This window comes from Triturus cristatus, chromosome 1_1 (assembly GCF_964204655.1).
Source record: "Triturus cristatus chromosome 1_1, aTriCri1.1, whole genome shotgun sequence".
NCBI lineage: Eukaryota > Metazoa > Chordata > Amphibia > Caudata > Salamandridae > Triturus > Triturus cristatus.
Window position 1 is genome coordinate 1128510489 of NC_140579.1, and position 288358 is coordinate 1128798846.

Genomic DNA, 288358 nt, shown 5'->3' on the forward strand with positions numbered 1-288358 from the left:
CTCTGCCAGAGCCGCAACACACCAAGGTAAGACGAAAGCACAGCAATGTAGCCCCCCCTACCCCTATCCCACATCCCCCATTGTGAAACGAGAATCACACTGCAGTCCACACGTGTCAGTGCAGACAGGCAATGCATTCCGGGAGATGTAGTCAGGGCAACACTAACCATGACGTAAATGTTACAGGGCAACAAGGCATGTCACGCACTCGAGGCACAAGGAGACAGAGGACATATTGGAATGTGAAATGATTGATTGTGACGCTTGCAATGCAGCCCTTCGGGGACACTGAGCCAATGTTGTATTTCTGTCCACAGATGTGACATCATGCAGGACAGGGCATGCTGCAGGAGAGACGGCACACCGGCCACAAGTATCACCTCTAGCCAGCACAAGTTCAGACCAGGGAGCAGGCCCACTGGCAGCCGCACCACCAACACAGCCAGCCTCGCCGCACCCAGAGCCAGCATCACCTCACCGAGAGCCAGCTGCACCACAACCAGAGCCAGCATCGCCACTCATGTTCGAATCACCGGCCACATCTCCGCTTGCAGGTGTGAGAATGAGGAGGCGTCCAGCAGCCAGGCTACGAGCCTTAGACACCTCGTCAGACGACAGCATGGGCCCAGAAGACCGCACCGGGCCCCAGGAAGGGAGCCATGCCACTGTGCCCCACACCTCACAGGCAGCACAGACGGGAGCAAGAGGGCGCCGCAGGTCGCGTGTCCAGAGTCCACCAGCACCCACTGACGGCCATGGTGTCTTCTTGGGGCTCGAGGGCCAAATGTTGAAGCAACAGCGCCTGCAATCAAAGGCAGTTATGTCAGTCCAGAGGCACATGCGGGTGATGAAGACAACATTAGTCAACATGGACAATAACATTAGCGGCATGGCTGCGGGCATTCGGGACATGTCCTAGTCAATCCAGCAGTTGTGCAGCAAATTAGATGCTGACATCGAAGCACGGCGCCGGGAACGCCAGAGAAGGGACACTACCAGCAGGGCACTCAACCGTCTGGCAACTGCGACTTCTCTACTGTGCCGGCGCTCTGTGACGATGCAGGAGGGCCTAACACAGTGCTGCAGCGACCTGTCTCGGGGGATGGTGCAGGTGACAAGTGCACTAGGGGTGCTATTGACTAGTCAGGCGTCGACAACTGCTGCAGGGGATGCTGCGGAGAGCATCGACACCAGCAGCAGCATCACACCCCCGTCCCAGAAGCACGCAGGAGCAGCAGGCGGCTTGGGGTTGGCTCTAGTGAGGATGCACAGGCCGTGCAATCCACCACTGCAGCGCGTATGCGCAAACATTGATGTAGCCCTGCTTAGCCACTTCCCATTGGGTGACGTAACCCTGGACATACTCCTTGTATAGATGGTATATTGCCAGATTGGCCTGTTCATGTGTTCATGGCGTGGTGCCACATTAAAACTACGTCATGACTTCTCACAACTCGCTGTGTCCCCTCACTTACTCAGAAATAGTTGCATGTGATCTCTGCCCGTCTCTCTCTCCCATCGATTGCAGTTGGCACTCTAGCTGCGTTGCCCTCTGGCTGGCCTGACTCATCCTCGTTGTCCTCAAAATATGTCAGTTCCACATCTGTCCCTTTTTTCGTGGCAAGGTTGTGCAGCATTGCACAAGTGGCAATAATCTTGCAGCAGGTGATGGGTTTGTACTGGCGTGCGCCTCCGCTCTTGTGCAGGCAGCGGAACCTGCTCTTCAGTAGTCCAAACGTGCGCTCCACCACATTGCGTGTTGTTTTGTGTGCCACGTTGTATCGTCTCTCACTCTGGGTTGCTGGGTGTAGGTAGGGAGTGAGGATGAATGAACGGCATGCATATGCACTGTCGCCTGGATGAGTAAAAGGGAACCATCAGTAACATGCCTCTACACACTATGATTTGCAGGTTTCAAGGGGCGTCACTGTTACTTACCTAGCAGGTATCCCTCTCCGAATTCTCCGGCACTCAGTCGTGTGTAGATCCCACTATTCTGGAAGATGTAAGAGTCGTGGGTGCTCCCAGGAAACTTTGCAACAATATCTGTGATGATGTTCCCTGCATCACAGATCACCTGCACATTGATGGAGTGGGTGGACTTCCTGTTCCTGTAGATGTGCTCTGTGTCAGCTGGTGGACAGATTGGGATGTGTGTACCATCAATACAGCCGATGACATGGGGGAACTGTGCCATGTGATAAAAGTCTGTTTTTGTTTTCTGCAGTGCAGCCTGTGTGTTTGGGAAGCTTATGTAGTGGTGCATTCTCTGCATCATGGCATCCAGGAACTTCCTGAAGAAACGTGACAGGCAACTCTGGGATACCCCACCCACCGCAGCTATCACCACCTGATAACTGCCGGATGCCAACAGATGTAGGCTGCAGAGCACCTGCACATGTGGGGGTATGGCGTGCGCCCTTCTTATTGGATGGTCCAGGAGTGGGTGTAGGTCCCTGATTAAGTCCATGATGGTTTCGGGGTGTAGCCTGTACCTCTCATGTATCTCTGCATCAGTCAGCTGGAATAGTGTGATGCGCTGTCTGTGGATTTGTTCCTCCCGTCGCCACACCCTCAGTCCTGCTGCCTGTAGACGTAGGCGCCTTGCAATGACGTACATAGCGCCATGTTGTCCACGCTGTTGCATTTTGGGATTGCTTATGTGCACTGTTGATGGTTACCACCTGCTTTCAATCCGTGTTAATTACCGACTCTTATTTACCGATTTTCCTGGATTTCTTAATTACCGAGTGCTCCTACATGTCATTTTAATTTTTACCACTTCATATTTACCACTTCATATTTACCGATTCGTTAAGTATGTATTCGGTAAATCAGATTCGGTATTTTAGAATTCGGTAAATATGAATCGGTATTTACCGCCTCATATTTACCGAAAAGTGGTTTTTGGACTCCTACATCTCACTTGTCTGAATACCGGTCGGTAACGGCATATTTACCGAAAATCGGCCGTTACCGACCGGTATTTGGCTACCTACATGAGGCCCTTAAAGTCCTGTTTACAGAAAGTGAGTTTGTGGAAGAATATAGTAAACAAGGTTTGGGCAATGGGAGGGCCGAACTCAAGCTGGACACAGTGATGAATCTGAGCCTCTGGTTTCCAGTGCTCAGCACCGGTACTTAATTGTCAACAACATTACTTAGGACAATCTGCCACATGGTGGCGCTGCCTGTCTAATTTACAGATGAGCTCAACAACAGTTGTTTATTTATTCAATATAAATAAAAAATGGCTAATACCTGCCACCCAAGCCATTCTTATTGCTTTGGGGGCCTGAAATAGTCTGAACTGTCACACTTAAAGGAGCATGATGCGCAATAGTTGTGTTGGTACTATCATTGGCAGAGATGGCAGGGGCAAGGGGAAGTGCAAGTTGCAGAGGTCTTCCGACTAGAGCCCTGGAACTTATTTTTTTACAAATTAAGCACTGGCTGGAAAGCCAAAAGCAAATAAAGGCAGCAAATAATGAGCAGAAAAATGTGAGTTACAATCTACAAAGCCAATGGTAAGCAACGGGTAGAATATATTTCCCCAAGATGTCTTTAGTAAACCAGACAGCTCTGCTGTCTGGTAGGCTTCGACCTAAAAAGTAGAGCAAGAAAAAAGAAAGTTAAAGTCGAAGAAAAACATGAAAGAAGGATAGGGAAAGAAAGGAGAAATGAAAGAGGGGCAGAAAAAATAAAGTAACAAAGAAAGAAAGAGAAAAGAGGGAAAGTGTGAGAATAGGAAAGAAAAAGTGAAAGAAAGACACAAGAAATTGAAAAGGAAATACAGGAAGAAAAAAAAGTGACAAAGAAGAGAATTTGAAAATGGAAGAAGAAATAAAAGAAGACAAAGTGGGGAGAAACAGAGACAAAAGAAAATGGAGATAGGGGAGTGAAAGGAAGCAGAAGAAACAAGAAGGTACTAATGAAACAGGAGGATGTATAGAAGAAAATGTGAAAAAGAAAAAAGTAGCAAAAGAGTGAAACTAAGAAGTAGTGAAAAAAGAACATGAAAGTAAAGAGAAAGAAAATAAACAAATAAATCATTTTTCAGAAGAATGTGGGCTACATGGTCATACATTTTCATCTTTCCAGATCCCACAAAAAGCGGTGCATTGTGTTTTAAAATGATGTCTTAGTATTTGGACAGTTGGGGATTGTCAAACAAGCTACGCAAGCTACTCCCGTTCAATCTGTTGGAGGCCCTAATGCAATAGTATTACATATCACTTCTTCTTTCAGAAACAAAACTTAACTTTGAAAAACTCTTGACTTTTCCAAAAAAATATTGATTTTCAGATTTTTTGTTTGTGAATGAAATCAAATATTTCAGATTTGTGTAGTTTTTGATTTATACTTCTTTCTGTATTTATGTGTATTGTTTTGCAGTCACAATTATTGAAATTGTATGATAGGGGGTTCCCCAGCTTCCAGTAGTGATTCGTTGGGGGTCCACAGAAGTCAAAAGGTCAAGTACTGCCGAGCTACAGACAGGAAAATGTAGAGAGAGGGAGAGATCAGGGTAGGATACACTTCGAGGAAAGTAGAGAGCAGTGGAGGCAATGTAGAAAGGGAGGTGAGTTAGAAAGGAGTAGAGGGAGACAGGTAAAGCAGTGAAACAGTGAGAGAAGTGTCAATGCTAGACAGGTAGACAGGGGCTGTATACAAAGAAGTTTAGAAAGACAGTCCATGTTAAAAAAAATAGTATGGGACAGTAAAAGGTAGAGAGAGGGATAAAAGGTACAAAGAAAGATGTGATGTTTAGAGAAAAGAGGTGAAGTAGAGAGACAATGTGAGGTAGAAAAAGATGAGGTTGATACAGATGTTGAAAATAAGCAAGTTACACCTACTGTCTTTGATATAAGTTTGCATAATAAACCATACCTAGGACATCTGATGTAACTTTTCGCAGGCAACCAATCAGGCATACAGCTTTGATCATTGGCTTGTCAGGATAAGAACTGCTGTACTGACCATAAGCTTTCGAGCAAGGCAAAAAGCACAACGCAAGAACTCTTTTTTAGTAGAGGCACACATCTTCTGCCCAACCAGAAGCTCTCTCTTTGTACTGCTTCATAATACTCAGTCTGGTCATCACATGACATCTGTGACAACTGTACTGGCCAGCTATGCATAAAGGTGGCAATAAAGGATTAAGGTAGTGAGAGATGCGAGGTACACAGAACAGAGGTAGTAAGAAAGAGGGCACAGGTGGAGAAGTGGTGAACGAGCAAGGAGTTCAATTGAGAGGTTAAGTGGTGTGAGAGAGAGACCGGATAAAAAGAGATTAGGTAGTTAAAGAGATGGGTGGCAGAGAGAGAGGGCTGAAAGAGAGGTTGGGATTGAGGTGAAGTAGATTCAGGAATGATATGGGGCAAAGAGACTGAAACAGTGCAATGAGGTGCAGAGAGGTAGTTAAGGTAGAGAGGGAGCATTTCCCCTTTTTCCACTATTCTTTCTTGGATTCTGTTCTCTTACGGTATCAGATTGTCAATTTAAGAATATAGTCATAATTATTGACATGTCAGAATTTATTGCCATAAAGATTGTGTCCTAACGATATTTGTACAAACAAGTCACCCAATTTGAGTTAATAATGGAAATGAAATTCTACACCCAGTGGGCATATTGTTTTTAAACTATATTTCTGACATATATAAGTCATACAATATTTCTGACAATTATATTCTGCTGTACAAATCTCAATTTGCAGAATCATTGCAAAGAAATTGCCTAAAGAAATATGGCAACCAACTAACATCTGAGTTCACCCTTCATTTACCTGAAAAGTCTTTAAAGGTTCATCTGGTAAAAGAACAAGTGGTGTCCGCCTGTGTGCGGTGTCCTTATGAAGCATCAGCGGTTCTATAGAATCCAACACTTAGGACCTGATTCTCAACTATTTTCTATGACTAGCCTTGTCTTTCTCCAGGTGTAGGTGTGATCTAATAATTTATTTTCAGGAGTAAGGCATTGTTTATGCATGAAAAAAGTTTGGTTTTGTGGTACACACAGCTTTTCTCCAATGGTAAACAACATGTAAAATGCTTTGTGGATCAGGTCTGGAAATTCAAATATGATTCATACATAAACCACTCATAGAAAAAGAAGCTTTGTGAATCGGGTCATTGGTCTTCCTGCAGGCAAATGGAAGTTGAAAGAAGTGACCCATTTAGGGTCACCTGAGTCACTCGCAACCACCTCTCAGCCTTCCATACAAATGAAGAGTCGGTCAGACAGTAGAGAATACAAACCAAGTATATTTATTCAGGCGCACTCTAGCAGAGTCCAGTCTGACCTGCCTCCTGGAATTGCTGCAGAGGGGCTGACTTCAGCAAACACAGTGATACATTATGTACAATTCAGAACCATTGAAGACACCCCCTGACTGGAAATTTCCAGTTGGAGGCAGTTAGATAGAGAAGGTACAGAAGGATGAGTTTCGATCCTGAGACCGGGCACACGCAATCTTACTGCCAAGGTTGTTCTGCCTGTGCACGCCGCTCTAAAGGTGGGAGCAGGCCTCTATCTAGTGGGAAAGGTATGCCCTAATAAGAACAGTGTATTCATTAGCACAGCAAGGCCCAACCTAAAGGAAACAAAAACTACCACAGCTGCTTTCAGCAGAGACAGAGAGGAATATTAGCTTCGATCATGACTCAAAATGGCGGCTTAACATAAAATGGTGCTGTGAACGCTAACTTAAGATGTACAATACATAAACGGCACAGCTAAAACATTTTGATTCCAACAGACACTCCTTTTAGCGTTTGGTAACACCTTTTATGTTACTAACTAGAAGCAGATAACGTATTGCAAGCATAAGAACCATCACTATAAGCTGGTGCACACATAATCAGTATTCAAAGATACCTTCGTCGATTTGCAAAATTTCATCAATATGTTTTTGCAACATGATCGCACTATTAGTATCATGAATGGATACTTTACGTTTAGGTGTCAGAGCACTTACATAATAGGTGCAACAAGCTGGGAGACAATGCATGCAGAGACAACATGTAAAGATGATACTGGCAACTACAACCGAAAAGAAAAGGATCTTCCAACCCCATGTTGTTAGCATATTCCAGAACCACTCCGATAGTGTCCAAGTAATTGTCTCTTGTTGCATGTCTGACGAAAGTCTATGCAATTTTTGTATAGCTGTATACAAACTGGGGGCGTGGTCATGTCTGTAAACGCAACAGCTGCTGCCAATGATGCAACAGGCCCCTCCCCGATCAGCGAGGATGACATCTAACACCATCCTGTTCTGTAAGGTAACTAATCTCGTAGCCTGGAGCTCAGCAGTGATATTTGTCAGTATCCCAGCTGTTGTATTAATAACCCCCTCCACAACCTATGTTAACCGACAAAGCTGAAGACTATTAGCCATGGGACACCAGAAAGGTAAAAGACCCCTTGCAGCATCCTCAAACTGTTGCCAGGTGGTATCTGTCTTATCTACATCCTCAGTGTCAACAACCCTTCTGACTCGGGGAAAGTATGTACTCCTATGTTGCAACCGATGATCTTTATGGTAATTAAATGGGGCAACATGCACGGGGAAGAAGGAAAGAGAGGTAAAATCTGCCAGACCACCCCCTCGGAAGCCAGACTTAAGCTTGGGATACACAGACAAAATAGACATTCTGGGGTAGGATTAATGGTGGACTATTAATCGTGCTCAGTTTGTAGGTGAAATTGAATTTACTTTCCCCCACCTTTACCTCCCCTGTCGCCTGGACACAGAAACTAGCTGTTATGTTGACCACGGACACCTGCATCGATTTGTCCTTAGTAACATTACGATCTTAGAGAGGTTAGAAATATTCAGAAGTGTTGAACCTTTGGAAATCAGCCATTTACATCCTAAGCCATGTTTGGTTCTTCGTTTTATCATATAGTCTCATACATGATTTTGGGGACAATGTACCGGAGGTCCCATTTCCTGCCTTTCCTATGGGAGTAAATCTGTGATGAAAACTTATTTACTCTTCCACAGTGCGAGAGTCAGCAGATGTCATAACTTGAGAAGAGAGTTGGAAATGGTAGTGCACCATGACAAGCAATTCAAACCAACCTTCACAGCTACCAATATATGACAATGGCATGGACAACAAATTATCGCTCTTGTGAGTAACTGAGGGAAGCAATCAACAAAGCCAACAATTAGTTGTATTGGACACATCATGAGCTTGATGCAACATTTGTGTAAATACATTGTCTTTGTAAGTCTTTCTATGCTCCACTTTGTGAGGGGCCAAAGTAACAAACATGTGCTCAGGGGAAGTGGGCGTTGTTCTCACCAAGCAACGTACAGGATACTTTTCCTCCAGAAAGCAAGCTATTCCAAGTACAGTTATTAATGCAATCACAACTATCAATATGAAAACGATGTTACTCTTTGTGGACCAGATGTGCGCTAGTCGAGGTGATGCAAACGGCTGCTCCTCCTTCTCAATAGGTCGGCCAAACGGATGCATTATGAAGCAAGAAAAGGAATACACTAAAACTGATAGCAAAGGCATTTGTTCCCAGTGTTCGTCTGAGTCTCACTGGTACAGGCTCCTATTGTTCATCAACGTTGGCGCTCTTGAGCACCGGTGGTGGAGCTTGCTCAGTCCTAGCTCTCGATAAATTCCACATCGCTCACATTAATGTACCCCCCTCCGAGGGAGCACATTCAATTTATCCTGTCCAATGTCAGAACAGTGCACCAATCTCGTCTCACCCTAAACTAACACAGTTGGTACTTCAGCAAAGTACACCCTAACTTGTACAGTCCATCCCTGACTAGTCTGACTTCTCCTTTGGTGCACTATTCCCCAACCGGGGGCGCAAATTGTACCTGGTGACTCCAGGCACAGAGGTCTCAACAAATAACTGTTACATAATGGCTCTAATCTCCGGAGGGACCGTTGCATTTAGCACATCATCATTCTATGCATCCGTTTGGGTCCATGTAAGCTTTGCGTCACCAAAAGGGATGAACTGAGGCACTTTCTCACCCTCAGCGTCCCCAATGCCATCCCTCACCCATTGATCATAGGGTAAGGGTATCCTGTGGCAATGGATGGAATGAATCCAATTTTTTGGGCCGGCGACATTCACAGTGATCAGGGTAGAGAGGAGGACCTGCTCGAGCCCCTTCCACTGGGGCTCCAAGCTCTTCTTCCGCTGAAAATTGTGCAGCAAAATCTAGTCCCTAGGCTGGATGTTGTGACCTGGCCCCTCTGGTATTGGTGGGAGTGACTCATAAATCTGTTGGTGAGTAGAACACAAACTTTCAGTTAACTGGCACATGTAATCTGTCAACAAAGGGTACTCAATCTCAGAAAACCTACGCGGGCACGGGACGCCCCAGACATTTGCAAGGTGTCCAAACACGACCTCGTAGGTGTGACAATCATGTCCTAGAATGTGCTGTCATTCTCATTGACAAAAGAGCTAATGGTAAAGCATCTGGCCACTGTAACCCTGTTGTGACTCGTTTCCTGAATCTTTTCCGTCTTCAGTACAAGACTACAATTGTACTTCTCAACCAAACCTGGTGATTCGCAGCATGACATTTCTGCTTTATATGTAGACCATGGCAAACTAACTGGATAACCTTGACATTAAAGTGACTAACGTTATCACTCCAGATCAAATTGGGCAAGCTGAAGAGAGGAAAGAACTCCTTCAAGAGTGCCTTTGCAGTTGAAATGTATTCTCTTTAGTAGGGTAAGCCTCAACCCATTAACTGAATGCACAAACAACCACCAACAATTACTTCAAATTATTGACCCTGTCAATTTCAATGTAGTCCATTTGAAGGACCTCAAAAGGGAAAGTGGGATGTGCAAAATTGCCGGGTGGCGTAGGGTACCCTTGCCAGGATTGTACATCAGGCACACCATGCAGAACTTTACTAAATGTACAGCTGTCTTCGGAATGTTGTCATTATGCCATACGGGGTCTAAGAACTTGCAAATATCCTTAGCACTGATATGGGCTGGGCCATGAGCCATCGTGACTACAGGAAGAACATATGCATCTGGCAACATCCATTTCTGCTTCCCTGACTTGCCAATCCAACATCCCTCATCGTTCAATTGTGCTATACTTTCTTGCCACACTACTAATTCCTCCACCGTAGCCTCACTCTGAATTTCCTTCACGTTCTCTAGTGTATGCTCAAACATGGTGACCTCGGGCACCCACCTAGCGGGACCTGCTACAAACATTCTTTTCATCTTAGTTTGGGCTGTTTCCTTAGCTGTCTGATCTGCAAAAGCGTTCCCTTACCCACATCGTCAGTAACTTTCGTATGAGAGCTGTACTTCCCTATGGCCAATTTCTTAGGGAGTGTCAGAGCGGACAGAAGCCTATATTCAAGAGGACCATGCTGAATTCTTGTCCCATGGGAAGTAAGGAACCCTGTCTCTGCCCAGAGCCGACCGAAATTATGGGTGACTCCAAAAGCGTACTGACTGTCAGTATAAATATTGACAACTAGTCCCTCACTCAATTCACTTGTTCGAATAAGGGCAACGAGTTCTGCAGCTTGGGCTGACTGATAGGGAACTTGTGATGTCCCAACTACTGTGCGCAATGTAGTAATGGCGTATGCAGCAGTTGTAGTGCCATCTAGTAACTTAAAGCAAGAGCCATCGACATACAGTTGCCCTTGGGGGTCAGATAAGGAAACATCAGTCAGGTCTACCTGTCCTTTCGTCTCTTCTTCCGTCTGGAAGACACAATCATGTATGTCAATCTCCTCATTCTCAGAAAGTAGGGGTAGTAACGTGGCTGGGTTCAGAGTGGCACAGTGTTTGATCGTAATGTGCTTCGCAAAGAGAGTTCGCTCGTAACCTGTCAGACGTGTACTGGTGAGGTGCTGCATCTTTGTCTTATCCAAAAGTATATCCACAGCATGGGGTATCATAACTGTGAGGTCAGTATCAAGTACGATTGTCTTAATGAGACAGCCACAGCCACGACTGCCCTTAGACAGTGCAACAGGGTCAAGCACAGCAGAGAAATAAGCACACGGTCGTTGCTTATCCCCAAAGATATCCCCAAAGTTTGGTGTTAAAACAGAAAGTGCACAAACACCCTTCTCGTGGACATACAATACAAAGCATTTAGCGTAGATAGGAGTACCAAGAGCTGGAGCCAAGCCAAGCGCAGTTTTTAATTGCTCAAAAGACTGCTGACACTCAGGCGTCCAAGGCAGGGGTTCATGCACATCTTTTAGTGTTAACGCAAGCAGGGGCTTAATAAGCAGTGAATAGCCAGGTATCCACAGCCTGCAATAGGAAGTGAAACCTTTGAAAGCGCGCACATCTTTCTGAGTTTGCGGAATGGGCAGTTTAACAATGGTACCTATGCACTCAGGGGTCAATCTCCTACCCTCCTTCGACAATAGGTGACCTAGGTAAGGTGACCGACTGTCGACAATACTAAAATTTGGAAAGGGATACTTTATGGCCATGTTGAGCTAAATGTAGCATTAATTTAACCGTACTGTCTCTGCAACCTTGTTCTGTATCCGAGGCGATGAGCAGGTTGTCAACATGTTGGAGCAATACATTACCTGTGGGAAGCGACAGGGTATCCAGCTGACCTTTCAATACCTGACTATAGATACTCAGACTCTCCGTATAGCCTTGAGGAGCACGATAGAATCTAAACCAGCTAGGGTGAACCCGAACAGATATCTGCTATCAGGATGAATGGGAATACTGAAGAATGTGTTTTTCAAGCCAATGACAGAAAATAATTTAGCAGAAGAAGGAATCATTGTCAAAAGAGTTGTAATGTCATAGACCACCGAAAACTGGTGAATCACTATCTTGTTAACTTCACGCAAGTCAATGACAAAGCGATAAATGCCTGCATGATCATCAGCGGAACCTGAGTACAGAGGAGTCCTTTTGAGGATGGGGAGAATAGGGCTATTACAAACATTAGCAGTTGTCTCCCCAACCACTCCTTTCTCAATCAAATCCTGCACAATTTGCAACAAAGCTGCTGTATTTTATACTGAGGGATACGGGGTAAAATAGCACTTTCCTTGACACATATCGAAACAGGCGATATCTGCAATAAACCCACATCTGTGCCGCCCGTTGCCCACAGTGTGGGCGACACGTCTTTGAACACCACAGGAAGAGGCGTACCTTTGAACAGACACTGCGTAGCGCGCACAACATTTGGACCCATTGTGATGTAGACACCTTCTGGGGAGCAGTAAACGTGGCATGCAATTTTTTCATTAAGTCCACAGCCATCAAAAATGTTCTCCACAATTAGACGTCAACAAGAATGGTGAATCCACAGTGAAAGGACCAATAGTCAGCGCAAGGGGTAAAGGGCTCACAACCGGTACACCAGAAAAACCTACCAAAACATTCTTATGGCCAGACAGAGTCGCCCCAGGGACCAAAGAACGAGAAATAGAACTGTTTGTTGCACCTGTATCCACCAAGAACTCTTTAATCGAACCATGCACATCCGCACTAACGTACGGACCACCTTGATCTGTAGAGCTCACCTGGAATTACTGCAGGGACGACATGGATGAACACGAGGCTAAACCTACCTCCTGCACCCACCTCCTTCACCCAACTAGTCAAAGCAAACGAGGGAAGGTGGGGAAGAAGGGGAACAAAACAAGGGAAGGAAGAAGGGGCAGATGACCACTGGATCTTCTTAAGGGAAATAGTGTATCCTAGAACCCTAAAAGAAAACAAAAACAAAAGGTGAGTACTAAGTAGTCACACCAGCAAGCTAGCTAAATACCTCACTGCTTCTTAAGGGATACCTGGGATGAAAGGTGCTAACATAAATTAAGAGATCACTCCAAGGAATGTCAGAATACCTTGATACCTAGAAGGACGAACAAGAGTCAAGTAAGTAACAGGACTGCAGCAGTTAGCATATAAAAGAAGAAAAAACAAAACAGCGAGCACTTACCTAGATTAAAATCACCGTAGGTGTTGAGGACCCCCAGTAGAACAAAAAATACGTCTGTACTCCTATATGCAGGGAAAAACCAAACAAACTCATTTCCCTTCACAGGAGGAGGTACAGGGACATATGGAAAAAAAAAAAAAAAAACGGGTCTAATTATGCAAACTATACTAATAAAGATATGGACTTCAGTAATCTTGTCAATATCTCTTTTATTCTCTTTTTTAGCAAGTGAAATACAAAAGGCATAAGAAGCGACAAAAATCCACAGTGGAACGCAAGACCATCAGATAAGTATTGTTCCTCAATAAAGTTTTGAAAGACAAAACAAACCAAAACAATGAATTTGATGCTTTGTAAAACCCTATGCGGTTTCCTATGCATTACAGAATCAGATTGTCAAAGGTTAACATCACTGTCTCCAACGAGCAACTTTGTAACTGCCAAGCAGGAAGCACCGGAAGAAAACTCCCGAGGACCCAGTAAGAGGAAAAGCCCCTCTGGAGACCGACAGCAGTAGAAACCACCAACGCGAAGATCAGAGATCCAGGACTCCAAAACAGGTAAGCGGAAACATGGGAGTTGGTGGGCGGTGGGAGGCCAGGCGGGATCCAAACTGGAACGCGAACCGCGTGTCCAGTGTGGATCCTGACCTAAAATACCCCTGATGCGCCACACCTGGCCGCCGACAGGGATTAACGGGCAGGGCTCTCCGCTCCAAGCGTGGGAGCCGTTAAAGGCTCCGCATCCCCCGGAGCCTGACATGATCTACAGGTATCAAAACTGGTCCCTCACTCTGTCCCTGGCTGTCCTAGCTATAAGACATCCCTGTCACCTCCTCCGTATCATAATCATCAGGATAATACTGTCCACCCAGAGAGTCATCAAAATAGTTCTGATCAGAGGGACCCTGCGAGGCCACAGCATTTTGAGCACTGTCTTGGCCACCAGCTCCACGACCTCGTCCACGAGAACCTTGTCTACGAGAACCTCGTCCTCTCAGGACCGCCACCTTCTGCAAAAGCACAGGACACTCGCTAGCCAATGTCCCTCCTCTTTATAGTATGCACACTGATTTGCCCCTAAAGGTGTGGTATTTGTGGGCCTGCTTGTGCATGGAAGTTGTTGGGCGGAACCACCACGTCCTCTACCATTCCTCCTAGAAGCCTGATGCAACAACACCTTTGTCTTCAAATCCTTCTGCTTTTTCTCTGACCTCTCCTTATCCTCATTTTCCCTGGGCTCATAGTACTGGGCCATATTCACAATAACAGAAGGGGAGGAAGTGGACCAGGTGCTTTCGGAAGCCTGCAATCGAGTCGCAATTTCAGGAAGCAAATTGGAAACAAATCTGTTAACAAACAGTTGCACACCACCTTCGATCGGCAAATCCTGTCCACTATAATCTAGAAACACACCTTCAAACCGAGTGAAAAAATCAGACACACTCTCATCTGTCTTCTGACGAAAAGCCGATAACTTGTCCCAATCAACTTTTCTCTGAGAAATAACAGAATGCATATACGTAATGATGCGGCCTGGCAAAGTAAGTAACTCCGCTCTAGGCTTATCACCTGGCTTCCATTCCTGATCCCATGCTTTAATTTGATCCCAGGTACCACCCAATTCCGCAACGTGATCCTGTGTGTGTACTTGCGGGCCAGGGGCGGAGGAGAGTCATGCACCGCGGCGGCCGTGGACTGCTGCAGCTGGCTGCACGGCCACGCGCTCGCCTCTCCAGTAGTAGGCCGGAGGAGATATGCTAGGGGACGGTAACCCGTGCTTGCCGCCCCCCCCCCAGGGTTCGATGTGTAGCTGGGAATCGCAGGAGCCTGGGCCCGAGCAGCGGTGGCATCGAGGAACGGGTGACGCCGGCACGGTAAGGAAGCGCTAATTCGCAGTGTTGGTTTGCAGGGGGGTTAGAGGGGGGCGTGTGCCCGAGCCTCAACAAATGTGAAGCGGGGCAGAAAGGGAGCTCAGCTGCCACCATGTGCACTCGAAACCCCAGTGGGCCCATGCCTCATGAGCACCTTCGCCTGCCTCCTGCCAAGGAGCCATGCTACATTACTGCAGGCACCCGGTAACGAACACGTTTGCACGTTTGCGGGGGGATTAGCAGGGGGGGCGAGGGACCCAAGCCTCAACAATTGTGAAGCGGGGACAAGCACCCAGTAGCGGACAGCGACTTCCGCCACCACGACTGCCGGTCAGCAGTGGGGGAGGGGGGGTGGGGATAGCAACTACCACCACACAGGTTATGCGGGGGGTGCCGGGGGTGTCTGTGTACTCCCACTGCCCCCCTCCATCCGTGCTCTCTTGTGCCTCAATCCCAGAAGACGCGCAAGCTGCGCTTTCCCAATCGCTGCCCGCGCCTGCCCCTTATCCGTCGCAACCCGGGGGTGAGGGAGGGAGGGGGGGGTTGTGGAACACAGTAAGGCTTTACCACAGGCGTGCGCCCCCCCCCCCAGCTTACTATCTCCTTCCCCTGTAACTTCGATATACCCCTTCCTTGGGGCTTAGGGCGCTACACGCTATCAACGCCACGGAGCTCGCGCCCCCCCCCACCCGTGGCAACCGATGCCACAGGGCCCCATTCAACCTGGTACTGCCCAGGGACAAGGCTGGGGTGGGGGGGAAGTCGGAGCAGGCCTCATCATAGCGACGACGGACAGACCGACAGGACCTGCGATGCGGCGTGCGAGGCGATCAAGAGGTTGCCAGTATGGTGGGGGAGGGCTATATAGCCTCCCCCCCGCACAAAGAATCCCCGGAAGTGACGCCCCTCGCGTCACTTCCGGGCAGGAAGAGGAGGGGGACACCGGCCGGAGACCCTGCCCCCAGGAGAGGGGGGGGGGGGCGGGGAGGGGTGACCGGCCGTGGTCTGCGGCAATTCATGGAGGCGTGGAGGTGAAAAGTGCAGTGCACGGCTGCACTAATAGGAATTAAAGTCATAACAGCCAGAGCTGCCAACATAGGAGCTGGGGCACCAGGTTCAAGTCTCGGCAGGGACGCTCAATAGGTAGCGTTGTGACACAATTGAATAGAAAAAAACGAATAGTGAATGTGCCATTTGCTCCCGCGATTTGCGTAGAATTATAATCCCATTTGCATCCACAAAGGATTCGCGGCCATTAAGTCAATATTGCTCTTCCTGTGGACTGCGCATCCCAATAAAAGTTACATTCCTATTTTTTGTCAAGTTCAAGATGGTGCTTAATTCTCTTCCCAGCATGCCACAGAATCAACCTCTATGCCTGACATCTCACGTGACCAGTGTATTCTATTCATGGATTTTTGGAATAATGGTACAAGTAACCGTCAGCTTGCTATTCCTGGGTCTTGCTGACAACAGCACTAAACATTATGGGACTAGTAGTTTATTTATGGTCTACAAGACCGTGCGTGCTGAGGCCAGGGGCGGGGTTAGATTTAGAAGCTGAAGTAATCGGTAATTCTAAACCCACGAGAAGAGACTTTACCTACTTTTTAAAATGTTGACTTACAGCTTCTCTGCTGCCAGCCCCGGGCCGAGAGCGGGCATTCCAGGACTGCGAGAGCGAGACACAGTCAGACGAGCCCGTTTTTTGCCAGCCTCCACAGATTTAGCCCAGTACTCTGAAGCAGGGGAGGGACGATACTTGAAGGGCAGGGGCCGGGCGGGCTAACTTCACCGCGGCCAGGCCCGCCCCAATCATGATATAAGTGTTCGGCCGGTGGCGGCTACTAGGAGAGGCCAGCTAGTGCAATGAGTGCATGAGTCAGTCTGCATCATATTCATGATCATCGAATTTTGTGGAGCCGGACTCAGCTACCACCACCACGTTGACTTGACATCTGTCACGCCACCACGCTCCCCCCCAAAAAAGCAGCATTAGTTTGGCATGGTGATGACTTAACTTAGACTTAGTCAGTACTTAATTTACCTGCTGTACTCGTGGTGAGCCAGGCGCCGGCTGGGACACATACTGCACCCACTGCCTCCCTTTATTGACCCACTGGTTCCGTAACCATTAGGCGGGACTGGGCCTGGTATTGCTTAGTAACTGGCTGTGGCATGCCTTGAACGGATGAGACTTGCGGTGCGGTGCACGTCCGGGTATCCAGGGGCGTGGCAATCTGGAAAAAATCTGCACACGCTGCCGCAAAGCACCTAACTCGCCTGCAGAACCAAACGCCACCCCAAATCATCTTATTGGCATCATGGCTACTACTTAACTTAGTACTTAACTTAATTTACCTGTGCTGTACCTGTGGATGGCCGGCCGGGACACTCACTGCCTTATTGACTGACTCAGTGGTTCGTTACCGTTAGGGGGGAGTCTGGACTGGGTTCCTGGTGATATTGCTCAGTAAATGGCTGTGCCTGTGGCTTGCCTTGAACGGATGAGGTGCGCGTGCGGGTATGCTGGGGCATGGCAATCTGGAAAAAATCTGCGCACGCTGCCGCACAGCCCCTACCCCCGCAGAACCAAAACCCAGCCCAATGAATGAGTGTCCCGCCCACCGGCAACACTGAAGAAATGGCCGCCATCAATCAAGCTACATTTTATGAATCTCAATCTCCTACTGCTCTGACTTGGCTCAGGCAAGGCCCGCAACACCACCACTGACTCACTTGGGAGACGGTCACGAGAACACTAGTCTTTGGCATTGTGGCTGTGCCGACGCCGAGTCTAGTTACAGTGAGGAGGTAAATTAAATATGTAAATTGAATTCAATATCGACTTCAATGCAATATGTGACGTGCAGAGTGTAGACCCGGCCCTGATGAGTAAGTGCTGGTGCTAAGGACCGGAAAGCTCCGGTACAAATTAAGCACTGACTTGCTTCCAAATATCGACCGGAACTAGTAAACCAAAAAACATTTCAATATCCGCAAGCATCATTACAGTTGAAGAGGCTGCTTCAGTCAATTCCTTATAATAAGTGGTAGGGTTTTTCTAGGGTCAGGTAACTGAGTCTTAAGAGACAAAACTTCACTCCTTTTCCACGGAGTATAAACCCATTGTTCTTGGAAACAGGCCGCTACCCTTGGCCTAGTAACATGATCATGCTGATCCCGTAGCTCTGGTATATCGGGATGGTAGATAGGATGAAACTCCCACATCGGAAACTGAGATACCGGGGTGGGGTTCTTCTCAAGCAGCCTTCCCCGGTAAGCAACCAACATCGCAACATTACCAAAGACATGAGCAGGTTCCATATCAGTAACATACACATGATCCCTAATATCGTATATGATCTACGGTGCTGCACCATTGAAACACTGCTCCTAAAGACCTATCAAAGTAGCCGACATATGCTTAAGGGCATGCTCCTGTATCAAAGGCTTATAATCTTTCATCACACTCCACATATCTTCCACACTATAAATGGGGTTTCGGGCCCAATGCGCAGACTGATTTGCCACCACCTTTTTCTCTTCATCTCCCATATCAAATCGGACTAAAGTGTGCCACATGAGCTCCTTAAAATTCGTCCAGTCTCTATCCTTAAATCCACGTTCTGGTGTCCCACTACTTTGCAATGTCGGTGAATTAAAGAACACAGTGGGAGTGACAACAGAGGCAGTAGGCACTAACGTCGCTGCTGGCTGTGTCGCGGGTGTAAGAGCTGGCAAAAGAGATGCCGAAGTAATAGGTGTTGCAGGAGTACTAACACTCATAGTTGCCACAGACGGAAAGGGCAAGGAAAGGACAGGAGGTGCCATGGCCAAGGCAGTCTGATCAACAGAAACAGAAACAGCGGAGACAGAAGAACCGGGTAGCTGGGCCTGTGAGGGAAGAGCGGGATATATCCTCTGCGGAGCATACAGAGGTGGAGGTCAAGTATCATTTTCTTCTTGGGCCACAGAAGATTTATCAATTTGTAATCGGAATCTCCTATCTTCACGTTCAATCCCTATCTCTTGTTTCTCTCTATCATGTGCTACAGTTTTCTGAGTCAATGTTTGCATTCTCCTCTTCCGGCCCTCTTTCTCTGCTTTAATTCGCCTCTGTTCAACCTCCTTTTGCCATTTTCTGAGGGAATCAAACATAGGCTGACTACTTCTTTTTGCAAACAACTTCTCCTGTAAAAAAGCCATTTTTTGTTCATCAAAAGTGACCGTCAATGGCCACTGCAACTTGGCATTGTCCCTCGTATATTTGTGCCATAGCGTACTAAACATAATAGGGCCAAGGCCATGCTTCACATACATATCAAAATTCGGAGTGCCTTCCGGAGGCGCTGGCTGACTTTCTTCCAGTCGAGCATCAGCAGAACAACAACGACAAGAAACCAAAAGCCTGCTGAACCTAGGCATTTTCAAAAGTGAGCCAAATTCGTTATGTTGCCTGGCAAATTGTTCACAAACACTTTGTATCCAAATCGGTCCTCAGACTGTACCGAATGCAAACCAAAATAGGTCCTCAGGCCGTACCAAAGACAAACAAAAATGGTATCATATTCACGAAGAACCAAAACAAACTCACCTGGTGCACACAGGTCAAACAAATGTATTCTCCACTGCCGACTCTTCGGACCAAATGGTCAGATCCAAGGGTTTCGCTGTTCAGGACCCCAGCCGGGATGACCGCTGGGCGAGGCACCGACTGGTCAGACAGACGGGGCAGCTGCGAGTCCAAGAACTCTCTCGTGCAGGGATCCCTGGTCCACCCCTCTGACCCGACGATGGCCCCGACCTCCTCACCTGTCCGGGTCGAGGTTGGGTCACCCGATGGAGTCCCTGTTCGGGAGCCAACTGAAGGAAGTGACCTGATTAGGGTCACCTGGGGTCACTTGCGACCGCCTCTCAGCCTTCCATACAAATGAAGAGTCGGTCAGACAGTAGAGAATACAAACCAAGTATATTTAGTCAAGTACACTCAAGTGGAGTCCAGTCTGACCAGCCTCCTGGGATTGCTGCAGAGGGACTGACTTCAGCAAACATGGTGATACATTATGTACAATTCAGAACCAATGAAGACACGCCCTGACCGGACATTTCCGGTTGGAGGCAGCTAGACAAAGAAGGTACAGAGGATGAGTTTCGATCCTGAGACCAGGAACAGCTATCTTACTGCTAAGGTCGTTCTGCCTGTGCCAGCCGCTCTAAAGGTGGGAGCAGGCCTTTATCTAGTGAGAAAGGTATGCACTAATAAGAACAGTGTATTCATTAGTACAGCAGGGGCCAACCTTGAAGAAACGAAAACTACCACAACTGCTTTCAGTAGATACAGAGTGGAAAATTAGTTTCGATCATGAATCAAAATGGCGGCTAAACATAAAATGGTGCCGAAAACACTAACTTAAGACGTACAATACATAAATAGCACAGCTAAAACATTTTGATTCCAACAAAGTCTCAGGTTTGAGCCCATTTGCAAGTGTTCCTAGCAGACACAACAGCGAGTAAATTTGAGCAAGTTTGAGTGTGTGTGTCCTGAATACTCACACCTCAGTGTGAATCAGAGAAAGACACAGCTTGACTGTTAGAGTGGGTCCAAGTGCAATTGTAATTTAATTTATTGTCTGATCAATAAAAATCATCACAAAAGCTACATTTCCAATAGATATAATTCACAGAAACATTGACCTTAAAAAGCAAATTAAAATCCCAAAATGTTGATTAAACCTATCTAATTATTTTCGCCAGTGACATTATTACAGGAACATAATATAAACACTTTGCATGATTGCTGTTATTACAGGGTCCATACAACATTATAAAAACATATTTTAATAGTTAAAAGCCTATGTCCTTACAAATGATCCATTTCTTCAGGCATTAAATGAAAGGTAGTTTTCTACATAATCAAGGGCAAATGAACTATATCAAAGTGCCAAGTGCTTATATTGTAGATGTAAACTTTCTTTCCCCAGTAAACAAGAAACATTCATAACAGTACAATTGTCAAGTACTAAAGGATTGTATATTTTATCATAACTTAAGTGATGGGGGAGTTTTCAACCTACTCAAACGTGAGTAGAACTATATCCAAGTGCCAAGAGCTTATGAGAAGGATGTAAACATTCTTTCAGCGATAGTTAAGAACTTCACAAGCTGTCACATCAGTGTAATTGAGGTTCCTGACAAATATAGCAAGAGGGACTGTCAAATAGATCTACCTGCTTCTAAGATAGTGGCTTTAAAAGAATGTGATACACATCAAGCAAGTTAGGACAAACACATACAATACGCACTAAAGTTTATTGCGGAACCCCACACGGTCTACAATAGCTAGACGCTCATTGTTGTGTCCTTTTTGGAGTGCTGATTGTGGTTGGATATACACCAAATCGTAATTTCAGAAATATGTCCCTCGTGCGTGATGGTATAAGTGGACAAAAAGGACTGACTTTCTAGCTTGTCATAAGAGTTCAAGTGTTTGCAGTACACATAAGTCGTAGCAGCAGAGTATAGAAAAATGAGCGGGGGATTGCGAGAGAGAACGGATCAAGAGATATTTCCCTTCCCGGTCCACCCACTGCCCATCCCTCTTCTGGCACTAAATTAAGATCATATGCAGGAACACGTGCATGACCACATGCATAAGAAGCGAGAATACTAAAGGCAACACTGAACAACACTAAGTTAAACTGTTCCCAGAGACTGGGATAAATTGTTAGTTATTATAAATAAGATATGGTTAATTGATTCCAGGACCGTTGTGACTCCCTAGAGTGCATAATGTTAATTTAGAACACAAAATACTATTAAGATGTTAACTAGTACTGGAACGTTGTGTCAAATATGGGAAAAAGCTTGGACTATAAGAACAAAGGCTAAGTTAATTAACTTATTGGCGAACTTAAAGAGATGTTTAATGTACTTGGCTGGATTGAAAATATAAGTAATTCCTGTATGTAAGTATTTTTAAAACATTGAAACACTAATAAAGCCATATCCCCAAAAATGAGTTGGGGGAGCAGAGAGGGATAGAGCACAAACATCAGAGCCAGTTAGAAGTGGACAGGACGGACCTTGACAAATCCAAGTTGTTGTATAGAACTAAAAATTGTCTTCAGAGAGGAGGAGCGCCAATGTTTAGTTGAATAACAATTAGAAGTTGTAATCTTTTTAATAATAAGTCCTCAAACAATTGAATACAATTGGAAAGATCCTCTTCTTTATTTGATAATCCAACAAAAGTTCATTAGAAGCATATTCCAGAAGGTTTGTATCAGCCAAAATTTACATTCCAATATTTGGATCAAAACTATGCTTTTTATGTCAGCTGACGCGTTTCGTCCTTAACGGACATCATCAGGGCTGAAATAATAACACAAACAAAGAATATATCAGCAAATTATAACAATGTTAATTGATAGTTAACTCAACCAACATAACCCATTTTGTCACATTACAAAATAAACCAATATTTCCTGCCTATATCCATTCTGAATAATCTGTGATCAAGATGGAGTATCAAGGCATTTTTTTTATATATGTTCAGATTCTCACATCCATTAACTTTGAGCACAATGATTTATTTAAAAAAGGCAAAAATTCATAATATGAATATTTTATTCATAATAATTTATAAATGGGTAAGAACTCCTAATTATAATTATGTTATACTGGTTAATTGCAATCCTAGCTTCTTACCCATTTATAAATGATTATGAATACAATATTCATATCATGAATTTTTGCCTTTTTTTAAATAAGTCATTGTGCTCAAAATTAATGGATGTGAAAATCTGAACATATATAAAAAAGGATATAAAAGGATTACAACTTCTAATTGTTATTCAACTAAACATTGGCGCTCCTCTCTGAAGACTATTTTGTAATAAGGGTGGTTGTCATGCGGTGAAGCACGAGGAGTGAGCACCAACTTTTTTCAATGCACTATCTTTAAATTAATTAATCAACTAGTGCGCTGTGGTACTAAACCCTCACCGCTGGAGTAGGACAAAGCAGTATTTAGAACTATAAATAGGTCATGTGGAATGGTAGGTATGTCATACGTGGGAGTATGTAATAAAGATTGTTGCGGCTGAAGGAATGTAGAATGTTGGGGCAGAAACAGTGGTGTGCTGATGGTGGAATTACGCACTTCCATCTCTTCACCAGTGTGCCTTAATATTGACACTTTGAATAAACAACCATTTATGTACCACCACCTGCCTCACCTTGTCATTTCAATGGCGATGAGTGTGGGTTTCCGTGTTGGCAAACTCTAAGGAAGGTTTAAAGATGGACAGCCGAGGAAGTTGATCTTTGTGGGACAATTTTAATAAAATTTGTATGGGCATGGACGGTACAGGTTTTTAAGGAAGAAACGAAAAGGAAGAGCCTGATCTCAGTGTGACGGTGCTAAGGTACCTTGTTTTTTTCATTTACCTTGTGTGCATGTGTATGCCATTGGAGCGAGATGCGTAACTGGAGTGCAGTGTGGCTCCTCTGCACATGGATCTTCACTTGTGGAGTGCATGCCGAGCAGAGATTAACGTGAGGAGTCGTCATCACATTTGTAATGACGCCGCAGCGCGTGGTATTATAGGTGCGCTGCGGCTGCTAACAAAAGACGCTTCGCGTTTATTAGTTTGATCACCGCGGTCCCGACTAACTGAATGGGGCCACGCCGCTTTATTTTATAGACGCGCCTTGCGGCGTACGCCAGCATTCATGCGTAGGTTCCGGCTGCGAGTAGACTGGACATCTACCCCGCCGGTGAACACTACATTCCTTCCAACCTTTATTAAACATAAACAAAACATCAACATGCTGATCTGTTACCAGTTCTGGTTGGGCCATCTGCTCTCAGGTCCTAACCGATCTCAGGTCACCTTCTGCTGCGAGTCTCTTGTTATTCACACCATGAATCTTGCTAGACGGGAGGAGGGAGCCGTATTGCTCCTCAGGCAGCATCTGGAATGCTCTCCCTGTGATGGCGATGGGGATGGGGTCACTTCCTGCGAGACCCTGCCCTCTGGAGATCTCCCTGGGGTGTTGGACAGTCCAGAGTTCCAAACGGTGATGGTGTTCCTCGATCAGATATGTCCTGCTCATCCATGGGGACGGTTCCTTGGCTGTCTGCTACCTCCTCGGCCACTCTCTGCTGACTTGGGCCAGCCTCCCCACTACTCAGTATGGGAAGGTTGGGGGTCCCGGCATGGACTTTTTTGAAGAACGATACGTTCCGTGTGAGATCTTCTGTTCCTTTCCGGACTGTTACCATTGTGCCTGTCCGACGAGTCACTGTCCATGGATGCTGCTCAAACGGGAGACGGAACTTGCTCCCTGGGTGTCTGTCTTTGACTTAGACCATGTCCCTCTCTCGAATGGTCGACGCTTCCGCTCTTCGGTTGGTACTGGCATGGTCGTTGGTATTCATACTTTTGGCTAGAACCCTCGTAGCGTCAATCTGGGGAGGGATCCAGTTTGGGTGATGGGGAATAGTATCTTTCACTACTCGACCCATGCTTGCTGGTCCTGGTGCCCTCTCGTTGTGAGATGTCAATCTGTATTCCCTCAGGAAGCTGTACATGGCTCTTTCCGCCCCTGGGAACCATACTTTCGCTCTCAGCTGACCCTTCGTCTTCACCACGCCCTGGTGTCCTTGATGTGCGAGATCCACCGCCTATTGAGCAAGGATTGACGGGATCACTAGCCGCAGACCTTGGAGCAGGCACCTGCGGCAGTCGACAGAGAGTTTGTCCTTGATTTGCATGATTGACTCGAGCGTGGTCTTCGCTTGGGATGTTCGTCGGGTCCTCGTGGTCTGAATGGGGTGCCAGTCATTTGTCCGACCAGCAGAGATGGCCAGTTACAGACACTCATCCTTATGAGTTGTTTCCGCTATAGCTTCAAGGCTTATCGGAAGTGGTTGGGACCTTTCTGCAATGAAACGGACGTATTCCTCGCTGTCCTCGGCATCCTCTTCCTCTGCCTTGGTGGTGGCCCTCGGTGTCTCGAGAGGTAATCTGCTAGGTTGGACGAGCCTGGTTTGTACTCTACCCGGGAGTCATACCCTTGCAGTTGAAGGATCCATTTGTCTATCCTCGGGGGAGGCTTTGACGCGGATCCCTGAAACAGGGGTATGAGCGGCTTGTGGTCGGTGGAGTCTGTAAACGGGTGTCCATACACGTAAATATGGAAATGGCGACAGGCCCAGTGGATGGCAATTGCCTCCCTCTCTATCTGAGAGTAGCGCTGCTCAGTTTCTGTTAGGGATCTGCTGGCGTAGGCAATCGAAGCCCATTCGTCATTGCGTTGTTGTTGTGTGAGCACTGCCCCTAGCCCGTAGGGCCGAGAGGACTGCTTTAGTGTGTTTGAAAGCCTGTTCTTGGTCGGGCCCCACTGCCATGTGGTGGTGTTCTTTGTCAGCTCCCTGAGGTGCTTTGTGATGTTGGTTAGGTCCGGAATGAAACACCCAAAGAAGTTTACCATGCCTAGAAAACTCCGTACTTCCGAGATGTTGGAGGGCGTCGGGGCTTCCTGAATGTCTCGCACCTTGTCGGGGTCTGGGGCCACTCCTTTGTCCGAGAACGTGTAGCCGAAGAAGCCGATTTTGTTCTTCAAGAACTTGCACTTTTCTTTGTGCAGGGTGAGTCCGGACTCTTTGATCCGCTGGAGAACGCTGCGGAGTCTTCGGTGGTGATCTTCCACTGACGAGGCGTATACCAATAGGTCGTCACTCGCGTTCAAAACTCCTGTGAGTCCGCTGAGGACTTCTCTGATGGCGTTCTGAAACACCTCAGCAGCACTCGAGATCCCCAAGTTAAGGCGATTGTATCGTCTGAGGCCAGCATGGGTGTAGAATGTGGTGATGTATCGGGAGTCCGGGTGCAGGGTCAGTTGGTGATATCCTGAACGTAAGTCCATTTTCGAGAACCACACCGCACCGTTCAACTCCCCCAGAATGTCATCGATAGTGGGGGTTATGTGGCGTTCCCTTTTTATAGCTGCGTTTGGGAGGCGCATGTCGACGCAGATGCGGACCTGCCCTTGCTGTTTTGGGGTTTCTCGCCACCATGATCGGAGACACCCACTGAGTAGACCCGCTGACCTTCTCTATGATCCCTTGCCGCTCCAGCGCTTCCAGCTCGTCTTCGACCTTTTGTCGTAGATGGAAAGCTATGCGCCTATGCCACAGCGCTACCGGTTGAACTGACTGGTCAATGTGGAGAGAGACTTCTTTCCCTTTTAAGCATCCAATTCCTTTGAAGATGTCGCTGAATTCCTCCATGATGGCCTCTAGTTCCTCTTCTTGGACCGCGAGAGCAAAAGAGATCAGCCTCAGCTCTTCTGCTGTCTGGCCACTTACCAGCATTCCGCTTCCTTCTTTGGTCACGTAGACTGTGGTGGGGATCTTAAGACCCTGATGCCTCAGTTCCGTTTTGAAGCATCCCAAGAGTGGGATGGGTGTCTTCTGTCCGTAGGCAAATACTCAAATCCTTGCTTCGTGTAATGGTGGGCGTGGATTCAATTGGTTATATACGTTGGCGTCAGTTCGATCGAGGCCCCTGGGTCTATGGTGGCCCGCACATCTTGGTGGTGAATCTGGATCCGGCATTTTGGGAGTCAGCCTCTTTTCCGTGGCGGTTGATCCACTGCGAATACATAATGGACGGGGTAATATCCCCGTATTGTCATCCATGTCTTTGCTGTCTTGCATTTCAGCTACGGTCTGTGCCTTTTCTTTCTAGGGCTTTGACGACCTGCACACTGCTGCAAAATGGTTCATCCATCCACATGCCGTGCACCTCTTCCCTTTCGCCGGGCAGTCTTGCATGCAGTGTGGCGTGCCCCCACAGTAGCCACTTTCTTTCTTTCTGTCTTGCGGACGCTTTCCCAGGCTCTGGCGTGATTTGGCTTTCACCACGTTCACCTGCTCTGCCACGTTCACCTGTTCCGTCTTGATGGGGCGGTGGAGGGCGGCCTCCATGTGGGATGCTCTGGCCTTCGATAATTCTTTTGACCGTCCCAAGGTGAGGATATCCACTAAGATGTTCTATTTTAGCTTTGATGAGTAGCAGCTTTGTGTTATCTGGGCTCTGATCTCCTCTTGTTCATCTTGGAAGCCGCACTGGCGAAAAATGAATCTTTCATAGTCTTTGTTCACCATTGGCTTAAAGTGCACATTGAGAGCATTAAGCAATGTCACATACGTTTTGGGGGTAGCTTCTACCAGCGTCTTGTAGATGCGGTGTATGTCCTTGCCCCCTAGGTGAAGGAGCAGTGCTCTGCGCGTTTCACGGGCCATTCCCACCCCTTCAAAGTAAAACTGGAGCCGTTCTGTCCAGTCCCTTCATTTCGGGGCCAGGGAAGAGGGGGCACCGTCCACTATGAAAGGTTCAATGGATGGGATTGCCGCCATCTGGACGTTGACGTGGGCTTACCTCATGGCACGTGCACTGCCTCCTCGTCCGGCTGGAGGGCAGCCGCCTAGCCGAGGTCAAACTTGAATCCTGGGCACCGTGGAGTATCATGCTGTCCTAACCAGCGACGTCCACCAGGGGGCGCTGGGAAACAGCTCTGTGTGAGGTCACAGGCCCGGGTGCTGAGGGCTGATCACGCACATGAACATTAGCTCTGTCTGGGGGTACAAGGCCCACCCATGTGGCAGCAGTCTGTCGATTACCAGGGCTGCAGGGCCCTCTCCTGAGGCAGCAGGCTGCAAATTTGTGCAGAGTACTGAGAAGCTGTGCAGTAATGCAGCGTGAGTACAGGACCGTCCTCGTCGCCAGTATAATAACGCCGCAGCACGTGGTAGTATAGGTGCGCTGCGGCCGCTAACAAAAGACGCTACGCGTTTATTAGTTTAATCAGCGCGGTCCCGACTAACCGATCGGGGCCACGCCTCTTTATTTTATAGACGTGCCTTGCGTAGTACGCCAGCGCTCATGCGTAGACTCCGGCTGCGGGTAGACTGGACCGCTACCCCGCCGGTGAAAACTACAACATACACCTCATAGTTGTCGGCCATATTGGACAGAGTCTAGAGCGGCAACTGCATGGGAAAGTCAAACGTAATAATGATGCCTTTGAGAAGGTTAAAGGTTTAATTGTGCAAGCCTCTGCTCTTAACACTTTTGATTCTAAGGGTAAATCATATGTGGCAGTAGATGTGAGTTCCATAGGTTTGGGGGCAGTTTTCAGCCAGATGGTGGACAATAAGGAAAAAGTAGTTTCTCTTATATCAAGAGTAGTGAGAGGAGCAGAACAGCATGATAATACTATACAGAAGGAGGCACTTGCCTCTGTTTGGGCAGATGACACCATTTTTAAACCTTTTGCGGGGGAAACCTTTTGTTTTGATCACTGATCATAAACCATAAGTCTATATGATGGATAGGTGTTAGATCATGAAAAGCCTCTTCAAGGCTTATTAGACCCATTGCCAGATTACAGTAGTTTAATTTTGAGATACAACACATATCAGTGATAAAATCTTAGTTGCAGATTGTCTATCAAGGTTACCACCTAAAGACTTAAAGGAGGAAGCAGTGCTTGATCAACATGAGTGTGTTGTGGCAGTTGTGGCCATTTTAAATAAGTTCAATATTTCTATTTCAGAATCTGAATAGATCAAAATGTTGGAAGAGGATGAACAGTTGACAAAAGTCAAGCGTTATGTTGTGAATGTGTAACCACCCAGTAGAAACCTTGATCCTGCGTTGCAGAGTTTTTCTCAGATTTCCTGTGAATTAAGCTTAGAGAATGACATCTTACTTATGAATGACCGATGTGTTCCTCCTATGGGTCTCAGAAGAACACTCATTGACTTGGCTAATAGAGAACTTACTGGTGAAACGGGCACAAAGAAACTTCATTATTGGTGGCTGGGTATGGATGCCAGTGTTGAGAGGTTTGTTGATGCGTGCATTGTTTATGTGTGCTTTGACAAACTTTGGAAGGTGACTTGTGAACTGGTGAATGTTCAAAAGCTCTGCCATAAACCATGGGAAAAAGTTTCCATTGCTTTTTGGTCCATATTATGTTTTAGGAAGAGAAAATGGGTTTCTAATAGTACTCGTTGACAATTTTTCAAACTGGATCTATCATACATTTGTAGAGAATCCTAATACAGAAAAGGCGATACAATTTCTTAAAGGTACTTTTCAAGTAGAAGGCTCTCCTGAAAGTACTTATGTCCGACAACGGAGTACAATTTGTATTAAGTAAGATGGTACAGCTTCTCAAGAACTGTGGTGTCAGTACAGAAAGAAGGCCTTTGTATTGTCCCATGGTCAATGGTCAAGTAGAAAGTACAAGCAGATATATAAAGGGAAGTATACATTCTGTTCGAGTAATAAGAGGGATGTTTTTGTTTTATTGAAACAGAAATTGTGGAGTTATTACAACACACGCATTCTGTGACTGGAGTATCTCCTTTTTTTTAATGGGAGGAAGAGAAAGTCGCACTTTGTTGACTCCTTCGTTTGAGGACCTTAGAGTCAATAGGAATATAGATAAAGTTTTGAAGGAAGTCAGAGGGAATTTGAATGAAGCACAAATTACATTGAAAAAATATCACGATGAAGTGCATATGGTCAGGCATAAAGTTATCAACTCGGGAGATTGGGTAAGGATTGTTAAACCTGGTCTGCAGCATAAGGGATTTTCTAAATTTTCTGGAACTGTCCTAGTTGAAAGAGTGAATGAAAGTGCGGTCCTGCTGCGAGATAAAGGATTGTGGAATAAGAGTGCTGTTGTGGCTCTTAAAGCTGGGCAAGAGAGAATGTTTGCAGGGCCGGATGAAGAAGATTCATTTTTTTAATATGCTGAAGGGTCCCTGTATGAGCAAGGTTCCATACATGAGCAGGACATTCAATCTCAGAAGAATGGTAATATACAAGGGCTATTGTCAGAGTCTTCTGAGCTGGGTCCAGTATATGCCAGTATGTTTGAGTGTACTGCACAGGAAGATACCAGTACACAAAGGTCACACCCAGATTTACATGATTCGGTCGTGCAACACCAGGAAATAGCTTTATCTTGTGATGAAAATGCGGCTGATACAGAGGTGGTTACTGATGTTTCTCAGACAAAAAGAGTGATTAAATTGCCTAAGAAGTTAGAGGATTTTGTTTTAGAATAATTTTTGGTTTATTTGTCGTTGTCAGTATATGCACTCTTATTTAAGTTTAGGAACCTAAAGGGTTTGATTTTTCTTTATTCTTTGTTAATATTATTACCTGTAGTTATATATATATATATATATATTACCTACTGGCGGTCGCCAGTAGGTAGTTATAGTTAAGACCTATTTTTCATAGGAAATCCGCAACATTCTATTCCCAATAAGTCTGGCGCCGGTTGATGAATCTTCACGAAATTTTCCAAACTTTTGGCCAGCTCCGGTCCGCTCCTATCCTGAAAGTTTCGTGGTGATTCATCAAGCGGGGGCCGAGAAAAAAGGGGGGTCCCAAAACGTGTTTTCCCCATGCAATTTCCCATAGCACCTGTTGATGCAGCTACAGCCCGAACTGCTGAATGGAATTACACCAAATTTGGCAAAGAGGTAGTCCTCAGTTCAGACTCGTGCCTTTTGCATGAATGGTGTAAATCCGTTCAGTAGTTCCTGAGAAAATTAGACTAAAAAGATAGATATATCTATGGCCTCGGAGGATCCGCGCACCCTCCTCGCACCCTAAGCGCACCCTCTGCGAACCAAGCGCACACCCTCCCGATCACGCACTGAATGCTAATTGGCTGTCAAGTGTCTGTCTACATTCGAAACCAGGAACTGTTGGCAGCCATTTTGTGCCTCGGTAGAAGCGAGGCTGATTAAGTAAGGGAAATAAGTGTGTGAAAGATGTAAAGGGGGCAGGGTAGAAATACTCTGGCCCTCTAGTGTTGCTTAGGGGGTCCCCCCTTTTTTTTTTTTTTAAACGGCGAATGCGCTTCGTTAATAATTAGCCCCCGGGTTGGCCAAATCCCGGGGGCAAAATCTTTACAAATTAATGGGGGAGGAGGGCTGTGTGGCCCCCCTCCTGGAGCCCTTGAGGGCCCTGGGGACCGCCACCCCCCAGGGCCAGCTCCTACAGGACACTGTTGTTTGCTATGAGAGGGCGGGAGTCTCCCGCCCTCCCATAGCAAACTTCGTTAGGATTTTGAAAGAGAGAGCAAGGAAACCTGCTCTCTTTTTCAAAATCCTAACGATATTGCTTTTCCACATGGGGAGCTGCATGTCCGCAGCTCCCCATGTGGAAAAGCAATGCCGGCTCCCGAAGGATGCGGGGCGTGGCTGAGACCGTGGGGGCGTTGGGGTTCCCCCCACGGTCCCCAACGTTTTTTTATAAGCCCCGGGGGATGGGGTCCCCGGGGATAATAAAAATTAGTGATAGGGGCTATTTTGTTTTTTTACGGTAAAATTAGGAGTCGCGCATCCTAACGCGGGTGCACGATTTCTCTCGCGTAGGGTGCGCGGCTCCTAACACGTTGGGTGCGCGGATCCACAGATAAAAAAACTGATATTTTTGGGAGATAAACATCAAGCTTAAGTGTTTTGTTCTTGAGTGGCACTAAAAAGAGCCGTTCATTGAGAGTTTTTGGTACTTATAAGTAAGTACCTATACAGAGTCTAAAGTTGTTGAGGAAGACTCTGTTTCCTTCATCAGTAAAGTGTACTCCATCTCTCCTATACATCTCTTGCATATGAAAGCGCAGATTCTTATAGTAAATGGACCCCATTCTATAGTCTCGGAGAAAAGCAGAAACAGATTTATTCACATGTTTCCTAGCTTTCTCAATTTGTGGACAAAAATGATTGGACCAGTTCCATTTCTGCCTTTGGCATATGTTAGAATACACAAAGGCAGTTTTGGGAAAAAGTGAAATCAATTCTGCAAAGGTGTCCTTCATAAGCATTTCCAGACCTACCCCAATCAAAGTGCCTAGGTCATTGCCACCACAGTGCACAATTATGAGGTCAGGGTGTTGAATATGCATAAAGGATTTACCAATTGCATCAATTGGTGCCACTTTAACCCTCTCTGTCCAGGGAGGTGTGGTTTTTCTTTTGCCGCCTTGGCCAGAGGTCACCTGACCTAGGGCTACTTAAGTGAGGGAGGGAACTTTTTGTGGTGAGTTGGCCATTGGGGTGAAGCAGAGCTGGAAGAATCCACCAGGAGTGTAGGAGGTAGGGCCTAGCCAGGGACTTATGCCTCTGAGAGTGACAGGATTTAGGTGCTGCCTCTTAAGTGAGTGAGGGACCCTGTGAAACCCACTGATCTTGCCCAGCAGTAGGAGGACCCAGAGACTCTCTGCCAGCCTGACTAGGAAGGATCTAGTCGCCCTCTCCATCCCTACCCCCCTGTAACAGAACCCTTTAAGGGCGCCAGATACATCTGCGCCAACAAGACTCTATCTAACATCTGAGAACAGAACTTATATACCAAGCACTGAGACTGCGTGTCCAGATTGAACTCTCAAACTTATATGCCAAGCACTGAGACTGCGTGTCCAGATTGAACTCTTAAACTTATATGCCAAGCACTGAGACTGCGTGTCCAGACTGACCCCTGAAGCCGTATGCAAAGCAGATTGAAGAGCCACCGGGGATCGACCAGGTATTAGCGCTGTGACCCCTGCGCTCCCTGACCTGGCCTGGGACCCCCGGCAGCGTGCTCCGCTGAGCGTGGAGTCCCCAACCTTAACTTGAGCCCCCCCCTGTGACGTGGAAGCCAACGCGCTCACCGCCGCGGCCCGGAGGCCGGAAGAAGTGCCCTGCAGAGTCGCGAGGCCTGTGAGAAGCCCGGGGCCCCGCCGCTGCCGTCGCAGCTGTGAGAGAAGGTGCGCGAGGCCTGGGGCAGAGTTCCCCCATCGTCGCTGGAGCGGACGCCGTCGGACGCCGAGAACGAGGTAAGCCCGGAGGCTTTGATTGCCCCTGGTGCGCCCCCTACTGGTCGGGAACCGCACCGCACCCTCAGCCCGGGTCCCCTCTCCGTGGGAGTTCCCCCTGCCAGCGCGACGGAGAGACTCCGCCGAGGGATCCTCTCCTTGTGTCCCCGTGACTGCTTTGAAGCGAGGTGCCCTACGAACTGCACCGGAGCCGAGAGACTCGCTCCTCCCGTCCCGGGCGCTTCCTGCTAAAAGCTCCGTGAGGCGCATTGACTGTCCTACCCCACCTTGAAGTACTCAGCGCCCACCATTACAAGTAGCGCTCTGTCATTCAGGTGCCGTATTGAAGTGCTACGTGTTGGTGATTACGAGTAGCGCTCTGTTATCCATGTGCTGTATTGAAGTGCTACGTGTTGGTGATTACGAGTAGCGCTCTGTTATTCATGTGCCATATTGAAGTGCTACGAGTTGGTGATTACGAGTAGCGCTCTGTTAGTCAGGTTCCATATTGAAGTACCACGTGCTATTGATTACGAGTAGCGCGCTGTTATTCCCGCCCATGTTGAAGTACTACGTGCTATTGATTACGAGCAGCGCGCTGTTATTCATGTTCCATAATGAAATGCTAAATGACATCTACTACGAGTAGCCCTATGCTAGATGCCCCGTTCTGAGGTCGTCACCAGTTAGCGCGCCTAGCGCCATCATCACCTCCTTAAGGCGCTACAGGAAAGTGAAGCGCGCATGTACCTCTAGGTGAAGGGTAATTGTACCTCAGGCAGTACTGAAATATACTGAATGTCATTTGTGGTATTACCAGCTTATGAAATGTACTGCTACCTCATGAACTGCATCTAACGTGCTCTGCTTGGATAAACTTGAGTATTTACTTAACTCCTACCGTGTGCCGTCACTTATTGTGTGTGTTCCTTGTCCCATGTGAGGTGCGTGTTGTATGGTTGCTTTACACACAGACCTTTGGTGGCCCGACTGCTCGTGTCATGTTACCGCCCCATAGGGCCTGGAGACCCCAGGTCTTACATTGTTGGTGAGCGGTGGGATCCTTAGGACCTGTGACCATACAGCACCCTTCCGTGAGGCGGAGGGCGCCACAATTAAACACCTAATTGTTCCAGAGCTCTGAAACCATTGATTGCTGCATTTTTTATTTCCACTGTCCAGGTTGAGAGTACAGGAAGCCTGGTTAGCTGAGAACTGTACCTATACCCTAAGAAATGTTCTCCTTAGTGTCTAGGTCCCCACCTGCCAGAATGGAATTCCGGTTAGCTGACCTCGAGGGGTACTCAGTGAAGCAACTAAGGGAGTTTGGGCAGGGGATGGGGGTGCCTGGGGTACGGAAGGCCAAAGGACCGGAACTCCGCACCGCCATTAGGGCATGGGTAGAAGCCCACCCAGAAGGGAGAGGGGATGAGGGACAGGAGGCACCAGATGCACCTCAGGAGGAGAGCGCCCAAGAAGTGACCGACATATTGAATGTAGATGTGTCTGAAAATGTGCCCCCAGGGAGACGTTCTGGGGCCAGTAGTAGGACAGGGTCGAGGAGGAGCGCGTCCCCAGAGGAGTACGAGGACAGGAGGGAAGAGAGGCAGTTAAGGTGGGAGCTGGCCAAGTTAGAACAAGAGAAAGAAAGGGAATTGGCCAGTGTGGAACAGGAAAGAGAAAATAGGAGATGGGCAATGGAGGAGAAGAAGCTTGCGCACGAGCTTCAGCTAAAAGAGCTGGAGTTACGCGCCCTCCAATTGAACGCGTCCAATAAGGACAATGGTGGCAGCATACCTAAGGAACCTCAAGAGTCAAAGTTCTATCTACCTAAAGAGGTAATTGCCAATTACACAGTGGGGGACGACATCATGAAATGGTTGGAGGCATACGAGGTAGCCTTGACGGCCCATGGGGTACCCGAGAGTAATTGGGGAGGTGGTTTATACCGGTATATACCTCCCAATGTTAGGGACACCCTATTATATTTGGCCAAATCGGATCAGGTAAGGTATGCCCCCATGAAAGAGGCCTTGTTAAAGAAGTTTGGTCTCAACCCCGAGAGGTACAGGCAAAAGTTTCGTGGCAGCCATAAGCTGTCCACACAGACCTGGGTAGATTTTTTCGACTATGCGAGGAAGGCACTAGATGGTTGGGTGCGTGGCAGCAAGGTCCAGGACTACCAAGGGTTGTACGATCTTTTTTTAAGGGAGCACCTCTTGGATAAGAGCTTTCCGGAGCTGCGCCAACATCTGGTGGACCGCAAGTTGATGGATCCCCGTGAGCTTGCAGAGGAGGCAGATATTTGGGTGAGCACCCGGGTGTCTCACAAGGGCCCCGGGGGAGATGGCTCGAAAGGCGCACAGGGTTTCCCCCAGAAGAAAGAGGGGGGAGATAAAAAGGTGGAGTTCTCGAAAGGTCCCCAAAATAAGTTTGGGAAGGGAGTAGGAACCCCACCCCCGTCAAATTCCACAAGACCCACTTACCCTGACAGGAGTCAGCAGCCTAGGATTGTGCGGTGCTACGAGTGTGGGGAGATTGGACACTACAGGGGAGATCCCAAGTGTCGCAAGCGACCACCAGCCCCAACGGGCGGGAAAAGTCCCGGGGTGAGTAGTATAGCGCTTGGGGTGGAGCTGCCCTTAGATAGGGAAGGGGAGTGGACAGGCCTGACGCTGGTTTCACTCGGGGATAGAGAAGTGGTCCCCGTAGTGTCCCTGCCCCCGAACACTGCTAAATATCAGCAGAGGGTGAGAATTAATGGGGAGGAGGTGGAAGCTCTGAGAGACACAGGGGCCAGCATGACCACTGTCGTGCGGCGGCTGGTGTCCCCAGACCAAGTAGTCCCCGAGGAGTTCCATCCGGCCGTATTGGCTGACGGCAGTATGAGTCACTATCCAGTGGCTCGTGTTCCATTTGAGTGGGGAGGAGTCAGAGGCCTACTGAGAGTTGCTGTGAGCCCTGCCTTGCCTGTGGGGTGTTTGCTAGGAAACGACCTGGAGCACACCAAGTGGAAAGACGTCGAATTTCACGCTCACACTGAGATGCTGGGATTACCAGGGTGGACTTGCGTCAGCACGCGGTCCATGGCTGCCCGGCATGGAACTCACCCTGGGTTGGAGCCTGGAATCATGGCCCAACCCAAAGCCCAACGTGGAAAGAAGAAGGTGGTAGAGGACATGCTTCGTGAGATGGATGGGAGAGGTGCCCCCGGAGTCCGCGGAGGTAGATGTCGTTCCTGTGGAGGACTTGCCGACCCTTGCTGACTGGCATGTGGGAGGAGGGCCTACCCGGGAAGAGTTTTGTCAGGCACAAAGGGCGTGCCCCACTCTTGAAGGCATGCGGCGGCAGGCCGAAGCCCAAGTGGCCAGTCAGGAACTGGGAGGTTATCACGTGTATTGGGAGGATGGTCTCCTATACAGTGAGCCCAGGGTGCCGGTACATGGATCTTCGAGGGCCGTAGTGGTCCCCCAATGTTACCGGGCCTTCCTGCTGGAGTTAGCGCACGAGATTCCCATAGCCGGACACCTGGGTCAGGACAAAACCTTTGAACGGTTGGTCCCCCATTTTTATTGGCCCAGGATGAGGATTGCATCAGACACCTTTTGCAAGACCTGCAAGTCTTGTCAGGCTAGTGGCAAGACTGGGACGAAGTTGAAGGTCCCGTTGGAACCGCTCCCCTGGTCGGGACCCCTTTTGAGAGGGTCAGTATCGATATTGTTGGGCCATTGGACCCTCCGACCGCAGCGGGACACCGGTTCATCTTGGTTTTGGTGGACCACGCCACAAGGTACCCAGAGGCTATTCCTCTGAGGACCATCACTGCACCGGTGGTGGCGCGGGCACTGTTGGGGATTTTTAACCGAGTGGGATTCCCCAAGGTCGTAGTATCGGACAGGGGCACCAATTTCATGTCGGCCTACATGCAGGCCATGTGGAAGGAGTGTGGGGTGACCTACTGGTTCTCCACTCCTTACCATCCCCAGACGAACGGACTTGTAGAGCGCTTCAATAAGACATTGAAGGGGATGATCCGAAGCCTACCAGAGGGCTTGAGGCGTAAATGGGATGTCCTCCTCCCCTGCTTGTTATTCTCCTATCGGGAGGTACCGCAGAATGGAGTCGGGTTCAGCCCGTTTGAATTGCTCTATGGCCATCCCGTTCGGGGACCCCTCAGTTTAGTGAAGGAGGGGTGGGAGAAGACTTCACAGAAGCTTCCCCGTGACATTGTCAGCTACATGCTGGCGTTCCGCAGCCAGATGTCCAAGCTGTGGAAGGCAGCCACAGAGAACCTGGAGGCTAGCCAGACCGTGATGAAGGAGTGGTATGACCGCAACGCTCGGACGGTCGAGTTAGACGTTGGACAGAAGGTGTGGGTTATGGAACCTGGGGAGCTTTGTGCCCTCCAGGACCGGTGGACTGGCCCGTTCGACATTGTGGAGCGGCGAGGCCAGACCACGTACGTTGTAGATGTGAAAACCCCCCGTCAGCCCCTCAGGGTGCTCCACGTCAACCGCCTGAAGCAGCACCATGAGAGATCAGAGCTTGCTCTCCTTATGGTGACGGATGGGAGCGAAGAGGAAGAGAGTGAAGCTCTTCCTGACCTTCTAGCGGTACAAGAAAAGGATGGTTCGGTGGAAGGTGTAGTCCTCTCCCCATCCTTGACCCCAGAGCAACAGAGGGACTGTCGCCATGTCCTGGGACAGTTCGCCTCGTTGTTCTCCCTCACGCCTGGAATCACTCATTTGTGTACCCATGATGTGGACACAGGGGACAGCCCCCCGGTGAAGAACAAGTCTTACCGGCTCTCTGACCGAGTGAAGGATAGCATCCAGCGTGAGGTGGCGAAGATGCTGGAGCTGGGGGTGATAGAACCTTCCAGCAGCCCGTGGGCTAGTCCAGTGGAGTTGGTGCCGAAAGCAGCCCCACCGGGTACGACACCGGAGCTTCGGTTCTGTGTGGACTACCGGGGGTTGAACTCTGTCACGAAGACAGATGCTCACCCCATCCCACGTGCAGACGAGCTGGTGGACCGGCTGGGAGCAGCCAGGTACCTCAGCACCATTGACCTGACATCCGGATATTGGCAGATTGCCATGGCCGATGGAGCAAGGGAGAAGACAGCGTTCTCCACCCCCGAGGGCCACTACCAGTTTCGAGTGATGCCCTTTGGGCTCAAAAATGCTCCGGCCACATTCCAGCGGTTAGTGAATCAGGTACTATCTGGCCTGGAGTCCTTCTCAGCGGCCTACCTGGATGACATAGCTGTCTTCAGTGGCACCTGGGAGGACCATCTGCAACACCTCCAGGAGGTATTGCAGGCGCTGCAACGCGCTGGCTTAACAATTAAAGCCAGCAAGTGCCAGATTGGACAGGGATCTGTCGTGTACCTGGGACACCTGGTGGGCGGAGGTAAGGTGCAACCCCTCCAGGCCAAAATCGAAACCATCTTGGCTTGGGAGCCCCCCAAGACCCAAACAGAGGTCCGAGCTTTCCTCGGCCTCACTGGGTATTACCGCCGGTTCGTCAAGGGATATGGCACCATCGTAGCCCCCTTGACGGAATTGACCTCAAAGAAGCAACCTCGCAAGGTCATATGGACAGCTGCATGCCAAGAAGCCTTTGACACGCTGAAACATGCGATGTGTACCGCTCCAGTACTAGCAACACCAGATTTCAGCAAGGAATTTATTGTACAGACAGATGCCTCAGAGCACGGCATAGGTGCGGTGCTCTCACAACTCAATGCCGAGGGCCAAGATCAACCTGTGGCCTTCATATCCAGAAGACTCCTCCCTCGGGAACGGCGATGGAGCACCATTGAGAGAGAAGCCTTTGCGGTGGTCTGGGCACTGAAGAAGTTGAGGCCATACCTCTTTGGCACTCACTTCCTTATTCAGACCGACCACCGGCCCCTTCGCTGGCTCATGCAGATGAGAGGCGCAAACCCCAAGTTGTTGAGGTGGTCCATTTCCCTACAGGGGATGGATTTTCGGGTGGAACATCGGCCCGGAGTTGACCACGCCAATGCTGACGGTCACTCCAGGTTTTTCCGCCTTAGTGATGAGAACTCCCTAGAGGTTGGGTAGCTCTCCCCTCTTTCGGCTGGGGGGGACGCATGTTGGACCTGTCAGCCCTAGGGTGGTCTCCCCTTCCATTTTTGTATCGTGCCTCATTTTTTCCACCCTCATTTTTATGTTGGACTAGGTCTTCGGGCGCCTTTTCATTGCCAATCAGTGTTAAGGTGCAGGTGCTCCCTTCTCCCAAGATGGCTGCCACAGGCCCCTGCTACTGCAGAGTGGTCTTTCATAGTAGCACCCTAGCTGCCAGGAGCTGGCTGGAACCCCACAACAATGTTGCGACTCCAGCCCGCCTTTTTGTCCCATAGGTAGAGTGGGGAAGCTCCTGGAATGTGCTGGAACCTTCTAGAAGGGAGGTGTGGTTTTTCTTTTGCCGCCTTGGCCAGAGGTCACCTGACCTAGGGCTACTTAAGTAAGGGAGGGAACTTTTTGTGGTGAGTTGGCCATTGGGGTGAAGCAGAGCTGGAAGAATCCACCAGGAGTGTAGGCGGTAGGGCCTAGCCAGAGACTTATGCCTCTGAGAGTGACAGGATTTAGGTGCTGCCTCTTAAGTGAGTGAGGGACCCTGTGAATCCCACTGATCTTGCCCAGCAGTAGGAGGACCCAGAGACTCTCTGCCAGCCTGACTAGGAAGGATCTAGTCGCCCTCTCCATCCCTACCCCCCTGTAACAGAACCCTTTAAGGGCGCCAGATACATCTGCGCCAACAAGACTCTATCTAACATCTGAGAACAGAACTTATATACCAAGCACTGAGACTGCGTGTCCAGATTGAACTCTCAAATTTATATGCCAAGCACTGAGACTGCGTGTCCAGATTGAACTCTTAAACTTATATGCCAAGCACTGAGACTGCGTGTCCAGACTGACCCCTGAAGCCGTATGCAAAGCAGATTGAAGAGCCACCGGGGATCGACCAGGTATTAGCGCTGTGACCCCTGCGCTCCCTGACCTGGCCTGGGACCCCCGGCAGCGTGCTCCGCTGAGCGCGGAGTCCCCAACCTTAACTTGAGCCCCCCCTGTGACGTGGAAGCCAGCGCGCTCACCGCCGCGGCCCGGAGGCCGGAAGAAGTGCCCTGCAGAGTAGCAAGGCCCGTGAGAAGCCCGGGGCCCCGCCGCTGCCGTCGCAGCTGTGAGAGAAGGTGCGCGAGGCCTGGGGCCGAGTTCCCCCATCGTCGCTGGAGCGGACGCCGTCGGACACCGAGAACGAGGTAAGCCCGGAGGCTGGGATTGCCCCTGGTGCGCCCCCTACTGGTCGGGAACCGCACCGCACCCTCAGCCCGGGTCCCCTCTCCGTGGGAGTTCCCCCTGCCAGCGCGACTGAGAGACCCCACCGAGGGATCCTCTCCTTGTGTCCCCGTGACTGCTTTGAAGCGAGGTGCCCTACGAACTGCACCGGAGCCGAGAGACTCGCTCTTCCCGTCCCGGGCGCTTCCTGCTAAAAGCTCCGTGAGGCGCATTGACTGTCCTACCCCACCTTGAAGTACTCAGCGCCCACCATTACAAGTAGCGCTCTGTCATTCAGGTGCCGTATTGAAGTGCTACGTGTTGGTGATTACGAGTAGCGCTCTGTTATCCATGTGCTGTATTGAAGTGCTACGTGTTGGTGATTACGAGTAGCGCTCTGTTATTCATGTGCCATATTGAAGTGCTACGTGTTGGTGATTACGAGTAGCACTCTGTTAGTCAGGTTCCATATTGAAGTACCACGTGTTATTGATTACGAGTAGCGCGCTGTTATTCCCGCCCATGTTGAAGTACTACGTGCTATTGATTACGAGTAGCGCGCTGTTATTCATGTTCCATAATGAAATGCTAAATGCCATCTACTACGAGTAGCCCTATGCTAGATGCCCCGATCCGAGGTCGTCACCAGTTAGCGCGCCTAGCGCCATCATCACCTCCTTAAGGCGCTACAGGAAAGTGAAGCACGCATGTACCTCTAGGTGAAGGGTAATTGTACCTCAGGCAGTACTGAAATATACTGAATGTCATTTGTGGTATTACCAGCTTATGAAATGTACTGCTACCTCATGAACTGCATCTAATGTGCTCTGCTTGGATAAACTTGAGTATTTACTTAACTCCTACCGTGTGCCGTCACTTATTGTGTGTGTTCCTTGTCCCATGTGAGGTGCGTGTTGTATGGTTGCTTTACACACAGACCTTTGGTGGCCCGACCGCTCGTGTCACGTTACCGCCCCATAGGGCCTGGAGACCCCAGGTCTTACACATTTAATGTCTACATTTGGCAAACGTAGGTCTTTGTGAATGCCTTTGTTTTCTGCATACCTTTGGATCCAGAAAATATAGCTGTGTCCCACAATCCACACTCTAAGCATCTTTGAGGGAGGTCTGGATGCACTCAGATGGTCTCTGTAAATGAAATGGCAGTTTGAAAAGTAAGATTTTTGTAAAGTGGTGGCTAAGATGCAGTTTTGAAGAAAGACAAGAAATCATTGGTTGTTTGACAACCTTCTACACTGAAAACTAGGGTGCATGTTTCTGTTTTTTAAACGCATGATTCTTATTGGTTAACAAAAACTGATTGAAAGGAACATTATATATGATAAGCTGATATGTTGAAAAGTCAAGCACACTTGCTGTTTTAATTAGCAACATTGTTTGCTGAACTTGTGACCTGTGTGCTCAGTTCAGTGTTCCATGACCTGTTTCTATGGTAACAGGCAGAAGGCAGATTGGGGGTAGGGTTCAAATTTATGTCATTTGGAAAGGGTTGAAATGTTTAACCAATAGAAATGTGTGTTAGCTTTTGAATTAATGTGGGAAGGAATGTGATTTGATGTTTACATATATATGTGTGGAAAATGAGATGGAAACTTTGCCATTCTTTGGTTTTGCTGACAGGTGCACAGTGCAGAGATTCTGTATAAGAAAATCTGGTGTGTGACTGATATACTTCTTAATCTACAAAACAACTTGAAAGGTGAGTTATTTAATTGTGAGGGGATGTATGTGGTCTTTTTTGATTTTAATCAAACTAATGTGTTTCCCCTGCTAAAGTGCAGGGAGTACTTTTTTTTGTCTACAATCTTATTGACAGTGTATGTGCATGTAGGAACCATTCTGTGATAAGCATTTCTGTTTTTCATGTGTTTGCAGACAGATAACTGTGCTGTTTTTATATTTTGGTACAATTAGAAACCAGTCATTGTTTATGAATTTGCAAAATGAGTCATGTTTCTACACTAAAATGTAGTACTCGTAGATTAAGAAATGTGTTTTGGTATAGTGCAAGGGATAGTGTTGTTTGTCTAGAATCACACAGTGAGTCTGTGTGCATTTAGGAATCATTTTGAGAGAAACATTTTGGTACTAATCTGTAGTAGAAGATTTTCTGCAATGTGTGCAGTCACCTTAGATCTTGTAGTCTAGTAAATGTATTTTGTACAAGGGATAGTTGGCTGTCTACAATCACACTGTGAGTCTGTGTGTATTTGGGTAAGCATTGTGAGAGAAGCATTTGGTAAAATCACGTATTTGCTTGCACATAATTGTTTTAAAACCTGTCATGTTGTCAAGTTTTAGTAGCATTAAAAGCCAGTCTTTGTTTGTGCATTGATAAAATGAGTCAGGCTTTGACACTAAAGTGTAGTACTTAAATATGTAGATGGTGTGCAGTACCCTTACCCGATCCAGAGTAGTGAATGAGTTTTGATAAACTCCTAGGGATAGTGTTGCTTGTCTAGAATCACACTGTGTGTTTGTGTGCATTTGGGTAAGGATTGTGAGAGAAGGATTTGGTAAACATCGTGTATTTCCTGACAGATAACTGTTTTAAAACCGGTCATGTTGTCAAGTTTTAGTAGCATTAGAAGCCAGTCTTTGCTTATGCATTGATAAAATGAGTCAGGGTTTGACACTAAAGTGCAGTACTGAAATATATAGATTGTGTGCAGTCCTCTTACCTCTTCCACAGTAGAGAATGAGTTTTGATAAACTCCTAAGGATAGTGTTGCTTGTTTAGAATCACACTGTGAGTCTGTGTGCATTTGGGTAACCATTGTGAGAGAAGCATTTGGTAACATCATGTATTTGCTGACAGATAACTGTTTTAAAACCTGTCATTTTGACAAGTTTTAGGAGCATTACAAGCCAGTCTTTGCTTATGCATTGATAAAATGAGTCAGGCTTTGACACTAAAGTGCAGTACTGAAATATGTAGATTGTGTGCAGTCCCCTTACCCCTTCCAAAGTAGTGAACAAGTTTTGTTAAACTCCTAGGGATAGTGTTGCTTGTCTAGAATCACACTGTGAGTTTGTTTGCATTTGGGAACCACTGTGAGAGAAGCATTTGGGTTCTTCATATCTTTGCATACGCATAACTGCTTAAAAACCTTTCCTGTTCTCAAGTTTTGGTAGAATTAGAAGGCAGTCATTGCTTATGTATTCACCCAGGAACTGTCCTTGCAATACTGTAAACATTCAGTTAATATCCAAGTAGTAGCGGAGTGAGGCAGGCCTTACCACATGCATTAATTTAAATGCTTATCCACTATGCATGCAGTCCTCTAACCATCTACACAGTTCTCTTTCACACCTTTAATTCCACAGTCAGTATCCATACACTTCCAGCAAACATCCTGTCACTCCCCTTGTACTCCTCTAGTGAACCATTCAGTACCATGTACTAATCCATTCACTGCACCAAAACCCAAACACTTATCAATTCACAGAGGCACTCTCCTTGTAGCACTCTAATGATTCAGTTATTACCCAGGTACTTATGTAGTGAACCCGGACTTAGCACATGGACTACTTGAAACGTCTATCCACTCTGCATGCTTGCCTCAAATCACCTATACAATTGTCTTTCACACCTTCAATTGCCCAGTCAGTATCTATATACTCTAATAAACATCCTGTCACTCCCTTGCACACCTCCAGTGATTCATCAAGCACCATGTACTGATCTATTCACTGCGCCAAAATCCAGAAACTTAAAAGATTCATGCAGGCACTCTCCTTGCAGTACTCTAATGATTCAGTCAGTACTCAGGTACTCATGCAATTACCCAGGCCTTAGATAATGGACTGCTTCAAATGTCTGTCTAGTATGCATGCAGGTCTCTAACCACCTACACACTTGTCTTTCACACCTTCAATATCCCTGTCAGTATTTATACAGTATCCGCAAACACCCTGTTACTCCCCTTACACTTCTCCAGTGACCCATTCAGCACCATGTACTAATCAATTTATTGCGCCAAAAGCCAAACACTTTTACATTTGCTGAGGCACTCTCCTTATACTTCTCTGATGATTCAGTCAGTACCCAGGTACTTATGTAGTGAACCCGGTTTTAGCACATGGACTACTTCAAATGACTATCCATTATGCATGCAGGCCTCTAACCACCTACACAATTGTCTTTCACACCTTCATTTGCCCAGTCAGTATCTATATACTCCAATAAACACCCTGTCACTCCCCTTGCACACCTCCAGTGACTCATTCAGCAGCATGTACTAATCTATTCACTGCGCCAAAACCCAAAAACTTAAAAGATTTATCCAGGCACTCTCCTTGCAGTACTCTAATGATTTAGTCAGTACCCCGGTACTCATGCAGTGACCTATGCCTTAGGCCATGGAGTGCTTCAAACGTCTGTCCAGTATGCATGCATGCCTCTAGTCACCTACCCATTTGTCTTTCGCTTTTTCAATTAACTAGTCAGTATCTATAAACTCCAGTAAACACTCTTTCAGTCCACTTCCACACCTCTACTGACTCATCTGGCACTATGTAATAATCTATTCACTGCACCAAAACACAAAAACGTAAAAAGATTAACCCAGGCACTCTCCTTGCAGTAGTGTAATGATTCAGTCAGTACCCAGGTAATCATGCAGTGTCTGAGGTCTTAGCTCATGGACTGTTTAAACGTCTATCCACTCTGCATGCAGGCCTCTAGTAACCTATACACCTGTCTTTGACTTCTTTAATTAACTAGTCTGTATCTATATACTTCAATAAACACCCTGTCACTCATCTTGCACACCTCCAGTGACTGATCCAGTACCATGTACTAATCTATTTACTGCGCCAAAACCGAAAAACTTAAAAGTTTCATCCTGGCAGTCTCCTAGCAGTAGTTTAATGATTCAGTCAGTACGCAGGTACTCATGCAGTGAACTGTGCATTACCACATGGACTGCTTCAAAGGTCTATCCAGTATTCATGCAGGCTTCTAACCTACTATACACTTGTCTTTAACAGCTTGAATTCTCCAGTCAGTATGCATGTACTTCCAGCAAACATCCTGTCACTCTTCTAGCACTCTTCCAGTGACTTATTCAGCACCATGTAGTAATGCATTCATTGCGCCAAAACTGAAACACTTATAAATTCTCCCAGGCACTCTTCTTGCAATAGTCTAATCATTCAGTCAGTACCTAAGTGCCAATTGAGTGAGGTAGGCCTTAGCACATGGATTGATTCAAACGTCTGTCCAGTATGCATGCAGGCCTCTAGTCACCTACACACTTGTCTTTCACTTGTTCAATTAACTACTTAGTATCTATAAAGTCCAGTAAACACTCTTTCAGTCCACTTGCACACCTCTACTGACTCATCTGGCACTATGTAGTAATATATTCACTGCACCCAAACACAATAACTTAAAAAGATTAACCCAGGCACTCTCCTTGCAGTAGTGTAATGATTCAGTCAGTACCGAAGTAATCATGCAGTGTCTGAGGTTTTAGCTCTTGGACTGTTTAAACATCTATCCAGTATGCATACAGCTCTCTAGTCACCTACACACTTGGCTTTTACTTCTTTAATTAACTAGTCAGTATCTATATACTTCAATAAACACCCTGTCACTCATCTTGCACTCATCTAGTGACTGATCCAGTACCATGTACGAATCTCTTCACTGCGCCAAAACTGAAAAACTTAAAAGTTTTACCCAGGCACTCTCCTAGCAGTAGTCTAATGATTCAGTCAGTTTCCAGGTACTCATGTAGTGAACCATGCATTACCACATGGACTGCTTCAAATGTCGATGCAGTATGCATGCAGTCTTCTAACATACTATACACTTGTCTTTAACAGCTTCAATTCCCCAGTCAGTATCCATGTACTTCCAACAAATACCCTGTCACTCCCCTTGCACTGTTCCAGTGACTTATTCAGTACCATGTAGTAATGCATTCACTGCCCCACAACTGAAACACTTATAAATTCACCCAGGTACACTTCTTGCAATAGTCTAATCATTCAGTCAGTAACTAAGTAGTAATGGAATGAGGCACGCCTTAGCACATGGATTGATTTAAACGTGTTTCCACTATGCATGGAGGTCTCTAAGTACCAACACAATTGTCTTTCAGACCTTCAATTTCCCAGTCAGTATCTATAAACTCCAATAAACACTCTGTCACTTCAATTGCACACTTCCACTGACTCATTTGGCACTAAGTACTAATCTATTCACTGCACTAGAACCCAAAAACTTAAAAATATTCGCCCAGTCACTCTGTTTGTAGTACTCTAATGATTCAGTCAGTACTCAGGTAGTTTTGCAGTGATCCAAGTGTTACTCTATGGACTGTTTCAAATGTCTATCCACTATGCATGTAGGTCTGTAGCCAGCTACACACTTGTTTTTCACACCTTCAATATCCCAGACAGAATTCATACAGTTTCCGCAAACACCCTGTCACTCTCCTTATACTTCTCCAGTGACTTATTCAGCATCATGTAGTAATGTATTTATTGCACCAAAATACAAATACTTATAAATTCATCCTGGCACTCTCTTTGCAATACTGAAAACATTCAGTCAGTATTCAAGTACTATTGGACTGAGACAGGCCTTAACATATGGATGGATTCAAACACGTATCCACTATGCATGTAGGTCTCTAATCACCTACACACTTGTGTTTCACACCATCAATATCCATGTCAGTATTCATACACTTCTAGCAAACACCCTGTCACTCACCCAGTGTGTCTCCTTATAGTACTGTAATCATTCAGTGAGTTAGCATGTAGTCTTTTAGTGAGGTAGGCTTTAGGGCATGAACTGCTTCAAAGTAGTATGCACTATGCATGTAGTGTTTTAAACATCGTCACACTTGTGCTACAGGGCTTTTCAGCCTCATGCATCAAGCCAAAATCCAGTCGGTAAAATACCGATTCGCTAATAGTTCCCGGTATTGAGTTAAAAATACCCAATCCCAATGCATCAACCCAAAAGCAAAAATCGCTATTTAAGGAATCCTTAAATAGCGATTCCTTAAATAGCGATAGCATTTAAGGAATCCCAAATTGAGATTCCTTAATTTAAGGAATCTCAATTTGGGATTCCTTAAATGCAATGCATGAAAGTTAAAAAATTAGCGAATTCGCTAATAGGGGGAGCAAATTACCATGAAGATGAACTGCATGGTAATTTGCTAAAAGTTTGAAAAATGCACTTTTGTGCATTTTTCAAAGTTTCATGTTGCGCACACACATGCCCTTAGAGCATGTGTGTGTGCAACATATGTGCACATAGCAATTTCAGGGGTGCAATAGGGTGTCATTTTGACACCCTTGCACCCTTGAAATTGCATGAGCAATTTGCGAGAACCTACTGGTACTCGCTATTTGCTCATGCAATCTCCAATTCATTCCTATGGGCCTGGAGGCCCATAGGAATGATTGGGATGGCATCCCTTAATTGCTACTCGCAATTTGCTAGTAGCAATTAAGGAAAGTTAAGGAATCGCTATTTGAATAGCGATTCCTACATGCATAGCCTTTTGCTATTCCTTATTAGCGATTCCTTATTTTTCGCTAATAAGGAATCGCAAATGGCATTGTTGATGCATGTGCCCCATAGTTTCTTAGTCTGTATTTATATAAAATGGGTTTCTACAGTAATAGAATAGTATAAATTTGAAAGTTATTAATATACATTTATTTGTGATTCTTTTTTACAGATACTGTTTTTCAACGTTAAAATAGAGAAATCATGCCAGAAAAAAAAAGAAAAAGAAAAGAACGGAGACAGGAGAATTACTTGAAGAAACATCAACCACAAGTATTGAATGAACAAGATAATGTGGCTAAAAAGAAAAAATCTTCTGGTAAGATCACAAAGCAATTTATTAAAAATGTTTGTAGGACCAAACAGAATGTACAGAATGCTGAAACCTCTGAGAATGCTTCAACTAGAAAAAAAAATAAGAGGAAAAGCAAAAAAGCAAATGGACAGTCAAAGGAGACAAAGTATGGTAAAAGAAGGCAAAATCAGTATAAGGAATTACGCAAAAAAATATTTTACAAGAGAGTAGTACATAATTTGCTGAAAGATGTGAAGAAATATAAAAAGAGAGCTCTATTTTATAAAAAGAAGAAGCATATTGAAAACATTGTTGAAAAGGCTTTTGAAGTAAAAAGGAAACTATTCATTTTAGTATTAAACAGAATTCGATGACTAGATAAACCAATCCATTTAATGAAGGCCAAAAGTAGGAGGAAAAGAGTAATTAGTAGAAAAAGGTTTTGTGATGTTTTTTTGGGAGAATGGAAACACAGTTCCAGTTCAGAGCCTTTCTTTAATGAAGAGAGTTATTTACAGAGCAAAAAATTATTGTATGCAGTTGACACCAGTGGTAGAGGTTATGAGGTTAGAGATGGTTGTCCAATTGAGAAAGAGAAAATGGTTGAAAGAAATGCAGAAGAAGTGATAGCTGATGAAGTTCTAGGGAGACGTCCTAAACACCCTGTGTACACTTGGGATTGCAGTAGTATTTGTAGTGTACGACAAGAATCTATTGATAAATTATGTAGTTTTTTACGAGCATATAGTATAATAGTATAAAAAGTGTTAAACAAAAGATTAAGGTGTTGTAAGGACTAGACCCTTGCAGAGTGAGAAAAAATACTGGTTTGCAAGGTCATTCTCTGGCTTGTCTTTCTAGGAAAGTTTGTCAAAGTGTTTTTCACCATTTCAGGATGCTGGCAGTACATCATACTCAAATGCGGAAGTTAGTGAGAAGATTGCATTATGCAAAAAGTCTAGCACTAAAGTTAAATGAGTTGAACAGTGCTCTTTTGCGTGGATCAGTATCAGATGTGAAGAAGGTTTGTGATGATATTAAGTTTTGTTACTTTGGTCCTCAGCAAGAGAGTGCAGAAACTGACACATTAGTAGAACAAAATGTTGAAGACAATGTAGAACCCGTAATTACAAAAAATTTTGAGGATGAAATCACAAAGTTTAAGGTAATTTCAGGTGAAAGACCAAATGTTTCTTGTATTTGTTGTCGGCGTAGTCACTATAAAAATCAGACTAGGGGTGTCAAATTGTATTTAAAAAGTGAAATAGAAGATAATGATAAGTGGAAGGAATTTGCAACTTATTTGTTGGTAGAGGATTGTTTTGATTTGGGATCTGAGCAGCGTATTTGCAAATATTGTTATAGCAAATTAGATGAGAATAAAATGCCTGCTAGAGCTGTTCATATTAATCTACAGTTGGTTGCTATTCCTCCAGAGCTGATAGATTTATATACGTATGAGTCTATTCTCATTCAATGTGTGCACCCATTTCAGGCTATTGTTCGTATGGAGCCTAAAACAAGTAAATTACCTCCATCAGAGTTACAAAGAGGATTGAAAGGAAGAGTTGTGTATTTACCGTTAGATTTAAAGAAAAATATTGAAACTATTGTTGTAGACCATGCAGAAAATGAACCACTAGTCATTCTAGTTAATGGTGTTGCTACTAAGAATAAGAAAATCTGGCAAGAGTTAGTGGATGTTAGAAAAGTGCAAAAGGCATCATTGTATCTGATAAAAATTATTGAGTACTAAAGAAATGTGTTTGTAGGTGAAGAAGAAATAGATTTAGCAGAAGATACTGAAACATTAAGCGGACAAATTGAAAAAGTGGACATGTCCAGATGTGAAGAAATCAATGAACATTACAGTGTACATCCACTTCATTCCAAAGAGGTGATGGGAAATACGATTGAGTTGTTCCAAATGAAAAAAGCAAGAGGAAGTCCCATGAGTGTATGGGAAGAGAGCTTGGAAGCTCGTTGTTTCCTGCAATTGTTTCCAACAGGAAAAGGTGGACGATATGATGAACGTCCTGTGCAGATTCCTGCATCTGAATATCGGACAACAAGATTATATGCAGAAGATCCAAGATTTCGACAATATATCCCTTATATGTTTCATCTTCTGTTTGAAAGTGACTTGTCTGGACTTTCATATGCAGTAAATCACATTTTAACAACTGGAATACATCTGCAAAGGATTTTATGGATAAAGTGCATCAGAGAGATGATCATTTAGAATCTCAGTTGATTAATCTGATGGCATGTCAGCGTGGGACTAATGAATATTGGTACCGTCGTCATGAAGAACTGAAATGTATGCTACGGAACTTGGGAACTCCTACATGGTTTGTTACACTAAGCTGTGCTGAGTATGCTTGGGATGATTTACTTGAATTTCTTCGAGAGGCAAATTACAATATAAAAAGTATTGAATACAAGACACCTGGAGAATTGTGCTCTTTGGATCCTGTTAATGTATGCAGATATTTCAATCATAGATTTGAAGCTATGATGTCTTTCATCTGCAATAAAAAGAATCCTCCTCTTGGAGAAGTTGTGGATTTCTTTTGGAAAAAGGAGTATCAAGCAAGAGGTGCTCCTCATATACATATGTTGTTATGGATCAAGGACGCCCTCAAATTTGGAACAGATTCAGATGAAACTGTTTTGTCTTTCATTGAAGATTATGCCACATGTGCTGTACCCAATAGCAAAGAAGATAAAAACTTAAAACAACAAGTCTTACGATTCCAAAGCCATAGGTGTGGAAAATACTGTTGACGAAAGTACAAGTCAAAGGATAAGTTCTATACCAAATGTCGTTTTGGATTTCCATGTCCTGTATTATCCAAAGGATGAGTGAACAGTTTTCTGCCAGCTATGCGACATACCATCACAAGAAAGTCTCCGAAAAATACCTACAACTTAAGAAGAAGCAAAGAATCAAAATACATAAATGACTACAATCCAGTTATTTTATCCATGTGGAACGCTAGCATGGATATTCAGTATGTTGCAGACAATTCCATTGCTGTTGCTCGATATGTAACGTCCTACATTACTAAATCAGAAAAGACGGAATTGAAAGAAATGTGGGAAGAGATTTCTCACGAGAAGACTCTAAGTAAGAAATTATACAGTTTCAGTTTGAAGATGTTATCGCATCGTGTAATTGGAGCATATGAATGTTCAGATCAGTTATCATCTGCAAGTCTATATTCCAAAAGTAGAAGAATCATTTGGGTGAGTCTAGGTCTTGCAGGAATGCGAAAATGGGTACTGAAATCTGTTCAAGAAATTTAATATTTAGCAGAAAAAGAACCAGAAAGTACAGATATTTTAAAAACGAATATGTTGGACACATATTACCCAAACAGAAGTCATCATCTTGAGAACATGTGTCTCTATGAAGTGCTGCAAAACTACACTTTTAAACGGAATACTACAGAGAACATCAATGATGGAAAATATGCAGTGATTGGTTCCGAAGGATGTCTGGTGAAATAAAGGAAAGGAAATTTAATTAATCACAGGAAACTGAGTTGCGACACTGCTGACAAAAGAGAATTTTACTATTTAGCGCTTTTGCAAATGTTCAAACAGTGGCGTTCAGAACTGGAATTACTTGGAGATTTTCAGAGCTATGAAGATTCATTTAATGCTTGTAAAGATAGCATACAATGCAGTGCTTTTGCAAATTATGTGAAAATGTTGAATGATGAAATTGATCAAGAAGCTACAATTGCAGCTGAGATTGCTAGAGACAGTTCTCAAGACAGTCAAAGTTCTGCTGCACTGAGTCAAGATCCACTTGGACAACCAATTGTTCAATTGAATACAATCCCAAGTGGGTGCTGCGTGATGGATCCCACTTCGCCAGCAATCTTCCGCCACCATTATTCAGCACCTGTCCCACAATGCGCACACCAGATGGCGTCGCCGGGTCCGCTTTCGGCGGCTGGGCTCTTCCGCAGCCGGGCAAGCCGCTCAATATACAACAACAGAGTTACCCCAATTGAAGAGCCTTCACACAGGTAAGTTCAGCTAGGAAATTTTAATGGAGGCTGCCGCTTCTGGAAGTTCACATCACACTGCTGCTTTCAAATGCCTGACGCGTTTCATGTCTCTGCACTTTCTCAAAGGCTTAATGTAGATCATTGCGAAGCCAAGGTGCAACTACTTTTAAAAGGGAATCCAACCCTCAGTGGGTGTGGCCGCTCGCACGGCCTCTTGGAACCAGTAGTCCACATTAATATTGCTCATGTGAGCTGGCACGCAGTTTTCTCTGTTCAATTGAATAAAATCCCAAGTGGGTGCTGCGTGATGGATCCCACTTTGCCAGCAATCTTCCGCCACCATTATTCAGCACCTGTCCCACAATGCGCACACCAGATTTCTCTGTTCAACTGAATAAAATCCCAAGTAGGTCATGAATGATGTAATATGTGACGTCATCAGCAGTGCTTTGCGGGGGCACGAGTTATAGTTAGCTCAACTAACTATAACAGGGGAAAGGTTTTTTAAATGCCAATTTCTAACTATAACGTGCCTGAAACCTATGGTTTTTTCAGTGAATTTCTAAGGTTTTTTAAATGCTAATTTCTAACTACAACGTGCCTGAAACCTATGGTTTTTTCTGTGAATTTCAAAGGTTTTTTAAATGCTAATTTCTAATTATAATGTTCATTAAGCCTATCTTTTTTTCTGTGTTTTTTAATTATCAACCCATTCTCAACTTGGTGAAAACTGCAAATCTCACCACTCTTCCATCGATACCTTACGCCAACAAAATTGCCACAAACGAGAGCCACAACTAACGCTAATGAAATGCAAAGTAGGTGTTCCAGTGCAAAAAAAACACGAAAACACCACTTCCCCATATTTTCAACGACCAGCCAAATCTGCAATGCAATCCAAAAAGCAGGCGATAAGCCGAGTTAGCAGTAACAAATTAACATCAACCTTTAACTGGTGTAAGGAGGTCGACTATCTACTCCGTGAATTGGACCCAACTCACAGCCACATCTAAAGACCAACACGTGATAGAGCTACTGATCATGCAGGTCCGACACGCAACAAGCCCACAACACCCAGCGCCACCACCACCAGAACCTCCCCCCCGCACCACCCCTACCACCCCCAAGGCAGCGCCAAACAGGACAACGGACCTTCCCAAAACACCATGCCCCTCAGCCACACAATAGCTGAATGTTGGAAGTTGTGGCAACCAACTATATATGAAGGAGGCAAGTCACCCTTCAACAATAAAGCACACAAGGCCTAGTGTAATGCTGATGTGCTGCACAGACCTCACTTTGCAAAGCACAAACCTCTCCATGTGGAGATATACTATTGATACTTGTAGTGTAGTGCACAGTGGACGCAACCATGTTACCTCAGGCAGTGGGGAAGATCTCGGTCATGTAGCTGTGTTGTCCCCCCCTGGAAGCGGAAGCGGAGTGGGCTGCTCCAACGTACGCCACTCCAGCGCAGCAGTATGAATAAATAGGCCAGGCCCTAGGTTCACTTGAGGGAAGACCAACAAGTCTGTCACAGCGACAGCCCTCACCCTGGCACGTGGCTGCCGCCATAACCGCGGGCCTTCTCGACACAGGCCCCCTGTGAACCCAGTGCCACAGCACCGCAGACTTATGTCTGTACCGACTACTGCCTTCGATCTACACTGCGGACAGCAGCGCTCACAATTCCGATGCAGTGGCGATTGCAGATGTCGCAGTCCAGTTCGCAAGACACTTTGCTTCCAGTGCGGCCCGCCCAGACCATGCATCATCGCACGGTGCGCACACGCTGTGTGCTTCAGGTGCTACTAACTCACTGCACCATAAATCATCGCCACGTAGCTGTGCGCCCATCCTGACTAAGCCTGGGCAAAGCACTATGCTACGCTCGCGTAGTTTGCGTAGTTCGCGCTACTTCGCACTATGCAAACTGCACGTAGCACAGTGCGAACACGCGTAGCGTAGTGTTGCGTAGTGCTGCGGTCATATTTTGCTTGCTCGCGGTCCTCAACGTCAAGTTGGCGACCGCGAGCAAGCAAAATGACATCCCGGCGAGACTTTTCCCTTGTTCGCGATCAGCAACATCAAGTTGGCGATCGCGAGCATGGAAAATAAACCTCCCGGCGAGATTCCCAACGCGAGGAGGTCAGGTTTCTCATTGCGAGTGGTCGCGTATGCTCGCGACCGCTCGCGATGAGAAACTACCAGTTCGCGTTGAGAAAGCTGCTGCTCGAGTAAAAATCTACACGAGCAGCAGAAAACTACAGCTCGCACTGTGCAAGATGCCATTTTCAATGATTGCACAGTGCCGGTTGCTTGTCCGCACTGTGCAATCATTGAAAACGACATCTGGCACAGTGCGAACAAGGTACTACGCAGTTCGCGAAGTGCTACGCGTAGCTCGCGTACTGCGAACTGCACTTTGCGTAGCTTCGCGAAGTGCTACTTCGCGAACTACGCCCAGGGTTAATCCTGACCGCTGCCTCCGCCCTACACTGGGGTTACACGGTTCACAATTCAAGATTAGTAGCGACGCAAATTGTGTAAGACACTATAATGGGTTAAGAAGACCACATGCTCCCAATCTGTGCAGCTCAAGTCAACGTCACCTGCCTGTGGGCCTTTGCTGACCACTGCCTCCGGCCTACACTGTGGAAGACCAACGACACGTGGTGCCAACTAACCCTGTTCAACACAAGCCGATCCCACATGTGTAAGTGTGTCCTGAGTCCTGAAATGCAGCGACCACAGCACCAGACTCCCTTCAATCAGTGAGGGGTATTTCCATATGGAAGGCCGGCGACACGTGGTGACACTGAACCTGCACTATGCAAGCCGGTGGGGCCACCAACGTATGCACATGGCTGATGGCCCTTGCTCACCGCTACCTCTGGACTACACTGTGGAAGACCGGCGACATATGGTGCCACTAACCGTCTTCAACACAAGCCGATCCCACATGTGGAACTGTGTCCTAAGTCCTGAATGGTAGTGATCCTAACTCCGTGAGACAAACACAGCACCAGCCTCCCTTCGATCAGTGAGGCATATTTCCATATGCAACGGCGGCGACACGTAGTGCCAATAACTCTGTTCAACACAAGCCGAACAATCCCACATGTGGAACTGTGTCCTGAGTCCTGAATGGCAGTGACCCCAAGTCCATTGCAGCGACCACAGCAGCATACTCCCTCTGATTAGTTAGGCATATATCCATATGCAACGGCGGCGACACGTGGTGCCAATAACTCTGTTCAACACAAACCAATCCCACATGTGTAACTGTGTCCTGAGTCCTGAATGGCAGTCACCCCAAGTCCGTGGCAGCGATCACAGCACCACACTCCCTTCGATCAGTGAGGCATATTTCGATATGCATGGCCGGCAACACGTAGTCCCACTAACCCTCTTTAACACAAGCCGATCCCACATGTGTAACTGTGTCCTGAGTCCTGAATAGCAGTCACCCCAAGTCTGTAGCAGCGACCACAGCAACAAACTCCCTTTGATCAATGAGGGGTATTTCCATATGCAACTACAGACTCCAGTAGGCAACTAACTATCACAGTCCTACACCCTACATATTATCCTTTTAGTATCCTCGCTTCAAGAATTTCTTTTTATATTAGTTATTGCTTTACTACAATGCCCAAATTAATCTTCAAATGCAAACTAACATGGAATAGCAGTCTACACTACAGGCAGTACAGCTCGCAATTCCAATTTTAAATACTAATTTCTAACAAGATTGTACTCAGAAAATACAACACTTCATTAATGTATTCTATACTTATTTAATCTTTTCATCATATGCCTACACTGCACTCAGTAGGGCTCACAATGAAAATTATTTCTTCATTCATTAACTACAGAGTCCACTAGGCAAGTAACTATTACAGGCCTCAAATCTACATAATATCCTTTTAGTATCCTTTCTTCTTGAACATTTTTTATATCAGTTATAGCTTTAGTACAATGACCAAATTCATTTTCAAGTACAAATCAACACTCAGCAGTCTACACTGCGGGCAGCAGACCTCACAATTAGAATTTTGGACACGTGGTGCCAACTCACACTGTCCAACACAAGCCGATCCCACATGTGTAACTGTGTCCTGAGTCATGAATGGCAGTGACCCCAAGTCCGTGGCAGCGACCACAGCAGCATACTCTTTGATCAGTTAGACATATTTCCATATGCAAGGACGGCGACACGTAGTCCCACTAACCCTCTTTAACACAAGCCGATCCCACATGTGTAGGTGTGTCCTGAGTCCTGAATGGCAGTGACCCCAAGTCCGTGGCAGTGACCACAGCACCAGACTCCCTCTCATCACTGAGGCATACTTCCATATGCAAGGACAACAGCATGTGGTGCCACTAACCCTGTTCAACACAAACCGATCCCACATGTGTAACTGTGTCCTGAGTCCTGAACGTCAGTGACCTGAACTTCGTAACAGCGACCACAGCACCACACTCCCTTCGATTAGTGAGGGGTATTTGCATATGGAAGGCCGGCGACACGTGGTACCACTGAACCTCCACTACGTAGGCCGGTGGTGCCACCAACGTATGCATGTGGCTGTGGGCCCTTGCTCACCGCTACCTCTGGCCTACACTATGGTCAGCACGCCTCACAATTCAGATAGAGTCCTGATTCCACATGATGCAGTCCTGTAGCCAAGACTCACTGCTCCTAGTGCGGCCCGTTCACACCAAGCATCATCACAGGCTCATACAGCCTCAATACTTCTGGTGCCACTAACCCTCTTTAACACAAGCCGATCTCACATGTGTAACTGTGTCCTGAGTCCTGAATGGCAGTGACCCCAAGTCCGTGGCACCGACCACAGCACCACACTCCCTTTGATCTTATTTGTTGCTCTTTTCTTTAAATAATTTTTTTTATATGTAAATTTATACATGACTAAGATTCTTCTTTGTCCAACCGCACAGGGACACTTCCAGGCCCAAGAAGGTTGTTGGGGGTATGATGGTAATGTGGGAAGAGGGTGCGTTACCTGCTGATGTGGGGAGAGGCAGCGTCAAAGGGGTATCTATCACAGAAAGAACGCCGATATGTTTTCACAAATGCCTCGGGCAAATGCCAGCTGACGGACTGAATCACAAAATGGTTTTGCAATGCTTATGTAGTGTGAGTTGTAAACAGTTCGCACCCAGGCTCGCAGAGGGCCAGCTGCGGCCCGTCCGCAAGACTCACAGACGCAGTACTACGAGCCGTCCGCGTTATTGTAGCTATCCCTGCGCTGTTCCGTCGTACGCCACGCCACTGCGATTACGTTGCGACGTTGGCCCCACATAGCTACCTGTTGTAGGCGTACTCGCTGTTGGTGTGCAGGTCAGTGGTCTAGCTCTCAAGATCTCACGGCCACTCCCTCAGGGCAGGTTTGCACACACACCACACCCATCCGGCACATGCCTCACAGGCCATGTGACCACGCAAATATAATAGATCGACAACGTCACATCCTTTATTGCCGGTGCTGACTAGATGGCGGACGCTCCACGTGTTTCAACCATAAAGAGTCTTTGAAAAGTTGCGCAGAAGGTTAGTCGCACCCTGATCTGTATAGCCATCAGGGGCCTTCCACCCCCTTGGCACGGATTACAGATGCACAGGGTTAGTGCCACCCGAAGCTCATATGGCCTTCAGGGGCCTACCACCACGTGGCACGAACTTAACTTCCACAGGCTTAGTGGCCCCAAAAGCTGATGTGATCTCCGCCATTGATGACTCAGGACTCAGCGACATGTGTGAGATCTGCCGGGTCGTGGAGAAGATGATGTGGTCTCCGCCATTCATGACTCAGGACTCAGCGACATCTGTGCGATCCGCCAAGCACCTGATGTGGTCTCCGCCATTCATTACTCAGGACTCAGAGAAATATCTGGGATGAGTTTTGACGGGCACGTGGAGTGCCCACTGCTGCTCACTCCGGTGGCACCAGGCAATTATTTGCTCATGGATGCGCAGAGGCGGCAGTCTCTCTCTCTCGCTCTCCCTTCTTTTCCTTCTATCTCTCTAACTCTCTCTCTTCCTTCTCCCTTTCTCACTCCCTTTCTTTCTTTCCCTCTCTTTTTCTCTCTGGCTTTTTTTTCCTTCTCTGTTTCTCTGTGCCTCTCTCCTTTGATATGCCCATTACACACGTCCTTATTTTGTGCTTTATTTTCCAGGCTCTGTCGTCGACATCCATGGTCCCCACAGGAGTGTTCCGCCTTCTTGTTTTCTATTATTTTTGTTACATTTTGTTTATTAGTCTATCATTTATATATATGTTAATAAAAAAATAAATTTTTTGTTTATCGTTTACATATATATTTATAAAAAATTAAAGTAAAAAATTTTTTTATAATGTTTTTCGTTGTTCTCTTCACTGCTGTGTGACTCTTTCTTGTTCTTATTACTGTTATTTGATGGAGTCCACCATGGTGTTAAATTTTGGGGCACTTATCGTGGGAATACTGGTGATGTCTGCAGTTTACACCAACTTCTGAATAGTGTGTTAGATTTATCTTAACTTTACTTCCATTAAAGTGCTGATAATGAAATGCAGATTAGCCGTACCCGTACAAAAAGACACAAGGTGCACCGTTGCGATTTATTCTAAAAACTAAAATCCTGTATTGAATTGTACTGAGGTAGTGACTGCACTTACAGTGTATGCACAAAATCAATTAAGAACTCTTATTGTATTTATATTGATTGGGAATAGTGCGTCAAGTGCTGCATCTTAACGAGATACACTGCTCAGTTCGTATATTGTTCTGCACACAAAAAAAATCACATCACAACTTTCACACCAACTGCAATGCGAAACAAATTCTGGCGATAAGCAACGTTAGCACCAGGTATTTTACACCTGCTTTCTGCTGGTGTTAAGCAGGACGACTACCTGCACCATGAAACGGAACACAGCCAAGAGCCACACCAGAACACCCACAGGTGCCATAGAATTAAGGAGCATGATGCAGGGATACCCATGAAGGCGACAAGGCTCATCGCAACAACTCCAGGACTGCCAACGCCCCCCAAACCCGCATCTGAGCAAGTGTGTCCCTGTGGTCGTTGTCTTAGCATGATAGGCACGAGCCCTGCAACATCACAGTGTGCTGTCACCTCAGCGTTGGCAGTGAGCCAGGACATGTAGCTATGCACACATCCTCCTGCATGCACAACCGACATGTGCTGGTCCGGAGTACACAGGTCAGCGCAGGGGTGTGCCTATCCAGCAAGGGGAACAGGGTGTCTCGGACATGTCCGTGTACAGGAAGTGCGGTAAGTGTGTCTCTGTGTTCTGGTGTGGCCTGCCACAAAGGCCGCAGCACTCGATGTTGTAAAGTGCCATGCACCACCTCCAAACGGAACTGTGATGGTGTAGTTTGAATGTAGTAGGACATGCGCGAATAGGCATTACAATGGTGTGCCATACGAGTGCACGAGATACAACAGCGCACCGTAGAAAAGTGTAGGGGCTCGTGGGAGGGAGAAGCAGCTGTTTGGCAATGTAACACACAGTGAACTCGCCCATGTGCCACGTGCTGGGCATCTCATCCATGAGAACCACGGCCGCAGATATCCCACAACACCAACGACCGGCCTTTGTACACATCCGGTATGAATGCAGCGTGGTTTTCACTTCTATGCTGGTTCAGTGGTGTGATGTTGGCGGGTTGTGTGACTTGTGCTCCTTGTTGGTGTGTTTCATTTTGGCCATTGTTTGTCTATACTTGTGCTGTACTTAATTGTGCATGTGTGCCATTCTGCCCATCTACCCCCGTCCCCGCACTCCCTGCTTCTTCCCCTTCCTGGTGCTGTTGTGTCTATAATTTTGTTGCTCCACACATAAACACATGTAAAGAACAAATTAGAATAGTTCCTTGATTCTTTTATGTTTCAAAACTTCTCTCTATTGGTTTCTTTTTCATTTTCCATATAAACCGTTTTTTTAATATTCAACAACACATAGAAGTCAGAAGTGCAACGTATTCTATCAACACACTTTCTAGAACATTCTACAACACGTGCAGGTTAAAAGTTCATCCATTTTTTTAAACTTGACGATATATTTTTGCAGCATTTTCTCGAACATTTAACGGCACGTGCAGGTTAAAAGTTCACGATTGTTTTAAGTTCGATCAGTGCCTTACAAATGCAAGTAGCAGCTGTGGTTCAGTTGAGCAAATTTTATCCTATGATATGTTCCTCCACGTTGAAACTGCTTTTTCTTAACCAATCACAAAGATGCTTTTCCACAAAACGAATATGCACCCTACTTTTAACAAACATTTGCAATGTAATAGGTCTCGCCTTTGGGACCTTATAAGTGTTTAACCATGCAACAGTTGATGTTGTTGCACCAAGGATATTGTTTTGGATAACTAAACACTTATAAGGTCCCAAAGGCGAGACCTATTGGTCATGCCAGTGCTTGTTCTTTTTATGTCTTGTTCGAATTAACACTGTAGAATTACCATGCTTCACTGACTCAGTAGTTATACCATTGGACTTTGTACTTTTATGAGCTGCAAATATTTTAATGTATTTATATATGTTTATGTGTACTTTTATGGTTATCTGAACCGCAATAATGTTCTTGATGATGACCCAATACTCACCTTCATGCATTACCACCTCTCTCACGACCAGTCCCCAAGTTCCCAGACTCTACGCCTCCTATCTACTGCATTAAGCATTACCAATAATCCCACTTGTATGTGAGCAGCAACTTCCTCACAGTGACTCATGTAATGCAATGTCACTTCCTGCGGATCTGGAACGTCACTTGCAACAAAAGCCCCGCCTTAAAGTTGAGCCCACAGAGTGGTAACCCTATTTTCAATCAGCACAACTACCGTTGGGCGCATTCCACCCATGCACACCGCCTTCCTTCTCATCCCACATACTCTCTGCTATGTTGTAGGCTGTGAAACATTTTTATTGGACCAAGAAAGGCAAAAACAAGGACCGTGAACTCCACTAGCGTCAGACACCAGGCAGCCCTTTTTCAGGGGTGAAAAAGTGAGTGGGAAAGTGCTCTGCTCTGAAGTCCTTCCCTCCCGCACGTGCTTCCTCTCACACCTCAGCCTGGATTGTGGCTTGCCTCTGGGGGAATGGGCATTTCCCAGTCCTTACAATTGCTTTCCCCAGGCCCTCACTGAGGTCAAAGTGAGAGGAAGGAAGGAAGTGCCTGTTGTTCCAGAAACAGCACACATGGGTCCATGTCTCTGACTGACTCTCAAGCGGTTACTGTCTCTCAGGAAGAGGGAAACCTTCAATATTTTATTTATTTAGAGTTCTTGTGAAGTGCTACAAACCATTTGTGGAGTAGGAACAGAGTGCTTTGGATTTGACATCCAATGGTTAGGTGGTATGTCGAAGGCAAACAGGTAACAACAAAAAACAGAAATCATGTAAACAGATGATGCATGGTAAACAGGACCCATCTCCCCCCCAGTAAAGGAATAAAATTCATCGGGCCTGCCTCAGATTTTTCACAATTATTCTACTGAACTGGCAATGTTTAAATGTCTCGACTTATTTAAACAGGAAACATATTTACATTCTGTTACCATTGTGATATAATCATATGTACTTTCTTATTTGAAACACTGAGATATGTTGAAAACTATTTTGTTTCTTTTTAACGTCTTTATCTTATTTTTCAAGACATTTGTTGCCTAATTTACATCTTTTGATGGCCCGACTCCAGCTTTGGCCCTGAGGGTCAAGCCAGACTCATGTCTCGGCTCTCCCCAAGCCTGTCCGCCTCCTCCACCAAAATCTGAGTGTGCCTTTCACCCTTTGTGCTGACTGTCTCTCTTCTGGTGGTGGTCTCTTAAGGGGTAGAAACGGTCTCTCTCTAGAGGTTATTACCTCTCAGGAGGGGCACTGCCGCCGCTACACTGAAGGGGCTGTCTTTCAGAAGGGCTGTCTCATCCTGCCTCCCGCTCTCGGTTCCTGGAATGTTTTATTGGAAACACATGGAAACGAGAAGCAGAAAATGTGCAGATTAGGCCAAAACCCACCAAAATACAGGAAACAGGCGGGCGGGCAAGACAAGGCGTGGGGCAGAGCCAAGAGCCCGCGCCAGAGAACACGATAGGAAGGGAGTGAGTGACAAGGCAGAGAGAGCGGGTGCACTGGGGGCCGGAAATAAACATGTGACGGGTGGAGAGGGGAGAACGCATTGAGTGGAGGGGAAGGGGCATAACAGGGAGGTAAGAAGGGTAGCTAGGGAGGGGGGCTGGGCTTGGTTCTAGAAACCCAGGAAGGGAGCCAGTGATGAGAGAGCCGCCAGACAACGCGCTCATGGCATTAAATACATTACTGTTCCACGTGTCACATGCATGATCTATGGGCACATGTTTTGTCTGGCGTAAGTGCACCGCATGCGTCTGGTGTGTGTGTGACAGAAGTGACAGAGCAGCCTCGGGGCTCACTGCTGATGCTCTGGTTGAGTCCCATGTCTTGTAATCTCTCTGGCAGCGAGAACGACAGTGAAAGGGGGCCGGGGAGGCGAGAGAAGCCTGCGGGTGCGCCTCTTCCTGTCCCCGCCCCCTTCCTCTCCCCTTCCCCTCCAACCCTGACTCATTTCCTTCTGGTGGATTATGAAAAGTCCAAGCAAAGGCAGTTGTACAGCACTCAGTCACCTCCCTCCTCCAGCCCCCAAACACTAAGCGAACTCAGTCATCACATGAAACTCCATGAACAGGTCAACCCACCCAACATACATGCAATCCCCATCACTCCATGACACCCAATGAACATACCCAACCCAAATCACGCCAAACCCCATATCAGCTGCAGTATCCATAATCAGGTACAAGCTGCAATCGTATTCAGCCCCCTTAGCCAGTCCAAACATGAGGGCACCAAGCCACATAAACCCACCACAACCACAGCCAATGCCCTTTCCCTAACCATATCAAACCCAGATAACCATATAAATGAACCATAAGTGAATCCAAGTATATATCCATACCAACGTCCATTGGAATACTCTACCACATTTCCGCAGAACGCTACAAGCATACACAACCCGCTGCCATGGCCAGCAGCAATTAGGCTATCTAATTCAACCATTATCATCACACCCAAAATGTTATCCAGCCACCATACTAGCATTTAACCCCGCAACAATATCCATCGTTAATAGCCGCTTCCAAGCCATATAACTTCAGAATATGGAACAATGCAACCTTCACTGCCTTACAAAACACTCACCTGCGTGGGCTATGGTTTAACCATCTCCAGCTGCAATAAATCAGTCAAACGGCCAAAACTCTACGAGATGCCCGTATATAAGTGCATGCAATATCCAACCTCAACAAGCGCGTCCCGGTCAGCGGAAGCCTAGGGCCATCTTATAAGTTCAGATACGACGTAAATCGGTCTTGGGGACAGTGACATTGTCACGTTGGTCCTTCTTCTATTTTCATGCGTAGATAGGCTGCCTGTTTCTGTATATACACGGTTATTTTACCTGCAGCGTTCACACTTTACAAAAAAACTAGTGGTGCACGCGCACCACAGAGGAGCGGGGGAAGAAAGAGCGGCAGCGAGGCGAAAGCGCGCTGCTGCGCGTGCTAGACACGGCCGGGAATGGGCGTTGCAAAGGCGAAACATGCGCCCGCCTTTGCCCAATCGCGTGCCTTTTTTTAAAAAAAACACGCAAAAGCCAATGCCTGCCGGCAAAAGCCTGATAACACGCACGTGCGTGTGGTCAGCTTTCAAAACCCCCTTACAAGAGGTCTCGCGCTGTGTGACTGCAACGCTAGGCGCGAGACCTAAAAAAGAATGCTTTTCAACTCCCAATCAGGTATCGTTTTGTATGGCAAAAAAAAGTACTTCCCCATCTTTAAACATATCTCTTATTCTACCAAGGAACTGCATGAGCTACAGACATCTTTCCATACCTTCCAACCATACCTTCAAAATGCTAGCGTGGATCGTAGGACATAGCTATATTTTCAGGTGCAAGAGGAATGCATAACACAGACGTATTGACTTAGACCTAGGTTTACAAAATGTGGACATTAAATGGTTTACACAGAGAAGATTGAAGTTGCACCAATTGCTACCTTTGGTAAAACCTCTTTGCATCTTCCACACCCTGACATCATGATTGTGCATTGTGGTTCAAATGACCTAGGCACATTGACTGGGGTAGGTTTGGAAATGCTTATGAAGGACACCTTTGGACACCTCAACTCAGCACCATGTGACTCTGGGCAATAGCTCAGCTAATAGCTCACATAATTTCCACGCCGGCCTCGAGGGCCTTCAGACCCATAGGGGTGAGTAGTTTGCGCTTTACAAATACCGTATTGATTTGATACGCACATATTTACCTTTGCACTCCCTGTATAACACCCCCTAAGCACCATACACAAGTTACAATGTTCAAAACAAAAGTTCCTCCACGTAGGTATAACTACATGCTGACACTACTTGACAGATGTGGCACAGTGGCCAGAGCACATGACTTCACAGCATATGACACACAGTTTGGACTCACACTTTCATCCCCGACTCCGGCAGCATCTCAGCTTAGCACCATGAGACTCTAGACGATACCTCACATATTTTCCGTACCGCAGGACTTTCAAACCAGTAGGAGTCAGTAGTTCATCCTAGTAGGTATAAACACATGCTGACACTACTTCCACAGGTGTGCTGCAGCGGTCAGGGCACATGACTTCACACCATAAGACACACAGTTTAGGCTCACGCTTTCATCCCCGACTCCCGCAGCAGCTCACCTTAGCAGCATCAGACTACGCAATACCTCACTTAATTTCCGTACCCAGCACTTTCAGACCGGTAGGTATGAGTAGTTCGCTTCGCACCCCCTCTATAGCACACCCTAAACACCCCACAGAGGTTACAGGGCTCCTACCCACCTCTTTCCCACATTTTTCACCCTTTTTCCCCCTTACTCGCTTCAACGGAATCACAAAATGGCGGCCAACACTTCCTAGTTGCAAACGCTTGCAGCGCTCGCAGCCAATCAGCAGCAAGCTCATGCTCATAACGCCTCAGCCAATCAGATGGCAGAATTCCCAAATATCGATATCTGTAAAATTCGATATTTCTCAAAAACTACTGAACAGATTTACACCAAATAAACAAAAGTGTGCTTTCTAGACCAAGACCCTTCTCCCTGCCAAATTTGGGGTAATTCCATTCACCCTTTCGACCTGTAGCCTTGTCTAAAGGTTCCTATGGAAATTAACATTAAAAAACAAGTTTTTGGACCCCCTTTTTTCTCAGCCCCCCCCTTGATGAATCACCCCCAAACTTTCAACATAGGAGCTGATCTCAACAAAGAATTAGTTTTGAACATTTCACGAAGATTCATCAATCAGCGCCAAAGTTATTGCGAATAGAATGTTGCCATTTTCCTATAGTAACTAGGTCCTAACTATAACTACCTACTGGCGACCGCCAGTAGGTAATATATATATATTCACTTAAAAAACCCATAGGTTTCAGGCACGTTATAGTTAGGAATTAGCATTTAAAAAACCTTAGAAATTCACATAAAAAACCATAGGTTTCAGGGGTGTTATAGTTAGCTGGACATTTCACTCGTACAAAACCATAAAAATTCTCCCGTTATCGTTAGTTCAGCTAGCTATAACTCACGCCCCCGCAATGCACTGCTGATGACATCACATATTACATCACTCATGACATGGTCAGTGACATCACTGATGATATCACTGATGACATCTCAAATGACATCACTGATGACATTATCCAGTGTCTGTGTGTTTCTGTAAAGTTTAAATATGTTTATTATATATAGGGAAAGGCATATTGAAGAATGAGTGGGTGTATAAGTGTGTGAAGGGATCATTTTGTTGGGGCGTGACTGACTCTATAAGTGAGTGATTAAACGTATCTTACTGAATGCATGGGTTAGTGACTAAACTGTGTGAATGTCTGTATCCGTCTGTCTGTTGGTGTGTAAGCGGCTGCATGGGTTTGCAAATAGCTACATGAGTGTCTATATGGGTTATAGATTGGTTGTCTGAGTATCTGTATGGGTGCCTGAGTGTTTGTGTGGGTGGGGTGTGTGTGACTCTGTGCATAGATGTGTGACTGGGTGATTCACTAAGTGCATGGTTTCAAGAGTGCATCTGTGATGGACTGTATGGGTGGGTGAGTGTGTGTATGGTTGTGTTAGTGAGTGAATGTATATTTCAGTGGTACATGTGTGAGTAGCTACATATGTGAAAGGCAGTATATATGTGTGTTGGTGTGCATAAATGACTATAAGTGAGAGTGTGTGATTGTGAGAGTGGCTGTATGGATGAGTGTGTGCTTGTATCATTGATTGTATAAGAGCGTAAGAATGTGCTAGTATTTGTATTGAGTAATTGAGCTGGTGTGTGTATAACTGTATAGGTGAGTAAATGGCAGTGTGATTAATTATTTGCATGACTGAGTAGGTGTGTGAGTACCTCTGTGGATGAGTGGCGGTGTGTGAGTGTAAGACACCATCAGGGAAGACACTGGCGAGGCATGCGTCCTCGACTAGAACTACCACTCCCACGGTTCCTTGCGACGATCACATCGATGACGTCATCACGCTCCCGGAAGGGCGTTATTTAGACACAGCAGAGAGAGCAGCGGGTGCCGGTTACTCTTCCCGTTGAGACGCCGAGTCCCCGAGGTCTGGTTAGGGTGCATATGCAGCGCCTTTTTGGTTCTATTCCTTCTTGGTCGCTCAGCGGAAGCGGCATACGTCTGAGTATTTGATTGGCATGCCGCTATTCCCGTTGGCTGGACCCCGTTTCTGGGTTCTTGCGGGAGAGCGGAAAAGAGCCCCGTTTGGTCTCATCGAGCTGATTGTTTTTTTTTTGATTGCCTAAACCTTGCTAACGGTGAGCAGAGGAGAGCATTAAGTATTTTGTCAAAGCCGTGCTATTGAACGGGGGTGTTCGCCCTTGCAAGTTACACTACCCCTTTTCTTTTCCTGGAGAGTCTTCGACAAAGGAAGACGACATAATACGTTGGTACTTGCTTTCAGTTCGTGTTTGGTGCTTAAGTGACCTGTGTGGCAGCGCCACAACTAGCTGTTGATATTCTAGGTTCTGAGACGTATCAGAACGTGGTGTTCTTTATTTTCAAGTGCACAAGCTTGACAACTGTGGAGTTGGAATATGTGTTTGTCCAGAGTTTAAAGAGCATCGTATTTCATGCACTATATGTTCACAAGCCCATGCCTGGGGGACCCTCTTTGTGTTGTTTTGCTACAGGGGAACCTGAGATTCCTCAAGTCAGCTCTGCACCCCTGTAAAGTCCCGCTCAGCATATCTTCGGGTAGGTTACGAAGCGTGGCGGAGAAGAACGGGTGAATGGGTACATACATGTGTTAACCTATTTCTTTCATATCCTTAGATATGAACTGCGCCATGATAACCTCTATATGCTGACTAGGAAACAAAGGCATTTTACTTTCCAGGTATATAGACTAGGAGATGAGCAACTGTAGAAGTATAGTTGATTTCAGGCTGTGTGTAATAACAGTGCGTTACTTGAGTGTTATTTTCTTACAGGTCTCCCTCCCCGCTGTTCCCATCCTTCCCTTCCCCCGCTTGATCACTCCATGGAGTCTGTGTGCTAAATCAGACCGTAGTGGTATCGAGAGGTGGACCATAATGAGCAACATATGACCCTGAGGATCCAAGGCTGCGACAGTGAGTGTCTATATAGGTGTATGAGTGCATATGATAGTCCTGTACTGAGTGACCATAAGTATGAGTGACTGTACGGGTGAGTGAGTGGATGGGTGTGTAGACTTAAGAATCAGTAAGTGGGTATGTAGTTATTGGTGTTGGAGTGTCTATGGTTTTGAGAATGGCAGTCTGTAATTTAGAGTGAGTGTATCAAAGCTTATAGTAGGGTGTGAGAAGATGCATCAAATTATCACAGGGATGATGTCATCATTGATGTCACTGACTATGTCATGAGTAATGTAATATGTGACGTCATCAGCAGTGCAATGCGGGGGCGCGAGTTATAGTTAGCTGAACTAACTATAACGAGGGAATTTCTATGGTTTTGTACGAGTGAAATGTCCAGCTAACTATAACACTCCTGAAACCTGTTTTTTTCTGTGAATTTCTAAGGTTTTTTAAATGCTAATTCCTAACTATAACGTGCCTGAAACCTATGGTTTTTTAAGTGAATTTCAAAGGTTTTTTAAATGCTAATTTCTAACTATGCCTACAGAGATAGGACATGTGACGAAAGAAGAAAAAACACACAGAAAGAAGAAAAAGAAATGCAGAAAGAAGCTACAGAAGTCCTCAAAGACAAAGAAAAGTGCCGGAAGAAGGAAGAGGTTCTGAAAGAACAAACAGTGGAGGAGAAAGAGTCTTAGTTGCAAAATCATCCTGTACCCTCAACTTTTTCAGATGGGTACTGGTGGTAACCGACTCTGACTAACCAGTCCTAGAGCCAGCGCTATGCTAAAAGACACTTAGAATACAGTTAAAACACCTACATACACTAGGGAACACTATGCGTTGGGGTACCCCTGTTATTAGCATGACCTCCTCTGTAAGCCCCTAGTATATAATAGGGAAGGGGTATTAAAACTACCTCTTAAAACCCGCCACAGGGCGCGTTTCCACACTGGTGAAGGGAGGGGGACTGAGCTGACGAGTGCAAACACGCCCTATGGCCGTTTTAATTTGGGGGATAAAGTCCCCTTCAATCCTGAGTGTCCCTTGGGTACAACTAGCCCATCAGGTATCTCTAGTTAGCACCACAGAGCTGCCTTGCAGAGAAAATGGGCACAGCCTGGACCACCTCTCTGCTACGCAGCACAGTGGTGCTTACTGGAAGCACCTGGTAGACTAGTTGGCTCCCATGGACCCTCAGGTTTGAGGGGGAATTATTTCCCCAACTTACAACGCGCCACAGGGCGTGTTTGCAAACGTCACCTCAGGCCCTGTCCCCTCACTTCACCACTGTGTAAACCCACCCTGTGGCCGTTCTAAGTTGAGAGATTAAGTCCCCTTGAATCCTAAGGGTCCCCAGGGTCAAACTACCCCACTAGGTACCTCCAGTAAGCGCCACAGAGCTGCGTTCCAGAGAGGTGTAAAAAGGGGCGTAGCCTCTGAACACCTGTCTGCAACGCAGCTCCCTGGCGCATACTGGAGATACCTGTTGGGCTAGTTGGCCCTCAGGGACCCTCAGTATTAAAAGAGAGTTAATCCCCCAACTTAAAAAGCGCCACAGGCGCGTTTGCACTGTGGTGAAGGAAGGAGGCATGGCCTGAAGTGACATGTCTGCAAACACACCCTGTGGCGTGGTTTAAGTTGGGGAATTAATTCCTCCTCAATCCTGAGGGTCCCTGGGGGCCAACTAGCCCACCAGGTACCTCCAGTATGCGCCAGAGAGCTGCCTTGCAGAGAGGTGTTCAGAGGCCACATCCCTTTTTACAACACTCTGCAACGCAGCTCCGTGGCGCCTCCTGGAGGTACCTGATGGGCTAGTTGGCCCCCAGGGACCCTTCGGATTGAAGAGGAATTAATTCCTGAACTTAAAACGCGCCACAGGGCGTGTTTGCACATATATCACCTCAGGACCCGCCCCCTCCCTTCACCACTGTGCAAATGCGCCCCGTGGCGCGTTTTAAGTTGGGGGATTACCCCCCTTGAATCCTGAGGGTCCCTGGGGTGCAACTACCCCACCAGCTACCTCCATTAAGCACCACGGAGCTGCGTTGCAGAGAGGTGTAAAAAGGGGTGTGGCCTCAGAACACCTCTCTGCAACGCAGCCCCCTGGCGCATACTGGAGGTTCCTGGTGGGCTAGTTGGCCACCAGGGACCCCCAGTATTCAAGGGGAATTTGTTCCCCATCCGCAAACGCGCCAGGGGGTGCATTTGCAGAGTGCTGAAACGAGGGGGCGTGGCCTCCGGCGCAATGCCGGTATTTCTTTTCTTTTTTTAAAGGGGGGCTGCATAGCCCCCCTTCTTTTTCTTATTTTTTGGCCCTGGGGACCCCATCTCCCAGGGCTTGCCCCCTAATTTTTTTTTTTATTTAAAATTTGGGAAGGGGGCCGCCTGGTCCCCCTCCCGAGCCACTAATAGCCCCGGGGACCCCATCCCCCGGGGCTGGCCCTCTCTGTTGGGGTCCATGGGGGGGTCCCCAATCCCCCCACGGTCCCGCCGGCTTCCCGCCTCCTGTGGGAGCCGGCATTGCTTTTCCACATGGGGAGCTGCTAACATGCAGCTCCCCGTGTGGAAAAGCAATTTGGTTTGAATTTTGAAAGAGAGAGCAGGTTTCCCTGCGCTCTCTTTCAAAATTCAAACCAAGTTTGCTATATATATATATATCACAACAACGGCCCCTCACAACGGAAAGACCAGGCACACACAATGGATTTGATGAGACCGGCAGCTTTATTGGCATGGCATTATGCATTTCGGAGTCAATCCTTCCTTAGATGCCTTCCTCCAACAAGACAGTGCTTCCGGGGTCCAACATTATATGGCGCCTGCTTCGCTACGATAGGCGAGGATTACACAGTGGGCGTGGCAGAGTTCTGGGTGCCTCAGGTAAGTACCTCCTACCCATGTGGGTGGCGCTCTCGTTTCTGCCGGTGTCACTTGTGAATCAAGCACCACACTGCCGGTCCCAGAATCCAACATCCGCCGCTATTGAGCCTTTCAGGAAATCCTGGCCTGGCTTCCTGGACTGGAGTCAGTCACAAGCAAAGTTGCTTTGATGTTTCAGCAGCGGCGGTACGGCAGTATTCCACGTTCTTTGAAAACAGTCCAAGTTTGCCACTTTACCTGCCGTACTACTTTGGATGGGGTGCCCAAGGTGCTCAGTGGCCTCGCACCAAAATATCACAACAACGGCCCCTCACAACGGAAAGACCAGGCACACGCAATGGATTTGATGAGACCTGCAGCTTTATTGGCATGGCATTATGCATTTCGGAGTCAATCCTTCCTCAGATGCCTTCCTCCAACAAGACAGTGCTTCCGGGGTCCAACATTATATGGCGCCTGCTTCGCTACGATAGGCGAGGATTACACAGTGGGCGTGGCAGAGTTCTGGGCGCCTCAGGTAAGTACCTCCTCCCCATGTGGGTGGCGCTCTCGTTTCTGCCGGTGTCACCTGTGAATCAAGCACCACACTGCCCGTCCCAGAATCCAACATCCACCGCTATTGAGCCTTTCAGGAAATCCTGGCCTGGCTTCCTGGACTGGAGTCAGTCACAAGCAAAGTTGCTTTGATGTTTCAGCAGCGGCGGTACGGCAGTATTCCACGTTCTTTGAAAACAGTCCAAGTTTGCCACTTTACCTGCCGTACTACTTTGGATGGGGTGCCCAAGGTGCTCAGTGGCCTCGCACCAAAATATCACAACAACGGCCCCTCACAACGGAAAGACCAGGCACACACAATGGATTTGATGAGACCGGCAGCTTTATTGGCATGGCATTATGCATTTCGGAGTCAATCCTTCCTCAGATGCCTTCCTCCAACAAGACAGTGCTTCCGGGGTCCAACATTATATGGCGCCTGCTTCGTTACGATAGGCAAGGATTACACAGTGGGCGTGGCAGAGTTCTGGGCGCCTCAGGTAAGTACCTCCTCCCCATGTGGGTGGCGCTCTCGTTTCTGCCGGTGTCACTTGTGAATCAAGCACCACACTGCCCGTCCCAGAATCTAACATCCGCCGCTATTGTGCCTTTCAGGAAATCCTGGCCTGGCTTCCTGGACTGGAGTCAGTCACAAGCAAAGTTGCTTTGATGTTTCAGCAGTGGCGGTACGGCAGTATTCCACGTTCTTTGAAAACAGTCCAAGTTTGCCACTTTACCTGCCGTACTACTTTGGATGGGGTGCCCAAGGTGCTCAGTGGCCTCGCACCAAAATATCACAACAACGGCCCCTCACAACGGAAAGACCAGGCACTCACAATGGATTTGATGAGACCGGCAGCTTTATTGGCATGGCATTATGCATTTCGGAGTCAATCCTTCCTCAGATGCCTTCCTCCAACAAGACAGTGCTTCATCAGTGATGTCATGAGTGATGTCACTGACCATGTCATGAGTGATGTAATATGTGGCGTCATCAGCAGTGGATTGCGGGTGCGCAAGTTATAGTTAGTTGAACTAACTATAACGGGGGAATTTCCAGGGTTTTTTACGAGCGAAATGTCCAGCTAACTATAACATGTGTGAAACCTATGTTTTTTTCAGTGAATTTGCAAGGTTTTTTAAATGCTAATTCCTAACTATAACGTGTGTGAAACCTATGGTTTTTTCAGTGAATTTGCAAGGTTTTTTAAATGCTATTTCCTAACTATAACGTGTGTGAAACCTATGTTTTTTTTAATGAATTTGCAAGGTTTTTTAAATCCAATTTTTTTTTTTTATTATTTCTTTTGAGATTTTTTTTTAAAACAATATGCTACCTATGTATATAATCATAGATTTACTGTATCCTGCAATATGGAATGGTTCACCTTTTTTAAATAAATGTTTAGATGTAGTTGAACAACATAGTTAATATCTTCTACAAACCTTTATACATTTTTTTTTAAATTTTTTTTTAGGATTTTTTACCGTGCGCGTACGGTAAGCTTACTGTACACGCACGGTACGCTATAAGTACAGTGCGCGTACGTAATATCTATGCTCCGTGTGCGCATGCGTACGCGATTTACGTACACATCCGTACTTCGTCTGTGACGCGTATGCGCTTGCTTCCTATGCGCATGCGCGCGTTTTATTTTTTGCGCATGCGCGCGTGCACCTTACGCTGAACCGCCGTACGTGCATGCGCACGTGCCTCTAATGCACATGCGCGCGTGTGCGCGTGCCTCTAATGCGCATGCGCACGTGCGCGCTTCTTACGTACGCGCATGCGTACTTTTACCGTGCGTGTACGGTAAGCATACGGAGCGCGCACGGTAGGTCATGTGATCCAGAAACAACACTTTTCATTGGTTTAAACTTCTTTCATTTCCAGAAACATCCAACACCACACCCATTCCCCTCATTATTGCTTGTGATTCCCTAGGAGAAGGAGCTGAAGTGTCTTTGGGATACAATGGCAGAGCAGCAGTCCTCTTCTGGGAGTGAGCAGGACAGCATTATCAGACAGAGAAAGAGGAAACAGAAGGATTCTTTTGTCTGGCAATATTTTATATTTCCAGAGGGGCAGAAGAAAGTCAATGCTCCATTAGTCACCTGCAAACTTTGTGAGCGTGTCTTGTCTAGAGGAGATCCAAAGAAGAAGTACTCTTTTGGAATCTTCACTATGTTCAGACACATTAGGGATGTACATCCCAAGACTTTTGCTCGAGCTACTGCAGCAACCCCTTCAGCAGCTCAGCCGAGCACATCCGCAGCTGCTCAGCCGAGTACATCTTCGGCAGCTCAGCCGAGCACTTCCTCTGCGGTGGGAGCGTCACCCTCTTCTGCTCCTCTGGACATTTACCCTCGGTTTCAGAGTGTACATATAAGGTGCAATACTTGCTACTCTCTTATTGCTTTTGGGGAGTCTAGTATTCCTCTTATTGACAATAAGATTGAGCAGCACTAGTGCGGTACCTTATAATATTGTCATTCTTTCCTTCCTCTGTCCCTGTATTAACACAACGGCTCTTTTAAGAGCCACCTTACCTCACAATTTTTTTAAATGATTTTAATCACTTTTTTTTAGTTTTTTTCTACCGTGCGCGCATGGTACGCGCACCCATTTAAAAAAAATAAATAAATAATAAAATCTTTATTTCACCCTTCAAGGTACTTGAGGGACCACAAGGGAAATGAGAAAAGCAGAGTGAGGAGAAGTGAAAAAAAGGGAGTATGAAAGTAAATGTGTGATAAATACAGATATTTCAAACTTACCTGACCAACAAAATAACTTAATTATCAATAAATGTTTTTTTTTAATTGCTAGAAAAAAGGATTAATTTTCCTAAATTTTCGTTCTCAATCTGTAAAAAAAGAAAAAAAGTATTAATATTTAACAATACATTTTAGAATACAGTACACATATTTTCTTATTTAAAAAAACAATATTTTGCCCTTTTTTTGCTGTTTTCAGAATATATTGAATTTCACTGTAAATCGTGAAATCAATTGCATTCATCACTTAACAGCGGGCAAAAAAATTAACAATCTGAAAGATTGTTCAAAAAAAGCCCTGAATCTCTTCTCAGTGAAACATACCTTTATAGAAATGTAACATATTTAATAAAAACATCATCTAAAAACAATAACTATTTGCAATAAATATCGTCTGTAAATCTTGTTGCTTAAGCACATACACCAAAATAATATCTGTCAAAGAAGTCCACAAGAGAAATTTTTACCTTTCCATGAGGCCAAATGGTAATTTTTTAATTCTTTTTTGATGAAATATCCAATGGTAATCCAATAAAATCGCAAAAATGATTTGTTCAGATGTTGCAAATTGTATCTAAAATTTTGGTTTCAGAAAAATTAAATAGGAATTTGGTAATTCTGCAGGCAAAGGTTGCTTGAAAATCAATTGAGAATCATTACACAGTGTCCAGCCTTTTTCACATTTAAGATAAACTGTGTAATGACCAGAAGTTATAGATGGTCCATCATGGAAAATTATTGCAACTGCAACAAAAGTTTTTCCAGATATTGATAATTGATGTCCTGTAAACTTCTTTATTAAAGTGTCCAATTTTGAACCATCAGCTCTACAACTTTGCATCATTAAAATTACATACTGTCCATATTTCTTTAAAAATAACGTTGAAAACATGTCTGATTTACATTTAGAACATTCCATGTTGTGATTGGCATCTTTAACTAATTTACTAAAAGTCACTGATTTAGTCTCTGGTAATGTTAAATATATAAACATTTCTGAATCAACATTAGAGCTGCATGTGTTGAAACAGTTTTCACAACTATGTTCCCATTTATAAGAGAGACCAAACATATTTTCTATTTCTACCCCTTCTTCTTCCAGTACCATAAGGATATACATCAAGAATTCCTGTGCATCTTGCTGGACATTTTGAGTAAACTGTGTACATCCTGAACATACATCTAAAAGTTTTCTAACATCAGAAGCACTTTCTATTTTAGTTTTATCAATACTCAGCTTCTCAAAAAGAAAACTCATCAGAGAACAAAATCTTTTTTCATGATTTACTATTATCTGCTCTTGCAAACTTTCAAGATAAAATACAACATTCAGCACTACATTAGCGTAGCAGTTGACACCAGAGCTATTTTAATAATGACAACCAACAACCTCTTGAACATTGTCCTTTTTCTTTTTGCTTGCAATCACATCACTCTCCTTTTGTTTTCTCTTCGGTACATCCTCATTACAGATATTCTCAATTCTCCTTTTCCGAGAAACAACACGTTTTTCAAACACAGGATACTGACCTAAATGAGGAGCATAGGTTCTTCTTAATCTATTATACTCCTTTACACAATTTGCAACAGCACTAACTTTTGAGTCATCAAAGTCTATCATGAATAAACCAGATAATGTTTTCACTCGTGACAAAGCAACATATGCCATACCTTCTTTGAACACAGTAGAACCAATGTTTACAAAAGCACTATCTACAGTTAATCCTTGAGATTTGTGAATAGTTACAGCATATGCTAGAGAAAACGGAAACTGCTTCCTACGTACATATAAGTCTTTTACAAGCAAAAAACGGACTGAACAACGACTAATGTCTTTAACCTCTTCAATCCGATCAAATTTTATTTTTAAAAATTCAATCCCATCTTTTTTCTGGTATTTCACAAAACCCACAACTTTACCCATAGCTCCATTCACTAAACCTTTTTCTACATCCAAATTTCTTCTAAAAAATACTCGACAGTTCATACAAACATAAAGATTTTTTTCTAATCCAGCTGTTTTCGAAATGTTCTTCTCTAGAGAATCCAATGTATTTTTCAATTTGCCTGTTAATGTAATAGTAATTCCTTCATGCTGAATTTTGTCCACTGCTTCCATTTTCTTAATCTCTTCCTTTTCCAATTTCAAAAGTTCCTCATTGAATATCGAGCATTCACGTAGTGTTGACATTAAGCAGATTACAGTATTTTTTTCTGAAATGTTCTGGTATATTTTCTCTGCAACTATTTCTTCACTTGGAAATAAATTATGTAGCAACCGACTCTGTAATGCTTTTCTGCCAACTTCTGTGGGTTGTCCAATTCTGATATCTTTCAGAATACTTGCATAATCTTCATCATCTGCTTGCCTCATATTGGTAGTGAGTTCTTTGTACTCAATGAATGACCAAATATTCGCATTACCAATACTTCCTAATGACTTCTTCGTGTCTTCATGTGTCACAGTATTAAACACTGGTTGTCCTTTAACTGGAGTGAGCTGCAGAAGATCCCCAAAAACTATAACATGTTTTCCACCAAATAACACGTCATAGTCTCTCTTTAGAATTTGCTGCATTCTTAAATGCACAAAGGCAAGCATTAAGTTTGATACCATGCTTACCTCATCAATAATGAGAACTTGCATCTTCTTCAACACTCTTGAAACTTCGAAGCATGCTTCTCCTGTTAGCTTGTGATATTCTATTTTGTTCTCATGCTCCACTGGTAACATTAGCAAGCAATGTAAGGTAATTCCTTTTATGTTATAGGCTGCTAACCCAGTTGGAGCAGTAACAACACAAGACAAAGTTGAATCTGTCTTTTGCTGTAGGTAGCTTCTGATGACTTTAATTAAGAAACTTTTTCCAGTTCCAGCTTGTCCACTCACATACATCCTGATTGGTTCAAATGATGTGCATGAGCACTCTTTCATTTCATGTAGTAATCCATGATCAATTTTTTTTGTGACTTCTTCATAAATTTGTTGTTGTTCTTCATTCAGTTGCTGTTCCAAATTTGGTAAGTCTATTAAATCTTCCTGATCTTGATTCATAGCTGTTTCCACTTCAGTCATTGCTATTGCAGCTTCATTTTCTATGATTGGTTGTCCTAGGGGATCTTGACTGAGCGTTCCAGAACTTTGGCTGTCTTGAGAACTGTCTCTAGCTACTTCAGCTGCAATTGTAGCTTCCTATTCAATTTCTTCATTTAACATTTGAACATAATCTGTGAAAGAACTGCATTCAATTGTATATTTACATGCATTAAAGGAATCTTCATAGCTGTGAAAATCTCCAAGTAATTCATCCTCTGAACGCCATGGTTTAAACAGCTGTAAAAGTGCTAAGTAGAAAAATTCCTTTTTGTCAGGAGTGTCGCAACTCAGCTTCCTGTGATTAATCAAACTTCCTTTTGTTTGCTTCACCAAACATCCTTCCTCACCAATGACTTTATATTTTCCATTGTTGATGTCTTCTGTGGCTTTCCGTGTAAAAATGTAGTTCTGCAGCACTTCATAGAGACACATGTTGTCAAGATGACGACTTCTTTTTGGGTAATATGTGTCCAACATGTTTGATTTCAAAATATCTGTACTTTCCGGGTCGTTCTCTGCCAAATATTCAATTTCTCCAACAGATTTCAGTACCCGATTTTGCATTCCTGCAAGGCCTAAACTTACCCAAATTAAGCTTCTGGATTTGGAGTACAGACTTGCAGATGATAACCTATCTGAGCATTCATAGGATCCAATTTCTCGATGTGATAACATCTTTAAACTGAAACTGTATAGCTTCTTACTGACAGTCTTCTCGTGAGAAATCTCTTCCCACATTTCCTTCAATTCCGTTTTCTCAGATTTAGTGATGTAAGATGTGACATACCGAGCAACAGCAATAGAATTGTCAGCTACATACTGTATATCCAAGTTAGCATTCCACATGGATAAAATGACTGGGTTGTAGTCATTTATATATTTTGACTCTTCTTTTCTTCTTAGGTTGTAGGTATTTTTGGGAGATTTTCTTGTAATAGTATGTCGCACAGCTGACATAAAACTGTTGACTCTTCCTTTTGAAAGAACAGGTCGTGGAAATCGAAATCGACATTTTGTGTAGAATTTTTCTTTACTCTTGTACTTCCGTCGACAGTATTTTCCACACCGATGACTTTGGAAACGTAAAACTTGCTCTTTTAACTTTTTCTCTTCTGTGCTTTTAGGTATAGCACATGTTGCATATTCTTCAATGAAAGATAACACTGCTTCATCAGCATCTGTTCCAAATTTTGGAGCATCCTTGATCCACAACAGCATATGAATGTGAGGAGCACCTCTTGCTTGGTACTCTTTTCTCCAAAAGAAATCCACAACTTCTCCAAGTGGTGGATTTTTTTTATTGCAGATGAAGGACATCATAGCCTCAAATCTATGATTGAAATATCTGCAAACATTAACCGGATCCAATGAGCACAATTCTCCTGCTGTCTTGTATTGGATGTTTTCAATATTTGAATTTGCCTCTCGAAGAAAATCCAGAAGATCATCCCAAGCCTAGTCAGCACAGCTTAGGGTGAGAAACCATGTAGGAGTTCCTAAATTCCGTAACATACATTTCAATTCTCCATGGCGTCGGTACCAATATTCATTAGTTCCACGCTGACAAGCCATCAGATTCATCAATTGTGATTCCAAATGATCATCTCGCTGTTGCACTTTGTTCATAAAATCCTTTGCAGACACATTATGTAGATGTACTCCACTTTTTAAAATGTGATTTACTGCATAAGATAGTGCAGACAAGTCACTTTCAAATAAAAGATGGATCAAATAAGGAATACTTTGACGAAATCTTGGATCTTCTGCATATAATCTTGTAGTCCGATACTCAGAAGCAGGAATCTGTACTGGACGTTCATCATATCGTCCACCTTTTCCTGTAGGAAACAGCTGGGGAAAACAATGAGCTTCCAAGCTCTCCTCCCATACACTCACGGGAGTTCCTTGTGCTTTTTTCATCTGAAACAGATCAATAGTGTTTGCCATAACTTCTTTTGAATGAAGAGGATGTATGCTGAAATGTTCATAAATTTCTTCTCCTTTTGACTTATCCACTTTTTCAATTTGCCCAGTTGGTATTCCTGTGTCTTCTGGTATTTCTTCTTCATCTTCATCCATATAAATGGCTTCATACCATTTATTATTTTTTTTCAAATACAAATTTGCTCGTTGTACTTTTCGTACATCCACCAGCTCCTGCCAAATTTTCTTATTCTTTGTTGGTACTCCATTAACCAGAATAACTAATGGTTCAGTTTCCAATCTAGCTGCATCAATTGTTTCCATATTTTTTTCAAATCCAATGGCAAATAGACAACTCTTCCTTTTAAACCTCTTTGTAAATCCGAAGGAGGTAATTTACCTGTTTTTGGCTCCATACGCACTATGGTCTGAAACGGATGGACACATTGAATGAGTATAGACTCATACGTATTTAAATCAGAAAGTTCTGCAGGAATATCAACCAATTCTAAATTATTATGTACAGCTCTGGCTGGCATTCTATTTTCTTCTAACTTGTTATAACAGTATTTACAAATACGCTGATCTTCACCCAAATCAAAATTATTTTCCAGAAATATATATGTTGGAATATCCTTCCACTTATAATTATCTTCATTTTCACTTTTTTTATACAGATCAACATTTCTTGTTTGAATTTTGTAATGGCTTCTCCCGCAACAAATACAAGTAATATTTGGTCTTTCGTTAGAGATGATAGTACATTTTGTCATTTGATCTTCAACATTTTTACTAACAGTGGGTTCTACATTCTCTTCTGCATTTTCTTCAATAACTGTGTCATTACCTGCACTTTCTTGTTCCGGACCAAAGTAACAAAACTGAATTTCATCAGTAACCTTCTGTACATCTGATACAGATCCACGGAACAGAGCCCTATTCAACTCATTTAACTTTTGTGCTGGACTTTTAGCAAAATACAATCTTCTCACAAACTTTCTCATTTCAGTATGATGAACTGCCAGCATCCTAAAATGGTGAAAAACACTTTGGCAAACTTTCCTAGAAAGACAAGCCAGAGAATGTCCTTGCAAACCAGTATTCTCTCTCACTCTACATGGATCTAGTCTTTGAAGCACCTTAATCTTCTGTTTAACACTTTTTTTTACTATATTCTCTTAGAAACTCACGTAATTTATCAATAGATTCTTGTCGTACAGTACAAATACTACTACAATTCCAAGTGTACACTGGGGCTTTAGGACGTCTCCCCATAACCTCATCAGCTATCACTTCTTCCTCATTTCTTGGAACCATTTTCTCCTTTTCCATTACACAACCATCTTTCACTTCATAAGCACGACCTCTGGTGTCAACTGCATGCAGCAAACTATTACTTTGAAGATAACTCTCTTCATTAAAAAATGGTTCAGTACTTGAACTATGCATCCCTTCTCCTAAAAACACTTTACAAAAATTATTTCTTTTCACTACTCTTTTCGTTTTGCTTTGTGACTTCATTACATTGACCATTTTATCTAATGTACGGATCCTGTTCAAAATTAAAATGAATAGTTTTCTTTTTAAATCTAAAGCCTTAGCTACAATTGATTCAATATCTTTCTTTCACTTATAAAATTTCGCTTTCTTCTTATAGTTTTTTCACATCCTTTAGCAAATTGGACATCACTCTTCTCTGAAACATTTTTCTACGAATGTCTTTAAATGCTGTTTTTCTTTTTAATTCAATCTTTATTGCTTCTGATTGTACATTAGCATTTAGTAATTTCTCACTTTTGTCCTGTTGTTTTCTACTTGAAACACTATTTGCAGTGGGGACATTTTTCAAATTTTTTCTTTTTTTGAAGATATTTTAAAAAAAATCCTTAGTCTGTTTACCAGAAGACTTTTTCTTTTTTCCAACATGAGGATATTCAACTAATTTGGGTCCTGCAGTTGTCTTCAAATATAAATGTTTTTTCTGTTCTTTTCTCTTTCTTGATTTTATAGGCATCTTTAATTTATTTCACTGTTGTTCAGCAATACCTGAAAGAAACTAAAAAAAAAATACCTTTATGTAATTTAAATATATTACTATATTTTTTTTGAGCTTTTCAAATCTTATAATACTATCCACCCCTTTCCTACGAGTGAAAAACACAATAAAACCAACATGAATTAAAGCTTCCCCTTTCCTACGAATGCAATTCTAAAAGAACCAGAGTAACACAAATTAAATCTCTGACAACAATTCCTGAGTGCGCACAGACTCATGGTGTGATTCTAGGCAGAAAACAAAATTTGTTTTGCAATTTGAAAGCACACTTATTACTGTGGTAGAGCAAATGATAATTACTCTAACAATCTGACACATTTTCATTATAGTTTTCAGAAACAGAATAGAGCACATGTCCAAACAGCTTTTTGAGACCATGAACATGTGTAACCTGGATGACGTACTACACTCTAGCAAAGGAAATGAGCCTTGGTGATGTTCAATGTATTAGCGTTACTCACTGCTATCTGAAACACCACACAGTGCTGAATAGTAAGCATGATTGTACATGAGAAACAGCTTGCTCTCTGCTAAGAGTGTGCTTCTGGAGACTGTCTACTGTCAGGTGCAAGAGAGATCTGCATGGACGCTTGCACAACTGCATAAACACTGGAGACATGTATGTAAGACTACATGTGTGGTAAGGGTTAATAGGGCTTTTGAACATGTACAAACTACATGACCCATTGCACGAGTGGAAGTAAAATCTACCATGTTGATTTCAAATGTGTTAGCATTGCCCTCTCATTTGTGACATATTAATTTGGGCTGAATGCTAACCAACACAGTTCATGAAAACAAGCTTCCCCTTTCCTACAAATGCAATTCTAAAAGAACCAGAGTAACACAAATTGAATCTCTGACAACAATTCCTGTGTGCGCACAGACTCATGATGTGATTCTAGGCAGAAAACGAAATTTGATTTGCAATTTGAAAGCACACTTACTACTGTGGTAGAGCAAGTGATAATTACTCTAACAGTCTGACACATTTTCATTATAGTTTTCAGAAACAGAATAGAGCACATGTCCAAACAGCTTTTTGAGACCATGAACATGTGTAACCTGGATAACGTACTACACTCCAGCAAAGGAAATGAGCCTTGGTGATGTTGAATGTATTAGCGTTACTCACTGCTATCTGAAACACCACACAGTGCTGAATAGTAAGCATGACAGTACAGGAGAAACAGCTTGCTCTCTGCGAAGAGTGTGCTTCTGGAGACTGTCTACTGTCAGGTGCAAGAAAGATCTGCATGGACGCTTGCACAACTGCATAAACACTGGAGACATGTATGTAAGACTTCATGTGTGGTAAGGGTTAATAGGAGTTTTGAACATGTAGGAACTACATGACCCATTGCACGATTGGAAGTAAAATCTACCATGTTGATTTCAAATGTGTTAGCATTGCCCTCTCATTTGTGACATATTAATTTAGGCTGAATGCTAACCAACACAGTTCATGAAAACAAGCTTCCCCTTTCCTACGAATGCAATTCTAAAAGAACCAGAGTAACACGAATTAAATCTCTGACAACAATTCCTGTGTGCACACAGACTCATGGTGGGATTCTAGGCAGAAAACGAAATTTGATTTGCAATTTGAAAGCACACTTACTACTGTGGTAGAGCAAGTGATAATTACTCTAACAGTCTGACACATTTTCATTATAGTTTTCAAAAGCAGAAAAGAGCACATGCCCAAACAGCTTTTTGAGACCATGAACATGTGTAACCTGGGTGACTGACTACACTCCAGCAAAGGAAATGAGCCTTGGTGATGTTGAATGTATTAGCGTTACTCACTGCTATCTGAAACACCACACAGTTGTGAATACTAAGCATGATAGTACAGGATAAGCAGCTGGGTGTGTGCTAAGAGTCTGCTTCTGCAGACTGTGTATTTTCAGTTACAATAGACATGTGCATGTACGTTTCCACAACAGCATAAACATTGGAGTGATGTATATAAAAGTACATGTGTGGTAAGGGTTAATTGGAGTTTTGTACATGTAGGAACAACCTTACCCATTGCATGATTAAAAGTAAAATCTACCATATCAATTTCAAATGTGTTAGCATTTGCCTCCCATTTGTGAGATACTGTTTTATGCTGAATGCAAACCATCACAGTTCTAAAAAACAAGCTGCCCCTTTCCTACGAATGCCATTCTTACAGAACCAGACCAACACAAATTAAATCTCTGACAACAATTCCTTTGTGCACACAGACTCATGGTGTGATTCTAGTCAGAAAACAGTATTCCTGGGTGATACATACTCCATAATATCTTACAAGTTCAAGACAGTTAAATATCTCCCAAAACACAAAATGTGAAACACAACTTTAAAAGAAGAATCACATTTCTATTATTTATATCAAAATACACCACATACATCCCCTCTCAAATTCATAACTCACCTTTAAAAGTAGTTAGTTGAGAAAGAAATGTGGCACTCAAACAGCAGATTATCAGAGCAACAATCTCTGAGCTGTACACCTCTCTCCTCTCACCAGAACCAGTTAATGGCAATGTTTCCCTCTCTTTTTTCACACATATACATGTTAACTCCAAATCACAGTGCTTCCCACATTTTTTTCAAATGGAAACACACATTTCTATTTGTTGGAAATTTCAACCCTTTCCAAATGATCCCTTCCCCCAACATGACTTCTGCCTGCTACCATAGCAACAGGTCATGGAACACTGGTGTGAGCAGAGGTCAGAAGTTCAGCACACAAAGTTTATAATCCTTAGAGCAAGAGTGCTTGACTTTTCAAACCTAACAGCAAATCCAAAGTAATGTTCTGTGGGTACACATTTTTCTGAACCAATAAAAAACATGCTTGTAAAAATCTAAACATACAGCCTAGTTTTAACTGTAAAATGGTTTGAATCAGCCAATGAGTTCTTTTAAAAAACAAAAGTATGTTAGCCTCCATTTTACAACTATCTTTCTTTTCATATTGCCATTCTACTGAAAGACACCTTCTGAGTGCATCCAGATCTCCTTGAAAGATGTTCACAGTGTGGATTGTAGGTCATAGCTATGTCTTCTGGAGTGAAAAGTTTGCAGAAAAAAGAGGTATTGTGAAAGAGCTTGCTTTGCCAAATGTAGACATTAAATGGATTGGTCAGAGAGGGTTAAAGTGGCACCAATTAATGCCTTTGGTGAAAACCTTTCTACATCTCCCACAGCCTAACCTTATTATTGTGCACTGTGGTGGAAATGACCTAGGCACTTTAACTGGGGTAGGTCTGGAAATGCTTGTTAAGGACACCTTTGTGCAATTGATGTCACTTTTTCCACAAACTGCCTTTGTATATTCTAATATATGCCAAAGGCAAAAGTGGAACTGGTCCAACCAATTTTGTCCGCAGATTGACAAAGCAAGAAAGCATGTCAATAAGTCTGTTTCTGCTTTCCTCAGAGACTATGGTATGGGTTCTATATACCACAACAACTTGCGTTACAACATGCAAGACATTTATAGAGGAGACGGTGTACATTTCAATGATGAAGGGAACAGAGTCTTCCTCTTGAACTTTAGACTCTGCATCGGTACTTACTTGTAGGTACCAAAAAAACACTTCATAAACACAACGGCTCTTTTTAGAGCCACCTAACATCTAAACATTTAATTTTGATTTTTAATTCTACTTTTTTTTTTTTTTACCGCCGTACGCGCACCCCGCGATTTAAAAAAAAAAAAAAATGTATTTTTCACATTGAACCAAGAAACTACGGCAATTGGAATCCCGCTACATCATCAGATTACAAACTAAGACACCGAGAGGAATGAACAACGATGAGGAACTTTATGTGCACTTGTATTTGTATTTGTATTTAGTTTTTATATCGCGCAGCTTTCGCCCACCGGGTATCTTGGCGCGTAGACTGTGATGGAATAGAACCTTTAAACCAACAAGAAGTGCATCAGCAGAGACAGGTAGGAGGGAAGAGATAGGCTGAGCGGGAGCCCAACCAAAACTAGGGAAGTAACGAGGCCATAGACCCCTCTCTAGGGAAGAGCCAGGTTTTCAGATTTTGCCTAAACTCCATCAGAGAGTTAGCCTGTCTGATATTCAGCGGGAGTTCATTCCAGTAGCGTGGGGCCACATTACTAAAAGCCCTACCTCCCATTCTGGCCTTCTTAATCCTGCCAGTGTTTAACAGAAAAGCGTTCGAGGAACGGAGAGTCCTTTTAGGTTTGTACCAGGAGATCTTCTCCTGTAAGGAAAAAGGGCCAAGGCCATGTGCCGCTTTATAAACAATGCACAGGGATTTAAATTTGACCCTTTCCCTCATAGGAAGCCAATGAAGCTCTCGAAGCGCCAGCGTGGATGAAGAGTCACGTTTCCTGGTCAGCGCCAATTTGGCTGCCATAGACTGGACCCTCTGCAATCTCTGAAAGATGTAAAGAGGTGCTCCTAAATACAGAGAATTGCAGTAGTCCAGCCTACTCAAGATAATACTGCGAACTACCAGAGGTCTTTTTTCCATCGGCAGGAAGGGAAGAATCTGCCGTAGAGCTTTCATAAGAGCAAAGCAGACCCCCACAGTTTTTTTGACTTGCGAAGTCATTTGCAGATCATTATCGAACATGACCCCCAAGTTCCGCACCGAAGTCACAGGGACAATGGGATCCATATCTGGGCCAGTCTAAGATCAAAAGGCATATCCCTTACTCTCGCTGGGGAACAGTAAATCACCTCAGTCTTGCCTCCGTTGAATTGCAGGGAGTTAGCCCTGAGCCAGTCCGAGGTCTGACTCATGCATTTCTGGAATTCATCCATATTTAAGGCATCCTTTCCCTCTAGTGAGAACACCAATTGGGTGTCGTCCGCATAATTGACAATATCAACCCCATGCGCCTTGATGATAGGAATTAGTGGCTGCCAATAGATATTAAAAAGAATGGGGCTGATGGCCGATCCCTGGGGAACCCCATGCTCCACCAAGGTCTTGCTGGAAGTAAAAGGGGGCAGGGAAACCAATTGTTGTCTCCCTGTGAGATAGGATCGTATCCATCTCAGAGCACATCCCTTAACTCCCAAATGGAATGACGAACTGAACTCTGACAATCTCATTGCTTCCATAAGCCTTTAATGATGATTTGAAACAGTAGTATCTTTTCCCTTCTCTTCTCTCCCCTTCTTGTCCCTTTCTCTTTCATAAATTTTAAGTATTGGAATCTTTGATTTGATATCGATCTCTGCCTCCCTCACCTCTTCTTCCTTTCTACTTTTCCATCACTTGTTTTTTCGCTGTCTCATCAATATTGTACTATACAGATACACTTAGTTGAAACCAGTACTTTGATGCCTTTGCAAATCAATGATATAGAAATTATTTTTGTACTAGACCAATGACTAAACAATGATATGACATTATGTGGATTTCGGGTACTATACCCTGACCTGCTAATTCCAGTACAAATGATTTTCCTGTTAATAACAGTATAAATTTTGAATTCCTTTATTTCAAAAGAACAATTATGTTTTCATTGCACTACAACTCCCAAAATGCCACATTGAGGTCAGTTGGGCGTATATATAGTGCCATAGAAGAAGGACTCACTGACCGTGAGCAAAGCCGTGCAGGCTGAAACGCGTTGGTTGAGCTGTGTTACCAATAAACACAATTTTGAAAATATCTCCTTTCCGAGTGCCGCATCATTGGAGTATTATAGTGGTTTTCGTGGCCAGGATCCGGCCCGTATGCAGAGCACCCGCTGTCAGCGTGCCCCGGAATTTGGATCCCTTTGTTTGGATATATATATATATATATATATATATATATATATATATATATATATATATATATATATATATATATATATATATATATATATATATATAATTATCTACTGGCGGTCGCCAGAAGATAGTTATAGTTAGGACCGAGTTCCCATAGGAAATCTGAAAATTCTATTTTGAATAACTTTGGCGCCGGTTGACTTATCTTAGTGAAATTTTCAAAACTAATGGGGCGCTCCGCTCAGCTCCTACCCTGAAAGTCTCGGGGTGATTCGTCAAGCGGGGGCTGAGAAAAAAGGGGGGTCCCAAAACGCGTTTTCCCCATGCATTTTCCCATAAGACCTTTAGTCGAAGGTACAGCCTGAACGGCTGAACAGAATTACTTGAAATTTGGCAAAGAGGTAGTCCTCAGGTCAGGCATGTGCCTTTTGCATATATGGTGTCAATCTGTTCAATAGTTCCTGAGAAAATCAAAAGTAAAATCACATATATATCTGGGCGGAGCTTAACCACACATCTCATCGTGAGATCTGATTGGCTGTCAGCACTTAATCCAAGAAGTGTTGGCAGCCATCTTGGGACCAATATACATGATAGCACCTCATTAAAAAGCATTGCAGTTAATAGAAGGTTTTAAGACTTTAGTTACATTATAAATCATTTGTTGATGGTACAATACTCATTTTAGGAATTGTGGTGTGTTCTATGGTGATTTTAACATGTGAAAAAGCCTTCTGCTGTGATATCATGAATCATATTTGAGAGAAATCTATTTTCTCATGCTGTTCCCACAGAGGTTTGGAAGGTGATCTATAAGCTAAACTGAGAGCATATTTTCTGTAAATTCACATTATCTTTCTCAGTCATGTGAGAATGAAGTCTGACATTCTCAGTAAAACATGTACATCCAACAAGGGCAGAGACTGTCAGTTGATTCCTTTGTGTTCTACTGCAGCTTCACAGAGTGTTCTAAAGAACAACTAGAGCGCTAACAGTCCTACTTATGACAAACGTATGGCACACCTGAAGCCATCTTGGTTGGAATAAAGGAACAAAACGAGGGTGTTCATTTTGCCATAGAAAGTATGATTAGTGCTGCAGAAAGAAAAATTAGGGCACATTTTGAGTGACTTCTCAAATCCTCTTCTATTTCATTAAAAAATTCTGACATGCAGACTGAAACATGCACTTTCAATACCAGCAGCAGACTTCCCTGGTGAGCAGGAGCTTTACTACAGTGATCTAATAAGCAACTAGAGTGCTAACATTCTGAATTTATGGCAAATGTGTGACATATCTGAATGCCTTCTTGATGGAATCAAAGTAAAAAACTGAAAGTATTTCCTACTGAGGAGACTGTAGTAAATGTGGAAATTAGGAAACATCATAACAAATAAGTCTCCCAAAATGGCCACCAGAGACAAAAGAGCCCAAATGTAGCCCAAATATCACCCAGATGTAGCCCAAGTATAGCCCAATGACAGAATGGCCCAGAGTGTTCTAACGAGCAACTAGAGCACTAACACATGAAGCTATCTTGATTTGAATAAAGTGGTAACACTTAAAACATTTAATTTACAAAGGAACAAAATGAGGGGCTTCATTTTGCCATAGAAATTATGATTGGTGCTGCAGAAAGAAAAATTAGGGCACATTTTGACTTCTCAAGCCCTCTTCTATTTCATAAAAAAATTCTGACATGCAGAATGAAACATGCACTTTGAATACCAGCAGCAGACCTCCCTGGTGAGCTGTAGCTTTACTACGGTGATCTAATGAGCAACTAGAGTGCTAACATTCAGAATTTATGGCAAATGTGTGACACATCTGAATGCCTTCTTGATGAAACCAAAGTAAAAAACTGAAAGTATTTCCTACTGAGGAGACTGCAGGAAATTAGGAAACTTCATAACAAATAAATCTCCCAAGATGGCCACCAGAGACAAAAGAGCCCAAATGTAGCCCAAATATCACCCAGATGTAGCCCAAGTATAGCCCAATGACAGAATGTCCCAGAGTGTTCTAGCGAACAACTAGAGCGCTAACAGTCTTACTTATGACAAAAGAATGGCACACCTGAAACCATCTTGATTGGAATAAAGTGGTAACACTTAAAACATTGAATTTACAAAGGAACAAAATGAGGGGGTTCATTTTGCCATAGAAATTATGATTAGATGTGCAGAAAGAAAAATTAGGGCACATTTTGACTTCTCAAATCTTCTTCTATTTCATAAAAAAATTCTGACATGCAGACTGAAACATGCACTTTGAATACCAGCAGCAGACTTCCCTGGTGAGCAGTAGTTTTACTACAGTGATCTAATGAGCAACTAGAGTGCTAACATTCAGAATTTATGGCAAATGTGTGACACATCTGAATGCCTTCTTGATGGAACCAAAATAAAAAACTGAAAGTATTCCCACCGAGGAGACTGCAGTAAATAAGGAAATTAGGAAACTTCATAACAAATAAATCTCCCAAGATGGCCACCAGAGACAAAAAAGCCCAAATACAGCACAAATATCACCCAGATGTAGCCCACATGTAACCCAATGACAGAAGTGTGCAAAACACTTATTTTTTGTGTATTTGCAGTTTTATATAGTGCAGACTTGTCAGGTATTGGAGTGCTTTACATGAGCATTGGTTACATCACACAAGATCAAATTCATTTTGGTTGTAGACATGGGGAGATTAAATGATTTGACCAGAATCACAGAATGTTGAGCTGAAGCAGGAACTCCAACCTGGTTCCCCAGTTGCAAAGTCTGCAGCTCTGGAAGTAACACCACATCCTCTCCCCTAGGTGCAACATTAAATCAAGTGGTCAACTGGATAAAAAAACATAAAGATTACAAATAATTTAAAAGTTCTTTGACGCTATTTGAGAACTCAGAAAATATGTCCTCATTTTAGTGTTTTGAGAGCACTAACCATAATGTTGATGCAAATAAGACCCTCTCATATATGTAATTTCTAAAGGAAATACTCTAGGTATTACAGTTTTGATTACATCAAGATGACGTCAGGCGTGCCACACTTTTGTAATAAATATATAATGTTAGCAATCTAGTTGTTCATTGGGATACTGTTGAGAGGCAGAGACTAGGGGCACGGACTCTGAAAATTGAAGGCAGGTAGGAGAGTGCAGATGCAACAATTTGACCACACTGGGCAGGCAGGCAGGAAGGGCAGTGGCAGCACAACAGACTATGGAGGGCAGTGGAAAGGGGGGCAGGGGCAACAAACCAACAATACAGGACTGGCAAGAGAGGCTGTGGCAATATAATAGACCATTGTGGGCAGAAGGAAGAGGCAGTGGTAGTACAACCATACATGCCAACAGACCCGTTTCAGCCAGGAAACGTCCAATGTTTTTAAGCTCAAATGGTCTTTATTTGATCTGTCTCCTGTCTACAATCTCCTCTTTTTCAATGTAACTCAAAGGGTAAAATCAATACCCCAGTTTTTTTTCAAAATCTCCCTCTTACCAAGTTCAAAATGTTCGCAAGTATGGTACATTGGATCATGGTAGGCAGGAGGAATTGGGATAGGGACATGGACTCGGATAACAGAGGACAGGAGGGACATGGAGAGGTGCACCAAACTGACCCTACAGGGCAGGCATCATGGTTTGCAGCAGCACAATCCACCACACAGCGCTTGCGGGACGGGAGTGCAGCACAACAATCCATAGAAAGCAATAGGGAGGGGACAGGACCATGCACATGGACAACAGAGAACAGAGGGGAAAGAAGCAATGGTAGCTAGCTGACCATAATGGACAGACAGGAGAGAAAGCTGCAGCATAACAGACCATAAAGGGCAGGAGGGACGAATCAGGGGCATTACAATGGAACAGACAAGCCAGGAGGGAGGGAATAGGGGTCTGCACATGGAAACAGAGGGCTGGGGGCAAGGGGGCAGGGCAGGAGCAGCAAGATGACCATGGAGGTCAGGCAGGTTGGGCACTAGAAACAAGACACACCATGGAGAGAAACAATGAGACTATGATGGCATACACACAGACCATGGAGGGAAGGTGGGAGGGGGTCAGGGGCAGCTAGCTGATCACACAGGGAAGGTGGGAGGGGCCATGGCAGCACAGAAGACCATGCATGGAGAGCGGGAGGGTTAGTGGCAGCACAATGGCTATGATGGGCAAGAAGGAGGGTGCAGGGGCATGCATAAAGGACCATGGAGGATAGAAGGGAGGGTCAGGACCTGGGCACAGACAAGAGAGTTCAGGGGAAGGGGCCTCACAACAGACCACAGAGGGCAGGCAGGAGGAGCAGTTGCAGCACAACAGACCAGGGAGGGCAGAAGGGTGTGGCAGTAAAATGAACCATGGAGGACAGGAGGAAGGGGATAGGTGCATGGCATGTGGACAGGCAGGGTGGAGGTGGCAGGGACATGTTACAGTCATCTGACAATGCTAGGCAGGTGGGAGGGGAGTGCAGCTCAACAGAACACTCAGAGTAGATAGGAGTGGCAGGTCCATGGAACATGGTGGGCAAAAAGGATGGAGCAGGGGCATGCACAAAGAGGGCAGGGGGAAGGAGAATAGGAGCAGCAAGCTAAGCACAGAGGCTAAGCAGGAGGTCAATGATTGGCCATAGAATTGGGCAATGGAGGGCAGGAGGAGTGGACTGGTACATCATGCTAAATGGAGGGCAATGGCAGCACATCAGACCATGCATGGCAGGAGGGAGGAGGCTAGTCCGTGGATTCAGACAACAGAGGATAGGGAGGAGGTGGATGGGACAGCAAGCTAACTGTTCAGAGAAGGTGGGTATTAGCAACTGTATTGTTTTTAAAATGTGTGTCTGAGCGAACTACTTAAAATATGAACAAGTATGCAGCATAATCTCACTTTTATTCAGGCAGAAGAGGACGTTTGTGACTGTGAGTCCGGGCTCACTTGGCAGAAACACCCCCTGACCCTCCACCCCATCGCAAAATGTAATGCCAGTGAAAAGGGTAGGTGGACGCAGTGTTATATAGAACATAGTCCTGGGAGCACGATTGAAAATGAAAACTAGATATAGTATATGGTATAAACTATGCACCAAAAAGTGTGATATAAGATGAACTGGGGCGTGAAATATAATATGCAATACATTGTGCACAATGACAGATTCATTGGAGAGCGTGAGATAGCACAGGCACTAGCGTGTGCTATGCGATATGCGCCTTGGAGTGTAATATGCACAGGGCAGTGTTGTGTAACCTAACTAGTCTCTAAAGTTGTAATATAAAATATGTGCTGGGGAGTGTAACGTTGCATATGCACTGTGACAAAGATATGGATCCCAGATTGTAATATGTATGGCATAGCACTGTGCGTTATAACATAGGCATCGAGGAAGGCACGTTAGATGGGGCAATATAACCCGTGTGAAGGCAAGTGTGGCATGACATATTCACGGGGTGGTGTTACAGTGCACATGGGCTAGAGAGTGTCATAGCATATGCACTAGCTGGTGAAATACAACACAGAGGTGTGAGGCACTCGGCGGGCACTGGTGGGTGTAACACAGCATTGGGCTCAGCCAGGAGCACGCTGTGACTCTCACGTGAGGTTTGTCTCCTTTCCAGAGAGTAAAATAAAAAGTATTACACATCCGGCGGTGGATGTGTGTTTTATTAACCTAGAGGGGGGTTTCTTGCATAGTTTGGTCGAATTTTTGTCGAATCCCCTTTGAATGGCTTGGTGTGCGTGTATATTAAATGTGCCCGTTAATAGCTACCCATGTTTGTATAAATAAACGCCAAAGGTGTCTACTTGGAGAGTACCCACCGGCGGGGGCACCGGGATTAGGCACGGTAGGGCGTCAGACACGTCAGAGCTTCACTAGCGGTGTAAATACATTCCATGTGGATTCATTCTATGCATAGTCGCCTTTTAATGAATATCACGCAAATCGTCATGGTGATAGGTACATACGGTTTGTCCAGCATGTCCTAGGTGTTTCTATAAATATATATTTTTTTTAAATAATAAAAAACAAAGGCCGGCCCCGGGTGATGGGGTCCCCGGGGCCATAAGTGGCCTGAGGAGGGGGGCAACGCAGCCCCCTCCTAAAGAATAAAAAACAAAAAAGGCCATGACCCGGGGGTTGGGGTCCCCGGGGCCGATTAGGGCCTTGGGAGGACCAAATTTATTTTTTTCAACAAAAAAAGTTAGGGTGCAGGCCCTGGGGGATGGGGTCTCCAGGGCCAGTAAATTAGAAAAAGAAGGGGGGCCACACAGCCCTCCTTCTTAAAAAAATAAAATAAATAAAAGACCGCGCGCCGGAGGCCACGCCCCCTCCTTGCAGCACTCTGCAAATGCACCCCTTAGCCAGTTGTAAGTTGGGAAATTAATTCCCCTTCAATACTGAGGGTCCCTGAGGGCCAACTAGCCCAACAGGTATCTCCAGTATGCGCCAGGGAGCTGCGTTGCAGACAGGTGTTCTGAGGCCACGCCCCTTTTTTCACCTCTATGCAACGCAGCTCTGTGGCGCTTACTGGAGGTACCTAGTGGGCTAGTTTGACCCTAGGGACCCTTAGGATTCAAGGGGACTTAATCTTTCAACTTAGAACGGCCACAGGGCGCGTTTACACAGTGGTGAAGGGAGGGGACGGGGCCTGAGGTGACGTGTGCAAATACGCCCTGTGGTGCATTTTAAGTTGGGGAAATAATTCCCTTTCAATCCTGAGGGACCCTGGGGCCAACTAGCCCACCAGGTGCTTCCAGTAAGCGCCACTGCTCTGCGTTGCAGAGAGGTGGTGCAGGCTGTGCCCCTTTTTACACCTCTCTGCAATGGCGCTTACTGGACGTACCTAGTGGGCTATTTTGCCCCTAGGGATCCTCAGGATTCAAGGGATCCTCAGGATTAATCTCCCAACTTAAAAAACAGCCACAGGGCGTGTTTACACAGTGGGGAAGGGAGGGGACGGGGCCTGAGGTGACGTGTGCAAACACGCCCTATGGCACGTTTTAAGTTGGGGAAATAATTCCCCTTCAATCCTGAGGGCCCCTTGGGGCTAACTAGCCCACCAGGTGCTTCCAGTAAGCGCCACTGAGCTGCGTTGCAGAGAGGTGGTCCAGGCCGTGCCACTTTTTACATCTCTCTGCAAAGCAGCCCTGTGGTGCATACTGGATGTACCTAGTGGGCTAGTTGGACCCTAGGGACCCTCAGGATTCAAATGAACTTAATCTCCCAACAAAAAACGGCCACAGGGCGTGTTTACACAGTGGTGAAGGGAGGGGACGGGGCCTGAGTTAACGTGTGCAAACAAGCCCTGTGGTGCGTTTCAAGTTGGGGAAATAATTCCCCTTGAATCCTGAGGGACCTTGGGGGCCAACTAGCCCACCAGGTGCTTCCAGTAAGCGCCACTGCGCTGCGTTGCAGAGAGGTGGTCTAGGCCGTGCCCCTTTTTACATCTCTCTGCAACGCAGCTCTGTGGCGCTTACTGGAGGTACCTAGTGGTCTAGTTGGACCCTAGGGACCCTCAGGATTCAAGGGGACTTAAACTTAAAACGGCCACAGGGCGTGTTTACACAGTGGGGAAGTGAGGGGATGGGGCCTGAGGTGACGTGTGCAAACACGCCCTGTGGTGCGTTTTAAGAGGTAGTTTTAATCCCCTGCCCTATTATATACTAGGGGCTTACAAAGGAGGTCATGCTGATCACAGGGGGACCCCAACGCATAGTGTTCCCTAGTGTATGTAGGTGTTTTCACTGTATTCTGAGTGTCTTTTAACATAGCACTGGCTCTAGGACTGGTTAGTCAGACTCAGTTAACACCAGTATCCGTCTGAAAAAGTTGAGGGTACAGGATGATTTTGCAACAAGGCTTCTTTCTGCTCTTTTGTTTGTTCTTTCTGCATGTTATCCTTCTTCCTGCACTTTTCTTCATCTTTGAGGACTTCTGTTGCCTCTTTCTGCATCTCTTTTTTTTCTTTCTGTGCGTTTTTTCTTCTTTCTTCACATGTCCTATCTCTGTAGGCATAGTTACAAATTAGCATTTAAAAAACCTTTGAAATTCACTGAAAAAACCATAGGTTTCAGGCACGTTATAGTTAGGAATTAGCATTTAAAAAACCTTAGAAATTCACTGAAAAAACCATAGGTTTCAGGGGCGTTATAGTTAGCTGGACTTTTCACTCGTACAAAACCATTGAAATTCCCCCGTTATAGTTAGTTCAGCTAACTATAACTCGCGCGCCCACAATGCACTGCTGATGACGTCACATATTACATCACTCATGACATGGTCTGTGACATCACTCATGACATCTCAAATGACATCACTGATGACATCATCCAGTGAATGTGTGTTTTTCTGAAAATTACATATGTTTTATATATGTATATCTCAAGGTCGATGGAAGAATAAATGGGTATATAAATGTCTAAATGGATGATTTGTTTTTGAAAATGACACTCAAGACTCCTCAGAACGCTTAATTAAGGAGCCTTTATAACACTTGGTCATTTCTGGAAGCACAAACTTTTATTTTATTTTCCGGTGAACAAGGCTTGAAAGGAAGCTGAAACGCGTTGGGACAGATATTATTGCTGCATGCCAAATGAACTTACATTAAATAAAAGTGCCTGGATTCCCTGGAATTTGGCTTCGAAGTCCTTCTTTGTTTGTAGGAGGTTTTGCTGGATGTTAAGGTGGGAGGCTCTGTGCCCGCCACTTTGAAGCCGCCCTGCCAGGGTCTGGGGCCCCCGAAGTCAGAGCAGCGTTGTTTGGTTCATTAAGGAAAGGGGACCTGACTCGCTTGCCTCTGCTTTTTGAAAAATGGAATGCCCTCCAGAAATATTTTAAAGTGGAGACGAGCAAGGGAAGTGAACTGGAATATTTCAGAGTCACTGGATTCCTCGTGAAGCAAGGTACAACTTTTTAATTTAACCCCTGGAATGCACGCAATCTGCTGAACTTTAACATATTTTGCACATAGAATTGCCACAGAAAAATGGATATTTAAATGCAGCATTTGCACGAAGGGATTTTGCAAAGCTGCTGAATACATTAAAGGGCTGATTGAAGTTCTCTGCGCAAGCGCATGTAAATGACACTCAAGACTCCTCAGAATGCTTAATTAAGGAGCCTTTATAACACTTGGTCATTTCTGGAAGCACAAACTTTTATTTTATTTTCCCGTGAACAAGGCTTGAAAGGAAGCTGAAACGCGTTGGGACAGATATTATTGCTGCATGCCAAATGAACTTACATTAAATAAAATTGCCTGGATTCCCTGGAATTTGGCTTCGAAGTCCTTCTTTGTTTGGAGGAGGTTTTGCTGGATGTTCAGGTGGGAGGCTCTGTGCCCGCTACTTTGAAGCCGCCCTGCCAGTGTCTGGGGCCCTGAAAGCCAGAGCAACGTTGTTTGGTTCATATATATATATATATATATAAATATACCCTTGGGAACGCCAACCGGCAGAACCATTGAGGGACAGGAGCCGGTATGAAGGTGCGGAGATGTGGGTGAAATGATCAAAGAAGGCACAACAGCCCACTGTGGTTTTTTAATTTTTATGCAAAATCTGGGATGCACTACGAACTCACTGCAGTAACACCAGTGCACCACAAGTACCAGCAGGCTGAGCGGTCAGCCACGACCACTGGGGCAGGTACTTATAGAGAATCCAGGTGCTTTGAAAAACTTGTGTGTATGCCCGGTCCAGCCAAGCCCAAGAAGAAGTGCAGTAGCATGCAACGCATCAGCTTGAGGCTGAATTCATTGTGTATGTGCTACGCTTTGACTTTTACTCGATAACCTCCATTAAACATTTGAAGCCAGATTTACCTGTGTTGTCTCCTTCCGTTTTGGGTGACTTTGTGATGGAATATATATATATGAATATCTAACTAGACACATTGTTTTCTGGACCCGATATATTGATGATATTTGCATGATATGGGGGGGCAGTAAATCAGACCTGGACAAATTCCTGAAGGTACTAGGGGAGAATGGAGTGAATCTCTGCTTCACACACAATTGTGACCAGCAGAAAATTGACTTTTTGGATGTATGCATACAAGTAAGGGAGGGGGCTATGTCAACCACACTGCATAGAAAGGCTACTGCAGGGAACAGTCTCCTACATGCTGAAAGTCACCACCCACCCAAGCTTAAATGAAGTATTCCATATGGAGAGTTAATAAGACATAACTGTAACACCAACTCAGGCTATGAAAAAGAGAGGAACACTATGTTACATAGATTCAAGAAGAGAGGTTATCCCGATAAAATTCTCAGCATAGCAAGTGAAAGAGTAGCTACACAGGATAGAGCAGCCCTACTAGTGAAAAGACCCAAAACCAAGAGTGAGACTAACGATATAAGAATGATAACAGAGTTCAACGTTGAGTCAAATACTATACGTGAGACCCAAAAGAAACATTAGCACATTGTTAAAAATGATCCAGTTATAGGGACAAAAGTCAGTGAATACCCTATGGTCACATACAGGAATGCACGATCCCTTAAGGACATGTTGGTCAACAGCTACATGGGTACCAACAAACAACAAAGTTGGATACAGCAGCAAAGGTTTTTTTTTTAAATGTGGGAAGTGCAAGGCCTATAGCACTAGTAGGAACAGGAAAACCTACCCTCTACCTACCAACTGGGAAAACTGGGAACATAACTAAATTCATGAACTACAATACTGATCACTGTATATATGCTATAGTATGTGCATGCATTAAAATGTATATAGGGAGTCCCATCTTCCCTGTAAAGAAAAGAATTCTTGAGCACATCAGAGCAATCAGGAACAGTGATTTAAGCTACTCTACTGCAAAACACTGTCTGAAATATCATGACAAGAACACTACCAGTCTGTGTTTCTTTGGTGTTGACAGGATGACAAGGAGTACCAGAGGGGGCGATCGCGAGAAACAACTGCGAATACTGGAATCAAAGTACATCATACTCCTCGACACTAAGAACCCCTTCGGTCTGAACGAGGATGAGGAACTTTTTGTCCACATAGGAGGAGTACATCACCAGTTTACTTTCCTTTTCCTGCTTCCATGGTGATACATGATTTCTCTGTGTACACTGTGGCTCGGGGAGGGCTCTCCACCGTGACACAGTGTTAGCAGGTTGGAAAACTTCACAGGAAGCCTAGCCTGCTGTGCCCCTTCTACCCTGGGGGGGCATGGACTGCACTGGCAGTTCCCCACAGTCTCGTTCCGGCCCACACCGGCTTACCTCATGAATGACGACATTAATTGATGGTCCGTCCAGCCTGCATTTTTAATCTTTTTCTTTTTCATTTTTTCTTGTAATTTTAATTCCACTCACTGGCACCATTCCCCAAACATCAGGCACTTGCTGACACTGTGTCTCTCCCCCCTGCCCCTACCACCCCCTCCCAACGGGAAACCCCTCACCTCACTTTAGTGCATAGGTTTGCTCTAGCAACATACATTGTCTTTGGGACACACGAAGGTCCCTGTGGGTTTAACAGAGACGCCTCTTTTTTGTTTTCTTTCTATGTATATACTTACTGGGACCGTATCTGTGGTATAGTTTGGAAACTCCTGGGCAACTCGGCCTGAAGGTTGCCTTGAACTCAAATAGCCACATGGCTACTACTATGCAATCTTGTCCTTTTCCTTTAAGTGTACACAATTGTTGGGACTGAATTTGTGTTACAGTTTGATACTGGTGTTTAAATCGAAGTGATGGGCGCGCGGCACCTTAACAGGCCACTTGGCCATCACTAAGCAACAGCGGTGTGCGCTCCATTGCGGTTGTTTATAAAAATGGCTCCCTCGAGCTTTGAGCTGACGAGCTCCTGGACGACGCACCTGCGTGCCTGTGCGGGCACTGAGGCCCTTGACGGTTGCTTGGCGGCCCTCTCTTCCACCCCTAACTATTTTCTCTACTGAGGAGGGAAGTTATCCCGAAACCCGAGCCATGTCTCGGGCGATATTTTAAAACCCGGGACATGTATCGGGTCTAGAGATCATCAACAAGTACTTACTTGCACCCACTGGGGTGAACCACTTAAGAACTTCATGCACCAGCTTTCCATGGGGCGACCCGGAGGAGGAGCTAGCGGTGTGCGCTCCATTGCGGTTGTTTATAAAAATGGCTCCCTCGAGCTTTGAGCTGACGAGCTCCTGGACGACGCACCTGCGTGCCTGTGCGGGCACTGAGGCCCTTGACGGTTGCTTGGCGGCCCTCTCTTCCACCCCTAACTATTTTCTCTACTGAGGAGGGAAGTTATCCCGAAACCCGAGCCATGTCTCGGGCGATATTTTAAAACCCGGGACATGTATCGGGTCTAGAGATCATCAACAAGTACTTACTTGCACCCACTGGGGTGAACCACTTAAGAACTTCATGCACCAGCTTTCCATGGGGCGACCCGGAGGAGGAGCTAGCGGTGTGCGCTCCATTGCGGTTGTTTATAAAAATGGCTCCCTCGAGCTTTGAGCTGACGAGCTCCTGGACGACGCACCTGCGTGCCTGTGCGGGCACTGAGGCCCTTGACGGTTGCTTGGCAGCCCTCTCTTCCACCCCTAACTATTTTCTCTACTGAGGAGGGAAGTTATCCCGAAACCCGAGCCATGTCTCGGGCGATATTTTAAAACCCGGGACATGTATCGGGTCTAGAGATCATCAACAAGTACTTACTTGCACCCACTGGGGTGAACCACTTAAGAACTTCATGCACCAGCTTCCCATGGGGTGACCCGGAGGAGGAGCTAGCGGTGTGCGCTCCATTGCGGGTGTTTATAAAAATGGCTCCCTCGAGCTTTGAGCTGATGAGCTCCTGGACGACGCACCTGCGTGCCTGTGCGGGCACTGAGGCCCTTGACGGTTGCTTGGCGGCCCTCTCTTCCACCCCTAACTATTTTCTCTACTGAGGAGGGAAGTTATCCCGAAACCCGAGCCATGTCTCGGGCGATATTTTAAAACCTGGGACATGTATCGGGTCTAGAGATCATCAACAAGTACTTACTTGCACCCACTGGGGTGAACCACTTAAGAACTTCATGCACCAGCTTCCCATGGGGCGACCCGGAGGAGGAGCTAGCGGTGTGCGCTCCATTGCGGTTGTTACTAAGCAATAGCATGGCGGTTCATAATGAAAATAAATTATACCGTCACACTTAATGTTAATTATGTGTTAACATTGTACAAATAATTTTGTGTTTTATAATTACCCCACTAAGTCTGTTTTCTGTACAACAAACCTAGAAACCACAAGGACAGTGTTTTTTCCATGTTTATACTCCACTATGGTCCTTCTTCGATTTCTTGTAAACACACTTTAAAATGGTGGTCACTAGTGGTGTAATGTTGGCTTTGTGAAGAAGATCGTTTGATCGAAACGCGTTGCCAGTAAACTAAACCAAATTACATCGACCCTGGAGTGCGAGTCTTTTATTCCTGTTGGAGTGTGGAGAACTGGATATTTCGTGCAAATTCAGCTGGGATCCGACACCCGTAACTCGCACCAACCCCGACTGGAGAGGAGGCGGTTCTTTGTCAGAGACTTTCCTCGCATATCTATATATATTCACTGAAAAAAACATAGGTTTTACAGACGTTATAGTTGGGAATTAGCATTTAAAAAACCTTTGAAATTCACAAAAAAAAACATAGGTTTCAGGGACGTTATAGTTAGTTGGACATTTGACTCTGAGGAAAAGTGTTCTTCTGATCGGCGTAATTTGTACCAAGACTCCATTGTTTTTTCATTGCCATCTCGTGTCAAAACACTTTCACACGACCCACCTGGTCGTTTCTGCTGATGCCTGGGAAAATTCTAACTGACACGACAAAAACCATCTTGCAGCCTGCATTTCTGCCCAGGAACTGTCGCACACCCAACCCCCCTGTTCTTTGCAGTTCAACAGAAAGCCATGAGACACTCAAGCCCTGGGTAAATGATTTGTTTTCCATCTCCTGCTCCCAGCCTGGTAAACATCCTTGACACCGTGATCAGGTTATCTGGACAATGGTCTGTCTGCTGGGCCTTGATCAGGGTGATTAAACAATGACCTGAAAGACCGGGCTTTGATCAGGGTGACTAAACAATGACCTGAAAGACCGGGCTTTGATCAAGCTGAGTGAACAATGACCTGCAAGACCAGCTTTGATCACACTGAGTGAACAATGATTTGTGTACCAAGCCTTGACCAGGTCACCACCTACAACTATCGTCTGGGTCTGGTTATCAACTGCAAACACTGCCCTGATTGAACAATGGACTAACAGCCAAAAGACTGGAATGAAAAAGTATAAAAGGCTTGTAAGCTGCGGAGTAAAGCAGCAGCCTCCTGGGTTTTGTCTCTGACTAGCTTGGGACTCTGTTCCATAGCCCGGGCTATTTGAATAAATCTGGGTTCCTCCTGCAGACAAAGGCTCCTGTGTCTCCTTTTACTACGTATGGAGGGTATGGAAGACTCGGGCGGTTTCCCCGCCGCCAAGACCCAGTAAGTGGGTTATTCCGGTTCATCAAATGGCGCCCGAATAGGGACTCTACGAGCACGAAGGTCAGGCCCGGTGGATGTGAGGAGGTGCACGGAGAGACTCCGACAGAGGCGCCCTACCTGAGGGATTCTTGCAATCTGGTAAAGCCGAACGACTCGCCCCGCTGTTCTTCCCCACCCGGTCTGGGACACATGACCGCGTTCTCGCTGGAGTCCCCAAGCAAATAATTTCTGGAGCAGGACACAGCCCTACGTCTGCAGAAGAGAACTACCCCAGTAAGGTAAGGGTGGACAGATCACCCACCAAGTCTGTATGATTCTGTTATTGACTTTTGCAAAAGCCAAGCTGTTATTGACTTTTGCAAAGGCCAAGCAAGCGAGGTGCATTTTTAAAAACCCGCTGGTGTCTGTTCTGTATGATTCTGCTACTATTGACTTTTGCAAAAGCCAAGCAAGCGAGGTGAGTTTTTTAAAACCCGCTGGTGTCTGTTATCTGTTTACAAGCATGCCAGTCAGTAGTAAGTTCAAGAAATTATGTTGTTGTATGTGTAAGCAGGACTCCCAGCTGGAGGCGGCTTGTCCGCTTCCTCCAGAAGGGACCCCTGGCCATACAATGTATGTTAAACATGGTCCTTCTGCCATAATGTTTTCCTCATTCTGGGTAAAATATACGAAACAAAGTAACGCGGAATTAAAGTGGCCACTTTATGGCTCCTTTAAATCCCAAGTTCCCGCCAACTTAGAGGAACAATTAATGAAAAGAAAAACGCGCCCATCTATGTTTGAATCTGTCCGATTTTGGAGGAAAGAGATAGAGCAGAGAGCTAGAAAGTCAAAGGCTCAAGAAAGAAAACAGGAACGTATGTCAATGGCCGACCACGCCAAAGAAAATTTACAAAATCAAATGACAAAATCGGTAGAAATAGCCAATAGGGAGCATGGGGCCCGGGTACAAAAATGTTATCCAGCTCGTGAGGAGAAAGGAAAGGGCCATATGGAAGGGGGAGAAGAAGGTGATTCCTTACTTGATACCATGCTAGAAAGCCCGCCTGCATATGCCCCGATGTACCCTGCCCTGACGCCTCACACCCCGCATGTCCCCCGCCACAGCCCACTCCTGCCTCCACTGCCCCTCCTACTGTTCTCCCTGTCACACCGACCCTCCCTATTTTTCCTATGACACCGACCACGCACGCTAACCCTGTCCTCGCTGTGGGAATGACAATAAGTCCCCATCCGCCCAACCCCTGCGGCTTTACCCCTACCCGCCCTTTTCCTACTTCCCCGTGGTCTACAGTTAAACAGGATCTATATAAATTGTTGATTTACCCCCGACTGGCCTCCTTGCGCTCTGCAGTCAGCTTTTCATCCCTTCGAGAAAATAACCTGCAGAAGCAACAGTGTGAATGTTGGATAAATAACGGGAATATTTATAACTTTAAAGAAATATGGTCCACCTTTTCCCAGTGGACGATTATGGAACAGACCACCTGGGCTGAATACTTGTGTACCCTGGTCATGCAAAGATTTGAGAATGCGCTTATGCAGATACCCACCGGATTAATGGACCTTAGGTCACAAATAAAAAGAGGCAATGTTCAGGGAGAGGGGATGTTTGGCGCTATGTCTACTTTAATGGCTTACCGTGATATACCCGCTTTTCCCAACACCCCTCTAGAAACAGCTATGCCAATGAGAGAGGCGGCCCCTGTCTTTGTTAACGCACTTACCGATGCCCAAAATAATGGCCGAGGGGCTGTTGAGGCACACTGGCGCAGGCTTTGGGTTCATGTTCCTTGGAAAAGGTCAGAAGTAATACAGTTAAAAGGACAATTACCAGATCCCCGGAAGAATCCGGCTGCCTTTTACAGAGAATTAGGTCAGATTATATCTGCAGGTACTCTCATTCTTGAGGATATAGATTTACTTTTTGGTACGGTTTTCCCCACTGAAATTTGGGACAAGATTCGACATACTGACCATGAAGTGGCATTAGGAGGTAAATGGGCTGACCTAGAGGCTATGGAAGAAGCAAGAGTAGGAGGGACTAAACCAGAAGCTGCCATCCTGACTTTGCCCGGTAAAATAATAACGTTTATGAAAACACTTTTGCCGGAAACTGTCATTAACTGGGATAAAATAAACGCCTGTAGGCAGCGAAAAGATGAGAATGTGGCTGACTTCTTTACCCGTTTCGAGACAGAATACAAGGGACATAGTGGTTTGGATCCCCGGACCCCAGGTTCTGGCCCAGTGTCTGTCGATAAGTTTGTCAGCAACTTGCTTCCTGAGATCTCCGCCAAGCTTAAGAAGGTTGAAAGTACATGGTCTGCCCAAACTATGACTGGTATCTTGGCTATGGCACAATATCACGAGAATAGGGAGAACGAAGATAGAGACAAGGAAAGTAAGAAGGTTAGGGATCTTAAGACTAAGGCACTTACCCTCCCCGAGGTCCAGATGCCCGCTGGAATTTCAGACCCCAACTCCCTCCGAGGACTCGCCAGTCTACCCCCTCCAGCCCTCAACGCACGGGAGCCCTCCAAACAGATCAGTGTGCTTATTGTAAGGGGTACGGCCATTGGATAGATGAGTGTCCCGTGTTAGCTGAAAACATCCGAACATGGAAGACTCGGCCTCGCGCTCCCAGGGAGGGGAGGCCGACTAGGGACCATGGCCCGCCCCATCCACAGGATAAAGAACGCAGGCCCAGGGATGATGCTCCTGTCCAGCAGCGCCCGGCCAATAGGTTTGATGGGTACGAAGCCACACGCACTTATTACAATGATGATTATGACGAAGTTGATGAGACAGGGTCCTACCAAGCATAGGACAGCCAGGAAAGGGGTATTACCAGAGTGCAAATTTCAGTGGATCAAAGGGGCCCGTATGTTCAAATGTCAGTTGTGGGGAACGATCAGAATTTTCTTTTGGATACTGGGGCCACCAGGTCTTCTACTGCACGTCTGTCAGTCCCGGAGGCACCCCTTTCTGGCAATATGAATGTCTCAGGGGGTTTTGCAGGAACACCTGTGACCAGCCCTGTCTCTGAACCCCTCCCTCTCGATATTGACCCTGCACATGTTGACGCTCCCTTGGTCCTTACTACAGGTTGCAGTGAAAACTTGTTAGGCATAGATTTACTGAAAGCTCTGTATGCGACCATATCATGTAGTCCCCAAGGTGTATCCCTAACAATTTCTCCCACCGCAGCTTCCTATATGTACCTGTCCGGTCCCCTCCCGCCAGAGTTGCAGTTTTTACCTTCCTCCCTCTGGGCATCATCAGACACTGATGTAGGGTGTCTCAACATATCCCCTCATGTGGTACGCATCCAGCCAGGTGCACTTCTCCCCCGCCTCCGGCAGTATCGACTGCCCGCGGAAGGAGAAATGGCCCTTTTGACAATAATATCTGAATTGATGGACAAGGGCATAGTGGAGGAAACACGTGGCAATATCTGTAACAGTCCCATTATTCCTGTTCTTAAAAAGACCAATGGAGATGCTCTCTCCCCTAAAATATACAGATTCGTAATTGACCTAAGAGCCCTTAACAAAATAACAATCTCCCAATATCCTGTTGTCCCCGATATTACAGCCCTCTTAACGATGGTCCCTGCTGACGCCACACACTTTTCTGTCATAGAACTGAAGAATGCTTTTTTCAGCATTCCTATACATCCTGACAGCAGACATTTTTTTGGTTTCTCCCTTGGTGGGCGGAGCTTTAGATTCTGCCGCGCCCCTCAAGGTTTTACCGAGAGCCCCAGTATCTATAGTCAAGCCCTAAAAAGTCAACTAGATTCCTTGGAACTCCCTGATAATTCCACACTATTACAATATGTAGATGACCTCCTCATTGCTGCAAATTCTGCCCTAGCATGTAAAGAAGCTTCTCTCTGTTTGTTACGCCACTTTGCCCTCCATAATCACAAAGTCTCTTTGAAAAAGCTTCAGTTTTGTCAAGAGAAGGTGACCTATTTAGGTCATCTCCTCTCGAAGGAGGGAAGGCAGCTCACCGCTGATCGTATAGCCATTATCAATGCTATGACGACCCCACGAACACAAAAGCAGGTGCGAGCCTTCATAGGCCTAACCTCATACTGTAGACAGTGGATTTCCAACTTTTCGGCCATGGTCAAACCTCTTCTTGCCCTCACCACTAAAGACATATCAGACAGTTCCTTTCCATGGACTAGAGAGCATGCGCAGGCCTTCCAAGATTTAAAGAGGGCTCTGTGTACTGCTCCAGTCCTCGGTACTCCTGATTATAGCAAACATTTTTTTCTTTTTGTACATGAGACAGATGGCTGTGCATGCGCTGTCTTGACCCAGATGTTCGGTGGTCACCATCGGCCATGTGCCTATTTTTCAGCCACCTTAGATCCTGTTGCAAGGGCTCTGCCAGGATGCCTACGGGCGACCGCTGCGGCCGCCCTCATGGTCCGTCAGAGTGCAGGGATCGTCATGAACTCCCCCCTGACTCTGATGGTCCCCCATTCTGTAGATACCCTCCTTAATAACACCAAGACACAGTACCTCACTAGCGCACGTCTCACAGGATATGAACTGACACTCTTTGCCAGCCACATTAACATCAAAAGATGCACTGTACTAAATCCCGCCACATTACTCCCACTGGATACTCAGGATGCCCACTTAGACCCACATGACTGCATATTAAGGACAGAGGAGGAGACGAAGGGACGGGTTGACTTACAGGATACCCCGATAGCATAACCAGAAGGTACACTGTATGTGGACGGATCATGTCTCAGAGGGCCAGATGGTAACACCTCAGCTGCCTACGCCCTCACGACATTAGGGCAAGTAGTAGAAACAGCTCAGATTCCGCAGTGGTCTGCTCAAGCAGCAGAATTAGTGGCCCTCACTAGAGCCTGCGAGTTAAGCAAAGGGATGACGGTGAATATTTATACTGACAGCCAATATTCCGTCGGGGTGGCCCACAACTTCGGGAGGTTATGGAAAGAAAGGAATTTCCTTACATCCCATGGGACCAAGATTCAACATGGCCCCCTAATTCACCGATTGTTAGACTCCCTGACACTCCCCAGAAAGGTAGCCATTATAAAATGTAAAGCCCATAAGAAAGTGACAGATGATGTTGGGAAAGGCAATGCCCTGGCTGACCAGACGGCCAGACAAACAGCTCTTAGAAAAAGGGAAGGAATGTATGTAGGAGGTCCCGCTAGGTGGGTGACAGACGAGGGCATGGTTGAAAACACAGTACAGAGTGTGATTAATATTCAGTCCCATACTACTCCTGAGGAACATCAATAAATTAAACGGTAGTAATGTCAAGTAAGGCGCACCTCAACAAGGCTAATGTGATCAGATTAGGTATTCAGTAACACTTGTCATATAATATTTTGAATACAACAGGAACAACCATATTATTACGGTGCCACTTGGGATAGGAATGCACCTTACTACCTAGGTGCTAGATTACACAGATCATGCAATGCAATCCCCGTGATAAACAAGATTAGATAAAAATATCCCGGCACTCAAACGTAACAGCTATTATTCATATTGGTTATTAACCAAAGAGACAAACATAATGTGTCATCAATATAACACTGGCTGCCAGTGTTATATTGATGACACATTATGTTTGTCTCTTTGGCTAATAACCAATATGAATAATAGCTGTTACGTTTGAGTGCCGGGATATTTCTATCTACTCCTGAGGAACTAAGGGTGTTGAATGAGCAATTAGCAAAGGAGGGAATTGATGGTTGCTGGGTCCGTACGACTATGGAAAGACAATGGATGTTACCTGACAGTCATGTGCTACCAGTAGTTACGATGGCCCATGGTCCTGCTCACATTAGTGCAAAAGGGATATGTAAACTGTTGGAACCTACATGGTACAACTCTAAGATACCAGCAGATGCTGAAAAGCTGGTTAAAACATGCATGATTTGCCTAATGTCTAACCCAGTAAAAGCCACAGTTACCCCTAAGGGAGGATTCTCTCCTCCTACCTTCCCTTTTGAAGTCCTCCAAATGGATTACATCCAGATGGACAGATGTAACAATTTGAAATATGTCCTGGTGGTGGTCTGTACCTTCAGCCGATGGGTGGAGGTCTACCCCATCAAAGACTGCACCGCTATCACTACCGCCAAAGTGCTATTAAAAGAGTACCTCCCACGATTCGGTTTGCCCCGCTTGTTCTGGAGTGACAACGGGACACACTTTACGGCTCAGATTATGGAATATATCTGTACAGCATTGGGTATAAAACCAAAATTTCATGCAGCTAACCACCCCCAGTCAGCAGGTCTAGTGGAGGTGTACAATGGCATCCTAAAAACTAAAATGGCCAAAATAGTAGCTGAGACGGGTGTCTCTTGGGTTGATGCTCTTCCCTTGGCCCTACTGTCTACCAGAACAACGGCCCACACCAGGATAGGGCTATCCCCCCATGAGATTGTGTTTGGGAGGTCTGCCAATGTATGGGGTGTCCCACGGCCTAAGAAACTGTCTGATGTTGAATACCCTGTATTAACTGATTATCTGTACAGTCTAACTAATACCTTTCATACTCTTTATCACCAGGTGCATGAGGCCATACCTGACAAAAGCGAGGGCCCAGGACACGTCATCCAACCTGGTGATTGGGTCTTAGTGAGAAATTTTCAACGGACCAAGAGCCTCGAGCCCCGCTGGGCACAGCCCCGTCAGGTGTTGCTGGCCACCCGCACCGCCGTGAAAGTAGAAGGTCGGAAAAATTAGGTGCATTCGTCTCACTGCAGGCGTGTGCCTCTGCCCCTCCCCTATGATCAGTGGGTGAGGGAAGGACAAGGAGACTCAGGAACAGAAACAGTCCCGACGTTTGTCCCATTCAGTGATGCCAGACTGCATTTTACATCTACGAAAGAAGAGAGTGACAGCATACTGAAAAGAAGGGTGGAACCCTCCCTTAACTCTGCTCAACACCAAGAACAATTGTTTCCAGACCATACTGTCCCTACTTCCGACTGCTAGAACTTGCGCCCCCGAGAGAAGGCTTGCCCTTGACTTTGCCAAGTGCCTATAGGCTGTAGGGCTGTGATCTTCCCCGGCTGAGAGTAGTGCTGGTGTGTCAGACTAAGGTACGCCATAGGGCCCTTGGTACCTGCACCCAGTGAAGCAACCACCAATCACAGACAGCCACTAGAGGTCCCTGGCTTAGCACAATGGCTGCCGTCCAAAACACCCGAATCCAGAAACAATATGTCAGTCTCCGACATAGTAAATGCTTCTTGGCCACCGTGGTGACGCTGTTTGTCTCCCTCATCCTGTCTATCCTTGGTTGGCTGTTACTAATCTACCATTCTGTTACCTCACCAACTCCTACACCGACTCCTGCAGAGCACCAGTATTACATGCTACCAGCCCACGAATTACCCCGCCGTGCAGAATTCTTCAATAACACCTTCATCCAAATGTTGCATCACCATCAGCTGATCATGAACACTTCCAACTGCTGGGTTTGTGGACTGATGCCGCATTCCGTGATACACCCTGTCCCATTCTTTCCCTACCCCTTTTCCATCTCTGGGTCTTGTCTTGCATGGTGGATGTTGATTCAGGAGGCCTACACTGTCAATGGTACTGCCAATTCTGCCCTTGGGACATTTCGGGATGACTTCTGGCGGAACAGATCTGGCAATGCCAATGCTCCTTTTTGCCCGACCAGCTCATCCACATTGCTACTACCACCAGATGAACTCGGTGAGATGGTAGTATTCAACTCAACCACTCGACGAACATTTTATAGATTCCGCACCAGAAGGATACTGCCTGATGAACGAAACACTCTGAATGTCATAAAAGTGCAGGGCCGTGTCTGTATCCATGGCCTAGGAACTAAGAAAGTTGGTACTAGTACTTGTGATATCACTAAAACTTTAAACTCTACATCTCCTCCAAAGCTGGTGGCATCCCCCAACACCTATTTCATCTGTGGCACAGCCGCCTACACTTGGCTCCCCCGTAACTGGTCTGGTACCTGCTATTTGGCCTTCCTCCTTCCACCAACATATTCTACCCATGGAGGTTACCACCTGTTGATGAAGGGCGCTCTGCGTCACTCACGTAGGGGCGTCATATCAGCCGAGGATACAGCAGGTCAGGAAGCCGGGGACTTCTTTAAAGGTTTCCTTCCATTCTGGGGCCCCGTGGCGAACAGTCGGGCTATACGAGGACTGACCAGTGTCCTTGAGGCCACCATCACAGTAACAGCTTATGCCCTCTCCAACATCACTGCAGAGCTACAGGCGGACCACCTTATAACGCTCCAAAACCGCATGGTCCTTGACGTCATCCTTGCTGATCTTGGTGGTGTGTGTAAATTGATCGGCTCCAGCTGCTGTGTGTACATTCCAGACAACGCACCTACGGTATACGATGCCATCCAACGTCTGCATCGCCTTTCTCCTGAAATTCATCTGGATGAAGACAACTGGTCCCTCACAGGCTGGATCAGGGGCCTCCTTTCCCAGTGGGGGTGGAGGGTCCTCATCTTCCTTGCCTTGGGAGTAGCTGTCCTAGTCTCCTGCTGTTTGTGCTTTCAGTGCTTGCCAGTGTTCTGTACAATGTGTGTCCAGACCATCAAACCTTCACCCTCTAACATTCACAACACCAATATGATGATGATGCTCCAAGAAACAGATGGCCTTATGAACATTGACATTTCTTAAAGTTTTTGCCACTCAATGGCAAAAGGAGGGTCTAAGGAAAAGTGTTCTTCTGATCGGCATAATTTGTACCGAGACTCCATTGTTTTTTCATTGCTAGCTCGTGTCAAAACACTTCCACACGACCCACCTGGTCGTTTCTGCTGATGCCTGGGAAAATACTGACTGACACGACAAAAACCATCTTGCAGCCTGCATTTCTGTCCAGGAACTGTCGCACACCCAACCCCCCTGTTCTTTGCAGTTCAACAGAAAGCCATGAGACACTCAAGCCCTGGGTAAATGATTTGTTTTCCATCTCCTGCTCCCAGCGTGGTAAACATCCTTGACACCGTGATCAGGTTATCTGGACAATGGTCTGTCTGCTGGGCCTTGATCAGGGTGATTAAACAATGACCTGAAAGACCGGGCTTTGATCAGGGTGACTAAACAATGACCTGAAAGACCGGGCTTTGATCAAGCTGAGTGAACAATGACCTGCATGACCAGCTTTGAACACACTGAGTGAACAATGATTTGTGTACCAAGCCTTGACCAGATCACCACCTACAAACATCGTCTGGATCTGGTTATCAACTGCAAACACTGCCCTGATTGAACAATGGACTAACAGCCAAAAGACTGGAATGAAATAGTATAAAAGACTTGTAAGCTGTGGAGTAAGGCAGCAGCCTCCTGGGTTTTGCCTCTGACTAGCTTGGGACTCTGTTCCATAGCCCGGGCTATTTGAATAAATCTGGGTTCCTCCTGCAGACGAAGGCTCCTGTGTCTCCTTTTACTACGTATGGAGGGTATGGAAGACTTGGGCGGTTCCCCCGCTGCCGAGACCCAGTAAGTGGGTTATTCCGGTTCTTCAACTCATATAAAACCAGAGAAATTTGCCTGTTATAGTTAGTTGAGCTAACTATAACTTGCGCGCCCGCAATGCACTACTGATGATGTCACATATTACATCACTCATGATATGGTCAGTGACATCACTGATGACATCTCAAATGACATCACTGATGACATCACTGATGACATCATCCAGTGAATGTATGTTTCTGTAAAGTTTAAATATTTTTCATTTATATCTATGCCAAGGTGTATTGAAGAATGAATGCATTTACAAGTGCCTGAAGGGATTATTTAGTAGGTGCATGACTGACTGTATAAGTGATTGATTGAACATGTCTTACTGAATGCATGGGTTAGTGACTACACTGTGTGAAAGTCTGTATTAGTCTCTCAGTTGGTGTGTAAGCAACTGCATGGGTTGCTGAATAGCTACATGAGTATCTATATGGATTATTGATTTGTTGTCTGAGTATCTGTATGCGTGCCTGAGTGTCTGTATGGGTGGGTGGGGGGTGTATGACTGTGCATAGATGTCTGAGTGGGTGATTCACTGGGTGTATGGATTCAAAAGTGCATCTGGGAAGGGCTGTATGGATGAGTTACTGTGTGTATGGGTGTGTTGGTGAGTGAATGAATGTCTCTGGTTTATGTGTGACTAACTACATATGTTTTAAGGCACTATATGTGAGTGTTGGAGTATATAAATGACTAGATGCGAGTAAGTTATTTGAAGAGTTTGTGTATAAATGAGTGTCTGCTTGTATCAGTAATTGTATAAGACAGTAAATGTGTGTTAGTATCTCTATAAATAAGTGATATGGTGTGTCTATAAATAACGGACTTGGTGTGTATAACTGTAAACATGAGTAAATGGATATGTGATTGATTCTTTGCATTACTGACTAGGTATGTGAGTAACTCTATGGATGAGCGGCGGAGTGTGACTGCATGTATAGATGTATGAGTGCATATTATACTACTGTATTGATGAGTAACTACATGTATAAGTGACTGGATGTGTGTGTAGACCTAGGAAACAGTGAGTGGTATGTAGTACATGGCATTGTTGTGTGTATAGTTAAAAAAATTGTAGCCTCCATTTTAGAATGGGTGTATCAAAGTTTTTATTAGGGCATCAGATTATCACGTGGATGATGTCATCAGTGATGTCATCAGCGATGTCATTTGAGATGACATCAGCGATGTCATGAGTGATGTCACTGACAATGTCATGAGTGATGTAATATGTGACATCATCAGCAGTGCATTGCGGGCGTGCGAGTTATAGTTAGCTCAACTAACTATAACAGGCGAATTTCTCTGGTTTTATATGAGTCAAATGTCCAACTAACTATAACGTCCCTGAAACCTATGGTTTTTTTAGTGAATTTCAAAGGTTTTTTAAATGCTAATTCCTAACTATAACGTCTGTAAAACCTATGGTTTTTTCTGTGAATTTCGAAGGTTTTTTAAATGTTAATTTCATATTTTAATGTTTATAAAACCTATATTTTTTCTATTTTTTTTGTAATATTTCGGAACTCTATTACACTTCTTTTTTTTAACTTTAAAAATTAAGTAATGTTTTATATCTTCCCCCAAAAATATGTATATATATTTTTTTTTTTAGAAAACTGCTCTCCCATACCGGTAGTGTACCAAGCTCCAGCACCACGCGAATCCTATCCGCCATATTGCTAAACTCTTAAAGGATGCGCATTTCGTATCTGACGGATTCGTGGCACCACGTCCCCCATAACATCATATACGTATGAGTTTGCGCCAGCTGCTACATAGGTATCCGACTGGGCAGCAGTACCAAGCCACGCGTTACGTCATGTACGTATGGGGTCGCGCACATTGCGTATGCGACGAGTGCACACTGCCAGGCCCTGTGTTACGTCATAGACGTATGGTGTCGCACCGGGTACGCCATTCCCTCGGGTCTCAAAACTATATCTAAATAACTTTAAAATGTATATGAGAGCAAGCGATAATCTAAAATATTTTAAACATTTATATATTTCTAACTGTAATAAACTTATATTATGATAAATATATTTTCTCAAAATCTTGTCGGGTGCAGCCTCCTTGCGCCCTGAATGCGCGATTGCCATGTCGTAAATAAAGTATTACGCACTCATAATTTCTATAGGTATCAATAGGATCATGCATAAAGCAAGAGGCTGAGTCCGTGGTATCAGGTTCAAAAGGGCTTTATTCCAATAACTCGAGTTATAGGGAGAATGGTTCCATCACCACAAGGGATCAGGAAGGGTCTTCTGCTCAGAATTCTCCTGAAATATTCTCAAACTTTATTCACAGAGTACAGTATATATACATTCAATATTATACGTAAGCAGGAGTGCTTCAGGCAGAGCAAGAGAGAATGAGATAAGAGCATGTGGGCGTGTAAGGAGGCGTGAAGGTGGGCGTCCATGTGGGCGTCCACTTGATGATCATAGGTGAATGTCATAGGTGGGTGGATGCCTAGAGGGGGTTGCGTGATCAGCTGGAACTTTACTGGAACTTTGCCTTACGTGTGCTCAACTTGAGCATGACGTGGGGAAAGGCTGCTGTGTAATCGGGGAGTCTGGAAGTGAGACCTTCAGTGTCAGGACGACCAGCACATCTTGTATTATCTGATATCTAAAGTCCGGAGCAGGAACTGATCTGTGACATAGGTTGCCCATCACCAAGAGCCGATGTGGCTTCTATTTCTTTATTCACTGCGTGGGCCTTACATGGGGGCTATGGGCTTTTCACTGACGTGAGCTTTGCAATCACACAAAAGGAGACAGAAAGGCTAGGCTCTCTCCTTTGCATACGGGTTGTGTTTATTCCTCCTTATCCAGGCAGGAATGTGATTCAGTAGGAGTAAGCAGATAACCGTGCTCAATACTGTCTCGGCACCCCGGACTGGGCCCCTTTGGCTGAGGCCCAAGTGTGCGAGGCCAAGGATACGCAGCTGCAGCTCTCAGAGCGTCTGAGGCCTGAAACCTCTTTTCGAGCTCCGGCTGAGCCACAAAAATGGGCTTTCATGAAATGACACGAGTGCAGGAAAACATGATGCAAAACGTGTAGGCCTCAATGCAGATTTGTCGTCTCTCTCATGGGAGACTTGATGGCAGGCCACGTTATAGCATAGGCATCATGGTAGACAGGCCATGGAGGGCAAATGCATGGCGTACATGCATGTAAACAAAAAAACATTTGGGGAACACATAGGGGACACATAGGCCTCATAATTTTTATTTCCTCATTCCCTCCTTGTCCCCTAGTGGACCCTTCATGCCACATCTATTCTCATGAGACAGTCGATCTGTTCTTGCAGCATTATTTTTCCATTTTCAATGCTTTGTCTATGGGGATGTGGAACACATGCAGTAGCACACAGGCCGCAATGGCCGGGCCACACTGCAGACATAGACAACAACTGAATACCATTAGTAGTATTAACCCACAGACGGTCAACACTTTCCATCCCCATGCCGATATTACTCCCCAGAGCCAACTGGACCAAGTCCACATGCCTGGGTCTTGATGTATGCTTTGGGCAATCTTGTGGAGCCTTGTTATTGCTTTGTATACAGATGGTGCGTTATTAGGAATAAAAGAAATGATATGTAGCACGTCCCACCCCAGTCTAAGGGCAGCTGTACATAGGCTGTCTGGCCACAAATAAAGTAGGTGTGTCGTGATGCTCTGAAATAGGACTTTCCTTTGTCTGTAAACTCTATTATAGTATTACACTCGCTGTGCCCCAAATGTACTGAGCCTTCTTTTCTGACACATAAGTCTCCTTTTACTGGCAGGACTGTAATTGAGGATGGACCTACATTGTGTATGGGTTTGACATTCAACATTATAAAGTCGAGGGTCGCATTCCCTTGCAGATACTCTTCATTTTCTAGATCTGTACCTTTTCTTTGGGGAAGACCTTCTTCATCTGGGAAACATGCTTCATTCATGACTTTATTCAAGTTACCTCATACCCAGTAGCCCCTACACTCCTTGTCTTGACATTCTTTGGCATCACCGTTGATGGATGTCATTAAGGCAAACCATGCTCCGCAAGAACCATTATGGGAGAACGGAAAAGGGAAAAGAGGCAACACCCCCTTCACCTTCTGATACGGGGGAAGTCGGCCACAGACCCAGCAGTCTGTAGCATTGCTAGTCTGATGTGAATGGTGCAGCATCTGAATAAAGGTATTGTTGCGCAGGGCAAGTCGATAGGATAGCTCATAGGATGGCAGATCACTAAATGTATGCTTTATGGTATCATTAGTGGAGGAGTGTAAGAGTGAGGCAATAGGAGGAAAAATAGCATGTAGTATTAAGCTGATACATATTATCGTGATGCACAGAAGAGATAGAAAAATCAAAGTCACTATACATCTACCACGTAATATTTTACAGTATTTGCTTTTCATCTTGCTCTTTTTATGATTATCATTGTCCGAGATCTTCTGCAAGCCAGAATACATGTTCAACCGATTCACCACCTAGTGGACTTAATTGATCAAACGGGGTCTGGCTTTCTAGATCTAAGTTTAGCTTTGTACTCCTGCTGAGGAGTCTCCTCTAGTAAAGGGGGCTCAAAGTCTGAAAAGTTCGTTTCCTTTTTAAAAGAGTCGTTATTCCCGAAGTAGCGCTTGCAGTGATGTATATGCAGCCATCCTTTCCGTCCTTCGACTTTAACGGCTGTCCTTGTGGTCAATAGCACTAACTTCGGCGCCTTCCACCTCGGCTCAAGAGGACTCGTCCTGTCAAAGTTCCTTATTAAAATATAATCCCCAGGAGCGATGGAGTGTTCCTTGACCTGGGTGTTGTCAGGGAAGGCGGCGGCAACCTGCGAACGACAAGAGAGTAGTGCAGACATCAAGGAAGCCAGGTAATCTGTCAGCATGTTACTATCAACATCAGTAATCTTTTTAGGCATCGGAGTGCCCCACATATTCGGTGGTCTACCAAAGACCACTTCGTAAGGGGATAAGCCAGTTCTAGAATGGGCTACCATTCGCATGTAAAAGAGGGCAACCGGCAGGGCTACCATCCAATCTACACCTTTTTCTGCACAAATCTTTGCTAGTTTTGTCTTTAAGGTCTGATTGTGCCTTTCTACAAGGCCTGCTGCTTCAGGATGTCGCACACAATGAGACTTCCAGGTATACCCTAACAGAAGGGACACCTGCTTCATGAGTACCAGGACATATTTGTAACCTCTACATCTGTTCATTTGGATATAATCCATTTGGAGGACTTCAAAAGGATGGTCAGGTGGAGAGAAATCCACCTTGTTCCACCGGAATGCCTTTACCTGGATTGAATTGGCAACAGATCATACATGTTCTGACTTTTTGTTTCGCTGCTGCACGCAGGTGCTTGTTGAACCAGATATTCTGTAAGCTGTCTAGCATTGCTTTCTCTCCTAAGTGTGCAGGACTATGTGCGGTATTTATGATCACTTGTACCATCGAATCAGGAAGAAACCATGTTGCTTTGCCCTTAGTCATTCAACCCTGATCAGTCAGTACCCCTCCTTGTTCCGACCATTTCTTTAATTCGTCTAGAGTAGCATGTGTCTGTATGTCTTGTACATCCCTGGAAGGATCCCTGACTGTCATGGCTTTGGTCATTGATGGTATCTGTGAGTTCGTCATGTCTAGTGGGGTCTGAGCTGTCTGTTTAGCAGTTTGGTCTGCCAGATCATTGCCTTGAGAAATGGTATCTGTGGCTTTAGTATGTGCTTTGCATTTCAGGATAGCTATGGCTGTCGGTAAATGTATCGCTTCCAGAAGGGCTTGTATAAGGGGGCCATGCTGTATCTTGGCCCCGTGAGAGGTCAAGAAACCTCTTTCTCTCCATAGTACTCCGAAATCGTGAACTACCCCAAATGCGTATTGTGAATCGGTGTAAATGTTTACTCTCAAGTGCTTAGCTCTTATGCATGCTTGTGTTAGAGCGATGAGCTCTGCTGCTTGTGCTGACAGTATGTCTATTCTTTTAGTCTCTATGATTTCAGTAGCAGTGGTCACTGCATATGCTGCCACTAATTCTCCCGCCCCCGTCCTCATGCATGAGCCGTCAACATAGAGTGTTAGATCAGGGTCTGGGAGTGCAACATCTGTCAAGTCTTGTCTTGGTTTAGTCACGGTATGTATCACTTCAACACAGTCATGTGGTGGAACGTTTTCTGTACTAGAGGGCAAAAGAGTAGCAGGATTCAGTATGTTGCATCGTCTGATCTCTATGTGTTGTTGAAATTACATCAGCTCATAACCTGTCAGTCTTGCTATAGTCAGGTGTTGGGTTTGTGTCCGGTTCAAGAGAACCTCCACTGCGTGCGGTACTTGTACTGTCAGGGGGTGGCCCAGCACTATCGATTCACTTTGTCTTATGGCTAAGGCCGTTGCTGCAACAGATTTTAGGCACGCAGGCAAAGCCTGTGCTACTGGGTCCAATGTACTAGAAAAATAAGCACAGGGCTTGTGTTTTCCTGCATGATCTTGTGTTAGGACAGATAGCGCTGTTCCATCCCGCTCTGTCACAAAAAGCATAAAAGATTTGTTGTAATCAGGGATCGCTAAAACTGGTGCTTGACATAAAGCTCTTTTTAATTCTTCAAATGCCACAGTGTGTTCTTGTGTCCAAGGGAGGACATTAGTAGAAGCTGCCTCCTGTGTCGTCAACTGTATTAGGGGCTTGGCTATGTAAGCATACTGGGGAATCCACTGCCTGCAATATGAAGTGAGGCCAATGAATGCACGTACTTCCTTTTGTGTCTTGGGCTGTGAAAGGCCAGAAATCAATTGAATACGTTCCGGTGCCCACAACTAATTCCCCTGAAAGATCACAATAAAACATGAGAAAAGGGAAGAGCAACATACCTATTTCCTCGGCTTAATTTCTAAGGGGGCTAATTTCTAAGGGGCTAGCGGGAAGCGAACCTCCTCAGGGGCCAGCAGGAAGCCAATATTCTCCTCAGGAAGCCAATATTCTCCTCCTTCCCCCCTTTTTGACAGGAGGAAATCTGAAACAGATTTCACTGCTGTCAAACACTATCAAACCCTGTGTGTAGCAACTGGGCGTAAGCAAAATTATAGGAGATGCACAGCGCATTTGAAATGGCGAGAAATCCTTCTAGCAAATGTACAAACCTCATTGTGTGAGCTCATAGGCTGGCCAAATGACATCTCATATGCAAATGTCCCTATTATGTGAACCTACACCAACCTGAAGTCAATATTAATGCTAGGAGGCCCTAATAGGAATGCTAAGCTTCCTAAATATTTGGAAAACCAAGTTTAAGAACATTTATTAATGTTGATAATTTCATAATTGATAATTTGTCTGCTAAAGAAATCAGTCATTTTGCAATAATTTCCACCTATACAATAAGCTGCATCCCTCGCCTTTCATATTCAAACGTCTCCCTTCAGAAGCCCAAACCCAATAGCCTAATTTAAAAACATGTCAACTTTTGACGCCACCATTTACAAGAATGAGCTTACTAAAGCAAACTTGAAAAAGGAAATCCTGTCAGATATTTTCTCATTACCCTAAATACCGAGCCTCATTTGTGGAAGCCCATTTACAACATTCTAAAAGGCAGAGTTGTCACTCTGGGGTGGCAGTCCTTATTTAAAACAGGCATTTCAAGAGTTTAAGATGCGAGTGTACAGATAATAATGGTTCCTTAATGTCCAATCTGGAAACATATGACCGAGGCTGCCTGTCTATAAGAGAAGAGCAGTCATGTGACACATATTTTAGTCTTGCATAACTTTTTTTTTTTTTTTTTATTCATCTCCAATACCAATTAGACATACACTGATAACGTGTTGTCTGCTATTTTAACAACGTGATAATGGTAATATCATGTCTGTGAAATTTAGTAATTGTGAACAAGTTCCAGCCAAGCGCTGCGCAAAGATGGACGTCGTCACGACCATCTCTGTACCGCCCAGGAGAACTTGTATTAATGCTAAACAGACTGGTCAATATGACACAAAAACAAAACATATATAAAATACATATGCCAAGCCATCAGTATACCAAGCACAGAAAGCATAGACAAATTACAATAACATATATAAATGAGCAGTGATGCGCAATTACCGTACCTACAGCTCAGAGGCAAACATTCTGGCCTGCTTAATTTGTCAGGCTTATAATCAATAACTGATTTTCCTTTCCTGCTTTACTCACCCCCCATCTGACAGAAGGTCATCTTAATGATGAGCAGCTGTCAGCTGGACTGACTGTGTTATTTCTGACACACAGGACCAGCAAGAATAATCAAAAATGAAAAACACACGAACATTTCTTTTTGGAAAGGTGTTATGCATCTATTTCAACACAATGTACCCTGATTTCCTATTTGAAGGCGCATATCTCATCTTTCTTCTCATACTTGTAACCTTTGGATCATTTTGCCAATCCAACTGGTGGCAGCTTTGGGCCACAATTTCCACTGTGAAAATTATCTGAATTTGAAAATCGTTTTTATATAGGCATATTGCCCTTAAAATTTCAAGCAAGAGCATCATTTTACTTTTTGTTCTAGAATCAATTCAACAGTAGTTAAGAAAGTAAAACAACAGTCTTCCATAGACATTTCCTCGGGGCACTAGTCTTGCACATAATAGAACAAAGGAAGGCTTCTCGAGTTTCATTTCTCAGCTGCCCTGTCTGTATCAGAGAAGCTAAAAATAGCCCCTCAGCCGGCTTGAGCCTGGGCTGCCAGCCATCTGTTTTCTATCTACTCCTGGCCCTCAAGGCTCTCCGGCTGCAGGCATTACACAGATGCTATGTCAGAGAAGCTTTCTAAGCAGTGATTTCACCTCCCGTTTTCCGCTCCTTTTCCTAGCCCCCACCTTACAGGCTTCAAGGTCAGAATCTGCCTTCGATTTCTGCATCACATTCTGCGCTCTTTAGCCCCCACCTTCTCCTCACTCTGAAGCTGTCAAAGACAAAAAGTCTTCCCAATTCCATATAAACTGCAATAATTCGCCCTATTGAAAAATTGTTTTTGATATACAATTTGTTTTCAGGGGATCGTAATCTTATTTTTCCAATCTCAGATTAGTAAAACGCTCACGGTGAATAATGTACAGCACATAACTTACTAGCACAGAGCAGAGATTGGGTATTACTTCGCACAATGGTACTTATTTTATCAACCTCTAATAGGTGGGAGTCTCTGCATGTTCAGCGTGAATCAGGACCCACAACCGTCTGGACCCAGCACATTGGCTCACTGAACCACCAAGAACACAAACCTGTATTCTTGAACAATTTGCAAATTCGAAATACCCACAATTTTTTCTCAAGCTAAACTCTTAACCGATCACTAATTATTTTTCGTTAACACTTTGTACATTAGGGGTGTCATCAAATCACAGGTGTTGCTCTTTCTCTAGCTACACCCCTCTCAATTTCCTTTTGACAACGTAATCAAATGTTGGACCATGTAAACACCAGCTATGCGCTGTTCGTTTGGTGGGAGGCTCAAGAACCTTTGGGCTACTATATCATCATTATATGTATCATATTGGGACACCCACAGGGTCGCTGACCGTGCTTATTCTTTTTCGGTCGGGGTGAGGGGCTGGTCGTTACCTATCCATTTATTCAGTGCTTTTTCGGTAATTTGGAATAAACTTTCAAGGGAATATCTTTCTTTTATAGGCGTTCCCTGTTTACGGTAATTGAGGCCCTTGGGCCTCTCAAACCGTCGGGCATGGCCCACGTATAGTACTTTGTCTTTGTCCCCGGCTTCGTCATCAGAGGATGACTCAGCCTTTCCGCCCGGTCCTGCTTTGTGTGATGCTATTATTGCCTTTCCGATTTTGGTCAACATGCTGTCTGTCTGTCCTGATTTATCATGCTGACCGGCATCTATATGATCACTCCAACCTATATAACAAGGATGTACGTCCCCGTCACCTTCGTCTTTTTCCCTGATCAGACAGTTAATTAGGAAACGAATGATATAGTTCTTAATAATGACTTTTCTGTTTTGTGTGGCCTCTGCTATGCACTCAGGACCCTCCCCTGTTCTTATGAATTTGTACATTTTCTTTAGGTCTTTATCCATATCTGGTAATTTTTCCAAATATGCGACTGCTCGTCTAAGTCTTAGTGAAATCACGAGCATATTGCCCTTTCCTGGATCTGGATCGTATATACATTCGGAGATGTCAACTTTTACAGTTGGCCCCCCTCCTGATGCTGTCCCGGATCCCTCCCCGCCGTCCTCGAGCTCCTGGAGCTGGGCCTGTGTTGGCGGTGCAGGGAAAGATCCGTCTAGGTATGCTGGTGGGGATTCCTCTAGGTAGGTGTTAATAAATGCTTCGGATGCTGTTGGTCTTATTTTTCGGGGTATTTGCGGTGGCACTCTAACGGGTCTTTCTACTGGGGCCACTCTTGCTAGTTCCTCTGAAAGGACGGGATAAATACCAGAAACGACAGTATTTCTTTCTCTTTCAGTCTGTTCTCTTTTTACCCGCTCCCCTTCCTCCTGTAACTTCTTTTCTTTGGCTTTTTCAGACTCCTGTCTACTTCTCTCTGCTTTGTGGAACACTTACTCTGTTCTTCTATGTGACTCCTTGCGTCAAAACTCAATGGCATCCTTCTGAGCAGGTCTACATTTTCTCTTCCATAGCTCTTCCTCTACCTTCATGATGCATTCCGCATCCCACGTTCCCGTGATAGGCCATCTATACTTTGTCTCTAAATCCTTCGTGTAATCCACCCATAGTTCTAAAAACAACACGGCATCTAAACCATGTTTACAGTACATGAAATGTCCAGGTGTGTCTCTAGGCGGAATGTTAACTGGTTCCTCTAGTACACCTTTTCTGGTACATATCTTACGCAGTTTCGAAAACAACGGCATGTTGGAATGTAACCGAAAACAAAAATCACAATGACCCAAAAAACAAAAATCACAATGAAACAAACTTACATAAAAACCTGACACATTCAAACCTAACTGAACCTGACTAAGACAATAACATTCATACAGTTAAATCGGTGCACCTGAATACTTGAATACTTGAATTCTTGAATACTTGAATACTTGAATACTTGAATACTTGATGCATGCTCTTGAATACTTGAATACTTGAAAACATACCGGTCTCACAAGTGAGACACGTCTTTACCGTGTTCATTAAATGAACCCGTCTTTATGCAACCCCCATGAAAAACTCACCGGGAGGCAGAACTTGAAGGCCTCGGACACTTGACGCTGCGCAGGGAATGGTGTATCTTTGGTGGATCTCTAGAAACCTCGGACACAGCTCTCTCGCAGGGTGGGCTCTGGGTCGGGACGATCCGCAATCCTCACCGCCTCGTATGGATGCCTGGTCGCAGTCCGTCTCCTTCGTTGGCCTGAGGGAGTTGGCGGGAAAACCCGCGACGTGTACACTTGAAGTCCGTCACGGCTGTGGAAGGGGGCAAAACTGGACCTTCATCTCCGGCGCGTGGGGAAAGAGATTTGTCCCTATTCGGGCGCCATTAAATGTCATAAATAAAGTATTACGCACTCATAATTTCTATAGGTATCAATAGGATCATGCATAAAGCAAGAGGCTGAGTCTGTGGTATCAGGTTCAAAAGGGCTTTATTCCAATAACTCGAGTTATAGGGAGAATGGTTCCATCACCACAAGGGATCAGGAAGGGTCTTCTGCTCAGAATTCTCCTGAAATATTCTCAAACTTTATTCACAGAGTACAGTATATATACATTCAATATTATACGTAAGCAGGAGTGCTTCAGGCAGAGCAAGAGAGAATGAGATAAGAGCATGTGGGCGTGTAAGGAGGCGTGAAGGTGGGCGTCCATGTGGGCGTCCACTTGATGATCATAGGTGAATGTCATAGGTGGGTGGATGCCTAGAGGGGGTTGCGTGATCAGCTGGAACTTTACTGGAACTTTGCCTTACGTGTGCTCAACTTGAGCATGACGTGTAACTGACGTGGGGAAAGGCTGCTGTGTAATCGGGGAGTCTGGAAGTGAGACCTTCAGTGTCAGGACGACCAGCACATCTTGTATTATCTGATATCTAAAGTCCGGAGCAGGAACTGATCTGTGACATAGGTTGCCCATCACCAAGAGCCGATGTGGCTTCTATTTCTTTATTCACTGCGTGGGCCTTACATGAGGGCTATGGGCTTTTCACTGACGTGAGCTTTGCAATCACACAAAAGGAGACAGAAAGGCTAGGCTCTCTCCTTTGCATACGGGTTGTGTTTATTCCTCCTTATCCAGGCAGGAATGTGATTCAGTAGGAGTAAGCAGATAACCGTGCTCAATACTGTCTCGGCACCCCGGACTGGGCCCCTTTGGCTGAGGCCCAAGTGTGCGAGGCCAAGGATACGCAGCTGCAGCTCTCAGAGCGTCTGAGGCCTGAAACCTCTTTTCGGGCTCCGGCTGAGCCACAAAAATGGGCTTTCATGAAATGACACGAGTGCAGGAAAACATGATGCAAAACGTGTAGGCCTCAATGCAGATTTGTCGTCTCTCTCATGGGAGACTTGATGGCAGGCCACGTTATAGCATAGGCATCATGGTAGACAGGCCATGGAGGGCAAATGCATGGCGTACATGCATGTAAACAAAAAAACGTTTGGGGAACACATAGGGGACACATAGGCCTCATAATTTTTATTTCCTCAGCCATGTGACATTAAAAAAAAGCATTTGATTAGTTCATAACATTTCCCATTGTAACAGTTGGAGGACCCCACCCATTTTAGTCATTCTCTCTGCATCGTTTGAGAGATACACCCCTTCTGCTTAGAGAGCTTTTTTGAAAAGTTTTTTTGCTGTGTACAGATATCTTCTACTACACACAACATGCAACGATCATCTTGATCAATATCCATGGTCTGTACATTAGCCTTCCACGTGTGATCGCCATGCATCTCAAACGTTACATCAAAAATCAAATGTGTGTTACACGATGCCCCTGGTGTGTGTGTGTTTGGACATTATTGTGCTGCCTTTCGGCCTGGGTATTGCTGGCCTGAAGGGGTATCATCAGCCACGGGTGCACATCCTAGATCACATATGACAAACAGTAAACAGTAATGTGTACATTTCTATTGATGTATTCTCTGTTGTCAGGCTTTACCAGTATAGTAGTGTGTCATATGTGAGACTTTCAGTTTCACGTTTGGCATGCATTGCTTGACTATAATGAACGTTATCACTATTTATGACGTAGCCTCACTGCTGATCCTCCATCCATCCGAGCACATTCACATGTGTGCGCTTTGCGATAGCAACACTTTCAATAATACCGCACACCATTGACATGAGTGTCTGCGCATATCCACAACCTTGACAACGACATGTGATGTTGGCTATTCAATGTTTTCGAACAGCATCTCATTAGCGATAGTTACCGCCCTCCCGGTACATACTACATTAATGTAAATGGCTCATTCTGCGACGTCAAAACTACAACAGAAATACACATAAGTACACTTCCTGGCCAGGCAGGAACTGAACAACGCCCAGGTCCCCGGAACTACTATTCACACCCCTACGCTCGCATGGCGTACGCAAGCTCAGCCCACTTTTCGTACGTATAAATAGGATAACGATGACGCCACATGTCCCAGTTCTTCTACACTGCCTTAGGTGATATGGCCGCATCCACCTCACATATCACAATGAGCAATAAAAAAAAGGGATCCATGAGGCTTACACCATCGTCGCAATCAATACTGCACCTGAATTGTGAACACTGCTGCCCATCGTGTTTGGACACACAACAATGACAGCAGGTGAGCAGTGGGGCCTGGGTGCACAGGGGCTGCAATTGAGCGCTATTCTGCGGGAGGGGTAGGGTGCATCAGCCTGGGTGCGCAGGTACAAACAAGCGATATTGCCCTGCTTAATAATGTGTTCTCTGACCTCATTCAGTCACATGTCTGTCTCATTTTAAGGACCTGCTGGACCGTACTGTAGGCCTGAGCCAGCGGGCAGAGCTGCCCTACAGACACGTGTTGAGCGCAGTGCTGCGGGAGGGGTGGGGTGCATCAGTCTGTGTGCAAAGGTGCGAACAACCGATGTTACCCGGCGTACCGATGTGATCTCTGACCTCATTCAGTTACATCTCCGTCTCATTTTAAGGACCTGCTGGACCGTACTGTAGGCCTGAGCCAGTGGGCAGCGCTGCCCTACAGACACGTGGCGTTGGCTTTTGGGGCACTGTAGTGAGCTGATTACTAAGTGTATATGCACACAGGCTTGCGCCACTGCATTACACACGCACATTATACTTCTAGAATGCGCTCTGATCCTTTGTATGTGGACGTTGGCATAACATATTATTATTTAACCTTGTGTATTCTCGTGCCCTCCAACTCCTCTTTGAACCACAATTACCACTAACAGTTCGAAGATCGTACTTCAAGAAGGAAGGATGCATTCAACTGGTGTTCTCTATTAACGTTGAAAGAAACCTTCATTTACCTCAAGACGTTTCCAACATTATATTTTTTCTCCCTTTTCAGACACTGGGTTAGTGGAGCCAAAATAAGCGGAGCGGGTGCTCACCCTGTGATGATGCCCTGGGCATTCTGACACCTTCCACCGTGGTATCAAGACACCGTCCCTGGCGGAAACCTGCTGGGCCACCCTGATAGCGGCACCCCGGAGTTGGAGCTCGCACCGGCACGTACATGGACACACCGGTTGTGGCAGGTGAGCAGTCAACCCTCGGCGCACAGGAGCTGCAATTGAGCACAGAGTGGAGAATGGGGCTGGGGTGCAGCAGCCTAGGTGCACAGGTGCAGGCAAGCGATGTTGCTATAGATATTAATGTAATCTCTGGCCTCATTCATATCTCTGTTTCATTTTAAGGACTTGCTGGACCGCACTCTTTCTCCCCAGCGTCCCAGACACACGGGTGACGGGAGGTGAACAGTGACGGCTGGGTGCAGTAGGCCGGCGCTCTGTCTCCTCCTCCCTCTGTTCTTTTCACTCTCCCTCCCCTTCTCCCTTCCACCCAATCGCTCTCGGTCCCATTCTCACTTTCCTCCGTTCATTCTCACTACCTTTCTTTTTCTCTTAGACATTGCACACATACTAATGTTTCTTTTTTGTCTTGCAGGTTTCGTATGCTGCTTCCGGAGGAGTCCCACCCACTTCTTTCATGTTTTACTGTGTTTCTAATAAAGTTACATTTCCATTTATTTGTGTTGTGTTAATAAAAGTTATTTTTTTTTACCAATAAAAACTGAGTGTATGGGTCTTCTTTTTCTGACAACACTTGTCTGTAGTTTATTGTGAAAATCGGGAAATTTTGTTTAATTTTCCGGTGCACCTACCAAATATAATCCAACAGACTATTACATAAATGAAGCCAGGGTAATTGTACAACGGCAAGAGTTCTATGAGTTTATCACTTTATAACACCATGAGTACTGCCTGTGTGATTTCAGATCCAATAAGGCACTGCCTAGGGCCACCGAGGCTTCAAGGACTGGCGAGGCCCACCCTGCATATTTAAATAAAGCCCCGGAGGTTGCCGATCCCCTGTCTTGAGTTGGCCTCGAAGCCCCCCGAACAATTCGTAAACAGTACCCGGGGAGGTGTCGATCCCCTAGTCTGCGAAACGTCTCTGTGCCCTCCCGCGCCTAATTTACATGTGAGATTAAGATCCCCAGTGCTGCAGAGACCCCGCAATATAATAATAGGATTGGCCCCGGAACATTAACCACCAGTGTGCTCATTTAAATGAATGGGTGAGACCCTGCTTAATTTTTTTTCTCCATTTTTACCATCCGGTTCCTCTTTATTGAAACGATACGAGGTTTTACTCCTCTCGTTTCAACGAGGCAAACAAGAACTTACTATCACAGGGTGCAAGCAATGCTCCTGCCCTGTAATAGCAAACATAAATGTCCCGCGCATGCACACCCCGGGAAATTGTATGACCTGCACCTGGGAGGTGGCGCTCCATGGGACCATGATGCTTTGTTTAATGCATAACTACAGAATTAGTATAAACGCATACTAACACTACTTGCACACGTGTGGTACAGCAACCAGTGTGTAGTGAAGAGGCAGAGGAAGCCCAAAATCAAAAAATATAATTCCTACCAGAGGTAGGATCACATAGTTCGATCAGCCGACGAGTAGAAACAGATTCATCAAGAAAACGGGTCTTCAGCACACGACCCTGGGATGAGTAGAAACAGATTCGCCAAGAAAACGGGTCTTCAGCACAACGCAAGCAAGCGCAAAATCTTGGTGAGTGCTGCCTTCTTTTCACCTTCTCCCGCTCGTCGCCAAATTTATGTAGTGAACAGGAAGACAGCAGTGGATCCGATAAGTAGATTTATTGCAGGAAAAGAAGACAGCTTAAACAGCCACCAACAGGACCAGACACCAAGGTATCCGTCTTCTCCAGAACCGTGTACAAACTCCCCAAGATTCCCCTCATGACAGCCCTACATTGTAACATTACATACTTACATTACAGTATCATTACATACTAACATTCTACTATGACTTACATTGAAATAGTACACAGAGCACATCACTTTACAGCAATGAGCTCACGGTTTAATCCCCGAATCTTCAGACCAGTAGGGGTGAGTAGTTCGCTTCCCACTCCCTGCATAGTATAAACGCATACTAACACTACTTACAGTTATAGTAAAGCGGCCAGTATGCTACAGCGCCCACAGTCCATCACTTTACAACAATCAGCTCGGTTTGATCCCCGAGTCTTAACACCGGTAGGCGTAGTACTCTGCTTCCCACTTCCGGTATAGTAGAGCTCAGTAGTTCACTTCCCATTCCCTGTATGGTATAAACGCCTACTAACACTACTTCCACAGGTATCCTACAAACACCAGAGCACATCACTTTACAGCAATGACCTCCCGGTTTAGGCTCTAGGTTTCAGACCCGACTGTAGCACCATCTCATCTCAGCACCTTGTCACTCTGAGCAACACCATATTTTCAGACCGGTAGGTGTGACTACTTCGCTTTGCACTGCCCCACAGAGGTTACAGTGCTCCTATCCTCCTGTTTCCTACTCTTTTCGCCCTTTTTCTCCCTTACTCGCTTCAATGGAATTACAAAATGGCGGCCAACACTTCCTAGTTGCAACCGCTCGCAGCGCTCACAACCAATAAGCAGCAAGCTCGTGCTCGTAACGCCTCAGCCAATTAGATGGCAGAATTCCCAAATATCGATATCTGTAAATTTCAATATTTCTCCAAAACTACTGAACGGATTACACCAAATAAACAAAAGTGTGCTTTCTAGACCAAGACCCTTCTCCCTAATTCCGTTCACCCGTTCGACCTGTAGCCTTGTCTAAAGTTTTCTATGGAAATTAACATGGAGAAAACATGTTTTGGGACCCGCCTTTTTTCTTGGCCCCCCCTTGACAAATCACCCCCAAACTTCCCACATAGGAGCTGATATAAACAAAGAATTAGTTTGGAAAAATTTATGAAGATTCATCAAACCACGCCAAAGTTATAAGCAAAACAAAAAATGCTCTTCCTATGGAAACTTGGTCCTAATGGCGACCGCCAGTAGGTAATATATATTTATATATATATTCACTTAAAAAACCATAGGTTTCACACATGTTATAGTTAGCTGGACATTTCACTCGTAAAAAAACAATGAAATTCCCCCGTTATAGTTAGTGCAGGCAACTATAACTCACACGACCGCAATCCTCTGCTGATGACGTCAGATATTACATCACTGTATTTAGACACTTATTTACCCATGTCTTCTTCCATTAATCTTTAGCTATACATATATTACAAATATTTATTTTTCATAAAAACACATATGTCATCAGTGATGTAATATCTGACGTCATCAGCAGAGGATTGCGGTCGCGTGAGTTATAGTTGCCTGCACTAACTATAACGGGGGAATTTCATTGGTTTTTTACGAGTGAAATGTCCTGCTAACTATAACATGTGTGAAACCTATGGTTTTTTAAGTGAATTTGCAAGGTTTTTTAAATGCTAATTCGTAACTATAACGTGTGTGAAACCTATGTTTTTTTCAGTGAATTTGTACGGTTTTTTAAATGCTAAGTTATGTATATTTTTTTTTTTTCAGGTTTTTCAGCGTGCACGCTCCATGCGCGCACTGTGGGCACTCGGTGCGCAACGTGCGCACTCCTCGCGATTTTTTTACAAAAAAAAATGTGTTTTTTTAGCCCTTGTGGGTCCTTCTGTGACCCCTGACCAAGGCTAGGGGGTCAGGAACTGTCCACTCTGCCCCCTTTTCACGTTCTCCACCTTTTTTTCACCCCCTCAGACTGCGAGAGACAAAATGGCGGCCGACACTTCCTGGTTTCAACCGATTCGAATGTTTACCGACACCTAACAACCAATCAGAATTGCGCTCGCGCACGGCAGGGTGCGCGCACAGTGCGCACACGGTGCACGCGTATAGATATTGATATGCTTTTAAATGCTATTTTCTCAGGGAATACTGAACAGATTTACACCAGACCTGCAAAAGGCACTTCCTTGACCTTATGGCTACCTCTCTGCCAAATTTCACGTAATTCTGTTCAGCCGTTCGGGCTGTAGCTGCGACTAAAGGTCCTATGGAAAAATGCATGGGGAAAACGCGTTTTGGGACCCCCCCTTTTTCTCGGCCCCCGCTTGACGAATCACCCCGAGACTTTCAGGGTAGGAGCTGAACGGAGCGCCCCATTAGTTTTGAAAATTTCGCGAGGATTCGTCAACCGGCGCCAAAGTTATTCAAAATAGAATTCTGAGATTTCCTATGGAAACTAGGTTGTAACTATAACTATCTACTGGCGACCGCCAGTAGATAATATATATATATATATATATATTCACTGAAAAAACCATAGGTTTCACACACGTTATAGTTAGGAATTAGCATTTAAAAAACCTTGCAAATTCACTTAAAAAACCATAGGTTTCACACATGTTATAGTTAGGTGGATATTTCACTCGTAAAAAACCAATGAAATTCCCCCGTTATAGTTACTTCAGATAACTATAACTCGCGCGCCCGCAATCCACTGCTGATGACGTCACATATTACATCACTCATGACATGGTCAGTGGCATCACTCTTGACATCACTGATGACATCATCCTTGTGATAGAGTGGCGGTCGCGCGAGTTATAGTTATAGTTATAGTTTCCACTCTCGCACTGATAACAAACAAAATGGCGGCTGACACGTCCTGATTTCGACCGATTCGAACGTTGACTGACATGTTACCACCAATAAGAATTACGCTTGCGCACGTTAGCACAGCTATAGATATGTATGTGCTTTTAAATGCAATTTTCTCAGGAACTACTGAACAGATTGACTCCATATATGCAAAAGGCACATCCCTGACCTGAGGACTACCTCCGCTCCTACCCTGAAAGTCTCGGGGGGATTCGTCAAGCGGGGGATGAGAAAAAAGGGGGGTCCCAAAACACGTTTTCCCCATGCAATTTTCCATAGGGACCTTTAGTCCAAGGTACAGCCCGAACGGCTGAACAGAATTACTTGAAATTTGGCAAAGAGGTAGTCCTCAGGTCAGGCATGTGCCTTTTGCATATATGGTGTCAATCTGTTCAGTAGTTCCTGAGAAAATCAAAAGTAAAATCACATACATATCTGGGCGGAGCCTAACCACACATCTCATCGTGAGATCTGATTGGCTGTCAGTACTTCAACCAAGAAGTGTTGGCAGCCATCTTGGGACCAATATACATGATAGCACCTCATTAAAAAGCATTGCAGTTAATAGTTTTAAGACTTTAGTTACATTATAAATCATTTGTTCATGGTACCATACTCATTTTAGGAATTGTGGTGTGTTCTAAGGTGATTTTACCATGTGAAAAAGCCTTCTGCTGTGATATCATGAACCATGTTTGAGAGAAAACTATTTTCTCATACTTTTCCCCACAGAGGTTTGGAAGGTGATCTATAAGCTAAACTGAGAGCATATTTTCTGTAAATTCACATTATCTTTCTCAGTCATGTAAGAATGAAGTCTGACATTCTCAGTAAAACATGTACATCCAACAATGGCAGAGACTGTCAGTTGATTCCTTTGTGTTCTACTGCAGCTTCCCAGAGTGCTCTAAAGAACAACTAGAGCGCTAACAGTCTTACTTATGACAAAAGTATGGCACACCTGAAGCCATCTTGATTGGAATAAAGTGGTAACACTTAAAACATTTAATTTACAAAGGAACAAAATGAGGGGGTTCATTTTGCCATATAAATTATGATTAGTGCTGCAGAAAGAAAAACTAGGGCACATTTTGACTTCTGAAATCCTCTTTTATTTCATAAAAACATTCTGACATGCAGACTGAAACATGCACTTTGAATACCAGCAGCAGACTTGCCTGGTGAGCAGTAGCTTTACTACAGTTCTAATGAGCAACTAGAGTGCTAACATTCAGAATTTATGGAAAATGTGTGACACAGCTGAATGCCTTCTTGGTGGAATCAAAGTAAAAAACTGAAAGTATTTCCTACTGAGGAGACTGCAGTAAATGAGGAAATTAGGAAACTTCATAACAAATAAATCTCCCAAGATGGCCACAGGAGACAAAAGAGCCCAAATGTAGCCCAAATATCACCCAGATGTAGCCCAAGTATAGCCCAATGACAGAATGTCCCAGACTGTTCTTAAGAACAACTAGAGCGCTTACTGTCTTACTTATGACAAAAGTATGGCACACCTGAAGCCATCTTGATTGGAATAAACTGGTAACACTTAAAACATTTAATTTAAAAAGGAACACAATGTGGGGGTTCATTTTGCCATAGAAATTATGATTAGTGCTGAAGAAAGAAAAATTAGGGCACATTTTGAGTGACTTCTCAAATCCTCTTCTATTTCATTAAAAAATTCTGATATGCAGACTGAAACATGCACTTCTAATACTAGCAGCAGACTTCCGTGGTGAGCAGTAGCTTTACTACAGTGATCTAATGAGCAACTAGAGTGCTAACATTCAGAATGTATGGCAAATGTGTGACATATCTGAATACCTTCTTGATGGAATCAAAGTAAAAAACTGAAAGCATTCCCTACTGAGGAGACTGCAGTAAATGAGGAAATTAGGAAACTTCATAACAAATAAATCTCCTAAAATGGCCACCAGAGACAAAAGAGCCCAAATGTAGCCCAAATATCACCCAGATGTAGCCCAAATGTAGCCCAATGACAGAAGTGTGCAAAACACTTATTTTTGTGTATTTGCAGTTTTATATAGTGCAGACTTGTCAGGTATTGGAGTGCTTTACATGAACATTGGTTACATCACACAAGATCAAATTCATTTTGGTTGTAGACATGGGGAGATTAAGTGATTTGACCAGAATCACAGAATGTTGAGCTGAAGCAGAAACTCCAACCTGGTTCCCCAGTTGCAAAGTCTGCAGCTCTGGAAGTAACACCACACCCTCTCCCCTTGGATGCAACATTTAAGTGGTCAACTGGATAAAAAAACTAAGATTACAAATAATTTAAAAGTTCTTTGTCGCTATTTGAAAACTCAGAAAATATGTCCTCATTTTAGTTTTTTAGAGCACTAACCATAATTTTGATGCAAATAAGACCCTCTCATATATGTAATTTCTAAAGGAAATGCTCTAGGCATTACAGTTTTGATTACATCAAGATGACGTCAGGCATTCCACACTTTTGTAATAAATATAGAATGTTAGCAATCTAGTTGTTCATTGGGATACTGTTGAGAGGCAGAGGCCAGGGGCATGGACTCTGAAAATTGAAGGCAGGTAGGAGAGTGCAGAGGCAACAATTTGACCACACTAGGCAGGCAGGAAGGGCAGTGGCAGCACAACAGACTATGGAGGGCAGTGGAAAGGGGGCAGGGGCAACAAACCAACAATACAGGACTGGCAAGAGAGGCTGTGGCAATATAATAGACCATTGTGGGCAGAAGGAAGAGGCAGTGGTCATACAACCATACATGCCAACAGACCCGTTTCAGCCAGGAAACGTCCAATGTTTTTAGGCTCAAATGGGCTTTACTTGATCTGTTTCCTGTCTACAATCTTCTCTTTTTCAATGTAACTCAAAGGGGAAAATCAATACCCCAGTTTTATTTCAAAATCTCCCTCTTACCAAGTTCAAAATGTTCGCAAGTATGGTACATTGGATCATGGTAGGCTGGAGGAATTGGGGTAGGGACATGGACTCGGATAACAGAGGACAGGAGGGACATTGAGAGGTTCACCAAACTGACTCTACAGAGCAGGCATCAGGGTTTGCAGCAGCACAATACACCACACAGGGCATGCGGGACGGGAGTGCAGCACAACAATCCATAGAAAGCAATAGGGAGGGGACAGGACCATGCACATGGACAACAGAGGGGAAAGAGGCAATGGTAGCTAGCTGACCATAATGGACAGACAGGAGAGAAAGCTGCAGCATAACAGACCATAAAGGGCAGGAGGGACGGATCAGGGGCATTACAATGGAACCGACAAGCCAGGAGGGAGGGAATAGGGGTCTGCACATGGAAATAGAGGGCTGGGGGCAAGGGGGCAGGGCAGGAGCAGCAAGATGACCATGGAGGTCAGGCAGGATGGGCACTAGAAACAAGACACATCATGGAGAGCAACAGTGAGACTATGATGGCATACACACAGACCATGGAGGGGAGGTGGGAGGGGGTCAGGAGCAGCTAGCTGACCACACAGGGAAGGTGGGAGGGGCCATGGCAGCACAGAAGACCATGCATGGCAAGCGGGAGGGTTAGTGGCAGCACAATGGCTATGATGGGCAAGAAGGAGGGTGCAGGGGCATGCACAAAGGACCATGGAGGATAGAAGGGAGGGTCAGGACCTGGGCACAGACAAGAGAGTTCAGGGGAAGGGGCCTCACAACAGACCGCGCGGGGCAGGCAGGAGGAGCAGTTGCAGCACAACAGACCAGGGAGGGCACAAGCGTGTGGCAGTAAAATGGACCATGGAGGACAGGAGGAAGGGGATAGGGGCATGGCATGTGGACAGGCAGGGTGGAGGTGGCAGGGACAGGTTACAGTCATCTGACAATGCTAGGCAGGTGGTAGGGGAGTGGCAGCTCAACAGAACACTCAGAGTAGATAGGAGTGGCAGGTCCATGGAACATGGTGGTCAAAAAGGATGGAGCAGGGGCATGCACAAAGACATCGGAGGGCAGGGGGAAGGAGAATAGGGGCAGCAAGCAAAGCACAGAGGCTAAGCAGGAGGTCAATGATGGGCCATAGAATTGGGTAATGGAGGGCAGGATGAGTGGACTGGTACATCATGCTAAATGCAGGGCAGTGGCAGCACATCAGACCATGCATGGCAGGAGGGAGGAGGCTAGTCCATGGATTCAGACAACAGAGGATAGGGAGGAGGTGGATGGGGCAGCAAGCTAACTGTTCATAGAAGGTGGGTATTAGGAACTTTATTGTTTTTAAAATGTGTGTCTGTGCGAACTACTTAAAATATGAACAAGTATGCAGCATAATCTCACTTTTATTCAGGAAGAAGAGGACGTTTGGGACTGTGACTCCGGGCTCACTTGGCAGAAACATCCCCTGACCCTCCACCCCCCATCGCAAAATGTAATGCCCATGAAAAGGGTAGGTGGACGCAGTGTTATATAGAACGGTGGTTAGTCTAAATATCGAGTTTTACATTTCGACCTACAAGTATATCGAGTTGTTAATATCGTAGGTAAAGAATATCGAAGTCAAGAATATCGATGGACAGAATATCGACCCCAAAGTAAGTATTATTGAAGTTAATAATATCGAAGTCATTAATATAGATGTAAGTAATATCGTAATCAAAATTTTCGATGTCAATAATATCGATATTTTATTAGTGTAATGTATTTTAATATGTAATTTATTTGTATGTTAAAGATTATTGTAATGTATTTTAATACATTTAAAAATAAATGTTTAGAGATTAATAATTATTTAAAATATAATTTAGCGTTTTAGTATCAGAGCGGGTTGTGGGTTTATAGGGGAATAGGGTGGGAAGTAATTTAATTATAATTAATTAATGAATATGTATTGTTTAATTGGTATTTATGATTAATTAATTGTTAATTAATTATTAATTGTAAATTAATTTTATTATTGGTTAATTATATAAGTTAAGATTAGTTTAATATTAATATTTATTTATTGGTATTGTTAATTAATTAATTGTTAATTACTAATTAATTGATTTATTTTTATTAAGTGATTAATTGATGATTAAATTAATTATGTGAATTTTTATGTGTAGTGGGTTGTGGGTTTATAGGGGAATAGGGTGGGATGTAATTAAATTCAAATAATTACTGATAATTTTTATTTATTTGTCAATAATAATAATTAATTGTTAATTAATTATTAATTGGTAATTAATTGTTATTAGTACGTTAAATATAGTAAATATAAATAATTTATTATTTCATGTTATTTGTTGTTATTGCTAATTAATGTATTGTTAATTAATAATTAATTTGTGAAAAATTGTAATTTGGTAGTTAATATGTATAAATTAGTAAATAATAAGTATATTAATTATAAAGAATGTATTATTAATTGTAAATAATAGATAAACTGATATTTAAATGTATTGTGTATTTTGCATGTGTAGTGTGTTGTGTGTTAAAGGGGGAATAGTCTGGATTGTAATTTAAAGTTATTTATATAAATATTTATTTTAAATAATTGGTATTTAATAATAAATATTTTGTAAATTAATTATTAATATGCAATTTATTTATAACTAATTATTTAATTGGTTATTATGTTTATAGAATCCCTATGCTATCCAGTGCTTTCCCAACTGTTTTACTATCTGGAGTAGGAATAGTAATTTTTACCCCTACGCTATCCAGCGCTTTTCCTACTGTTGCACTCTCTGGTGTTGGAATAGTAATTTTTACCCCTACGCTATCCAGCGCTTTCCCTACTGTTTCACTTACTGGAGTGGGAATAGTAATTTGTACCCCTACGCTAGCCAGCGTTTTCACTACTGTTGCACTCTCTGGAGTGTGAACAGTAATTTTTACCCCTACGCTATCCAACGCTTTCCCTACTGTTGGACTCACTGGAGTGGGAATAGTAATTTTTACTCCTACGCTATCCAACGTTTTCCCTACTATTGCACTCTCTGGAGTTGGAATAGTAAATTTTTTTCCCTACGCTATCCAACATTTTTCCTACTGTTGCACTCTCTGGAGTGGGAATAGTAATTTTTACCCTTACGCTATCCAACGCTTTCCCTACTATTGCACTCTCTGGAGTTGGAATAGTAATTTTTACCCCTACGCTATCCAACGCTTTCCCTACTGTTGCACTCTTTGGAGTTGGAATAGTAATTTTTACCCCTACGCTATCCAGCGCTTTCCCTACTGTTTCACTCTCTGGAGTTGGAATAGTAATTTTTACCCCTACGCTATCCAGCGCTTTTCCTACTGTTGCACTCTCTGGAGTTGGAATAGTAATTTTTACCCCTACGCTATCCAGCGCTTTTCCTACTGTTGCACTCTCTGGAGTTGGAATAGTAATTTTTACCCCTACGCTATCCAGCGCTTTCCCTACTGTTTCACTTACTGGAGTGGGAATAGTAATTTTTACCCCTACGCTATCCAGCGCTTTCCCTACTGTTTCACTTACTGGAGTGGGAATAGTAATTTTTACCCCTACGCTATCCAGCGCTTTCCCTACTGTTTCACTTACTGGAGTGGGAATAGTAATTTGTACCCCTAAGCTATCCAGCGTTTTCACTACTGTTGCACTCTCTGGAGTGGGAATAGTAATTTTTACCCCTACGCTATCCAACGCTTTCCCTACTGTTGGACTCACTGGAGTGGGAATAGTAATTTTTACTCCTACGCTATCCAACGTTTTCCCTACTATTGCACTCTCTGGAGTTGGAATAGTAATTTTTTTCCCTACGCTATCCAACACTTTCCCTACTGTTGCACTCTCTGGAGTGGGACTAGTAATTTTTACCCTTACGCTATCCAACGCTTTCCCTACTATTGCACTCTCTGGAGTTGGAAGAGTAATTTTTACCCCTACGCTATCCAACGCTTTCCCTACTGTTGCACTCTTTGGAGTTGGAATAGTAATTTTTACCCCTACGCTATCCAGCGCTTTCCCTACTGTTTCACTTACTGGAGTGGGAATAGTAATTTGTACCCCTACGCTATCCAGCGTTTTCACTGCTGTTGCACTCTCTGGTGTGGGAATAGTAATTTTTACCCGTACGCTATCCAACGCTTTCCCTACTGTTGGACTCACTGGAGTGGGAATAGTAATTTTTACCACTATGCTATCCAGTGGTTTCCCTACTGTTGCATTCTCTGTAGTTGGAATAGTAATTTTTTTCCCTACGCTATCCAACACTTTCCCTACTGTTGCACTCTCTGGAATGGGAATAGTAATTTTTACCCTTACGCTATCCAACGCTTTCCCTACTATTGCACTCTCTGGAGTTGGAATAGTAATTTTTACCCCTACGCTATCCAACGCTTTCCCTACTGTTGCACTCTTTGGAGTTGGAATAGTAATTTTTACCCCTACGCTATCCAACGTTTTCCCTACTGTTGCACTCTCTGGAGTGGGAATAGTAATTTTTACCTTTACGCTATCCAACACTTTCCCTACTATTGCACTCTCTGGAGTTGGAATAGTAATTTTAACCCTACGCTATCCAACGCTTTCCCTACTGTTGCACTCTTTGGAGTTGGAATAGTAATTTTTACCTCTACGCTATCCAACATTTTCCTTACTGTTGTTTTTGTTGAAGTTGGACTAGTAGTTTTATTGTGTCTGATATTTAATATGTTTTGTATTATTTTTGCTATTGTAATATATCATTAATAATAAAAATGATTCACATTAAAAATATTGATTATTATTTGCTATATGTAATTATTAAATATTTATTAATGTTATTGTTTTATGTGTATAGATGTATTGGTAATTTTTAAAAACATTTAATAATTTATACGTTACAGAAATTATTATTAAAATTAATTATTAAGTAAGTATATATATTATATATTATATGTATATGTTTAATTAAAGTTTTATTAAATTATATATATTAATTATATATTTTAAATATTATACAATATATTTAATTATGTTTATTTAATTTCTAAGTATAATTTGGTTTATTTTACATATATTTTTAAAGTAAAAGAAAAACTATATTTTTAATAACGATATTTTTGACATCGATATTTAATTTTCGATATTTTTGTACTTACCATGTTGTAGATAGGATGTCGATATTCTTGACATCGATATTTTTGTTGCGATATATTTGTAGGTCGAAATTATGTCATACAACCATATAGAACATAGTCCTGAGAGCACGATTGAAAATGAAAACTAGATATAGTATATGGTATAAACTATGCACCAAAAAGTGTGATATAAGATGAACCGGGCGTGAAATATAATATGCAATACATTAGGCGCAATGACAGATTCATTGGAGAGCGCGAGATAGCACAGGCACTAGCGCTTGCTATGTGATATGCGCCTTGGAGTGTAATATGCACAGGGCAGTGTTGTGTAACCTAAGTAGTCTCTAAAGTTGTAATATAAAATATGTGCTGGGTAGTGTAACATTGCATATGCACTGTGACAAAGATATGGATCCCAGATTGTAATATGTATGGCATAGCGCTGTGCTTTATAACATAGGCATCGAGGAAGGCACGTTAGATGGGGCAATATAACCCGTGCGAAGGCAAGTGTGGCATGACATATTCACGGGGTGGTGTTACAGTGCACATGGGCTAGAGAGTGTCATAGCATACGCACTAGCTGGTGGAATACAACACAGAGGTGTGTGGCACTCGGCGGGCACTGGTGGGTGTAACACAGCATTGGGCTCAGCCAGGAGCACGCTGTGACTCTCAAGTGACGTTTGTCTCCTTTGCAGAGAGTAAAATAAAAAGTATTACACATCCGGCGGTGGATGTGTGTTTTATTAACCATGAGGGGGTTTCTTGCATAGTTTGGTCGAATTTTTGTCGAATCCCCTTTGAATGGCTTGGTGTGCATGTGTATTAAATGTGCCCGTCAATAGCTACCCATGTTTGTATAAATAAACGACAAGGGTGTCTACTTGGAGAGTACCCACCAGCGGGGGCGCCGGGATTAGGCACGGTAGGGTGTCAGACATGTCAGAGCTTCACTAGCGGTGTGAATACATTCTACGTGGATTCATTGTATGCATAGTCGCCTTTTAATGAATATCACGCAAATCGTCATGGTGATAGGTACATACGGTTTGTCCAGCATGTCCTAGGTGTTTCTATAAATATATATATATTTTTTTAAATAAAAAACAAAGGCCGGCCCCGGGGGATGGGGTCCCCGGGGCCATAAGTGGCCTGAGGAGGGGGGCAACACAGCCCCCCTCCTAAAGAATTAAAAAATTAAAAAAAGGCCATGACCTGGGGGTTGGGGTCCCCGGGGCCGATTAAGGCCTTGGGAGGGCCAAATTAATTTTTTTCCACAAAAAAAATTAGGGTGCAGGCCCTGGGGGATGGGGTCCCCAGGGCTAATAAATTAGAAAAAGAAAGGGGGCCACACAGCCCTCCTTCTTAAAAATAAATAAATAAAAGACCGGCATCGCGCCGGAGGCCACGCCCCCCCCTTGCAGCACTCTGCAAACGCGCCCCCTGGCCAGTTGTAAGTTGAGGAATTAATTCCCCTTCAATACTGAGGGTCCCTGAGGGCCAACTAGCCCAACAGGTATCTCCAGTATGCGCCAGGGAGCTGCGTTGCAGACAGGTGTTCTGAGGCCACGCCCCTTTTTACACCTCCATGCAACGCAGCTCTGTGGCGCTAACTGGAGGTACCTAGTGGGCTAGTTTGACCCTAGGGACCCTTAGGATTCAAGGGGACTTAATCTCTCAACTCAGAACGCCCACAGGCCCTGTGGCACGTTTTGAAGTTGGGGAAATAATTCCCTTTCAATCCTGAGGGACCCTGGGGTCCAACTAGCCCACCAGGTGCTTCCAGTAAGCACCACTGCTCTGCGTTGCAGAGAGGTGGTGCAGGCCGTGCCACTTTTTACACCTCTCTGCAACGCAGCTCTGTGGCGCTTACTGGAGGTACCTAGTGGTCTAGTTGGACCCTAGGGACCCTCAGGATTCAAGGGGACTTAGTCTCCCAGCTTAAAACGGCTACAGGGCGTGTTTACACAGTGGGGAGGGGACGGGGCATGAGGTGACGTGTTCATATGCGCCCTGTGGTGCGTTTTAAGAGGTAGTTTTAATCCCCTGCCCTATTATATACTAGGGGCTTACAGAGGAGGTCATGCTAATCACAGGGGGACCCCAACACATAGTGTGCCCTAGTGTATGTAGGTGTTTTCACTGTATTCTGAGTGTCTTTTAACATAGCACTGGCTCTAGGACTGGTTAGTCAGACTCAGTTACCACCAGTATCCGTCTGAAAAAGTTGAGGGTACAGGATGATTTTGCAACAAGGCTTCTTTCTGCTCTTTTGTTTGTTCTTTCTGCATGTTATCCTTCTTCCTGCACTTTTCTTCATCTTTGAGGACTTCTGTTGCTTCTTTCTGCATTTCTTTTTTTTCTTTCTGTGCGTTTTTTCTTCTTTCTTCACATGTCCTATCTCTGTAGGCATAGCTAGAAATTAGCATTTAAAAAACCTTTGAAATTCACTGAAAAAAACATAGGTTTCAGGCACGTTATAGCTAGGAATTAGCATTTAAAAAACCTTAGAAATTCACTGAAAAAACCATAGGTTTCAGGGGCGTTATAGTTAGCTGGACTTTTCACTCGTACAAAACCATAGAAATTCCCCCGTTATAGTTAGTTCAGCTAACTATAAGTCGTGCGCCCGCAATGCACTGCTGATGACGTCACATATTACATCACTCATGACATGGTCAGTGACATCACTCATGACATCACTGATGACATCATCCTTGTGATAGAGTGGCAGACCTCCTCTCCCCCTAATATAACCTTTGATACACACATTCAAAAATAGAAATTAAAATTTTCAAAACAATGGACATACCAATACCAGTTACAACAACCTATTCAGTAATTGTAAGATCCACATCCACATCCACTCATTCACCAACAGTCCTATACAGTCACTCATACATGTACTCACTCATCATATGTACTCATACACCTATACATCCTGTTACACAACACCACTCATCCATAAAGTTACTCACACACATAGTCACTCATGCTAATAAAGAATCAAACATCCGTTTACCTGCATATACAGTTATACACACACCACCACACTTACTTCTACAGAAACTTACACATACTTAGTCTTTTTAACAATCACTTATAGAAACACATACTTATTCATACAGGAACTCTTTCAATCTCTCACTCTCACATATACTCACTTATATACACCAATAGTCACAAATACTAGTTTAAAACATATGTTATTAAGACAGTCATTCACTCACTAACACACCCATTCACACACTCATCCACCCATACAGTCCTGCACACATGCTGTCTTCAACACATACAAACAGTGAGTCACTCATTCATGCACCTATGCACTACGTAATACCCCCCACCGAATCATACAGACATCAGACACTTATACTGATACTCAAAAAACCAATTAATAACCTATATAGACACTGATGTAGCTACTCACCAACCCATGCAGCCACTTATACACAAAGTGAGAGACTGATACAGATATTTACATATTTAAACATTACTCACTAAGCCATGTATTCACTAAGATACACTTAATCAGTCAGTTATACAATCAATTTTTCAAAAACAAATCATCCATTTAGACACTTATATACCCATTTATTCTTCCATCGACCTTGAGATATACATATATAAAACATATGTAATTTTCAGAAAAACACACATTCACTGGATGATGTCATCAGTGATGTCATTTGAGATGTCATCAGTGATGTCATGAGTGATGTCACTGACCATGTCATGAGTGATGTAATATGTGACGTCATCAGCAGTGCATTGCGGGCGCGAGTTATAGTTAGCTGAACTAACTATAACGGGGGAATTTCTATGGTTTTGTACGAGTGAAAAGTCCAGCTAACTGTAACGCCCCTGAAACCTATGGTTTTTTCAGTGAATATATATATATATATATACATATATATATATATAAAAGAACAAAGTCCTGACCCTCCAATGCCACAGAGGGAATGTGGAGCAGGTACGGACCACACTCACGTTGTTACCCAGAGATTAGAACACAAGCGGTTTCAAAGTGCCATATTTCCTGTTTTAATCGTCATGTCAAATTAGACAAGTGTCCGCCTCAGACGCGTTTCGATCGCCTCCGTGATCTTGATCACATGATCCTATGGAAACTTGGTCCTAACTATAACTACCTACTGACGACCGCCAGTAGGTAATATATATATATATATATATATATATATATATATATATATATATATATATATATATATATATATATATATATGCTTTTTGTTTGAGAAAGGGAGAGAAGAGTGATTCATCATCATTTTTCTGCAACTACGCAGGGCAAGTAATTATTTACAGAGGTGCGGAGGTACCGGCACTGTGCCATAACAGAACATTTCACCAGTAAGCATCTGAAAATAAGAAGAAAATATGCTGGACATTGGCTGCAGAAATGCTATTTGGCAGAATTGAGTTAGGTGCCATGTCTTGCAGCGCATTTGTAACACTGATGCATGCTGGTGTTTGTGGTTTGAGGAGTGAACCACGTGACCACTTGGACTACATAACATTATAGCACTCACCTGTGAGCAAGGCAAGAAGCTGAAACGCGTTAGGATATAAAGAGTGCATTTCTCTTCGCATTTCATGACGAATAAAGTCAACTTGCCAGTAAGTCGATGTTGGGCTCTTTCCTCTTGGTAGCTGAACTGCACTTTCCAGGATCTCCATTCCTGGCTCAAGAGCCCGCCCTGCAGGATTGGGGGCCCCCGGTAAAGTGGAGTCTGTTTGGTGTCATTAAACGGAGGTGGCATGATTCGCTCGCAGAAGCACCAGCACAAAGGATTTCCGAGTTATTTGGCTGCTTTTTGTTTGAGAAAGTGAGAGAAGAGTGATTCATCATCATTTTTCTGCAACTACGCAGGGCAAGTAATTATTTACAGAGGTGCGGAGGTACCGGCACTGTGCCATAACAGAACATTTCACCAGTAAGCATCTGAAAATAAGAAGAAAATATGCTGGACATTGGCTGCAGAAATGCTATTTGGCAGAATTGAGTTACGAGCCATGTCTTGCAGCGCATTTGTAACACTGATGCATGCTGGTGTTTGTGGTTTGAGGAGTGAACCACGTGACCACTTGGACTACATAACATTATAGCACTCACCTGTGAGCAAGGCAAGAAGCTGAAACGCGTTAGGATATAAAGAGTGCATTTCTCTTCGCATTTCATGACGAATAAAGTCAACTTGCCAGTAAGTCGATGTTGGGCTCTTTCCTCTTGGTAGCTGAACTGCAATTTCCAGGATCTCCATTCCTGGCTCAAGAGCCCGCCCTGCAGGATTGGGGGCCCCCGGTAAAGTGGAGTCTGTTTGGTGTCATTAAACGGAGGTGGCATGATTCGCTCGCAGAAGCACCAGCACAAAGGATTTCCGAGTTATTTGGCTGCTTTTTGTTTGAGAAAGTGAGAGAAGAGTGATTCATCATCATTTTTCTGCAACTACGCAGGGCAAGTAATTATTTAGAGAGGTGAGGAGGTACCGGCACTGTGCCATAACAGAACATTTCACCAGTAAGCATCTGAAAATAAGAAGAAAATATGCTGGACATTGGCTGCAGAAATGCTATGTGGCAGAATTGAGTTACGTGCCATGTCTTGCAGCGCATTTGTAACACTGATGCATGCTGGTGTTTGTGGTTTGAGGAGTAAACCACGTGACCACTTGTACTACATAACATTATAGCACTCACCTGTGAGCAAGGCAAGAAGCTGAAACGCGTTAGGATATAAAGAGTGCATTTCTCTTCGCATTTCATGACGAATAAAGTCAACTTGCCAGTAAGTCGATGTTGGGCTCTTTCCTTTTGGTAGCTGAACTGCAATTTCCAGGATCTCCATTCCTGGCTCAAGAGCCCGCCCTGCAGGATTGGGGGCCCCCGGTAAAGTGGAGTCTGTTTGGTGTCATATATATATATATATATATATATATATATATATTATCTACTGGCGGTCGCCAGTAGATAGTTATAGTTAGGACCGTGTTTCCATAGGAAATCCGCAACATTCTATTTGGAATAAATTTGGCGCCGGTTGACGAATCCTCGCAAAATTTTCAAAATAGGTGGGGCGCTCCGCTCGTATCCTAAAAGTCTCGGGGGGATTCGTCAAGCGGGGGCCGAGAAAAAAGGGGGGTCCCAAAACGCGTTTTCCCCATGCATTTTTCCATAGGGACCTTTAGTCCAAGGTACAGCCCAAACGGCTGAACAGAATTATTTGAAATTTGGCAAAGAGAAAGTCCTCAGGTCAGGAATGTGCCTTTTGCATATCTGGAGTCAATCTGTTCAGTAGTTCCTGAGAAAATTGCAGTTAAAAGTACATACATATCTATAGCCGCGCACCGTACGCGTACCGTACGTGCACCATACCCATACCGTATGCGCACGCTGCCGCGCGCGAGCGTAATTCTGATTGGTGGTTACATGACAGTAAACATTCCAGTCGGTCGAAATCAGGAAGTGTCGGCCGCCATTTTGTGTGTCTTGCACTGAAAAACAAAGGTGAAGAACGTGAAAAGGGGGCAAGGTAGAGAGTTGTAGACCCCCTAGCCTTTGTCAGGGGGTCCAAGAAGGACCCAGAAGTGTGAAAAATACATTTTTAGCTTTTTATTAAAAAATCGCGGGGTGCGCGTACTGTGCGCGTACTGTGCGCGTACGGCGGTAAAAAAACAAAAAAACAAATAGAATTAAAAATCAAAATTAAATGTTTAGATGTTAGGTGGCTCTAAAAAGAGCCGTTGTGTTTATGAAGTGTTTTTTTGGTACCTACAAGTAAGTACCGATGCAGAGTCTAAAGTTCAAGAGGAAGACTCTGTTCCCTTCATCATTGAAATGTACAACGTCTCCTCTATAAATGTCTTGCATGTTGTAACGCAAGTTGTTGTGGTATATAGCACACATACCATAGTCTCTGAGGAAAGCAGAAACAGACTTATTGACGTGCTTTCTTGCTTTGTCAATCTGCGGACAAAATTGGTTGGACCAGTTCCACTTTTGCCTTTGGCATATATTAGAATATACAAAGGCAGTTTGTGGAAAAAGTGACATCAATTGCACAAAGGTGTCCTTAACAAGCATTTCCAGACCTACCCCAGTTAAAGTGCCTAGGTCATTTCCACCACAGTGCACAATAATAAGGTTAGGCTGTGGGAGATGTAGAAAGGTTTTCACCAAAGGCATTAATTGGTGCCACTTTAACCCTCTCTGACCAATCCATTTAATGTCTACATTTGGCAAAGCACGCTCTTTCACAATACCTCTTTTTTCTGCAAACTTTTCACTCCAGAAGACATAGAAATGACCTACAATCCACACTGTGAACATCTTTCAAGGAGATCTGGATGCACTCAGAAGGTGTCTTTCAGTAGAATGGCAATATGAAAAGAAAGATAGTTGTAAAATGGAGGCTAACATACTTTTTTTTTTTAAAAAGAACTCATTGGCTGATTCAAACCATTTTACAGTTAAAACTAGGCTGTATGTTTAGATTTTTACAAGCATGTTTTTTATTGGTTCAGAAAAATGTGTACCCACAGAACATTACTTTGGATTTGCTGTTAGGTTTGAAAAGTCAAGCACTCTTGCTCTAAGGATTATAAACTTTGTGTGCTGAACTTCTGACCTCTGCTCACACCAGTGTTCCATGACCTGTTGCTATGGTAGCAGGCAGAAGTCATGTTGGGGGAAGGGATCATTTGGAAAGGGTTGAAATTTCCAACAAATAGAAATGTGTGTTTCCATTTGAAAAAAATGTGGGAAGCACTGTGATTTGGAGTTAACATGTATATGTGTGAAAAAAGAGAGGGAAACATTGCCATTAACTGGTTCTGGGAGAGGAGAGAGGTGTACAGCTCAGAGATTGTTGCTCTGATAATCTGCTGTTTGAGTGCCACATTTCTTTCTCAACTAACTACTTTTAAAGGTGAGTTATGAATTTGAGAGGGGATGTATGTGGTGTATTTTGATATAAATAATAGAAATGTGATTCTTCTTTTAAAGTTGTGTTTCACATTTTGTGTTTTGGGAGATATTTAACTGTCTTGAACTTGTAAGATATTATGGAGTATGTCTTCACCATAAGTTAAGGTGTACTGGTATCACACAGGAATACTGTTTTCTGCCTAGAATCACACCATGAGTCTGTGTGCACAAAGGAATTGTTGTCAGAGATTTAATTTGTGTTGGTCTGGTTCTGTAAGAATGGCATTCGTAGGAAAGGGGCAGCTTGTTTTTTAGAACTGTGATGGTTTGCATTCAGCATAAAACAGTATCTCACAAATGGGAGGCAAATGCTAACACATTTGAAATTGATATGGTAGATTTTACTTTTAATCATGCAATGGGTAAGGTTGTCCTACATGTACAAAACTCCAATTAACCCTTACCACACATGTACTTTTATATACATCACTCCAATGTTTATGCTGTTGTGGAAGCGTACATGCACATGTCTATTGTAACTGAAAATACACAGTCTGCAGAAGCAGACTCTTAGCACACACCCAGCTGCTTATCCTGTACTATCATGCTTAGTATTCACAACTGTGTGGTGTTTCAGATAGCAGTGAGTAACGCTAATACATTCAACATCACCAAGGCTCATTTCCTTTGCTGGAGTGTAGTCAGTCACCCAGGTTACACATGTTCATGGTCTCAAAAAGCTGTTTGGGCATGTGCTCTTTTCTGCTTTTGAAAACTATAATGAAAATGTGTCAGACTGTTAGAGTAATTATCACTTGCTCTAACACAGTAGTGAGTGTGCTTTCAAATTGCAAATCAAATTTCGTTTTCTGCCTAGAATCACACCATGAGTCTGTGCGCACACAGGAATTGTTGTCAGAGATTTAATTCGTGTTACTCTGGTTCTTTTAGAATTGCATTCGTAGGAAAGGGGAAGCTTGTTTTCATGAACTGTGTTGGTTAGCATTCAGCCCAAATTAATATGTCACAAATGAGAGGGCAATGCTAACACATTTGAAATGAACATGGTAGATTTTCCTTCCACTCGTGCAATGGGTCATGTAGTTTCTACATGTTTAAAACTCCTATTAACCCTTACCACACATGTAGTGTTACATACATGTCTCCAGTGTTTATGCTTTTGTGCAAGCGTCTATGCAGATCTCTCTTGCACCTGACAGTAGACAGTCTCCAGAAGCACACTCTTAGCAGAGAGCAAGCTGTTTCTCATGTACAGTCATGCTTACTATTCAGCACTGTGTGGTGTTTCAGATAGCAGTGAGTAACGCTAATACATTCAACATCACCAAGGCTCATTTCCTTTGCTGGAGTGTAGTACGTTATCCAGGTTACACATGTTCATGGTCTATAAAAGCTGTTTGGATGTGCTCTATTCTGTTTCTGAAAACTATAATAAAAATGTGTCAGACTGTTAGAGTAATTATCACTTGCTCTACCACAGTAGTAAGTGTGCTTTCAAATTGCAAATCAAATTTCGTTTTCTGCCTAGAATCACACCATGAGTCTGTGTGCACACAGGAATTGTTGTCAGAGATTCAATTCGTGTTACTCTGGTTCTTTTAGAATTGCATTCGTAGGAAAGGGGAAGCTTGTTTTCATGAACTGTGTTGGTTAGCATTCAGCCCAAATTAATATGTCACAAATGAGAGGGCAATGCTAACACATTTGAAATCAACATGGTAGATTTTACTTCCACTCGTGCAATGGGTCATGTAGTTTCTACATGTTTAAAACTCCTATTAACCCTTACCACACATGTAGTCTTACATACATGTCTCCAGTGTTTATGCAGTTGTGCAAGCGTCCATGCAGATCTCTCTTGCACCTGACAGTAGACAGTCTCCAGAAGCACGCTCTTAGCAGAGAGCAAGCTGTTTCTCATGTACAGTCATGCTTACTATTCAGCACTGTGTGGTGTTTCAGATAGCGGTGAGTAACGCTAATACATTGAACATCACCAAGGCTCATTTCCTTTGCTAGCGTGTAGTACGTCATCCAGGTTACACATGTTCATGGTCTCAAAAAGCTGTTTGGACATGTGCTCTATTCTGTTTCTGAAAACTATAATGAAAATGTGTCAAACTGTTAGAGTAATTATCATTTGCTCTACCACAGTAGTAAGTGTGCTTTCAAATTGCAAAAAAATTTTGTTTTCTGCCTAGAATCACACCATGAGTCTGTGCGCACACAGGAATTGTTGTCAGAGATTCAATTCGTGTTACTCTGGTTCTTTTAGAATTGCATTCGTAGGAAAGGGGAAGCTTTAATTCATGTTGGTTTTATTGTGTTTTTCACTCGTAGGAAAGGGGTAGATAGTATTATAAGATTTGAAAAGCTCAAAAAAAATATAATAATATATTTAAATTACATAAAGGTATTTTTTTTTAGTTTCTTTCAGGTATTGCTGAACAACAGTGAAATAAATTAAAGATGCCTATAAAATCAAGAAAGAGAAAAGAACAGAAAATCATTTATATTTGAAGACAACTGGAGGACCCAAATTAGTTGAAGATCCTCATGTTGGAAAAAAGAAAAAGTCTTCTAGTAAGCAGACTAAGGATTTTTTTAAAAATATCTTCAAAAAAAGAAAAAATTTGAAAAATGTCCCCACTGCAAATAGTGTTTCAAGTAGAAAACAACAGGACAAAAGTGAGAAATTACTAAATGCTACTGTACAATCAGAAGCAATAAAGATTGACAAAAAGAAAAACAGCATTTAAAGACATTCGTAGAAAAATGTTTCAGAGAAGAGTGATGTCCAATTTGCTAAAGGATGTGAAAAATATAAGAAGAAAGCGAAATTTTATAAGAGAAAGAAAGATATTGAATCAATTGTAGCTAAGGCTTTAGATTTAAAAAGAAAACTATTCATTTTAATTTTGAACAGGATCCGTACATTAGATAAAATGGTCAATGTAATGAAGTCACAAAGCAAAACGAAAAGAGTAGTGAAAAGAAATAATTTTTGTAAAGTGTTTTTAGGAGAATGGATGCATAGTTCAAGTACTAAACCATTTTTTAATGAAGAGAGTTATCTTCAAAGTAATAGTTTGCTGCATGCAGTTGACACCAGAGGTCGTGCTTATGAAGTGAAAGATGGTTGTGTAATGGAAAAGGAGAAAATGTTTCCAAGAAATGAGGAAGAAGTGATAGCTGATGAGGTTATGGGGAGACGTCCTAAAGCCCCAGTGTACACTTGGAATTGTAGTAGTATTTTGTACTGTATGACAAGATTCTATTGATAAATTACGTGAGTTTCTAAGAGCATATAGTAAAACAAGTGTTAAACAGAAGATTAAGGTGCTTCAAAGACTAGATCCATGTAGAGTGAGAGAGAATACTGGTTTGCAAGGACATTCTCTGGCTTGTCTTTCTAGGAAAGTTTGCCAAAGTGTTTTTCACCATTTTAGGATGCTGGCAGTTCATCATACTGAAATGAGAAAGTTTGTGAGAAGATTGTATTTTGCTAAAAGTCCAGCATAAAAGTTAAATGAGTTGAATAGGGCTCTGTTCCGTGGATCTGTATCAGATGTACAGAAGGTTACTGATGAAATTCAGTTTTGTTACTTTGGTCCGGAACAAGAAAGTGCAGGTAATGACACAGTTATTGAAGAAAATGTGGAAGAGAATGTGGAACCCACTGTTAGTAAAAATTTTGAAGATCAAATGACAAAATTTATTATCATCTCTAATGAAAGACCAAACATATATATTTCTGGAAAATTGTTTTGATTTGGGTGAAGATCAGCGTATTTGTAAATACTGTTATAACAAGTTAGAAGAAAATAGAATGCCAGCCAGAGCTGTACATAATAATTTAGAATTGGTTGATTTTCCTGCAGAACTTTCTGATTTAAATACGTATGAGTCTATACTCATTCAATGTGTCCATCCGTTTTAGACCATAGTGCGTATGGAGCCAAAAACAGGTAAATTACCTCCTTCAGATTTACAAAGAGGTTTAAAAGGAAGAGTTGTCTATTTGCCATTGGATTTGAAAAAAAATATGGAAATAATTGATGCAGATAGATTGGAAACTGAACCATTAGTTATTCTGGTTAATGGAGTACCAACAAAGAATAAGAAAATTTGGCAGGAGCTGGTAGATGTACGAAAAGTACAAAGAGCAAATTTATATTTGAAAAGAAATAATAAATGGTATGAAACAATTTATATGGATGAAGATGAAGAAGATTTACTACCAGACTCAGGAATACCAGCTGGGCAAATTGAAAAAGTGCATAAGTCAAAAGAAGAAGAAATTTATGAACATTTCAGCATACATCCTCTTCATTCAAAAGAAGTTATGGCAAACACTATTGATCTGTTTCAGATGAAAAAAGCACAAGGAACTCCCGTGAGTGTATGGGAGGAGAGCTTGGAAGCTCGTTGTTTTCCCCAGCTGTTTCCTACAGGAAAAGGTGGACGATATGATGAACGTCCAGTACAGATTCCTGCTTCTGAGTATCGGACTACAAGATTATATGCAGAAGATCCAAGATTTCGTCAAAGTATTCCTTATTTGTTCCATCTTTTATTTGAAAGTGACTTGTCTGCACTATCTTATGCAGTAAATCACATTTTAAAAAGTGGAGTACATCTACATAATGTGTCTGCAAAGGATTTTATGAACAAAGTGTAACAGCGAGATGATCATTTGGAATCACAATTGATGAATCTGATGGCTTGTCAGCGTGGAACTAATGAATATTGGTACCGACGCCATGGAGAATTGAAATGTATGTTACAGAATTTAGGAACTCCTACATGGTTTCTCACCCTAAGCTGTGCTGAGTACGCTTGGGATGATCTTCTGGATTTTCTTCGAGAGGCAAATTCAAATATTGAAAACATCCAATACAAGACAGCAGGAGAATTGTGCTCATTGGATCCGGTTAATGTTTGCAGATATTTCAATCATAGATTTGAGGCTATGATGTCCTTCATCTGCAATAAAAAACATCCACCTCTTGGAGAAGTTGTGGATTTCTTTTGGAGAAAAGAGTACCAAGCAAGAGGTGCTCCTCATATTCATATGCTGTTGTGGATCAAGGATGCCCCAAAATTTGGAACAGATTCTGATGATGCAGTTTTAAGTTTCATCGAAGAATATGCAACATGTGCTATACCTAAAAGCACAGAAGAGAAAAACTTAAAAGAGCAAGTTTTACGTTTCCAAAGTCATCGGTGTGGAAAATACTGTCGACGAAAGTACAAGAGTAAAGAAAAATTCTACACAAAATGTCGATTTGGATTTCCACGGCCTGATCTTTCAAAAGGAAGAGTCAACAGTTTTATGTCAGCTGTGCGACATACTATTACAAGAAAATCTCCTAAAAATACCTACAACCTAAGAAGAAAAGAAGAGTCAAAATATATAAATGACTACAACCCAGTCATTTTATCCATGTGGAATGCTAACATGGATATTCAGTATGTAGCTGACAATTCTATTGCTGTTGCTCGGTACTTCACATCTTACATCACTAAATCTGAGAAAACGGAATGGAAGGAAATGTGGGAAGAGATTTCTCACAAGAAGACTGTCAGTAAGAAGCTATACAGTTTCAGTTTAAAGATGTTATCGCATTGAGAAATTGGATCCTACGAATGCTCAGATAGGTTATCATCTGCAAGTCTGTACTCCAAATCCAGAAGAATAATTTGGGTAAGTTTAGGCCTTGCAGGAATGCGAAATCGGGTACTGAAATCTGTTGGAGAAATTGAATATTTGGCAGAGAACGACTCGGAAAGTACAGATATTTTGAAATCAAACATGTTGGACACATATTACCTAAAAAGAAGTCGTCATCTTGAGAACATGTGTCTCTATGAAGTGCTGCAGAACTACATTTTTACACGGAAAGCCACAGAAGACATCAACAATGGAAAATATAAAGTCATTGGTGAGGAAGGATGTTTGGTGAAGCAAACAAAAGGAAGTTTGATTAATCGCAGGAAGCTGAGTTGCGACACTCCTGACAAAAAGGAATTTTAATACTTAGCACTTTTACAGCTGTTTAAACCATGGCGTTCAGAGGATGAATTACTTGGAGATTTTCACAGCTATGAAGATTCCTTTAATGCATGTAAAGATACGATTGAATGCAGTACTTTCACAAATTATGTACAAATGTTAAATGAAGAAATTAAACAGGAAGCTACAATTGCAGCTGAAGTAGCTAGAGACAGTTCTCAAGACAGCCAAAGTTCTGGAACGCTCAGTCAAGATCCCCTAGGACAACCAATCGTAGAAAATGAAGCTGCAATAGCAATGACTGAAGTGGAAACAGCTATGAATCAAGCTCAGGAAGATTTAATAGACTTACCAAATTTGGAACAGCAACTGAATGAAGAACAACAACAAAGTCACAAAAAAAATTGATCATGGATTACTACATGAAAAGAAAGAGTGCTCATGCACATCATTTGAACCAATCAGGATGTATGTGAGTTGTCAAGCTGGAACAGGAAAGAGTTTCTTAATTAAAGTCATCAGAAGCTACCTACAGCAAAAAACAGATTCAACTTTGTCTTGTGTTGTTACTGCTCCAACTGGGTTAGCAGCATATGACATAAAAGGAATTACCTTACATCGCTTGCTAATGTTACCAGTGGAGTATGAGAACAAAATAGAATATCACAAGCTAACAGGAGAAGCATGCTTCGAAGTTTCAAGAGTGTTGAAGAAGATGCAAGTTCTCATTATTGATGAGGTAAGCATGGTATCAAACTTAATGCTTGCCTTTGTGCATTTAAGAATGCAGCAAATTCTAAAGAGAGACTATGACGTGTTATTTGGTGGAAAACATGTTATAGTTTTTGGGGATCTTCTGCAGCTCACTCCAGTTAAAGGACAACCAGTGTTTAATACTGTGACACATGAAGACACGAAGAAGTCATTAGGAAGTATTGGTAATGCGAATATTTGGTCATTCTTTGAATACAAAGAACTCACTACCAATATGAGGCAAGCAAATGAGGAAGATTATGCAAGTATTCTGAAAGATATCAGAATTGGACTACTCACAGAAGTTGGCAGAAAAGCATTACAGAGTCGGTTGCTACATAATTTATTTCCAAGTGAAGAAATAGTTGCAGAGAAAATATACCAGAACATTGCAGAAAAAAATACTGTATCTGCTTAATGCCAACACTACGTGAATGCTCGATATTCAATGAGGAACTTTTGAAATTGGAAAAGGAAGAGATTAAGAAAATGGAAGCAGTGGACAAAATTCAGCATGAAGGAATTACTATTACATTAACAGGCAAATTGAAAAATAAATTGGATTCTCTAGAGAAGAACATTTCGAATACAGCTGGATTAGAAAAAAATCTTTATGTTTATATGAACTGTCGAGTATTTTTAAGAAGAAATTTGGATGTAGAAAAAGGTTTAGTGAATGGAGCTATGGGTAAAGTTGTGGGTTTTGTGAAATACCAGAAAAAAGATGGGATTGAATTTTTAAAAATAAAATTTGATCAGATTGAAGAGGTTAAAGACATTAGTCATTGTTCAGTCCGTTTTTTGCTTGTAAAAGACTTATATGTACATAGGAAGCAGTTTCCGTTTTCTCTAGCATATGCTGTAACTATTCACAAATCTCAAGGATTAACTGTAGATAGTGCTTTTGTAAACATTGGTTCTACTGTGTTCAAAGAAGGTATGGCATATGTTGCTTTGTCACGAGTGAAAACATTATCTGGTTTATTCATGATAGACTTTGATGACTCAAAAGTTAGTGCTGATGCAAATTGTGTAAAGGAGTATAATAGATTAAAAAGAACCTATGCTCCTCATTTAGGTCAGTATCCTGTGTCTGAAAAACGTGTTGTTTCTCGGAAAAGGAGAATTGAGAATATCTGTAATGAGGATGTACAGAAGAGAAAACAAAAGGAGAGTGATGTGATTGCAAGCAAAAAGAAAAAGGACAATGTTCAAGAGGTTGTTGGTTGTCATTTTGAAAATAGCTCTGGTGTCAACTGATACGCTAATGTAGTGCTGAATGTTGTATTTTATCTTGAAAGTTTGCAAGAGCAGATAATAGTAAATCATGAAAAAAGATTTTGTTCTCTGATGAGTTTTCTTTTTGAGAAGCTGAGTATTGATAAAACTAAAATAGAAAGTGCTTCTGATGTTAGAAAACTTTTAGATGTATGTTCAGGATGTACACAGTTTACTCAAAATGTCCAGCAAGATGCACAGGAATTCTTGATGTATGTCCTTATGGTACTGGAAGAAGAAGGGGTAGAAATAGAAAATGTGTTTGGTCTCTCTTATAAATGGGAACATAGTTGTGAAAACTGTTTCAACACATGCAGCTCTAATGTTGATTCAGAAAGGTTTATATATTTAACATTACCAGAGACTAAATCAGTGACTTTTAGTAAATTAGTTAAAGATGCCAATCACAACATGGAATGTTCTAAATGTAAATCAGACATGTTTTCAACGTTATTTTTAAAGAAATATGGACAGTATGTAATTTTAATGATGCAACGTTGTAGAGCTGATGGTTCAAAATTGGACACTTTAATAAAGAAGTTTACAGGACATCAATTATCAATATCTGGAAAAACTTTTGTTGCAGTTGCAATAATTTTCCATGATGGACATCTATAACTTCTGGTCATTACACAGTTTATCTTAAATGTGAAAAAGGCTGGACACTGTGTAATGATTCTCAATTGATTTTCAAGCAACGTTTGCCTGCAGAATTACCAAATTCCTATTTAATTCTTCTGAAACCAAAATTTTAGATACAAATTGCAACATCTGAACAAATCATTTTTGCGATTTTATTGGATTACCATTGGATATTTCATCAAAAAAGAATTTAAAAATTACCATTTGGCCTCATGGAAAGGTAAAAATGTATCTTGTGGACTTCTTTGACAGATATTATTCTGGTGTATGTGCTTAAGCAACAAGATTTACAGACGATATTTATTGCAAATAGTTATTGTTTTTAGATGATGTTTTTATTAAATATGTTACATTTCTATAAAGGTATGTTTTACTGAGAAGAGATTCAGGGCTTTTTTTAAACAATCTTTCAGATTGTTAATTTTTTTGCCCGCTGTTAAGTGATGAATGCAATTGGTTTCACGATTTACAGTGAAATTCAATATATTCTGAAAACAGCAAAAAAAGGGCAAAATATTGTTTTTTTAAATAAGAAAATATGTGTACTGTATTCTAAAATGTATTGTTAAATATTAATACTTTTTTTCTTTTTTTACAGATTGAGAAAGAAAATTTAGGAAAATTAATCCTTTTTTCTAGCAATTAAAAAAAAACATTTATTGATAATTAAGTTATTTTGTTGGTCAGGTAAGTTTGAAATATCTGTATTTATCACACATTTACTTTCATACTCCCTTTTTTCACTTCTCCTCACTCTGCTTTTCTCATTTCCCTTGTGGTCCCTCAAGTACCTTGAAGGGTGAAATAAAGATTTTTTTTTTTTTAAAATGGGTGCGCGTACCCTGCGCGCACGGTAGAATTTTTTTTTTAAAAAGTGATAAAAAAAATTTAAAAAAATTGTGAGGTAAGGTGGCTCTTAAAAGAGCCGTTGTGTTAATACAGGGACAGAGGAAGGAAAGAATGGCAATATTATAAGGTACCGCACTTGTGCTGCTCAATCTTATTGTCAATTAGAGGAATACTAGACTCCCCAAAAGCAATAAGAGAGTAGCAAGTATTGCACCTTATATGTACACTCTGAAATCGAGGGTAAATGTCCAGAGGAGCAGAAGAGGGTGACGCTCCCACCGCAGAGGAAGTGCTCGGCTGAGCTGCCGAAGATGTACTCGGCTGAGCAGCTGCGGATGTGCTAGGCTGAGCTGCTGAAGGGGTTGCTGCAGTAGCTCGAGCAAAAGTCTTGGGATGTACATCCCTAATGTGTCTGAACATAGTGAAGATTCCAAAAGAGTACTTCTTCTTTGGATCTCCTCTAGACAAGACACGCTCACAAAGTTTGCAGGTGACTAATGGAGCATTGACTTTCTTCTGCCCCTCTGGAAATGTAAAATATTGCCAGACAAAAGAATCCTTCTGTTTCCTCTTTCTCTGTCTGATAATGCTGTCCTGCTCACTCCCAGAAGAGGAGTGCTGCTCTGCCATTGTATCCCAAAGACACTTCAGCTCCTTCTCCTAGGGAATCACAAGCAATAATGAGGGGAATGGGTGTGGTGTTGGAAGTTTCTGGAAATGAAAGAAGTTTAAACCAATGAAAAGTGTTGTTTCTGGATCACATGACCTACCGTGCGCGCTCCGTACGCTTACCGTACGCGCACGGTAAAAGTACGCATGCGCGTACATAAGACGCGCGTACGCACGCATGCGCATTAGAGGCACGCGCACACGCGCATTAGAGGCACGTGCGCATGCGCGTACGGCGGTTCTGCATAAGGTGCACGCACGCGCACAAAATAAAACGCGCGCATGCGCGTAGGAAGCAAGCGCATATGCGTCGCAGACGAAGTACGGATGCGTACGGAAATCTCGTACGCATGCGCACACGGAGCATAGATATTATGTACGCGCACCGTACTTATAGTGTACCGTGCGCGTACCGTAAGCTTACCGTACGTGCACGGTAAAAAATCCTAAAAAAAAAAAAAAAGTATAAAGGTTTGTAGAAGATATTAACTATGTTGTTCAACTATATCTAAACATTTATTTAAAAAAGGTGAACCATTCCATATTGCAAGATACAGTAAATCTATGATTATATACATAGGTAGCATATTGTTTAAAAAAAAAATCTCAAAAGAAATAATTTAAAAAAAAATTGGATTTAAAAAAGCTTGCAAATTCATTCAAAAAACATAGGTTTCACACACGTTATAGTTAGGAATTAGCATTTAAAAAACCTTGCAAATTCACTGGAAAAACCATAGGTTTCACACACGTTATAGTTAGGAATTAGCATTTAAAAAATCTTGCAAATTCACTGAAAAAACCATAGGTTTCACACACGTTATAGTTAGGAATTAGCATTTAAAAAACCTTGCAAATTCACTGAAAAACCCATAGATTTCACAAATGTTATAGTTAGCTGGACATTTCGCTCGTAAAAAACCCTGGAAATTCCCCTGTTATAGTTAGTTCAGCTAACTATAACTCGCGCGCCCCCAATGCACTGCTGATGACGTCACATATTACATCACTCATGACATGGTCAGTGACATCACTCATGACATCACTCATGACATCTCAAATGACATCACTGATGACGTCATCCATGTGATAAATTACCACATCTTCTCACACCCTAATATAACCTTTGATACACCGACTAAAAATTTCACAGTTCCATTCTCAAAACCATACATACTGCTATACCAATAACTACATACCCACCTATTAACTCTTAGGTCTACATACACCTCCACTCATTCACTTGTACCGTCACTCATACTTACAGTCACTCCATACAAGACTATCATATGCATTTATACACCTATATAGACCCTCACAAACCACCAATCATCCATAGAGCTACTCTCACACCTAGTCAGTCATGCAAATAATCACACTCCCATTTACTCACCTATGCGGTTATACACACTCAAGTTCACTTACTCAAAAATAGTACCACATTCTTACGCTCTTATAGAATCACTGATACAAGCACACACTCATCCATACAGTCACTCTCACAATCACACACTCTCACATCTACCCACTTATATACTCTTACACGCATATATACTGCCTTTCAAATATGTAGTTAGTCACAAATGTACCACTGAGGTATACATTCAATCACTAACATACCCATACATACACTCACTCAACCATACAGTCCATCACAGATGCACTCTTAAAACCATGCACCCATAGAATCAGCCACTCACACATCTAGTCACAGAGTAACACACACCCTACCCACACAAACACTCAGGAACCCATACAGATACTGAGACAAAACAATCAATAACTCAAATAGACAATCATATAGCTATTCACAAAACCATGCAGCCACTTATACACCAACATACAGACACATAGAAACATTTACACAGTTTAGTCACTAGTCTGCAGTAAGATACATTTAATGATTCACATAGAGTCAGTTACGCACCACAGAAAATCATCCATTTACAAACTTGTACACCCACTTATTTTTCAACTGGCCTTTCCCTATATATATTAAACATATTAAAATTGTTTAGAAACACATACTCAATCGATGATGTCATCAGTATTCACTAAGATACTGTTAATAAGTCAGTTATACAATTAAATTTACAAAAAAAACATCCATTTAGACTCTTATTTACCCATTTATTCTTCCATTAACCTTTAGATATACATATATAAAATATATGTATTTTTCAGAAAGACACATATTCACTGGATGACGTCATCAGTGATGTCATTTGAGATGTCATCAGTGATGTCATGAGTGATGTCACTGACCATGTCATGAGTGATGTAATATGTGACGTCATCAGCAGTGGATTGCGGGCGCGGGAGTTATAGTTAGCTGAACTAACTATAACGGGGGAATTTCAATGGTTTTGTACAAGTGAAAAGTCCAGCTAACTATAACACCCCTGAAACCTATGGTTTGTTCAGTGAATTTCTGAGGTTTTTAAAATGCTAATTCCTAACTATAACGTGCCTGAAGCCTATGGTTTTTTCTGTGAATTTCAAAGGTTTTTTAAATGCTAATTTCTAACTATGCCTACAGAGATAGGACATGTGAAGAAAGAAGAAAAAATGCACAGAAAGAAAAAAAAGAAGTGCAGAAAGAAGCAACAGAAGTCCTCAAAGACGAAGAAAAGTGCAGGAAGAAGGATAACGTACAGAAAGAACAAAAAGAAGAGCAGAAAGAAGCCTTGTTGCAAAATCATCCTGTACCCTCAACTTTTTCAGACGGATACTGGTGGTAACTGAGTCTGACTAACCAGTCCTAGAGCCAGTGCTATGTTAAAAGACACTTAGAATACAGTGAAAACACCTACATACACTAGGGAACATTATGCGTTGGGGTCCCCCTGTGATTAGCATGACCTCCTCTGTAAGCCCCTAGTATATAATAGGGCAGGGGGATTAAAACTACCTCTTAAAACAGGCCACAGGGCGTTTTTGCACACGTTAACTCAGGCCCCGTCCCCTCCCTTCACCACTGTGTAAACACGCCCTGTGTCCGTTTTTAGTTGGGAGATTAAGTTCATTTGAATCCTGAGGGTCCCTAGGGTCCAACTAGCCCACTAGGTACCTCCAGTAAGTGCCACAGAGCTGCGTTGCAGAGAGGTGTAAAAAGTGGCACGGCCTGGACCACCTCTCTGCAATGCAGCTCAGTGGCGCTTACTGGAAGCACTTGGTGGGCTAGTTAGCCCCCAGGGGCCCTCAGTATTGAAGGAAATTTATATCCCCAATTTAAAACGTGCCATAGTGCGTGTTTGCACACGTCACCTCAGGCCCCGTCCCCTCCCTTCACCACTGTTTAAACGCGCCCTGTGGCTGTTCTAAGTTGAGAGATGAAGTCCCCTTGAATCCTAAGGGTCCCTAGGGTCAAACTAGACCACTAGGTACCTCCAGTAAGCGCCACAGAGCTGCGTTGCAGAGAGGTGTAAAAAGGGGCTTGGTCTCAGAACATCTGTCTGCAGCGCAGCTCCCTGGTGCATACTGGAGATGCTTGTTGGGCTAGTTGGCCCTCAGGGACCCTCAGTATTGAAGAGGAATTAATTCCCCAACTTACAACTCACCAGGGGGCGCGTTTGCAGAGTGCACGATGCCAGTCTTTTATTTATTTTAATTTTTTAAGAAGGGGGGCTGTGTGGTTCCCCTTCTTATTCTAATTTATTGGCCCTGATGGCCCCATCCCCCAGGGCCTGTCTCCTAATTATATTTTTTTGACCCCAATCACCAGGGCCGGCCACTGTTTTTATTATTTTTAAAAAATATATATTTATAGACACACCTAGGACATGCTGGACAAACCGTACGTACCTATCACCATGACGATTTGCGTGATATTCATTAAAAGGCGACTATGCATACAATGAATCCACGTGGAATGTATTTACACCACTAGTGAAGCTCTGACATGTCTGATGCTCTACCGTGCCTAATCCCGGTAGACACCCTTGTCGTTTATTTATACAAACATGGGTAGCTATTGACGGGCACATTTAATACACATGCACACCAAGCCATTCAAAGGGGATGCGACAAAAATTCGACCAAAACTATGCAAGAAACCCCCCTCACGGTTAATAAAACACACATCCACTGCCGGATGTGTAATACTTTTTATTTTACTCTCTGGAAAGGGGACGAACATCACTTGAGAGTCACAGCGCGCTCCTGGCAGAGCCCAATGCTGTGTTACACCCACCATTGCCTGCTGATGTGCACTGTAACACCACCCCGTGAATATGTCATGCCACACTTGTCTTCACACGGGTTATATTGCCCCATCTAACGTGCCTTCCTCGATGCCTATGTTATAACGCACAGTGCTATGCCATACATATTACAATCTGGGATCCATATCTTTGTCACAGTGCATATGCAACGTTACACTCCCCAGCACATATTTTATATTAGAACTTTAGAGACTAGTTAGGTTACACAACACTGCCCTGTGCATATTACACTCCAAGGCGCATATCGCATAGCACGCGCTAGTGCCTGTGCTATCTCGCGCTCTCCAATGAATCTGTCATTGTGCACAATGTATTGCATGGGTGGGGGTACGACTCGAACGTACACGGGTGTACATACACGGGGGTTCGACACGTACACGGGTGTACATACACGGGGGGTCGACACGTACACGGGTGTACATACACGGGGGGGTTGACACGTACACGGGTGTACATACACGGGGGTTCGACACGTACACGGGTGTACATACACGGGTGGGGGTACGACTCGAACGTACACGGGTGTACATACACGGGGGTACGACTCAAACGTACACGGGTGTACATACACGGGGGGGTACGACTCGAACGTACACGGGTGTACATACACGGGGGTACGACTCGAATGTACACGGGTGTACATACACGGGGGGGGCAACACGTACTCACGGGGGCTGGGGGGGTACGGCGCGTACTCACGGGGGCTGGGGGGGTACGGCGCGTACTCACGGGGGCTGGGGGGGGTACGGCGTGTACTCACGGGGGCCGGGGGGGTACGGCACGTATGTGGGCACATGTCTCCATGGTTGCAATGGGAGTTCGGTGCGGACGGTGTTTTGTCCATACCGTTGTGACATCGGACGCACGGGATGAATCGTACTTGCACGGTCGGACTTCACTTTTCACGTTTGTACGGTAAATCGTCCGGGGACGTGTCGGACACATTTTCCGACCCGAGGACGTGTGGGGAATAATTCCCAATGCGACTCGTATGGAGTTTTTCCCATGAGAATCGTAGTTGGCAGTTTGTACGGCACTTGTACGATTCGTACGGTAAAAAGACCGGATACGAGTCGTACGGGGAATTTTTTTACAGGATCGTGATAGGCACCTGAGTATTCTGTTGAGCTGCCACTCCCCTCCCACCTGCCTAGCATTGTCAGATGACTGTAACCTGTCCCTGCCACCTCCACCCTGCCTGTCCACATGCCATGCCCCTATCCTCTTCCTCCTGTCCTACATGGTCCATTGTACTGGCACACCCTTCTGCCCTCCCTGGTCTGTTGTGCTGCAACTGCTCCTCCTGCCTGCCCCGTGCGGTCTGTTGTGAGGCCCCTTCCCCTGAACTTTCTTATCTGTGCACAGGTCCTAACCCTCCCTTCTATCCTCCATCGTCCTTTGTGCATGCCCCTGCACCCTCATTCTTGCCCATCATAGCCATTGTGCTACCACTAACCCTCCCACTTGCCATGCATGGTCTTCTGTGCTGCCATGGCCCCTCCCACCTTCCCTGTGTGGTCAGTTAGCTGCCCCTGAACCCCTCCCACCTTCCCTCCATGGTCTGTGTGTATGCCATCACAGTCTCATTGTTGCTCTTCATGGTGTGTCTTGCTTCTAGTGCCCATCCTGCCTGACCTCCATGGCTACCTTGCTGCTCCTGCCCTGCCCCCTTGCCCCCAGCCCTCTGTTTACATGTGCAGATCCCTACTCCCTCCCTCCTGGCTTGTCTGTTCCATTGTAATGCCCCTGATCCATCCCTCCTGCCCTTTATGGTCTGTTATGCTGCAGCTTTCTCTCCTGTCTGTCCATTATGGTCCTGCCTCTTGCCCCTCTGTTCTCTGTTGTCCATGTGCATGGTCCTGTCCCCTCCCTCTTGCTTTCTATGGATTGTTGTGCTGCACTCCCGTCTCGCATGCCCTGTGTGGTGTATTGTGCTGCTGCAAACCCTGATGCCTGCCCTGCAGGGTCAGTTTGGTGCACCTCTCCATGTCCCTCCTGTCCTCTGTTATCCAAGTCCATGTCCCTACCCCATTTCCTTCCATGATCCAATGTACCATACTTGCGAACATTTTGAACTTGGTAAGAGGGAGATTTTGAAAAAAAACTGGGGTATTGATTTTCCCCATTTGAGTTACATTGAAAAAGAGGAGATTGTAGACAGGAGACAGATAAAATAAAGCCCATTTGAGCTTAAAAACATTGGACGTTTCCTGGCTGAATCAGGTCTGTAGGCATTTATGGTTGTACTACCATTGCCTCTTCCTTCTGCCCACAATGGTCTATTACATTGCCACAGCCTCTCTTGCAAGTCCTGTATTGTTGGTTTGTTGCCCCTGCCCTCCTTTCCACTGCCCTCCATAGTCTGTTGTGCTACCACGGCCCTTCCTGCCTGCTCAGTGTGGTTAAATTGTTGCCTTTGCACCCTCCTACCTGCCTTCAATTTTCAGAGGCCATGCCCCTGGCCTCTGCCTCTCAACAGTATCCTAATGAACAACTAGATTGCTAACATTCTATATTTATTACAAAAGTGTGGAACGGCTGACGTCTTCTTGATGTAATCAAAACTGTAATACCTAGAGCATTTCCTTTAGAAATTACATATATGAGAGGGTCTTATTGGCATCAAAATTATGGTTAGTGCTCTAAAAGACTAGAATAAGGACATATTTTCTGAGTTTTCAAATAGCGAGAAAGCACTTTTAAATTATTTGCTACCTTTATGTTTTTTTATCCAGTTGACCACTTGATTAAATGTTGCACTTAGGGGAGAGGATGTGGTGTTACTTCCAGAACTGCAGACTTTGCAACTGGGGAACCAGGTTGGAGTTTCTGCTTCAGCTCGACATTCTGTGATTCTGGTCAAATCACTTAGGTGCCAATTACGATCAGGTAAAAAAATTCCCCGTGCGACTCGTATCCGGTCTTTTTACCGTACGAATCGTACAAGTGCCGTACGAACTGGCAATCACGATTCGCATGGTAAAAAGTCCATACGAACCGCATCGGGAATGATTTCCCACACGTCCTCAGGTCGGAAAATGTGTCCGACACGTCCTCGGACGATTTACCGTACAAATGTGAAAGGTGAAGTCTGACCGAGGAATCACGATCCATCCCGTGCGTCCGATGTTACAACCGTATGGAAAAAACACCGTCCGCACCGAACTCCCATAGCAACCATGGAGACATGTGCCCGCATACGCGCCCAACACACCCCCCGCCCCCGTACGTCCGAGACGTACCCCCCGTGTATGTACACCCCCACCCGTGTATGTACACCCCTGTACGTCCAAGTCGTACCCCCACCCCTGTACGTGTCGTACCACCGTCTATGGACACCCCAGTACGTTCGAGTCCTACCCCCACCCCTGTACGTGTCCGACCCCCATGTATGTACACCCCACTACGTTCGAGTCGTACCCCCACCCCTGTACGTGTCGTACCACCGTCTATGTACACCCCAGTACGTTCCAGTCGTACCTCCACCCCTGTATGTGTCGTACCACCGTCAATGTACACCCCAGTACGTTCCAGTCGTACCCCCACCCCTGTACGTGTCGTACCACCGTCTATGTACACCCCAGTACGTTCCAGTCATACCCCCACCCCTGTACTTGTCGTACCACCGTCAATGTACACCCCAGTATGTTCGAGTCCTACCCCCACCCCTGTACATGTCCGACCCCCATGTATGTACACCCCAGTACGTTCGAGTCGTACCCCCACCCCTGTACGTGTCGTACCACCGTCAATGTACACCCCAGTATGTTCCAGTCGTACCCCCACCCCTGTACGTGTCGTACCACCGTCTATGTACACCCCAGTACGTTCCAGTCCTACCCCCACCCCTGTACGTGTCGTATCACCGTCTATGTACACCCCAGTACGTTCCAGTCGTACCCCCACCCCTGTACGTATCGTACCACCGTCTATGTACACCCCAGTACGTTCCAGTCCTACCCCCACCCCTGGACGTGTTGTACCACCGTCAATGTACACCCCAGTACGTTCCAGTCGTACCCCCACCCCTGTACGTGTCGTACCACCGTCCATGTACACCCCAGTACGTTCCAGTCCTACCCCCACCCCTGGACATGTCGTACCACCGTCAATGTACACCCCAGTACGTTCGAGTCCTACCCCCAACCCTGTACGTGTCCGACCCCATGTATGTACACCCCAATACGTTCGAGTCGTACCCCCACCCCTGTACGTGTCGTACCACCGTCAATGTACACCCCAGTACGTTCCAGTCGTACCCCCACCCCTGTACGTGTCGTACCACCGTCTATGTACACCCCAGTACGTTCCAGTCGTACCCCCACCCCTGTACGTGTCGTACCACCGTCAATGTACACCCCAGTACGTTCCAGTCCTACCCCCACCCCTGTACGTGTCCGACCCCCATGTATGTACACCCCAGTACATTCGAGTCGTACCCCCACCCCTGTACGTGTCCGACCCCCATGTATGTACACCCCAGTACGTTCGAGTCGTACCCCCACCCCTGTACGTGTCGTACCACCGTCTATGTACACCCCAGTACGTTCCAGTCCTACCCCCACCCCTGGACGTGTCGTACCACCGTCAATGTACACCCCAGTACGTTCGAGTCCTACCCCCACCCCTGTACGTGTCCGACCCCCATGTATGTACACCCCAGTATGTTCGAGTCGTACCCCCACCCCTGTACGTGTCGTACCACCGTCAATGTACACTCCAGTACGTTCGAGTCCTACCCCCACCCCTGTACGTGTCGTACCACCGTCAATGTACACCCCAGTACGTTCCAGTCGTACCCCCACCCCTGTACGTGTCGTACCACCGTCTATGTACACCCCAGTACGTTCCAGTCCTACCCCCACCCCTGTACGTGTCGTACCACCGTCTATGTACACCCCAGTACGTTCCAGTCGTACCCCCACACCTGTACGTGTCGTACCACCGTCAATGTACACCCCAGTACGTTCCAGTCCTACCCCCACCCCTGTACATGTCCGACCCCCATGTATGTACACCCCAGTACATTCGAGTCGTACCCCCACCCCTGTACGTGTCCGACCCCCATGTATGTACACACCAGTACGTTCGAGTCGTACCCCCACCCCTGTACGTGTCGTACCACCGTCTATGTACACCCCAGTACGTTCCAGTCCTACCCCCACCCCTGGACGTGTCGTACCACCGTCAATGTACACCCCAGTACGTTCGAGTCCTACCCCCACCCCTGTACGTGTCCGACCCCCATGTATGTACACCCCAGTACGTTCGAGTCATACCCCCACCCCTGTACGTGTCGTACCACCGTCAATGTACACCCCAGTACGTTCGAGTCCTACCCCCACCCCTGTACGTGTCGTACCACCGTCAATGTACATCCCAGTACGTTCCAGTCGTACCCCCACCCCTGTACGTGTCGTACCACCGTCTATGTACACCCCAGTACGTTCCAGTCGTACCCCCACCCCTGTACGTGTCGTACCACCGTCTATGTACACCCCAGTACGTTCCAGTCGTACTCCCACCCCTGAACGTGTCGTACCACCGTCAATGTACACCCCAGTACGTTCCAGTCCTACCCCCACCCCTGTACGTGTCCGACCCCCATGTATGTACACCCCAGTACATTCGAGTCGTACCCCCACCCCTGTACGTGTCCGACCCCCATGTATGTACACCCCAGTACGTTCGAGTCGTACCCCCACCCCTGTACGTGTCGTACCACCGTCTATGTACACCCCAGTACGTTCCAGTCCTACCCCCACCCCTGGACGTGTCGTACCACCGTCAATGTACACCCCAGTACGTTCGAGTCCTACCCCCACCCCTGTACGTGTCCGACCCCCATGTATGTACACCCCAGTACGTTCGAGTCGTACTCCCACCCCTGTACGTGTCGTACCACCGTCAATGTACACCCCAGTACGTTCGAGTCCTACCCCCACCCCTGTACGTGTCGTACCACCGTCAATGGACACCCCAGTACGTTCGAGTCGTACCCCCACCCCTGTACATGTCGTACCACCGTCTATGTACACCCCAGTACGTTCCAGTCGTACCCCCACCCCTGTACGTGTCGTACCACCGTCTATGTACACCCCAGTACGTTCCAGTCGTACCCCCACCCCTGTACGTGTCGTACCACCGTCTATGTACACCCCAGTACGTTCCAGTCCTACCCCCACCCCTGTACGTGTCCAACCCCCATGTATGTACACCCCAGTACATTCGAGTCGTACCCCCACCCCTGTACGTGTCCGACCCCCATGTATGTAAAACCCCAGTACGTTCGAGTCGTACCCCCACCCCTGTACGTGTCGTACCACCATCTATGTACACCCCAGTACGTTCGAGTCCTACCCCCACCCCTGTACGTGTCCGACCCCCATGTATGTACACCCCAGTACATTCGAGTCGTACCCCCACCCCTGTACGTGTCGTACCACCGTCAATGTACACCCCAGTACGTTCCAGTCGCACCCCCAACACAACCTCCTAAGTACGGAGCGCACCCCAGGCCCCAACATCACAACCGCATGTACGAGTCGTACCAAGCCACACACAAGGACAGCACCGTACAACCAAATGGCCCATGTACACACCGTACACACGCTCAAAACGCACGTACACAACCAGGACAAAACAAAACAACACAAGAATACACTATTCGAATGGCACAAAGCCACTAAACATGGCCAACAAACACTAAAAAAACACATTCACTGACCTGCAACTGCCAAAAACAAACAGAGGCCCAAAACACCACCACTCCTTATAACACACCCACCCAAACTTCAAACACAGCCACACCCACCAATGGACCAATAAAAAGGGCCCACACACACAAACCATGAGCCTTTGCAACAGACTCACTGCTGCCAGACACCACAGAACCATACTACAAGCTTCACCACACCTTACACTTGCACACCTTCACACAACCACCTTCACAAACACCCCCTCATCACATTCACACACACACACCTGCACAACCACACCCACACACCCACAACCATCCACACCCCCCCCACCATCCACACCCACACCCCTCACCATGCCCACTAACAAGAATCCAAAGTTCAGTAACCGAGAGTTGGAGGTCCTTGTTGATGAAATCCTCAGAGTCGAGCCACAGCTCTTTGGAACATTGGTCAGACAGACCAGCATGGCAGCAAAAACAGCCATGTGGCAGACCATCGTCGATGCTGTGAATGCTGTTGCGGACACCAGAAGGACCAGGCAGGAATGCCAAGCCAGGTGGTACGATCTGCGGAGGAGGGTCCGAGCCAAGATGCTGGAGGAACACAACCAGGCCAACGCCACTGGAGGAGGGCCCTCCCGCAGACCCGTACACTACCAGCCCTGGGAGGAGAGGGTGATGGCCATACAGCCGGTGGAGGCAGTCGAAGGATTAGGAGGACTCCGAGACCCGGGTGAGTACACGAACAACGCACCTCACATGGGGGGGACCTCATCCACAACCAAACTCACAAACAGGCACGCAACCACCCCAACCTATCGCATGACTCAACCACACTCCATGAACACGCACATGCCACTGGCGCCACCATGCCCCATGCATCCAGCTGGACAATGTCAAGTCACAGGCCACAGAAGACACCAACACATGACACGGTAACCCGGATGGCGGGAGGGTGGGCCCCAAAAATCACATAGTGCAACTCAGAAGCAGACAACAATGCCCTCTGCCCATATGGCCCAGGTCACAGCCAGACAAACAGTGTGTCCCCACACAGGAAAGACTCGCCAGCAAATGGCGGACGCCTTGCATCAACACATGGGGGTGAAGGCACTGTTTTGCACATGACAGCAGCTACTGAACAGCCAACACTGTGAAAGAGTGGCAGCACACACAACCACAGCAGCAGCGCACACACAGACACTACACCCAATGGGTGCCTGGAGATCAGAAACAAACTCACATCAACAAGCCAAGGGCCATTCAAAGGACTGGAAAAAGTGTGTGTCTAGGAAGCTGGGCTGAGGTGACAGAGGGTGACACACAGAGGGAGGGAGAGGGGGACAGAGAGGGAGGGAGAGGGGGACAGAGAGGGAGGGAGACACAGGGACACGGACAGAGGGAGGAGGCTGACACACAGAGGGAGGGAGAGGGGGACAGAGAGGGAGGGAGACACAGGAAGACGGACAGAGGGAGGAGGCTGACACACAGAGGGAGGGAGAGGGGGACAGAGAGGGAGGGAGAGGGGGACAGAGAGGGAGGGAGAGGGGGACAGAGAGGGAGGGAGACACAGGGACACGGACAGAGGGAGGAGGCTGACACATGGAGGGAGGGAGAGGGGGACAGAGAGGGAGGGAGACACAGGGAGACGGACAGAGGGAGGAGGCTGACACACAGAGGGAGTGAGAGGGGGACAGAGAGGGAGGGAGACACAGGAAGACGGACAGAGAGAGGAGGCTGACACACAGAGGGAGGGAGAGGGGGACAGAGAGGGAGGGAGAGGGGGACAGAGAGGGAGGGAGACACAGGGACACAGACAGAGGGAGGATGCTGACACACAGAGGGAGGGAGAGGGGGACAGAGAGGGAGGGAGACACAGGGAGAGCAAATCAGCCGTGTGGTGCGTGGGAATGTCTGCTCGTCAGCAGGTAGACTGCGTGCATGTAGCCAAGGGTGGCCAGTGCCAGAACCCCCCCTCTTCACCATGGCAAAACACAGGGCCATGTCACAACCTGTTCACGAGCACAACGACAGCTACCTGCATTATATAAGTGTGTGGATCCACTCCATGTGCACATGTACAGTGCTACACGGAAGGCGCCAATGCATGGCTCGCCACACCTGCCCACTCCACTGCTGACTGCAGTCACACTTGACGCAGCAAGTAAGACTGTGCCACACATAGTTAAAGGGGCCAAAGTGGTGCCCAAGGGACACACCCATGCACAAGTGCACTGTGAGTGGAATGCAAGACAGATCCTAATTCCAAGAGGAAAAGTGCCAACTTTGAAACTGATGAAACATGGATGTTGCATGGACCAAAATTAACATTGTCTCTCTCACACACAGGTCAACGTCGTGGTTCACCCCCCAACACTGGGGGGGAAGACTCACAGGACCCGGATCTGCGGGAGCCCGATCCCACCGGCAGCAACGACTCTCACCACTCTGTGGACGACCCCGACCGACCTGGCCCCTCTGGTGTCCAATGACCTGCAGCACCTGCGTCAGGTACAACTGTGCCAACCACCACCCCCACTCCTGCCACATCCCAGGAGACACCCAGGATCCCTGCCCCACCACCACAATGCAGCCAGGCTGGCCAGGAGGGACACGGTGTCCCGGGCACCCAGGAGGAGGCAGGCGACAACGCCAATGCCACCCCTCAGGGGTCCCGGAGACCCGATGTACCCACAAGGGCAGGCCAGGTGCAAGTGGGCAGGGGTGGTGGGAGTGGAGGACGGCGGAGGCGCGAGCCTGACCAGTTGGCTGGGGAACCGGTATTTTCCCATGTCCGTAATATCCTGGACACATACCGGCAGGACACCACGGGCCTGGCCCAGGTTGTGTCCGTCCTCGAGGGGATCAAGACCCAGCAGGCCCAGCAACATGCGGAGCTACATGCCTGTCTACTGCAACACCAACGGAGGATGGAGGACAGACAGGCTGAGCAAGTGACGGTGTTCCAGGGGATTCACGATACACTCCGTCGGATGGCTGACAACATGGGCAACCCTCCCTGTGCCAGACGGCGTAGAACATCACCACCCACAGGGAGGGATCAGGAGGAGGAGGAGACATCCGACGGAGCATCCCAAACATCGTCACGGCCTGCTTCTGAGGGTCCCCGCAGGAGGCCGGGTCGTCCACGGAAAGGACCGTGAGGGTCAGCGCTACATCACCATCTCCCAGGACACCTGGCCTGGCACCTGGCCCACTGGAGCAACAGCATCACAGCATCAAGAGACATTCTCTGCCACATGGCCCTGCTGGTCACTGTCTGACCAATGTTGACAAAGACTGTGGCATGGACAATGAGGATTTCCAATGGCAAGGACACCAACTCCCCTACTGAACTTTGGATTCCAAACTCCCGGAAAGCCCCTCACTTTATCCCCCCCCCCCCAAATAAAATATCACACCATGAAGAGAAGATGCCTGCTGGTTGCATTATTACCTTACATGTGTGTTGTAAATTCTAAACATGCCTGAGTTCTCTTTTGACTTCAACCATCCACACCCTGGGGCCTGAGTCTGGCACAGGACACACGGGTCACAGTGTATTAGGCAAGACAGACATGGAGCACCATACACACCCGTGATGGGCCCAACCAGCTGAGGGGGTGGCCGCACAACCGTGCTGACAGACACATTGAGTACAGCAACAGTCATGCGCAGAGGTCAGGGATCATGTGGAGTGTCCTGGGGGGCACCCAGGTATGTGTAGACAGGTGGCAGAACCATGTCCTGCAAGCTTGAGTCCGGTGGATGCAGAGAATTGGGGCCTGGCCAACGTTGGATGCATGGGGATGGCTCCACATCATCCACATCACTAGCCCCATTGCCAAGCCCTTCGTCCTCCACGGGTGGATGGTCCTCGTCATCTTGATCCAGGATGAGTGGCACAGCTTTCTCAACTGCCATGTTGTGCAGCATGCAGCAGACCATGAAGATCTTGCAGACCTTCGCAGGGGCATATGGGAGTGCGCCGCCGGTCTTGTGGAGGCACCGAAATCGGCTCTTCAGCAGGCCAAACGTCCTCTCTATCACTTGCCTTGTCCGGCCATGGGCGGTGTTGTAGCGGAGCTGGGCCGGCGTGATGGGGTTGCGGAGAGGTGTGAGCAGCCATGGCATGTTGGGATAGCCAGCGTCCCCTACATGGGAAGCACATGGACATCGTTAGAAGTGGTGAAGCGGTCGTGCTGGTAGGCTATGCAAAATACAGGACAGACAGACTGTACCCACCAACAACACATGCTCTTTCGTTGCGCAGCTGCATCGTCATTTCAGGCATCCTGCTACGCCTCATGATGTAGGCATCGTGGGCTGATCCTGGAAAACGAGCACAGACATGTGAAATCACCATGTTGGACAGACACACCACAAGGGCATTGATGGAGTGGTAGTGCTTCCGATTGCGGTACGCTACCTCCCGTGCGTGTGGTGGTACCAAAGCTACATGTGTCCCATCTATGGACCCAATGACATGGGGCATCCCTCCCAGGGCATAGAATCCACGCTTGACCGCAGTCAACTGTTCAGGGGTTGGGAACTTGATGAAGTCATCCAGGTGAATCAACATGGCCTCTAAGAAATCATGCAGCACACGGCAGAACATGCTCTGGGACATGCCACCAACATGAGCTATGGTATATTGAAAGGTACCCGTGGCAAGAAAATGTAGGGCAGCCATTACCTTCAGCTGGGGTGTCAGTGCCGTAGGATACCTGTGCTGCGGTTGCAGGTGTGGTGCCAGTCTCGCCGTCAACTCCAGAATCAACGGTTGGGGGAAGCGGTAGCACCGGATACTGTCATTCTCCCGCATGGCAGCCAAGTCCGGAATTGGTCGGGCAAGAGGCGGCGCTCTGCAGTAATTTGGAAGTGACAAGGAAGAGTGAGTGCACTACGACAACAATTCATATGTACTGAGCACATGTTAATCTGTCAATACACATATGCTACATAGGGAGTCAGGTATGTGCTACATGCCCTGGACACGTATGGCTGCCAGGTGACACTCCTACCAAGACCCAGCTACACACGGAGATTGAGAACCTCCCCATGCCATGCCATGGGAATAGCTGTGTCCCAGTGCAAGTGAACAGCCAGACGCAAGACAGGAGTGACATACGCCCACACATCAGCAGAAGTAGGATGCCGATTGCAGAGACTGGTAGCGGAACACTAGAGCCACAGGTCACATGACATTACACTAGGACAGCCCACACACCTTGCCATGAAGGTGCACATGTCATGACTCACCACACATTCATTGTGAGGATGCAGACATGTCCTTGTCACGCTACTCCGTGTCCCATGCATACATGTGCACCTCACATCCGATACCACATGTGGCATGGTGTGCGGAACAGTGTGCAATGTCAATCTACACACAGACACATGTTGGATGCTGCAACAGCTGCAGCTTTTGTGGGTGCTCCAACATCTGGTGCCTTCTCGACTCAGGAGTAATGTTCCACATCACAGCCTGTCACACCTGTGCCCCACACATGTAGTAATGCACAGACGATGCCTTGATGTCCATTCATGGACAAGTATGTCCATCCATGGACAAGTATGTCCGCCCTATCCCTACCTGTGTGGCGCCTGTCACCACTGTGATGTGTGAAAACCGCCGTACTGCTGCTAAGAGGGCCTGTGTACGTTCCCATATCACTATGGGAGTGCTGCCGTATGTGTACCCATCGTGATGGCGAGCGTACAGGCATGTGTACGGTCCGTACCACTACGAGTACGCATACGCAAGAACACCCATAGTGGTAGGGCCGTACGCACGCCTGTACGCTCCCTATCGCTATGGGTGTCCTCGCGTATGCGTACACGTAGTGATAGTGAGCGTACAGGCGTGTGTACGGTCCGTACCACTACGAGTACGCATACGCAAGAACACCCATAGTGGTAGGGCCGTACGCACGCCTGTACGCTCCCTATCACTATGGGTGTCCTCGCGTATGCGTACTCGTAGTGGTACGGGCCATACACACGCCTGTACGCTCCCTCTCACTATGGGTGTCCTCGTGTATGCGTACTCGTAGTGGTACGGGCCGTACACACGCCTGTACGCTCCCTATCACTATGGGTGTCCTCGCGTATGCGTACACGTAGTGATAGTGAGCGTACAGGCGTGTGTACGGCCCGTACCACTACGAGTACGCATACGCGAGGACACCCATAGTTATAGGGAGCGTACAGGCGTGTGTACGGCCCGTACCACTACGAGTACGCATACGCGAGGACACCCATAGTGATAGGGAGCGTACAGGCGTGTGTACGGCCCGTACCACTACGAGTACGCATACGCGAGGACACCCATAGTGATAGGGAGCGTACAGGCGTGTGTACGGCCCGTACCACTACGAGTACGCATACGCGAGGACACCCATACTGATAGGGAGCGTACAGGCGTGTGTACGGCCCGTACCACTACGAGTACGCATACGCGAGGACACCCATAGTGATAGTGAACGTAGGCACGCGTGTACGGGCCGTTGCAATGCATTTGGGGTGCCCTAGGGCCCCGGAACGCACCGTACCTGTGTGTGAAGCTCCAAATTACATAGGGGACACATGAGGGACAAGTATTAAGGCCTACATGCATGCTGGTTGTCATGGAGACCAAGTTCAAATTTTGAATTTGTTCTGGAAGGTGCACAGCAGAAGTCAGTTGGAATGAATCTACTTTGTTGCAATGTGTTTGTGGGGCTGACATCATGCAGGAGAAAAAAACCGATAGAGAACCCACAGACTGCTAGGTTTGAAGGGATCGGAGGAAACATAGGATGCAAATGTGAGTGACCAATCACTCTGTAATCCTGTGCATGAGATGGGCCAGCAAGGCAGATATAAGGCAGCCAGGTCCCATGAGGGAGCACTTGCCTGCACATCTCTGTATTCCACGACCCAGCTGCTGCTACTGATTCCCTGGAACCATGTCAAGGGCTGTGGAGAGGTCACAGCCATTCACCCTGGAGGAGAACATGGCTTTGGTGGAAGTGATCCTCCCACGGTACCCCATGCTGTATGGGCGACCAGGTTATCAGGTGAGTGCAGTGTCCACTGGCACAGACTGTGTCCCTTTTTTGTGACCGTGACTTCTGCCATTGTGGCCAGGTGTGACACACATGCTATGTACTGTAGGGGGGTCCCGGGGGGGGAATGCCTGATGTCTCCCAGCAGTGCCCTGAGACAGGAGGGGTGGGTGCAGAGTCCTCCCAGCAGTGCCCTGAGACAGGAGGGGTGGGTGCAGAGTCCTCCCAGCAGTGCCCTGAGACAGGAGGGGTGGGTGCAGAGTCCTCCCAGCAGTGCCCTGAGACAGGAGGGGTGGGTGCAGAGTCCTCCCAGCAGTGCCCTGAGACAGGAGGGGTGGGTGTGATGCACAGTGTGAGCCTGGCTCATTGATTGTGTAGTTGCCCTCATTCCACCTGTGTCCTTTCAATGGCACGTACTGCTTTTGCCCTTCCCCCAGAGGATCATGTCCCTATGACAAAGGTGCAATGCGTTGGATGCACACTATGCCTTGTTGTAAACAGCAAATGTGTTCTAATCTGTGTCCCTGTGACATGTGCAAGGTGTATTGATGTAGTGTCACTTGTTCATCCTCACAGGTAGACGCCTCTGCCAAGGAGCAGATATGGCTGGACGCCGTCAGCGCCGTGAGGAGTGCGGATGGTCGGAGGCGGCACCTGTCCCAGGTGAGGAAACGCTGGCAGGATATCCGGTGCTGGACGCAGAGGATCGCACGGGTCCTGCTGGGGGACTCACCTGAGAGCCACAAGAACCGCGGGCGCCGCCGTCTCTCCCACATCCAGAAACGTGTGCTGGCAGTGGTCTTTCCTGACTTGGACAGGCGTCTACAGGACATGCAGCAGCCGGAAGGGGGTAGGTACATGTGTGTGTTTGTTGTGCTTCACCAGCATTTGTAAGTGCACTGTTCCATGGATACACTTCCAGGGTTTATGGTGCTGTGCAGATCCTGTTCCCCACAGTATTGCAGTGCTCTCCTGCCTCCCTTCCCCTCCTTGCAATGTGTTCCCTGGTCTGTGTGTAGTCACTCCATCACAAGGTTATGTAGCCTGACACCTTCTCCAAGTGTACAATGCCTGCAGCATCATGTGTGGGGGTGGTGGGTAACAGGTTTTGTGACCTTGCCTGTGCCCTGTCCAGTTCTGGACTTGTGGGTTCCATGTCAGTTGGCACTAATGCTGAGTCCAGACATGGGAGTTAATCTCTCGAGTGCCAGGCCTTCCAGCAGGCATGTCCCATGTGGTGGCCTGTGACATGATGTGCATGAGTGTGCGTTACGCATAGTGCAGGGATGTTAGCGTGTGTTGCAGTCATTCCCATTCAGGAGCATGGAGTTGTGTGGCCACTACTGTCCCCAGGGGCATATTTTCCTAGGTATCATGTGTGTAATCCGAGAATGTCAACAATCTCTGTGTCTACAGCATAGGTTGTGCTCTGTGCCATTGTCCCCTGGCACCATGTTTCTTGACGTGAGATGTATTACAAGTGTCCACTGTCCAGCCTGACCTGATTTTCAAAGTACATACTCACGGTGGCCATTGCCTGTGTGTCTTGTTGCAATCATCTGATGATGCCCATTTGTACATGATTATTTGGACAGGCGCACCTTGGGTATTTGGTGTGCAATCTTGAATTGTTGCATCCCATGTGTATTTCACCCAGACTAAGAGATGTAAGTGCTTCCTGTGTCTCCACAGATTTGTCTCATGTAGGGGGTGGGTGGGGCGGCCATGGCCTACATGTCAAGACCTGTCATCTCCTTGCTCGGACTGGCCAGTGTGTGATGTTTGTCTGGACATACACTCAAGGTGCAGCGTGCCAGTCAGGGTGGGCATGTTCTCAGTATTACCTATGCTGCATGTGCCTCTAGTTCCTGGATTTGGTCCCTGCTCATCCCAATTTCCTGCCACGCTGTGTGGTGCAGATGCAGTGCTGTATTGTCCCCAGGGCCTTGCTCCTCAGTCAGAATACCATGTCATCTCATTTGCTATTGTGTCATGCTCTCCATAGTTTTTCCATGGCATGGTGGGTCACACAACTGTGTCTTGCAGGGCCTACGTATGTACCTTGTTTTGTAGTTGTAACTCATCCTTTGTTTCAGGCTATGCACTGTAACCTACGTAGATTTGACTCATGTGACATATGTATACAGGTGTATGATTAATTTCTGTCTCTTCACCCTGCCCACAGCATCGTCGGGGGACACGGAGGGAGACATGGACACAGACGGCGCGGAGGGACCGAGCACCAGTGCCAGCGGTGACATCGGGGCTGGCACTTCGAGTGGGACTGAGGCGGAGGAGAGTGAACCCGGGGACCTGTCGACTGGCACAACAGAGTATGAAGCTGACGGGTCCGAGGATGATCTCTCCGAGTGGGCGGTGGCTGCACCACCATCTGACAGCAGCCCTACATCTGGCACCGCCCCCTCCATTGGCATCAGCCGCCTCCCACGTGCTCGTGTCCCTTCCCAACGTGCCCGGTCACCACATGTCTCCTTCCTGCCAGGCACCGCACCCCCTGCCCCTGTCTCCACTGCTGCCGCCAATGCTGAGTCTGTGGACATCCAGCGGCAGTTGCAGATTGGTCAGACTGCGATCCTTAATGTCCTCTATGGCCACAGCCAGGTCCTCAACAACATGGAGGCATACTTGGAGGGCATTCATTCATCGCAGGCTGAACAACGCAACTTGCTGAGGTCCATAGACTCCACACTGACTGCAGCAGTGGGTCTCCTGCAGCGCTACGTCCCACCCCCTACCCCTGCTCCTTCCACAATTCCCACTCCCATGCCTGTCCCACATACACCCAGACGTAAGCATGCACCCACCACAACAGACACAGGCACCACACCAGCAGGGAAGGTCCACCACACACCTCCTGACACGCACACACATGGTGCAGTAGGCACACCCACTGGGTCGGGGGCAAACGTGTGACACGCAGCCAGAGTGGGAGTCCGCATTCCACCCAATCCACTCCCTCCAAATCCCCACCCCTCAGCTCTCCTGGCCACATCTCCCCCAAAGACTCCTTCATGGCCGCTCTGTCCCTGAGCCCCACAGTGACACCACCCCGCAAGCGGTCAAGGAGGTCCCCGGTCAGGGTGCTTGAGTCCCCCCCCTGTCCACACCCTCCCCCAGTGGCGCTGCGACCCATCCCTCTGACCCCCCCCCTCCTTGGGGCCTGTGGTTCCTTCGGGTGCAGGGGAGTCCCTGGAGGACCTTGCTAAGGTGTGCAGCGAGATCCTGGCCTCCGCCTTTGGTCCTGCCCCACCCCCTGTGGTGGAGTCCTCCATCCCTGCACCCACGACGCCTACCCTTCACCCTCCTGTCCCTGCGGTGCCTGTTTCTTCCCCCCCACATGATGCCCTCACCCCTGTGGAAGACAACGGATTGTAACTGTGCAGGCAAGCTAGGGGACACGCATCCCACTGTGTCCCCCATCCAGCTGGGACTCCTGGACTGCCCTATGGCCTTTGTTAATATTGGACTTACGTCATACTAGTTTTTTGCTCATGCTGAATAAAGCTATTTATTTTTTGCCCTTGGAACACTCCTGCATTGTGGCATTGCTGTTGGTGGGGCTGCTACATGGTTGTGGGTGTTGGTCATGTGTTGGGTGTGTGGGAAATGTAGTAGTGTGCTGCTCATAGGGGGGACCCTGGGATCTGTGTGCCATCACACGGTGTTAGCTACCTTTCTCCATTCATGTAAGCAGTTGCTGCATGTTGCAATTGTCCCAAGGTGTATTCCTTCCTCTGTGTACCCTGACTTCTTCCCTGCAGGGTGTCCCCTGACTTTAGCACAGAGCTGTGTGTCCATTAGCTGGGTGTGTAACGTAGTCCTTCACCTTTGCACATGCATGCTGAGCGATGTCTCCACCTGCATCATTCGTGGCATCCTTGGTAGTCATTGTACTTGTGTATGTGGCCTATTGACATGACTTCATGTGTACATGTTTTCTTTTCTGCGCTATGCATGCGTATACTCCCAGCCTCGCACACATGTGGTACATGTACTGCAGGGTCTTTGTGCACCTGACTGACATTTGTGGGCATGGTATCTGTGGCTACTCCACCCTTTGCGTTCCATGGGCACTGCTGGGAGTGATGGGCACCCACCCCTCCTGTCTCTGGGCACTGCTGGGAGGACTCTGCACACACCCCTCCTGCCTCGGGGCACTGCTGGGAGGACTCTGCCCACACCCCTCCTGTCTCTGGGCACTGCTGGGAGGACTCTGCACACACCACTCTTGTGACTGGACACTGCTGGGAGGACTCTGCACCCACCCCTCCTGTGTCTGGGCACTGCTGGGAGTGATAGGCCCCCACCCCTCCTGTCTCTGGGCACTGCTGGGAGTGTTAGGCACCCACCCCTCCTGTCTCTGGGCACTGCTGGGAGTGTTAGGCACCCACCCCTCCTGTCTCTGGGCACTGCTGGGAGGACTCTGCACACACCCCTCCTGCCTCTGGGCACTTCTGGGAGGACTCTGCACACACCCCTCCTGTCTCTGGGCACTGCTGGGAGGACTCTGCACACACCACTCTTGTGACTGGGCACTGCTGGGAGGACTCTGCACCCACCCCTCCTGTGTCTGGGCACTGCTGGGAGTGATAGGCCCCCACCCCTCCTGTCTCTGGGCACTGCTGGGAGTGTTATGCACCCACCCCTCCTGTCTCTGGGCACTGCTGGGAGTGTTAGGCACCCACCCCTCCTGTCTCTGGGCACTGCTGGGAGGACTCTGCACACACCCCTCCTGCCTCTGGGCACTGCTGGGAGGACTCTGCACACACCCCTCCTGTCTCTGGGCACTGCTGGGAGGACTCTGCACACACCACTCTTGTGACTGGGCACTGCTGGGAGGACTCTGCACCCACCCCTCCTGTGTCTGGGCACTGCTGGGAGTGATAGGCCCCCACCCCTCCTGTCTCTGGGCACTGCTGGGAGTGTTAGGCACCCACCCCTCCTGTCTCTGGGCACTGCTGGGAGGACTCTGCACACACCCCTCCTGCCTCTGGGCACTGCTGGGAGGACTCTGCACACACCCCTCCTGTCTCTGGGCACTGCTGGGAGGACTCTGCACACACCACTCTTGTGACTGGGCACTGCTGGGAGGACTCTGCACCCACCCCTCCTGTGTCTGGGCACTGCTGGGAGTGATAGGCCCCCACCCCTCCTGTCTCTGGGCACTGCTGGGAGTGTTAGGCACCCACCCCTCCTGTCTCTGGGCACTGCTGGGAGGACTCTGCACACACCCCTCCTGCCTCTGGGCACTGCTGGGAGGACTCTGCACACACCCCTCCTGTCTCTGGGCACTGCTGGGAGGACTCTGCACACACCACTCTTGTGACTGGGCACTGCTGGGAGGACTCTGCACCCACCCCTCCTGTGTCTGGGCACTGCTGGGAGTGATAGGCCCCCACCCCTCCTGTCTCTGGGCACTGCTGGGAGTGATAGTCAACCACCCCTCCTGTCTCTGGGCACTGCTGGGAGTGTTAGGCCCCCACCCCTCCTGTCTCTGGGCACTGCTGGGAGGGTTAGGCACCCACCCCTCCTGTCTCTGGGCACTGCTGGGAGTGTTAGGCACCCACCCCTCCTGTCTCTGGGCACTGCTGGGAGGACTCTGCACACACCCCTCCTGCCTCTGGGCACTGCTGGGAGGACTCTGCACACATCCCTCCTGCCTCTGGGCACTGCTGGGAGGACTCTGCACACACCCCTCCTGTCTCTGGGCACTGCTGGGAGGACTCTGCACACACCACTCTTGTGACTGGGCACTGCTGGGAGGACTCTGCACCCACCCCTCCTGTGTCTGGGCACTGCTGGGAGTGATAGGCCTCCACCCCTCCTGTCTCTGGGCACTGCTGGGAGTGATAGTCAACCACCCCTCCTGTCTCTGGGCACTGCTGGGAGGACTCTGCACCCACCCCTCCTGTGTCTGGGCACTGCTGGGAGTGATAGTCAACCATCCCTCCTGTCTCTGGGCACTGCTGGGAGGACTCTGCACACACCCCTCCTGTCTCTGGGCACTGCTGGGAGTGTTAGGCACCCACCCCTCCTGTCTCTGGGCACTGCTGGGAGTGATAGTCAACCACCCCTCCTGTCTCTGGGCACTGCTGGGAGTGTTAGGCCCCCACCCCTCCGGTCTCTGGGCACTGCTGGGAGTGTTAGGCACCCACCCCTCCTGTCTCTGGGCACTGCTGGGAGTGTTAGGCACCCACCCCTCCTGTCTCTGGGCACTGCTGGGAGGACTCTGCACACACCCCTCCTGCCTCTGGGCACTGCTGGGAGGACTCTGCACACACCCCTCCTGCCTCTGGGCACTGCTGGGAGGACTCTGCACACACCCCTCCTGTCTCTGGGCACTGGTGGGAGGACTCTGCACACACCACTCTTGTGACTGGGCACTGCTGGGAGGACTCTGCACCCACCCCTCCTGTGTCTGGGCACTGCTGGGAGTGATAGGCCCCCACCCCTCCTGTCTCTGGGCACTGCTGGGAGTGATAGTCAACCACCCCTCCTGTCTCTGGGCACTGCTGGGAGGACTCTGCACCCACCCCTCCTGTGTCTGGGCACTGCTGGGAGTGATAGTCAACCACCCCTCCTGTCTCTGGGCACCGCTGGGAGGACTCTGCACACACCCCTCCTGTCTCTGGGCACTGCTGGGAGTGATAGGCACCCACCCCTCCTGTGTCTGGGCACTGCTGGGAGGACTCTGCACACACCCCTCCTATTTCACAATATGTACGCTCATGGCATACACGGATGTGGGTACGCTCCATGCATTCGAGGTGGGGGTACGTGTCGTACTTACACTGTTGGGGTGGGGGTACGCTCCATGCATTCGAGGTGGGGGTACGGCTCGTACTTACACTGTTGGGGTGGGGGTACGTGTCGTACTTACACTGTTGGGGTGGGGGTACGCTCCATGCATTCGAGGTGGGGGTACATGTCGTACTTACACTGTTGGGGTGGGGGTACGCTCCATGCATTCGAGGTGGCGGTACATGTCGTACTTACACTGTTGGGGTGGGGGTACGCTCCATGCATTCGAGGTGGGGGTACGTGTCGTACTTACACTGTTGGGGTGGGGGTACGCTCCATGCATTCGAGGTGAGGGTACGGGTCGTACTTACACTGTTGGGGTGGGGGTACGCTCCATGCATTCGAGGTGAGGGTACGGCTCGTACTTACACTGTTGGGGTGGGGGTACGCTCCATGCATTCGAGGTGAGGGTACAGGTCGTACTTACACTGTTGGGGTGGGGGTACGCTCCATACGTACGCGGGTGGGGCTACGTGTCGTACTTACACTGTTGGGGTGGGGGTACGCTCCATACGTATGCGGGTGGGGGTACGGGTCGTACTTACACTGTTGGGGTGGGGGTACGCTCCATACATACGCGGGTGGGGGTACAGGTCGTACTTACACTGTTGGGGTGGGGGTACGCTCCATACGTACGCGGGTGGGGGTACGTGTCGTACTTACACTGTTGGGGTGGGGGTACGCTCCATACGTACGCGGGTGGGGGTACGGGTCGTACTTACACTGTTGGGGTGGGGGTACGCTCCATACGTACGCGGGTGGGGGTACGTGTCGTACTTACACTGTTGGGGTGGGGGTACGTTCCATGCATACGGGGTGGGGGTAGGGTCCGTACATATCCGTCCCCACGCTATGTGATGCTTGTGCGGCCCGTACCCAGGCCTTTGCCACGTGGGTACGAGCCGTCCCGCCATTGTTGGGGTGACATGGGTGTGGGCGTGGTACGACTCGTACCCACGCTCTTCAGGCGTGGGTACGGGACGTACCTGTCTGGTTGTGTTGCCGGTTCGCGTTGTGACAGACTTCCGTTGTGGCGGTCACTGGCTTAGCTGGACACGCCCCCACTCCCTCGTAGTGACCAGGGCATGGGAGTCAGGTATGTCCAGGGCATGTGTGCTGTGTGACTTTGGTGGGGGGTTTGTGGCCTGCTCCTGGTATTAAAAGTGCATGTTTCAGTCTGCATGTCAGAATTTTTTAATGAAATAGAAGAGGATTAGAGAAGTCACTCAAAATGTGCCCTCATTTTCTTTCTTCAGCATTAATCATAATTTCTATGGCAAAATGAACCCCCTCATTGTGTTCCTTTTTAAATTAAATGTTTTAAGTGTTACCAGTTTATTCCAATCAAGATGGCTTCAGGTGTGCCATACTTTTGTCATAATGAAGAAAGTAAGCGCTCTAGTTGTTTTTAAGAACACTCTGGGACATTCTGTCATTGGGCTACATTTGGGCTCTTTTGTCTCTGGTGGCCATCTTGGCAGACTTATTTGTTATGAAGTTTCCTAATTTCCTCATTTACTGCAGTCTCCTCAGTAGGAAATTCTTTCAGTTTTTTACTTTGATTCCAAAGGCATTCAGATGTGTCACACATTTGCCATAAATTCAGAATGTTAGCACTCTTTTTGCTCATTAGATCACTGTAGTAAAGCTACTGCTCACCAGGGAAAACTGCTGCTGGTATTGAAAGTGCATGTTTCAGTCTGCATGTCAGAATTTTTTAATGAAATAGAAGAGGATTTGAGAAGTCACTCAAAATGTGCCCTAATTTTTCTTTCTGCAGCACTAATCATACTTTTTATGGAAAAATGAACCCCCTCATTTTGTTCCTTTTTAAATTAAATGTTTTAAGAGTTACCACTTTAATCCAAGCAAGATGGCTTCAGGTGTGCCATACGTTTATCATAAGTAGGACTGTTAGCGCTCTAGTTGTTCTTTGGAACACTCTGGGAAGCTGCAGTAGAACACAAAGGAATCAACTGACAGTCTCTGCCCTTGTTGGATGTACATGTTTTACTGAGAATGTCAGACTTCATTCTCACATGACTGAGAAAGATAATGTGAATTTACAGAAAATAAGCTCTCAGTTTAGCTTATAGATCACCTTCCAAACCTCTGTGGGAAAAGCATGAGAACATATTTTTCTCTCAATCATGATATCCCAGCAGAAGGCTTTTTCACATGGTGAAATCACCTTAGAACATACCACAATTCCTAAAATGAGTATGGTACCATCAACACATGATTTATAATGTAACTAAAGTCTTAAAACCTTCTATTAACTGCAATGCTTTTTAATGAGGTGCTATCATGTATATTGGTCCCAAGATGGCTGCCAACACTTCTTGGATGAAGTGCTGACAGCCAATCAGATCTCAGGATGAGATGTGTGGTTAGGCTCCGCCCACATATATATATGATTTTACTTTTGATTTTCTCAGGAACTACTGAACAGATTGACACCAGACCTGCAAAAGGCACATCCCTGCCCTGAGGACTACCTCTCTGCCAAATTTCAAGTAATTCTGTTCAGCCGTTCGGGCTGTACCTTGGACTAAAGGTCCCTATGGAAAATTGCATGGGGAAAACGCGTTTTGGGACCCCCCTTTTTTTTCAGCCCCCGCTTGACGAATCCCCCCGAGACTTTCAGGGTAGGAGCGGAGCGGAGCGCCCCACCTATTTTGAAAATTTCGCGAGGATTCGTCAACCGGCGCAAAAGTTATTCCAAATAGAATCTTGCGGATTTCCTATGGAAACACGGTCCTAACTATAACTATCTACTGGCAACCGCCAGTAGATAATATATATATATATAGATATATATATATATATATATTCACTGAAAAAACCATAGGTTTCATGCACGTTACAGTTAGGAATTGGCATTTAAAAAACCGTAGAAATTCACTAAAAAAACCATAGGTTTCAGGGATGTTATAGTTAGCTGGACATTTCCCTCATACAAAACCCTAGAAATTCCCCTGTTATAGTTAGTTCAGCTAACTATAACTCGCGCCCCCGCAATGCACTGCTGATGACGTCACATATTACATCACTCATGACATGGTCAGTGACATCACTGATGACATCACTCATGACATCTCAAATGACATCACTGATGACATCACTGATGACTTCATCCAGTGAATGTGTGTTTTTCTGAAAAGTTTAAATATGTTTTATATATTTATAGTGAAAGGCCTATGGAAGAATGAGTGGGTGTATAAGTGTGTGAATGGGTGATTTTCTAGGTGCGTAACTGACTCTATAAGTGACTCATTAAATGTATCTTACTGCAGACTAGTGACTAAACTGTGTGAATGTCTGTATGTGTCTGTGTGTTGGTGTATAAGTGGCTGCATGGTTTTGTGAATAGCTATATGAGTGTCTATATGGGTTATTGATTGGTTGTCTGAGTATCTGTATGGGTGCCTGAGTGTTTGTGTGGGTAGGGTGTGTGTGAGTGGGTGATTCAGTGGGTGCATGGTTTTAAGAGTGCATCTGTGATGGACTGTATGGTTGGGTGACTGTATGTAAGGGTGTGTTAGTGATTGAATGTATAGCTCAGTTGTACATGTGTCAGTAACTACATATGTGAAACACAGTGTATATGTGTGTAAGAGTATATAACTATTTATATGTGAGAGTGTGTGATTTTGGGAGTGGCTGTATGGATGAGTGTGTGCTTGTATCAGTAATTGTATAAGAGCGTCAGAATTTGTTAGTATTTTTATGAGTAAGTGAACTTGAGTGTGTTTAACTGTATAGGTGAGTAAATTGAACTGTAATTAATTATTTGCATGACTGACTAGGTGTGTCTGTACCTCAATGGATGATTGGCGGTGTGTGAGTGTCTATATAGGTGTATAAATGCATATGATAGTCTTGTACGGAGTGATTGTAAGTATGAGTGACTGTACAGGTGAGTGAGTGAAGGTGTATGTATACCAAAGAGTCAATGAGTGGGTATGTAGTTATTGGTATTGGAGTATCTATGGTTTTCAAAATGGCCTTCTGAAATTTTGAGTCGGTGTATCAAAGGTTATATTAGGGTGTGAGAAGATGCACTAATTTATCACATGGATGACGTCATCAGTGATGTCATCCATGTGATGTCATTTGAGATGTCATGAGTGATGTCATCAGTGATGTCACTGACCATGTCATGAGTGATGTAATATGTGACGTCATCAGCACTGCATTGCGGGGGCGTGAGTTATAGTTAGCTGAACTAACTATAACATGGGAATTTCTAGGGTTTTGTACGAGGGAAATGTCCAGCTAACTATAACACCCCTGAAACCTATGTTTTTTTTAGTGAATTTCTAAGGTTTTTTAAATGCCTATTCCCAACTACAACATGCATGAAACCTATGGTTTTTTTCAGTGAATATATATATATATATATTATATTATCTACTGGCGGTCGCCAGTAGATAGTTATAGTTAGGATCGTGTTTCCATAGGAAATCTCAAAATTCTATTTTGAATAACTTTTGCGCCGGTTGACGAATCCTCGCGAAATTTTCAAAACTAATGAGGTGCTCCGTTCAGCTCCTACCCTGAAAGTCTCGGGGTAATTCGTCAAGTAGGGGCCGAGAAAAAAGGGGGGTCCCAAAACGTGTTTTCCCCATGCATTTTTCCATAGGACCTTTAGACACAGCTACAGGCTGAACAGAATTACTTGAAATTTGGCAGAGAGGTAGCCATAAGGTCAAGGAAGTGCCTTTCGCAGGTCTGGTGTAAATCTGTTCAGTATTTCCTGAGAAAATAGCATTTAAAAGCATATCAATATCTATACGCGCGCAGGGTGCGCGCACTGTGCAAGCCCTGTGTGCGCGAGCGTAATTCTGATTGGTTGTTAGATGTCAGTAAACATTCGAATCGGTCGAAATCAGGAAGTCTCGGCCGCCATTTTGTCTGTCGCACTGAAAAGGAAAGGTGGAGAACGTGAATAGGGGGCAGGGTAGGGAGTTCTTGACCCCCTAGCCATTGTCAGGGGGTCACAGTGGGACCCCGAAGGGCCAAAAAAAAGATTTTAATTTTTCTTAAAAACATCGCGAGGTGCGCGCACTCTGCGCCCACCCAAAAAAAAACATTTAAAAAAATGGAAATAAAAATCAAGTTTAAGTGTTTAGATATTAGGTGGCTTTAAAAAGAGCCCTTGTGTTTATTGAGTGTTTTTCGGTACCTACAAGTAAGTACCGATGCAGAGTCTAAAGTTCAAGAGGAAGACTCTGTTCCCTTCATCATTGAAATGTACACCGTCTCCTCTATAAATGTCTTGCATGTTGTAACGCAAGTTGTTGTGGTATATAGAACCCATACCATAGTCTCTGAGGAAAGCAGAAACAGACTTATTGACGTGCTTTCTTGCTTTGTCAATTTGCGGACAAAATTGGTTGGACCAGTTCCACTTTTGCCTTTGGCATATATTAGAATATACAAAGGCAGTTTGTGGAAAAAGTGACATCAATTGCAGAAAGGTGTCCTTAATAAGCATTTCCAGACCTACCCCAATTAAAGTGCCTAGGTCATTACCACCACAGTGCACAATAATAAGGTTAGGCTGTGGGAGATGTAGAAAGGTTTTCACCAAAGGCATTAATTGGTGCCACTTTAACCCTCTCTGACCAATCCATTTAATGTCTACATTTGGCAAAGCAAGGTCTTTGAAAATACCTCTTTTTTCTGCTTACTTTTCACTCCAGAAGACATAGCTATGACCTACAATCCACACTGTGAACATCTTCCAAGGAGAACAAGATGCACTCAGGAGGTGTCTTTCAGTAGAATGGCAATATGAAAAGAAAGACAGTTGAAAAATGGAGGCATACATACTTTTTTTTAATAAAAAGAACTCATTGGCTGATTCAAACCATTTTACAGTTAAAACTAGGCTGTATGTTTACATTTTTAAAAGCATGTTTTGGATTGGTACAGAAAAATGTGTTCCCACTGAACATTACTTTGGATTTGCTGTTAGGTTTGAAAAGTCAAGCAGTCTTGCTCTTTGGATTTGAAACATTGTGTGCTGAACTTCTGACCTCTCTGCTCACACCAGTGTTCCATGACCTGTTGCTATGGTAGCAGGCAGAAGTCATGTTGGGGGAAGGGATGATTTGGAAAGGGGTTGAAAGTTGCAACCAATAGAAATGTGTGATTCCATTTGAAAAAATGTGGGAAGGACTGTGATTTTACATTAACATGTATATGTGTGAAAAAAGAGAGGGAAAAATTGCCATTTACTGGTTGTGGAGAGAGGAGAGAGGTGTACAGCTCTGAGATTCTGGCTCTGATAATCTGCTGTTTGAGTGCCACATTTCTTTCTCAACTAATTAATTTTAAAGGTTAGTTATGAGTTTGAGAGGGGAAGTATGTGGTGTATGTTGATATAAATAATAGAATTGTCATTCTTGTTTTAAAGTTGTGTTTTACATTTTGTGATTTAGGAGAAATTTAACTGTCTTGAACTTGTAAGATATTATGGAGTATGTCTTCACTGTAAGTTAAGGTGTACTGGTATCACTGAGGAATACTGTTTTGTGCCTAGAATCACATCATGAGTCTGTGTGCACACAGGATTTGTTGTCAGAGATTTAATTTGTGTTGCTCTTGTTCTGTTAAACACACAAGATGATGGACGGAATGTTGCACAATGGCAAAACATTCACCCCCAGTCACAGATCTGGGTTTAATCCATCGTTATTTTGCTCACCACACCACCCCAGTTCAGACATGGCCATATGCAAATCAGTCTTGACCCTGTGCCTCATGGGAACAGTCCAGCCCGAACTGCCAAGCCATGTCTTCCCTGGACCGGAATCAAGCATCCTAGGACCGGTTTCTGGCTATCAGCCGTCATCAGCCAGGATAGCTTGACTCCAGTGGTGTAGTGAGCACGGGACCCACGTCTGGGCATACCCTTCCCACATAGGGTGAACAGCAAAACACACAAGATGATGGACGGAATGTTGCACAATGGCAAAACATTCACCCCCAGTCACAGATCTGGGTTTAATCCATCGTTATTTTGCTCACCACACCACCCCAGTTCAGACATGGCCATATGCAAATCAGTCTTGACCCTGTGCCTCATGGGAACAGTCCAGCCCGAACTGCCAAGCCATGTCTTCCCTGGACCGGAATCAAGCATCCTAGGACCGGTTTCTGGCTATCAGCCGTCATCAGCCAGGATAGCTTGACTCCAGTGGTGTAGTGAGCACGGGACCCACGTCTGGGCATACCCTTCCCACATAGGGTGAACAGCAAAACACACAAGATGATGGACGGAATGTTGCACAATGGCAAAACATTCACCCCCAGTCACAGATCTGGGTTTAATCCTCCGTCCATCTCCACCCCCTTTTGTACCGCTCTTGTTCTGTTAGCCTTGCACTCGCAGAAAAGGGGCAGTTTGTTTGCTTAAAGTGTGATGGTTAGCATTCAGCAGAAATTAGTTACTCACAAAAAAGAGGCAAATGCAAACACATTTGAAAATAGCATGGTACATTTTCCTACCACTTTAAAAGTGGTGTTTTACATTTTATGTTAAGGAAGATATTTAAGTGCCTTGAACATGTTAGATATTATGGAGTATGTCTTCACTATAAGTTAAGGTGTACTGGTATCACCCAGGAATACTGTTTTCTGCCTAGAATCACACCATGACACAGTGTGCACACAGGAATTGTTATCAGAGATTTAATTCGTGTTGGTCTTGCTCTATTACCCTTGCACTCGCAGGAAAGGGGCAGCTTGTTTTTTGTAATACATGGTCATGGTGTCAAGGAGCTGTTAGGACATGTGCTCTTTTCTGCTTGTCTAAAATATAAGAAAAAAGTGTCAGGCTGTTACAGTAATTATCACTTACTCCACCACAGTACTAAATGTGCTTTCAAATTGCCAAACAAAATATCGCTTTGTGGTTAGAATCACACCATGAGTCTGTGTGCACACAGGAATTGTTGTCAGAGATTTAATTTGTGTTGCTGTTGTTTTGTAAAACTTCGACTTTTAAGAAAGGGCAGTTTCTTTTTTTCAACTGTGTTGCTTAGCACTCAGCAGAAATCACTATCTGAAAAATTAGAGGCAAATGCAAACACATTTGAAAATAGCATGGTACATTTTCCTACCAATTTAAAAGTTGTGTTTTACATTTTATGTTAAGGAAGATATTTAAGTGCCTTGAACTTGAAAGATATTATGGAGTATGTCTTCACCATAAGTTAAGGTGTACTGGTATGACTCAGGAATACTGTTTTCTGTCTAGAATCACACCATGAGTCAACATGCACACAGGAATTGTTGTCAGAGATTTAATTTGTGTTCCTGTTGTTCTGTAAAACTTGCACTTTCAGGAAAGGGCCTGGTATCACCCAGGAATACTGTGTTGTGCCTAGAATCACACCATGAGACAGTGTGCACACAGGAATTGTTGTCAGAGATTTAATTTGTGTTGCTGTTGTTCTGTAAAACTTGCACTCGCAGGAAAAGGGCAGCTTGTTTTCTTCAACTGTGATGGTTAGCACTCAGCAGAAATCACTATCTCACAAATGAGAGGCAAATGCTAACACATTTGAAAACCACAGGATAGATTTTCCTTCCACTCCTGCAATGGGTGAGGTAGATCCTACATGTTGAAAACTCCAATTAACCCTTACCCCACATGTACTCTTACACACATATCTGCAGTCTTCATGCAGTTGAAAAAGTCTCCATGCAGATCTCTCTTGCAACTGACAATACACAGTCTCCAGAAACACACTCTTTGCACACATGCAGCAGCTTCTCCTACACTCCCATGCATAATACTCAGCTCTGTGTTGTGTTTCAGATAGCAGTGTATAACGCAAACACATTCAACGTCACCAAGGCTCATTTCCTTTGCTCTACTCTAATCACTCACCCTGTAACACACGCTGATGGTCTCAAGTAGCTATTAGGACATGTGCTCTTTTTTGCTTCTCTAAAATATAAGGGAAATGTGTGAGGCTGTCTCAGTAATTATCACTTGCTCCATCCACAGTACTAAATGTGCTTTCAAATTGCCAAAGGAAATATCGTTTTCTGCCTAGAATCACAGCATGAGTCTGTGTGGACAGAGGAATTGTTGTCAGAGATTTTATTCGTGTTGCTGTTGTTCTGCAAAATTTGCACTTTCAGGAAAGGGCCAGCTTGTTTTGTTCAAATGTGTTGGTTAGTACTCAGCAGAAATCACTATCAGAAAAATGAGAGGCAAATGGTAACACATTTCAAATCAACAGGGTAGATTTTCCTTTCAATCTTGTAATGGGTGAGGTAGTTCCTACATGTTCAAAACTCCAATTAACCTTTACCAAACATGTACTCTTACACACATATCTGCAGTCTTCATGCAGTTGAAAAAGTCTCCATGCAGATCTCTCTTGCAACTGACAATACACAGTCTCCAGAAACCCACTGTTTGCACGCATGCAGCAGCTTCTCCTACACTCCCATGCATAATACTCAGCTCTGTGTTGTGTTTCAGATAGCAGTGTATAACACAAACACATTGAAGGTCACCAAGGCTCATTTCCTTTGCTCTACTCTAATCACTCACCCTGTAACACATGCTGATGGTCTCAAGTAGCTGTTAGGACATGTGCTCTTTTTTGCCTCTCTAAAATATAAGGGAAATGTGTGAGGCTGTCTCTGTAATTATCACTTGCTCCATCCACAGTACTAAATGTGCTTTCAAATTGCCAAAGGAAATTTCGTTTTCTGCCTAGAATCACAGCATGAGTCTGTGTGGACAGAGGAATTGTTGTCAGAGATTTTATTTGTGTTGCTGTTGTTCTGTAAAATTGGCACTTTCAGGAAAGGGCCAGCTTGTTTTGTTCAAATGTGTTGGTTAGTACTCAGCAGAAATCACTATCAGAAAATAGAGAGGCAAATGGTAACACATTTCAAATCAACAGGGTAGATTTTCCTTTCAATCTTGTAATGGGTGAGGTAGTTCCTACATGTACAAAACTCCAATTAACCTTTACCAAACATGTACTCTTACACACATATCTGCAGTCTTCATGCACTTGTAAAAGTCTCCATGCAGATCTCTCTTGCAACTGACAATACACAGTCTCCAGAAACACACTCTTTGATTACATGCAGCAGCTTCTCCTACACTCCCATGCATAATACTCAGCTCTGTGTTGTGTTTTAGATAGCAGTGTATAACGCAAACACATTCAACGTCACCAAGGCTCATTTCCTTTGCTCTACTCTAATCACTCACCCTGTAACACATGCTGATGGTCTCAAGTAGCTGTTAGGACATGTGCTCTTTTTTGCCTCTCTAAAATATAAGGGAAATGTGTGAGGCTGTCTCAGTAATTATCACTTTCTCCATCCACAGTACTAAATGTGCTTTCAAATTGCCAAAGGAAATATCGTTTTCTGCCTAGAATCACAGCATGAGTCTGTGTGGACAGAGGAATTGTTGTCAGAGATTTTATTTGTGTTGCTGTTGTTCTGCAAAATTTCCACTTTCAGGAAAGGGCCAGCTTGTTTTGTTCAAATGTGTTGGTTAGTACTCAGCAGAAATCACTACCAGAAAAATGAGAGGCAAATGGTAACACATTTCAAATCAACAGGGTAGATTTTCCTTTCAATCTTGTAATGGGTGAGGTAGTTCCTACATGTACAAAACTCCAATTAACCTTTACCAAACATGTACTCTTACACACATATCTGCAGTCTTCATGCACTTGTAAAAGTCTCCATGCAGATCTCTCTTGCAACTGACAATACACAGTCTCCAGAAACACACTCTTTGCACACATGCAGCAGCTTCTCCTACACTCCCATGCATAATACTCAGCTCTGTGTTGTGTTTCAGATAGCAGTGTATAACGCAAACACATTCAACGTCACCAAGGCTCATTTCCTTTGCTCTACTTTAATCACTCACCCTGTAACACATGCTGATGGTCTCAAGTAGCTATTAGGACATGTGCTCTTTTTTGCCTCTCTAAAATATAAGGGAAATGTGTGAGGCTGTCTCAGTAATTATCACTTGCTCCATCCACAGTACTAGATGCGCTTTTAAATTGCCAAAGGAAATATCGTTTTCTGCCTAGAATCACACCATGAGTCTCTGTGTACACAGGAATTGTTGTCAGAGATTTAATTTGTGTTGTTGTTGTTCTGTAAAACTTGCACTTTCAGGAAAGGGCCAGCTTGTTTTCTTCAAATGTGTTGGTTACCACTCAGCACAAATCACTATCAGAAAAATGAGAGGCAAATGGTAACACATTTCAAATTAACTAGGTAGATTTTCCATCAAATCTTGTAATGGTGAGGTAGTTCCTACATGTACAAAACTCCAATTAACGTTTACCAAACATGTACTCTTACACACATATCTGCAGTCTTCATGCAGTTGAAATAGTCTCCATGCAGATCTCTCTTGCAACTGACAATACACAGTCTCCAGAAACACACTCTTTGCACACATGCAGCAGCTTCTCCTACACTCCCATGCATAATACTCAGCTCTGTGTTGTGTTTCAGATAGCAGTGTGTAACGCAAACAGATTGAATGTCACTAAGGCTCTTTTCCTTTGCTCTAGTCTAATCACTCACCCTGTAACACATGGTCATGGTCTCAAATAGGTGTAAGGACATGTGCTCTTTTCTGCTTCTCTAAAATATAAGAAAAATGTGTCAGGCTGTCACAGTAATTTTCATTTGCTCCTCAACAGAAGTAAATGTGCTTTCAAATTGCCAATCAAATATCGTTTTCTGCCTAGAATCACACCATGAGTCTGTGTGCACACAGGAATTGTTGTCAGAGATTTAATTCATGTTTGTCTTGTTTTGTAAGACTTGGACTCGTAGGAAAGGATCAGCTCATGTGATGGGATTTGAAAAGTTTAAAAAAAAAATTGTAATGAATTCAAATTACATAAAGTGATATTTTTTTTAGTTTTTTGCAGGTATTGCTGAGCAACAGTGAAAAAATATAAAGATGCCTATAAAGTCAAGAAAGAGAAAAGAAACAACAACTATATTTGAAGACAACTGGTAAAAAAAAAATAGGAGGAGAAGCGTGTGTTGGAAAACAGAAAAAGTCTTCTGGTAAGCAAACTAAAGAATTTTTAAAAAATATCTTCCCAAAAAAAAAAAAATGACAACAGTGTCGACAGCAAAAACAAAATGCTAATGTAGACTCAGAAGTAAGAAAGAGTGATTTAACACGGAAAATAGATTTTAAAAACATTCGTCGAAAAATGTTTCAGAGAAGAGTGATTTTATATTTGCTAAAGGATGTGAAAAAATATAAGAAGAAAACCACATTTTATAAGAAAAAGAAATTAATTGAAGGTATTGTTACCAAGGCATTAGAAATAAAAAAAAAACTATTCATTTTAATTTTGAACAGGATGCGTAGATTAGATAAATTAGTCAATGCAATGAAGTCACAAAGCAAAAGGAAAAGAGAAGTCAAAAAAATAACTTTTGTAAAGTGTTCTTAGGAGAATGGAAGCATAGTTCAAGTACTGAACCATTTTTTAATGAAGAGAGTTATCTTCAAAGTAATAGTTTGTTGCATGCAGTTGACACCAATGGTAGAGCATATGAAGTTAAGGATGGTTGTGTAATGGAAAAGGAGAAAATGGTTCCAAGAAATGAGGAAGAAGTGATGGCTGATGAGGTTATAGGGAGACGTCCTAAAGCCCCAGTGTACACTTGGAATTGTAGTAGTATTTGTACTGTGCGTCAGGAATCGATTGATAAATTACGTGACTTTCTAAGAGAATATAGTAAAAAGAGTGTTAAACAGAAAATTAAGGTGCTTCAAAGACTAGATCCATGCAGTGTGAGAGAGAATACTGGTTTGCAAGGACATTCTCTGGCTTGTCTATCTAGGAAAGTGTGTCAAAGTGTTTTTCACCATTTTAGGATGCTGGCTGTTCATCATACTGAAATGAGAAAGTTTGTGAGAACATTGTATTTTGTTAAAAGTCCAGGACTAAAGTTGAATGAGTTGAATAATGCTCTGTTCCGTGGATCTGTATCAGATGTACAGAAGGTTACTGATGAAATTCAGTTTTGTTACTTTGGTCCGGAACAAGAAAGTGCAGGTAATGACACAGTTATTGAAGAAAATGCGGAAGAGAATGTAGAACCCACTGTTAGTAAAAATTTTGAAGATCAAATGACAAAATTTACTATCACCTCTAACGAAAGACCAAATATTACTTGTATTTGTTGCGGGAGAAACCATTACCAAATTCAAACAGGAAATGTTGATCTGTATAAAAAAAGTGAAAATGAAGATAATTATAAGTGGAAGGATTTTGCAACATATATATTTCTGGAAAATAGTTTTGATTTGGGTGAAGATCAGCGTATTTGTAAATACTGTTATAACAAGTTAGAAGAAAATAGAATGCCAGCCAGAGCTGTACATAATAATTTAGAATTGGTTCATATTCCTACAGAACTTTCTGATTTAAATACGTATGAGTCTATAGTCATTCAATGTGTCCATCCGTTTCAGACCATAGTGCGTATGGTGCCAAAAACAGGTAAATTACCTCCTTCGGATTTACAAAGAGGTTTAAAAGGAAGAGTTGTCTATTTGCCATTGGATTTGAAAAAATATATGGAAACAATTGATGCAGATAGATTGAAAACTGAACCATTAGTTATTCTGGTTAATGGAGTACCAACAAAGAATAGGAAAATTTGGCAGGAGCTGGTGGATGTACGAAAAGTACAACGAGCAAATTTGTATTTGAAAAAAAATAATAAATGGTATGAAGCCATTTATATGGATGAAGATGAAGAAGAAATACTAGAAGACACAGGAATACCAACTGGGCAAATTGAAAAAGTGGATAAGTCAAAAGAAGAAGAAATTTATGAACATTTCAGCATACATCCTCTTCATTCTTAAGAAGTTATGGGAAACGCCATTGATCTGTTTCAGATGAAGAAAGCAAAAGGAACTCCTGTGAGTGTATGGGAGGAGAGCTTGGAAGCTCGTTGTTTTCCCTAACTGTTTCCTACAGGAGAAGGTGGACGATATGATGAACGTCCAGTACAGATACCTGCTTCGGGGTATCGGACTACAAGATTATATGCAGAAGATCCCACATTTCGTCAAAGTATTCCTTATTTGTTCCATCTTTTATTTGAAAGTGACTTGTCTGCACTATCTTATGCAGTAAATCACATTTTGAAAACTGGAGTACATCTACATAATGTGTCAGCAAAGGACTTTCTCAACAAAGTGCAACAGCAAGATGATCATTTGGAATCTCAATTGATCAATTTGATGGCTTGTCAGCGTGGAACTAATGAATATTGGTACCGACGCCATGGAGAATTGAAGTGTATTTTACGGAATTTAGGAACTCCTACATGGTTCCTTACCCTGAGCTGTGCTGAGTACGCTTGGGATGATTTACTGGATTTTCTGCGAGAGGCAAATTCAAACATTAAAAACATCGAATACAAGACAGCAGGAGAACTGTGCTCATTGGATCCGGTTAATGTTTGCAGATATTTCAATCATAGATTTGAGGCTATGATGTCCATCATCTGCAATAAAAAAAATCCACCTCTTGGAGAAGTTGTGGATTTCTTTTGGAGAAAAAAGTACCAAGCAAGAGGTGCTCCTCATGTTCATATGCTGTTGTGGATCAAGGATGCCCCAAAATTTGGAACAGATGCTGATGAAGTAGTTTTATCTTTCATTGAAGGATATGCAACATGTGCTATACCTAAAAGCACAGAAGAGAAAAACTTAAAAGAGAAAGTTTTACGTTTCCAAAGTCATCGGTGTGGAAAATACTGTCGACGAAAGTACAAGAGTAAAGATAAATTCTACACAAAATGTCGATTTGGATTTCCACGACCTGTTCTTTCAAAAGGAAGAGTAAACAGTTTTATGTCAGCTGTGCGACATACTATTACAAGAAAATCGCCTAAGAATAACTACAACCTAAGAAGAAAAGAAGAGTCAAAATATATAAATGACTACAACCCAGTCATTTTATCCATGTGGAATGCTAACATGGATATACAGTATGTGGCTGACAATTCTATTGCTGTTGCTCGGTATGTCACATCTTACATCACTAAATCTGAGAAAACGGAATTGAAGGAAATGTGGGAAGAGATTTCTCACGAGAAGACTGTCAGTAAGAAGCTATACAGTTTCAGTTTAAAGATGTTATCGCATCGAGAAATTGGATCCTACGAATGCTCAAAAAGGTTATCATCTGCAAGTCTGTACTCGAAATCCAGAAGAATAATTTGGGTAAGTTTTGGCCTTGCAGGAATGCGAAATCGGGTACTGAAATCTATTCAAGAAATTGAATATTTAGCAGAGTTCGAACCAGAAAGTACAGACATTTTAAGAACAAACATGTTGGACACATATTACCCACAAAGAAGTCATCACCTTGAGGACATGTGTCTGGTGAAGCAAACAAAAGGAAGTTTGATAAATCACCGGAAGCTGAGTTGCGACACTCCTGACAAAAAGGAATTTTACTACTTGGCACTTTTGCAGCTGTTTAAACCATGGCGTTCAGAGGACGAACTACTTGGAGAATTCCAGAGTTATGAAGATTCCTTCAATGCTAGCAAAGACAGCATAGAATGCAGTACTTTCACAACTTATGTTCAAATGTTAAATGAAGAAATTGAAAAAGAAGCAACAATTGCAGCTGAAGTAGCTAGAGACAGTTCTCAAGATAGTCAAAGTTCTGGGACATTCAGTCAAGATCCTCTAGGACAACCAATCGTAGAACATGAAGCAGCAATAGCCATGAATGAAGTGGAAACAGCTATGAATCAAGCTGAGGAAGATTTAGAAGACTTAACATATTTGGAGCAGCAACTGAATGAAGAACAAAAACAAATTTATGAAGAAGTCAGGAAAAAAATTGATCACGGATTACTACATGAAAATAAAGAGTGCTCATGCACATCTTTTGAACCAATGAGAATGTATGTAAGTGGACAAGCAGGAACTGGAAAAAGTTTCTTAATTATTGTAATTAGAAGCTACCTACAGAAGAAAATGGATTCCATTTTTGTCTTGTGTTGTTACTGCTCCAACTGGGTTAGCAGCGTATAACATAAAAGGAGTTACCTTACATCGTTTGCTAATGTTACCAGTAGAGCATGAGAACAAAATACAGTACCACAAACTAGCAGGAGAAGCATGCTTGGAAGTTTCAAGAGTATTGAAGAAATTGAAAGTACTCATTATTGATGAGGTAAGCATGGTGTCAAACTTAATGCTTGCCTTTGTGAATTTAAGAATGCAGCAAATTCTGAAGACAGAGTATGACGTGTTATTTGGAGGAAAACACGTCATAGTTTTTGGGGATCTTTTGCAACTTACTCCAGTTAAAGGACAACCGGTATTCCATACTCTTACACATGAAGACACGAAAATGTCGTTAGGAAGTATAGGTAATGTAAATATTTGGACATATTTTGAGTAGAAAGAACTCATTACCAATATGAGGCAAGCCAATGATGAGGACTATGCAAGTATTCTGAAAGATATAAGAATTGGACTACTCACAGAACATGGCAGAAAAGTATTACAGAGTCGATTGCTGACTAATTTGTTTACAACTGAAGAAATAGTTCCAGAGAAAATATACAAGAAAATTGCTGAAAAAAATACTGTAATCTGCTTAATGCCAACACTACATGAATGCTCTGTATTCAATCAAGAACTTTTGAAATTGGAAAATGAAGAGATCATAAAACTATTATATTGACAGGCAAATTGGCTACTAAATTGGATTCTCTGGAGAAAAACATTTCAAAAACAGCTGGTTTGGAAAAGAATCTTTATGTGTGTATGAACTGTAGAGTAATTTTAAGACGCAATTTGGATGTAGAAAAAGGTTTAGTGAATGGAGCTATGGGTAAAGTTGTGGGTTTTGTAAAGTACCAGAAAAAAGATGGAATTGAATTCTTAAAAATAAAATTTGATCAGATTGAAGAGGTTAACGTCATTAGTCGTTGTTCAGTTCGTTTTTTGCTAGTGAAAGACTTATATGTACGTAGGAAGCAGTTTCCGATTTCTCTAGCATATGCTGTAACTATTCACAAGTCTCAAGGATTAACTGTTGATAGTGCTTTTGTAAACATTGGGTCTACTGTGTTCAAAGAAGGTACGGCATATGTTGCTTTGTCACGCGTGAAAACATTATCTGGTTTATTCATGATAGACTTTGATGACTCAAAAGTAAGTGCTGATGCAATCTGTGTAAAGGAGTATAATAGATTAAGAAGAAGCTATGCTCCTCATTTAGGTCAGTATCCTGTGTTTGAAAAACGTGTTGTTTGTCGGAAAAGGAGATTTGAGAATATCTGTAATGAGGATGTACAGAAGAGAAAACAAAAAGATAGTGATGTGACTGCAAGCAAAAAGAAAAAGGACAGTGTGGAAGAGGTTGTTGGTTGTCATTTTGAAAATAGCTCTGGTGTCAACTGCTATGCAAATGTAGTGCTGAATGTTGTATTTTATCTTGAAACTTTGCAAGAGCAGATAATACTAAATCATGAAAAAAGATTCTGTTCTTTGCTGAGTCTCCTTTATGAGAAGCTGAGTAATGATAAAAATAAAATGGAAAGTGCTTCTGATGTTAGAAATCTTTTAGATGTATGTTCTGGATGTACACAGTTTACACAAAATGTCCAGCAAGATGCACAGGAATTCTTGATGTATATCTTGATGGTACTGGAAGATGAAGGAGTAGAAGTAGAAAATGTATTTGGTGTCTCTTATACATGGGAACATTGTTGTGATAACTGTATGAACACAAGCAGTAGTAATGTAGATTCTGAAAGGTTCATATATTTACCATTACCAGAAAGTAAAACAGTGACTTTTAGTAAATTAGTTAACCCCTTCAGCGCTGCGCGGATTCCCCCGCGGTGCTGAAGGGTTCGAGCGCGGGCGGGGCCATGACGGAATGGTTCCGTCATGAGCACAGCTCAACCGATGCTCATGACGGAACCGTTCCGTCATGAGCATGGAAGGGGTTAAAGATGCTAATCACAACATGGAATGTTCTAAATGTAAATCTGAAATGTTGTCAACGTTATTTTTAAAGAAATATGGACAGTATGTAATTTTAATGGTACAACGTTGTAGAGCTGATGGAACAAAATTGGAAACTTTACGAAAGAAGTTTGTTGGCAACCAATTATCTATATCTGGAAAAACTTTTGTAGAAGTTGCAATAATTTTTCATGATGGTCCTTCTATAACTTCTGGTCATTACACAGTTTATCTTAAATGTGAAAAAGGATGGCCACTGTGTAATGATTCTCAATTGATTTTCAAGCAACGTTTGCCTTATGATTTACCCAATTGTTACTTAATTTTTCTGAAACCCAAATTTTAAATACTAAAATCAGCATCGGAAGAAAGCATTATTAAAATTTAAAAGGATTAAAATTGGATATTTCACTCAAAGGGGATTTTAAACTTACCATTTGGCCTCAAGGAAAGGTAAAACAAACAATTGTGGACTTCTTTTACAGATATTATTTTGGAAAATGTTCTTTTGCAACAAGGTTTACAGACGTTATTTCTTGTAAATTGTTATTGTTCTTAAAAGGTGTTTTTGACATTTCTATTAAGGTATGTTTTAGTGAGGATTCATTTGGGGCTTTTTTAAACAATCTTTCAGATTGTTTTTTTTTTGCCCGCTGTTAAATGATGAATACAATTGATTTCACTATTTTCAGTGAAAATCAAAACATTCTGAAAACAGCAAAAAAAGGGCAAAAAATTGCTTTGCTAAATATGAAAAAACATGTACCGTTTAATAAAGTGTATTGTTGAATATTAATACTTTTTTTCTTTTTTTCAGAACTAGAAAGAAAATTTAGAAGATGTAATTCAGTTTCCTTGCAATTAAATAAAAACATTTATTTCTAAATAAGTTACTTTGATGGTCAGGTAAGTTTAAAATATCTGTATGTGTCACTGCTTTCGTTTTATGCTTCCTTTTCTTCACCTCTCCTTACTCTGCTTTTCTCATTTCTCTTCTCACTCACTCTTCCTGCTTTACTACTCTTTGGTAACTCCCTCACTCCTTCTCTACTACTCCCCTACCTTTACTACCTCCATCACTAATTTTTCATCCATGTTTCTTTCTCTGTATCCATATGTCTTAGTCTTTTTAACTGCCTTACTCCTTCTCAGTTGTTTGGTCTCTGTATCTGTCACTCTCGGTTTGTCTGTTTTACCCTTAATTTCCTTAACATCTCTGGGGCACATTTACAAGCCACCTGCACCACCATTACGTCACTTTTCTTGACGTACTAGTGGCGCAGGGTGCTTTTCCATATTTACAAGGAGAGGATAAGCCACTCTGTGTGTCTTTTCCTCTCCTTGTAAATACAGCCAATTCAAATGCAGCACTAAAATGAGCTATTATCTTTTTGTGATAGGTTTAGGGTACCTATAGGTAAGTACTGATGCAGAGTTTAAAGTTTAAGAGGAAGACTCTCTTCCCTTCATGTGTGAAATGTACACCATCTCTTTTTTAATTACTTTGCCACTCCCCTCTCTTTGTCAGGGAGTCCCTGAAGGTTTACTAAAGGTGAGAAAAATGATTTTTTATTTTTTTTTAAATGTCATTGGGTGCGCGCAGGGTGCGCGCACCCGAAAAAAAAAGGCAAATAGATTCAAAAAACAAGTTTTTGTGTTTTGATTTTAGGTGGCTCTAAAAAGAGCCCTTGAGTTAATGTAGGGACAGAGGAAGAGAAAAACGAAAAAACAAAATAACAAAACTATGGCCTAGTGCAAGGGTGCTCCTCAAATTTCCTCTGAATGAGATCAATACTGCTCTCACCCATAGTAATAAGAGTACCACAATCCATGCACCGTGTACTCATCCTCCCAAAACAAGGACGAATATCCAGAGGTGTGTTAGAAGGTGAAGGCACCATTGCAGAAGAAGTGCTCGCCTGAGCTGCCGAAGATGTGCTCGGCTGAGCTGCTGCAGATGTCGTCGGCTGAGCAGGTGGAGGGTTTGCTCCAGAAGCTTGACGAAAAGTCACAGGATGCATTGCCTCAACGTGCCTCATCATAGTGTGAATACTAAAAGAGTACTTCTTATTAGCATTCCCACGTGACAAGGTGCGCAGACACAGTGTGCAGGTGACCTTTGGTGCATTCACCTTCTTTTGTCCCTCAGGAAAAGTGAAAAACTGCCATATAAAGGAGTCTTTCTGCTTCCTCTGCCTCTGTCTCTCAAGAGTGTCCTGCTCACTCTCAGAAGGTGGCTGGTGCTCTGCCATTGTCTCACAAAAACAGAGTAGCTCCTTCTCCAAGGGAATCAGAACTAATAATGAGGGGAGTGGGTGTAGTTTTGGAAGAATCTGGAACTGAAAGCACTTTGAACCAATGAAAAGTGATGTTTCTTGATCACATGACTTGCCATGAGGGGATTGGGTGTGGTGTTGAAACAATCTGAAACTGAAAGTAATGAAAACCAATTAAAAGTGTTGTTTTATTAATCACATAACCCGAGGTGCGCGCACGGAGCAAGCTCAGAGCGCGCGCCGTGCAATTACGCATGCGCGAACGTGTACGCGCGCATGCGCATAAGTATTATGCGCGTACGTAACGCACATACGCAGCACGCGCGCATGCGCGAACGTCAGCGCGTGTACTCTACGTGTATACGCGAGTGTAGCGCGTGGAGCACGTACGACGCACGCATGCGTATGTACGCATACGTACTGGGTGCGCGCTGCGAGCGCGTACTAAAACGTACATATGCGTACGTATATAACGTACGCATGCGTACACAAAAAACGTACGCATGCGTACTAGGTGCGCGCTGCGAGCGCGCACTAAAACGTATGTATGCGTACGTAGATAACGTACACCTGCATACGTGAAAAACGTACACGCAAACGTACTAGGTTCGCGCACCCTAAAAATTTATAGAAAAAAAAAAGAAATAAAGTGGACTTAAGTTAATAGAAGATATTAACTATGCTGTTCAACTTTATCCAAATTCAAAGTAATAAAAAAATGACCCACACAAAATTAAAGGATACAGATAATTTATAAATGTATACATAGGGAAATTTTTGTAAAAGAAATATATAAAAAATATATTAAAAAATTAGCATTTAAAAAACCTTTGAAATTCACTGAAAAAACACATAGGTTTCACACACGTTATAGTTAGGAATTAGCATTTAAAAAACCTTGCAAATTCACTGAAAAAACCATAGGTTTCACACACGTTATAGTTAGGAAATAGCATTTAAAAAACCTTACAAATTCACTGAAAAAACCATAGGTTTCAAACATGTTATAGTTAGCTGGACATTTCACTCGTAAAAAACCAATGAAACTCCCCCGTTATAGTTAGTTCCGCTAACTATAACTCGCGTGCCCGCAATCCACTGCTGATGACGTCACATATTACATCACTCATGACATGGTCAGTGACATCACTCATGACATCACTCATGACATCTCAAATGACATCACTGATGACATCACTGATGACATCATCCATGTGATAAATTAGCACATCTTCTCACACCCTAATATAACCTTTGATACACCGACTCAACATTTAAGAGTTCCATTCTCAAAACCATACATACTGCAATACCAATAGCTACATACCCACTTATTAACTCTTAGGTCTACATACACCTCCACTCATTCACCTGTACAGTCACTCATACTTACAGTCACTCCATACAAGACTATCATATGCATTTATACACCTATATAGACACTCACACACTACCAATCATGCATAGAGGTACTCTCAGACCTACTCAATCATGCAAATAATCACACTCCCATTTACTCACCTATGTGGTTATACACACTCAAGTTCACTTAGTCATAAAAAAAGTACCACATTCTTACCCTCTTATAGAATCATTCATACAAGCACACACTCATCCATACAGTCACTTTCACAATCACATACTCTCATATCTACTCATTTATATACTGTTACACGCACATATACTGCCTTTTACATATGTAGTTAGTCACAAATGTACTACTGAGATATACATTCAATCCCTAACACACCCATACATACACTCACTCAACCATACAGTCCATCACAGATGCACTCTTAAAACCATGCACCCATAGAATCACCCACTCACACATTTATGCATAGAGTCACACACACCCTACCCACACAAACACTTAGGCACCCATACAGATACTCAGACAACCAATCAATAACCCATATAGTCACTCATATAGCTATTCACAAAACCATGCAGCCACTTATACACCACCAACAGACACATACAGACATTCACACAGTTTAGTCACTAGTCTGCAATAAGATAAATTTAATGACTCACTTACAGAGTCAGTTACGCACCTAGAAAATCATCCATTCACACACTTATACACCCACTCATTCGTCAACAGGCCTTTCCCTATATATATTAAACATATTAAAATTGTTCAGAAACACACATTCACTGGATGATGTCATCAGTGATGTCATCAGTGATGTCATTTGAGATGTCATCAGTGATGTCATGAGTGATGTCACTGGCCATGTCATGAGTGATGTAATATGTGACGTCATCAGCAGTGGATTGCGGGCGCGCGAGTTATAGTTAGCTGAACTAACTATAACGGGGGAATTTCATTGTTTTTTTATGAGTGAAATGTCCAGCTAACTATAACATGTGTGAAACCTATGGTTTTTTCAGTGAATATATATAAATATATACCGTAATGATTTAATTTAAACGCTCTTTGGTACAGGCAGATAGGTAAACAAAATAGTAAGATACTTTCACCTTGATGGTGTTTTGATAAGGAATTAGCAACTTGCCACAGCGATCTAGGGAAGAATAAAAACAAGTATTAATGATGACTTTGCATATTAGTATACAGAAAGTTGTGGAATGGGAAGAAATAACAAAAGTGTTTCGGAGTATTTGCATTATTGAGTTAGTAGTAAGAATACTGTAGTATAGATTGCATTATAGTGTATGGAGCTAAGCGTGTATTAAACATTGTTTAGTAGAGATTTTTAAAGAGTGTGTAGTAGAGTGTAACAACAAAAAAACAAACAGAATAAAAGTTTTTAAAAATAGTAAAAGAGGAATACAGGTGTAATAATACTCAGATACTTTGCGGCTGCATTTTTTTGTAGAGTATGTTAGAGAAAGTGTGGTGCAATGTAGTATACTAGAGAGAATGTGCAGCAGAGAGTGTGTGTTGCAGAAAGTGTACATAACAAAGAATGAGTAGCAGAATGTTTACAAAAGAGTAGTAGAGTGTGTTTATCAGAGTGATTTATTGTAATAGTAGTGTGAACAAAGAGAAAGTCAGAAAAGTGCTGAGAAAAGTTGCCAGTGCCTCACGTAAGTAACCCCATGGGAGTAGGAATTTTACTTTCGCTTCCATACTCACTTTTTCATCAACAGCGATTGCCAACGTATAGTAGGAAAGTGTGTAAAAGAAATGAAAAAGAGAAGAAAGCGAAGAATAGAGAGTGGATAATATATATGATGTGATAGAGAGAGTAATAGGAGTAGTGTATGTAGTAAAGAGGGGTGGCAGGGGGGGAGAGAAGGGGGGGAACCGGGGGGAAAAAAAGAATCTTCATCAAAGAATATGAAAACTGGACATCGCTTGTTTAAGAGGAAAAGCAGTAGAACTAAACAAAACAAAAAAGAAAGAAAAATATGCAGATAGTCACTATTAATATCTGTGGCTTAAACGACGCTAAGAAACGCAGAGAACTGAAAGAATATTTAAAAGTCATACAAGCAGATATTTTATGCCTGCAGGAAACGCATGTAGAATTTTCACAAAAACATCTGTTGGATCAATTGGGATACCAGGTACTAACGTGTACAAAGCAAGGGACTAGAACCCGTGGGGTGGCGATTTTAACACGTACAAGGGCAATTTCACTAATTAGACAGCAGGCCGATAAATATGGTCGCTGGGCTTTGGTAGAATGTCAATCACCGGGATGTAAATTTACATTATGTTCCGTTTATGGACCAACAGAAGATGACCCAGAGATGATAAATTATATTAACTCTCAGCTAGCTAGTTGGCCCCTCCCAATAATATTGTGTGGGGACCTGAATATTAATGGATTAAATGGACTATGGCTAACTGATCCTTTTAAATTCATTGGAAGAAAGAGAAAAAGTCATAAAGCTCTGGTACAACTAATGTTGGATAATGGACTTGTTGATAGATGGGAACAGGATAATCCTTTGGGTGGAGGTAGTACTTATTACTCAGCTCCACATAAAATGGTTGCCAGGCTTGATTACTTTTTAATCTCACCCTCTCTAATCTCGATGACAAAAATATCTAGATTACCAAGGGTGATATCAGACCACAACCCCCTGACCCTCGATATTTTAGGATTCAACCTTCAAATGGAAAAAAGAACTTGGACCTTCGAGAGGGCATTATTATTAGATGCCAGATATATTAAACATATGGAAGGATGGCTCAAGGAGTTTCTGGAAGTAAACAAGGGATCTGCTTCATTAGCTGTGGTCTGGGATGCTATGAAAGCGGGCATCAGGGGAGAGACTATTAGCTATTCCATCAAGCGCAATAGAACTGAAAGGGAAGAATTTAATGGAAAGATCAAGGCTGTCGCTGACATAGAAGAAGAATTAACTAATGCAATTAGCACTAACAATGAATTGGGAACGATAGAACAGAGACTATCTTTAGCTAAGGCGGCTGTTGGTGAGATTTTTGCATCACGAGCCTCGGGGAAGTATCTTGCCTGGAGGCAAGATCAATACGAGTTTAGCGAACAAATTGGACGATTGCTGGCAATTAGAACCCGACAAGCGACCACGAAGGGAGATATTAAAAAGCTAATCTCAGGCACAGGAGTTATCGCTGTAAACGCCTAAAGACATATGTACTATTTTTCACGATTTTTATCAAACAGTATATTCTGTAGAATCTAGACCCGACAGTATCGATATAGAGCGCTATATAGAGACATCCCTAGTAGAGAGACTTGTGCAAACGGACCAAAATGAACTGGAACTATGCTTTACGTCTGAAGAAATACAAACTGCGGTTAAAAATCTCCCTGCTGGGAAAGCAGTAGGACCGGACTTAATCCCACTTGAGTTTTATAAAACTTTTTAGCATATTCTAGAGGCAGATATCTTTAGCTTAATGACATCAGTACAAGGTGGGGGGGTTTCACCAAGTTCTTGGGGTGAGGCAACAATGGTAGTCTTTCTTAAGAAAAATAAACCCCCTGAAAATCCTGGGTCTTACAGACCAATAAGTCTTTTGAATAGTGATTCCAAAATCTATTCTAAGATATTAGCTTACCGATTGAGCAAGGTTATTGGCAAGATTGTTTCTCCGAGACAACATGGGTTCATACCCGGGAGGGGGACGGTGGAGCATATAAGGAGGGTCTGTACACTGTTTGACAGCACGACATCCTCACGAGACCCTACGGCTTTGATTCTACTTGATGCTGAGAAAGCATTCGATAGGGTCTCGTGGGGTTTTCTATGGATAGCTTTACAGAAAGCTAATATTGGGAGCGGCTGCATAGAGGCCCTAAAAGCCTTGTATAGAAAACCCACGATTAAACTTAGAATTATGGGAGAACAGAGTGAAGTGATTAACATCAAGCGCGGGACCAGACAGGGGTGTCCCTGCTCCCCTTTACTATTCGCCATCTATATTGATTCATTTATCAGGAGAATTGAACAAAACAGAAGAATTCTTCCAGTAATTTTAAATGGATTTGCTACTAAAATACTGGGCTATGCGGACAACTTAGCTATAACTACTTCTGACCCCATTAAAACTATGGTCGAAATAGAGAGCGAAGCCAAACTTTTTGGGTTTTTGTCAGGGTATAAATTAAACGGTGGGAAAACCCAGATTGTTATAAATAAATACACGGATATAGTTGACAGCAGAGTAACAGAGGGTGCAACCTATCTCGGCATTACCATAACAGCAGAAGTATCGAAGATAGTGGAAATAAATCTAAGACCAGTGATTAAGACAGCCAAAGAAAATCTAGATAGAATGAATAATTTATATTTAACGACAATCGGTCGGTCCAACGTAATAAAAATGCTATTCCTGCCAAAAGTGCTGTACTTATTCCGCTCCATTCCTTTTATATTTAGTAATAACTGGTTTAAAGAACTTGACAGCATTACCAACCGTTTTATATGGGCAAAAGGCAAAACTCGGAGAGCTATAAAATTCCTTTCATTATCTAGAGAACGGGGAGGACTGACAACCCCGGATTTTAAGGTATACTATTTGGCCGCTGTATTGCAGTTCATTAGGGTATTGCTGGGAGGGAACATTAAAGATAGGTGGGAAAACAATGAGAATATACCAGATATATACGAGTTATTAGTTGAAGGCTCTAAAGACATGCTAATGTGTTACGACCAAAATTACTTTAAAAAAACATGATTTAAAACACTGGGCGGAGCAGGGCTAGTGTGGTCTATGGTTCGGAAGAAGATTAATCTGGGAAGAATTAATCGTTACACACCTCTGTATAAGAACTCGACTCTACCAGAAGTGTTTCATGACTCAGTAATGAAACGCTGGGACAGTCTAGGGGTCAAAACTATCGGAGATTTAATTGACAGCACAGGCATAATGGCCTTTGACAAAATACAACAATTATATAATATTTAGAGTAAAGATTTCTTCAAATATTTACAGGTCAGATCTGTACTATCCAAAAAACAAGCGGGAAATATGCATTTAAAGAAAGAGGAAATAATGGAGTTGCTGAGAAACGAAGAGGGCTGTACAATAACACAGTTATATGAAGTAATATGTCAGTATAAACACGATGATCGAACAAAGGTATTCGATAAATGGAGTACAAAGTTAAATCTAACGAAGAAGGAACCAGAAAGATCGTTAAAATTAGCGAATACAGTATTAAGAGTAACAAATCTTCAAACCCAACACTAGAAGACCTTTTATGAACTGTATCATTCCCCCCACAGGATAGCTCAGTGGGGTGGAAGAAGCGGGACAACTTGCCCGAGATGTCAGAGCACTCAGGCAGATACAATACATATGTTTGCCACTTGTCCCAAATTAGATCTTTTTAAACAATCTATAGAACAGTTTATGGACAGAGTTCTCGGGATCTCCATTAACTTGACAAACGAGGTTATGGTTTTAGGGCTGGTAAGAGAAGGCACCGAGATTGCCTCGCCAGAGTTTATATTTTTGGCGATAACCTTAAGTCGGCTGTGTATAGCATCTTTATGGAAAGATCCGCACCCGCCTGTGTTTCAACAATGGCTATCGCGGCTACTTGCCACATACACTCTATGATAAAAAGGGAGGAAAGCTAAAGCAATTGGGAAAAATAATCTGGGCACCAATAACCGAATGGAAGCTTAGAATTGAGGGATAAAAAGATTTGGAAAGACAGACTGATTCATTAGTCGAACTCACATGATGCATTTTCCGTTTTATATTCTCTATGTATTTCTGTATCAATCTTATTTTACGACTTATGTGGCTATACCTTCTTCTGTATTTTATTTTTTCTTGTCTGTTTGTTGTCCGTTTAGGACATTTGTACGAATCAGTGATGTATCCTTGATGAAGATTCAAATAATAAAAATTATTTTTTTTTAAAAAAGAAAAAGAGTAGAAAGCGAAGAATAGAGAGTGGATAGTATATATGATGTGATAGAGAGAGTAATAGGAGTAGTGTATGTAGTAAAGAGTAAGTAGTAAAGTGTAGTAGGAAGTGTAATAAAGTAAAGAGATGTAACTTGAGTTGTCAGTGTTGATTAGAATGCACGGAGTATATGTTGTGTTAAGTAGTAGGGGGTGTATATTTAAATGTGTGGAATAGAGTGTGTGTGCTGTAGAGTATGTGTTATAAAGGGAGCACTAAAAGAGTGTGTGTCAGAGTGCATGTGGTAGAGGGTGCAAAGAATGCTTTGTAGGGGCAGTATTTTAGAATGTGTAGTTAAATGTGTGTGTTATAGTTTTTTGTAAGAAGTGTGGAATATAGAGTGAGTATTATTAAAGAGTAAGTATTAGTAATGTGTGTAATAGAGAGGGACTAGTAGTGATTATAGTATAAAGTAATACAGAGTATATAAGAGTGTAGTAAAGGGAGTGTATTAAAGAGAGTGTATTAAAGAGAGTGTATTAAAGAGAGTGTATTAAAGAGAGTGTACGAATAGTTAGTGTAGTAAACGATAGTGTGGTGTAAAAGGTAGTGTGGTGTGAAGAGTGTGTGTGGTGTGAAGAGAATGTGTAGTGTGAAGCGAGTGTGTGGCATGAAGACAGTGCGGGTGGCAGAGAGTGCATGGGGCAGAGAGTGCGTGGGGCAGAACGTGCGCAGAGCAGAGAGTGCGTGGGGCAGAGAATGCATGGGGCAGAGAGTGCGCGGGGCAGAGAGTGCGCGGGGCAGAGAGTGCACAGGGCAGAGAGTGCGCGGGGCAGAGAGTGCCCAGCAGAGAGTGAGTAGCAGAGATTATAAAAGTTTGTGTTAGAGAGTGTGTGGCATAGGAAGTAGTAGAAAAGGTTGATGGTAGAGTGTGTGGTAGAGAGAGTGAATAAGTGTGCTTTTCTGTATTATGCTGTTGTGTATTTGATTGTGATTACTTTGTAATATTCTCCTTGTAGCTTATTGAAGGTGAGTCCTCTCTGTTTTTTAGATGACATATTTTTTGTTTATGGATAACTGTTTGTGTTTTGTTGTATATTTTGGGCAGCTGTAAATGTGTATCTTGGTCTACTAGTTGAATTTCTTGAGATAACTTGGTAATGTTTTAGGATAATGCTAATTGAAGTTTTTTTAACGAAAGTACTGATATTCGTGTTTTGTGGAAATTCCCTAATTTGGCTACGTCAGGGCAAGCTATGGCTTTTATTGAATCAGCGGGTGTCTGTATGTTTTCTTCCTTTCCATAAACAACAGTAGGCATGGCGCAGCTATATTACGGTAAGTGCAATCTTTTTCTACTTTCCAAACGTATTTGTTTTTTTGTTTTTTTATCTATTGTATTTGTATTTGTCCTTTCGTTTACTTATTGTTATTGCTTAGGCATTTTGTAAACATTGTGAATGAGTATTAAAGAGAGTGTATTAAAGAGAGTGTACGAATAGTTAGTGTAGTAAACGATAGTGTGGTGTAAAAGGTAGTGTAGTGTGAAGAGTGTGTGTGGTGTGAAGAGAATGTGTAGTGTGAAGCGAGTGTGTGGAATGAAGACAGTGCGGGTGGCAGAGAGTGCACGGGGCAGAGAGTGCGTGGGGCAGAGCGTGCGCAGAGCAGAGAGTGCACAAGGCAGAGAATGCGTGGGGCAGAGAGTGCGCGGGGCAGAGAGTGCGCGGGGCAGAGAGTGCACAGGGCAGAGAGTGCGCGGGGCAGAGAGTGCCCAGCAGAGAGTGCGCAGCAGAGATTATAAAAGTTTGTGTTAGAGAGTGTGTGGCATAGGAAGTAGTAGAAAAGGTTGATGGTAGAGTGTGTGGTAGAGAGAGTGAATAAGGTGAGTCCTCTCTGTTTTTTAGATGACATATTTTTTGTTTATGGATAACTGTTTGTGTTTTGTTGTATATTTTGGGCAGCTGTAAATGTGTATCTTGGTCTACTAGTTGAATTTCTTGAGCTAACTTGGTAATCTTTTAGGATAATGCTAATTGAAGTTTTTTTAACGAAAGTACTGATATTCGTGTTTTGTGGAAATTCCCTAATTTGGCTACGTCAGGGCAAGCTATGGCTTTTATTGAATCAGCGGGTGTCTGTATGTTCTCTTCCTTTCCATAAACAACAGTAGGCATGGCGCAGCTATATTACGGTAAGTGCAATCTTTTTCTACTTTCCAAAGGTATTTGGTTGTTTTTTTTTATCTATTGTATTTGTATTTGTCCTTTTGTTTACTTATTGTTATTGCTTAGGCATTTTGTAAACATTGTGAATGAGTTTGCTTTTCTGTATTATGCTGTTTTTTATTTGATCGCGATTACTTTGCAATATTTTCCCTGTAGCTTCTTTAAGGTGAGTCCTCTCAGGGAGAGAGTGTGGCAGAGGCACAGAGAGAGAGTGTGGCAGAGAGAGGGTGTGGCAGAGAGAGAGTGTGGCAGAGAAAGAGTGTGGCAGAGAGAGAGTGTGGCAGAGAGAGAATGTGGCAGAGAGTGTGGCAGAGAGTGTGTGTCAAGTAATAAAGTGTGTTACTTGTGTGAACATAAAGATATACAAAGGTAAAAGTGAAAAAAGTTGACAGTGCCTTATGTAAGTAATACCATTGTAATGTGTAGATTGGTTATCACCTGCATGCTTACTTTCTCATCAGCTATTGTCAACTTATAGTTGTAAAATTGAAAAAATAAGGAATAAAGAAAGAGGAGCGTATATACAGTGTGTAGTATATATGAAGTAGTAAGAGCAATGTATGTAGTATAGAGTAAGTAGTAAAGCATAGCAAGGGAAGAAAGTGAGTAGAGATGTAATTGTTGAATAGGGTGTATGTAGTAGAGGCTGTGCATTAAAATGTGTTTTAATTTAATGGAAAGATCTAATGTTTTTGAGAAGTGGTGCTTGAACCCGCCCCTCTTCTCCTTTCTTCGACATTGGCTAGGCTCTTAAATGCTGGTTAGCCATTGGAGAAGAGCTTTGCCACTCCAAACAAGCCCCGTTTTTTTCGGATTTGTGGGCGCGTTTTTTCGCTTCTTTCTCCTTTTTGAAGCCCATCCCTTATTCACTGGTGGGTGTGTTTGTTTGTTTATGAACGTTCTCAGGTTTATTTTCGTGCCTGTTGCTGGGATGTGCAGAGCGCTTTGTTGAGTGTGGGCTATAGTGTATGTAAAAAGACTGCGTGCAGTAGAGTGCGTGCTGTAGAGTGCGTGCTGTAGAGTGTGTGCTGTAGAGAGTGTACGTATAGCGAGTGTGGTAGATAGTGTGTGATAGAAAGTGTAGAATAAAGAGTTATGAAGAGCGTGTGTAGTAGAGGGTGCATAACAGAGAATTATAGCAGAATGGTTTTTAAAGAGGAACAAAATTTGTTTAGTAGAGTAATACAATGTTATAGGAGTGGGAAGAAAGATAGCAAGTTTGAAAAGTGCTGAAAAAGAGTGCCAATGCCTCACGTAAGTAACCCCATAAGAGTATACATCTTACATTTAACTTGCATATTTATTTTTTCATTATTAGCTATTGGCAACTTATAAGAGGAAAGACTAAAAAAGTAAGTCTAAAAGATATAGGAGATTAACGCTTAGACAGTGCACAGTATATATGAAGTAGTAAAGATAGTAGTAGGAGCAGTGTATGTGGTGTCAAATAAGTAGTAAGGCATAGTAGAGTGTTAAAAAGTGATTAGAGAAGTTATTTGAGGTGAAAGTGCTATCTAAGGTGCCTGTAGAAGATTGTTTGTAAACTAGTAGGGGGTGTGCATTTGAAAGTGTGTGGCAAGGTGTATGTTTAAGAGTCTGTGTTATAGAGTATGTAAAAATATAGTGTGTGTTAAAGAGTGTTTTAGAGAGGGATTAATATTGATCATGCAGTTAAATGTGTGTAATAGAGTGTAGTTTAAGAAGTGCGCAATATAGAATGAGCATTATTGAAGAGTAAATATTAGAAGCGTGTGTAAAATAGAGTGAGTAGCATTAAAGAATAAATATTAGTTATGTGTGTAATAAAGTGGGAGTAATAGTAAGTATTAGACAGTGTAATAGTGAGCGTGCGCTAGAGAATATAGTAAAGAGCGTATAGCAGAGAGTGTGTAATAGAAAGCATGTGTCAGAGAGCGTGTGTCAGAGAGCATGTGGCAATGAGCATGTGGAAGAGAGCGTGTAGAAGAGAGCGTGTGAAAGAGAGCGTGTGAAAGAGAGCGTGTGGAAGAGAGCGTGTGGAAGAGAGCGTGTGGAAGAGAGCGTGTGGAAGAGAGCGTGTGGCACAAGGGGTGTGAGCTAAGAGTATGCAACAAATTTGTTTTTGGGGTGTTTCTTTTTTAGGTCTACCCTGACCTGTGACTCCGTGCAGCGTCATGCAAGCAGTATTTTTGCTGGTGTGTCTTCTGGTTTTTTTGTGTTCCAGGTAAGCCATCTTGTCTATGTTTCTCATCTAACGCTTTTTTGCTGTTTTTTTTATATGCCTTCCCCGGCCCATGCTGTCCCTGTGCAGCGTCGTGCATGGAGTGCTTTGGCCGGTATGTATGATGCTGTTTGTGGGTCTTAGATAAGAAACATAGGCAAAATGGTTCACCTAACGCTTTTTTTCTGTTTTATTTACAGGTCTAGCTCAGCTTGTGGCTAGAGAGTTTGTATTAAATTGTGTATGTTAGCTTGTACTGTGTATAGCACATTAATTTGTGAGGAGGTTGGCTGCACAAACTTTTTCAATAATTCCTTGGTAATTTTCTTTGCTTTGTAACACTGGCTTATCTAGTATAATGCTGTTTTCAACTTGTTATTTCTCTCTATTTTTTAACATACTCCACAGACACATTTACACACACACACACACACACACACACACACACACTGCTTCCCTTGATCAGCAATTTGAGCGCTCCATTGAAACTTTCCATTTCATCTAGTTCTGAAAAAGCAATAGTACATTAGTTGACTGTGCAGAGACATCTATACAGTGCATTTCTTGGTATGTATGCTGCTGTTTGTAGGTGGCAGGCAAGTAATTTTGTTTTACAGGCTCATTGAATGCATTTTTGTGTTTGCCAGGTCTACCCTGACCAGTGCTATTTCCGTGCAGCGTCATGCATGGGGTGGTTCTCACAATATGTATGCTTTTTCCGGTTGTTAAGTAAGTCATCTTGTCTTTCTTGCTTATCTAATGGATTCTTATTTTTATGTTTGGGGTGTACCCCGTGCCAGAGAGCGTGTGCTAGAGAGCGTGTAGTAGAGAGCGTGTAGCAGAGAGCTTGTAGTAGAGAGCGTGTAGCACAGAGTGTGTGTTACAGAGTTGGAGTTAGCAGTTTGTTTCCCACCTGCATGACCACTTTCTCATTATTAGCTATTGTCAACTTATAGCTTGAAAGTGTATGAAAAAAAAAAAACAAGAGAAGAGTGAAGAGTAGTGAGTGTGTAGCATACATGAAGTAGGAGAGAGAGTAGTAAAAGCAGCGTATGTAGTATAGAGCAAGTAGCAAAGCATAGTAGTGAGGGCAATATAGTTAATATAGATGTAAGTGTTGGCAATGGTGCATGTAGTAGGGGATGTATGTAAATGTATGTAGTAGAGAGTGTGTGTTCTATAGTATGTAAAAGGAAAGTGTGTGGTAAGAGCATGTGTGAGAGCATGTGGCAGAGAGCGCGTGCCAAAGAGCGCGTGCCAAAGAGCGCGTGCCAAAGAGCGCGTGCCAAAGAGCACGTGCCAAAGAGCGCGTGCCAAAGAGCTCATGCCAAACAGCGCGTGGTAAAGAGCGCATGGTAAAGAGCGCATGGTAAAGAGCGCACGGTAAAGAGTGTTTGTAGAGAAATAAAGTGTATTACTGTTGGAAACATAGAGATAGGTAAAGTAAAAATTGGCAGAAAAAGTTGACAGTGCCTCACGTAAGTAACACCATTGGAGTTTGCAGATTGGGTCTCACCTGCATGCTCACTTTCTCATCATCAGCTATTGTCAACTTATAGCTTGAAAGTGTAAAAAAGCAAGGAAAAAAGAGGAGTAAAGAAGAGACAGTGTGTAGTATACATGAAGTAGTAGAGAGAGTAGTAGGAGTAGTGTATGTAGTGTAGACCAAATACTAAAGCATAGTAGTGAGGGTAACGAAGCTAGTAGAAATGTAAGCATTAACTGTGGTGCATGTAGAGGAGGTGTGCATAAAAATGTGTGCAGTAGAGAGTGTGTGTTATAGAGTATGTAAACAGACAGTGTAGTAGAGAGCGTGTGGTAGAGAGCATGTGGTAGAGAGCGCGTGGCAGAGAGCGCATGGCAGAGAGCGCGTGGCTGAGAGCAATGCGACAGAGCGCGTGTAACAGAGCGCGTGCAACAGAGCACGTGCAACAGAGAGCGTGCAACAGAGCGCGTGCGACATAGTGGCATCTTGTCTATGTTTCTCATCTAACGCTTGATTCCTGTTTTTTTATAGGGCTTCCCCAGCCCATGCCATCCCTGTGCAGCGTCGTGCATGGAGTGCTTTGCCCGGTATGTATGATAGTGTTTGTGGGTCTTAGGTAAGCCATTTTATCTATGTTTCTTATCTAACGCTTTTTTTCTGTTTTGTTTACAGGTCTAGCTCAGCTCGTGGCTAGAGAGTTTGTATTAAAGTGTGTATGTTAGCTTGTACTGTGTATAGTACATTATTTTGTGAGGATATTGGCTGCACAAACTTTCCCAAAAATTGCTTGGTAACTTTCTTTGCTTTGTAACACTGGCTTATCTAGTATAATGCTGTTTTCAACTAGTTATTTCTCTCTATTATTTAACATACTCCACAGACACACTTACACACACACACACACACACTACTTCCCTTGATCAGCAATTTGAGCGCTCCATTGAAACTTTCCCTTTAATTTATTTCTGAAAAAGCAATAGGACATTAGTTGACTGTGCAGAGCCATCTATACAGTGCATTTCTTGATATGTATGCTGCTGTTTGTGGGTGGCAGGCAAGCCATTTTGTTTTACAGGCTCATTGAATGCATTTTTGTGTTTGCCAGGTCTACCCTAACCAGTGATAATTCCGTGTGGCGTCATGCATGGGGTGTTTCTCACAGTATGTATGCTGCTTGCGGGTGTTAAGTAAGTCATCTTGTCTTTTTTGCTTATCTAATGGATTCTTATTTTTATTTTTGGGGTTTACCCCATGCCAGAGAGCGTGTGTTAGAGAGCGTGTGCCAGAGAGCGTGTAGTAGAGAGCGTGTAGTAGAGAGCGTGTAGTAGAGAGTGTGTAGCACAGAGTGTGTGTTACAGAGTTGGAGCTAGCAGTTTGTTTCTCACCTACATGAGGACTTTCTCATCATTAGCTATTGTCAACTTATAGCTTGAAAGTGTCTGGAAAAAAAACAAAAGAGAAGAGTGAAGAGTAGAGAGTGTGTAGCATACATGAAGTAGGAGAGAGAGTAGTAAAAGCAGCGTATGTAGTATAGAGCAAGTAGTAAAGCATAGTAGTGAGGGCAATATAGTTAATTGAGATGTAAGTGTTGACAATGGTGCATGTAGTAGGGGGTGTGTATGTAAATGTAGTAGAGAGTGTGTTCTATAGTATGTCCAAAGAAAGTTTGTGGTAAAGAGCATGTGTGAGAGCGTGTGGCTGAGAGCATGTGTCAGAGAGCGTGTGGCAAAGAGCACGTGCAAAAGAGCGCATGCAAAAGAGCACGTGCAAAAGAGCGCGTGCCAAAGAGTGCGTGCAAAAGAGCGCGTTCAAAAGAGCACGTGCAAAAGAGCGCGTGTCAAAGAGCGCATGTCAATGAGCGCGTGTCAAAGAGTGCATGGTAAATAGTGTTTGTAGAGAAATAAAGTGTATTACTGTTGGAAACATAGAGATAGGCAAAGTAAAAAGTTGCAGAAAAAGTTGACAGTGCCTCACGTAAGTAACACCATTGGAGTTGCAGATTGGTTCTCACCTGCATGCACATTTTCTCATCATCAGCTAATGTCAACTTATAGTTTGAAAGTGTAAAATAGCAAGGAACAAAAAGAGGAGAGTAAAGAAAAGATAGTGTGTAGTATACATGGAGTAATAGAGAGAGTAGTAGTAGTAATAGTAGTGTATGTAGTGTAAACCAAATAGTAAAGCATAGGAGTGAGGATAATAAATCTAGTAGAGATGTAAGCATTAACTGTGATGCATGTAGAGGAGGTGTGCATAAAAATGTGTGCAGTACAGAGTGTGTGTTATAGAGTATGTGAAAAGACAGTGTGGCAGAGAGCGTGTGGTAGAGAGCGTGTGGCAGAGAGCGTGTGGTAGAGAGCGTGTGGTAGAGAGCGTGTGGTACAGAGCGCGTGGTACAGAGCACGTGGTACAGAGTGCGTGGTACAGAGCGCGTGCAACAGAGCGCAGGCAACAGAGCGCGGGCAACATAATGGCACACGTGCTAAGGCACACGCGCTAAGTCACACGCGCTAAGTCACACAATGAGTGTGTGTTGTAGAGAGTGGATGGTAGTGAGTTTGTGAAGGAGAGTGTGTGATAAAGAGTGTGTGGTGTAGAATGTGTGGTGGAGAGTGCGTGGTGGAGAGTGCATGGTGGAGAGTGCGTGGTAGAGAGTGCGTGGTGGAGAGTGTGTGTTGGAGAGTGTGTGTGAAAGAGTATATCAAAGTTTGTAATAAAGAGTGTGTTGCAGAGGGTGTGTAGTAGAGAGGTTGAGGGTAGAGAATGTGTTGCAGATTGTGATTAGTAAAGAGTGTGCGTAGTGAAGAGAGTGTATAGTCCAGAGTGTGCATAGTATAGAGTATGCATAGTATAGAGTGCATAGTAAAGAGAATGCATATTAAAAATTGTGTGCAAAAGAGTATGTGTTAGAGAGTGTTTAGCATAATTGTGTGATATAGTGTGTAAGACACTGTATGTAGTCTAGGAAGTATAGCAGAGAGTGTTTTGCTTAGTGTTTATCAGAGACCATTAGAGTGTGTTGCAGATTAAGAGGTGGTAACATAAAAATGACATTTTCGTTTGTATTGTAATATGCGGAATAACTTACTGTGTCCTAGTAACGAAAGTAGGCCAACTGTACTGATGTATAGTAACTGGTGTTGCTTAAAGAAATGGCTGGACTGCTTTGTTTTCCTGCATAAGCAAATGAGAGCGCAAAAAAGAGATAGTTAGTACAAGCCTTATGTCCCCATAAAGTTATACACTTATTATGTAGGCTGGTCGTAAAATGCAGCACGCTTCAGAAATTGCCAAAAGTGATCCCATAATTTCCTTCGGTCTAATTATCCATATTGTATTTCCCCTACCCTGTGCCTTCTTCGCTTCGACTTTCAGCGTCATCGCAACTCCCTCAACAAGCTGTGCTACTTTGTTGCAATAAAAGTTTAAGGAGGCGCGGTATGGAGCATATATATGCAATATGCTAAAAACTGCTATGTTAAAGTAAATGCAGCACAAAATGCAGAAATCGCGCATTGAACTTTCGAGGCATGAAGCATGTGTTTATACTTAAAAAATGTATTGTGCTGTAAAGCGTGATTGAAATAAGCAACATCCCCCAATAATATCTGTAATCTTAATCAGGAATACTAACAGCATAAAGGCTAATGTTTGTAAAGCGCACAATGAAAATAAGTAAACAATGAGAATAAATAAAATTATTTCGAGGCGTGTATCTAGTTTCGTAAGTGCACGATGTAAAAGTTAACAAAAAAAGTATAACAAACACAGCACATTTAAATGGCAGTGATAGTATAAGGATAAGCACCCCACACCCCCTTGACCCACACTTGTTTTGATGTAATAAATTTGCAGCGAAGTGGCGCAAAGTAATATAAGGTGTATACGCCTTTTCGATAAAACATAAAAAGAAACAATGTAACCTGAAAACATCTGTAAAGAGGCGAGAAAAGGAGATGGTAAATATATTGGAGTCCAAAGCATGACGAAAAGCAATGGGTGAAAAGCAATTGAAAGCGCGCACCAGAAATGCGATTCTAGACAAAAACTTAGATACAAAAGTACACATAGGGGTGAGAGATGTAATGTAATTTCTGATGCAAACCGGACATGAGCTAAATCAAGAAGACAGGAGAGCGTTTCACATTGTAAAACACATTCTGGTAACGAAATAGAAACAGTTGCAACATATTCAAATAACAGTAGCAAGTGAATCCAAATTAAAAGTGTTACATTGCGGCAGCCAAAGTTGTGTATCAGCGTATAATTGTCCGATCACTGGCAACAGTAGCAAGTATTGAAAGCAAGTGAGGCGAAACTATACTATGCAGAGGCAGCTTTACTAAGTGTGAAATGTACCGCAAATGATAGCGAAGCGGTACCTTAATGAATATAGTAATAGCGTTGAAAGCAAAAGCGCAAAGTTTATGTACATGTTGCGCGTGCGATTTTTTTCTAAATACTGGGCAATATATGTTGGTTAATCAGCTTGGTTCTAAATAAAAGAATCGCAACTTTGAAAATAAACGGCAGCAAGATAATAAACACGCTCCTATAATTAACAAGCAAAACGTTTTTTCAAAGTTTTAAGGTGTAGAACAACTGCACTTTACATTTGCTAAACACGATTTTACCAATTAGTTGCATTTTATTTTGAAAACGGTAATGCACAAGCGTATTCCAATTGTAATGTACTACGTTACTTACCGGTTTTGCAACAAAGATAGGTCAGCTCGCGATGTATACCGGTTGACGTTGCCCCACGAAATGTTTAGAATGGCTGCTCTTCGAGTTTAAGTACTGTAAAAGAGAAAGAAAGGGGAGTTACTTAAAATGAATAACAAAAGAAAGCAACACTTGTTGCTTACAAACAGCGTGCGTGTAAGATGTTGGTGTCTAGCCGTATGCTAATGTTTAGGTGGCGGGCTTCCTTGTAAGGATGTAAGGGATGTCTGGGCGAGAGTGTATGTAATTGTTAGTGAGGAGGTGTGAATTCCGTGCGAAGCGAATGTGAAAGCATGCATGGGACAGATAGCGATGCAGGAAAAGGCAATGTGGCTCCAAACTGTCTGCCTTTGCTACAAAGGTGCGTTTTAAGGGAATGAAACGCAAGTGTGCTGGAAAGCCAAAAAGTAAAACAATAAAAAGCACGGATTTTAAATACAGGCAAATTAATAAAATAAATAAATAATCTTACCTTTAAGTGATTGCTGACTTTGCACTAACCCATATCTAAGTTTGATTTTTCAATATGCTAACACAACCGACATACCACCCTGAAAAGAAACAAAAAGTTAGAATCAGCAATCCAACAAAACACCTGTCATAGAAAGCGAAAAAATGAGAAACATAGACAAGATGGTTTACCTAAGACCTGCAAACAGCATCATACATACCGGGCAAAGCAGTGCATGCACGACGCTGCACGGGGACAACAGGGGACGGGGTAAAGGAAAACAGCCCTACTAAAACACAGTAACTTACCTTGACACGCAGCTACACAATCGAAAACAATCAAAACAATCAAAAGCTACACTAATATTAAGTAATAACATAAATTAATCGAAAGAACAAATACATAAACAATAATATCGTAATGTTTACAGTAATCCTCAAAATAAATACGTACAGAAAATAAAAAAGATTGCACTTAGCATAATGTAGCTGCGTCACGCCTACAGTTCATTCTAGAAAGCACGAGAACATACAGACACCCTCCGATTCAATGAAAACGCGCCACGCCTTGACGTAGTCAAAGTAAGGAATGTGCACAAAATACGAGTAGAGAGATGTGGGGCGAGACTCCACCCCACTTCGGACGCACACCATTCATAAGGGCATATGAAAAATGCCGCAAATTAATCAGATTTTGTCAAAAAGTTTTATTTCCATTTAATCCACTTTTTCAATTCGTCACTCATTTTTATCCGGACAAATGTTGGACACCATGTTTTACATTAAATCCTTAGTGCTTGTAGACATGCCAATACAGGCCTTGATCTGCAGCATGGAATGATACATAGGTCCTCCTTAACAAGTACTTTTCATTACCCAATGCATTTCGGGCCTAGTCTGGCCCTTCGTCAGGGGTTATCTACAAATTAAAACACATTGATTAACTTCTGTCTTTAAACAACTCTAATTAGTGTCTGTTCATGCATAAGAAAGATAAAAATACATTATCTGTAACAAAGGTTCACCCCATAATCAACATAATACCCACAAAATTAGTGATGTACCTTTAACTCGGTAAATACCTACTCTAGCTCTTGCGACTCCCGTGTTGAACAAAAGTCCAACTCATTAAGCTCATTTAAGTTGATTATGGGGTGAACCTTTGTTACAGATAATGTATTTTTATCTTTCTTATGCATGAACAGACACTAATTAGAGTTGTTTAAAGACAGAAGTTAATCAATGTGTTTTAATTTGTAGATAACCCCTGACGAAGGGCCAAACTAGGCCCGAAATGCATTGGGTAATCAAAAGTACTTGTTAAGGAGGACCTATGTATCATTCCATGCTGCAGATCAAGGCCTGTATTGGCATGTCTACAAGCACTAAGGATTTAATGTAAAACATGGTGTCCAACATTTGTCCGGATAAAAATGAGTGATGAATTGAAAAAGTGGATTAAATGGAAATAAAACTTTTTGACAAAATCTGATTAATTTGCGGCATTTTTCATATGCCCTTTTGAATGCTGTGCGTCCGAAGTGGGGTGGAGTCTCGCCCCACATCTCTCTACTTGTCTTCCACGTGGCCGGGCAGTCCACGATTTCGGGCTTGCACGCACATAACAATTTAAATGACGTAAACAAGGGAAAACTTGGAAAAAAGGTGTGCACTCTGTCATTTTCTACGGTATTTAACATAAAAATACGAGTAACATCACTTTAGTTAAAAATTATCTAATTAGCATTATCGGAAAGCATTACAGAGTTATCGAAAGTGCTCTAAAATTTATCCCGAAATTCAAATTCAAAACATCCCAAAATATGCATGAAAAGACAAACAGTTATTCATAATCAATAAATCTGAATTGTAAAAACCACGTACCAAATACCGAGAGGAGTCACCGTAAAGAAGCCACAGGGAGAATACTTAGAAGTAATCGAGATCAAATAAAAAACAGCATAATACATAAAAGTAAACTCATTCAGAATGTTTACCAAATGTCTAAGCAATAACAATAATTAAACGAAAGCACAGATACGTACTCAATAGATTTGTAAGGGTAATTATAAACAACAAACGAAAGACGTTTAAAAAGTTGAAATAGATTCACTTACCGTAATGTAACAGCGTCACGCATACCGTTCTTTCTGGAAAGGAAGAGAACATACGGACACCCGCAGATTCAATAAAAAACGTGCCCCTCCCTGACGCAGTCAAAATAGGGAATTTCCAGCAAACCACAAAGCCCAGCACTTTCGGCAAAAATTATTGAATTAGCATTATCCAAAAACTTTATCATGTTTTCGAAAAAAAATTGCCGAAAGTATTCAAAAATACAAAATAAAAACAGTACGAAATATACGATAAACCACAAACAGTTATTCATAAACAGTAAATTATAAATGTAAAAAACCACATACCGAAGACCGAAAAGACTCACATTAAAGAAGCTGCAGGGAGAATCCTAATAAGTAATCGCGACCAAATGAAAAACAGCATAATACAGAAAAGCAAACATATTTGCAATGTTTACAAACTGTGTAAGCAATAACAATAAGTAAACGAAAGCACAAAGACAAAAGGAATAGATCTGTAAAGTTAACCAAAAACAACAAACGAAAGACGTTTAAAAATTAGAAATACATTGCACTTACCGTAATGTAGCTGCGTCACGCCTACCGTTCTTTCTGGAAAGGAAGAAAACTATAGAACACCCGAGATTCAACAAAAAAAACGTGCCCCGCCCTGACGTAGGCAAATTAAGGAACTCCCATAAAACTCGAATACTCGAACTTTCATCCAAAAAGCTTCAATTACCATTATCCTAAAACATTACGGAGTTATCTAAAGAAATCAAAAAAGTATCCCAAAATACAAATTTCAAACAGCTCAAAAGTGACAAGTAACCACAAACAGTTATTCATAAACAATAATTCTTAAATGTTCAAAAGCCACATACCAAATACCGAGCGTACTCCCCTTAAAGAAGCTACACGGAAAATACTAAGAAGTAATCGTGTTGAAATGAAAAAACAGCCGAATACAATAAAGCAAACTTATTCACAATGTCTACAAAATGTCTAATCAATAACGGTAAGTAAACGAAAGCACAAATACATAAGCAATAAAGTTGGAAGGCTAACTAAAAACAGCAAACGAAATACGTTTATAAATTAGAAATAGATTGCACTTACCGTAATGTAGCTGCGTCACGCCTACCGTTCTTTGTGGAAAGGAAGAGAACATACGGATTTGGCAGATTCAATAAATAAAACGTGCCCCGCCCTGACGTAGGCAAATTAGGGAATCCCCATAAAACACGAATACTAGCACTTTCGTCACAACTGCTTCAATTACCATTATCTTTAAAAATTACGAACTTATCTAAAGAAATCAAAAAAGTATTACAAACTACTAATTTTAAACAGCCCAAAATATACAAGCAAACCGAAACAGCTATTTATAAGCAATAATTCTGAACAGTTAAAAAATCACATACAAAATACGGAGAGGACTACATTTAAAGAAGCTACAGGGAAAATACTAAAAAGTTATAATAGGCAAATGAAAAAACAGCATAATACAATAAAGACAACTTATCCACAATGTTCACAAAATGTCTAAGCAATAACGTTAAGTAAACGAAAGCACAGAAACATAAGCAATAAAATTGTAAGGTTAACTAAAAACAACAAAGGAAATACGTTTAAAAAGTAGAAATCGATTGCACTTACCGTAATGTAGCTGCGTCACGCCTACCGTTCTTTCTGGAAAGGAAGAGAACATACGAACACCCGCAGATTTAATAAAAAACGTGCCCCGTACCAATACTTTCGTGAAAAGTTATTCAATTAGCATTAATCGAAAACATTACCAAGTTCTGTAAATAAATCCCCAAAGTATCCCAAAAGACACATTTAAAACAGCTCAAAATATAGAAGATGACGCAAATAAAGTTATTTATAAAAAATTTATCTAAAATCTAAAAAAAAACACAGATACCAAATACCAAGCGTACTCACCTTAAAGAAGCAACAGGGAGAATCTTAGAAAGTAATCGCGATCAAATAAAAATCAACATAATACAGAAAAGCAAACATATCCCTAATGTTTAGAAAATGATGTTTAAAAAATGTGTAAGCAGTAGCAGTAATTAAAAGGAAAGACAAAGACATAAACACTCGATCCGTAAAGTAAGCAAAATAAACCTATCGAAATACGTGTAAAACTTATAAAAAGCTTGCACTTACAGTAAAGTAGCTGCGTCACGCCTACCCTTCTTTCTGGAAAGGAAGAAAAAATACGGACACCCGCAGATTCAATAAAAAAAACGTGCCCCTCCCGGACGTATGGAAATTAGGGAATTCACACAACACATGAATGCAAGCATTTTTGGCAAAAAATCTTCAATTATCATTACCGTAAAACATTACCAAGTTATGAAAAGAAATTGAAAAAGTATTGAAACATACAAAATTAAAACTGTACAAAGTATGAAAGAAAACACAGTGATTCATAAACAATTCTGAAATTTAAAAAAACACTTCTTAAATACCGAGCGGACTCACCTTAAAGAGGCTACAGGGAGAATACAAAAAAGTAATCACGATCAAAGAAAAAACAGCATAATACAGAAAAGCAAACGTATTTACAATGTTTACAAAATGTCTAAGCATTAGTAATAAGTAAACGAAAGAACAAATAAAAAATGTATCAATTCGTAAGCGTAACCAAAAACACCAAACGTAGTACGTTTTAAAAGTATAAATATTTTCCACTTACCGTAATGCAGACCTGTAACTTACCTTGAGACGACGCTACACACAATACTAAAACAGTACAAGAGACACAACCAGCATTGGTCAATGACAGTCATTTAGCAAAACGGTAAAGACATCGATAGACGCATAACGGTTACATTAAAAATTAAGCAAAAACACAAAAATTAGACAAAGATTGCACTTACCTGGTTGTAGCTGCGTTCCGCCTAGCGTTACATCTGGTAACCAACAGAACATATCCACAACTGCAGATTCAATCAAAAACGTGCCCAACCCTGCCGTAATCGAATAAGGAATTCCCCACAAAATACACATAACAGCACTTTCGTCAAGAACCTCGTCCATCAGCATCACACAAACAACATATGATATATAATTAAATAAAGTCTGCAACTTAAAGACTATACAAAGTAATGGGAAAAAAACAAAATAAGGCTAGCACTACTCAAAACCTATTAAATAAATAAATACCAATACCTCTTACACTTACCTTACAGAAGCTTGTACGACGCAGCACAGAGAGGGATTGGGCCGAGGAAGACCTGTAAAAAAAAAAACAAAGTTAGATGAGAAACATAGATCAGATGGCTTACCTAAGACCCGCTAACAGCATCATACATACCGGCATAAGGAAATCCATGCACGACGCAACACAGAGACGACACCAGCCGGAGCAAACCTGTCAAATAAACCGGAAAAATAATTAGATGAAAAACATAGACAAGTTGACTAAAGTAAGAGCCAAAAACAGCATGATACATACCGGGCAAAGCGCTCCTTTCACGAAGCTGCACGGAGAGCAGACGGGCCGTGGAAGAGCTGAAAAAGAAAAACGAAAACATTAGATGAGACATAAGAAAGATGGCTTACCTGAGACCCCCAGCCAACAGCATACATCCCGGGCAAAGTACTCCAAATACAACGCTACACGACTACGCTAAGGGCCAGGGTAGACCTGTAACTTACCTTGAGCCGATGCTTCACAACGACGCTACACACAATACGAAAAAAGACAAAAAACACGAACAGCATTGATGAATAACAGACATTTAGCAACAAGGCAAATACATAGACATATAATGTTGACATTAACATTAATCCAAAAAGAACATCAAAATTATCCAAAGATTGCACTTACGTGTTTGTTGCTGCATTCCGCCTACCGTTACATCTGGAAACCAATGGAACAGTCCGACAACAGCAGATTCAATAAAAAACGTGCCCCACCCTGCCGTAATCAAATAAGGAATTCTTCACAAAATACACATAACAGCACTTTCGGCAAGAACCACCTCTATTAGTATCAAACAAAAAAAATGAGATATATAATTAAATAAACGTTACTAATTAAAGACTGTACTAAGTAATGGGGAAAACACAACAAGCATTTGCAATGCAATAGGTCTCGCATTTACGTGAGTTTAAGCTATTGACATTGCAAATAACAATGCCTTTTATTTTTATTTTTAAAACATAAATAAAAGGCATTGTCATTTACAATGCCAATAGCTTTAACTCTCGTAAATGCGAGATCTATAGCATTGCAAATGCTTGTTTCCTAAAGTGATCAGCCAGTAGGATGGGGTGCTGAACCTTGGTGCTGTGTGAGTGATACAGTAGGGTTTAAACAGTATATGGGCTTGCAGTAGTGCTGGGCGAGTCCACAAATTAACAGGGTGAGCTGAGTCAGAACGGAACCAAGGGCCTGGCCTGGCTCTTAGAGCCCGTGCATGAGCAGAGCCCTGCAAATGTTTGCCTTGTAAATCATACAACAAACATCATGTAAAATATCACAGTCTCTTTAAAACTGAAAAACATTGTATGTGGAATATTTGACATTAATACGCCACATTATTGTACTGCACTGAGAAGTACTTTAACAAGCATATGCAATGTGATAGGTCTCGCATTTACGCAAGTTTGAGCTATTGGCATTGTAAATGACAATGCCTTTTATTTCTGTTTGGGGATTTAAAACATAAATAAGAGGCAATGTCAATACAATGCCAATAGCTCAAACTCGCGTAAATGCGAGACCCATTGCATTGCAGATGCTTGTTTCTTGTAGTCTTGACTTCTGCGTTCCCACGTGCTCGATTATCTACGCTCTTAACATGGACATCCTATTCCACGTCTCCGTCCTGACGTGGAGCACGAGGCAACTCTCACTATGCAAAAGCCAAAGCTGCTGGTTTTGTTGAAGGTTATAACCATTGCAACGTATTTCCACGCGCTGCATAGGTATTTCCTCTACGTCTTACTATTCAGAGACATCCTTCTTCAACCATGACAACCGAGTCTGTTGTTCTACGTTCATCACCAACAACCAATCAGATATGGGAAAGGGGATTTGAAAAAAGCACGCGGAGAGTTAAAGGGCTAGCGAGACTCGGAGGGCGTTAACCTTATGGAGAGGTGAGATTAGTCACTGCCGATAACCAACCACAATTTTAAATACACCTTGAAAGGCAGGGGCAATGGCCAATGATAACCGAGATGGTCGGTCTAATGAAGAATCGAGTGGCGGCTTACGTTTGGTACATTTAAAGCGACCACGTCACTTTATTTTCTTTTCAGCTTTCCTTATCAACTTCCCTCGCTGGTAACCCAAGTCTGCTGCTAGCGCTAAACTATCATGGCCAAAGGTATTTATGTTAAGTATGTTGTGGGGTGGGTTGAAGGATTTTGGGAACTCTGTGTAGGTCATTAAGTTGTAATTAGAGTTGGTACACTGTCCCCCAAAAGAGGACGATGCCTAAAGCGTGCGAAGTACACGCAATTTATTAATTGCTTTCGTTGCATGACGCTACCACTCGTAGGTGTGTTTTTAATAGGAGTTGCGGGAATTCCACGAACCGAGTTGATTCATTAGATGGATTAACTGTTCCTACAAAATGGTCCAGTATCGAGTAGGGCGCCATCGCCCGATCCTGGATTTTCGTGTAACCGTATTTTGTGTTTTTTTTTTTTTTGCCTCAATGTGCAATTTAAAATTGAAACCACGAGTCCCAGAATGCAACGCTCCGTTGCTAAAAACGTTGGACTTGACAACTGCCACACCCCGAAAAGCGCAAGCCTAGGAATCTTACATGTGAAACCGACGTTGCCCACTTAGCGGAGAACGAGTTCCTCCAACCCGCCAAAGAAACTGATTCTGAGGACACTACATGCGAGCATAGATAACTTTTTGGCCTCCTATCCGTTGCTTCTTCCTGTGTAGTCATTTAAAGGGCCATCTAGTGGATGGGGAATAGCAGTTCCCTTCTTCCAACCTGCATTAATAGGATTGCTTTAATTTCTTACATGGCATATGTATAGAACGTACGTTGCTACTTGTGTTTATTACTCCCCCCTCCAAAAACAAAATCAGGCTGTGCATTTGCTTCCTGGGGTTGTTTTTGACTTTCCAGTGAAACCATCAGAACTTTGATACTGTTTAGATCGTGGAAGCATAATGTTGGTTTATGACGTTTGTTTTTGTGAGGCAGTGTTGCAAAGTGGTCGCCAGTATTTGTGGTCCTCCTATTCACAAAGGAATGCTGTGTCGGGGCTGGTGTCCCGGTGCAGTAATTAGTTTAGCACAGTCAAATGTGCGACAGTGTAGATGGCGCTAGCTTCTCACTAGTGATAATGGCCACCCGATTTAGAGATGTAATGTGATCTTACCACATTTGAGAAATGCCTGATGACCAAGCAAGTCGTTGTCACCTCTTTGTCTGCTATTTCAGATTTTTGCCCCATCTTTAAAAAGAAGTTGGCCTATAAGCCTTGGCATGCAAGAAGCTAAATAGTCCAGACTTGCGTAAGGTATCGAGATATTAAGCAGTAGGGTGCTTTACAGTATTCGGGCCGAGGGTACCCAACATAGAGGAGTTGTTGCAGCGATTGTTTACCCCTCTTCGGTGTTTAATCTGTTGGCAGGTATGAGAGTACATTCTGGGAGGAGGCCTGTGGCAGGGCGGCAAAATGAGCATGGTGAGATCGAGGATGTGTTTGGCTGAACATAGCTTAGTGGGGATGGGGAGGGGCTCGGACTGGCAGTTGATGTAGAGGAGGAGCATCGGCCAGTGCTGTGTTCACCGGAGTGAAAATTATTTTACTACTACAGTGCTGTGCCACCCAACCCCAGCTATTAGTTAAAACAGCCAAAGGAACACATGGGGTCCTTGAAGAAATGGCGGGCTCTGATAACACTGGTTTTACTTTTTGTCTACTGACAGTCACACAAAGTTTTTTTTTTTTTTTCTTCATGCTATTAGGTGAATTTACACATACATTCGTGAGGTGATTGTTAAGAGTGTAGGGAGATAGGCGAGGTTAGCTAAATAAAAATGGGTATTCCAAGAGGGCTGCAAAGTATCTGGAAAAAGCATGTAATATGTTTTGACTGACATTAAGTGATTCTGCATAATTCTAACCGAGGGGCTTTTGCAATAAAGTCTTTAGTGCAGTTGTCATCCAATCTTAGTTTTCAGATACCCATTTCGAGGCAGACTTGAATTTAAGATGAGTGCTTATTTAAAGTTTGAGTTTCCTGTTTAGGGACATTTAAAAGAAAAAAAATACTACATACTTAGTTTCTGCACGTGTGACATCAAATTATCCTTAGCTATACTGGATGAGTTTATTTATAACTGAATCCTTTGGCAGTGTCTCCAAGTGTCATGTGATTGCTACCATAGATATGTAGTGGAGTTGTATTCACTTAACCTTCCATCTGGCTGCCCATTATGAGTCTTAGTCACTTGATGTGTTCTATGTGATGCCTCTTTTGGAATGGAATTATTCAAAAACAGTTAACTCCCACTACTCCACACCACTCATTTTTATCCCTGCTGAGCAGCAGCCACACTGGTGTACAACATGGCTAAAACACATTGCCAAAGCCATTATCTCTAGCATAGGCTTTGCCTGTTATTTTTATAGTCTGGCTAGATAGTGCAGCTGCTGCCAGACATCTATGTGAACATCATTGGAGGGGCTTTGGCTCCACACACATGTTGGGTGCCAGGAGTGTATGCTTTAATTGGCAAACGTTGTGTGCTTCCACAAAAAAAGGGGCTTGACCGCCAACCTGGTGTGATCATTTTATTTATCCAGCTGATTGAGCTTGAACTTTCAGGGGGGGAAGACGTATGTCACTGGAATGCTGTAAAAGTGTCTTATATAAATAGATAATGCAATTTTTCTCTGGCACCAGCACAGATATGTAGGGCAGTCATTAAACCTACGTGGATTTTAAGGTCTGGCTTGACAGTGCAACTGCCACCTGACCTTTTAACCTAAGCCAATACTATTCTACAGTTGTTTCCACACAGACGCATATCTACCCCCATGCTGTTAACTTGTAATGGTTCACATTACCATACAACATTCCAAAGCCATATCTATTGGCATTGTCAATGCTTGTAAACCTAGTTTCAGCTTCTCAAACCTCCTCCCAATGTTCTGCTTTCTGTGAAATGCTGCCTAGTACCTACAGGCTATCATCTTCCAATGGCATACATTTTCAATGGGCTATTTACTTCGGTATCTACTTGTTATTAATTTGTATTTGAGGTGATAACCACTGTTTTGTTTATCCATGACCTCGTGAGGGTAGCTTACTTTGTTTTGCTATGTTCATTTTGACGTAATACTTTGCTTTTGTTGCCACTTGGATCAGGACTCTTGAATTGCTGCCGGCCACTGCCGTTATCTATTGCTCTTATGTTTGTCCTTTGTATGTAGCTGCTGCTCCGGATATACAACTGTTATTCGTGTGAATTTTTATATTCAAAGTCCTGTCGCCAGTTCTACAGTGTACATGCTTGTCACAAGGCCTTTTGCTAAGTCTCACCAGTCGGGCTACTGCTCCTCCGTGGCAGCCACAGAGGCTCGTGCTGTCACCTCATGCTTTTATACTAAAACCCTGCCGTTTCATTTGAAAGTCACCGAGGGCACGTGCTACTCAACCTTGCACATCCCAGTGCAAACCCCGCTGCATGCCACGGAAGCGCGTGCTGCTCCCCATGCACGTCACACTGCCAGGTCTGGTGTTTTCCTTACACGTTGCTGCCCTGTACCTGGCAGTAAAAGCCCTAGTGTTTTTTGTCTCAGCTGCCCCCTGGACAGCGTTACTGCTATTGCTGTCATAAATTGCCAAGCCCTTGTGTTCAGCACTGACTGTGACGCACCTCCCTGCAGGACTTTTCTTCACTGAGTAAGTGCTTAACAAGACCATGAAGCCCCTTACTCACCCCAACACTCCGTATAACTTGAGGGCCTGTTTATTCTCCAGCCCCACCCCGTGAACCAGTGTTATATTATATGCCCTTACACTTTGACTGCACCAGTCTGACAGAACCTTCCCTTCTTATGGGTTGGGGTGTGCACCCTCATTGGAGGCTCTGGTGCCCCGTGCAGGCACAGCTGAGCCTACGGTTCTCCTTGGCCCAGGCTCTCCCCATGCTCATGCCTGCGCACCAGCTGCGGCTCCAGCCCCCTCGTGCACGCTAGCTCGGGCCCCTCACGGAGCTCTGCTTGGAGGCCCAGCGGAGACAGCCCTTCTCGGCTGGCACTCTGTGAGCCTGCCAGGGTGGGGCTCTGCTACTGCTGGCCAAGCGTCTTTGTGCCGAGACTGACCCCCTCCCTACCTACTAGGGCCTTCGCCCAGCAGTGCCCAAACCCTTTCTCGGCCCCTTCTTAGCTGCTCAGGGGACTGTCTGCTGGGTGGGGACTGTCTGCTGGGTAGGGCCCCGGGCCCGTCTGAGTGCACAGGCCCTGCTTCTGGGCTCCCCACGCCTCTTGTAGGCATGTCCCTCCCTGGCCCCCGGTGCCTGCGGCTCGGCTCTAGTCTCTTCCCGGCTGGCTCTTAGTGGGAGAGTGAAGCCCTGCCCCTACTCTGGGCCGTCCCTCGGCTCCCTGTGAATGGGAGGCTCAGCCCCCTCGCCCCACCCCTCTCTTGACTGGGCCTTGGCCCTTCAGAGCTCAGGCTCCACTCTGATGACCATGGCCCGACCCCCGTGTTGAGCCTCACCCCCTCTCTGCCTGGCTGGGCCCTGGGCAGGGCCTGTGTGTGTGGGACGTGCCCCCTCCGGCGCTGGGCAGGGCCTGGCTCCCCGTATGCCGTGCCCCTCCCGGCTAGGGCCTAGCTCCCAGCGCCCCGTGTGCTGAGGCTCAGCCCTCTGCTGGGCAGGGCTCAGGCCGGCTCTCAGCAACTTCCGTGTAGGCCCTGCAGTTGGAGAGGCTCGGCCCCTCTGCTGGGCAGAGCCCTGATTTCAGGCCACTTCTTGACTGCTGCTGCTGTGTCTCAGTCCCTTTAAACATGGCCGGCCTGTGCGCTGGGTGAGGTGGCACTGAATGAATTGAAGAGCGCTGTTCTGCTTCACCCTTCCTAAATCACACGAAACATTTCTGTTCTTCAGGGAAGAAAATGTCGAAATCCAAGGAAGGAAAAATAGAAGAAGTGTCAGAGAGCCAGAGAGGAGGAGGCACGAATGAAAACCACCCGAAAATGAAAGGGGTCAGCTTTCTTTTAATAACTTTTCCATGTGTATTATTTCCGTTCCCGTACCACATGCATGACGCTCACAGCACCCACAAACGCTCTATTTCCCCCTATTATTTATGTTTACGTGTCGCTCAGACCTGAAATAAAGCTTCCACTTTTACATTAGTTGACCTCGCTTTGCCGCATTTATATTTCAACTTTAAAGTACTTGCAATCTTTTACCATCCTAATCTATGGTTTGTACTCCTATTGGGGCCGCAGAGCATAAACGAATATAAAACCTATTTCCAAACATCTACCCAACACTATCCATGCCAAATCGTACATCCTAATATCCACATATTAGCAAAGTCGTCAGCACTAGCAGACGGTGCATATTTTGTAGAATTTACGTGGCTCAGTCCCTGCTCCCAGGCAGCAACACATTTTGGTGCCAATTACGATCCGGCAAAAAACCGGGTACGAACCGTCGGACGGAGGCTTTTTTCCGTCTCGTACCCGGTCGCAAAACTTTACAAACATGCAAGTACGATTCGCACGGAAACACCATTTCCGTACGAGTCGTACAAAACACCGACCGACGAAAAGATACATACAAATGGGATCCGGGGAATGCGCCGACGTGACGTCGGGACGCTCTCAGGCTGCGTTTCACGACCCAGGAAGTACGATTCGAACCGACAGCAGTCCGGACGGCAATATTTTTACGGCACCCAAAAAGTGCCGGAAAAGCGAAGTACGGCTCGAAACGACCAGAGTAGGTGGCCCGGTAAGCGCCGTACCCCCCCCAGCCCCCGCATGTATGTGCCGTACCCACCCCTAGCCCCCGCATGTACGCGCCGTACCCCCCCCAGCCCCCGCATGTACGTGCCGTACCCCCCCAGCCCCCGCATGTACGCGCCGTAACCCCCGTGTATGTACACCCGAGTATGCGTCGAACTGTACGTGTCGAACCCCCCGTGTATGTACACCCGTGTACGTGTCGAACCCCCCCGTGTATGTACACCCGTGTACGTGTCGAACCCCCATGTATGTACACCCGAGTACGCGTCGAACTGTACGTGTCGAACCCCCCGTGTATGTACACCCGTGTACGTTCAAGTCGTACCCCCACCCGTGTATGTACGGTGCGTACCCCCAGCGCGTACATACACGGGCTGGGGGGGGGTACGGCGCGTACATGCGGGGGCTGGGGGGGGTACGGCGCGTACCGGGCACCTGTTTGGACGTCTCCATGGTTGCTATTGGAGTTCGGTGCGGACGGTCTTTTAACCATACGGTTGTACTTTCGGACGCCCGGGACGGATCGTGATTCCCCGGTCGGACTTCGCTTTTCACGTTTGTACGGTAAATCGTCCGAGGACGTGTCGGACACTTTTTCCGACCCGAGGACGTGTGGGGAATTATTCCCAATGCGACTCGTATGGGCTTTTTACCATGCGAATCGCGATTGCCAGTTTGTACGGCACTTGTACGATTCGTACGGTAAAAAGACCGGATACGAGTCGTACGGGAATTTTTTTTACCGGATCGTGATCGGCACCCCTATGTTTACAGAGTCAGCAAAAAGTCTGCAATGCCCAGGCTATAGAGCATGATTCAAAGGCAATGGATGAGCCAATAGTCTCAAAGGCGAGACATATTGGCTTAGCCAATGCTTGTTGTACAGGGGGGGCGGCGGCGGTGGCGAGGTGTGTGCGCGCATGCGTTAGGCAGCCTCGGATGCGGTGTGGGGGGTCGGCAGCGTCAGGGTGTGTGCGCGCGCGTGTGTCTGTGTGTGCGTCTGCGCAAGCGCGTCTCAGAAGCGCGTCCAAAGACCCCGACCCCAATCGCTATCGCTGCGCGTGCCCCGGTCTGTCTCACTTGAGAGGCATCTCGGCGACAATAGGTCTCGAGAGCGAGACCTAAAAATAAGATAGGAAATAATCAAACCCTATAAATCAAATAAATAACAATTACTCTTACCATAAAGAAGAATGTACGACGCTGCACGGGGATGGCACGGACCGGGAAAGACCTGTGAAAAAACAGAAAATAAGCGTAAGATGGCAAACATAGACAAGATGGCTTATCTAAGACCCGCAAACAGGATCATACATACCTGCAAAGCACTCCATGCACGGCGCTGCACGGGGACGACACCTGCTGGGGCAAACCGAAAAACATAAGACGAAAACAGAGATAGATGACAAACATATACAAGATGGCTTACCTAAGGCCTGCAAACAACAAACATACCGGCCAAAGCACTGCTTGCACGACGCTGCACGGGGACGACACCAGCCGGAGCAAACCTGTAAAATAAACAGGAAGACAAACATAGACAAGCTGACTTAAGTAAGACCCGCAAACAGCATGATACATACCGGGCAAAGCGCTCCTTGCACGACGCTGCACGGAGAGCACACGGGCCGTAGATGAGATGAAAAAGAAAAACGAAAACATTAGATGAGAGACACAAGAAAGATGGCTTACCTGAGACCCGCAGCCAACAGCATACATCCCGGGCAAAGTATTCCATATACAACGCTACACGACTACGCTAAGGGCCAGGGTAGACCTGTAATTTACCTGGAGATGACGCTACACAACGACGCTACACACAGTAAGAAAAAAGACCAAAAACATGAACAGCATTGATGAATAACAGAAATTTAGTAACAAGGCAAATACATAACTAGACATCTAGGTGCCGATTCCGATCCGGGTAAAAAATTTTGCGTACGACTCGTATCCGTATATTTTCACATACGAATCGTACAAACTGCGAAGTACGATTCGTACGTGAAAAATACATACGAATTGCGTCGGGAAAATGGTCCGAGAGGGAGCCGTACATTTTTACGTCCGAATAGCGTTGGGAAAAGTGTCCGATAGGGAGCTGGACATTTTTACGTGCAAATCGTAAAACAGAAGTCCGAGCGCGCAAGTACGATCCGTACCGCCCGTCCAAATACACAACCGCATGTAAAAGGCCCCGTACGGAGCGAACGCTTTAGCACACATGTACACGGGTAAACTTGTGCCAGGATATGAGTCGTACAGCCCCCCTCACCCCGCACATGTCAGCACCATACCCCCGTATGTCAGCACCGTACCCCCCCTCCGCACCGTACCCCAACACTGTAGCACAGCCCCGCACCTGTATGCGCCGCACCCCAGGCCCGTCTCCCAGCCCCGCACCTGTACGCCCTGTACCCCAGGACTGTACCCCAGCCCCGTAACTGTACGCGCCGCACCCCAGGCCCGTCTCCCAGCCCTGTACCTGTACGCACCGTACCCCAACACCGTAGCCCAGCCCCGTACCTGTACGCACCGTAGCCCAGCCCCGTACCTGTACGCACCGTACCCCAACACCGTACCCCAGCACCCTCACCCAGCATCGCGTATGTACGGACCTTACCTACGCGAAAAATACTCGTACAGTACAAGGACACTGTAAAACAGCACAAGGAGGGTCAATTCGACTCGCACAACACCACAAAACACGTCAACATGACAAAATACATCTCTATGACTGACCTGGCACATCCAAACAGGCAAACAGAGGCCCTAAATCACAACCACCTCTTATAACACACCCACCACAAATTCAAACCCAGCCACACCCACAAATGGACCAATAAAAAGGGCCCACACACACAACCCATGAGCCTTTGCAACAGACCCGCTGCTGACAGACCCCACAAACAAACAACTGCAACTTACTTACACCTTAACTACACCTTAACTTACACACCTTCACACAACCTCATTCACAAACACCCCCTCTTCACATTCACACCCACAACCATCCACACCCACACCCACACCATGCCCACAGACAAGAATCCAAAGTTCACAGGGCGGAGCTGGACCTCCTCGTCAACGAAGTCATCAGAGTCGAGCCACAGCTGTTTGGAACATTGGTCAGACAGACCAGCATAGCCCAAAAAACAAGCCTGTGGCAGAGGATTGTCGATAAGGTGTATGCTGTTGCGCCCATCCGAAGGACCAGGCATGAATGCCAAGCCAGGTGGTGCGATCTGCGCAGGGCAGTCAAGAGGAAAATGAAGGAGGAATACGCCCAGAGTAACATCACTGGAGGCGGGCTGCCCCGCAGACCTGTACATTACCATCCCTGGGAGGACAAGGTGATGGCTATGCTACCGCCGGTGGGAGTACACGGAGTCAAAGGAATCGCAGAGCCTGGTGAGTACACAAACAACTCACGTAACATGGGGGAATGCCATCCACACCACAAAATGCACGCGACTTCCCCCAAGCCCTCACCGCACACAACCACACTCAAAAACCACGCTCATGCCACTAACGTCTCCATGCCCCATTCACAAATAAAGGCAATGCCATGTCCCAGGCCACACCAACCACAAACCCAAGACTGGATGTCCGGGATGCTGGGAGGGTGGGGCTCACACAACACATTGTGCAACTCCAAAGCAGACACCAATGCCCTCAGCCCATATGGCCTAGGTACATACCCATGCACCATGCCCAATGCACAGGGACTGGCAAAGTACTGACAAGGTAGCTGACACTTGGCCCTGCTGTATGCAGCACAAGGCCCTCCTGTGACCACTGTACACTCAAACACCAACTACACAAGCTCAGATATCTAGCACAGGCACTCAAACTCACTGTCATGCCAGCATGCACCATGAGGGGACAGACACATCACCTGGGAGACCCAATGACAAATCACACTACACCCAACAGCAGGCCCGGTCACACCCCCCCCCCTCACACAAGCACACACCCCCGGGGCAGGCAACGGATTTACCCACTCTCACAATGGACATGTGACACAACAAGACCAATCCAATCCATTGCCAAAAAAGCATCCGAGCCAAAATTCTACTGGTCAAACACTCAGGAGAACATACCAATCTGTCCCCCGCAACATACCCATCCCCAAGTGTACATTGAGAGGAATGCTAGGCACATCCAACTACCTGGAGGATCTGTGACAACTTGAATATGTATGAAACATGGACGTGGCATGAAACAGCATTAACATTGTCTCTCTCACACACAGGGCAAGTCATCGACCTCCCCCCCAACAATGGGGGGGGAACAATCCCAGTCCCAGGCTCAGCGTGAAGATGATCCCACCGGCAGCGACGACTCTCACCACTCCGTGGATGACCCCAACCAACCTGGCCCCTCTGGTGCCCAAGCCCCTGCAGCACCTGCGTCAGGTACATCTGTGCCAACCACCACCACCATTCCTGCCACATCCCAGGAGACACCCAGGAGCCCTGCTCGCACTGAACAACACAGCCAGTCTGACCAGGAGGGACAAGGTTCTCCGGGCATCCAGGAGGAGGCAGACAACCCAGATAATGCCATCCCTCAGGGGTCCCGTAGACCCGATGTGCCCACAACGGCAGGCCAGGCTCGTGTGGGCAGGGGTGGTGGGAGTGGAGGCAGACGGAGGCGAGAACCTGACCAGCCAGCTGAGGGAACCGGTATGTCACACATACGCCACATCCTGGACAACTGCCGGCGTGACACCAGGGGCATCGGCCAGGTACTGTCAAGCCTCACAGAGATGAAGGGGACCCTTGACGAGATGAAGAACCTGCAGGCCGAGCAACATGCCAGTCAACAACAACACCAAGGACGGATGGAGGCAAGACTGGCTGAGCTCCTGGCGGTGCAAACGGACATGAGCCGTTCACTCCGTCGGATCGCCGACAACATGGGCAACCCTCCCTGTGCCACCAGGCGAAGGCCAGCACCAGCCACAGGGAGGGAGGAGGAGGAGGAGGATTCATCCGACAGAGCGTCCCAAGCATCGTCAAGGCCTGCATCTGAGGGTCCCGGAAGGAAGGTGGGTCGTCCACGGAAAAGACCTTGAGAGTCAGCGGACCATCCACATCTCCTAGGTCACCTGGCCTGGCACCTGGCCCACTGGCGCAACAGCAGCACCTCACCCAATGACATTCTCTGCCACATGGACTTGCTGGTCACAGTCTGACCAATGATGACCAACACTGCGGTCTGGACTCTGATGACTCCAACTGACAAGGATGCCATCTCCCCCTGTGAACTTTGGATTCTATGCACTCGGTAGAGCACCTTAGTACATCTACCAAAAGACTTACCCCACCAAAAATAAAAATTATTTTTTTTCATGAGATGTTGCTGTCATTTGGCATTAGTCCACAACATATGTGTGTGTAAATGTCAAACTATGCCCGAGTGTTGAACTAACTCCAGCCATCCATACCCTGGGATCTGAGTCTGGTATAGGACACACATGGGTCACAATTTATCAGTCAATGCAGACATGGAGCACAATACTCACCTGTGATGGCCTCAAGCTGCTGAGGGGTTGCTTGCAATACTGTGTGGACAGATCTATTTGGAAGAGTATCATTAAGGCATAGAGGTCATGCCTCATTTGGAGGTTCCCGGGGAGGGAGTCCCAGGTATGTGTTTCCCAGGTGGGAGAACTATGTCCTGCTTGCTGGAGTACGGTGGATCTGAAGAATGGTGGCCAGGTCAAGGTTGGATGCACGGAGATGGCACTACGTGTTCTCGGATGACAGTGGTACAAGGTTGGTGTTGGGTCGGGGTTGTGGCCTGCCTCCTGAGTGTGGGTGGGGAGTCTGAAGGTCATCCTGCAGCACACAGTGATCCATTGCAGCTATCTCTGCTGGACGGTGATGTGGCTGGGGCGCGGGATGTTGCAGCTGAGGTGTGCAGATGCAGCCTGGATGTGGACAAGTGTCCTGGGAGTTTGGATGTGGCTGCCCCGTAGAGGGCAGGGCAGTATTTGACACGGATGTTGTCGTGGACCTGGGGGATGGTCTGTCTTTCCTTGGAGTGGATCTATCTGGAGATCATGTGCATAATGCAGAGGGTGTTGCAGTCTGAGGCACAGATGCTTGTGATTACCATGGCAAATGTGAGCAAGCAATCCATGATGCACACCATCTTGTGTGCATGGACACTGGGTGCTTGTGCGGGGCTTCTGCGGGTGGGACACAAGCAGTTGACTCAGCTGTAAGGAGACAATCCTCAGATGTTGACCTCAGTCCTGTACAAGTCCAGCCTCAGGTGGCTGCTGTTCTGCCATTCATCAATGGATCTCATGCAATCTAGAATATTGGAACTGGCAATGTCTGGGTCCTTGGTGAGTGTAAGGAGCACCTGGCTGTCAATGGCATACGAGTTGATGAGATTGTGTGCGCATGTGATGGTGGAGAGGGGGTCCTTGACACATTGTAGATTGACACGCTGAGAGATGATACCTGTGCCATGTGCCTCACAACGACCGCATACTACATGCAGAAGCCTTGAGTCCCACTCCCATGGCCTTGCCGGGGTACAGAACCGGTGGGGAGTAGGAGGGACATGACCTGGTGGGTGTGACAGGGCTTGGAAGGCGTGGCAGCGCTGTGTAGGCAGTCGGAGTTGCATACTCATCATGCAAAGGTGTTGTGTGTGCGCTTAGTGTATGCCTGAGAGCTGGCAGCAGATGTGTGGATGGACATTGCTTGGAGGGTGGCTGCAACATCAGACTGTAGTGAGATGTGGGTCATGCAAGGACATGAGGCTCGTGCAATGTGCAAGTTGCATGTGCAGATGGTCCAGCCTTTGGCACCGCGTGGCCGCAACTGTGGCACAGACAAGCTGATGACAGCCAAATGAATGGGTTGATGGAGGAAGGGAGGAGCATCTTTGATGTGTGTGTGTTGCCAAATCAGGAAACTTCGTGTGCCCTTGCTGCAGTGGCTGCAACAGCAGGCGGCATGTCCTGGGAACTATGCCACAATTTCCACACAAAGACTAGGATGTCAGAAAGGACTACTGCAACAGGTGTATGTCAAGGAAGGAGTGACCAGTTTTCAATGGCACACCCAGAGACAAAGGATGCACAATCCCCAAAGATGACTGACACCGGATCATGAAACTGAAGGCCAAGCTGCGCACAGGAAACACACCCCAGAAGGTGTTAACGGCCCGTTGTGGGGACCAACATACCAAAACACATACACAGCCATGGACTTCATGCACAATAGACAATCAAATACATGTAGAACAGCATGCAGGTTGCTAATCCTAACTTAGACTCATATGCACAATCCTTGACAACCATGCCAGAGATGGCGCATGCACAGTGGCAAGAGACCTGCATTGACAGAGATGATGCACCTTGGAGGCTGAGGAACACCTTTATTACTCAGGCTCACACCTATGGAAATGCATCAATATTAACAGACTCACAGGTCTTTTGGATTAACATGTGGGACCTACACTGGACACCCCCTTCGCACCACAGATGCTGTAAATCCATGGGAGTGGCACACAAGTGAAGGGGGGTGAGCCAAACATCCCCTGCTGCACACGGAGAGGCTGTAATTCCCCATTGAGCCTCTTATGGGGATGTCTCGCAATATGTCCACCTGTAGCCTCCCGTATGTTTCCGAGGGAAGTTGTACACACTTTGATGCCTTCATCAAAAACCACAATCCCATAACAGAGGACTGCCACGAAGTGTGACTATCAATTCATGTGAGTCATGCTACATGTCATGTGCCCCATGGTGAGTCGACATGTATGCATAGTAACAAAACCTGCACAGGAGCAGTGCCCACACATTACAAACAACTACCACACCCAAAAAGCCTTGCTGCAATCCTTACCCAAAGGAGACTTTTCACCATGTCCGTGCATGTAACGCTGATTCAGCACACGTTGCATTACTCATGAGGAATAGTAGGAGCACAACGATGCCACGAGCAGACAGCATGCGCAACTACCTGGGGATGAGAGAGACACAAGAAGTCAGGAAAAAACAGTCATCCGCATGCATGGTCATGTACTCTACATGAATAAGGTTGACACCATGCTAGTTGTCAATTGAGTGTGTCAGCTAAAATGTGTGGAATGACATCAGCACTCGAGTGACACATCAGCACACACCTCAAAGTCACTTAGCATACAGTCAGCTGGACACACACATTGCAACACATGCCACACAAGGCTCCAGCATGCACACTCAGACCCAGGGACTCACCATTATGAGAAGAAGTTGCATATGAGCTGACTCCGGACCTCCTCCTCCCTCCTCCCTCCTCGCCTCGTGACCAAGGCCGTCATCCTCCATGGGTGGATGTTCCTGCTCATCGGGATCCAGGATGAGTGGCACAGCTTTCTCCACTGCCATGTTGTGCAGCATGCAGCACACGAGGAAGATTTTGCAGACCTTCACCGGTGCATATGGGAGGGACCCGCCGGTCTTGTGGAGGCAATGGAATCGGCTCTTCAGGAGGCCAAACGTCCTCTCAATCACTCGCCTGGTCTGCCCATGGGTCTTGTTGTAACGGTGATCTGCAGCTGTTCTTGGGTTGCGGAGAGGAGTCACCAGCCATGGCATGTTGGGATAGCCAGAGTCCCCTACATGGAAACATCATGTAAAGAAGTGGGTCAGGAGATGCCGTCACATACTAAGATACCGCTGAATACTGGACAAACAGTCTACCCACCAACAAGACATGCTCGTTCGTTGTGCAGCTGCAGCATCATTTCTGGCACCCTGCTACGCCTCATGATGTAGGCATCGTGTGCTGACCCTGGAAAACGTGCACAGACATGGGAAATCAGCATGTTAGCAAGACACACCACAAGGGCGTTAATGGAGTGATAATGTTTACGGTTTCTATCGGCTACCTCCTGTGCCTGTGGTGGTACCAAAGCCACATGTGTCCCATCAATGGACCCAATTACATGGGGCATCCCTCCCAGGGCATAGAACTCACCCTTGATACCTGTCAACTGCTCACGAGTTGGAAAATGGATTAATTCATCCAGGTGCTCCAAAATGGCTTCTAAAACATCATGCAGGACACGGCTGAACATGGTCTGGGACATGCCACCCACATCAGCTATGGTGAATTGAAACGTACCGGTGGCAAAGAAATGTAGGGCTGACCTCACCTTCATCTTGGGGGGTCAGCGCAGTCGGATAACTGTGTCGCGGTTAGAGGTGTGGTGCCAGCCTGTTTGTCAGGTCCTCAATTAACTGTTGGGGGAATCTGTAGCAGCGTATGCAGTCACGTTCCCTCATGGCAGCCAAGTCTGGCATTGGTCGGGGGAGAGGCGGTGTCCTGCAGAAAATTGGAAGGAATAACCAAGATTGAGTACATTACTACACCAATGTCAATGAACTGAGCACATGTTCAACAGCTAATACACATATGCTACATACAGAGTCTGGCTTGTGCAATACATCCTGCACACGTATGCCAGCCAGGTGATACTCCTACCAAGAGCCAGCTACAAACGTGGATTGTCAAGGTCTACATGACATGCCATGAAAGTAGCTGTGGGCCAGTGTGAGTGAACAGCCAGACACATTACAGGAGTGACATACATCCACATATGTGCATTTGAAGTATGTTATCTCATACAGACAGCTGCCGGCAAGCTAGACGCATAGGTCACATGTCATGGAAAAAGGACAGACCACACACCTTGCCATGAAGGGGTACATGTCAAAAATGATCACACAGACATTGAGACTACGCAGATATGTCCCAAGCTCGCAAGTCCCTGTTCGATGCATACAGACACACGTTATGTGTTATTCCACATGTGTCCTGGTGTGCGTAATAGTGTGACATGGGCATCTACACACAGACACATGTTGGATGCAGCTACAGCAGATGCAGTTGATGGAACACCAACAGCAAGATCATGGGAACACATGACACACAGATGACATAGTCACATCGTGGCACGCTGGTAGTGAGATGTCAGGTGTCATCATCCGTGTACCTGGCATCAGGGGACAGTTGCGGGTGTTGGTGACTGTGCCATGCCAGTGATGCAGTGCTTGACAAGTTTGAACTACATGCACACATGTAAAAGGTGTGAAGGGGAAGTGCGCCACATAGTGCCCCATCACACATGACATGTGTACACAGGTCATCACACAACTATTGGGTTAAAACATGAGGAGACATGTGCCACATCACTGCCTGACACACCTAGGCCCTGCACATGAAGGATTGCACTGACAATGACTTGATGTCCATCCTTGTGCGAGTCAGACACCTCCATTCCTTTCCTGTGCGCCTCCTATCACCAGTGTAAGCTGTGAAACGCACCGTACACACGCTCTGAGGGCGTGTGTACGGTCGTATCACTATATGGGGTTTGGGTAGCAGTACGCGTGTTTGTACGAACCGTACACACGTACGTGTACACACTGGTCCTCTCCCTATGGGAGTGTCGCTGTTGGCGTATGCCATAGAGATACGGCCCGTACACGCGTGTGTAGGGCCCGTAGCACTATGGTAGTGTTGGCGTAGGCGTACGCCATAGTGCTACGGGCCGTACCCGCGTGAGTACGGCCCGTAGCACTATGGCGTACGCCTACGCCAACACTACCATAGTGCTACGGGCCGTACCCATGCGGGTACGGCCCGTAGCACTATGGCGTACGCCTACGCCAACACTACCATAGTGCTACGGGCCATACACACGCGGGTACGGCCCGTAGCACTATGGTAGTGTTGCCGTAGGCGTATGCCATAGTGCTACGGGCCGTACACACGCGGGTACGGCCCATAGCACTATGGTAGTGTTGCCGTAGGCGTACGCCATAGTGCTACGGGCTGTACCCGTGTGTGTACGGCCCGTAGCACTATGGTAGTGTTGGCGTAGGCGTACGCCATAGTGCTACGGGCCGTACACACGCGGGTACGGGCCGTATCACTAGAGTAGTGGTGCCCTAGGGGTAGGTGTGAAACGCACCGTACCTGTGTGGGGATTTGAAAATTACAATGGGGACACATAAGGGACAAGTATTAGGGCCTACATGCATGCTGGTTGTCATGGATACCCAGTTTAAAGATCAAATGTTTCCATCATGTGGCCTGGAAAAAGCAGTTGGCCACATTATACATTGTTGCAAAGTGGTTGTTGACTTGACATGATGCTGCAAATTTGAAAAAATGCTAATGCTGTCACTGGTGTATGTTTAAAGGGATTGGAGGAAACGTAGGATGCAAATGAGTCTGACCAATCACTCTGTACTCCTGTTACTGAAATAGCCCAGCGAGGCAGATATAAGTCAGCCAGAACCCATGAGAGGGCACTTTCCTGCACAACCTTTGATTCGACACCACCACTGCTGCTGCTTGTGATTCCTCTGGCACCATGTCGCGGACTGTGGAGAGGGCCCAGCCATTCACACAGGAAGAGAATGAGGCGTTGCTGGATGTCATCCTCCCACAGTTCCCCAGCCTGTATGGTAGACCAGGGGTGCAGGTGAGTGCTGACTCCGCTACCTTTGACTGTGCCCCTTCTTTTTGTGACTGGCACTTCTGGCATTGTGTCCAGGTGTGACAGACATTAAATGTTGTTTAGAGTGGGTCCCGGGGGGGGGGGGGGGGATGGCTCATGTCTGTCATGCAGAGTATGATGTGGTTCATGTGTGCACTCCTCACTTGCTTTGTGCTTACTGTGACATTCACTGCATGCTGCATGGCACATTCAGCATAGCTAATCCTCTTGGCCCTTCTTGTTCTATAGTCCTGAGGTGATTCAGTGTTCCCCCCGTGTGACAGGTGACTGTACCCACAGATGTGTGTGAGTTGAGTGGAGCTGTGGTGAGAGTGTCCAAATGATCTGGACATTGATGTGTGTGAATGTACCTTGTCATTTGGGTGAGTGTCTATGTGGAGTGTTGCACCACAGCTGCATGGAGGAGGCAACCGCTCTACCCATCTGATGTGAGAAGTGATCCGTGCTGTGTGTCTGACTTGCCGGGCTAGCCCCATGCCTGTGACACCCCCCAGGCAAGTGGCACATGTGCAGAGTGAGGTTTGTATCGGCTGTTGCCACTGGCAGGTGAATGATCTGTGCCTGTGTGTGTCTGTGTAGTCTGCTGATGCTGGGTCAGTGGCCTGGGGCATGTGACTGCTTGGAGGGGCTGGCCATCAGCTTTGTGTTGCTTGTGATGTACAGTGTGTGCCATGATCAGGGAGTGTGTCGCACCCCTCATGCCAACTGTGTACTTCCAATGCCATGTAGTGCATTGGTTCTTACACAGAGGCCAATGTCCCTATGACAAAGGTGCTATTATTTTGTAGCATTCTATGCCCTGTTCAACAAATCAAAGATGTTCTAATGTGTGTCTCTGTGACATGGAGCAGGTGTAGTGATCTATTCTCACTTTGGCATCCTCACAGGTAACCGCCTACGAGAAGGGGAAGATATGGAAGCGGGCCGTCAGGGCTGTGATCTCCGTGGAGGGTCGCAGTCGGCGCCTGGCACAGGTGAGGAAACGCTGGCAGGACATCTGGTGCTGGACCAGGAGGATCGCCCGGGTCCTGCTGGGGGACTCACCAGAAGGCAAGAACCACGGGCGCCTGCGCCTGACCCACCAAATGAAGCGTGTCCTGGTGGTGGTCTTCCCTGACATGGATAGGCGGTTACAGGCGAAGCAGCAGCAGCAAGGGGGTAGGTACATGTGTGTTTGTTGTGTGTCACCAGCTTTGGGAAGTGCTCAGTCGCATGGATACACTGCCAGGGTTAATATGTGCATTGCATTTTCTGTTCCCCAAAGTCATCCGCTGCTGTTCTTCCTCCTTTCCCCTCCTTGACATGTGTTCCCTGGTCTGTGTGTAATCACTATTGCACATGGTCATCTAGGCTGGCAGTTAATCCAAGTGCACATTGCTGTCTGCATCATGTGGGGGTGAGGTCGGAGACATGTGTTGTTACCTTGCCTGTGCCCTGTCCTGTTCAGTCATTTGGGGGTCCATATCAGTTGGCACTGATGCTGAGTCTCAACATAGGAGGGTGAGTGTTCAAATGAACAGACTTGCAGCATGCATGACCGATGTTGTGGCCTCAGACATGATGTGCATGAGTGGGAGATATGCATAGTGCCGGGACGGTAGCTCATGTTACAGTCTGATAATTCCAGGACCATGGAGCAGTGTGCCCACTACAGTACCCTAAGACACCCTTTCCTTGGTATCATGTGTGTCATCCAACACTGTGCCCATTCTCAATGTGTTCAGCAAAGTTTTGCCTCTGTGGCATTGTTCCCTGGCCTCATTTGTATTTATCTAAAGTGTGCTACATGTGCCCATTGTACAGGCTGACCCCATTTTGCTTCTGCATCCTCACACTGGCCAGTGCCTGTGTGTCTATGTACAACAATCTGTTGAGGTTTTTTGTCACAAATATGTGTTGGCAGCCTCACGAGGTGATGTGGAGTACATTTAGGATTTTCTGAGGCACTTTTTAGTAAACCCAGATTGAGAGGTGTCACTTTTTGAGCTGTCTCAATCACATTGTCTCCGGTATGGGGTGTTTTTGCGGACAAGTACTACATGTCCAAACCTTATGTCTCCTTGCCAGGTCTGACCAGTGTGTGATGATTGTCTGGACAGGCACTCAACGTGCAGTGACCCAGGCATGTTGTGCAGGGTGTCATGTTTGTGCTTTGCAGCATGTGTCACAAGTTAAAAAACATGTTTCCTGCCCATCCATTATTGGCACGGGTGTGTGCTCCAGATGCTATGTGGTTTGGTCTGTGTGTGCTGAAATCTGTGTGGACATTCTTCGTTCACATCAGGGTGTCTCCTCAGTGCAGGTGCTCCTTATTCCAACCCAATTTCAGGGCCATTTGCTAATGCATTGTCCTGTGTCTGGACATGTGTGCCACTCCACATGACAGGTAGTGTGTCAGATGTGTTGCAAACTGTCATCATGGTACCGATGGCCATGTGACAGGTGACATGTTTTAAGTTGTTATTCAAGAAGTCATGTGCCCTGGCACTCTCTACACTTGTCAACATGTCCAAATAGTTTATATGCTTCACTTTGATTTTTGTGAAGGACAATGATGTGCCTGCATGACAGATGTCTCCCAATGGAGTGCACAAGTACCACTTTTACACTTTTGTGGAACACGCTGGCACAATTAGAACATGGGCACATTTCTGTCCAAAATTTGTTTAGGAATTATACATATCCATGTTCCCACAGTGTGTTAGCATTTGGGTTAGTCCTTGGTTGTTGCTGATGCCAACTTACCAGTGTCAAGTCATCCCAACCACCATGGTGCCATGTATATGTACTTCCTGATACCACATTTCTTCTTAACATTGGCTTCTTGGCATTAGGCGGGCAGCTCATACAATCACTGTGTAAATGTAGTTTTGTATGCACCTCCTTGTGTGACTTCTGATATTCATGCAAATGTGTGTTCTGTTCCACAGGTGGGACATTCACACATTCCAAATATGTCAATTGTGTAAAGTTTTGTGCTTCCCAATGGATCAGATAGTATTACTTTTGCTTTTCTACAGTACTCACAGGTCTATGAGTGTGGGGACCCCTTCAGCATTGGCGTCTGTTATTTGGCTTTGGGTGCACCAATACTATTTCGTTCACAGTGACCAGGAGGTGGCATGCCGTCATGGTCTGCCTGTGCTCCACTGTTCACAGACACTTGCTTCTCTGTATAATTGGATATCTAGTTATTTGCTGTGGTGTCCTGATTTTAATTATTTCAGGGGGCATGTTGGGTGAACCAACTGGGGAGTGCAGGGCTTACATATGTGCTGGGTATTCTAGATGTTCCTCATGATGCTTTTCATGATATGCACTGTGACCTATTTAGTTTGGACTTATGTGTCAGATGTACACAGGTGACTGATTATTTCCTGTCTCTTCACCTTGCCCACAGCATCATCAGGGGACACCGAGGGAGACACCTGCACGGACGTGGAGGAGGGATCCAGCACCAGTGCCACCACTCCTGGCGAGTCAGCAGCATCAAGTGGCACGGAGGGCGAGGGGAGTGCGGCGGAGGACCTGGGTAGTACCACCACCGACTACGACGCAGACGGGTCCGAGGCTGAACTCCCTGAGGGTGCGGAGGCTGCCCCAACAGCTGGCAGCAGCACTACAACTGTCACCGCCCCCTCCATTCCCATCACCTCCCTCCCAGTTGCTCCGGTCCCTTCTGTCCGTGTAGGGCAACAACGTGTCTCCTTCGTGCCAGGCACCGCACCCCCTGCCCCTGTCTCCCCTGCTGCCCTCACTGCCGAGTCTGTGGACATTTCAGCGGCAGTTGCAGGTTGGGCAGACATCGATCCTGACTGTCCTCCATGGCCACACCAGACTGCTGACACAGATGGTGTCGTACATGGAGGGCATTTCATCAGCGATGTCTGACCAACGGATGTTGCTGATGTCCATGGACTCGTCACTGACGGCAGCAGTGAGTGTCCTGCAGCGCTTGCTCCCCCCACCTACCCCTGCGCCATCCACACTTCCCACTCCCATCCCAAGCACACACACACCTTCCCAGGCAGGCACCACACCAGGCAGCACACCAACAGGGAAGGGCAAGCGCACACCTCCTGTCACGCACACTCAGGGGGAAGAAGGCACACCCACTGGGTCTAGGGCACACAGGCAGACACGCAGCCACAGTCGGAGTCCGCATGCCTCACTCCCCAGTCCTTCCAATGTCACTCCCCTCGGCTCCCCTGCCCCACAGTCTGAGAAGGAGACCTACTTGGCTGTGCTGGGCCTCAGCCCCACTGTTTCACCTGCGCGCAAACGGGCAAGGCACTCCACGGGTAGGGGAGTTGAGTCCCCCCCTGTCCACCACCTCCCCCAGTAGCGCTGCAACCCATCCCTCCAATCCCCCCCCCCTCCTTGGAGCCTGTGGTTCCTTCGGGTGCAGGGGAGACTCTGCAAGAGCTTGCGGACGGGTGCAGCGCAATACTGACCTCCACCGTTGGCGCTGCCCCACCCCCTGTGGTGGAGCCGTCCGTCCCTGCAAGCCCAACACCTGCCCTACCCCCTCCTGTCCCTGCGGTGCCTGGTCCTTCCCCACATGATGCCCCCACCCCAGTCGATCAACCAGAGGTATCTAATGTGCAGGCAAGCTAGGGGAGACGCGTGGCCATGTGTCTTCCCCCCCATGGACTGGACTATGGCCTTTGTAAATAGTTTATGTTTGTTTATGTTTATGAGATTTATAAAGCGTGCAAATACCCGTGGGTGTCTCGGCGCTAAGGACAACAGCATGAGACCTAATCCAAAGAGTTATTGTGCAAATAGCCACGTTTTGGTCATTTTTCTAAACGAAGGTAGTGACTGAGAGGTTCTGATATGAAGGGGAAGCGAGTTCCAAAGTCTGGCAGCAGCGACAATAAAGCGTTTGTCTCCCCAGGCGGCTGTTTTGGTGCGAGGCACTGTGAACAAAGAGGAGGTAGATGAGCGAAGCGCCCGGGTCGAAGTATAGGCTGCCAGGTCTTTGATCAGAAAGTCAGGTCCTATGTTGCGTGATGTTTTGTACGCGATACACAAGGCCTTGAACATGATCCGATTCTTCACCTGGAGCCAGTGGTATTTCCGGATCACCTGGGAGATTGATTTGTATTTTGGGGTTCCTGAAAGCAACCTAGCAGCTGCGTTTTGGACAGTTTGCAACTCGTGAATGACCTTATTTTGGGCATTTAGAAGAAGCCCGTTACAGTAGTCGATGGTTGACATAATTAAGGTACTGATGAGGGTTTTTCCTGAAGTCAGGGGGAGAAAAGGAAGAATCTTCTTTATCATCCGTAATTTGTAGAAGGCAGCTGAGACTACTGAATTGGCATGAGGGAGAAAGGTAAGTCTGTCATCAAATGTGACTCCTAAGTTTCTTACCTTGGTGACAGGAAGGGGTGGAGGACCTAGAGACAAAGGCCACCAGGTGGAGGACCAAGCAGGAGCCAGTTTGCCAAAGATCATGATTTCTGTCTTATCAGAATTCAGTTTGAGACAATTGTTGGTCATCCAGTCACTAATGTCCAGTAGGCCATATTTGAATTTTTCAGCTGCTTCATTACCGTCATTTTGTATGGCCAGCACCAGCTGCGTATCGTCAGCGTAAGAGGTGAGGTTCAACCCATGGCTCCTAATGATTCTAGCTAGGTCCGCCACATAAATATTAAAAAGGGTCGGGCTCAGAGACGAGCCCTGCGGAACTCCACAGGGAAGACTCAGTTGGGAGGACTGAAAGTTACTGAGGTTAACCGTTTGAGTACGGTTGGCAAGAAAGGATGCAAGCAGATCCCGGGCTTTGCCCCCAATGCCTAGTTCTGCGACACGGTCGATGAGTATGGTATGATTGACCGTGTCGAAGGCCGCTGAGAGATCAAGTAGTACAAGAACTGCTGTGCCGCCCTGATCCAAAATAACTCTAATGTCCTCGGTTGCCTTTATGAGTGCGGTCTCTGTCCCATGACCTTTCCGAAATCCAAACTGAGTGGTATCTAGCAATTGGTGATCTTCAATGTATTTAGAAAATTGGAGATTCATGATTTTTTCAATAATCTTTGCTGGGAATGGCAGGCTGGCTATGGGTCTGTAATTTTTGGTTTCACTGGAGTCAAGATTGGCTTTTTTTAATAAAGGTTTTATGATGTTTTTTTTCCATATTGTGGGATATATACCTGACATGAACATAGTGTTATAGATGTTAGATAAAACTGGGGCTACTTGATCCAGTACAGGTATGAGTGCGGCCGGCGGACAGGGATCAGTGGCAGAGCCCGATTTGATTGTTAGCATTAAGTTCGCAATCTGCTCAGAGGTGGTGTTTTCAAAAGCCATAAGAGATTGCCCGGGGGGGTCTTTTTTGGTTGGATGTACCGTAGTGTTGGGTGCTGGTGCAAACTTGGTGTAGATGTTATTCACTTTGTCGACAAAAAAAGTTTGCTAAGGAGTCACAGAGTGGTTGCGTGGGGATGACACTATTAACGGTTGCTTGTCCAGAGAGTTTAGCAACTACTTGGAATAAGCGTTTTTTCGAATCTTGTGCAGCCTCAATCTGTGCAGTGTAGTATTTGCTTTTCTCCTTGGTAATCAGTAGTTTATATTTAGTAAGCTCATTTTTATACACTAGTTTGTCCTGCAGGAAGTAGGATCTATTCCATTTTATTTCGTAGTTCCTGCAGAGTTTTTTTATTTTCTCTAAGGGCTTCCGAAAACCATGGGGCTGTAGGAGCATTCCGATTTCTCGAGATATTTTTGAGTGGCACCAGCCGAGTAAATGCGTCACTGAGCCAGTTAGTGTATCTTACTGATGCTGTATTAGGATCAGAAGAAACTAGAGGTTGGGTAGAGGAGAGACAGTTTTTTAAGAGCTGTGGGTCTGTACCCCTCCAAGCTCTCCGAGGGCCTAGTTTCGTGACAGAGGTTTTGGCTGAGTGCTTAGCACTAATCAAGATTTCAAAAAGGATCGCATGGTGATCCGACCATACTAATGGGAGAATATTATGTACACGTATGGTCTGAGGATTGGAAAAAAGGCAGTCCAGAATATGGCCGACTTGATGCGTGACAGTTTGGACTTGCTGGAATAAACCTGTTGCTTTCATGTCATTAAGTAGGTTTATAGTCTGACTATCTAGATGGTTCTCCAGATGAAAGTTAAAGTCACCTAGGACTGTAAAAGAGGATTCAGTTGCTGCTGGTTCTAATAGCATATTTAGGGTGCCGAGAAAGTCTGTTCTAGGTCCCGGTGGGCGATCTAATAAGATACCCTTAAAGGTTTGTGATGCTGTTAACTGAACGGAGAAGTGTAAGGCCTCGCAGGTGGGTAAAAGAATAGGTGTGACTTTTGCTGAGAGTTTGTTGTTGAAGATCAAAGCTAGCCCACCACCTTTTTTATTTACTCTATCCTGCCTTACTGCGGTATAACCCTCTGGTGTGGCCTCTGCGAGGTCCGGATCTGAAGAGGGGTCTGTCCAGGTTTCCGTAATGAAAAGGAGATCAAGTTTGTGATCAATTATCAGATCTCCTATCTCGTATTTGTGTTTAACAAGGGAACGGGCTTTGATGAGGGCGGCGCTAATGTTCCTGTTGGGTGGAGTAGTGCAACATAATGCACTGCTTAGGTGATTTGTTTGAGATGTGAGGGTGTATTTGCAGAGTGGGCATGCCTTCAGAGGCCTGACCATACTCTCTAGACACATGCGAGTGCAGCCCTTTATGATCGGGGGTGTAATTTATATAAGTCCAAGGCAGAATACCTGATGGCAGTATGCTCGGTGAGTTTAGGGCCAGGGGGGGTGGCCCTGGGCCCGGTCCAGGCGCGGACGGGCGCAGACGGGCTTGCCTTTGGCGCGGCCTCGGCGCGCCTCCGGCGCGTCCGCTGCGCGTGCGCATTAGAGTGACCTTTATGCCGGAATACCGGAAGTGATGCGAGGATCTGCTCCCGGAGGCCCTCCGCGCAACGGCACTTGCCGCGTCGGACCGGGGCCAGGGAGAGAGAGGTACGTGATTAAAATGCCAGGGACAGAGTAAAAACACGTTACACACAAAGTAAAAACCAGATTAGCAGCCGCATAAAATATGAGCAATTTAAAAACCTGGGATTCAAGAGCGAGTCTAGCGCCACGCAGCTGCAGTGTCAGAGGATTAGTGACAGCTGCGTCCGCTGCGCGTGCGCATTAGAGCGACCTTTATGCCGGAATACCGGAAGTGATGCGAGGATCTGCTCCCGGAGGCCCTCCGCGCAATGGCACTTGCCGCGTCGGACCGGGGCCAGGGAGAGAGAGGTACATGATTAAAATGCCAGGGACAGAGTAAAAACACGTTACACACAAAGTAAAAACCAGATTAGCAGCCACATAAAATATGAGCAATTTAAAACCCTGGGATTCAAGAGCGAGTCTAGCACCACGCAGCTGCAGTGTCAGAGGATTAGTGACAGCTGTGTCCTTTTCTACTTTTTGTTTTCATGCTGAATAAAGCATTTTGTTTTTACTTTGCACACGATTGCTTTTCAGGTATTGATCTTGGTGCTGATGCTCCATGAGTTGGGGTGGTGATCATGTGTTGGGTATCTGGGAAATGTAGTAGTCTGCTGCTCATGGGGTGGACCCTGGTATCTGCGTGGCATCACAAGGTCTCTGCAATGATTCTTTGGTCGTGTATGCTCTTTGTGTTTTGAGACATTGTCCCAAGGAGTGTTCCTTCCTCTGTGGCACCTGACATCTTCCCTGCAGGGAGTTGCACCATTGTTGTGCTGGCCTGTGTCTACATTCCTTTGGTGGCTGATGGATCCCTTCAACTATGTCCATGCCTGCTCAGCAATGTGTCCAGCTGCATCGTCTGTGCCATCCTTGGTAGTCACTGTACTTGTGTTTAGAGAGTATATTTCCATGCCTCCATGGGGAAATGGTCCCTTTTCCGCACTATGCATGTGTGTACTCCCAGCCTAACACACATATGGTACTTGTTCTGCAGGGTATTTGGTCACCTGACTGACAATTGTGGGCATTGTATCTGTGGGAAGTCCACCCTATTCCTTCCATGGGAGACAACAACTTGGTGGCTGTGCCAGCACCTGTACTCCTATCAGTCCTGGAATGAGCGTGACAGTGTGTGTGTTCCCTTTGGCTCTCTTAGTTTAGTGGGTTTCACATAACTATACAGTCTTGTGACATGATCTCAGTGTGTGTATTGTGCTGCATCCGCCAGGGGTGGGTATGCATGTGTCATTTGTCATCGCACCCACATGTGGTGTGTCATGCAGTGGGGGAATGACATCCATCCTCATGGGAGTGGGACACTGCTGTCAGTGATGTGTTGATATGGCACTCTCAACATAGTCGCACATTGGGGATGCGTTCATGGACCCATGGAGTTGTGGTCATCTGAGGATGATGCACCCACCCCTCATATGTCAGGCCACTGCTGGGAGTGATATGCACCCACCCCTCATATGTCTGTGCACTGCTGGGAATGATATGCACCCACCCCTCATATGTCTGGGCACTGCTGGGAGGCCTCTGCACCCACCCCTCATATGTCTGGGCACTGCTGGGAGGCCTCTGCACCCAACCCTCATATATCTGGGCACTGCTGGTAGTGATATGCACCCACCCCTCATATGTCTGGGCACTGCTGGGAGGCCTCTGCACCCACCCCTCATATGTCTGTCCACTGCTGGGAGGCCTCTGCACCCACCCCTCATATGTCTGGGCACTGCTGGGAGTGATATGCACCCACCCCTCATATGTCTGGGCACTGCTGGGAGGCCTCTGCACCCACCCCTCATATGTCTGGGCACTGCTGGGAGTGATAGGCACCCACCCCCTCATATGTCTGCGCACTGCTGGGAGGCCTCTGCACCCACCCCTCATATTTATGGGCACTGCTGGGAGTGATATGCACTCACCCCTCATATGTCTGGGCACTGCTGGGAGGCCTCTGCACCCACCCCTCATATGTCTGTCCACTGCTGGGAGGCCTCTGCACCCACCCCTCATATGTCTGGGCACTACTGGGAGTGATATGCACCCACCCCTCATATGTCTGGGCACTGCTGGGAGGCCTCTGCACCCACCCCTCATATGTCTGGGCACTGCTGGGAGGCCTCTGCACCCACCCCTCATATGTCTGGGCACTGCTGGGAGTGATATGCACTCACCCCTCATATGTCTGGGCACTGCCGGGAGGCCTCTGCACCCACCCCTCATGTCTGAGCACTGCTGGGAGTGATATGCACCCACCCCTCATATGTCTGGGCACTGCTGGGAGGCCTCTGCACCCACCCCTCATATGTCTGGGCACTGCTGGGAGGCCTCTGCACCCACCACGCATATGTCTGGGCACTGCCAGGAGGCCTCTGCACCCACCCCTCATATGTCTGAGCACTGCTGGGAGTGATATGAACCCACCCCTCATATGTCTGGGCACTGCTGGGAGGTCTCTGCACCCACCCCTCATATGCTTGCACTGCTGGTAGTGATATGCACCCACCCCTCATATGTCGGGGCACTGCTGGGAGGCCTCTGCACCTACCCCTCATATGTCTGGGCACTACTGGGAGTGATATGCACCCACCCCTCATATGTCTGGGCACTGCTGGGAGGCCTCTGCACCCACCCCTCATATGTCTGGGCACTGCTGGGAGGCCTCTGCACCCACCCCTCATATGTCTGGGCACTGCTGGGAGTGATATGCACTCACCCCTCATATGTCTGGGCACTGCCGGGAGGCCTCTGCACCCACCCCTCATGTCTGAGCACTGCTGGGAGTGATATGCACCCACCCCTCATATGTCTGGGCACTGCTGGGAGGCGCTGCACCCACCCCTCATATGTCTGGGCACTGCTGAGAGGCCTCTGCACCCACCACGCATATGTCTGGGCACTGCCAGGAGGCCTCTGCACCCACCCCTCATATGTCTGAGCACTGCTGGGAGTGATATGAACCCACCCCTCATATGTCTGGGCACTGCTGGGAGGTCTCTGCACCCACCCCTCATATGCTTGCACTGCTGGTAGTGATATGCACCCACCCCTCATATGTCTGGGCACTGCTGGGAGGCCTCTGCACCTACCCCTCATATGTCTGTCCACTGCTGGGAGGCCTCTGCACCCACCCCTCATATGCCTGGGCACTGCTGGGAGGCCTCTGCACCCACCCCTCATATGTCTGGGCACTGCTGGGAGTGATAGGCACCCACCCCTCATATGTCTGGGCACTGCTGGGAGTGATAGGCACCCACCCCTCATATGTCTGGGCACTGCGGGGAGATCTCTGCACCCACCCCTCATATGTCTGGGCACTGCTGGTAGGCCTCTGCACCCACCCCTCATATGTCTGTCCACTGCTGGGAGGCCTCTTCACCCACCCCTCATATGTCTGGGCACTGCTGGGAGTGATATGCACCCACCCCTCATATGTCTGGGCACTGCTGGGAGGCCTCTGCACCCACCCCTCATATGTCTGGGCACTGCTGGAAGTGATATGCACCCACCCCTCATATGTCTGGGCACTGCTGGGAGGCCTCTGCACCCACCCCTCATATGTCTCGGCACTGCTGGGAGGCCTCTGCACCCACCTCTCATATGTCTGGGCACTGCTGGGAGGCCTATGCACCCACCCCTGATATGTCTGGGCGCTGCTGGGAGGCCTCTGCACCTACCCCTAATATGTCTGGGGACTGCTGGGAGTAATATGCATCCACCCCTCATATGTCTGGGCACTGCTGGGAGGCCTCTGCACCCACCCCTCATATGTCTGGGCACTGCTGGGAGTGATATGCACCCACCCCTCATATGTCTGGGCACTGCCGGGAGGCCTCTGCACCCACCCCTCATGTCTGAGCACTGCTGGGAGTGATATGCACCCACCCCTCATATGTCTGGGCACTGCCGGGAGGCCTCTGCACCCACCCCTCATATGTCTGTCCACTGCTGGGAGGCCTCTGCACCCACCCCTCATATGTCTGGGCACTGCTGGGAGTGATATGCACCCACCCCATATGTCTGGGCACTGCTGGGAGGCCTCTGCACCCACCCCTCATATGTCTGGGCACTGCTGGGAGTGATATGCACCCACCCCTCATATGTCTGGGCACTGCCGGGAGGCCTCTGCACCCACCCCTCATATGTCTGAGCACTGCTGGGAGTGATATGCACCCACCCCTCATATGTCTGGGCACTGCCGGGAGGCCTCTGCACCCACCCCTCATATGTCTGGGCACTGCTGGGAGGCCTCTGCACCCACCCCTCATATGTCTGTCCACTGCTGGGAGGCCTCTGCACCCACCCCTCATATGTCTGTCCACTGCTGGGAGGCCTCTGCACCCACCCCTCATATGTCTGTCCACTGCTGGGAGTGATATGCACCCACCCCTCATATGTCTGGGCACTGCTGGGAGGCCTCTGCACCCACCCCTCATATGTCTGGGCACTGCTGGGAGTGATATGCACCCACCCCTCATATGTCTGGCCACTGCTGGGAGTGATATGCACCCACCCCTCATATGTCTGGGCACTGCTGGGAGGTCTCTGCACCCACCCCTCATATGTCTGGGTACTGCTGGGAGTGATATGCACCCACCCCTTATATGTCTGGGCACTGCTGGGAGGCCTCTGCACCCACCCCTCATATGTCTGGGCACTGCTGGTAGTGATATGCACCCACCCCTCATATGTCTGGGCACTGCTGGGAGGCCTCTGCACCCACCCCTCATATGTCTGGGCACTGCTGGGAGGCCTCTGCACCCACCCCTAATATGTCTGGGCACTGCTGGGAGTGATATGCACCCATCCCTCATATGTCTGGGCACTGCTGGGAGGCCTCTGCACCCACCCCTCATATGTCTGGGCACTGCTGGGAGGCCTCTGCACCTACCCCTAATATGTCTGGGGACTGCTGGGAGTGATATGCACCCACCCCTCATATGTCTGGGCACTGCCGGGAGGCCTCTGCACCCACCCCTCATGTCTGAGCACTGCTGGGAGTGATATGCACCCACCCCTCATATGTCTGGGCACTGCTGGGAGGCCTCTGCACCCACCCCTCATATGTCTGGGCACTGCTGGTAGTGATATGCACCCACCCCTCATATGCACCCACCCCTAATATGTCTGTCCACTGCTGGGAGGCCTCTGCACCCACCCCTCATATGTCTGGGCACTTCTGGGAGTGATATGCACCCACCCCATATGTCTGGGCACTGCTGGGAGGCCTCTGCACCCACCCCTCATATGTCTGGGCACTGCTGGGAGTGATATGCACCCACCCCTCATATGTCTGGGCACTGCCGGCAGGCCTCTGCACCCACCCCTCATATGTCTGAGCACTGCTGGGAGTGATATGCACCCACCCCTCATATGTCTGGGCACTGCCGGGAGGCCTCTGCACCCACCCCTCATATGTCTGGGCACTGCTGGGAGGCCTCTGCACCCACCCCTCATATGTCTGTCCACTGCTGGGAGGCCTCTGCACCCACCCCTCATATGTCTGGGCACTGCTGGGAGTGATATGCACCCACCCCTCATATGTCTGGGCACTGCTGGGAGGCCTCTGCACCCACCCCTCATATGTCTGGGCACTGCTGGGAGTGATATGCACCCACCCCTCATATGTCTGGCCACTGCTGGGAGTGATATGCACCCACCCCTCATATGTCTGGGCACTGCTGGGAGGTCTCTGCACCCACCCCTCATATGTCTGGGTACTGCAGGGAGTGATATGCACCCACCCCTCATATGTCTGGGCACTGCTGGGAGGCCTCTGCACCCACCCCTCATATGTCTGTCCACTGCTGGGAGGCCTCTGCGCCCACCCCTCATATGTCTGGGCACTGCTGGTAGTGATATGCACCCACCCCTCATATGTCTGGGCACTGCTGGGAGGCCTCTGCACCCACCCCTCATATGTCTGGGCACTGCTGGGAGGCCTCTGCACCCACCCCTAATATGTCTGGGCACTGCTGGGAGTGATATGCACCCACCCCTCATATGTCTGGGCACTGCTGGGAGGCCTCTGCACCCACCCCTCATATGTCTGGGCACTGCTGGGAGGCCTCTGCACCCACCCCTTATATGTCTGGACACTGCTGGGAGTGATATGCACCCACCCCTCATATGTCTGGGCACTGCTGGGAGGCCTCTGCACCCACCCCTCATATGTCTGGGCACTGCTGGGAGGCCTCTGCACCCACCCCTCATATGTCTGGGCACTGATGGGAGGCCTCTGCACCCACCCCTCATATGTCTGTCCACTGCTGGGAGGCCTCTGCACCCACCCCTCATATGTCTGGGCACTGCTGGGAGTGATATGCACCCACCCCTCATATGTCTGGGCACTGCTGGGAGGCCTCTGCACCCACCCCTCATATGTCTGGGCACTGCTGGGAGGCCTCTGCACCCACCCCTCATCTGTCTGTCCACTGCTGGGAGGCCTCTGCACCCACCCCTCATATGTCTGGGCACTGCTGGGAGTGATATGCACCCACCCCTCATATGTCTGGGCACTGCTGGGAGTGATATGCACCCACCCCTCATATGTCTGGGCACTGCTGGGAGGCCTCTGCACCCACCCCTTATATGTCTGGGCACTGCTGGGAGTGATATGCACCCACCCCTCATATGTCTGGGCACTGCTGGGAGGCCTCTGCACCCACCCCTCATTTGTCTGGGCACTGCTGGGAGTGATATGCACCCACCCCTCATATGTCTGGGCACTGCTGGGAGGTCTCTGCACCCACCCCTCATATGTCTGGGCACTGCTGGGAGTGATATGCACCCACCCCTCATATGTCTGGGCACTGCTGGGAGGCCTCTGCACCCACCCCTCATATGTCTGGGCACTGCTGGGAGGCCTCTGCACCCACCCCTCATATGGCTGGGCACTGCTGGGAGTGATATGCACCCACCCCTCATATGTCTGGGCACTGCTGGGAGGCCTCTGCACCCACCCCTCATATGTCTGGGCACTGCTGGGAGTGATATGCACCCACCCCTCATATGTCTGGGCACTGCTGGGAGGCCTCTGCACCCACCCCTCATATGTCTGTCCACTGCTGGGAGTGATATGCACCCACCCCTCATATGTCTGGGCACTGCTGGGAGTGATATGCACCCACCCCATATATGTCTGGGCACTGCTGGGAGTGATATGCACCCACCCCTCATATGTCTGGGCACTGCTGGGAGGCCTCTGCACCCACCCCTCATATGTCTGAGCACTGCTGGGAGTGATATGCACCCACCCCTCATATGTCTGGGCACTGCTGGGAGGCCTCTGCACCCAGCCCTCATATGTCTGGGCACTGCTGGGAGTGATATGCACCCTCCCCTCATATGTCTGGGCACTGCTGGGAGGCCTCTGCACCCACCCCTCATATGTCTGTCCACTGCTGGGAGGCCTCTGCACCCACCCCTTTTATGTCTGGGCACTGCTGGGAGTGATATGCACCCACCCCTCATATGTCTGGGCGCTGCTGGGAGGCCTCTGCACCCACCCCTCATATGTCTGGGCACTGCTGGGAGTGATATGCACCCACCCCTCATATGTCTGGGCACTGCTGGGAGGCCTCTGCACCCACCCCTCATATGTCTGTCCACTGCTGGGAGTGATATGCACCCACCCCTCATATGTCTGGGCACTGCTGGGAGGCCTCTGCACCCACCCCTCATATGTCTGGGCACTGCTGGGAGTGATATGCACCCACCCCTCATATGTCTGGGCACTGCTGGGAGTGATATGCACCCACCCCTCATATGTCTGGGCACTGCTGGGAGGCCTCTGCACCCACCCCTTATATGTCTGGGCACTGCTGGGAGTGATATGCACCCACCCCTCATATGTCTGGGCACTGCTGGGAGGCCTCTGCACCCACCCCTCATTTGTCTGGGCACTGCTGGGAGTGATATGCACCCACCCCTCATATGTCTGGGCACTGCTGGGAGGTCTCTGCACCCACCCCTCATATGTCTGGGCACTGCTGGGAGTGATATGCACCCACCCCTCATATGTCTGGGCACTGCTGGGAGGCCTCTGCACCCACCCCTCATATGTCTGGGCACTGCTGGGAGGCCTCTGCACCCACCCCTCATATGGCTGGGCACTGCTGGGAGTGATATGCACCCACCCCTCATTTGTCTGGGCACTGCTGGGAGGCCTCTGCACCCACCCCTCATATGTCTGGGCACTGCTGGGAGTGATATGCACCCACCCCTCATATGTCTGGGCACTGCTGGGAGGCCTCTGCACCCACCCCTCATATGTCTGTCCACTGCTGGGAGTGATATGCACCCACCCCTCATATGTCTGGGCACTGCTGGGAGTGATATGCACCCACCCCATATATGTCTGGGCACTGCTGGGAGTGATATGCACCCACCCCTCATATGTCTGGGCACTGCTGGGAGGCCTCTGCACCCACCCCTCATATGTCTGAGCACTGCTGGGAGTGATATGCACCCACCCCTCATATGTCTGGGCACTGCTGGGAGGCCTCTGCACCCAGCCCTCATATGTCTGGGCACTGCTGGGAGTGATATGCACCCTCCCCTCATATGTCTGGGCACTGCTGGGAGGCCTCTGCACCCACCCCTCATATGTCTGTCCACTGCTGGGAGGCCTCTGCACCCACCCCTTTTATGTCTGGGCACTGCTGGGAGTGATATGCACCCACCCCTCATATGTCTGGGCGCTGCTGGGAGGCCTCTGCACCCACCCCTCATATGTCTGGGCACTGCTGGGAGTGATATGCACCCACCCCTCATATGTCTGGGCACTGCTGGGAGGCCTCTGCACCCACCCCTCATATGTCTGTCCACTGCTGGGAGTGATATGCACCCACCCCTCATATGTCTGGGCACTGCTGGGAGGCCTCTGCACCCACCCCTCATATGTCTGGGCACTGCTGGGAGTGATATGCATCCACCCCTCATATGTCTGGCCACTGCTGGGATTGATATGCACCCACCCCTCATATGTCTGGGCACTGCTGGGAGGTCTCTGCACCCACCCCTCATATGTCTGGGTACTGCAGGGAGTGATATGCACCCACCCCTCATATGTCTGGGCACTGCTGGGAGGCCTCTGCACCCACCCCTCATATGTCTGTCCACTGCTGGGAGGCCTCTGCGCCCACCCCTCATATGTCTGGGCACTGCTGGTAGTGATATGCACCCACCCCTCATATGTCTGGGCACTGCTGGGAGGCCTCTGCACCCACCCCTCATATGTCTGGGCACTGCTGGGAGGCCTCTGCACCCACCCCTAATATGTCTGGGCACTGCTGGGAGTGATATGCACCCACCCCTCATATGTCTGGGCACTGCTGGGAGGCCTCTGCACCCACCCCTCATATGTCTGGGCACTGCTGGGAGGCCTCTGCACCCACCCCTCATATGTCTGGGTACTGATGGGAGGCCTCTGCACCCACCCCTCATATGTCTGTCCACTGCTGGGAGGCCTCTGCACCCACCCCTCATATGTCTGGGCACTGCTGGGAGTGATATGCACCCACCCCTCATATGTCTGGGCACTGCTGGGAGGCCTCTGCACCCACCCCTCATATGTCTGGGCACTGCTGGGAGGCCTCTGCACCCACCCCTCATATGTCTGGGCACTGCTGGGAGGCCTTTGCACCCACCCCTCATATGTCTGGGCACTGCTGGGAGGCCTCTGCACCCACCCCTCATATGTCTGGGCACTGCTGGGAGTGATATGCACCCACCCCTCATATGTCTGGGCACTGCTGGGAGGCCTCTGCACCCACCCCTCATTTGTCTGGGCACTGCTGGGAGTGATATGCACCCACCCCTCATTTGTCTGGGCACTGCTGGGAGTGATATGCACCCACCCCTCATTTGTCTGGGCACTGCTGGGAGTGATATGCACCCACCCCTCATATGTCTGGGCACTGCTGGGAGGTCTCTGCACCTTCCCCTCATATGTCTGGGCACTGCTGGGAGGCCTTTGCACCCACCCCTCATATGTCTGGGCACTGCTGGGAGGCCTCTGCACCCACCCCTTATATGTCTGGGCACTGCTGGGAGTGATATGCACCCACCCCTCATATGTCTGGGCACTGCTGGGAGGCCTCTGAACCCACCCCTCATTTGTCTGGGCACTGCTGGGAGTGATATGCACCCACCCCTCATATGTCTGGGCACTGCTGGGAGGTCTCTGCACCTTCCCCTCATATGTCTGGGCACTGCTGGGAGTGATATGCACCCACCCCTCATATGTCTGGGCACTGCTGGGAGGCCTCTGCACCCACCCCTCATATGTCTGGGCACTGCTGGGAGTGATATGCACCCACCCCTCATATGTCTGGGCACTGCTGGGAGTGATATGCACCCACCCCTCATATGTCTGGGCACTGCTTGGAGGCCTCTGCACCCACCCCTCATATGTCTGGGCACTGCTGGGAGTGATATGCACCCACCCCTCATATGTCTGGGCACTGCTGGGAGGCCTCTGCACCCACCCCTCATATGTCTGGGCACTGCTGGGAGTGATATGCACCCACCCCTCATATGTCTGGGCACTGCTGGGAGTGATATGCACCCACCCCTCATATGTCTGGGCACTGCTGGGAGTGATATGCACCCACCCCTCATATGTCTGGGCACTGCTGGGAGGCCTCTGCACCCCCCCTCATATGTCTGGGCACTGCTGGGAGTTATATGAACCCACCCCTCATATGTCTGGGCACTGCTGGGAGGCCTCTGCACCCACCCCTCATATGTCTGGGCACTGCTGGTAGTGATATGCACCCACCCCTCATATGTCTGGGCACTGCTGGGAGGCCTCTGCACCCACCCCTCATATGTCTGTCCACTGCTGGGAGGCCTCTGCACCCACCCCTCATATGTCTGGGCACTGCTGGGAGTGATATGCACCCACCCCTCATATGTCTGGGCACTGCCGGGAGGCCTCTGCACCCACCCCTCATGTCTGAGCACTGCTGGGAGTGATATGCACCCACCCCTCATATGTCTGGGCACTGCTGGGAGGCCTCTGCACCCACCCCTCATATGTCTGGGCACTGCTGGGAGTGATATGCACCCACCCCTCATATGTCTGGGCACTGCTGGGAGGCCTCTGCACCCACCCCTCATATGTCTGGGCACTGCTGGGAGTCCTGGGCACCCACCCCCATGTCTCTGTCCACTGCTGGGAGTCCTCTGCACCCGCCCCCTTGGTGCAGTACTCTGCCGTCCTGAGCATACACACACACCAATATACTACTTATATGCTGCACCAGGCCCTATGCCAACATTCGTGGCGTGTGTACGCCTTGTATCCATTCTGTACTGATGCCGTAGGGGTACGGGTGGGACGGACCCTAACCCCGCATTCATAGGGTGTACGGGCCGTACCCACGCTCTGAGGGCGTGGGTATGGCGCGTACCCCTCCATCACCACTCCAATGGTGGTACGGGACGTACCCACGCTGTGGGGGCATGGGTACGGCCTGTACCACCATTGTTGTGGTGATGGAGGTGTACGCGCCATACCCACGCTGTGGGGGCGTGGGTACGACCCGTACCACCATTGGAGTGGTGATGGAGGGGTACACGCTGTACCCACGCTCTGAGGGCGTGGGTACGGTGCGTACCCGTCCATCACCACAACAGTGGTGCTACGGGCCGTACCCACGCCACCACAGCGTGGGTACGGCGCGTACACCTCAATCACCACTCCAATGGTGGTACGGGCTGTACCCACGCCCCCACAGCGTGGGTACGGTCCGTACCACCATTGTCGTGGTGACGGGTACGCGTCCACGTTCACTTCCGTTGTGACGGTACGTAGGGAGTGGTGGACACGCCCCCCCCCGAAGTGACCAGAGCCAGGAGGTCATGTATGTACAGGACATATTTACAATTTAACTTGGGTGGGGGTTATGTTTCCTGCCCCTGCCCCCCCCCTTTGCCCCTGGGTGGTGTTCTGACCTTCTGCGGCATCTGCGTGGGTTTCTGTGCACCAGGTCGTAGGCTAGGAGGGCTGGGATGACACGTAGGATGGGGTCCATGGCTGTCCGGCGCGTACCGGTGCTCCTTCTTCGCTTCATCCTCAATTTCCCGGCAGTTTTTGGCTGCCGTAAAAAATGGTCTGTGCGGAGTGACGTAGGCACGAATCGTACTTGCTTGTCCGTAAAACGCTGCCTGACTCCGTCCAGACGTCACGTACGCGATGTCCCGGATCGGAATTGTGGGTATTTTTTCGCCGCACGTACTTTTGTACGAATCGTACGGAAATAGTATTTCTGTACGATTCGTACTTGCTGGTTTGTAAGTAGGATTTCCCGGGTCCGAGTCGTGCGGAGAAAACGCTCCGTACGACCATTCGTACCCGGGTTTTACAGAATCTGAATCGGCACCATAATGTTGACATGAAAATGAATCCAAAAAGAAAATGAAAGTTATAGAAAGATTGCACTTACCTGTTTGTAGCTGCGTTCCGCCGACCGTTACATCTGGAAACCAATGGAACCGTCCAACACCAGCAGATTCAATAAAAAACGTGCCCCACCCTGCCGTAATCAAATAAGGAATTCCACACAAAATACATGTAACAGCACTTTCGTCAAGATTCACCTGTATTAGTATCAAACCAAAAACATGAGATATATAATTAAATGAACGTTACTAATTAAAGACTGTACAAAGTATTGGGAAAAACACCAAGATTAGAAATAATAAAACCCTATAAATCAAATAAATAACAATAACTCTAAGTCTTACCTTAAAGAAGATGTACGACACTGCACGGGGACGGCACGGACCGGGGAAGTCCTGTAAAAAACAGAAAAAATGAGTTAGATAAGAAACATAGACCAGATGGATTACCTAAGACCCGCAAACCGCATCATACATACCGGGCAAAGCACTCCATGCACGATGCTGCACGGGGACGACACCAGTCGGAGCAAACCTGTAAAAAAAACAGGAAAAAGAGTTAGATGACAAACCTAGACAAGCTGACTTAAGTAAGACCCGCAAACAGCATGATACATACCGGGCAAAGCGCTCATTGCACGACGATGCACGGGGACGGCACGGACCGGGGAAGCCCTGTAAAAAAACAGAAAAAATGAGTTAGATAAGAAGCATAGGCAAGATGGCTTACCTAAGACCCGCAAACAGCATCATACATACCGGGCAAAGCACTCCATGCACGACGCTGCACGGGGAAGACACCTGCCAGGGATAACCTGAAAAATAAAGAGGAAAAAGAATTAGATGACAAACATAGACAAGCTGACTTAAGTAAGACCCGCAAACAGCATGATACATACCGGGCAAAGCGCTCCTTGCACGACGCTGCACGGTGAGCACACGGGCCGTGGAAGAGCAGAAAAAGAAAATCGAAAACATTAGATGAGAGACATAAGAAAGATGGCTTACCTGAGACCCGCAGCCAACAGCATACATCCCGGGCAAAGTATTCCATATACAACGCTACACAACTACGCTAAGGGCCAAGGTAGACCTGTAACTTACCTTGAGACGACGCTACACAACGACGCTACACACAATAAGAAAAAAGACAAAAAACACGAACAGCACTGATGAATAACAGACATTTAGTAACAAAGCAAATACATAAATAGACCTATAATGTTGACATGAAAATTAATCCAAAAAGAACATAAAAATTATACAAAGATTACACTTACCTGTTTGTAGCTGCGTTCCGCCTACCGTTACATCTGGAAACCAATGGAACAGTCCGACAACAGCAGATTCAATAAAAAACGTGCCCCACCGTGCCGTAATCAAATATGGAATTCCACACAAAATACATGTAACAGCACTTTCGTCCAGAACCACCTGTATTAGCATCAAACAAAAAACATGAGATATATAATTAAATACACTTTATTAATTAAAGTCTGTACAAAGTAATGGGAAAAACACCAAAATAAGATTAGAAATAATCAAACCCTATAAATCAAATAAATAACAATAACTGTAAGTCTTACCTTAAAGAAGAATGCACGACGCTGCACGGGGACGGCACAGACCGGGAAAGCCCTGTAAAAAAACAGAAAAAAAGAGTTGGATAAGAAACATAGACAAGATGGCTTACCTAAGACCCGCAAACAGCATCATACATACCGGGGAAAGCACTCCATGCACGACGCTGGACAGGGACGGCACGGACCGGGGAAGCCCTGTAAAAAAACAGAAAAAAAAGCGTTAGATAAGAAACATAGACAAGATGGCTTATCTAAGACCCGCAAACAGCATCATACATACCGGGCAAAGCACTCGATGCACGACGCTGCACGGGGACGGCATGGACCAGGAAAACCCTGTAAAAAAACTGGAAAAAAAAGGTTAGATAAGAAACATAGACAAGATGGCTTACCTAAGACCTGCAAACAACATCATACATACCGGGCAAAGCACTCCATGCACGACACGTAAAGGGGACGGCACGGACCGGGGAAGCCCTGTAAAAAAAAACAGCAAAAAAGCAAACAACGAAGGAAAATAAACATCGCTTACCATACAGCTTCGGAAAGCGTTCGCCTCACAGCAACAGACACGAAAAAAAACCTGAGAAGGTTCAATAAAAGAAAAACAAAAAACAAGCCCACCAGTGAATAAGGGACGGGCTTCAAAAAAGCGAAAGAATCGAAAAAACACGCCCACGAATCGGAGAAAGACGGGGCTTGTTTGGAGAGACAAAGCTCTTCTCCAATGGCTGACCAGCATTTAAGAGGCCAGCCAATGGAGAAGAGGGAAGAAGAGGGGCGGATTAAAGCCCCACTTCTGAAAACATTAAATCTCGCAAGCGAGACTGCCTTGGTGACACATGACCCTGACTGAGCATCTCCTACTGACCATAAAGTATGCACCTCTATATCTTAAGGGCTAGCAGTCTGGGGACTTCACCTAAGCACAGCAGCAAGAATCCATGTTTACGCACACTTTAGAATGACAGTACTCATTACCTTGGTTGATCATTTGAATGCATTGCAATTACAGCCCCTAAAGGCATCACAGATGAAATCACAGGATTGCGCACATACAGCCAGACACCCTAGCAGGACTGTCTGGCAACATAACCCCACTTGGCTTATGACATCTCCTTACACATGTGACTTACAGTCCCTTCAAAAGATGTACTCCTGGCAACTACACTTCTCCTGCAGTGCGCCTCTGCACTTTAAAAGGAATCACAGGTAAAAGCATGGGATTACGTAAATACAGCCCGACCCCCTAGCAGGAAGGTCCAGCAACATAACTCCATTTAGCTTAACATCACCTTACACAGGTACTTCACTTTACACATGTGACTTTCAGTCCACCTAAAAAGAAATAACCACTAATAAATGCATTTCGGAACAATTACACCACTTCACCTCCAGGGGATGCACTTCTTCACACATCCCCAACTCAGCCCTTCACTTCATGATGCACTTCTCCACACACCCTGAGCTGTAGAACAAAAGTTCCAGCCTAGAATGGGTTTAAATGCTAGCTGAGCCCTTGAGGGGTAGTTTCCTTTAGGTCCCCATGACACTGAGGGTGGGACTTTTCTTGGTGCTGGGGGGGTTGACTGCGCTTCTCCAGCAGCTCCCCCAGCACCTTTTCACAAGTGAGGGTGACCCCCCTCCTCTGGGGCCACAAAGCACCAAAACAGCAGATTTCTTCGTGCTGGGGGGGGGGGGGGGGGAAGACTGCGCTTCTCCAGCAGCTCCCCCCAGCACCTTTTCACAAGTGAGGGTGAACCCCCTCCTCTGGGGGCCACAAAGCACCAAAACGGCAGATTTCAAAATGCCTGGCGAGGCATTATGGGGCGCTTCATGCTCCTCTTTACCAGCCCCAGCCACTGGGAACACTCTCCTCTGCCCTCTGGGTCTCTGAGAGGGTAGATTCAGCAGTGTGCTGTGTTCACTGGCTCCCTGCGCCAGCCTTTCGCCTCGCTCCCCTTCTGGGCCTCTCTTCTCCCTTCGCAGAGGCCCCTGCTTCTGTGCACCAGTCCTGGGCTCTTCTTCTGTTGCTGATACGGTCCTGGGGGCAGTCAGGGAGTCTCTCCTTCCAACTGCCCATTGCGCCAGACTCCAGCACCTTCAGCCTCAGCAGACCACACCCCAGAGAGAGCTTCTCTTTCTGTGTAAGCACTTTTTAAAAGTTGAGTAGGGGGCTGGCAGGAAGTCTCTATCAAACAGCGACACATCACGTCCCTGCCCCTGCTCCCTCCTTCTTGTCCAGCCTCTGGGTTTGTTCAAAATGGCGTCATCCAGTGTCTCTGGCCACATGTCTGGAGCCCCTTCCGCCCACGCTGCCTTCCCTCCTTGGTGCAGCCCGGTGCCTGGCACCCAGCGACAGCAGTTGTTGGATTGGCCTGCAGCCACACCCATCTTCTCTTCGTGGAGAGGAGGCCCTAGCTTGTGGAAGAAAGGTTATCAATCCATCCAGCTGAGGTCCGCCCTCAGCCTGGGTCTGGTCATGGCTGGCTCAGAGAAATATGACAGTTCTGGATGACCCAAAAGCAGTACAAATATGACTTTGGACTCTGCAGAATACTTCTTTTCACATTTGCTACATTGGACTTAAGTGCGTGTCTGGAATCTGTAGGCCTAATGGAAGTTAATCTAGCCCCTGGCTCCACATTCCCCTAGGGGAATAATGAAGTGGAAAAACAGTAAGACACACTGACATTCCCTGGCATGTTTCTTTCCAGTGTATAAAGCCTATTCCATATCACCACCCAATACTGCAGAAGTCCTGCCACACCATTCACTTTGTAGCTGCTCCTGGACTGCGCATGCTAGGAATCTCCCCTGCGCAGCCCGTACACGTGTGCACACGCATGTACACATGTGTCTGCATGTAACCAGCCCGGTATCCCTTACTCCAGCTGCTGAACAGTGGCCTGGTCAAGCCAGGGGAACACCAGTAAAATCCCCATGCAGTCTCTTACATCCTGAGTTCACTGTGGGTGAGTCCCAACTTATGAGGCTCCCCCACAGTAAAAGCTCAACAATTAGGTGCTCAAAAAGCGAAAAATCCGGGCGGCCCATAGTGTCAAAACCACCTTCTAACAACAATCAATTGAGGGCATGTTAGAAATGGGGGCCTCTAGTTGGCAGAGGTAGGTACCTTTGTCCAAATAGGGACCCTTGCTTCTAGTTAGGATAAGGGGGATACACACTTTGGATAACTCCTGCTCACATCCTGGGTAGCTTGGCACGAGCAGACAGACTTATCCCAAAGGCAATGTGTAAAGTATTTGTACTCAAAACACACAGTAATACAGTGATAACACCACAAATGGACACCACACCAGTTTAGAAAAATAATATATTTGTATCTAAACTCAACAAGAACAAAACAACAAAAATCCAACATACATGTAATAAGAATATGACTTTAAAAAGGTTTCAAACAACTTGGTCCATAGAAAACTATGGATGCGTGATTTCTCTTACTGTAGTTGGACAAAATTCACACGGCCAAACGGCTGCAGACATGAGCAGCATCAAAAAACAGAGAGATGCATCAGTTCCTGAGACCATGGGGAGGCGATGCAACAGTTCTGCTGCATGCAGGTGAAGTGATGCGTCAAATCCGGTCTGTAGGGGCAAGTGATGCGTAGATTCTGAGACGGTTCTGGTCCAGAGGTGATGCGTCGAGAACTTGCTGAACAGGTACGATGTGTGGAAATCCGGCATGTATCAGGGATCGATGTGGTGGCATCAAGCAGCACTGCGTCGGTTTCTTCAGCCCCAATTCCTCGATGTGTCGGTTCTTACTGCGGCGACCAGCATTGCGTCAGTTTCGGCAGTGGCACTGCGATGCATGGAGATTTTTCTTGCACAGCGGTGCTGCATCGGAAAAACGGCTGCAAGAAGAGCGATGCGTTGATTTCTTTGTAGTTGTGTTGCTTTTCCAGATCCCAACAGCAGAAACAGCACAGTCACAGGCACCTCTTGGCAGGTCAGAACTCCCAGCAAGGATGTTCAGGGGAGCTGGGGGTGAAGTCTTTGTGTCCCTTAGACTTAAGAACAGGAGGCCAGCACACAGGCCCTTGGAGATCTTACTCAAGCAGGGGACACAGCACACAGCAAAGTCTTTATCCTTTCTGTTGTGCTCTGTACATGAAGACACTGGTAGCCATGTTGTAAGTTTCTATGTCTTCTTTATTAGTTCCAAGTCAAGTGGTATCAATCAAGGATCAGCCATGTACCAGCTCTTACACCAGCCCCACCAGGAGCAGCCTCCCTAGCTGCTCAGCCCATCTTCAACTGTCACCACTCATCCACACAGGCACCCAGGCATTCCATTCATCACAGTCACACCAACATTCCGTTACCATCTCTCACTCTGGCTGAGCAGCTAGAAAGACCTAGGCTGATTACAATTAAATGTAATACTCCGGATATAACACTTTCCTTGGCAGAATCAGCTACTGCAGGCCAACCCTAAAGAGGCAGTACTTCTCCTTCTGTTTCTCCAGCTCTTCTCTTTGGCAAAGGTTCCTCTTGATTCCAGAAGTAGTCTAAAGTTCAGGGGTTTTAGGTCTAAATACTTGAGCTCAGTCCAAACCAGTTCTGACATCACTGGTGCAGTGTGACCACAGGGGATGGAGACCGCATTGTGCAAGGGAGACAGGCCCTAATCAGGTGCAAGGAAATCTCCTCCCACTACTCTAAATTCAGCCAGGGTCTATTTCGCCCAGCTCTGAGTCACCCAGGAAGGGCCAGGCGCACCTCAACCCCCCAGTGGGTGTCTACCATGAATGCACATCCCCAGCCCCTGTCACTCCAAAACCAGACAGTCAATACACGAACATGCAGAGGCACACAGAATGGTTAAACAAGATAATGCCTACTTTCTAAAAGTGGCATTTCAAACACATAATTTAAAAACCATCTTTACTAAAAGATGTGCAATTACATTCTGAGTTCAGAGAGCCTAAACTTTATTTCTATATCTTGTCCCAATGGGAAGTTATATTTATAAGCTATTATAAATAAACTCCCATTCTATCCTATGGGGCAAGATAGCCTTTCAATAGTGAAAAATTAAATTGGCAGTATTTCACTATCAGGACATGTCACACACACCAGTACATGTTCTACCTTTCACCTACACTGCACCCTGCCCAGGGGGGTACCTTGGGCCTACCATAGGGTTGCCTTACATGTAAGGAAAGGGTAGGTTAGGGCCCTGCAAATGCATGCACTTGCCAAGTCGACATGGCAATTAACAAACTGCACACAGACACTGCAGTGGCGGGTCTTAGTTACCTTTTCAGGGCTACTCATGTGGGTGACACAATCAGTGCTGCAGACCCAATAGTAGCATTTGATTTACAGGACTTGGAACACTTCAGTGCACTTTACTAGGGACTTACCAGTAAATCAAATATGCAAATCAGGGAGCACAGGGAGCACTTGCACTTTGACACTGATTAGCAGTGGCAAAGTGCCAAAAGCATCTTAGCCAGCAAAAACGAAATCCAACACAACATCAAAAATACAGAATGTAGAGGCAAAAAGTCAGGGGAAACCACACCAAAAATGCCAAGTCTAGGAGGGCACAAATAGGAGAGGGGGATTTCAATCGGTCCCCTTAAGTGACCATACTTCACTCTACTTTTCCTTTCTCTGTGGAGTCCCCCAGGAATCGTCACTTAGCCCAAACCTATTTAACCATTGCGTCACCCCACTGGCTGAACTTATTAAATCGCCCAAATTTGCCTTGGTGTCATATGCCAATGACACACAAACAATTATATCAGTAGCCAGCTCACCAAACTCAACAGCTGTTAGGTTCCAAGACTGCATGAGTCACATCAGTCAATGGATGTTGGACAATTGCTTAAAACGTAACTTTTTGAAAACAGAAGTGCTATTATTCTGCAACAATCCCTCATTCTGGAGGGCCAACTGGTGGCCCTCCCAACTCAGCCCCCCTTTCCTAACTCAACTGAAAAAAGAAAAACATCTTGGAGTGATATTTGATACCAAGCTCTCTTTTGAGGGACAGATCAATCACATCACCTCTTCCTGCTTTTTCATTCTTAACATTTTAAGGAAGATCCTTCCCTTCATTTCTCCTGACCTTCAAGGAATGGTAGTCACTGCCCTTATATCATCAAGACTTAACTACTGCAACACCCTTTTTACCAGCACACAGAAACATTTCCTTAATAAGCTGCAAATATCATAAAATTCTGCAGCCCGACTACTCCTGGGCATCTCGAGATACAAGTCGGCATCACAAGCTCTGGTGCAATTACGTTGGATGCCAAAGGCAAAACGCATTCAGTTTAAGTCCCTATGTATAGACTTAAGTCCCTGCATGGCCAGGGTCCCAATCAGTTATTGCAATACCTCAAACCCTATATTCCTCTAAAATTCCTCATATCAGTGGCTAGCGGAAACTTAATTGTTACAAGATTTTAAAAAGCGAGATGGGGTGGTAGTAGTTTTGCCACCACAACAGTCAAGCTCTGGAACTCCCTCCCTTTAACCATCAAGAAAGAATCCAATCTGTTAAGATTCAGGAAAGGCCTGAAAACCTGTCTATTCAGACCATCTCCTACATCCTCATTCTTACTGACTGTCCCATGCTGTTTATCAGAAGGTAGATCCTAGACACCCTAGGGTATTAGTCAATGTAAGAAGGGGGTCCCGACACGCGATACCTCTACGGGCTCGAATGACTGGTGGTCTGCATCTTCCCCTTTAGTCCCTCTGTATTCTCCCCCTCAGGAAGATTGGAGAGAAAGCCTGGACGACTGGGAGACAGCGTCTCCACACGAGAGGAACCACGGCCCCTTTAACCCGATTCCGAGTCTGCATGAAGCCCCGCCTTCCAGCAACGTCATGGCACTCTCACTGGACAAATATCCGGAAACCCCGAAGGAGGCGTGGCACGCAACCAGCGCGAGGAACACGGAGGAAAAGACTACGGAAGAGGTGGCATTTCGGAGGTCGGAGGAACGGTCGGCATCGGAGAGGACGAAGATGGGAACCACCGCGGAAGAAGAAGCAACGGAAGGCGAGCCAGGAGGCCAACGACCCGGAAAATCCCCGAGCCACGTACCAAGGGGTGCGTGGCTTCTACAGGTACGGGAGCGGCTGTCAAGGGTGTTGGGAAGGCGGGAGAGCGCGCCAGTAGAGTCGCGGCGTTTCGGACCAACCTAGCCGTGCGAACCTAAAACTATCGCAACATCGTTGTTCCTTCTCTTCCCCCCCCTTCCCTTTTTGCAGTAGGCGCACCCTCCACCAATTCTTCACTAAAGTGCATGTTCAGAAAGCACTATTTTGTTTTGGGTGTACTCCTTCACTCCCGGTCCCTTGGGAATAATCCATTGTATCGACCAACGATAACTGACCCCTTCCCTGTCTGTCCTTTTCTCCCACTCGCGAGGGAAAGCCCGGAGGACGAGACCAGATCCGAAGATGGTAGAAAACCACATACAGAGACTCCTACCCCAACCCGAGAAGAGGAAAACCTCCACTGCCCTTGATAAGAAAAGGACTGTTACACCCCGCAGGAAGTCAAGGAAGACGGACCCCTCTAAAGAACTGTACAAACAAAGGCCCTTGTATGGAAAAAGTAAATACAGGGGAATAAAGCCTTATAACAGCAGACCTGGTCTCCGGCTGTTCACTGCCCCGTCCCGACAGTCATGCTTTATAAATACTCATTTCATTCCATTTCCATTCCATTCCATTTAAGAGGGAAGCAACAATGAGCATAGGCTAATGGAATCTGTAAAACAATGTTGTATGGCATAGGGCAAAGGAAGATGGGGCTTAGGACAAGTGAATCTACGAGCGGACCCTGATGGAAGACTCAGATAGGATGGTGAATGGAGCAGACATGAAGACTGACAAGGACAAGACACCCCAACCAACAGAAACATTTACTGAATACTAGAGGTAACCCCAGCTTTAGAAGAGGCAAGGACATTTAGGGAATTGCCAATCCTGAGGGCGAGACACGTGATGTAGGCAGCTGGCCATGTTGCCCGCTGGGTTACTATAGAGAGGATAGCCTCTTAGAGTTTCCAATCAGCTGGTGAAACCAAGTATTACCTCTGTGGCTACCACAGGGAAATCCCATCCAGTGTGGGAACTGCTGGCCCTAGAAACAGCCACAAGCCACACCTCTGTGCCTCCACAAGATTTGTGCAGGGACTATTTAGGAGGCCTCATAACTGCTGCTTTTCCTTTTTCCTGCGCACAGCTGCAGCTAGTGCCAGGGGGTGGTGTAGTCACACTTGTGAACAGTGAGCACCTGGATGGCAATATACTACGCAAAGTATTGTCTTCCCAGTCGCCTTGGCTTGGTATTCAGGATGGGTTGCCAGCAATTTGTTTTTAACACTGGGCTAAACACTCGGATCGCCCGTAAGTTAACCATACCTGTGTGTCAACAAGATGAATAAACTTATGACAGTTTTTTCTTCAACCAAAAACTGTGTGGTCTACTTTTGTGATGCACAAATTGTTATCAATGATGGGGGTTGTGATAATGAACAAGGTTTGATACACTAAGGACCTTGTTTTTTCTTTTTCATTCCCAAATTATGCAAGTTTAATCCATTCACAAACACAGACTGTCTAATGCAGAGGGTCTGGCATCTAGGTCAGAGCTGCTGTCTCTGAAACAGGGGAACCAGCTTCAAATGTAGGCAATGGCTCAAGATCCTGCGATTCTTAGCAAATCACTTACTTTCTCCTTGCCTAAAATTTTATGTGACCTTGTGTAAGGTAACTTGTGAATATCAAAACACAAAGAAGGGAGAGTAGAAGTTGGCAAAGAGGGGACCTATCCTCCATGGTACTATATAAATAAAAAAGGTACCCTCTATCCAGAGAACAAGGGGGTACATTGTTACCTTGCAGGAACACAGATGGAAAAGAAAAAAAATAATATTTCTGTACATAAAACCCTCACCCACCTGGGTTTCTCCTTGGTGGCATGCTTCATCGTTGGGTCCATCCCTGCCCACTATGGACAGGGGCGTGCTACTACCGACTAATACGCGGGAGTACTGAATCCTAAAATACAGGGTGCCCCTATACACCTAACCACTTATGACAAATCAGAATGGAGTGGATTTTTTTTCAAAAGGAAGGAAAAGGTTAAAAATACCAGGTTAGTGGGTCCCAATTTTTTTTAAATTCCTATCCCCAAAATGGTATGCTAAAATCTGGGGACGTGTGGGAAAACCCTAGGCGTGAATACCTATTGACGCTCAGGTCCATATTGGATTTCAATCCGTGCTTGTGGTGGTGGAATATATTTTTCAAACCATGCCAAAGGTGTTCGTGAAAACTGTGGATAAAACCTACTAGACGATACAAAAATAAATTATATAATACACTGTCACCAGCATAGACAAGTTTAGAATAGTTCATACTTAAAATGTGATCATCATTGGGCCCCATAAGTCCATCGAGGAGTTAAAGGAGGGACGCCTGTAGTCAAACCCTGCATATGTGGCCAAAATGGAGAAATCCAATCACGGTAAGGAATTAATGCAGCAAAATTTACCGTGTGTCCTGATGAGGGCAGGACGCCCCTACTTACTCCGTCAAGGCTACTCCCTCTCCGAAGACCTGACCGCACTCACCCGAGGCTCCGATGTTACTGGAGCCACGGGCAGAGTGGCTTTGTAGGCACGTGAGCGTTGACCATGTCAAATTGAAAAATAAACTAGACCGCGTACCGCCGTTCACAATACCCTTGCCGGTTAGTTTTCGGTTTGTTGCAAGGTTACCTAAACGCTAGTGATACAGATTGCAAATTGAGGTAACACAATGATGATGGACTTAAAAGGGTTATTAATCAGAAAAGGTCTAGTCTAGAGTAGAGAAAAAAATAGAGAAAATTGCAGTCTTCGTAAAACTAGAATTACGCGCTAAAAAAAACGTTTTGACACAGGTGTCGAACACCGGGAGGACACCTAGCGTACTATCTGAGTACTCAAAAAAGCATATGATCTAACTGTGGGAAATTGGCAGAAAACTATTCGTGCCACCAAAGGATTTATTTTGAAGGTTTTATATAGCGCTGGCTAGACCCAGAGGTATCAGAGCGCTTTACAAGATAAGGATAGTATAAGGCACATAGGGTATAAAAGCATATGAAAGGTAGTGCAACAAAAATTTACAAAGTACAGACAACATGAGCATTATACAAAACCAGATAAATAAAACAGGGGCAGGAGCTATACATTTAAGTAATTAGGTAAATGGTGAAACAGGAGAACAGGGTATAAAATTACTGAACAAATATCGTGTGATAGATAAGAAATCAGGAGTAGGACAGAGGTTAGGAACCCCAATAGTAATTGAGGAGGTGGGTTTTGAGGTCTTTTTTTAAACTAGAATAGGAGGGATTACAGTGCAGGTTTTTTGGGAGGGCATTCCAGATAATAGGGACATTGCCAGAGAAGGAGCGAGATTGTGTAGCTTTCTTTTTATGCAGAGGTGGGATTAGGAGTAGGGTGTTGGTGCTTCTCAGAGGTCGAGTGGAGCCCGCAGTGTGGAGTTTCTTTGAGAGGTAATGCGGAGTGTTTTGGTGGAGGACTTTATGAGTAATGCAGGCGGTTTTGTAGGCAGATCTGCCTTCGATAGGGAGCCATTTAAGAGATTTGAGAGCCGGTGATATATGATCGAAGCGTTTGCAGTCCGTGATGAGCCTGGCAGCAAGGTTGAGCACAGCTTTGATTGGAGCTAGGTGTACTTTGGGGATTCCATTAAGGATGGCATTACCATAATCAATACGTGACAGAACAAGCGACTGAACTACGAGTTTGAAATCATCGGTGGGTATGAATGGTTTAATTTTCTTGAGGTGACGGAGAAAGAAGAGGGCTCCTTTGGCAGAGTTTTTGATGTGAACATTAAGGGTTAGGGTGTTGTCGATAGTGATGCCAAGAGATTTGATGGAGTTGGACAGGGTGAGTGAGCAGTTGAGTGCATTGAGGTCAGGGATCCATGATTGAACGGGTAGAGGGTTATTTTTGGGGGAGAAGAGAATGATTTCGGTTTTGTTAGGGTTGAGTTTGAGATAATTGGAATGGAACCAGGTTTGGATCTTGCTAAGGGTGTTGTTCAGGTGCAAGATGTCAGCATGAGTTTTAATCTTGTAATAGATTTGGGTGTCATCGGCGTAGAGGTGGTAATATATGCCTGCTTGGAAGAAATAACTGAAGAGACTGCTGGATAGGACTGCTCTTGCTGTGGGATCTGGGGCTGACCTGCAGTTTGCTGTTTCAACTAAGGAAAGGCTGTAGGGACTTCGCTGTGTGCTGTGTACCCCTGTTTGACGGACTTTGCTGTGTGCTGTGTCCTGAAATAGCTATCCCCAAGGGCCCGAGGTCAGCTGGCTCCCTGTTTGGAAACACAGGAATACAAACGTTTCCAGAGAAGACTCTCAGATACGCCATGGGTGCGTGTGCTCTGTCTAGCCTGAGACCTTTGCAAGTTGTGCCCTGTGATCTTGGGCACCGGGAGTTCCAACCGAGACTCTGATACGCGGTGTGCGTGTGCTCTGTCTAGCCTGAGTCCTTCGAGAGGATCGTCCTGTGAACGTGTGTACTGGGAAGCCAAGTAAGTCTTAGCGATGCAGTGTGCGTGTGCTTGGGGGCAGCCTGAGACTTTTGTGTGGATTGGCTGTGATCGTGCACACTAGAAGAGCAAGTGTGTCTCAGCGACGCAGTGTGTGTGTGCTGTTCGCGGCCCGAGACCCTCTCTGGAGGTGCCCTGTGTTCGGGGGCACCGGAGGATAAAGTGTGTCTCAGCAGCGCGGAGTGCGTGTCCTTTCTACTGCCTGAGACCTGCGCATGGGGTGCCCTGTGATCAGGGGCACCGGAGGATAAAGTGAGTCTCAAGTGACGCGGAGTGTGTGTCCTTTCTACGGCTTGAGATCTGCGCAAGAGGTGCCGTGTGATCGTGGGCTCCAGAAGAACAAGTGTGCCTCAGCGACGCTGCGTGCATGTGCCGTGCGCAGCCTGAGACCATCGTGAGGAGTTGTGTGGTTAACATGCACCCGGAGGTTCCGTGAGTCTGATTGACTCTGTTTTGGGTGTAGTGTGCAGCCTGGGATCTTCCCATCGTCCGGAGAGTCAGAGAGTGCATCAGAGGCCCAAGTTGTAGGACGAGGAGAGGAGAGTGGGTTCATGTGTGTTGATTCCTGGGGCGGGGCGTGGGCTCGGAGGGAGACTCTCTCGGCCTCTCTCTCTGTTCCGCGGCGCGAGCCTCTACTTCGGCTCGGATCGAGGCCTGTGTGCCAAGGGAGTGGTGCACCGGGACCTGAGTTTGAAGCGGCATTTACTGTGTTCTATCTTACCCGTGGGGGAGTAGCAACTGTAGCCGGAGACTGACCGTAAACCAGCACGAGTTGTGGAGAGACCGCCGGACTGCCTGTTCTGTCGTATTGCCCATTGCATTAGTTTGCCTAAAGAACTGCCTGATAGGTGTGTTACGCATTGCACTAGATTTGCATAACGAACTGCCTGATAGATGTGTTATGCTGTGTCTTAAGTCCTGCATCAGGATCTTCTGGATTGTCGTATCACACATGGTATTCGTGTTACATACCGAACTGCCGGATATATGTGTTTCGCATTGCATTAGTTTCGCATAACCAGCTGCTTGATAATTGTATTACACATTGTATTGCTTTTTCCCAACAGAGTACCTGAAAGGGGACCGTACGTATTGCATTACGGGGGCATAACAGTTTACCACGTTGTTGCCCTACGCATTGCATTACAGTGACAGTACATATCGTCAAATAACCGTGTTACGATCTGGATTATTCTTATGTTGTGAAGTACCTGACTGTTGCATAACGAACTGCATATTACGACATTAGGATTAAGTAGGATTGTTTAGTTTAGCTAAATAATAATAGGCCAGCGGGAACATAACCCCGATGCATATGTGGTCGCATCGTATATCTTTTTGTAAACCTATACTTGTTTTATATGAAACTCGTGTGGAGTCTATTTGTGGTGTCATCATTGGGTTGCTGTGAGCGCAATTGCAAATACTTTACACATTGGCCTTGAAGATAAGCCTGGCTGCTCGTGCCAATCCACCAAGGGGGTGGAGCGGGGGATATCTCTAGAGGCGACCTGTCTTTTCCCTAACGGGGCTCACGGTTCCCTGTTTGGCCTACGGTAACTACCTCAGCCAACCAGGGATCCTGGGGATTCTAACATTTTGGCGGCAGTGCGGTGGGATTTCCTAACATTGTTTTTGTAAACTAATGCTGTAGGAATCGATTGTGTATTTGAAAGTTCACTCACAGTGATTGGTGTAGATCACAAATTTAGTAGACCACTGCGCAACCACGTATTGTGTTTTTGATCTGTTGGTTTTATTTTTGAGCAAACCTTTAAGCCACACATCATGTCTCGGAGGAGTCAAGGAGCTAGTGAGGCTGCAGAATTAGAGTTCAACATTGAGGCATTGCTTACCTACAAGGTTGATCAATTGAGGCAATTCTGCAAGGCTTTCGGATGTCCCATGAAAAGTAGTGCCAAGGAGGAGGAGCAGAAGGTGGCCTTGAGGGCCTTGTGGGAAGCCAGAGGGACTCAGGAGGAGGGTGATGTTGAGGTGGATGAGGATGACCAGTGAATGGATTTGGTCCACAGGATTTGCCAGTGGAGGGACCAGCGTCTGGGGCTGGTAGTGGCCATTCAGGGAGGAGTTTTTCACCAGAGGAGTTGGAGGAAAACCAAAGGGTCAGAGAGCATGAGTTGGAGGTGTTAAAACTTAAAACTCAAGCAGAGAAGCTACTCATTGAAAGTGAAAAGCGAGCAGAGGAGAGTAGGAATGCTCTTGCTTTGGAAGAGAAAAAGATTCCCTTGGCTCATGAGTTCAGCATGAGGGAACTGGAAATAAAGGGTAAACAGAAATAGTCCAGTTCAAATGGTGGTAGCGTACAACCAGTGCCAGTAGGGAAGGTGTACATTCCCAAGGACTTAGTGCAAGATTACCAGAGGGGTGATAATATATATGCGTGGTTCACGGCATATGAGATCGCACTGAGGATGAATGAGGTGCCTGAGAAGCATTGGGGTGCAGGCCTATGGAAACACTTTAAGGCTTCGGGGAGGGATGTTTTAACCCCTTTGGAGAGGGCGGGATCCCTGACCTACGCCAACATGAAGGAGGCTTTATGCCTCAGGTATGGGCTCACTCCTGAACAGTATAGGCAGAAATTCAGGACCTTCAACAAACTGGAATCCAGTACTTGGGTAGAATGTGTGAATGCATACATGTGTGCACTGGATGGTTGGATGAAGGGCAGCAAGGCAACTGATTTTAAGAGCTTATGTGATCTAATTAGTTGGAAGCACTTGAGTAGTCTGTGTGTTCAAGAGCTGCGCCAGCATCTCTTGGACAGTAAGCTAACTGATCCCATTAAGCTTGCTGAAGAGGCGGACCGCTGGCCCAGTACCCGGGTCCACAAGAGGATTGGAGGTACCACTAACAAGAGTGTAGAGGGTCCCCCGCAGAAGGTGGGGGAGGACAAGGGTAACCACCAGGCGTTCTCTAAAGGGCCTCAAAGTCGGTTCCCGGTGAAGGGGTCCCAGTCCCCAAAGGCTAAGAGGTCCTGGCCCCATAAGGGCAAGCGGGACAATCGTGGTCCTCTCACTTGCTACTTCTGTAAGGAAGTGGGTCATATTTCCCCTAAATGCCCCAAGAAGTCATCTGCACCCCCTGGTGCCCCAACATCAGGATTAGTGAGTGTAGCATTGGGGGAGGAGTTGGGTCCTTGCAGTGGGAGACCGAGAGATGGTTCAGGGAATCTCTCTGCCTGAGAATAATAAAAAATACAGGCAGTGGGTGACCATCAATGGAAAGAGCGTGGAGGCTCTGAGGGACACTGGAGCTAGTTTGACATCTGTCGGGTGTCAGTGGGTGTCTGAAGAGCATGTAATTCCTGATGTACTTCACCCTGTAGTTGCAGCAGACAACTCAGTGCGCCTCTGCAAGGTGGGGGGGTCTCAGGTTCTTTGAAGGTCGTTGTGAGTCCGTCCATGCCTGTAGACAGGCTAGGGAATTACCTGAAGTGTTCCCCTTGGAAGGAGGTGGAACGCCAGGCGCATTTGGAGATATTGGGTCTGCCTGAGTGGGCTTGTGTGACCACTCGGTCCAAGGCGGCCAGTAAAGGTGTTCAAGAGGACCTGGAGTCTGAAACAGTGGCCCAGGTGCCTGCCTTAAAGAGACTTAAGGGTTCGTTAGAGGAGCATCAGGTAGGAGGCCTAGCGCCTACTTGCCAGCTGTATTAGGAAGAATACCTAGCATCAAGAGAAAGTGAAGCGTCTGTAATCAGCGCTCCAGCGGTTCTGGTGTCTGGCAGTGCCGCTCCCGGTAGGATGGCGCGGAAGTCCAGATTGAGGGGTGGGAGGGGGCTGTGTTCCCCAGTGCAAGAACCAGTGGGTCAGGGACCAGCCAGAAGGGCTAGGTCTCATAGAGGTGACCACGGTGACACCACTTCTGTCCTGGGGGTATTCCAGCACTGTCAGCTGGACATGGGGTGGGAGATCAGAGCCAGGCGGACTGTCACACCACACGTGAGTCACATGTTACCCTCATGGGGTTGAGGTTGTGTGCGCCCCAGAAGTCCGCGCCCCACCCCAGGAATCGACACACGTTACCTGGGGGGCGCGAACCCACTCTCCTATCCTCGTCCGTGACTTGGGCCTCCGATGCACTCTTTGACTCTCTTGCTTAGAGCGATACAACACGGACGCAGGCCCGCTACCACAGGGACGGCCTACGGTTCTATGCCTTTCTGGTCCCAGGGGATTCGCTTGGTCACTACTCCCTAGGCCAACTAAGCTCCCCCTGGTGCATCCTAGTTGTCCGTGGCCAGGACCAGGCCCTCAGCCATCCAGATGTATCTGGTCCTTGCCACCTCACTAAGTGGGGGGCGGTCGCCCCAGGCACATAGTTCCCATTCTCCACTCTACCCCATATCAGTGCAGTTCTAAACTGCCACTGACTCTTCAACCTACGGTCCGCACCCTCAGCCTGACCAGAAGTCACAGGCGAGGCTCTCCTCCCCCTACCTCTCCTTCTGAGGTCCCGCACTCTCCTCCGTGGAGAAGTACCCCAGAATGCGACTCTCCCACCAGTTCAGGACCTCCTGCCAGCAACTGGGCTCCCAACCTAGGGTCTAAACCCTTAGGTTGCACCGGGGTCAGAAGCGAGGGTCCCCTCCTTCTGCACCCCCTTCCAGAGTTCTGCACCCTCCCACCTGGAGAGGTACCCCTGGAAGATAAACCGGTCAGGACGCAAGTTACAGACGTCCCTCCCTCCAGGTCAGGCTGAACCTCAACCTGCCCTCCCAACTTTAGGGCTGAGCCCCTCAGCTGAGCACTAGCTCAATAATAATAGGCCAGCGGGAACATCACTCCGACGCATATGTTGGTTTAGTATTGTGTGGTCACATCGATGAGTTAGCAGCTGCTTTAGGAAGCGGGACGGCCACACGCTCGCTGCATGCACTGCTTATATTATTTTGCATATTTCTGTGAATTTTTAAAAATACTTTGCTTTTTCTGTGATAAAGTCGCTGATTTTATTGTTTTTAACTTTCCTATCTGTTGTTTGGCATTTTAACCCCGCTCCGCTGCTTTTTTCGGAGACGATGCGCTTCTGCTTTCCACCTCCCCCGGTCCACCGCAGTCATTAGCGGGCTGTTTGTGTGGAAGGAGCACTGGACAGCCCCAGCTGGAGGAACCTACTTTCGCTGGGCCATTTCTCGGCTGCCATTTTGCCTGGGGGGCGGTCTAGTCCTCCTGCTAGTTTCCATTTCACACACTAGTTAGAAAGGCATATGGTGCGAGAGCGCAGCGGACGCGTGCAGCGGGCACGCTGGCGGTGCGCCAAAGGCAAGCCCATCTGCACCCGTCCGCGCATGTACGACGCCAGACGCCAGAAATGCTGGCAGAATTGAGCCAGGCTTGCCATCATATACAAGAGAGGACTTAATGTCCATTAGTAAGCTGGTAAGCCCTTGTAATCAGCTTCTGTTTTTTTTGGGGAAGGGCCTTTTTGTTGCTCTATCTGTGGACATGATTCTTACTCTGGGCTGCTTTCCCACTGCCCCTCATACCTGCCAAGGCCCTCTACGAAGTTTAAAACTGCTATCCTCGAGGCTGTAAGCTCCCTTGCATTGACGGCTGCTAATTTCAGTATTGTAGGCGACTTAAATCTACATTTGGACTGCCTTGCGGATCCTGAAATCAGCAAATTACTTGCTGATTTCGCGGCTTGCCAATTAAATCCGTTTGTGGTGGGCCCTACTCATAGTGCTGGGCCCTGCTTGACCCAGGTTTCTCCAATATCGGTGTGCTGGTCCAACCATTTTTTGGTCTCCATGTCACTTTCGCTGAATGAGCCTGTGTACAGAGCAGTTCCAACGGCTGCCTTTCGACGACGGTGGCATAGATTGAATTTGGAGGAGTTTCATGCCATCCTGTCACTTAGTCCCCCTATTCTAACTAGTGACCCCGATTCGGCATACAAAACACTCTGTGACTGGATTTTACTTGCTTTAGACTCACTTATTCCAGTCAAATGGTCCAAGGGCCGTTGCACAAATTCCAATCAGTGGTTCAATGAGTCTTTGGCCGACATGCGCAAATCCTGTAAAAAAATGGAAAGGGTCTGGCGAAGGGATTATAATCCTGTGGCTAAAAAAGGCTACCAGGTTGCAATCAAGAACTATCACAGGGCCATACACTCCACACGGGCGGCATACTTTACCAATGAAATCAAGTCCAGCAAAAACCCTGCCAAGTGTATTTTTAAAATCCTCAACGATCTTAAAAGTAGGAAAGACTCTTCTATTTCTGTAATCACGTCTGAACGGCAGTGTGAGGATCTGGCTGTCTTTTTTGTGAGGAAGGTGGAAACCATTCATAAATCCTTTCCTGGGGCTACCACGGGTCTGGCTGTTGTACATGGTCCCCCTCCCACGCCCACGCTGGCAGCCATCCCCACCATTTCGCATGATGAGTTTCTCCTGCTAAGTAAGAAAGTTAAATCTGGTTCCCCCACCGATCCAATGAAGCCAGCCCAGTTTAGGGACTCCCTACCTGTGCTGCTTGTACCTTTGTGTCAGGTGATTAACATCTCGCTTAACACAGCAGTTGTCCCTAGGCTGTGGAAGCAAGCTAGGGTAGTCCCTCTCCTGAAGAAACACTCACTGGACCCGGCAAAACTGGAACATTTCTGCCCTATATCGCTACTGCCATGGGTAGCTATAATTGCCGAGGCTCATGTTAAGAACACTCTCACGTGCTTTCTGAACAACACCGGCTTCCGGGATCCGTCCCAGAATGGCTTCCACCCTAGCCACAGCACGGAGACTGCTCTCCTAGCTGTGACCGAACATCTGAAGACTATTCTGGATGGGGGACACACCGCGGCGCTGATATTACTTGATCTAAGCGCCGCGTTTGACACGGTCTCCCACCGGATCCTTTTAGATCGTCTGGAGGAGGCTGGTGTCATAGGTTTAGCCTTGGTATGGTTTAGATCGTTCCTGTCTGACAGAACATTCCAAGTATCTGCCCCTTCCTTTCTCTCCTGCTATCAGTCCATCGGACAAGGTGTTCCTCAGGGCTCTGCCCTCAGTCCCGTACTCTTCAATCTTTACGTCCAACCCCTAGCAACGGTGGCCAGGGACAATGGTCTTACCATGGTCTCATATCCTGATGATACGCAGCTGGTGGTGGCCCTCTCCGATGACCCTATGCAGGACGCTGCCAAATTCCAGAATGGCCTTGCAGCGGTCGCGGAGTGAATGACCACCAACTGCCTTCAGCTCAACGCCAATAAGTCTGAGGTGCTGTTGGTGGGGAGAGATAAGGGACTATGGAGTGAACATAGGTGGCCCAAGACCTTGGGTTGTGCTCCCACCCCCAAGCTGGTAATAAAAAATCTTGGGGTTTGGCTGGATGCCACTCTTAGCTTTCAGGAGCACACCAAAAAATTAGCAGGTACCTGCTTTGGCCTACTCCGGGGATTAAGGTCCTTGTTGGGGTTCTTTGACCCTTCTACCCACCAGATGATAATTCAGGCAGCCATCCTGTCTAGGCTGGACTATGGACTATGCTAACTCGCTCCTGTTAGGGGCAAACAAGGCAGAAGTGACTCGTCTGCAGTGTGTTCAGAAAGCAGCAGCTCAAGTTTTGCTGAGGCTTCCCAGAACTTGCTCTGCGACGGGGGCTATCCATCACCTACATTGGCTGCCGATGACCAAAAGGATCGAATTTAAAACTCTGTGCCTAACTTTTACAATTTTAAAATTTTCTTCCCCTGAGATCCTGTCCAATCTGTTGGCACCTTACGTACCCACACGCCAGCTACAATCTGCTGGACAATATCTGGTTACGGTTCCTCGAGTGAAGCGTCTCTGTTCTGGAGGACGCTCTTTTCGCTGTTTAGCGGCAAAACTGTGGAACTCCCTGTTGTCTGGACAACCTGCTGTCCTTTCATAAGGCGGCCAAAACATTCCTGTTCCCCGTGGCCTAGTCCCCTGTTTCCTTATTGACACTGCAACCAGCGCCGGGACGACTCTTAGCTGAGGCAGCTGCGCGCTATATAAAAAGTACTAACATGAAGACCGAACCTGCTGCTGCTGTTATGCTGGGGCTTCTGTTGTTTTGCCTCTTTCTTTTTGTTGGTCTATGGAACTGTTTAAATGTGGGCGGTGGTCCTGAGACCTATCAGTTTATTTTGCTTCGCACATGGGGGTGGCGTTTGATCCTGTTGTTCGCTGTACTCACAATTGGCGGGGACTCCTCCGAGTAACTGACTCATTGCCTGTGAGATGTTTCATTTATGACATGTGCTATGTCTATATTAACGAAATGCCAATAAACAGATTTCATAATAATAAAAAGTACTAACATAACATAACATCGTATATGTTTTTATAAACATATACATGGTTTAAATGAAACTTGTGTGGAGTCTATTTGTGGTGTCATCATTGGGTTGCTGTGAGTGCAATTGCAAACACTTTACACATTGGCCTTGAAGATAAGCCTGGCTGCTTGTGCCAAGCTACCAAGGGGGTTGAGCGGGGGCTATCTCTAGAGGCGACCTGTCTTTTCCCAAGAGTTGGGGCTCTGGGTTCCCTGTTTGGCCTACGGTAACTACCTCAGCCAACCAGGGATCCTGGGGATTCTAATAGTGTGGATGACAATAATGAACACCCTTATGTTGGGAGCCGATGTATCCAGTGAAATATAAAAGAAACGATGTCTGATTGGATGTTATCAGATAAAACGAAAGGAAAATATCAGGGGCTATTGGGTTGATATAAGAGTGCTGTATTTAAGTAAACTGACCCCACGGTATATTTTCATTCAATCCATTGTCATGTGGTTTAAGTCTATAGACCCATCTCTGCTCCTTTTCGTGACTGCAAGCTTAGTTGTTAATCAGTTCTATCACAGTCTATCTCAAATCCTTCAGAGTGTGTCATTTTAGTTGTCACTCGTTGGCACCTAGGTTCCTGCGATGTTCGCATATACATGTTTTTACCTTCCTTGATGTCATGCCCACATGATGAAGATTGCACGGGCATGTGATCAAGTATATAACTTTGTTTGACTCGCAGTTGGTAAACATGCATTGTTCCCAAATGGTGCTGTCATTTTAAGTGATCTTCTTACTGGTTCTTGTGATGTGGCACACACTGCAATTGCCGCAGGGGTGATGGCCACTGATGGGTGCTAAAAAACCTTGATTGGGTGTATTGCCTTTTGGTTGCCGTGGCTGGGTGTGGACCAGCACGTCCTTCTGGTTGCGGTTCCTCCTGTGCGAGAACATAGATTTGGGTAGCGTTACTGTACATCCACTCAGAATTCACCAGTGTTGTTAATTATCTTCGTGATGGTGTTTGAGGCACTTTTGTTCGTTGTGATGCATATAGGACATGTCCTATATGGTTCTTTTGTGATATGATCCAGAAGAGCTTGTCTTTCATTATTTCTGGCTCTTTTCATAGCACAAGATACTATTCTGTCTGGATGGTTACGTGCTTTCAACTTAGCGCTGAGGTCAATTGCTTGTAACTTGAAATCCTTCACCTCCGAACAGTTCCTCCGAAGGTGTAGAACTGCCCGAACTGTAGATTCTCTCTCAGATGTCTCGGGTGATGGCTGTCAAAACTCAAGAGACAATTTTTCGCTGTGGCCTTGAAGTGAGTCGTCGTCTACAGGCCTGCTCCATTGGCAGTGACATTCAGATCCAGGAAAACCATGGTGGTTCGTGAAATAGTGTAAGTGAATTTTAAATATTGGTTCTGTTAGTTGAGCTATGTGATAAATTACTCCGCTGTATTCTCATATCCATTCCAGATGACTAGGACTTCCTCTATATATCTCTTCCAGAGCCCTCGATTGTCTGTAGAGGGGTTGTTTGATGACGATATATTTTGTTGCTCAAGGTGGTGGACATACAGACCCGCCACACTGGGAGCAAATGTGCTGCCCATGCTGGTTCCGTGCTTTTGTAGGAAGAGTTGGTCCTCGAAAGCAAAGAAGTTCTGTGTCATAGCCAGGTGGCAACATTACATCACCAGATTAAGAGGTGTCTGGCATTTCCAATCTGTGTTGAAAAGAACTGCCTGCAGAATCTCTAAGGTCTCGGATTGACAGAGGCTAGTATACAAGCTCTCTATATCAAGTCCAATGAGGCATTGTGTTTCTTCATCAAATGGCAACGTAAAAGAGTTTTTACAAAGTATATGTATAAGTTGAGGCCCAAGTTTTGTGTCAGGGATGCATCACTTTTTTGGCACAACTAAGATAAGATGCAAAGTCTAATTTGTTAAATCTCATAACACGCTCAAATGTACTTATGATAGACCTACGGAACAAATGGTGAGGTGTTAAGATTTTATGCCACTTCTTGTATTGTCACTTCCTATGAGGTAATGGGTTGTAATGCCACTTCCTGTGATGCCGTGCTGTGATGTTGCGCTGTGCTCCATAATGCCAATTTCACACTGCCTAACTTGGTTAGTCCCCCTACTACTTTT